The following is a 288358-nucleotide window of genomic DNA, read 5'->3' on the forward strand; positions in this document are numbered from 1 at the left end:
CTCCTGCCAAGAGTGAGACTCTTTTTCTCCCACTCTTGGACATGATTTGTGGTGTTCCTTTGACTGTTAATGTGTTTTATGGGCTATGGGGTCCTTTACTTCATAGGGTCTCAAGTGTTTTTACTATGTGTGTTACACAGCACCCTCCGTGCAGTGACACAGTGTGTCATAGTGACACCCCACCATAGACTCCATACCCTGGGACTGACTACTGTCTCCCAGGGCATGTAAAGTCACCATTGGCTTTACTAGTCCCAAATTATGAACAGAAACCAGCACAAACCATCATATTGTGGACGTACTGGTTGGGGCAATTTGATTGCCCCGGGGTCTGTTAGTCGAGGGGGCACGTCTCCATCCCCCCTGATCGAGTTTTGGCTGGTGGCAGTGGATACTACTTTTTATATTCAACCGTGAATATACCTCTATGGGATTTTCCCATTGTTCGAGGCTACCAACTTTAATTATTTAATTCTCATAGCCTCGAACATACCGCTGGTTTATTTATTTAATATTATTTCACCGGTTGGTATTTTTTGCCAGGACTTGATTGGCGTTTGTGTTCTCTTCTGTGACTCCAACCCAAGTCGAGCCCTTTGTTGCACTTTTTGGCGGGCTTCTCCACAGAAGCCTCCAAAAGTGGTGCCACTCTGTCTGGGTACCACAGGGGATGTGGCACCCTGGACTGAGTTACCTTGGTAACTCAAGTCGCACTCTTGTGTGATTGGCCCAAGTGGTGAGCCGGCCGGCTCACCACTTAGCATGTTTGATTGACATCTAGGCTGAGTGAATGGGGGTGTGCTGCATAAAAGCAGGGCTTTTGGGACTGGAACTTCAGAAGTCGCCACAGGACCTGAGAATCCGACGAGGGAGAAGCTGAGCCGATCTGCTACGACGACACCACCGGTGGAGCCCTGCGGAACCGACTCACCACTTCCTGACGACAGAGAAGATCTCCCAGCTGGAGAGTCTTCTTCCCCTGACTGGTGGGCACAACCAGTTTACGTTCTTTTCTTCGCATCCCAGGATGTCTTGTGGTCGCATTGCCCGTGCCAAGCTCCCCGGCAACCGGATAGCCACTTACCACTGGACCGCGAATAAAAGGACCGCTCCTTTTTGACCTGAGAACTCCGTGGCTGGTTTCTTCCCTGGCAGTGCAACGGACTCCTGACTTCCTCCCCGACGAGATCCTCTCTTCCCCCAGACGAAGCACCGACTTGCATCCGCTGCCAGGAACAACTGCCCCCGCTAGAGCATTCTCACCACTTTAAGGTACCGGGTCCGCCAGGCCTCCCTTTCTAAAGATTGCTACAAGGTAATAATAATCCCTTAACCTTCTGGACTGGGCTGGCCGCCTTGCCCATCTAACTGGTCCCTTTCTTTTGGTACAACTCTTTCTGAACCTTTTCGAGACTTTTGAGCACTTTTCAACCGTGTGACCTAGGACATATTTCGTTCTGATCCTCTTAAAGTGGATCCGGCTTTCTGAACTCTAACTTCACAGTTTGACTCTGCCTTCCTCTCTTGTTGTGTTCTTCTGAAAGTGTTGGGATCTGTTTCAATTTATGCTCTGCCTTTCTCTCCCTTTCAAAACGAATTATTAGAATGCCATCTATGTTAAGCGCTCACCGCTGTCTGAAAATAAGTGGGGCTTTACTTAAGACTTGTCTAATATTCTTTTAAGGGAGTGTATGGGGGTCATTCCGAGTAGGGCGGTAAGGGTTAACGGTCACCGGTAACGAGACCGGTGCCGTTAAACCCTTACCGCCCTATTCCGAGTTTCCTTTGCGGGTTGGTACTTAACGCCTGCTTTTTGCAGGCGTTAAAAAACCAACCCGCAAAGGGACCTAGGAGCTAATTACGGCACTGTAATTTACGGTGCCGTAATTAGCGCCTTCCCCATTCCCATTGAGCCCTATGGGGCAAAAATGGGAATGGGGAAGGGCCCATGGTGAATGGGGAATTACCGACCCTGCCAACCTTGGAATGGGGAGGTAATTCCGCCGTTCACCACGGCGGAGTCGGAAAAATAACGGCGTCAACCAAGGCGCTAATAGCGCCTTGGTTAACGCCAGGGTCGGAATGAGGCCCTATATCTTTTAGTGACCGTGTTTTTGAACTGCTTAAAATGAGTGCCAGTGTGTTTTATTAGATGTGGTTTTAAATAAATAATTATATCTCTTTTACACCAAGCTCTGGTCAGTGTTTGCTTGGTCTACTGTGTTCTTTTGACCTATTGTGAATACTCTGTATACTGCCTAACTCTTCTTGAGGGAAGTCTGACTGCTCAGCCACAGCAACCAAGTGAGTCTGTGGGGTACAGACTGCTACCAAGTGGGTTTACTGCCAAACACCTGTAGTCTTAAATCTTTTGCAGTGGTCCCAGAGGGAACTGCACAGGTTTCTGCCTAACACTGGTGTACAGCGGTGGGATTTGTATTGAGTATACACTTTAGTGTGCTTTTTGAATACTTTAGGACAACTAACCACAAAGCTTAGCACTAAAAAGCTGATTTTCTAACTATGTCTGCTATGGAGAGTTATACCCTAGAATCATTGTCTGCCAAAACTGCTGATTGCTTAAAAGTATTGTGTAGACATAAGAATCTCTCTGAGAAGGGCAAGAAAATGGAACTTATAGAAATGTTGTTAGAAAACCAAAGTCTGGGTGGTACAGAGGAATCTACCCCCCAGCAAATGTAGAAAACAGTGATGGTATTGATCTAAATCAAAGTATTGATAATGAGTCAGAAGAGGAAAGTGAACCTAATGAAGTTAGCCACTCTGAGCCTCTGTCTGCCATACCTATTGTACCTACTGGGCCTATACCAGGTCCTAGATGTAACCCTGCTTATTTTGAACTTGAAAAAATGAAGCTTGAATTAGAGTACAAACGTTTTATTGCTCAATCTGAAAGAAACCAAGAGCTAGAGTTCAGAAGAATGACTACCCAGGCTGAGCAGAAGCAAGCTGAGTTAAGACTCAAAAAAATAGAGCTTAATCATGAACTATAAATGAAGAAGTTGTCTGTGGAAAATGCTTCTCTCTCCTCTGGTTCCTCTAGGAGTTCCAGTCCCAAATGACCCTGGATGCCTAAGGAATTAGTGGGTATGTATGAGCCTAAGTTGGATGTGTTGGATTGGTTAAAAATGTTTGAGTATAATCATGGGCTCCAGGACATCACAGGGAATGAGTTACTTCCCTGGTTGCTCTCTAGGCTTCCCCCTGTTGCAACTGATGTGGTAATGGAGTTGGGGGAGGTGGATAAGAAGGATTATGAATGTGTGAAACTAGATTTGATAGCTAGATTTGGGAAGACCCCTTCCCAGTACCTTAAGAGGTTTAGGACCCTCAAAAAGCATGATGGTACCCCTTGGGCTATCTGGGTGAGTGAAAGTTTGAAAAACCTAGAGGGATGGATTAAGGGTTACAGGGTTAACACTTATGAAGGAATGAAGAATCTTGTAATGATGGAGTCAATTTATGATGCCTGCTCTCCTGAGCTCAGACAGCACTTTGCTGATTCAAAGGAATTGGATTCCAGGAAGTTAGCTAAGGCTCCTGACCTGTGGGTTGCCAACAGGGCCACTCACAAGGATTCTGGGGCTACTCAGAAAAAGGATGAGGGAAAACAGCCAAGAAAGGACTCCAATGAGAATTCTAATAATTCCAATTCCAAAGAGGGCCCCAAACAAAAGCAAAAGGGTAAGCCACAAGGGAAACCAAATCAGGCTAGTGTACCTTCTGGTGCCAAACCAGAAGGAGGTCAGAACAAGCCACCATTCCAGAAAGCATTTGGTAAATGCTTTGTTTGTGGCTCTACTGACATGTGAAAGGAGATCCCAGATGTAAGGGTAAACCTTCAGGGGTCCAGCTTGTCTCCTTAGCCTTCGCTCCAGAGGAGGATGTACAAATGGCAAGTGGAAACTTTCTATTGCTGGCTGATGAACCCATTGGAGTCTCAACCAGTGTTTCTTTAGTGTCTCTGGGTTTGTGGGAACAACAGAACTTAGATGTCTATAATTCTATCCCAGATAATACTAAAGAGTATTATAAGGACAGTGTCCAGGTGAATGGTCAGGAGACTCCTGCCATTAGGGACACTGGGGCCAGCATAACTGTGGTGGACAAATCGTTTTTTTCAGGCTGAGGATGTTGCTTAGGCACCCAAACGCCTCACCAAGTTAGCTGGAGGGCCTGTGTAGATGCTTCCCCAATTACCAGTTCTCATCCAGTGTAACGACATGACTGTGAAGATACCTGTCGGCATACAAAGTGAGGTGCCAGGAAGGGTTCTGTTGGGTAATGACTTGAAGACTCTTGGAGTAGTGTCATATACCCCCAGACCTCCTAGCAAAAGGTTACAGGAGCTCACCAGACCTGCAAGGGAGAGAACCATGAGAGGTGCTCCCAAGGAGATGATGAAGAGAGAGATCACTCCTGCTCCACTGTAGATGTCAGCTGCTGTCTCTAAGAAACTAGAAGGAAAAGGGAAACCTAAAACTTCTAAAAAGAACCTCACAGCCAGCACTTCAGTGCAGCCAACAAGGACTTCCCCGAGGTTGTCCAAAGTTACACCAATAACTCCCCCTCGAGCTGAGGCTGAGAGGGAGGTACAACCCTGTGTGGTTGAACTAGACTCTGAAGAAGAGCTAGTGGAAGGCCAGGAACTCATTGGATATCTGGATCCTGTTGACCATCCTGAGCTGCAGTTTTTACTTGCAGAAGGTGGACCCGACAGGGCAGACTTCAGTAAGGGACAGAGAGAATGTCCAACTCTGGAAGGTCGTCGCCACCAGGCAGATGCTCAGGCTGAAGGGCAGGAGCCTGGGAAATATAGGTTACACTGGGAAGATGGCCTCTTCTACAGTGAACCAACGGAGTCTACACTTGGGGACAACAAACAACTTGTAGTACCCCAAGAGAACAGACCACAGTTCTTGCAGTTAGCCCATGAGATTCCTTTGGCTGGTCACTTGAGTTTCAAGAAGACTAAGGAAAGGCTCTCACTCTACTTTTATTGGCCAAACATGGGGGCTGAAGTAGATAAGTACTGCAGGAGCTGCCACACCTGCCAGACTTCTGGTAAGGTTGGCTCCAAGAATGTAGCACCTTTAGTGCCTCTCCTTGTAGTGGGAGTCCCATTTGAGAGAGTAGGGATTGACATTGTTGGTCCCCTTGATCCTCCAACCTCCTCGGGCAACAGGTTTATACTTGTTGTAGTAGACCATGCTACTAGGTACCCTGAGGCAACTCCTATGATGACTGTTACAGCTCCGGCTGTGGCTAAGGCCCTCCTTGGTATTTTTACCAAGGTTGGGTTACCTAAGGAAGTAATCTCTGACAGGGGGTCGAATTTTATGTCCCACTGCATGAAAGCCATGTGGAAAACCTGCAGAGTTACTTACAAGTTCTTAACCGCATACCACACTCAGACAATTGGACTGGTTGAAAGGTTCAACAGAACCATGAAGAGCATGATAGGTGCTTTAATGGACCCCCTTAAAAGAAAGTGGGACCTTCTACTGCCATGCCTCTTCTTTGCTTATAGAGAAGTCCCTCAGGAGGGGGTAGGTTATTCTCCCTTTGAACTTCTTTATGGTCATCCGGTCAGAGATCCATTGGCCCTGATCAAGGAGGGGTTGGAGAGTGCTCCTTCCCCCAAGCCAGTCAGAGATCAAGGAGGGGTTGGAGAATGTTCCTTCCCCCAAGCCAGTCAGATTGACTGACTATGTGATAGGTCTCCGAAGGAGAATGTCACAAATGATGACAGAAGCAAGTGATAACTTGAAAGCTGGACAAGCACTGGTCAAGCACTGGCATGACCAAAAGGCTAACATGGTTGAGTTTACTCAGGACCAGCTAGTTCTTGTTATGATTCCAACAAGGCAGAGGGCCTTGCAAGACAAATGGATGGGACCCTTCAAGGTTGTGGGTAAACTTGGAGATGTCAACTATCTGGTGGACTTGGGCAATCCCAAGGAGGCTCCAACAGTCTTCCACACCAACAGACTAAAAGCGTATGTCTCCAGACCTGATGTAGGAGCTTTGCTTCTAGCATCATCAGAGGAAGAAAAAGAGAGTGAAGCTCTTCCTGATATCCTCAGAGGCTTACCTTTAGACGAAAAGATTGCAGGAGTAAATCTCTCTTCAAACCTGACACCTGAGCAACAGGAAGAGTGCAAATCTATGTTAAATCAGTTTGCCTCCCTGTTCTCACTTTCACCAGGCTTGACTCCTTGGGGACAGCATGACATACTCACTGGTGACTGTCTGCCAGTCAAAAGTAGAGGATATCGAATGTCAGAGAATGTAAGAACCCACATCAAAGGTTAGGTCAGCAAGATGCTTGATCTCGGGGTAATAGAGCCCTCTACTAGTCCATGGTCTAGCCCAGTTGTGTTAGTACCAAAGGCAGGATCTAAAGAACTTAGATTCTGTGTGGATTACAGAGCTCTTAATGCAGTCCCTAAGACTGATGCCCACCCTTTGCCAAGGACAGATGAGTTGGTGGATAGACTTGGTGCAGCCAAGTTCCTCAGCACATTTGACTTGGTGTCAGACTATTGGCAAATAGCCCTGACAGACCATGCCAAGGAGAAAACTGCATTTCCTACCCCAGTTGGCTTATACCAGTTTAAGGTTATGCCTTTTGGATTGAAAAATGCACCTGCTACATTTCAAAGGATGGTAAACCAGGTTCTGAATGGGATGGAGGACTTCTGCATGGCATACTTGGATGACATAGCAATGTTCAGCAATTCCTGGGAAGAACATGTGGACCACCTGAGATATGTTTTGCAGGCTCTTGGAAAGGCCAATCTGATCATAAAGGCAAGTAAATGCCAGATTGGACAGAGTAAAGTGTTCTACCTTGGACATGAGGTAGGAGGTGGAGAAATAAGGCCTTTGCCCAGTAAGATTGAAGCTGTGCAAAATTGGACAACACCTACTACTCAGACCCAGGTGAGAGCCTTCTTAGGCCTCACTGGGTATTACAGGAATTTATTGAGAACTATAGGTCCATAGCTTCTCCACTGAATGTCATCTCCTCTCCTAAATTCCCAAAAAAGGTTAGGTGGAATGAGCAATGCAATCAGGCCTTTGAAACCCTGAAAAAGGCTCTTTGCCAAGCCCCAGTACTCGGAGCTCCTGACTACCACCAAACTTTCATTGTGCAAACAGATGCTTCAAATGTAGGAATAGGTGCAGTCCTCAGTCAACTGGATGGGAAAGGTAGGGAGCACCCCATTTGCTTCATCAGGCGAAAACTGAAGGATCCTGAAACAAGGTGGGCAACCATTGAACAAGAGTGTTTTGCTATTGTGTGGGCTCTGAAGAAGTTTAGGCCATACTTGTATGGTTCTACTTTTGTCATTCAGACTGACCACCAACCCTTGAGATGGTTAATGCAAATGAAAGGGGAAAACCCAAAACTATTGAGATGGTCAATCTGCCTGCAAGGGTTTGATTTCACCATTGAGCACAGGTCAGGGTGTCACCACCAAAATGCTGATGGTCTCTCTAGGATGTATGTCATCGACTAGAGGTATGAGATTCATCCAGGAGTGGATTAAATCCTCCTGTCCCTTAGTCTGGGGGGAGGGGGCGAGTGTTAGGGAGAATTCTCTGTTTGAGCTGAATTTCCTAACCTAGTGAGTCCCCCAGCAGCTTTGCTGGATTTCTGGAGTTTGTTTTTTTTCTCCTGCCAAGAGTGAGACTCTTTTTCTCCCACTCTTGGACATGATTTGTGGTGTTCCTTGGACTGTTAATGTGTTTTATGGGCTATGGGGTCCTTTACTCCATAGGGTCTCATGTGTTTTTACTATGTGTGTTACACAGCACCCTCTGTGCAGTGACACAGGGGTGTCATAGTAACACCCCACCATAGACTCCATACCCTGGGACTGACTACTGTCTCCCAGGGCATGTAAAGTCACCATTGGCTTTACTAGTCCCAAATTATGAACAAAACCAGTACAAACCATCATATTGTGGACGTACTGGTCGGGGCAATTCGATTGCCCCGGGGTCTGTAAGTCGAGGGGGCACGTCTCCGTCCCCCCTGATCGAGTTTTGGCTGGTGGCAGTGCATACTACTTTTTATATTCGACCGTGAATATATCTGTATGGGATTTTCCCATTGTTCGAGGCTACCAACTTTAATTATTTAATTCTTATAGCCTCGAAGATACCGCCGGTTTATTTATTTAATATTAATTCACTGGTTGGTATTTTTTGCCAGGACTCGATTCTAAAATGGCGTTTGTGTTCTCTTCTGTGACTCCAACCCAAGTTGAGCCCTTTGTTCCACTTTTTGGCGGGCTTCTCCACAGAAGTTACCTTGGTAACTCAAGTCGCACTCTTGTGTGATTGGCCCGAGTGGTGAGCCGGCCGACTCACCACTTAGCATGTTTGATTGACAGCTAGGCTGAGTGAAGGGGGGTGTGCTGCATAAAAGCAGGGCTTTGGGACTGGAACGTCAGAAGTCGCCACAGGACCTGAGAATCCAACGAGGGAGAAGCTGAGCCAACCTTACTACAACGACACCACCGGTGGAGCCCTGCGGAACCGACTCACCACTTCCCGACGACAGAGAAGATCTCCCGGCTGGAGAGTCTTCTTCCCCTGACTGGTGGGCACAACCAGTTTACCTTCTTTTCCTCACATCCCAGGACGTCTTGTGGTCGAATTGCCCGTGCCAAGCAACCCGGCAACCGGATAGCCACTTACCACTGGACCACGAATAAAAGGACCGCTCCTTTTTGACCTGAGAACTCCACGGCTGGTTTCTTCCCTAGCAGTGCAACGGACTCATGTCTTCCTCCCCGACGAGATCCTCTCTTCCCCCGGACGAAGCACCGACTTGCATCCGCTGCCAGGAACAACTGCCCTCGCTGGAGTATTCTCACCACTTTAAGGTACCGTTTCCGCCAGGCCTCCCTTTCTAAAGATTGCTACAAGGTAATAATAATCCCTTAACCTTCTGGACTGGGCTGGCCGCCTTGACCATCTAACTGGTCCCTTTCCTTTGGTCCAACTCTTTCTGAACCTTTTCGAGACTTTTGTGCACTTTTCAACCGTGTGACCTTGGACACATTTCGTTCCTTTTAGTGACCGTGTTTTTGAACTGCTTAAAATTAGTGCCTGTGTGTTTTATTAGATGTGTTTTTAAATAAATAATTATATCTCTTTTACACCAAGCTCTGGTCAGTGTTTGCTTGTTCTACTGTGTTCTTTTGACCTATTGTGAATTCTCTGTATACTGCCTAACTCTTCTTGAGGGAAGTCTGACTGCTCAGCCACAGCTACCAAGTGAATCTGTGTGGTACAGACTGCTACCAAGTGGGTTTACTGCCAAACACCTGTAGTCTTAAATCTTTTGCAGTGGTCCCAGAGGGAACTGCACAGGTTTCTGCCTAACATCAGTGTCTTCCAAATCTTCTTGCTTCTTTACCACAGAACCCTCCCACCCTACAAAAGGGGAGAAGAGCAAAAAGAAGTACAAGGCACTGTACGGTGCCCACAACAAGTCATGGGACACAAGAAGGCGGCACGGGTCCGAGGGGGTAACCTCAGAACCCCGTGCCCAAAAGTATGATACCATCATGATATGTGATATTGTTATTGCCATAACTCATATCTGTACAATAAAATCCTACTACGGCCTTTTATTGACAACACTTGATACAAGTTGTGAGCCTATCATTACGGGAGAGGGTTTGGGGTTCGGCCAATACTAATGCATGTATATGGGTCCAGCAGTTATTCCATTTCACTCTAACATTGCATTCATTATAAAAAATCACAAACCTAACACGTTGATGAATACGCAGTTATGCCAATCAACACTGCATTATAAATATGCTGTGTTTTTATAATGCACTTCACTCTGTTGTGATTTCATTGTAAGCAGTACCAAAAAGGTGTACTGTCTACTTTATGACAAACAGTGCATTGAAATAACTTGCTTTAAACCGTTTAATGTAACCTGAATTATATTTGAGCAATTGTCAGCTATGTGGACGCCATAGTAATTTATAATGTAGATTAGCATATCGTTGTTTATCATGTGGGTTATTTATTTCCATGCATTTCATATTTGGTTGAAAGGTGGTGCTTGATCCACCTTGCTTGCAAAATAATGTTGTATGTCAGGGTTGTGCATTTGCGTAAGCATACAGTGCTCTTTTCTTCCCGTATTGCATTCATGGATCTACGTTATGACAACATTCTTTTTCCGTATCTCATAACATGGATTTCTTTTTTCTATTTGTTTAGCGCTATCCGCCACAATTTAATGCGGTGGAGACCGCTGCCCCCCCTACCCCCCCCCCCCCCCCCCAGCCTCCTGTACATCCCCGCCACCGTAATTATCCCCCTTACCAAACCCCCATCTACATTTTGGCAAAATGTATTTAAAAAACTTGTCCTTATGGGATTCGAAAAATTGACTTTGATGTTTTGATAGGGTACTGCATTCACCCAGTCAGTGCTGTAGCCTTGGCCGGTCAACTTTCCAGGCCAAGAATTTAATATTAATTTCTTATTATCTGAGAAGCGCAGATACATGGGAAATAAACTGTGTGACTGTGGTGTTATTTCTCGTCATCTCGTACACAAAAGAGCCATTAGAAAGGAATTGTTTTTTAGTGGATTGCGTTACATGAGTTTGGAAAAAGGAGTTGTGTCTGTAGAGTTATCCCTCATTGTGCGACATGCACAAAGCTAAGAGTGTGTTACCCTTTAGGAGAAGGGTGAATAACAATGACGGCACAGATGAGCATTTTAGGGCATAACTGCTTTGAACAACATACAAAGCAAACAACATTCAACATTTAACTGCCTCTTCAAACCACGCTCTTCCCTTTTCTCTATCGTCCCCTTTTTGGCCCACGTGTTCACAGCACACGTGGCTCCCCGTTAAAGGTACAGTGTCCTGCAGCTGATAACACCACCCCCCTCCCAATTATGTTCTTGGGACACGCTCAACATTCTTCTGTAAGTCGTGGGGGCCTCCTGATCGTCCTCTGTGGGCGACCCCGTTCACTGCTGGACGGCTCTTCGCCAGGCTCCTGTGACTGTCCCTGTATTCTCCCTCAGATGGTGATCAGTGGTCTCCATGGTTCATCCGACAGGTCATTTCTTTCGATTTGCATTCTGCTACAGTTCTGGGTTCCTCGCTGCATTTCATTAGAATATTGAATTGTGACACTCACTGGTCAATTCTTGGCCCGCATTTCTTGCTGTTATCATTGACCCATTTATCATAACTACATTGAAAGGGGGTGGCTTGTATCTGGGTCTATTTTCTTTTGTACCTGTTGCCTTATGATCACCTCCTCACTCAGTCCTAGTTCTTTTGGACTGGTGCCTCTCCTGTGATCCGCCTCTTCCTTGACCTCTTTCTTCCTTCCGGTGTCCCTTCTTATGATTTCACGATCAATGTCACCCCAGTCGGGTGGCATGTTGACTAGTCTTGTCCTCATCGTATTCCTCTCCATATTGTGGCTACTGTGACGATACGTTTTCTTTCTGACGGTACTCTTCCTTTAGTAGTTCTTCCACTGCCCTTATATAGATCTGTTGTCCAGGTGTGTATCCTTGCTGTGGTCTCCCTCTGTATTGTGGAATGGGGTAGTTCCTGCTTCCTTGTCTTTAGGTGTTTATAGGATGTGTTCTTGGCGTTGGGAATGATCTGCTCTCTCGACAGATGGTTAGGAAATGGCCTTCGCTCCCGCAGTTGGAGCATTGTTGCATGAGTGTTGGGCATGGCCCCGAGTGTGGGAAGGCCAACCCACATCTGTAGCACAGTCTCTGAATCCTGTTTGGTTGTCGTTATGGTGGACGATGGGTGGAGTGAGCAAGGTCCCCTGGTTTCTGTGCTTGTAATGTGGTCACTAGTTCCCCTTTTTTGGGTTTCTTGTTAGGGGTGTTTTCTATGGATGCTACTTGTACATCAACTCTCTCATAGATTCTTGCCATCTCTATAACTTCATCTATGGGGATTTTTTTTTTTGCTGTTGTCTGAAGTTGGAGGAAATACACTTTTGATTACCCGGAGTCTGATGGCTTCATCGTCCAAGAATTGGGAGAATTGGCAGTGTGCTCGTTTTTGGCGTAACCGTATTATGAATTCATCAATGGTTTCTTGTGATTGTTGTGTGCACTCGTTGAACCCATATCATTGAGCTGTATTGTCAGCTTCTTGTTTAGTGCATCAATTAAAGTTCCATATGTGTTTCTCTCTCCACTGGGATTCTTTTATGATGGCCTTAATCTCTTTTCCTGCTGGGTTTGTGAAGATGTCAGACAATGCAGGTGAATTGTCCTCCCCTGCTGCTTTGACGAAATCTTGGAAATCTTCCACCCACTCTAACAACTTCGGGCCTGTGTCAGCCTGAGGCATGAAGGTGAAAGGGAGCAGCCTCCGGAGGCCGTGGAAGATATTGCAGATGTTGTGCATCTACGTCTTGTGCATCACGGCTCAGGCTCACAACAGGAATAATACTGCTGTGCGTGGTATACTGTAGTGTACATGGTATGGTCGCACATGTTATTGTGCAAAACACGTGGCTGGGAGCTGTTTCAGCAGCGTGATAAGTGTGCTGTCACCACATTATATTGTTTTCCTTCTGTTTTTGCTTTATACAGTGCACTCAACGCTGTCTGTACCTTAGGTTTAACTTCTGTTTCTTTTGTTTCCGGGTTTCATTCCTTTTCATTTGCTGCCAGAGCCAGTAGGCATTACGTTAGGCTTGATGGCATGTGTAGGGGGGGGGGAGGTGGTGGGCAGCTCTTCGATGTAGATGGCTGGAGCTTCATTTGCCTGCATTTGCCTGCATGTCTGGATTGTCTTGTAGGAACCATGTTTTCCTAAGTGAACTTAGTTTCATATCCGCTGGCTTGACTTTGTTCAATATTGTTAGTTGCTTCCCCTTCTTGCCAGCGAAGTAGGAGTTACCCATCCATTTAGCGTTGGAGCTTCATTTGCCTGCATGTCTGGATTGCAGACACCGGTATCACCAGAGATTTGGGAGGAGGATTTAGGAGTTGTCAGTGAAGGCCCTGTGCTCACCGACATATATGGGGTTGGACGACGGGATCACCGGAGTGATGAGCAGGCAGGGGGGGATCACCTGGCAGTTGCAGTCGGTGGGATCGCCCGTGCAGGAGTGCACCAGAGTGTTGTCCACGGATCTCGCAGGCGCTGGCAATAGTGGATGTCGGAACTGACGGTGCATGTCTCCACGTTGGATGCCGGGACGCTGGATCAGCAGTGGGTCTTCATATAGCCTCATCGCAAGTTGTTACCTTTTAGGAGAGGGCATAACCTCTCTGCACGTTATTCAACATACAACTGCCTCCTCAAACCACGCACTTCCCTTTTCTCTAACCTACCTGTTTGGCCCATGTGTTCACAGCACATGTGCGTCCCCCTTAAAGCGATGTCTGCAGTATTATTGCTCATTGCCTGACATTCACAGAGAAGGAGAGGTGTGTCTTTAGAGGTATTACGCTCTGATACCACCCAAAGCCAGCATAAAAGAGTTTTTTACCTGTGGACATATTGCTCAGTGTCTGACTCTGAGCAGCGACATGGAGGGAAACTACCAAAGGTTGCATTTTCTACTAACATATATTGAGGAAAACATAGCTGCCAAGTTACCCTGTGTCATGCATGTCAACTCAAGCCAGTCCTGTTGTTTTCCATTGCACGCTGGAACCTGTATTTTAAATTTCCTCATTATAAGTATGAGCCTACTTATGAGCATGCAATGGTAAAAACCAAGACTGCCCTGATGTATCATGCATGGCACTGAGAAATTTGGCATTGACGGGCATATTTCTGTATTCCTACAGGAGGATTAGTCACACAACACACTGAGCGGCGCTACTCAGAGGCAGAGGGCCGAACGAGATTCAGTAGCCTGTCAACCCCACCAAGCCACATGGGGCGCAACGCCCGCTGGAGCAACGAGCTGAGAGGCATTTACACAGAGTCCGCAGATCACATAGCAGCGACCTACAGCACATGGCAGGGGCCAACAAGATCTGTCCAGTAGAGCGGGGCCCGGACTGTGGTGGGAGCCCCCGCTGTAAATTACCGGCACATGTTGAAGAGCCCGGGTGCTCCCCAGCCCTGCAACATCTGTCACTGGGGAGAGATGGAGCTGCGAGCAGCGCTGTCGGAGGGCAGCGTTCCCTGAAGTGCAGGGGCTGCCAGCATGAACATTGCCCCCGTGAGAACATTGCGGACCCCGTAGTGATGCAGTCAGCTTGAAAGAGTAGCTGGGCCTGTGACACAGCAGATGAGCCGGTAGACAGAGGGTGCCTGAAAGGAGACAACGCTACAGACAGCAAGAGGCTCCTATACCCACCCAACAACGCTACGTATGTGGGTCTGCTGAGCCTGGACAGCGCCTGGTGAGGCGGTCCTCACCCACGGGTGACGCTGGGTGAGGGGGAGTTGGAAGAAAGGATCCTCGGCAGCACTGGGGAATATTGGTATGGGGCAGAGACGGCTGGTCTGCTCTTTCTTGTCTTTGCATGAGGGTGAGGCCACCTGTGGGTGGGGAGGTGAAGAAACCGATTGGTTGGGTATGGGAATTAGACAGATTGCAAGAGGGTAAAATGTCTGAAGGGAGCAGTGTGGCACTAGGGAGAGGGGGCAGCAGGGTAGACAGAGACTGACACAAAGAGAGCGGCAGCGATGCTACCTCCCGACGGGAGAGAGAATAGGAGGGGAAGCTTGTTAGGATGCAGAAATAAATAAAGGGGGGCCCATTGACTTCAGGAGGCTAACTCAAAACCTGAGGGGACTGAGCTCCCCTCTTAAGAGGAAAAAGATGTAACTCTTCCTCAGGTATAACAGGCCTGAGGTGGTTGTGCCCCAGGAAATGTACCTCCAGAGACAGGATCAAGCAAGACTACGCAATTACCCCCATATAATTCACACATCAGGCCTGACTAAAATGGCAGAGGTCTTACTGGGATTTAGGGAGGGAATGTACATAAGGATAGACGAAACACTAGCGGACAGATCAGGCTGGTACATTCTGGCAAGGGGGAACATAGGAAGATTCAGATTCTCTGTGGTTTCGATCTATGCTCCCAACACTGGTAAGATAGGTTCCTTAGGGAGTTCTTAGTGTTCCTGGAAGAATTCATGATAGGGGAAGTACTTGTGATGGGAGATTTCAACCTGCTATGGTCCCAAGAGTTAGACAGCAGGAGGGGGTGGGAGTTACCGTCGACCTCTCTGAAACAGAATTTCGAAGAGATGAACCTGAGAGATGCCTGGAGAGAAACGAAAGGTAGGGGAAATGGGTACACATTTCTCTCAAGTGTTCATAAATCCCAATCACAGATTGATTACATATTTGTCTCGATTTCCCTATTGGGAAGAGTAGAGGATGCAACAGTGGGCCCACTTTCATTAGCAGATCATGCGTTATTAACAATGCACATACCTTCCAAGACAAATAACTCCTTGTGGCGCTGGACTACTCCGGTAGAATTATTTAGAGTTCCAATCCCCAGGGCAAGCTAGAAAACAAAATATACAGGTTCTTTGAGGAGAATGGCACAGAGCTCACTGCTGAGCGGGTTTGGTGGGATGCGTTTAAAGCAACGATAAGGGGCGAATTGATATTGCAAAAAGTGCAAAGGGGAAAACAACTGAGAGCACTAGAGGCACAGCTTGAAGAAGAGCTAGACGTTAGAAGAGGGAGGGTACTAGACATGCTTTCTAGGGAGGCTTATTGAGGACTCAGAGAGATGTCAGACCAACTGAAAATTCTCCACACTAAGAAGGCCAAAAAAAGCGCTCCTAAACGTTAGACAATCCTACTCTATTGGGGCAAATAAGGCAGATAAAATTCTGGTGCAGCTTCTGAGGGAACAGAAAGGGTCAAAGGTAATCAACGCTATTGGGGATGACCAAGGCATCAAAGTAGTCCGCTCAGAGGAGATAGTGAAGGTCTTCATTACCTTTTATAGGGCCCTCTACGTGGCAGAACATCCAATGGTAGATGCGTAATAGGACTATATAAATAAACGGGAGTTATTGCAACTGGAAATTGAGACCGCAGGAGAGTTCAATGGGGGGATCAAGGAGGAAGAGGTGAAAAGATGGGGGATCAAGGAGGAAGAGGTGAAAAGAGTTATTCAATCACTCCCTCTTAATAATTCACTGGGACCTGACGGCTTCTCTGTGGGTTTCTATAAGATGTTTAGCTAGTGCTAGTGCCCCATCTAAAAAAGCTCATCAATTTCTGTCGTAAGGTGGGTTGAATATTGCAACCCATGGAAAAGACTTTTAATATTATATCTTCAAAGCCAACAAAGACCCAACTAACTGTGGATCCTACCAGCTGATAGCCCTGATTAAGATTGAAGCCAAGAAATGTACTAAGATCTTGGCGAATAGAATGGACCCCCACCTCCTGATGCTGATCCACCCGAATCAATCAGATTTCATTAAAAACCGACAGACGTTTGACAACATTAGGAGAGTGCTACACATAGTGGAGAAGGATGTGCGACTTAGCAACATCCCTGCAATTTTGCTTTCCCTAGATGCAGAGAAAGCATTTGATTTCGTGGACTGGTCCTTTCTCTTTATCACCATGAGATAAACAGGCGTTGGCAGGGATTTCCTTTGGATGATGAGAGCTAGTTACGTCGAACCATCAGCTCGATTATTGATCAAAGGCAACCTGCCAGAGAAAGTCAAGCTTTGCAGATGTACCAAGCAGGGATGCCCCTTATCCCCTTTACTTTTCACAATCTAGTTGGAACCGTGCTTACAAGCGCTATGCGAGTCACAGGAGATTTAAGTGGATTCCATTTGGGAGCAGACAGCATAGGATAGTGGTGCTTGCTGATGCCATGTTACTAACCTTGGTGGACCCTGTGATATGATATGATATGATATGATATGGCGTATATAACGCGCCTATACACAATTGTTTCGAGGCGCGATGAGGCATGAGAAGGGGAAAAGAGGGAAGACAGAGACAGCGATCCTACTAAGCCAGGTGACATTGGCACACGTACACGGGATGCAGACTTCTTACCTGTGGATACCGTGGTGGGATAACTATCGGTTGATGCGAGCCACTGGAGATGTGCCCGGGCCGATATTAAGGCACAGTGTCTTTTTTGACACGGCCATTGCGAGCATGTTAATAGTGTTGATGCGGCTCGCCCGGTGATGTATCTTGCGTTACCCCGCTATGCGTGCTAAATTAGGAACATCTATACAACGTCATGACGTCGGGAGCATCATGTTAACGGTGCTGCACCTAACGTCACGTGATTATTACGCTTTGTAACTTGAGTATCACTTGACAAATATATTTTTGGAACAAACTCACACTCGCAGGCTCCAGGAGTATTTCCCGCGATGTGGAACGACGTCTGAAATTACAAGCGGTAAGTGTGCTCAACACATGGACTGTTTTGACCGCACGCCAGGCTGCCAGAGAGTGTACATTTTAGTACTTTGGGTAGCGGTACCAGCTCGAGTTTAGCTACGTGATGCTTCTTTAGTTTCCTGGCAGAATCACAGTTTGTGTTTATCTAACGTCTTATGTAGCCAGAACGCATTTGACAGTGGTGCGCATTGTGTTTGTTGTTTACCACATAGATACACAACAGTGGAGTATGTTGAGATAACAGCAGTTGGTGCCACTGTTTGGCCGTCGACACGAGCAAGGATGACCAATAAAGAGTCGCAGCAACATTCCGTGATGGATGCAATTGCGCTTGGAATCGCAGGTCAGTAGGATTCTGGCTTGCCACGCTGCGGCCCCCCCCCTTTTTTTCAGGGGTTACATGTAGCATGTGTTAGCCAATTAGGTACACATTGGATATTTGTCTTAATGAGGAGGTTGGTTAATTTTTTGTCCACCCTGTTTTTTTCCCCCTTCCCTTCTCTTTTGTCTCTTGTCTGTACAGCCTGATAAAGTGGGCTGTTTATGATCGAGGTGTCAACATCTGACCATTGATTGGTTTTTGAGACCAGGTCCAATACTGCTGCCCCGCATTGGCAATTAATGTGTTGATGGGAATTGACTGAACTATAGGGATGTGAGTACAGTGCCGGTTGACTTATTAATTGGGCACTGTTGGTGATTATGAGCAAGCCCTTAGGCCATTGGTGCCTATGGGACTGTTGTTTATATGTCACACAGCCTTTGGTGGTCACTTAGCTTTGCCTGTTCACACACTTTGGATATGCTCCCTGGCAGTTGCTTTGCTTTGTTATGCATGATGGAAAGATTGTAACTGTGGATGTCCCAGTGCTCGACACAGTGTTTTAGGGTAGTGGTGTCTGAACAGATTGAACCAATTTAGATGGTCTCCGGGTCACTGTACGTGTTAAGTACATGTGACATCCTTATTTGATTAGAATGATGTAGGGCGTTTATTGCCCTCTTTCACACCGCTTATTTGTTTAGCGGGTCTGTGATGTTTCAATCGGTATAATTATGTTCACAGTCCGATTGAGTGTGTTTCTGTTTCCATATATAGGTGAGTGCCTGATGTTGTTCTCACGTCTGTGCCTCCATATGTATTCCCTTGAAAACATCAGACCTACTTACCCCTGAAGAATTTCCGCTAAACGAAAACAGTACGGAAAGAAACATGTCGGGTCGGGAATTTGATTTTGTTATAGGTTATATTATGTATCAGAGTGAACTGCGTTGAATAGATTCAATTTGATATTTGTATATTGCTTTCCTGTGAAGATCTACTGTTCCTTAGTGATAGGACAATGAATTGTATTTTAGAGTGCTATCTCATGTTTTAGAATATGATGTTATTAGTGGATGAGATAAGAGTCATGTCAGGTTGTTTGATTGTTTGAATGTGAATGAGGTATGTCTGGAGTATGTTTTCAGGGAGAGTATGATAGTCATGTGTTTGATTAGATAGATCAACTGTTTTTTCTAACTTTTTTAGAGGTGCATTTGTTTTGGCACTGTTGATGATTTTTAGAATGAGTTTGCAATAATAATTTGATGTATTTTCGTACGATTGAATAACATGTTTTCATACATTTCTAAATTGGTAGTGAAGTGAATTGAATTATTTCACATCACATGTTCATGCATTTGGACTTATGATATCCCATGGTATTTATATATGAGGTAATGGTCTTATAGGCGTGTGTACTTGTTTTGAGCTCACCAACAGAAACACATGTGCTATAATCTTTCTTGTTCAAGTAGATATAACGGTTCTCTCCAGGTTCGATTATAGTGCAGAGCTGAACCTGGTATCGCCTGTTGCTCCTGTTTTTTGACATTGAGATCGCGCAAGTGCAGGGGAGGGGAAAAGTGTGAGGGGAAAGGGGAGAGGGTAGTGCAGTACAAGGGATCAACAGCAAAAATAAATAAAACCAATACATAACTAAAAGTGCGGCCAGCTGGTGGCAAGTGCAAGGGTAAGTGCAGACATCAAGTGTGAAGTGCTAAGAGGGGGCTGTAGGGAAACAGAGACAGCCCCCGAGTGCAAGGGTTGCCAGGGGGGCAGTGCAGGTGTGCAACTGGTGGTGAGGGGACCTGGGCTCGAGATCAGAGGGTAGCCAGGGGACCAGTGCAGTTTCAGTTTCAGCCAGGGGTTCAGCAGGGAAGAGGAAGAGAGAAAGCAGACGCAAAGAGGAAGGTGTTGAGGTGCTTCCGGAACCAGAGATGGTTCTCCTCAAGTTTCAGAGAGGCAAGGAGGCTGTTCCAGAGGGAGGCCCCAGCTGAAGAAAGAGATCTACCACCAACTCGTTGCTTGGTGAAGCGACTGACCCTGAGGGAGTTGTAGGTGGATGAGCAAAGAGCTCGAGAAGGAAGATACTTACAAAGAGAGAGTTGAAGGTATTGAGGCCACAGGCCCCAGAAGGCCTTGTGGACAATTCAGAGGGTTTTGAACTTAATTCTCGCAGCCACTGGCAGCCAGTGCAGAGATTTCAGTCCTGGAGAGATACGATCTTTGGGCTTGAGACCAAGGACAAGTCTCGCAGTCCTGTTTTGGATGAGTTGCAGAGGGCGGAGAGTAGAGGCAGACAGATTTAGAACGAGGCTGTTGTAGTAGTCCAGCTTAGAGAGAACTAGAGCTCTGGAGACAGTGAGCTTCTGGGGGAAGGAGAGGAAAGGAAGAATACATTTAAGGAGGTGCAGCTGGTAGTGGGACTTCTTAGAGATGTCAGAGATTTGAGGAAAGAAGGAGAGTGTGGTGTCCAAGATGACCGTGAGGTTTTTAGCCTCACAGGTGGGAGCAGGAAGCGAGCCAAGAGAGGCCGGACAGACAGAAAGTGACAGGAAAGGAGGGAGCAGGTGTGCCGATGAGGAGAATCTCAGTCTTACTGGCATTAAGTCAAAGGTTATTGGCGGCACACCAGTCCTGGATACCAGACAGACAGAAATGAGAGAGGGAGAAGAAGTGGCAGAAGGGAGCCTGAAAATTAGCTGAGTGTCACCCGCACAGCACTGAAAGTTGGGGCAGAGAGCGGCAATGCGGTGGGCAAGAAGTGACAGGTATTGGTTGAACAGCCAGGGAAAGAGGTTAGACCCCTGGGGAACACCAAAGGTAGAGAGAGAGATAGAGGAAAGGAAGGACCCAATTGGACCGGGGAGGTTTGATAGGAGAGGAAAGAGGTCAGCCAAACCAGGGCTGATTGATGATACCCAGGTTATCACAGAAACGGTTGGGCAGGATGGCATGGTTGACCGTGTCAAAGGCAGAAGCGAGATCAAATAAGATCAGGACACAGGGGGTATTAGAATTGAGGTTGGAGAGCAGGTCTTCACTGATGTTCAGGAGAGCAGGTGCCATGCTTCTGGCAGCTCTAAAGCCAGACTGATGGTCAGGGAGACAACCAACAGATTCAGTGTGAAGATTAATCTGGGAGATGGCCAGCTTTTCCATGAGTTTGCCCAAGAAAGGAGTGATGGAGATCGAGCAATAGTTAGCCGGGCAAGAGGGGTCGGCTGAGGGTTTCTTAAGAAGAGGGTGCACAAGGGAGTGCTCCAGGGGGGGAGGGAAGACTCCAATGGCGAAGGATTGGTCGCAGAAGTCAGCCAGAGCAGGAGCCAGGGTATCAATGTGGTCCTTGATGGTTTTGGAGGGGAGAACCTGTTTTGACGAGATTTTTAATAAATCGGACTGGTCTAGAAACCTTGTCAGGGGAGAACAGGGGAAAGGCAGAGAAGGAGGGAGGAGAGGTGGCCAAAGAGGGTCCAGAGGAAGAGCGGGGAGTAGAGGGAGGAAGGGGAGACTAAAGAGAGAGGACAGGATGTCCTGAGTTTTAGAGATGAAATGAAAAGCTAGAGCCGTGCAGAGGGCCTGGGATGGGACAGGAGAGGTAGAAACTGCAGCAGGATAGATCCTTGCAGATTTTAAAGAGTTGGGCTGATTTGCTGGATGCCGCATAGACGTGGGATTGGATGTGGGCTCTCTTCTTGGTGCGGACAGAGAGCCGGTATTGCCTTTGGAGCAGCCGGCAGGTCAGTTTGTCAGAGGATGTACCGGAAGCATGCCATTTCCTCTCAGCCACCCTACACTTGCGTTTAAGGGTGACAAGGTCTGAGTCATACCAGGAGTTGCACTTGGCTTTGGGCTTCAAGTGGATCCTCCTGGCAGGGGCAAGAACATCAAGAGTATCAGATATAGCAGAGTAGAGCATGGAAAGGGCTCTGTCAGGGTGTGAGTCTGCCGAAGGAGGACGGGGGGTTAGAAAGGGGCAGCGAAAGCCTCAACTGACAAACACTTCATGGGTCGGATAACCAAGAAGGTAGTTGGCAGTGCTGGAGTTGGCTTGGCCTGAGTGGTACAGAAGATGAGATCGGAGGAAAGGAGAAAGTGATCACTCCAGGAGAGAGGAGTGGTGAAAAGGCTAGAAAGGGGAAGGTCTGAGGAGATCAGAACATCCAGAGTGTGCCCTGCAGGGTGAATCAGGCCATTGGGGAGGATAGAGAGTGAGACAGAGTTGCAGAGGTCGTGAAAGTGTCCAGAGGAAGGACAGGAAGCATCCAGGTGGATGTTAAAGTCTCTAAGAAGGAGGAGTTGAATGGTCGAGACCAGTAGGGAGGAGGAGAGGTCCGCCCACTCAGAGAGGAAGGAGGAGATCTGACCAGGTGGCCGATAGCTGGTAGCAACAGTAAGGGATTGGCCAGGAGAGAGAGAGAGACCCTGCAGATGAGGCATTCGAAAGAGGAGTAGGCCTGCGTAGGAATTAGAGAGGCAGGAATCCACTCCAGAAAGATCAGGGCTACACCCCCTCTGGAACAGTTGGATCTGGGCACGCAGAGGATCTTGTAGCCACCAGGGAGGAGAGTGTCAAAGCTTATGACAGAGATGGCCGTGAACCATGTCTCGGTGAGACCGAGGACATCTAGGTCAAGTTCTTCCAGGAGGTGGCAGATGTTGGAGGAGGGTTTGACAGCTGAGCAAGAGTTGAGAGTGGCAATATGGAGAAGGTTGCCATACTTGAAAGACTTCCGGGGAGGGATACAAATCAGAGGTACGCCGTGCGGAGGTGTAGAAGAAGCCGGAAGGAGGGGAAGAAGAGGAAGGAGGAGAGGGCAAGGTAGCCAAGGAGGGGACAGCGGGGGGAGGCAAGGAAGCTGTGGAGGGAAGAGAGGGGACAGCAGGAGAAGAAAGGAAATTGATGAGGCGCGGGAATCGTCTATCTATCAAAGAGGAGAAGTTTGGCCTGTGGACCTTGGACCAAGACGGTATCATTCAGGTAAACATTAATGATGTCTACACCTAGGTAGCGCTGGTGGGTCACTTATCTAGGGTGAGGAGAGGTTAAGAACTGGCCCTATCACTATTTTTTCACAATCACTACTACTAAAAAACACATATCTTAGGTATTAGATTGTGTGTCTAAAAACAACAATTAATATATAACACTTCCGTATCTAGAGATACTCCCATCAGTTGGTGAACCGTACTCAATCGGTATGCCACCTAAACATTATCAAAGATAATGTATTCTGGCTCTTCTATGGTTTAAAAAAAAAGGTAAAAACTGACCAGTTTTTTACCTTTTTTTGAAACAATAGACCACTGGGCTAGTCAAAAGGTCTTTTACAGCGGGTAACCAAACTCCTCTGTTAACATCACAGAAAAGTCAGAATACATTACCTTTGGTAATGATAAGATGGCATACCGATTGAGTACGGTTCACCAACTGAGGGGAGTATCTCTAGATATATATGTGTTATATATTCATTGTTGTTTTTAGACGCTGAGCAAAGAAAAAGAATAAAAAAAGATTTAATTTGCTAAGCACAAGACACACGATCTAATACCTAAAATGTGTGTTTTTTTAGTAGTAGTGATTGTGAAAGAATAGTGATAGGGCCAGTTCTTAACCTATCCCCTCACCCTAGATAAGCGGCTCATCAGTGCTACTTAGGTATAAACACCACACAGGGGCTTAGTTTGATTTGTTGGAGGGCAAGCTAGTTTAGAGTTGCACGACTGGTAACATTAAAAAAGACAAGTAATTTGAAGTGGTAAACTGATGGTTTATTGTGTGACATAACATTAGGGGAACTGTCAGGCACAAGGCCCCAAATAGTTCAAAAAGTGTGTTTTTTTTTCTAAACATTAATGAGGACCTTAGAGGAGTGGAAAGGGGCCTGGAGGGCCTCACACCGGGTGCCACTAATAGTGGGTGAAGAAGAGAAAGGCCTCACTTAGAGGTGTACAAAGAGAACTTGATGAAATTAAGAGAGTGGCAGGCCTGAAGATTGATACAGGGAAGTCAGAGATCCTAAAGCTCACGCTCCGGTGAGTAACTTGGCAGACGCATAAGTAGCCGCCCCTTTTCTCTGGAGTCCTGAGGGCATAAAATACATGTGGGTGACGTTGACATCCTCGATCGATAGACTATTTCCCAGCTCTCCTCAGCTCCATCAAAAAAGAACGTACTTAAGTGGAACCCACTCTCAATCTCTTTGCTAGGTTGGATCGCTGCACTAAAAATGGTAATGCTCCCATGGCTCTTGTCCCTGTTCCAAGCTCTTCCAATAACAGTAACAAAGAGTTACTTCGACACACTCCAGCGGATGTCAGAGTCATTTGTGTAGAAGGGGAAAAAACAGTGACTTTCACATACACTGTTAACAGCACCTGGGGGCGGGGGGTTCCCAATATTCCACGCATATTACGAAGCAGCGCAAATCCAGCTTATCCGTGAATGGCTCACCAATGTCTTTCAGAAACATTGGGTGTGGATGGGTAGGGCAGTGGTGACACATTCCCTGCAGGAAGTCGTGTGGCTGCCCAGGAGAGACAGGCCTGAGCAGATGTACTTCAGTAGTATTAAAGAGATACATAGGATAAATTAGTAGGGAAATACCTCATCTCCTTTTTCCCCTCCCCTTCCACCTCCTGGTTTAACAATCTGAAATTTTCACTGGGGCTGGAGCAGGGGGCGTTTTATATCTGGCAGGCAGGGCCGGTCTCAAGTTGAGAGATTTGTATAAAGGCTCTACAATTAGACCTTTCAAGGAGGGCAAACAGTCCGTTTCCCTAGGGGAGTGGGAGAGACTACATTACTTCCAACTAAGGCATTGGGCCTCCCACACAGGCAACAGACAGGCAGCTACTAGGCCCCTGACATTGTTCAAAAACTCCGTTACCACTCATGAGGGGACAAAGGGACTGATCTCGGATATATATAAGATTCTCAGCATGGCCAGGCTGCAAGAAAAATGGCTGTTTATGGATAGGTGGGAGAACTCGATGAGGAAAGAATTGGGAGCAAGGTCAGGAACCCCTGACCGGAGCAACTCGAAGATTAATCTCGGTTCTTAAGATATCAGCCATTTTACTCATTGCCCACAGGTGGAAGGGGGAAGAGGTGCCCACGCTCCAAGACTGGGAAAAATATGGGAATTCGTGGTACTGGAGTGGGTGACCTATGCGATACAAAATGAAAGTGCTAAATTCTTTATCGACTGGAGAGAGGTCCTACTCTTCTTGTAAGGAGACTACAGGGTTGAAAGCTGCCACCAAAGACTCAAGCTATTAGATATAGGATAGAATGGATGTTTGCATTGCAAGATGAAAATGCTCTTGTGTGTTGGGAGGCCCTTTCTGTGTACTACAGAGGCTAGAAGAGATGAGAATAATCCCTAGCAACTGCATGGTTAGTATTCCCTCTTGCAAAAGCCTATACTTAGATTAAGTGTGTGTCCCGACCGTGTATTCCCTCTCACATGTCCTAGGACTGAGGCAGGGTGAGATAAACCCACGAAGACCATAGGCGAGATTTGAACAACAACATATGGATGTATCTAAAGAAATTCCCTATGAGGATGGAAAGTTCAATTAAATTAAGTCAGGGCCTTTTTTAATTGGACTTGTGTTCAGAATCCAATGTCCAGCCCCTAGACTGAGGAACACATTACTGGGGCATCTGCACCAAGGTAAGTATCCTTCAGAATTCTCATAGTATCAGTGTCATTGTAAGTGCCCCAGCACACCTTTGTCTATGGGCCTCATTCCGAGTACGGCGCTAACCAATGACGCTATTAACGCCTTGGTTGACGCCGTACCCGGACCGGCAGCGCCTTGGTGGATGGCGGAATTACCGCCCCATTCCAAGGTTGGCGGGCGGTAATTCCCCATTCACCAGGGCTCTTCCCCATTCCCAAATGAGCCCCCATAGGGCTCAATGGGAATGGGGAAGATGCAAATAACGGTGACCGTTCATTACGGTCACCCTTAATGGCTTGGAGGCCCCTTTGCGCCCTCGACTTTAACACCTGCTCAAAGCAGGCGTTAAGGGCGAAGGCGCAAAGGGAACTCGGAGTATGGCGGTAAGGGATCACCGCCACCGGTCTCGTTACCGGTGGCCGCTATCCCTTACCGCCATACTCGGAATGAGGCCCTATGTCTTGGCCTTCTCCAATGATTATGATGTCCTATAGTCTGCAAGGATGAAGAAGTATTGGAATGCCTGCTGTATCAGAACCCACTTGCGCCCCAGGGTTCTTTGGATGCCCTTTGGAGGTTCTTTGGTGAGACTTGTATCTGCCTTTCTTGAACTAGTGGTGCTCCAGGATGCACATCTCCCCACCGCCCATATTCGGTTTTTGTCCTCCTCCAGTAATTGTAGCTCCTAGACAAGGGCTGCTCCAAGCACTACACATTTCTCAAGCATTGGAAAACACCTTTAGTTGCCAATAGGGTACTGATAGTGTCTTGGATAGAGCCAGACAATGGCCTTTATTTGAACCCAGGCTCCTCAAAGGCTTTCAAATCTAGTGTTCCATTACAACTGGCCCTGATATACAGCTCGGATCACTTGACTTATCAATCTCTTGTTCTGGTTCCGATACTCTAGCGCTTCCCTTTCTTCTCCTCTCACTGCAGGACAACTGTCCCTCTGGGTCACTGGGTGTCTGAGCACCCTGAACGTCAAGCGCATTATGCCTCTTTTTTATAACCAGTCCTGGCATTCTTTATCCCAATGAGTGTTGTGGTTTTTGGGTCTGTTTCCTCATTATCAGGTTTGTTCCTGATAGCTTCTGCCCCAATGGTTCTTCCTCTCCATGATTGGCTGTAGTTTCAATCGTTATTAGGTGTTCAGTGGGTGTTAATGAAAATCTGCCTGTGCTGAAGCACCCACAGTCTGAGATAAGAAAATGGCTGTCTGGCATGTTGGGATCTGACAGCAGTGTCCCTCCTGACAGCAGTGTCACTCCTGACAGCAGTGTGACTCCTTGCGCAAAGAGCCCATGATGTTTGTCAAATCACCAGCTTGTGACAAAATCAAGTTAGTGCTTTACTGTGGCTAATTTGAGTGTGCTGCTGATTCTTGAGCATAATGCTGAACCATCTTTTCCTGGTTTCATAAGGCATATGTTCCTGTGTATCACGATGGCTCTCATTTCTGTAGTGTAACAAGCTTCTTAGTAAAAGTTTCATCCCCCGTTTCCCCCTTACTGCAGTACTTGATGGCTGCAGTGGGAGAAGAGAGAGGGGCTATGCGAAGGCAAGCCACCCCTGTCAGCCTAGCCTTGGAGTACCCCTGAACTTCAAAGGGAGTCTGCATGCAATGTTCCAGAGGAAAAGAGCAGATGCAGAAAAAACCCTCTGCTGGCCAGGTGTAGAAGGGGGGCAGCTGCTGTGGGTCACGTTTGGGCTTGGTCAGAGCTGGAGACTAAACAGAGTGGGACCGGAGAATGGACAAGGCAGGGGGAGGCCCAGAGGAGACACAGGGCATAAGGCAGGGATAATGGGCAAGGAAGACTGAGAAAAACAAAGTTACCATGGAACAGCGTCAACAGGCCAGTTACCTGAGTTGGGATGCAATGTGTTGCAGCAGTTGGATTCCTTTTCCATCCAAGGTAGTAGTCGGAGCGGGAAGCGCCTTTTTGGGAGATCACTAGACTGCCCAAGGCAAAGCAGACTGATATCTGATGGCACAATGCTCTGCCCCCCAATACCAGTGCTGTTCGTTGATGCACACTATGGGGTCCTGGCCATGAGGTTCTTCCTAACCTAACCATCTGCTGCTCTCCTGGTACCAAGCCGGAGATAGGATTGCGAGGACTTAGAGAGCATCGTGTGGTTGACCGCTGGCCACCTTCATAGGTCTCATTTGTTAGCTGGTGGCTTCCTTTGTGCCCCAGAGTTCCTCAGTTCCCCTCAATGGATAACATACAAGTGACTTCGTACGCACAACATTTCCTGAGATCACTAAGAAATTCAATGCTACTTGCCCATTGGCAGGAATTTCTTTCAAATTCTCAGGTACCACCCCATGTATTCACTCATGGTCTAATAATGCCATGAAATGCCCAGGTACACATCCCATTATACAGAATGGAAATGACATTCCTAGGCACTTGACCCATTAGCAAGGATGCCCATGAAATGCCCAAGTGCTTGCCTCAATGCTAAGGGCTGTCATAGCATTCCCAGGCACTCACCCCACTGCTAGTCATGGGCATTTATTTCCACAGGTTCTCACCCCATTGCCAGGCACCATCACTTAATGCCTTGGATGTCGGTCAATTGCCAGAGATTGTCAACAAATGGCCAGTACTGCTTTTGAATGCCAAGATATTACCTAATTTCTACAGGACCTGCTGATGTATTCATCCAAATGCCAGGAATTACCATAAAATGCTAAGGGACGTATTTATCACAGATTGCTATTATATGCCTACCTATTTGCCATTACCCAAAGATTTCCATTAAAAGCCCCCTTACGTGCCCCATTGTCAGTGATTGGCACTGATTTCCCAGATACTTGACCCATTGCAAATGATTTCCATGAAGGGCCCATGAATGTGTCTAATTGCCAAGGATTGCCATTAAATGTCAACGCACCAACCCAACGACAGACATTGGCTGGGAATGCCTGGGTCATCACCCCATTGGCTGGAATCCCCATCAAATTCCCAGTATTTTTCCCCATTCCCAAGTAGTGCCATCACATGCCCAGGTACATTCCCCATTGCCAACGACTGTCATCAAATTCCCATGGAATTGTTCCATTGACAAGCATTGCCATTAACTGCTCAGGTAGTTGCTTGATTGCCCCCGTCTCCTGGCTCTGCTAAACTGAACAATGGGACGCAGCAATGTCGGTTTAAAGAAGAGCCAGAGAGGGCAGTAGAGTGCAGCAGCACTTTGATCCTGAAGATCTGCACTTTCCCACTGCCAGATGCTGCAGCATCGCTCTACCAACCACAGGCACCACAGCGGGGTGGTCCATGAGTGAAGACTGCAGCACTGCAGTTCTCTCCCTCTCCCGCCCGCCATTGGCAGTGGGGATAGAGAGGCAGGTGGGGCAGGAAAGTACAGCAAAGCTTCATCATCATTTCCCTTTTATTTCTCTGGTCTGCTTCCATTGATAGCAGATCGTTGAGCAGGGCAGGGACACCAGAGGCAAGCAAGGTGGTGTGCTGTCTGGTAGACCAGGCAGCACAAATGGGGACCATGGTGCTGAGGAAAGAAATACTGTGTGCACACTTTGGGAGGTCCTTCTTTCACCAAGTGCTGTCCACATCCTGCTGTGATAAGTGTGGGAAGAAAAGTGGCAAAAATGCATTTTAAGGGCATCCCAGAACTGCTTTGCATCCTCTGAGCCTGGCTAGCTTACATTTTTTTAGCAATGCATTTGCCTCACTTGGTGGCACCAACGAGCCACCTATAAAGCCACAACTAAAATAAAGATGTGAGATTTTAAAGAGCCAAGTATAGCAAGTTGTGAACATAGCCAAGGGATTCTGCTCTGCCCCTTGCACCCTGTCCATCCACCCAGTGACCAGCCTATTTCAGCAAATGTAGGATTGCCATGTCAAGAATGTCCTGCTTGAATCTCTGGTGCATTTTGATCTTTAAGGGAAGATAAGGACAAACAGAATCCAAGGGAGTCTGCTACAAACCTGGAAGTGTCTCACATTGTCATTAACTGATTGCCGGGACAGGAGAAGCTATCATGGCTGGTGTCTGTGCTTCAGTCTGTTATGCTGGCATGTTACAAAGAAAAAGCCTTTCTACCCCTAACAAAGAGTTAGAAATGCAGTTGGGGCAGCAACAGTTTATACTGATGCTGTCTCAAGTGAAAACATGCACGAAATTAACCTTGTGTGCATTGTTCACCCCTGGTGCCTGTTACAAAGAGGTGCAGAGCAAAGCACGGCATATGCAGATATTTCACTATGCCTTCCACTTATGAATAAGGGCAGCACAATCAGTGGTCGAAGTGTACGAAAAGAAGTAGTGGAACTATGTTCCCTGCCCTGCTGGCCTGCCCCCGCTCCCCACAAACCCCATCACCACGTGCAATTCAAACCCCCAAACAAACACATATGCTGTTTAAGGGAATATTCAGTGCAATGGTGTAAGTTTAAATTCCTTCCTACAGTTTTTTTTTTCTTTTTTTTTGTATATTAATCAAATTAGATTTTTACAAAAGGAAGTTGCAAGTTAGTTATTCAGTCTCTAGAGTCTTTAACGTCTTAAAAAGTAGTACTAGGTCTTCAGAAAAAGTGAACAAGTTCAGGCACTGGAGTGTGTTGTCTGTGCGCCTTGAGCGTCTGCTGGCTGGTTTATAGAAGAGAGAGACTTTTCTATGTATTGCAGAATTTTATAGGTGGCCACCAACCACAAAGTTTTGTCTCCCATCATCATGCGTGACCAACATAGGTCTTCATCACTCAATACAAAGTCTGAAAATAGATGTCTCAAATAATGAGCTCTCATATTTGAAGTGCCTGGACAAGAAAGAAGGAGGTGACGAATGGACTCCAACAATTCTGGCGAGTTACAGAATCTACATCCAATGGAAAAACGCCTGCCCTCGAATGGTCAAAATTTAGTTAGTGTGTAGTAAATTAAACTTTGCTCTCAATAGGAGATTCCTGGGCTTTTTTGATGGAAACTACTTTAAGAAAGGTTGGATCTCGTTGAGTTTCCTGGGATTTTGTGGTAGGTGATGTGTTAGCTTATTAGCGGTTGCTGATTCTCCTGTCACAATCCAATCAAGCTCTTTGATCTTTTACAGAACATTTAATTGGGTTTGTTTTCAGGGTTTCTTCATCCATACCCACCTCTTGTAGAGTTTCCAAATTCTGCTTTGACCACTGATTCAACATCTTACATCTCATTCCCAAGCTTTCTTGCAAAATGAGGTTGTGGATTGAGGGTTCATCCGAAAGATGACATATTCGGAACTGCATCTGGGTGTTACAATTGACTGTGGCCGCAAGTGATAAAAGGCTTAGTTCTTTCCTGATACAGGCTATCGCCGTCAATTTGGCAGGGCCAGCACCTTTCTCCAGAATTGGGCCTCCAGCCTAGGCCATATCGTCTTGGGAATGTTTGGCATCGCCTCAGGCCCATAGGTCAATGTTGGTAGTACTTTCATTTTATAGAAATTTAACACGGGGATCAATGAGAAGCGGCCACATTTTTTGTCGATAGCACACTCTTGGGCCATTAGTTTTCTGTTTTTTTCATTCAAAAACCTTTGCATGGCTAGCTCGTTCTTAGTGTTGTCGAGTGTGACTGCTAGATTTTGAACTCACATACTTTTCCAATTGTTTTCCCCTCGAGGCTCAATGTGATGGTTTCCTTTCTTTTTGTGCCTTTGGACATGATCATAAATTTAGTTTTTATCTTCATTGATCTACAAATTGTTTGCGGAGATGTAATTCTGTAGGTTGCTAAAATGGTGTTGCAAACCTTTTGATGTGTAATCAAGGAGAATCAGGTCGTCGGCATATAAAAGTCTGTTTATGGGGGTTTTGCCCATTTTGGGAGGAAAACAGTGTACCTCTATATCTGCATGTTTGATGTCTCCTATGAATGTCAGGAACAAAGCTGGAACCAACGGGCACCCTTGCTTAACTCCTCTTTGGGTGGAGATTTCTGTTGATAGTAGGCCTTGTTGTTCCAGTTGCACTCGCATATTTGTGCCTGAGTATAAGGCTTTGATTGGTGCCATTATTGAGGTGGAACAGTTCCACCTTTCTAATTTGTTCCAAAGCAGTGACCTGTCCACATGGTCAAATGCTTGTGTGAGGTCCACGAAGATAATTAGTACCCGCTGCCCCCCTTCGAGGACCTTATTTTTTAGGATGTTTAACGTCAGGCTGTTAGCTGCTGTTCCTATATTTTTCTTAAACCCTGTTTGCATGAAGTCCTCGCACGGGCCCCTTTTGCACATTCCTTGAAATTATTTAGGAGCAGAGTTCCAAACACCTTACCAATGCATTCTAGTAAAGCGATTGCTCTATAATTGGCCGGGTCGTTCTTGTTTCCTTTTTTGTAGATCGGGACTACCGTAGCCTCTTTCCATGATGGAGGAATTGATTTTAACTATGCACACCTTCGAAATATTTTGGTTAGAAGGTCTGGCCATTCTTCCGGATGATTTTATATGACAAATGGTTTCCTAATTAAGGAAACCCACGTCCCCTGCACACTATCAACAAGGGCCTAGGCCTGTATGTAATTTTTAGAATAGTAGAGGTATATATCTATACAGAAATATCCTCTTAATTTTCTAGGGGGTTCCTGGTTTTGTGATTTAGTGGTTTTATTTTCCTTGCAATGGCATGGACATTACTCTAAGAAAACAAAATTAATATTTGACAGTTCATTTGTATATCTAAAACAGATATTTATTCAAATTTTGACAAAAAACATTCAATTTTTGATCTAGCCCAACACGTTTCGAGTATTGCTTTCACTCTTCATCAGGGGTAAAATATTATTTTTTCTTACACAAAAATATTCTCTAGAGAGGAAAAATTAATAAACCAATATTAATGATACATTTCAATACATATTAGTTTTCATATGTGCATTTATTAACAACATAACTTCATAAAAACTAAGGAGAAGCACATAATGCTATTTCTGTCTAAATCATGACTTCATTCTTTAGAATCAAGATCATTGTTTAACAAAGCACAGGCATTGTAGCTATGTACTCATGATAGGTTCCTTAATAGGTAAATGACAACCAGATCTCTATTTCCTAGATTAGCAGTGGTTTTATGATTGAACTACTCAGTATTAAATTAATTGATCACAATATCAAGTTCCTATTCTGAACAAAGATACTTGTGAGGTAGCTGTCTAAGCAGTTAATGTACTTACTTGGGTTTAAAGAAAACAAGAAAGGGAAATCTATGTTTTCCAGGGGTATCCTCCTAGCTGTGGCCAGGCCCGTTGTAAACTGTTTACCAGAATGGTGGTGGATCCTGGTCCATCCTAACCAAAAATAAAATCATAGGAATAAGATACTAAGGATGTGTAATATGATAGCAGAAATGTGAAAGGCGACTTGTAGGCATTGTGCTTACTTGAATGTGTAATAATGACTATACAGTCAAATCTATACGGGAGCTGTGATCTTGGACCAAAGGGATTCTCCAAGTGCTAATGGTTGAAAGTCCAACCCTATAGAAAGCAGAAAAAGTGGACAGAAAGCAAGGTTTAAGTATGGTCATTAACTCTAAGGGCCTCATTACACATTAGGCAGTAAGGGTTTACCGGTACCGGTAAGGGCACCGGTACCGGTAAACCCTTACCGCCTTACTACGAGGTCCCTTTGCGGGACCCGACCTTAACAGCTGGTGTAGACCAACCGTTAAAGTTGGGATCCGCAAAGGGACCTTGGTGCTAATTACGGTACCGCAATTTGCGGTACCGTAATTAGACCCTTCCCCATTCCCATTGAGCCCTATGGGGCAAAAATGGGAATGGGGAAGGCCCATGGAGAAAGGGGGAATTACTGCCCCACCAACCTTGGAATAGTGTGGTAATTCCCCTTTTCTCCATGGTGGTACCGGTATGGTACCGGCAGCAACCATGGTGCTCACAGCACCATGGTTTACCGCTTACCGTGTGTTAGGCAGAAACCTGTGCAGTTCCCTGTGGGACCACTGCAAAAAGTTTAAGTCTACAGGAGTTAGCAGTAAACCCAATTGGTAGCAGTCTGCACCACCCAGATTTACCTGGTAGCTGTGGCTGAGCAGTCAGACTTCCCTCAAGATGAGTTAGGCCGTATTTGGAATATACAAGATAGGGCAATTTACACAGTAGAACAAGCAGATACGGATCAGAGCTTGGGTGTAAAGATATATAATTATTTATTTTAAAACACATCTATGGAAAACACACTGGTACTAATATGGCAAACAACTTCAATCACAGTTACTATAAGTATATATCAATCCCATAACAATGTTTCGACAAGTCTAGGTTCAACGGCACCACTTATTTGCAGACAGAGGTGAATGCTTTAACCTAGATGGCACTCTAGTATTCGTTAGAAAGGGAGAGAAAAAGGCAGGGTATGAAACCAACTCAGTACCAACACTTTTACGAAACAAATGCAAGGCGAGCAAGGCTGGGTCTACTGTAAATCACAAATTTCAGAGGCCAGGCCCACTCGGAGAGAGGCAAGGGCTGTCTGTCCCAAAAGTATCACAGTGCAAATGCACTTCAAGTCTTTGTAGCAAAATATCACAGACAGGTTGGACCAGTTTTAGAACAAACGTTTAAGAAGGTCTGGAGGCGACCCAATGGAAAAGTAAGGATTTAAGACACCTCATGCTAACCGTTTCAAGGGAAGCCAGGCGGACACAGTACCTTGCAAGTGAAGAGACAGCTCCGGCGGGGGCAGTTGTTCCTGGTGGTGGATGCAAGTCGGGGCTTTGCCAGAAGATGAGAGAATCCCGTCGTCAAGGAAAAGTTGAAGATCGTTGCACCACCAGGGAAGAGACCGGCCGCGGAGTGCTCCGTCACAAGGCACCACCTTTTGGTCGCGGTACAGTGGTTAGTGGCTATCCGGTTGCTGGGGTGCTCAGCATGGGCAATTCGACCACTAGACGTCCTGGAAGCGAAGAAAAAGCAAGGGACTGGTTGTTCCCACCAGTCAGGGGAAGAAGACTCTCCATCAGGGAGATCTCCTCTGTCATTGGGAAGTGGTGAGTCAGTTCAGCAGGGCTCCACCGGAGGTGTCGTCGTTGCAGGTAGGCTCAGCTTTACCCTCGTCGGATTCTTAGGTCCTGTGGCGACTTCTGAAGTTCCAGTCCCAAAAGCCCTGCTTTTATGCAGAAAACCCCCATTCATCCAGCCTAGCTGTCAATCAAACATGCTAAGTGGTGAGCGGGGCGGCTCGCCACTCGGGCCAATCACACCAGAGTGCGACTTGAGTTGGCAAGGCAACTCAGTCCAGGGTGCCTAAACCCCCTCCCACACCCCTTGTGGAGCCAGACAGAATGGCACCACTCTGGAGGGCTTCTGTGCAGAAGCCCGCCAAAAGTGGAACAAAGGGCTCAACCTTTGGTTCGGAGTTACAGAGCCGAACACATACGCCATTTTAAAAACCGAGTTCTGGCAGAAAATACCAACCGGTGGATTTATTTAAGACAAATAAACCGGTGGTATGTTAGAGACTAACGTGAAAAAGTATTAGTCTCCAACAATGGGAAGAATCCCATAGGAATATATTCGTGGTCGAATATAAAAAGTAGTATCCACTGCCACCAGCCAAAACTCGACGAGGGGGACGGGATAGTGCCCCCTCGAACAACAGACCCTGGGGTAATCGAATTACCCCTACCAGTACGTCCACAATAGGATGGTTTGTACTAGTTCTCTTAGTAAATTTAGGTCTAGTAAAGCCAATGGTGACTTTACATGCCCTGGGAGAAAGTAGTCAGTCCCAGGGTATGGAGTCTATGGTGGGGATCCTCTAGGACACCCCAGTGTTACGGCACGGAGGGTGCGGTGTAACACACATAGCAAAACACATGAGGCCCTATGGAGTAAAAGACCCCATAGCCCATAGAAAACATTGACATTCAAAGAAATCAACCACATTCATGTCCAAGAGTGGGAGGAAAAGAGTCTCACTCTTGGCAGGATGAAAAAAAACAAACTCCAGAAATCCAGCAAAGCTGCTGGGGGACTCACTAGGTTAGAAAATTCAGCCTAAACAGAGAATTCTCCCTAACACAATGTAATGAGGCCCTAAGTATTAGAGAGGCCAGTGTACTAGGGTAGCAAAAAGGAGGCTTTAGTAAATCTACTTACACGGCAGGTTTAAATTTAAATTTCCAAGTAGTGTGATGAGTCGCTGTAACAGGAGCCTCTCTACCCGCTTCCGCTTAAGGAAATGGAAGCAGATCTTGTTTATATAGTCGCGGGTGATGTCATCAGCGCATGCGCGTGATGACGTCACGGCGCGGCCATTTTAATTATTCTACATCATTCGCGCATACGCGAAGATGAGGAAAATGCCTCTGATTGGCGCAAGAAATCGGTAATGAAAAAGTGGTATTAGTAAGAAGAATAAAAAAGAGGTCTGAGTCTGGAATAGAAATTAATAGGGGCAAAGGATGTGTACAAATAACTGTAAGGAATTGAAGTAGTGCAAGGAAGTATAGAAAACGAAAAAGGGAGGATTTACAAGGGAGGATGTACCATATACAGTTGCTGTCTGTAACTAAAAATTAGGGAGGAGTTGAAAAGATCAGAGCACATGTTTTGGCCAAATAAGTTACGAGATGTTTGTCATTATGCCATAAGATACCTGCACATATTTAAGTCATAACATACACTATATATACAAACTGCATAAAAAAGTACAAAGTTTAACCCTTAAACTGACCCACTAAGGGGTGTACATTCTCATCATCTGATCGTAGAGTAGTCTTAATTTTAATTTAGCTTTAGTTTACCCTCTTTAATATAGCGTATGAGGTTTTTTTTGGGGGGGAAGGGTGGATTATTGTCATAGGAAGTTAAATTATGTGGTGGAGTCAAAATCAAAATTAAAAAAACATAGGGTTATCTTTAGAAGAAGGGATACCTAAACTATGCTCAAAGGTATGTTTACAGAAATGGACCTAAGTAATACCCCTCATTCATCCCAAGTGGGAAAATCGCATCTAGTTTTTGGATCCAGTAAAGGTCTCTTTGTGCAGGAGTTTTGGTAGATCACCTCCTCTTGGTAATGGATGGACTACTTCTAGGACCACCATTCTCTTTTGTGAGATGTTGTGTTTTTGATCTCTCAAGTGTCTATAGACTGGTGACTTTACATTCTTTGTTCTTAAGTTAGACTTGTGTTCTGTCCATCTTTCTTTCAATATATGGTTGGTTTTTCCTACATAATACATTCCACAGGGACAGCGGATTGCGTAAATTACATTTTTTGTATCACATGTAGCATATTGTCTCAGCGTTATTTTCTTGCCTGTGTTGGGATGTCTCACATGGTCCGCCTTTATGATGTTATTGCAATGTTTGCAATTTAGGCAGGCAAATGTGCCTTTTTTCTGTTTGCATAGAGTAGTCTGAGCTGCTGTTTTTAGTTTCTCCGCTCTAATAAGTTGGTCTCTGATTTTTTCTTCCCCGTTTGAATGCCATCATGGGGGGGGTCTGGAAATCATTCTTTTAAGGTATTTTCTGATCTTATGACATCCCAGTTTCTGTGGATGATACGCTTTACTTGAAAACTCGGACTCGAGTATTTTAATGTATGTATTAGGTTCTTAGTTTCTTTCTTGGTGTTCCCTCGGAGGAGATCTTCTCTTTCTCGTAAGATAGTCCTCACAATTGCTTTGTCCAGTGTTTCTGTTGGGTACCCTCTTTGTATGAATCTCTGTTTCATGATGTCATATTCGTTCTGCAGTGTAGCTTGGTCTGATGTTATTCTCTTGAGCCGTAGTAATTGGCTATAAGGCAAGTAAATATAAGTCCTTAAAATGTTTTGGATGAAAGCTACTATGGTGAAGGCAGCTGTTAACATCTGTTGGTTTTCTGTAAATCTTAGTTTTTAGTGCTGTCCCTGATCGTTCAATTGTTATATCCAGAAAATTAACACTTGGTCTGCCAATCTCTGTTGTGAAACTGATCCTATTGTTTTAGCTGTTCAGGGTTTCCCAAAATTCAAGTAATTCACTTTAAGTACCATACCAGATCCCAAAGATATCATCTATATACCTGTTACGCTCACCTGGTATCCACAGGGACGCCGCCCAGCCGGATTACTCGCTGGTATGCTTCTCAGCTTTGCCCTGATGTGGTCTGCGGGGAAGGTTCTGCCTGAAAATACAGGAGGACTGTGTTCAAGACTGACCGACTGGGGTAAGTATCCTCCCTCCACCTCCGTATGATTTCAGTCCCTCTGGCACCCTCTCCTCACCTTGTGGTAGAATTAGGCGTGCTCTCCGTCCTGCCTTCTTTGCAGGGGCGCGTTGTCTTTCATGGGCGAGTGCTGTCCAGTTACTTCACTGACGCCAGCCCGTTTGATATTGTTCAGGTAGGTCTTATTGCTGTTCTTTAGTTTTGTTGCTATCCGGCATGCCTTTCTTCGTTTAAAATGTCTCTTTTTTCTCCCTTAGGTATGCGGAGCTTCAGGGCGGCGAACTGGCTTGGTTGAGCCCCGCTGGTAAATGATGGTGCATTAAGAGCGCTATGATGCGGTAAGTAAGCGCTATGCACAGCGCTGCGAAGTCTTGCCTTTGCTAACCTGTGTTTTCCTTCTTTGTAGGTCGCGGTGTTCTTCAGCACGAGTGGAATGTCCGGAGTGGTGCCAGCCGAGAGGCGCCCAGCCAGGTAAGCCTTTTGAGCAGTTCGTAATTTGTAAATGTCTCTACTGCTTTCTTTAATGTGGCCTCTATCTTCCTCTTTCAGGTCGTTCTGTCCGGAAGGCGTGCAGATTCGAGGAAGCTGTTCTCAGTAGCTGCAAGTGTTTAAAGATGAAGACTGCATGTAAGATGCTGCTGCTAATGATGTTACTTTTGTTTCCTTGCAGGTTCTGCTTCTCCGAGGTTTGAGGGAATATCTGGACACGGTGAGCGCCACGTTGCAAGCTGCAAAGTAACGCGAAGCGTGTTGTCTTGCTCGGGTGTGGTTTAAATAGCCCCAACAAAATAGTCCAAGCAAAGTAGTCCCAGGCTACCACACCCAAAACACTAGACCGCATAGCTTGGATCTTAGGAACCAAGCTATGTGGATGCCTCCATGTTGGCTGACAATACAATAAAGTAGTTCCCAAGCATATTGTTTTTCATGGTGTATGAGCCTGGCGCCATAGGCGCCAGGACTGGCCCCATGAGGGCTTTTGAAGAAGATGCCAGGCTCTAGAGGCCCGAGTCCTGACTCCACTTGGCCAATGGGTTTGCCAGAGGGGGTTTTAGGCGAGGGTCGTGACAGCTATACCGTTGCCAGCATTTCACTTTGTCTCTCCATAGTGGGTTCTCAAGTACAAACTTAGTCTAAAATTGATGCATGAAAATATTTGCATACGGTGGGGCCACAGATGAGCCCATCGATGTTCCAGAAATTTGTAGATAGTATTGGCCATTGTATCTAAAATAGTTATTGTAGAGGATGATCTTAATTAGTTCTATGGCGAAAACATTTTGTATCTGTATTTCTTGATTCGAGAGTAGAAACCATTCCATGGCTTCAATACCTTCTTGGTGGGGTATTGAAATATATAGACTATTAACGTCCATGGTGAATAAAATAAGGTCTTCCTCTGTCAAGTTTAGTGTGTTGATTATGCTAAAAAAAATTAGTAGTGTCCTTTAAGTAGGTATTGGTTTTTTGCACATGTGGCTGTAGCGCTGTATCAAGATAAATTGCTAGTGGATGAAACACGCTATCTGTCCCAGCAACAATTGGTCAAAAAGGAAGATCTTCTTTGTTTTTATGAATTTTGGGTAGTCCGTAAAAAACGGGGGTGACAGGATATTTCTGAGTGAGGAAATCTGCTGTTTTATCACTGATCCAATTCATATCTGTAGCTTTATCATTTACATCTTTGATTAAATTCTTGATCCTAAAGATAGGGTCTCCATCCAGTGGTAAGTAGGTCCTGGTGTCGTTAAGGAGTTTCAAACATCCTGTGTGTATAGAGTGGTATCCATTAATACCAGAGCTCCCCCTTTGTCTGCTTGTTTTAGAGTTAGGGTTGTCATGATCTCTGTTTCCAAAAGGTCAGGACTTACCCAACTCCCTTGGAAGCATACCCATAACCCAGGTTCCGAGGGCCAATCAGTCCCAATTGGGACCTTTTGGACCCTGTCCTGGCGCCAGTGGCACCAGGCTCATAAATATGCCCAGTCCCAGCGCTGGAAGCGCCGGGCTCGTAATGCTTGGGTGGACTTACCTGCAGCAGACCATGCTGCTTACTGACCTGCCAGTGTGAGCCTCTGATCCTCTTCTGTTTGGGACTACTTTTCCTGTTGGGTGGGGCAGGAGCCACTCCCTAGGTTCAGAACACTGGAACTCTTCTGGAAAGCAGGAACTCTTTTCCTACCTAGGCGAGGCTGTGGAAGAAGACACCTAAGCACTACAGGAGGCTATTTAAACCACACCCGATGGATGAATCTTGCTTTGCTTTATTCTGCATCCTCTGCAGCAGAACGCTCATCGTGTCTTCTGCATCTGATCCTGGGCCTAAGGGAAAAAGGCTTACCATCCTGAATCCAGTCTTCAGCAACACCTATAAAGACAAGAAAGAACAGGTTAGCACTACGGTCTTCAGTGACAGCGCATCTCTTACCTGGTCCATCGGCTGTCACCAACGCCTCGCGCTGCATTCCGGCATCTGAAAGACAAAGGCTTACCTACTCTTCACGTGCTCCGGAGGTCTTCGCACTGCATTCCGGCATCTGAAAGACAAAAGCTTACCAACTCTTCGCACGCTCCGGAGGCCTTCGGCGCTGCATCCCGCATCTGAAAGACAAAGAAGGTGCGTTTAAAGACATTGGGTAACTTTAATACTCACGTGCCATTACTCCATCCATGCCGAACCCAGTGGGTATTCCGGCATCCTTCAGCAGCTCCGAACTGGTACCTGCAAAATAAAAGGACAGTTATTGCGCGTCGCGAAGCAAGCAACAAGCGCTTACTTACGCGCTTCCAGGCGCTTCTATTCCTCATACGGGTCCATCCTCAACTCACTTCAGCCCGTCATCCGCCATCGCCAGAACCCTGCAAAATAAGAGACATCATTACAAAAGACTTTAAAAGACATTTGAAATACTCGGAACTCACCGTTCGTGCAGTAAACGACAGACAGCAGTCCTCTGAAGTCAAGAGGCCTGCGCACCCGATCCAGTGAAGAAACTGGTTACAGCACCCTGCCCCGAGGCAGATGGAGAGCTCGGCGTTCACTTACCTAAGACATCTTACTCTTCGAGTCAGGCATACAGTGCACAGAGGTCCAGCCCAAAGAGCCAACCGTGTGTTACACACAGGCCTGGACTGGGCCAGCGGGACACCGGGAGTTTCCCCGCTGGGCCTCAGGTCATAGGGCCTCTTTTCTTGGGGGAGGAAGGATACATACATTTTTGCGCATTGTGGTGATTCTGTCTGTTCCTTGTAGGCTCGGGCCTGCGCACTGACAGACAGCCGCTCCTGTTCCCGGGGAAGCCATTTAGAGGCAGACGGGTCACGTGGGATGAGGCAGCCAATGAGGTCAGTGACCGCGGAGTCGACAGTGTGCACCTCAGACGCTTCCGTGTTTTTAGTCCCGACCCGGGGGTGGGCCTCACGCAGCCACTACAACCCACCTGTGAACGAGCACCTCCCCACTGAGCCATAGCTCATACCAGTGACCCCGAAGTCTACCAGTGGTCTTAGACCACAACATTGGTGCTAGATACGACCACTAGTGATGCATACCCGACAGCTCCAGGCCCCCCCAAGCCGCTCCTTTAGTACCGCAGCCACCATCCACACTCTCCCAGAGGTGCCAGGCCCCTTTGGCGATGCTAGGCCCCACCCGTGATCCCAGTCCTCATGCCTCACTAGCGGATCAGGTGCAGCGCCCTCCCGCACCCCCGCTGTGGGCCCGGCGTCACCCCTCCCACTGGTGCACATTATCTGATGCTGGAGACGCCGCGGGGGAGCACTGCAGATGCACACCTCGGCATGTGCCAGACCCCCTGCCCACCTGCCAGGTTTACTGACGGATGTGGTGCTAAGCCACCCGCAGGGGGGGTGTCCCTTTGATGGAGTCCCATCAAAACACAAGCGAGGGGGGTAGCAAGACCGGGGACCGAGGTTCACGTCTTGTGATGAGCAGTGCCCGCTACTGTAAATTCCCCCTCACCTGCACCGCCTTTGCTGTACCCTCCCGCCCCCAAAACAGGCCACCCCTGCAGCTGTCATTCAGACTGCCCACCCTCCTCAGCATAACTTTCTATAACTCCAACCGGTTTGCCCACACTATCCCTGAAACCGGCTGTCCCATGACCGCAGTCTATTTCCCTTGACTTCAATGGGCTCCCTCACACAGGGAGTAGAGGCGGCAACTTCTTGAACATGTCTGCTGACTCCCTGTGATGTAGCACCCGCAGTGTCAGTAAAGTACAGCTGCGCCGCCGCCCCCTGAAACAACGTGCCCCCTATCGACTTCAATGGGATCGACCGGGCTTCTTGAATATCTGACAACGCCATGGTCGAGTTTTGGCCGATTCCAGAGTTAGCCAAGGTGGAGGGTACTTCGGGGCACCCCGTGTATGGCTGGTCTGCGGATGAGCAGTGCCCTCGTGATGGGCCTGTGCTTCCCGGAGCTGCAGAGGGCCACGCTGCCCCACTCCATACCCCCTCTCCGGTCCTATCCAAGGCCCCTAGCACCATAGATCCGCATTGAGGCCAAATGCGCAGTGCTGGATTTTGCCGGATCTGACAAAAAATATCTCCCCAGATGCGCGGAAGCTCCAAATCCCTGGTCCCAGTGAACAGTGCACCCGCAGTGTTTAGTGCGTGCAGCCGGGTCACGCCTGACCACAGTGCCTGTGAAATCGCGCATGAGGGGTGTACTTTGCAGGAACTGTTTAAATACAGATGCTTAGGTTTAAAAGGTGCGCATCTCATATAGTTTGCAAGTAACCTTACAGGAAACGCTCTTCTCCGGGTTTTTTCAGGCGTCATGATTACGAGAGGAAACAGGTTTACGATCAGGCTGTGGTTTAGAGCTGGATTGGGACCCGAGGAAGTGTGAATGGATGGCAAAAGCCAATTTATATGACTGGGAAAGAAACGCAACGATATTGACTTCCAAGTCCATGGCTGCAGGGTATATCGGAGCTTTCCCGTTATATGTCCCCACACAGCGCTGAGGTATGGAAATGGGATCTCGAGGAGTCCAGCTGTCGCGAATCACTGGGCACTTGTGGAAAAGTATTTCGGGCAAGATGCAGGTGAAATGGATTTTTATTGATCACATTTTCGGTGATGTCATTACTAAAAACCTATACGAAAGGCTTGATGTATGCCAATACACCTCAGTAATCAAGACATAAAGAGTTACACCTCAATGTAAACTGTGTCTATTTCCAGTAGTGTAAATGTCAAGTCACGCCGGCCACCTGCTATCCATTTCAAGAGACACACAAATGTCCTCAACACAGAGCTCCTAAAAGCAGGTCTGCACTCTGTACCCAGTGACTTCCGCTCTCCCCACTAACATGGCCCTCCACTCCCTGTCAGAGCCCCCCAGAGCGCCTAGAGACCGATGCAATGGCAGAGCTGTATGGTATAAATACCAGTAACACAACATTAAGGGGGCGGGCAGTTCAGGGGACCGGGAGGAGAATGTGCGTGTGTGTGTGTGTGTTGGGGGTTCGGGAATATGGCATGTGTTGATGGGAGTCCCCACTCATTTTCTGCAGCACTTCGGTGCTGTGCCTGGTGCCCCTTTTGAAGATATGCACCATATGTGTGTGTGGTGGGGGGGCATGGCATGGTACAGGGGCATCGAGAAAATGCCTGATCTTTCAAGGAACACAGAGGGGAGTATCGCCCTCCACACCCGTCTCTGAGACACCCCGCTGCATCCTTCCGTGAACGTCATGTAATACAAGGTTACTGCAGCACGCCTTTGGGTGGCACCGACAGATGGCCCCCGCGCCACCTGCTTCCGGTGCCCTTGGGTAAAGGTGTCTCGACTCTGACGTGCTGCTTCCTCCCATCACTCTAAACACAGCAGCACTCACACACGTACACCCCCTCACACACATCCCAGTTACAAACGTCACCCCACCTACCTCACAGAGAGCACACATCCTGCTTCCACCGAATCACAGCCACGCATTGCTAGGGGGTGACTGGCGGGCTATAGCGCCCGGGTCTTCTGGTTGTAGCCCCGGATAGAAGCTCAGGGACTACAACCAAAAGGCTATAGCTAGCCCCGAATCCCGCAAGTCACAACATTACCTTAGCCCCTGATCTTTTCCAGACCTAGCAACAGTCCTGCCAGTGGGAAGGGTGGGCACTGGAGTGGGTGGTCAATGCAGAATCATAAGTCCCACTTCTGTATATCCAACGTTCCGTCTGTCGAATGTAGCCTCACTTTGTTTTTTGATGAAACACGTATTATTTACTTTGCGTGGTGTAAAAATCACACGCTAAAATCGAGATTGTAAGTGCAGTGTAGCACACTTTTACAAGTGCAATGCCTGCCCTGCAGGGAGTTACTTTCTCATGCATTGTAAAAGCTGGCGGCTTAATCTTCTCCCACTGACTTCACAGCCCGGGAATAGACTCGGTGTTCACAGGGAACAAGCTTCAGGCTGTGTTTTCAACTAGAAAGTGGTTTCCAAAGCTTTCAACTATTCCAAATTCCACTGAGGGGTCCCTGACATTGCAGTCACGATTCCCCCAAAAGCTTCCTTTGCAAGGCATTGCAGTGGGTGAATGTTTTGCAAGTTCGCAGCAGGAAACAGGAAATAGTTTTAATAACAATGCAGGGTAAAATGTGTGATAGACGGCTTAGGTGAGGGCCACACGAGACCTGTGTTTTTATGGTTGAAATGCGGCTTGAAAAGATTGAAATGTGTTTTGAATTTAAACAGTTTATCTTTCAACTCGTGTATCTAAACACTGCACGTTCTGTGGTTTATTCAGCCAACTAATTTCCTCAGGAGAAATGCGAGCTCGGTACATTTGTTATGGAAGCAGAGCGGGTGCTTTAGATGCATTCTGGACACTTTACGGTGCTGGGGTGTTTTTCCCTAGTCTAGTTAGTTGATGGCACAATGACGTTGACTGGCACTCCATAGCAGTTAAAAGGTATTAAGACAAATGGCAAACATTTCTGGTGATGTGAAAAGGTGGACTCTTATAGTCATGTGCTGCCCTTGGATACAGAATTTAAGTGAAATGTAAACCAACCAGTGATGGATTGGCCTGCAGGGAACTCTGGAGATTTCCCAGTAGGCCTCTGCGCCCTGCACCCTCATAGGACACTTTTGTGCAGGAATTTCCAAATGTTCTCATAGAAAAAAAGGTTGGCCTTGCTGAAAATGTGTAATATAGGGCCACTTTGAAAATTATTTCCAGGGCCTCTCCTGGTTCCCAGTCCAGCCCTGGTTACACATCACCTTTGAAGATACGGTAGTCGCCCAGTCAAGACCGGCGCCTCTGCGAGAATCAGGTGAGCGTTACAGGGTGTTGTCTTTTGCTAGTTGTTTAATCACCTGTAATTGGTGTTTACGGATGTTCCTAGTTCGTGGTGGTTCGTATTTGAGTCATCTCAAATCTTTGGTTACTTTCTGTTTGAATAGATTTATTAATGGATGGTTCACTTGTGGGTGAAAAGTACTTTTGTTCTTTAGTTCCAAGTATTTGTGTTTAGTTTCTGGATTAAGATTGTCCTCAATATTGTTGAAAAACACTTTCAGTTCCTATTTGCGTATTAGTTTAAAGAGATTAACTTCCTCCTCTAAAAAAGAGTTGTTGGTGGTTGTTATAAATGAAACTCCTAAATTGAGTGTCTCTAATTGTATTGTGGACATTGGTTTTGAAGAGATATTAATCATACGCTTTTGGTTTATTTCTTTTTTTGCTGAAGCTTTCTTTTTTCCTCTTCTTGTCTTGTGGCTCCTAAAAAAGGTATTTGTGGAGTGCGTGAAGAAGGTCCTGCTATTGGTTCTTCTGGAGTTTGTGAAGCTGGAGTATCCGTACCTGTTGTTGGTCTCTCTTCTGTTTCGCCACTTGTTTTTACACATCCTTTGCCCCTATTCATTTCTATTCCAGACTCAGACCTCTTTTTTTATTCTTCTTACTAATACCACTTTTTCATTACCGATTTCTCGTGCCATTCAGAGGCATTTTCGTCATCTTCACGCATGCGCGAATGACGTAGAATAATTAAAATGACTGCGCTGTGACGTCATCACACGCATGCGCGGATGACGTCACCCGCGACTATATAAACAAGATCCGCTTACATTTCCTTAAGCGGAAGCGGGTGGAGAGGCTCCTGTTACAGCGACTCATCACACTACACTAAATTTAAATTTAAACCTGCCGTGTAAGTAGATTTACTAAAACCTCCTTTTTGCTACCCTAGTACACTGGCCTCTCTAATACTTAGAGTTAATGACCATACTTAAACCTTGCTTTCTGTCCACTTTTTCTGCTTTTTATAGGGTTGGACTTTCAACCATTAGCACTTGGAGAATCCCTTTGGTCCAAGATCACATCTCCAGTATAGATTTGACTGTGTAGTCATTATTACACATTCAAGTAAGCACAATGCCTACAAGTCGCCTTTCACATTTCTGCTATCATATTACACATCCTTAGTATCTTATTCCTATCATTTTATTTTTGGTTAGGACTGACCATGATCCACGACCATTCTGCTAAACAGTTTACAGCGGGCCTGGCCACAGCTAGGAGGATACCCCTGGAAAACATAGATTTGCTTTCTTTAAACCCAAGTAAGTAAATTAACTGCTTAGACAGCTACCTCACAAGTATCTTTGTTCAGAATAGGGACTTGATATTTTGATCAATTAATTTAATACACAGGAGTTCAATCATAAAACCACTGCTAATCTAGGAAATAGAGATCTGGTTGTCATTTACCTATTAAGGTACCTATCATGAGTACATAGCTACAATGCCTGTGCTTTGTTAAACAATGATCTTGAGTCTAAAGAATGAAGTCATGATTTACACAGAAATAGCACTTTGTGCTTCTCCTTAGTTGTTATGAAGTTATGTTGTTACCAAATGCACATATGAAAACTAATATGTATTGAATTGTATCATTAATATTGGATTATGAATTTTTCCTCTCTAGAGAATAATTTTGTCTAAGAAAAAAGAATATTTTGCCCCGATGAAGAGTGAAAGCAATACTCGAAACACGTTGGGCCAGATCGAAAATTGAATGTTTTTTGCCAAAATTTGAATAAATATCTGTTTTAGATATACAAATGAATTGTCAAATATTAATTTTGTTTTCTTAGAGTAATTTCGATGCCATTGCAAGGAAAATAAAACTAATAAATCACAAAACCAGGAACCCCCTAGAAAATTAAGAGAATATTTCTGTATAGATATATACTTCTACTATTCTAAAAATTACATACAGGCCTAGGCCCTTGTTGATAGTGTGCAGGGGACGCGGGTTTCCTTAATCATGAATCCATTTGTCCTATATATAGTTGACCAGCCTAGATACCAAGGCTGAGTACTTCTCCCCTGCACCTCGAATTACATGCACTTTAAGATTAATTGCCTTGACTAAAAATTTTGATATACTTGAACACAAATGTGAATAAGGTGTGCATCGTGTTTAACAATTTTTCCTTTTTTTCATTCTTCCGGATGAGCCTTTAGGTCCATGTTTGTGATTCCGTCGGGCCCAGGCGATCTGGAGTTCTTAAGGGACTTAATCATCCGTATGATCTCAGCTTTGTCGTCAAGGCATGCCCACTCTGCCACAATTGGGGACTGGTTCAGATGTAGACTGGTCCCTGGGCACTGAAACAGAGCTCTGAAGAAGTTTACCCATGTGGTTTCACCTATGTTGTTTAAGATCGAAACTTCTTCTGATGGAGTGATTGCATTCAAGAGGGACCAAAATTCTCTACTTTTGTTCCCACTTATGGCTCTTTAAATGGTTTCTGTGTCTTGCCGGTATAACTCCATACAATGGTTTCTGAGCCATGATTTGCACATCTACAGGGCTTTTTTACTAGAGGGTTTGTCTTCACAGGACTTGAGTTTTTAGCTTCTCTTTTTATTTTCCTTAATTCTTTTCTTTTTTCCACCAAAACCTTGACGTATGTATGTTTTTGGGTACCTCCTCGATTGAGTTTGGTCTGCTTCTTTTTATATATCGAGAGCAGCGGTAAGTAATCGATCTGTTTTACAGTGACCAAGTGGTTTTGAGCCAGGTATTTAGACTTCAGGTCACTTATTGCTTCCACTGACATTTTCAATCTGGATCCCTGGTTGCTTGTCTCCAGATGTGCCACAGATTTTGTTGGTGTGCCGAGCTTTATTCCCCAAGAAATACACAGCAGGTTATGGTCACTAGAAGCCAAACGTGTCACCTCAAATGTGGTTATTATTTGTGCTAGCTTACGTGTTGCGAATATATAGTCGATTGTGGCTGCTGATGACCTTCGCTCCCACGTCGGCAAGGACTTAACGTTTGATAATACCTGGTCTATGTTAAGGAACTCCCATAATGACATTAGGTTAGACCAAGCTGCTCCTCTTATGTCTGCTGCCGAAAACTTTTTAGTTGCCAAAGGTGTTTTGGCTTTCCTTTTGCAAATGGAGTTAATGTCTCTGCATATGAGCACATGTGGAACCAGATATACTGCTATTGCCTCATCAATGGTGTTTTCAATCATGGCGAGGAATTGATTAGTTTCACTTGTTGCTGGGTTCCAGTAAGTATTCATAATGACTATCACTGTCTTTGTGTCTTTGTCACTGGGCCTCATTACGACCCTGGCGGTAAGGGGTTAGCGCCAGCGTTAGCTGCGCCGACCCCTTACCGCCAATTACGAGTTCCCTTTCCGCCATGGCGGTTTTTACACCTGCTTTTAGCGGGTGTAAAAAACCATGGCGGTAAGGGAACTTGGTGTTAATTACGCCACCGTAATTTACGGTGGCGTAATTAACGCCTTCCCCACTCCCATTATGCCCTATGGGGCAAAAATGGGAATGGGGAAGGGTAAATGGGGATTGGGGATTTACCGCCCCGCCAAGGTCGGAATGGGGCGGTAAATCCCCTTACCGCCATGGCGTTAACGTAGTTAGCACCATGGCGGTAAAGTCACGGCCCTGGCGGTAACTTACCGCCAGGGTCGTAATGAGGCTAACTGTCTTTTTCTGGATTTTACCAATCTGCCTTAATCATCAGTAAGGCTTGATTGCAAATTAGGACTTTTGCTGATGATATTCCACAGCCATGACGTATAGCCATCAAGATTCCAGATGAGGGGCGACCCAACGGGCCCTTTTTTGCCAGTGATAAAAAGATTTCATAGCCTTCTAGCATTGGAGGTTCAGTCAGCCAAGTCTCTTGTAGACAAAGGACGTTGTAATTCCCCAGTTTTATATCGCTAGTAGCTGTCAGGTGGCCATGTCCCCTTGTGTTCCATGAGCATAGCTTTATTTGCTTCATTATTTTCTCTGTGGTAGTGTTCACTGGCTTGCTATGCTTGGGAATCGAGGATTGCTATTTTTTCTGTTGTGTTGACAGGACTTTGTGAAGCCAAGACCACAGACTTTGTATTGAAGATTTCTTGCCACTATTGTCTCCAGTGGGTAGTTTGGCCCTTTTCACTTGGGGCAACTTTCCAATGTTTTCTCGCTGATTCGTAAAAGGTAGCCTTTTAGCGTGTTTTTCCGTGACCTGCCTGTTGTTATCCAATGCTAGTTTAGCCCGTCTGCTTCTTCCTTTTGATCGGGACCTTGTATACGTAGTTTTACGTCGTTCTCTTATCATTTCGGGAGCACCGCTTGTCTTGATTTCTTTGCGGTGTTCCCTTTGGCTCTTCTCTCCTCTTTCGTTAGTGTGCCAGTATTCAGTGGTGACTTGAGGTTGAGTTGTTTCCACTGAACCGATGACTGAGTTTGATCCATTCACCTTTCTAGTTGATTCGGTCAAGTCGTAGCCCATTTTCAATAGGCTTCTAGTTTACTTTCTTAGTTGCCGCTGTACTGTTGAGGAACCAATGAACAAATTAGCTATTGCTTTCTGTTTTCTTTGGCTAGGGTTACCAATAAGTAGGTCCTCTGTTCTTATTCGTTGTAGGTTCAGAATATAACTGAATAGGGCTAAGACCAAACATCTATTTAAAATGATGTCGTCGTCGTTTCCCTCAATTTGCTCCAACGTTAAGATCCACCTAGCTATGTCTTTTTTCTTTGTTGCTTTGTTGTAAATTGCTGTTTTTGTAATGTAGTGAGGTTTGGTCGGGGTGTTATAGGAGTTCCGATAATTAAGTGCCTCGCTATAAATTTTGTTTCTTTTGTTGTGATCTAGATGCGGAAAAAGAGATTTATGGGAGCTCTCGTGCAGTTTTCTTGTGTCTTCTCTCAGGTTTCGCCCAGGTTCGAACTCTCTTGAACCCTTCCGTGTCCTGGGACATTCCTTGCGATGGCACCGCGTATTCTTTCTTGACCGACTCCCCTTTAGTTCACTTTCTTTGACTTCCCGAGAGTCGTTTCTTTATCCTTTTTTCTTCTGGTTGATCCTGGTTGGGCTGTTGGTCTGACTTACTTGATCTTTCGATGTCCTTTGCTTGTTTACTGCCCTTTGTTCAGAGGAATGCATGGCTTGCCTAAATTCATTCTATATTGTGCCCATCTGAGTCCTGTGTCATTCCACGCCCCGTCCCGGCATGTTCTTTCTTGACCTCCTCCCTTTTAATTCATTTTCCGTTACTTCGCGGGAGTCGTTTGTTTTTCCCTTATTTCTTTCATTTATCCGGGTTGGGCTATTGGTCGACCTTACTTGTGCTTTCAGTGATCATTGGTCATTTTCTGCCCTTTGTTCTGAGGACTGCGTATCGTCAAGGTGCACACTTATGTTCATCAGCTCGTCCCTCTTCAAGAAGTCATCAATTGTTTTTGGTGAGTGAGATACCGATGAGATTAACTGCCTATCTACTCTCATCGAAGATGTCTTCTCGTGACTTAAGGAGAGTTTCTCTTTATAGTTCTGCGTTAAATCGATCATAATCGACGTTTGGCTCTCTGTTTCTTGAGTAGCCGCCGGAGTAGGCAAGTGAGTCTGTGTTTTCAGCGTTGGTTGAAATGGTCGTTCTTTTGCCTTCGATTGAGTCTTTTCCTTATTATCTAGGGCCATGATCTAGGCTTCCAGAAAGGTTATCTTGCCAGACATTGTAGCCTGAATCGATGTGTGGTCCTTTAAGGAGTCGCTGATCCCTTCATACAGTTTCATGAAGGGAGCTAATGCTATTGTTACAGCCAACATTATCGATAGCATGTCCGGTTTCTCTGATGGCGTGGCCCCCTGGTTTTGGTCTATGGTGTGGTAATGTCTCCCTTTTGAAGGAGAATCGATCCAAAGAGAACGAGGTGCTGATCGTTGGAAGCTAGTTCTATGTGGTTCTAGTGAGTTTCTTCGACTGTCCGCCATGTTTAAAGGGTCCCAGAGAGCCTGTTGACTATGTTGCCTCTGGGAAATTATTTCTTCAGGGAGTGAACTGTCACTTCTTCAAGGTCTGTTTTTCTGTAGAGGCTCACTGGCTGCCGCTCGCCCTATCTCGCCAAAGTCATTCAGTATGTCTGCCCTTTCAACTTGAGCGCCAGAGGCTTTGCCCCGGCCTCCCGGAGACTGGGGACAAGTAGGCTTCTTCTGCCTCGGCACATGTTCAGACAGGACATCGTCCTGTGCTCCGCCAGCGTTCCTTGCTTGTAATGGTGTTTTCGGCCATTAAGTCCCTTGAAATAGGACTTGTCTTCGGCAGCGGCGCTCCCAGCACTCCCAGCTCTAATTGTGGTGAATGTGGCACATTTGGACCTGTCATTACGGTAGTTGAACCAGGGCAGTTAGACGTGCAGTCTCTGGAGGACTCTGATGTATTGGGAGTCTGGATGTTTTTTATTCCTATCTTTCGTTCCCGGCACAGCAGCGTTTGGGGGGTGCCCGTCCAGTCGGCGTTGCATAGCCACTGACAAACAATCATTTAATGCCTCCAGGATTTCAATGTCCGTTAGTTCCTCTCTATGAATACTTTTAGCCTGGGGTCTAAGGTTGAAGAAGTCCCTTAAGTTGCTGGGTCCATCAGGTACTCTATTGCTCCTTTTTCCCCTTTGGGGTTTTGGTCTTTTGTTTTCAGTAACTGGTTGTCTTTTTGTTTTATGACTCTGGTTGCAGGGCTTGATTTTTTTTTTGGCCCCTTTACAAGGTTTAGGCAGGCTGTTTTTATTGTGGGCTTCTGCCCTTGCTGAATCAGTGTTTCTTTGCCTTTTTTTGTGGTTCAATGTAACATTTTCAGTGCAGGAAGACGACTCCTCCAGGTTTGTGCCCGCATTAAGCGAGCATTGGGCAGAGTTAGGTCTCTGCTGTTCTACGAGGTGGACTTGTGTCTCCGGCGCTGTGTGAACCAGTGCCTTAGTAGTTAACACTTGGCTCAGGTGCGGGGCCACGTTCACCTCTGAGCGAGCTGCCGCGGACTGGGCGAACCGCGAGCCATCTTGCCAAGCCTCAGCCACGGCGTTCGTCAGAACCCATTCCCCCGAAGTCCTCCCACTCTCCCCCAGGCTACCGGAGACCAGAGGCGACCCCATCTGGCCTCCAGGCCGCTCTCCCATGGGGGTCGCTGGCACCGCGGGTCCACCCGATGCCATGCCTGCCGGAGCCCCACCCAACCCTCCAGACGGCTGTCCCCTTTCGGGGATCGACAGTGGAGGGCTCCGGGGCTGAGAGCTCTGATCAGGCGCGGTCGGGCAGACGCTGTTCGAGGGGCCGTCTGACTCTTCTGCCAAATCCTCCCGAGGCTCCCTCCACCTCAGGGGCAAAACTCTGCAGGTTAGTGACAACAAGCTGTTAGTGGCAGGCTCATGATGTTACCTTTGGATAAAGACGTGGAGATCGAATACATGCCTTTTTTCAATGTTGTGCTTATTTCGGGCCGCTTTTTCTCCGTTGTTGTCCTTGGGCGGGCGCTTCGCAACCGACGCCCTTCATCCTCATCAAAAGTCTGGGCAATGGGAGAGGCATCCATTGTAACCAATGTGGCCCTGATAGCGCTGCCTGCCAGGACTGCAGGACTGTCACTCTCCGTCACTCCGCGGTTGCAGGCGGTATTAGTACTGTGGGTCCACCCACCAGTACTGTGCTGGAAAACAGACTCCAGCTAGGACAGCAAAGAGTAGAGTAACAAGGTGCAGACTTCACAGCAGGAGCAGGACTGTCACTCTCCGTCACTCCGGAACAGTTTCTTTTTAAAATAAAAGTATACGAACAGCAAAAACATAAAATATGGACACACCACCATCCACCCCAGATCTGCCCGCCCAGGCGACAAGGGGCATCTGTATGTGTCAGCTTCTAATGTCCGCATTCAGATGCCCTGTGTAAATTAGACACATTTTGTGTGGAGCAGGTCAAGAAATGCACTGGCATAAAACGCGCTTTTTCTCTGAGCCCCTTTGTACTCAATTCATAAAAGACACGCTTTGTAATTGATCTAAAACTTCACATCTCTTGAAAAAAAATTCAAAAGGCATTGCTTTTGTTCAAAAAGGAACTGTATTCGAAACTTTTTAACAGGGCTTCGGTGAGCACCATTGAACCTAATGCCTCTGTCTTAATTGGTCGTAATGGAATATAACACTGCTGTGAAAAATTGACATATTCTGTTGAACTTGACATGCCATATTTATTTGTGGAGCACAAACATATGCCCCAAAGGACACCATGCAGCCGAGTTGCCCGAGAACTGGGTCAGTGATTGCTTACAGTCAGCTGGGTATAATTAGCTGAGAGAATTATTTTTGAAACTTTTGCAGATTCAATCATCTCTCATGTCTTTAAGGAGTGAGTTCCACATGATGGAAGCTTCAACGGAACAGCAGCGGCTCTCAATTTCTTATATTGACATTTGGGGACACGTAATGGGCCAAGTGTTGCGAATCAAGGAATGTGTAATGTGAAAGTTTGTCAGCTAGGAACCCACGGCCTATAATCGAAAAGGCTCTATGAGAAATGGTTCGAGCCTTAAGCAGAATCCGTTTTTTGCACTGATTAGGAACCTAGGGCCGGTGATAGCTCAGGTGTCCTGGGGGTTTCAGGGAGGTGTTCCAGCCCCCCACCCCATATTTTGAAATCTTTGCAACTTTTTTATGGAGTACATCATGAGATTCAGAAAGGCTGAGATGCCATGACCAGGCCTTGATGAATGGTAGGCATGTATGATGGTCTTTTGATGGCCGAGTGAAAAAATGAGAAGTTTACTAAGCAGGTGCCAATTGGGAAAAGTATGATTGTGATTTCTTTTGCACCTGAAGGGGGAGAGTGAGTTGGTCATCTGTGAGAACCACCAGGTTTTAAACAAAGGCAACAGGTTATGCCAGCTCATGATTCTGCAACGATCAAGAGTAAAGCTCCCACGATGCATGCCCATGATGGGGTCGGGGGGCATAGCCCTACTAACATCGCCCCTTGGAAGAAGTGGAACCTTCCTTACTAAAAATCGCCCCTTGGAAAAAGTGGAACATTCCTTCTTGCTTTTGTGTCACAGTCTGGAAAAAGAAGGGCAATTAGAATCAAGTGGTCACGTTGCTGATCGGCTTTCAGGTACACTTGATCTGTTTGCCAACTCTTTGAAGCAGACTGTCGATACAACAAATAATACCTCCAAAGAGACTGCGGTCGCGATGATACAAAATGAAGAACACCTACCACAACCCTCAATCTTTGTTGAAGATAATACACTGCTAAAGATCTATTTAGTTGGGGTTTCAACAGCCAGCCCCCAAACCCCAAAGTGCATTGTAACACTACTGGTGTTATTTGATTATTTGTCCATGTGCCCTTAAGTATACTGTAATGACCAAATGGGCAGTAAGGGAAAGAATAAAAGTGCATAAATCCTGCATCAGGACAAAACATTGGTGTCCGGTTCCTCTGATGATAATTGTCCTGACATCAATGTGCTTGGGAGTGTGCTTGAGGTGGCTGAAATGACTCCTGGGGCAGAGGCACATCTAAGCGGAAGGGCCACAGATCCTAAACCAAGAAGTAACTGAAAAAGGTGTGTGGGTAAAAGGCAAAAAGCTGCCTCAAGAGCTAAGAAAAGGCACCATTCTAGAAACTTCTTTAGAAAGTTGAAACCAGAGGTCGCCAATACATTTATTGCCCCTAGACGGACAGGCTATCTGACTATGTGGTGGATTTAGACATCTGGAAGGATCTGAGCACTAAAAACGGAAATAAGGATTTGAGGATGGTTAGATCGGTACAAGAGGCTTTAGTAGAAAACCCAGAAGAAATATCTGTAAAGAACTCTGCCCCTTCTAAATCCAACATCAGCAGTCAACCGGTGGTGAGGAAGAAGAAGGGAAACAAGAACTGCGGGACTGCTAACACATCTAGCATTTTGCCTTTCTTGTTGCACTTTCCTACAACAAATGGAAAGAGTCCCATTGACAACGTGGAAGATGTTGTTTGTGGTGATTGGTGATGGGGTTGGAGAAGAACTTATATGTGAATTGGATGCATGTGGAAGTTGAATCTAGGGAAGGGAGTCCGAGTCAGGTGACCAAGGGAACAGACCTCAGGCAGTCCAGGTTAGAGGGAACACCTTGGACACTATCAGTGAATCTAGGGAAGGGAGTCCGAGTCAGGTGACCAAGGGAACAGACCTCAGGCAGTCCAGGTTAGAGGGAACACCTTGGACACTATCAGTGAATCTAGGGAAGGGAGTCCGAGTCAGGTGACCAAGGGAACAGACCTCAGGCAGTCCAGGTTAGAGGGAACACCTTGGACACTATCAGTGAATCTAGGGAAGGGAGTCCGAGTCAGGTGACCAAGGGAACAGACCTCAGGCAGTCCAGGTTAGAGGGAACACCTTGGACACTATCAGTGAATCTAGGGAAGGGAGTCCGAGTCAGGTGACCAAGGGAACAGACCTCAGGCAGTCCAGGTTAGAGGGAACACCTTGGACACTATCAGTGAATCTAGGGAAGGGAGTCCGAGTCAGGTGACCAAGGGAACAGACCTCAGGCAGTCCAGGTTAGAGGGAACACCTTGGACACTATCAGTGAATCTAGGGAAGGGAGTCCGAGTCAGGTGACCAAGGGAACAGACCTCAGGCAGTCCAGGTTAGAGGGAACACCTTGGACACTATCAGTGAATCTAGGGAAGGGAGTCCGAGTCAGGTGACCAAGGGAACAGACCTCAGGCAGTCCAGGTTAGAGGGAACACCTTGGACACTATCAGTGATTCTAGGGAAGGGAGTCCGAGTCAGGTGACCAAGGGAACAGACCTCAGGCAGTCCAGGTTAGAGGGAACACCTTGGACACTATCAGTGAATCTAGGGAAGGGAGTCCGAGTCAGGTGATCAAGGGAACAGACCTCAGGCAGTCCAGGTTAGAGGGAACACCTTGGACACTATCAGTGAATCTAGGGAAGGGAGTCCGAGTCAGGTGATCAAGGGAGCAGACCTCAGGCAGTCCAGGTTAGAGGGAACACCTTGGACACTATCAGTGAATCTAGGGAAGGGAGTCCGAGTCAGGTGATCAAGGGAACAGACCTCAGGCAGTCCAGGTTAGAGGGAACACCTTGGACACTATCAGTGAATCTAGGGAAGGGAGTCCGAGTCAGGCACTATCAGTGAATCTTGTGCAGGAAGTTTAGTCGAAGTGGCTTCTGAGGCCAAGGATGAAGGGTGAATTGGCATAAAATGACCTCCAGATGCCACAAAGGGACTCAGAAAGCCCAACGCCTCCATATGCTGAAGTGGCAAGAGCTGCTGCTCCCTCTCTATTGAAAGGAACGCTGGATAATAAGAGTGGGTCTGGAGGAAGTGATGGACTTATGGAAATAAACAAGACCACTTTAAGCCCTGAAAAGAGTCTAAATCCTAAAGTTATTGACAGGAAGAGCAATGAGAAGCTTCCTCTGGTATTATGTGCATTATTGAAGTCCAACAATAAATTGATATTGAATAGATCGCTCCTATCGGAATTGTTCATGGACATTCTTCAACTAGGGTTATTTTTTTCAGTTGATATTGGTCAGGTGGAATTTGGACTTGAAGAACAAACTGATATGGTATTGTTGCGCATTCAACAAAAAGCAATCTATAATTTGATATTAAGTGAAGAAAGCGCATTCTTAGGGATGGGATATGACATCTTCCCTTTTAATGGCTCTTTTGGGCACATTTTGGGGTCTCCTGTAATGAGTTTGGAATCACTAGGTGAAGTGTCCGATTAAATGCACCATAAGCACCAATGGAGGTAGAATGGTTCACCTGGGGGTGGGGCAGGAGAAGGTCAGCACTGTTCATGAGGACTGGTCAAGGCTGTCACATGAAGAACCTACAGCCTCACTTTTAAAGATAACTTGGTTACATTCCGGCTATTGTTTTGGAATAGTAGGGGTTTTAATAGCTTTATTAATCCAATCAATGATGCCCCCTATCTAACAATTTATGATATAAAAACATTGCAAGAGGCAACCCTAAAACTTGAGGGCTATAGTTTGTTCTTCAATAGGATCTCAAGGGACAATTGGGTCAAGCGAGTGGTGGTTTAATGTTAGGTATTTGTAATTCTTTCTGTCCGTAAATGTATAGCTTAATATTTGACTCTAAAGATATATTGGCAGATAGACTTTCCTGGATGGGAAGAAAAGGTGGAAGCGTAGGAGAGATAATATATTAATATATATTGGAACCTCTATAGAACTGATGAGAATGCACTATTTGATGGTGTAAATGAACTACTCGTGGAGTGGCGCTGTAGAGGAAGCTCAAAAGGAGTGATTTTGATGGGAGATCTACATTGCTGTATTGAAAACCAATCAAAAGAGGGGGAGGTTGTCTCAATAGATGTTATGTTATACAAATGTATAAAGCGCACAAACACAAAGGGTGGTTTGGCTCTAAAAATAACCAACAGAATAGGAGTCAGAGAGAGAGACAAACTAAAAAGATACGTTTTTAACAGACACCTAAACTGGAGATGGTTTTCCACGGCCCTATGTGTAGATGGTAAAGAGTTCCACAGTTTGGCTGCCACAACAGAGGAAGAGCAACCATCAAACATGGCCAGATGGAACTGGGGGACCGAGATCCACCGAGCGCTCTAGGAACGCAGAACAAAAGTGGGACAGTAAGGAGGAAACTTGTCTCGAAGGTACTCAGCACCCACTCCATAGAAGGCCTTATGCACAATACACAGTCATTTGAAGGCGATGCGCTTAGGTGCTGTCAGCCAGTGAAGTGAACAAAGCATGGGTAAAATATCAGATCCGTAAGTGGTACCAGTAGCTACCCTGGCTGCCAGCTTCTACGGGAGCTGGAGAAACTTGGTAAATTAAAGTGGTTTAGCTAAGTAAAGGGAGTTACAGTAGTCGATGTGCCTCAGAGCAAGAGCTGCAACGACCAGCGCCCGAAGGTGGGGCTGGAGAAAAAAAAGCTGGCAAAGAGTCACACAAAATCTGAGATGGAGAGACCCCCGGTTGGTGTTAAAAGAGAGAGAACGAACCAGAGAGAACAGCTCCTTGGAATGATTCAAAGACTGAACAACGTAATTAGCATAGAAGGACGCTTTGGCTTCTCCAACGGCCAAACGGTAGTGTTTAGTAACAGATTTAAATATCAACCTGGCAGACAGGGAATATTCTATCTGCCATTTACATTCCACCTGCCTTTGTTTAAAATGCAAAGATGTAGTCTTCAGTGAACCATGGAGCAGAGGGCGGTGGTAGGCTTTCTTGGGTTTTAAAGGAGCCGGATGGTCGGCTACCAACTCAAACAGGCTGGTCAAAAAGTTAAAGTTGACAGACTCAATGCTGTTGCATTTGCAATGAATTAAGGAAATCATATCTTCCTTTGCTATAGTGTGCCAGCTATGCTTAAGAGTAGGCTTAACTCCAGGTGCCGGTTGTGGAACAGAGGCCTGTTTAGTAAAAGGGACAACAAGGTGGTCTGACCATGTCAGACCCAAAGAAGGATACACAGAGACAAATGGCTTGACTGCAAAAATGAGGTCAAGTGTGTTGCCTAATATATGCATGGGCTTGAATTCACACTGACCAAGGCGCATGCTGTTCATGGCAGAAAAGAACTGGGCAATAGGAGGAGAAGAGGGGGAATTACATTTTATGTTGAGATCACCCATCACTATTAGATGCGGATATGGCATATGCAGGTGAGCGACAAGTTCCAGAAATTGGGGGGTCGCAACTATTAAAATATGAACTGAGAAGGATACTGTAATCGTGAAGCGTAACAAAAGATGGGGTAGTGGGTGGGATAATGAAACCATCTGCTGACTCTAGGGACTGTGGCCTTCGATGGGCAGATATAATGGCTAGTTGGGGTCTCTTTGTATTGCACGGGAACACTCCAGGTGATTATGATGAAAAATATAATTGGTGCAGAGGTTCAAGTAAATCCATAATAGATTATTTCTACGTTTCCGAAAACCTACTGAAGGGTGTAGAGTGTTCTAATATTTCACAGTGCTCCTTAAACGTTCACTCCTATTTCTCTCACCGAATATTACAATTGGCACTTACAGAGCAGACTCGGGTGTGAGAATGATACATTTGCAGTAAAATCCTAGCAAAAATAGGTTCAGATGGTCATAGTATATGATAGCCAGGTTAAATGACAGAATCAATGATTTATGGGATTACTCTCGAGATGGGGCATCAGCCTGATTGGTTGCAATGTTTGAGGGATTTTAGCAAAGTTATGATGCAGGTGTTAGACAACATTTGCCATAAATGATTTTCAGGTAGGATACGTTTTGAATGTATTGTACAATCAAGGAAATGTAAACTAAGCAGAGAAATTTCGAGAACTTCAAAAGACGATTATATGGAAAGCAAAGAGAGAGGTGAAAGTAAAGAACTCAAACAGCAGTATAGAAACTGTCTAAAATATTATAGGTACAGGTTGAATAACTATGCTGAACAAGAAATGCTGGCATGTGTTATCAAATTAAACTCCTCAAGGTTTTGGAAAATGATTAACAAAAGGGCGGGTCACACTGTGGTGAGCAAAGAGGCCTCTGAAAATGTGATGCCACTGAATAGCCCTATATAATCATTGCATAGTTTTTCCAGGGCTACTTGGTGCTTTCCCGATCCCATATAAAGCCTCCTATTACCCCATTAAATTCCATAAAGAACGACCTTGAAATGAGATACAGGACATTCAGAAAGTGATATAGTAACCGGGTGTTACGCTCACACGGTACTGGATAGAAGGCTGTGCGCTATTCCAGACCCCTCTCTGCTTGGTTGTATGCCAGCCATTGGGTAGCGCCTATGACAGGAGAACGGAGGGTTAAGATACTGGGCCCTTAATAGGTGGACTCCCACCTCCCACTGATCCAAGTCCCCGCCCTTGGGGTTATGTCTCACCTTGGTTTTCTTGCCTTTACAGGTTGCAGTGAATCCGTAAATGGACAAGGCCAGAGAGCGCTGCATGGATTCAGGATCTGCTACTCACATGTAAGTGTATTTCTTGCTAATGCTGTTCTTGTTCTTCCAGGTTGGCGGTGGAATTCGGATTGATGCTTCAGGATCGGGCCGCCGGGAGAAGCAGATGAGCTGGAGCTGGACACCATGAGCGTTACGCTGCAGGAGTGCAGAATAATGCAAAGCGTGAATTCCAGTTTGTGTGTGGCTTATATAGCCAGCCACACCTGAAGGCCTGGCCACACCCAAAACACTAGTCTTCACAGCTCGGTTCTAGGAACTGAGCTGTGTAACAGACCTCCATGTTGGATTAAGGTCCAAAGTGGTATTGGCCTTATTCCTGGTAATGAGCCTGGCGCCAAAGGCGCCAGGACTGACTCCATGTATTCTGATGATGGAGTTTCAAGGAACTTGGGGCCACTGTGGAGGGCTGTAGCCCCACTGCTGTCAGGGGGCTGTTACGCCTGAGGGGGTCAGGAGTGTGGATCGTGACACCGGGAGGGGGCCACCATTTAAAACATTGCAATTCTGCCCATCACCGAGAGGGGCAATTTCTCCCAAAATGTAATGGATTTCACCAGTCCATTTGCTGCCTTTAGAGTTTTTTCGGTGTATTTTCTCGGTGGGTCGTTTCTGCGTCATGGTATATGTTAACTCACAGATATCTAAATGTAGTAACTTTCCACTGTAGCCCCTGATTCTGGAGTCGTGCTTCTTCCACTCCCCTCCATCCCACCAACGGAAAATACACAGGATTTTACTCTACTAATAGCAATCCCCGACATTGCAGCAAAATGATCTAATACCTCCAGGTAGGACTCCAGGTTGTCTTCTAGAATATGCACATGTAATAACATATCGTCTGCATATAGCGAGACCACATGGTAGTCCCCATCATACAAAAGTCCTGTGCCCTTAAACTGTCCTCAAGATCACTGCCAGTGGCTCTAAGGCAAGCACATACAGCATGGGGACAGTAGACATCCTTGTTTGGTGCCCCTCTAAATGAGGAACTGTCCTAACACATATTTACCTGTTCATACCCATGCTACCGTTTTAGAATAGAGCATTAAAATCCACCACATTAACCTCTTCCCACAGAGGCAAATAACCACTCCCATCTAACTGAGTCAAATGCCTTAATGGCATCCAATCCCACCACTGCTCACCCTTTCAACCACTCTTGCGTCGCAACTATAATTACATGTAGCCTTCTCAGATGTTAAGACATAGCCCTCCCTGGAATGTACCCTGTCTGGTCCGGGTGGATTAATGTCCCAATCACTTTCTGTAACGTAGCCGCCAAGACTGCTGCGAGTATCTTGGTATCCTGGTTAATCAGTGATATCAGGTGGTACGATTCACAATACCTCCCTTCTTTCCGTAGCTTTAAAATAGGGATTATGATGGACTCCTCCAAGCTGTGGGGTTGGATGCCTACCCCAAATGCATCCTCAAAAGTTGCAATAGCTTCGTGGCAAGCTCATCAATTAACTCTTTATAGAATTCGTCTGACAACCCATCCCCCCGGCGTCTACCCCAGGGCAGTTTGGCAACCACCTCCCTTATCTCTTCCAATGTGAGTGGTGCCTCAAGCTCTTCTACCTGTTCTGGATTTAAGGTGGGTAGGCATATATATAATAGGGTTTCAGTGATCTCCCGCTCTCTATCATCTCCACCTCACCATACAATTCTTGGTTAGGCTTCATTGATTTCTCTCTCTGACCTCCATAACTCACCACATTCATCTTCCACTTCAGTGATCCCATCTCACCTATCCACCCTCCGACTTAACCATGCTAATAATTTTCCCCTCATGTCCCTCTGCCCATGTAGCTTCTCCGAATATCTAGCAAAACTATACCTTGCCAGTCTCTCCCAGTGTACCAGGCATTCCCCTCCTCCTTTTAAATTTTCTCTTCTACGTCAGCCAGAATCCAGTCCATTTCCCTCTGGATCCCACCGGCCTTGGCTATGGCCGCTCCGCATATCATCATTCAATGGTCAGGGGGGAATGGTCCGACAGCATCCTACCTTCTTACGAGGTTACCACAAATTCCCCTAATTGCTCCACCCCAGTGAAAAAGTAGTCAATGCGTGTGTAAGTCTCAAGCACACTAGAATAGTAGGTTCCAGCTCCCCTAACAAGGTCCTCAGGACTTTTTCAGGCAGGGATGGTGGCACCCATTTTCTATTCGATCTATCTAGTTCTGGTTGTAAAGTGCAGTTGAAATCCTCCCCCCAGATCCATGCAATTTCTCTATAGGGGGATAGCGTACAAGGAACGAAAGAAGGTGGACACATTCTGATTAGGAGCATAGGTGTTTATCAGGCAAACCTCCTTCTTATCTGGGAAGCCATGTACTAGCACCATCCTCCCACCAGAATCTGTGCAAACCCCCATGTTTTGAATGGGCCCGTTGGGGAGATCCAAATGAGCACTCCCCTCAAATACCTGGAATAGTCTATCTTAACCCCTTCCCTCCCCATTTCCGCAGGACCTGAGCTTGTCTGTCTGCCGTTAGATGCGTCTCTTGTACTAACACAATCTGGATGTTTTTGCATCTCACGTATTATGCCACCCTGATCCGTTTAACAAAATCGTTCAGCCCTTCACGTTCAAAGAAGAAATCTTAAGCACTTCCACCATCAATGTTTTCCTCATTAATGTCTATCCCATCACTCCCTTGTAGGCACCCTAAGACCTTCCCATGTTGTCTTCCCATATCTACTGTGAACTCCTGAGTGCCATTGTTATGCCCAACCAAGCCGCATGTGGACCTGAACAAATTACTCTGAACATTAACAAACCAACCATCAGAACCTTTCTGAAGAGGTGTAGCCGCCATTTATTTCAACCCTATCTGCAACCTGTCGGTATCTACCAATTCTTCCAAGGGGAAGAAGGAATGAACAATAAAAGAGATCAATGCATGCAGCCAGCCCCTCTAACTCAGTAAACCCTGATTCTCCGGTCTAAGGAATGAAAAGAAAAACGTAGGCAACTGTCCAGTCATGCTAGTCCCATAGCAATAGCACCCTCTGGTATCTCTGCATCTGGAGCTTCTTACTCGCTGCAGCATTCTTCTTTCCGACACGATGTCAAGTGTGATTGTTCTTCTCAACCATCGGCTACATGTGATTCACATCAATCCACATGTTTCTCTCCTCAGGGCGTAGAAAAACAATGTCTTCCCCTTGTATATCACTTTTAGCTTTGCTGGATACAATAGCGTGTATTTGACATCCTGCTGTTGCAGTCTTTCCTTCATTGGGACAAATTGGCCTCTCCTCCTCTGCACTCGCAGAGTGTAGTTCAGGCATATTGCCAGCATGGCTGAGCCTCTCCGGATCTCTCCCCCTTCTCTGGAGAAGGCTAGGATTTTCTATTTGTCTCTGAATTTCAATATTTTGGCAATAATCGGTCGGTATGGTGTGCCGGGGGAGGCCGCTTCGTCAGTGCTCTATGGGCTCTCGACACCGTGAATCCTTGTGACAATGATCAAGGGCCAATTTCTTGAAGCAACATGTTCTCAACAAATGTAGTGGGGTCCCTGCCCTCATCTCACTGCGGCAGTCCCTGGAACTGAATGTTGCTCCTCCGTGCCCTTCTTTCCGCATCATCCTCTTGATCCTGCAACATACGTACCTTCTTAGTGAGTTCCTGGACAGTGCCCTGGAGGTCTTTTTAGAGACCACTATTTCTTCTACTCTTCTTTTCGTCTCCCCCACTCTGCCTGCAAAGTTTTGCACATCCTGCTGCAGGAGGATCACATCACATTTTATATCATGCATCTAATAATAATAATTATTATTATTATTATTATTATTATTATTATTATTATTATTATTATTATTATTATCAATGCAGGTCTCCATGGACGATCTCAGGGCTGCGATCGCCTCCAGAACTTTGGCATCCTCACCATCTTTCGAAGCCCCCTGGTGTTCCTCCTCTGGACAATCTTCAGTCTGCCCAAGCCCCTGTTTTGGCTCTCCCTTCGTGGTAAACACATCCATTTTGATTTGCCTTGGCTTTGCCAGGGTCTTCCTATTATTTCCCTACAGCATATGTCCCTCGTGAAATTTCTGCTTTGTGCGTGCTACAATTGTCAGCCTAGGGGTTCTGCATAGTGGCCCTGGCAGACAACTCAACAACTTAAGTCTTGTGTCCTCTGTAAAGACCGGAGGGGGATCTGTACTTCTGCTCTCTATATGGCAGAGGAGAGGCACAGAGGACCCCAGCCAAGATTCTCTATTATTGGTAACGTAGTCAAGCAATCAAGGCCTAGCTTCTCAGAAGGTGATGCAGGCTGGTTCTTAAGTACAGTGTAGTCCCCAAGCCCCCACAAAGGAATGTTCACACACTGTATTAGTTAAAACACAGTCTTGATATAATTAATATTCAAGGTTATGTACACTATCACAATAACTCACTTTGTGCTCAGTGAATCTACAATGGCAAATATATACAGTTCTAAAGTGGTACCACAATTATCATCAGATCTCATTAAAGTGCATCAACTATGCTCTGGTTAAATGTCACACAGATCACTTAATAAAGGCAACCAACAATTAGACATAGGAGGGAAAGCAATTGGTTAGAACAATTGGCAGAATACTGGCCCCTTCCACTAAACACAGTTCTGTGTGGAGATCCCCCTACCTGGGCAACCTGTAAAGTAAAGATATATCACAAGCCCAGTCCATATATTGTTCTATAAGTCTTATTTCCTTCCATAATGTTTCTACCACCCCAATGTACCTGTAATAGCAGAGTTCAACGTTGGGTCGTCGACGGATCCTTCTTGAGCGGCTCCCTTTAAAGCAGGAGCCACGGATCGCCGAGATCCCTCGAAGAAGGTGAACTCGGCGTCGAGATGGCAGCTTCGGTCCCAGCAGTGCTCGTCATTGACGAAGCAAAGGCGTCCTGCAAGGAAGAGGTGTGCGGGGCACCTCGATGACGATAGTTCAGGACTGCAAATAGTTTATGAAGAACTGTGGCCCAGCAAGGGCGTTGAGTCGTCCGGCGTCTCTACGGTCATTGGGTGGTGGGAAAACCACTGGCGGATGCTCCTCGGTGCGTCGATGGCCTGACCTTCTCTGGCGGGATAAGGCGGGTGGCGGTGCGAATGAGCGCGTCCGTGAATCAAAAGTCTTAGGCAAAGGAGCGTGCATCTCCGGTCATCACTGGCTTGGAATCAAGCGGTCCCCTCTTCTGGGCAACACAGCTTTGATGGGCCTCCAGTAGTTACAGCAAACCTGCGAACCCTGGTCGACGACGGTGGACGGAATGTCAGGTGCTAATCTTTGTTCTCCATGGTGGTCCCAGTCTCCGGTCGGCAGCCTTTCGAGGGTCTGACTTCTAGGGCACTTCGGCAAAGGTTAGCGGTGCTCGATGGTCCCGCGTAGCACGAGAAGAGGGCGCCTAACCAGGTCCTCTCTTGACTCAGTCTCGACGGCTTTGGGCTTTCAGATTTCAGCGAAGGGAGACAGCAGTCAACCTTCTTCTTCAGGCTCGGCTTCGAGGTAAAGCATCAGTTTCAACTTCACCTTCTGAACAATTTCCAGTGGTGCGAGGTCCCCAGATATACTATTCTGTCTCTCATCCACGCTACTGGGTCACACTCAGCAGCCAATCATACAGAAGGGCATTCATGCAGTCAGTCAGCCAATCAGGCATACAGTACATTCAGGCCATTCTCCTCCCTCTCAGACACTCACAACAAGGAATGTGTATTGGGACAAGTACCCAGCCATTCAACACTACACACTGCATTCATACCATTTTCGGGCAGGGCTGTCTCAGTCATTGTGTCAAACACCAGAAACCAGACATCCATAACAAGAAGTGCATATTGGTCACACACTCCATTCACCCAGGTCCCACCCACAGGGTGTACCCACAACATACAATCACTGGGAAGGCTCCAGCCAGTCTGGCCTGGACTTCACAACAACGCCATATATGGAACTTCCACCCAACAGCCAGTCAGGGGGAAGGGACAGAGTCAGGGCTTCCCAGGACTTTGGAAAAACAAGGTAATAGGCAATAGTAAGCAAGAGGCCACAGGGGTCATCTTGTTTCCTATCAGGAATCAACTGATTCCATTGGCAGGCCCTGGGTATCCCAAAATGGAGGATACTCAGAGCACCTGTCAAATTCAGCATGGAGCTGCCCCCGGGCCATACCCTGCTCTGTGGGCCACACACAGATGCCCAAAAACATGCACTAGGGGCACAGGGTTGCACCCCCACCATGGGTGCCACAAGGGTATCCCATGGGTTTGTACACCAAACCAAAAAAAGGAGGAGCTCCCATATGGACTCCTGGGCAGAAAACAATACAGAACACAAATTAAAAAGGACTACAGGACAAGGACAGGGAGGCCCTGTCCCTCCAATGAATTTTCAGCATCACAATCGCCCCCCCTCAGACTGAGGTTATGGTGCCTAATTTCCCACGAGATAGACACCCTCATCCAGACAGTCAACAGACCTTTTGGAAAGGCCATCTGCATTATTGTGACTCTTCCATGGTCTATGCTCTATGGTGAAGTCTAGCCCTTGCCGGCTAATGGACCACCTCAACAGTTTCAGGTTCTCACCCTTCATCTGCATAAACCACTTCAGGGGCTTATGATCTGTTTGGACCTTGAAGGTAGACCCCGTAAGGTAGGGTCTAAAACGCCTAAGGTTCCAAACTATACTGAAACACTCCTTTTCACCAGTAGCCCACCTAAGTACTCTACCCTTGAGTGGTCTACTGATGAATATGATCGGGTGTTCCCTCCCATTGTCATCTAACTGGGACAAGACAGCTCCATTTACGGTGTCGCAGGCATCCGTCTGGATGATAAAGGGTTTGCTGTAGTCAGGCGCACACAACACCAGTGCCCTACACAAACTTTCTTTCAAGCCATCAAAGCCCCTCTGACAGTCTTCAGTCCAATTAACCTTCCTAGGCTGTTTGGGTGAAGTCAGAGCTGTCAGTGGTGCAGCTATGGTCCCATAGTCTGCCATGAAATTGCGATAATACCCAGTGAGGCCCAAAAGGCTCTCACCTGTGTTTGAGTAGTGGGAGTCTCCCAGTCATGTACATCCTGTACTTTACTGGGGAGAGGTTGGATTTGACCCCCTCATACCTCATGAACAAGATATGTGACTTTCCCCAGAGCTATCTGGCACTTGGTGGCCTTGATAGTGAGGTTAGCCCTTTTCAAGGCCTGCAACACCTTATCCAGATGTATCAAATGCTCTCCCCAGGTGGAACTGTAGACGGCAATGTCGTCTAAGTAGGCCACAGAAAAGGCCTCCAGCCCACTGAGCGCATGATTGACCAATCTGTGGAAGGTGTCAGGGGCATTCTTCAACCCAAAAGGCATGACCCTAAACTGGAAGAGTCCCTCTGGTGTTGAGAACACTGTCTTTTCCTTGGCATGGTCCGTCAGAGCTATTTGCCAATAGCCTGAGTTAAGGTCAAAAGTGGATACAAATTTGAAAGCACCTATGGTGTCCACGAGCTCATCAGCCCTGGGCAATGGGTGTGCGTCAGTTTTGGTGACGGCATTGACTCCTCGGTAGTCCACACAGAACCTCCAATCCTTGGTACCTGCCTGGGAACTTGCCTTGGGGAAAAGGACCACGGGACTGGACCGGTGACTGCTTGAGGTTTCAATAACACCCAGATCCAACATCTTGGTGACCTCAGCCTGGATGTGGTTATTAACGGTATCTGACATACGGTAACACCTGCTTTTGACAGGCACACTGTCACCAGTGTCAATTTCATGCCTGCACCACGGTGTAAGGCCCGGTGTCAGTGAAAACAGAGAAGCATACTGCCAGAGGAAAGCCCTGCAGGCCTTCTGCTGCTCTGTCGTCAGATCTGGAGAGAGATGTACTCCCTCCACTGAGCCATCCTGGGGGTTGCTATGCAGCAAGTCAGGAAGGGGCTCACTCTCATCCTCTTCTTGCTCTGAAGCTAGCAAGAGACATGAGACTTCTGCTCGCCTGTGGAAAGGCTTGAGCCTGTTAACATGGAATACCTGAGGGGCTACCCCAGGGACTACCATGTCAACCAGATAATTGACTTTGCCCACCTTGGAGATGATCCTGAAGGGTCCAGTCTACTTGTCTGCCAAAGCTCTAGGCTTGGTAGGCTCCATCACAAGGATTTCCTGTCCCGCAGTCCAATTCACTTGCAAGGCTTTAAATTCATGCCAGTACTTGTTCAACTCCTGGCTGGCCTTGGAATTCGCTGTTGGCTGACCCACCATCTGTATCATCCTCCGTTTGAGGCCTAACACATAGTCCCCTACTTGCTTGTTGGGACCTGGAGGGGTGGCCTCCCAACCTTCTCGGATCAAGGCAAGGGGCCCTCTCACGGGATGTTCAAAGAGTAACTCAAAGGGGCTGAAACCAACACCCTCTTGAGGTACCTCTCTGTAAGCAAATAGCAGGCATGGCAGGAGGAGTTCCCATTTCCTCCTTAGGGGCTCTTCCAAAGCGCCTAACATGCCCTTGAGAGTTTTATTAAATCTCTCAACCAGACCATTGGTCTGGGGATGGTAAGAGGTGGAGAACTTGTAGGTTACCCCGCACTCTTTCCACATAGTTTTCATGTAACTAGACATGAAGTTGGATCCTCTGTCAGAGACAACCTCCTTAGGGAATCCAACACGGGTGCAAATGCCCAGGAGAGCCCTAGCAATCACTTTGCAGTAACAGTCCGAAGGGGTATAGCCTCAGGGTACCTGGTGGCATGATCAACCAAGACCAGGATGAACCGATGTCCACCTGACATGGGAGGGTCAAGGGGACCGACAATGTCGATGCCCACCCTCTCAAACAGTGTGCCAACCACTGGTAATGGTTGCAGTGGGGCAATGCCACTGTCTTCAGTCTTGCCAGACAACTAACAGGTTGGGCAGGTCCTGTAGTGGGACTTCAATTCTATTCCCATCCGGGGCTAGTAGAAATGGGCAGAGAGCCTCTGCTTAGTCTTCTTGGTACCAAGATGACCATCTAAGGGCACCTCCTGCGCCAACTGCAGCACGAAGGGCCTGTAAACCTGGGGTACCACCAACCTCTTGAGAGCACCAGGTTCAGGCTTAGTGGGCTCACTAAAAAGGAGCTCATCCTCCCAATAGATCTGGAATGTCCTAGGCACTTCTCCTTGTGCCTGGGACAGGCCTGTTTCCTCAGACCCTCGAGAGAGTGGCACTCTCACTGACCCTTACAGAAGTCTGCCCGGGAGGGTCCCACTTCAGCCAACAGGCATTGAAAGTCAGGGTGGTCCTCTGGGTTGAGTACCTCTCCCACAGGAAAGTCTTCTGGCTCTTCTCCCACAGGAGTTGAGACAGGGTTCACCACTGGACCCAGCCCGCCCAGAGCCTGGATTCCAATGGGTGCTGTCAGAACAGCAGGAAGAGAATGAGCCCCCTTCACACAGGTGGCCTTCTTGGTCTTCTGTCTTCTTGCCTTAGGTCTCGCCTTTTGCTCGAGTACCTGACTCATAGCCAGACCCTGTGTCACCTGTGACCTAGTGACTGCAGCAGCAGTCAGGGGGAGACCCTCCGAGATCAACCCCAACTCCACTAGATCATTACCTAACAGAATGTTAGCAGGGATAGTGTCCTGAACCAGGACAAGAAGCTTTGCTGTCTTGTCTCCAATCATGATTGTGACTAAGGCTACAGGTGATAATTTGGAAGGCCCACCAGCTAACCTGGTGGTTCTCAGTGGAGCACCTACATAGTCCTCTGGCTTGAGCAGGGTCATGTCCACCACTGTCATGCTTGCCCCAGTGTCTCTCAAGCCAGTAGAAGGCTGGCCATTCAAGAGGACACTTCTCAAAAATCTACGGGTGTTCTGTGGGATAGTAGCCAGTACTTCTTCGTACTGGTCCCAGGTCCCGAGGGACACTAAGGAAATCTCTACAGGAGCACCAAATGTGATCCCTGTAGAGGAGGGGAGGACAGTGGCCTCCACCCCAGACATGGGGTAAGGGTAGCTCAGGCTGACAGCCTGTACTCCAAGTGCCTTACCTTTACACTTGGAGTCACTCTGCTTGTGATCCAGAGCCCCACATTCCCAACAGGTGCCAGGAATGTAGGGTGTGGTACTGGAACCACTGGGAGCCTGCTTTGCAGCAGCTGGACCACTACTCTTATTCCCACCCACAGATGACTTATCCCCACTAGATATTTGGGTCTTAGGAGAGGAAGGTTTTGGTTTACCCGACGGTGATTGCTTCTGGGACTCCTCAGCTTTCTGAGAGGTCCCCTTTTCTTTGTCCTTGTCCTTCCCACTGGAGTCCTTAGGGGACACCCAGTGGGAGACACACTTGTCAGCCAACCTAGCCAGCTTAAAGGGATCCAAAATGTTCTGGTCAGCAACATACTGACGCAGCTCTGGTGAACAGGCTTCAGAAAAATGCTCAAAAAGAACAGGTGGGACAATTCAACTAACGTTTTGACTGTGTAACCATCAATCCACCCCATCATGTTCATGTGCGCAGCACTCACCCAGTCAACCCAAGACACATTCTCTCTTTTCCTAAAATCCCTGAACTTTTTAAGGTATTGGGTAGGTGTCTTGCCAAACTTGGCAATCAAAGCAGACTTCATGCACTCATACCGACCCCTTTCTTCCACACTCAGTTTCAGAATACAGTCATATCCAGTCTAAGGCACTCTACTTAACAAACACTTAGCCCAATCTCTCTTATCAACATCATGAATTGCACAAGCCATTTCAAATGCTTCAATCCACTGGAGGGTATCAGAACGCTCCACAAACACACCAACCAAATCTTTCATACATTTGGTGGCTGGGGACCTGACACTCTCAACGGGTTTAGCTGAAGTCTACACTCTAGCTTTCCCAAGCTGGATTCGCAGATATTCAGTGTCCCGGTTCTTGAGTTCAAGGTACTTATCTTAGAGTTCAAGATCCCTATTCTTGAGCTCCACTTGTTGTGCCAACTTCTCTTTCTTAAGCTCTGCATCTATTTCCAACTTGCGCTATTCAAAGGCCAATTATATCCTTAATAACTCAAGCTCCAAGGAATTGCTGGGGTTTGGAACAGAGGCAGCAGGAATGGTGGCATTTCCAGAAACAGATTCAGCAACAACCCGAGGGGCAGAGTCCTCATTGGTTGCATCCCCCCTTCAAGAGTTTCACCATCAGTCTGGTAGTCCACCAGGGCAGCTATCAGCTCAGCCCTAGACTTATCCACAAAGTCTAACTCCCTGGCTTCACAAGCATCCTGGAGAGCCTCTAAGCTCATCCGAGTCAATTTACCATTCGCAATAGATTCCATTGCTTGTAATACAGTTATCTCGTACACAACTAAATATCAATTTAACAAAGTGCAGAATTTTGTAAGTGGCACGGTTATACACTGATTCTTAAAACCATAAGCATCCCTCCGCTACCACCAGAGTAAAGACCGGAGGGGGGGTCTGTACTTCTGCTCTCTATATGGCAGAGAGGCACAGATGACCCCAGCCAAGATTCTCTATTATTGGTAACGTAGTCGAGCAATCAAGGCCTAGCTTCTCAAGAGGTGATGCAGGCTGGTTCTTAAGTACAGTGTAGTCCCCAAGCCACCACAAACGAATGTCCACACACTGTATTAGTTAAAACACAGTCTTTATATAATTAATATTGAAGGTTATGTACACTATCACAATAACTCACTTCGTGCTCAGTGAATCTACAATGGCAAATATATACAGTTCTAAAGTGGTACTACAATTATTATCAGATCTCATTAAAGTGCATCAACTATGCTCTGGTTAAATGTCACACAGATCACTTAATAAAGGCAACCAACAATTAGACATAGGAGGGAAAGCAGTTGGTTAGAAAAAGTAGCAGAAATCTGGCCCCTACCACTAGACACAGTTCTGTGTTCAGATCCCCCCACCTGGGCAACCTTTAAAGTAAAAATATATCACAAGCCCAGTCCATATATTGTTCTATAAGTCTTATTTCCTTCTATAATGTTTCTACCACCCCAATGTACCTAGAATAGCAGAGTTTGAAGTTGGGTCATCGGCGGATCCTTCTTGAGCTGCTCCCTTGAAAGCAGGAGCCACGGATCGTCGAGATCCCTCGAAGAAGGTGAACTCGGCGTCAAGATGGCAGCTTCGGTCCCAGCAGTGCTCGTCATTGACGAAGCAAAGGTGTCCTGCAAGGAAGAGGTGTGCGGGGCACCTCAATGACGATAGTTCAGGACTGCAAATAGTTTATGAAGAACTGTGGCCCAGCAAGGGCGTCGAGTCGTCCAGCGTCTCTATGGTCGTTGGGTGGTGGGAAACCCACCAGTGGATGCTCCTCGGTGCGTTGACGGCCTGACCTTCTCCGGCGGGATAAGGCGTGCGGCAGTGCGGACCAGCGCGTCCATAAATCAAAAGTCTTAGGCAAAGGAGCGTGCGGCTCCAGTCGTCGGCTGCTCTGCATCACGCGCTGCCCTCTTCTGGGCAACACGGCTTTGATGGGCCTCCAGTGGTTACAGCAAACTTGCGAACCCTGGTCAACGATTGATCTTCGTTCTCCTCAGCGTTCCCATTCTCCGGTCAGCAGTCTTTCGAGGGTCTGACTTCTAGGGCGCTTCGGCAAAGGTTAGCGGTGCTCGTTGGTCCCTCAGAGCACGGCAAGAGGGCGCCTAACCAGGTCCTCTCTTGGATCAGTCTCAGCGGCTTTCGGCTTTTGGATTTTGATGAAGGGAGACTGCAGTCAACCTTCTTCTTCAGGCTCGGCTTCGAGGTTAAGCATCAGTTTCAACTTCAGCTTCTGAACAATTTCCAGTGGTGAGAGGTCCCCAGATATACTATTCTGTCTCTCTTCCACACTGCTGGGTCACACTCAGCAGCCAATCATACAGAAGGGACTTTCATGCAGTCAGTCGGCCAATCAGGCATACAGTGCATTCAGGCCATTCTCCTCCCTCTCAGACACTCACAACAAGGAATGTGTATTGGGACAAGTACCCAGCCATTCAACACTACACACTGCATGCATACCAGTTTCAGGCAGGGCTCTCTCAGTCATTGGGCCTCACTACGACTTCGGCGGTAACCCTTAAATCCGGCGGTAGCGCTATTACCTCTATTAGCTCTGAGCTGTTGGGAAATCCGCCGAAAATTTGCGCTATTACCGCCGGCGGGAAATCCGCCGGCGGTATTAGCGCGAAGATTCCCCATTGAGCCCAATGGGGAATGGGGCATTCCCGAAGGGGCTCAGTGGGGAATGGGGACTTACATTACCGCCGAACTCGTGATCCGGCACTATTAGCGCCGGGAGTTCGGCGGTAGGGCTAATACCACCCGCGCTAATAGCGTTACCATTACCGCCCAAGTCGTGATGAGGCCCTTTGTGTCAAACACCAGAAACCAGACATCCACAACAAGAAGTGCAAATTGGTCACACACTCCATTCACCCAGTTCCCACCCACAGGGTGTACCCACAACATACAGTCACTGGGAAGGCTCCAGCCAGTCTGGCCTGGACTTCACAACAACACCATATATGGAACTTCCACCCAACAGCCAGTCAGGGGGAAGGGACAGAGTCAGGGCTTCCCAGGACTTTGGGAAAACATGGTAACATGCAATAGAAAGCAAGAGGCCACAGGGGCCATCTTGTTTCACAAAAACATACACTAGGGGCACAGGGTTGCACCCCCACCCATGGGTGCCATAAAGGTATAAGGGTATCCCACGGGTCTGTACACCAAACCAAAAACAGGAAGAGCTGCACTGCCAGGAGTCCTGGGCAGAAAACAATACAGAACACAAATGAAAAAGGACTACAGGACAAGGACAGGGAGGCCCTGTCCCTCCAATGCATTTCCAGCATCCCATCCTCCACCCCACCTACGCAACTTCTTTTCCCCAGGGGGTAACACCTCCCGCACCAATCCTGCTTTTAGGTGTGACCGACCAGTCTCACTTCCTGCCCCCACTACCAGGGCCCTCTGCTTCTTTCCAAGCCTGGGCCTTCGTGCCCTCAGCACACACCCTTAGATTTCCAGTTGTCTCCGCAATACTGTGTCTGTACCCTGCACCACCTACCATCACCCGGTTTTGACACCGAGCAGGCTGGGAATCTCAGCTTTTACTAGTGGGGGGGGGGCTCAAATGGACTCAAGGGCTCCTGGCAGTCTGCACGGCAGAAGGGAGGATATGGGAGCCGCTGTCTTCCAGCTGGGAGGAGGTGTGTAAACTCTGGATCTGCCCCGCTCTCCTTCTGATGTCTGGCAGGGGAGTTGAGGTTAGTGCGCTCACTCTTTGCCTTGCAACATGTCCCGGTGTTGCCTACAGGCAGTCGGGTGCTCCGGCGTCTTAGTCAGTATGCCACCACAGTGCGTGCCTCACCTCACTCTCCGGTCTTGTTGATGCAGCCCAGGGCCGTCACGAGGGGACTCCAGGGGGGGCAAACTGGCCCGGGCCTCGCACTTGCGGTGGGCCTCATGGCCCCCTCTCCTAAGTGGAAGGCACCACAGTCTCCCGTGTTCTTTATTCACACAGGGGACTGTGTTGTAAGCTCTCTGCCCCTGCAATTATTTTGCTGTTTGTTGAGAAGCCGTTTGGCTCAGCAACAAAGAGCAAAATAATGGGAGACAGCAGGGCTCAGAAGTTGGCTCTGCTGCCTCCCGTCATTCAGCTGAAAACGTGGACATGCTGAATGACAAGAGAGGACTCCTCTCCTGTCAGTCAGTGTGTTCACATTGCTCAGCATGACCACATTGACTGACAGGAGAGGAGTTCTCTCTTGTCAGTCAGTGTGTTAACGTTGCTCAGCATGACCACGCAGACTGACAGGAGAGGAGTTCTCTCTTGTCAGTCAGTGTGTTCAAGTTGTCAGTGTGATCAGGCTAACTGATGGGAGAGGAGTTCTCTTTTGTCAGTGTGTTCACGTTGTTTAGCATGACCACGCAGACTGATGGGAGAGGAGTTCTCTCTTGTCAGTCAGTGTGTTCACGTTGCTCAGCATGACCACATTGACTGACAGGAGAGGACTCCTTTCCTGTCAGTCAGTGTGTTCACGTGTTGCTCAGCGTGACCACGCTGACTGATGGGAGAGGAGTTCTCTCTTGTCAGTCAGTGTGTTCATGTCAGTCAGTGTGTTCACATTGCTCAGCAGGACCAAGCTGACTGATGGGAGAGGAGTTCTCTCTTGTCAGTGTGTTCACGTTGCTCAGCATGACCACACTGACAGGAGAAGAGTTCTCTCTTGTCAGTCAGTGTGTTCATGTTGCTCAGCATGACCACGCTGACTGACAGGAGAGGAGTTCTCTCTTGTCAGTCAGTGTGTTCATGTCAGTCATTCATTTTGTTCACATTGCTCAGCATGACCACGCTGACTGATGGGAGAGGATTTCTCTCTTGTCAGTCAGTGTGTTCACGTTGCTCAGCATGACCAAGCTGACTGATGGGATAGGAGTTCTCTCTTGTCAGTCAGTGTGTTCACGTTGCTCAGCACGACCATGCTGACTGACAGGAGAGGAGTTCTCTCTTGTCAGTCATTGTATTCATGTTGTCAGTGTGATCACGCTAACTGACGGGAGAGGAGATCTCTCTTGTCAGTCAGTGTGTTCACGTTGCTCAGCATGACCACGCTGACTGATGGGAGAGGAGTTCTCTCTTGTCAGTCAGTGTGTTCACGTGGTTCAGCATAACCACGCTGACTGATGGAAGAGGAGTTCTCTCTTGTCAGTCAGTGTGTTCACGTTGCTCAGCATGACCACGCTGACTGACAGGAGAGGAGTTCTCTCTTGTCAGTCAGTGTGTTCATGTTGTCAATGAGATCATGCTAACTGATGGGAGAGGAGTTCTCTCTTGTCAGTGTGTTCACTTTGCTCAGCGTGACCACACTGACTGATGGGAAAGGAGTTCTCTCTTGTCAGTCAGTGTGGTCTCGTTGCTCAGCATGACCATGCTGACTGACAGGAGAGGAGTTCTCTCTTGTCAGTCAGTGTGTTCATGTTGTCAGCGTTATCACGCTGGCTGACAGGAGAGGAGTTTGCTCTTGTCAGTCAGTGTGTTCATGTCAGTCAGTGTGTTCACGTTGCTCAGCATGACCACGCTGACGATGGGAGAGGAGTTCTCTCTTGTCAGTCAATGTGTTCACGTTACTCAGCGTGACCACGCTAACTGGCAGTAGAGGAGTTCTCTCTTGTCAGTCAGTGTGTTGATGTTGTCAGTGTGATCACGCTAACTGACGGGAGAGGAGTTCTCTCTTGTCAGTCAGTGTGTTCACGTTGCTCAGCATAACCACGCTGACTGATGGGAGAGGAGTTCTCTCTTGTCAGTCAGTGTGTTCACGTTGCTCAGCATGACCACGCTGACTGATGGAAGAGGAGTTCTCTCTTGTCAGTCAGTGTGTTCACGTTGCTCAGCATAACCACGCTGACTGACAGGAGAGGAGTTCTCTCTTGTCAGTAAGTGTGTTCACGTTGCTCAGCACGACCACGCTGACTGAAAGGAGAGGAGTTCTCTCTTGTCAGTCAGTGTGTTCATGTTGTCAGTGTGATCACGCTAACTGATGGGAGAGGAGTTCTCTCTTGTCAGTGTGTTCACGTTGTTCAGCGTGACCACGCTGACTGATGGGAGAGGAGTTCTCTCTTGTCAGTCAGTGTGTTCACGTTGCTCACCATGACCACGCTGACTGATGAGAGAGGAGTTCTCTCTTGTCAGTCAGTGTGTTCACGTTGCACAGCGTGACAACGCTAACTGACAGGAGAGGAGTTCTCTCTTTTTAGTCATTGTGTTCATGTTGTCAGTGTGATCACGCTAACTGACGGAAGAGGAGTTCTCTCTTCTCAGTCAGTGTGTTCACGTTGCTCAGCATGACCACGCTGACTGATGGGAGAGGAGTTCTCTCTTGTCAGTCAGTGTGTTCACGTTGCTCAGCATGACTACGCTGACTGATGGAAGAGGAGTTCTCTCTTGTCAGTCAGTGTGTTCATGTTTTCAGTGTGATCACGCTAACTGATGGGAGAGGAGTTCTCTCTTGTCAGTGTGTTCACGTTGTTCAGCGTGACCACGCTGACTGATGGGAGAGAAGTTCTCTCTTGTCAGTCAGTGTGTTCACGTTGCTCAGCATGACCACACTGACTGACAGGAGAGGACTCCTTTCCTGTCAGTCAGTGTGTTCACGTGTTGCTCAGCGTGACCACACTGACTGATGCGAGAGGAGTTCTCTCTTGTCAGTCAGTGTGTTCATGTTGCTCAGCATGACCACGCTGACTGATGAGAGAGGAGTTCTCTCTTGTCAGTGAGTTCACGTTGCTCAGCATGACCACACTGACTGACAGGAGAAGAGTTCTCTCTTGTCAGTCAGTGTGTTCACGTTGCTCAGCATGACCACGCTGACTGACAGGAGAGGATTTCTCTCTTGTCAGTCAGTGTGTTCACGTTGCTCAGCATGACCACGCTGACTGATGGGAGAGGAGTTCTCTCTTGTCAGTCAGTGTGTTCATGTCAGTCATTGTGTTCACGTTGCTCAGCATGACCACGGTGACTGATGGGAGAGGATTTCTCTCTTGTCAGTCAGTGTGTTCACGTTGCTCAGCATGTCCACGCTGACTGATGGGAGAGGAGTTCTCTCTTGTCAGTCAGTGTGTTCACGTTGCTCAGCGTGACCACGCTAACTGGCAGGAGAGGAGTTCTCTCTTGTCAGTCATTGTGTTCATGTTGCTCAGCATGACCACGCTGACTGACAGGAGAGGAGTTCTCTCTTGTCAGTCAGTGTGTTCATGTTGTCAATGTGATCATGCTAACTGATGGGAGAGGAGTTCTCTCTTGTCAGTGTGTTCACTTTGCTCAGCGTGACCACACTGACTGATGGGAAAGGAGTTCTCTCTTGTCAGTCAGTGTGGTCTCGTTGCTCAGCATGACCATACTGACTGACAGGAGAGGAGTTCTCTCTTGTCAGTCAGTGTGTTCATGTCAGTCAGCGTTATCACGCTGACTGACAGGAGAGGAGTTCGCTCTTGTCAGTCAGTGTGTTCATGTCAGTCAGTGTGTTCACGTTGCTCAGCATGACCACGCTGACGATGGGAGAGGAGTTCTCTCTTGTCAGTCAATGTGTTCACGTTACTCAGCGTGACCACGCTAACTGGCAGGAGAGGAGTTCTCTCTTGTCAGTCAGTGTGTTGATGTTGTCAGTGTGATCACGCTAACTGACGGGAGAGGAGTTCTCTCTTCTCAGTCAGTGTGTTCACGTTGCTCAGCATAACCACGCTGACTGATGGGAGAGGAGTTCTCTCTTGTCAGTCAGTGTGTTCACGTTGCTCAGCATGACCACGCTGACTGATGGAAGAGGAGTTCTCTCTTGTCAGTCAGTGTGTTCACGTTGCTCAGCATAACCACGCTGACTGACAGGAGAGGAGTTCTCTCTTGTCAGTCAGTGTGTTCACGTTGCTCAGCACGACCACGCTGACTGAAAGGAGAGGAGTTCTCTCTTGTCAGTCAGTGTGTTCATGTTGTCAGTGTGATCACGCTAACTGATGGGAGAGGAGTTCTCTCTTGTCAGTGTGTTCACGTTGTTCAGCGTGACCACGCTGACTGATGGGAGAGGAGTTCTCTCTTGTCAGTCAGTGTGTTCACGTTGCTCACCATGACCACGCTGACTGATGAGAGAGGAGTTCTCTCTTGTCAGTCAGTGTGTTCACGTTGCACAGCGTGACAACGCTAACTGACAGGAGAGGAGTTCTCTCTTGTTAGTCATTGTGTTCATGTTGTCAGTGTGATCCCGCTAACTGACGGAAGAGGAGTTCTTTCTTCTCAGTCAGTGTGTTCACGTTGCTCAGCATGACCACGCTGACTGATGGGAGAGGAGTTCTCTCTTGTCAGTCAGTGTGTTCACGTTGCTCAGCATGACCACGCTGACTGATGGAAGAGGAGTTCTCTCTTGTCAGTCAGTGTGTTCATGTTGTCAGTGTGATCACGCTAACTGATGGGAGAGGAGTTCTCTCTTGTCAGTGTGTTCACGTTGTTCAGCGTGACCATGCTGACTGATGGGAGAGAAGTTCTCTCTTGTCAGTCAGTGTGTTCACGTTGCTCAGCATGACCACACTGACTGACAGGAGAGGACTCCTTTCCTGTCAGTCAGTGTGTTCACGTGTTGCTCAGCGTGACCACACTGACTGATGCGAGAGGAGTTCTCTCTTGTCAGTCAGTGTGTTCATGTTGTTCAGCATGACCACGCTGACTGATGGGAGAGGAGTTCTCTCTTGTCAGTGAGTTCACGTTGCTCAGCATGACCACACTGACTGACAGGAGAAGAGTTCTCTCTTGTCAGTCAGTGTGTTCACGTTGCTCAGCATGACCACGCTGACTGACAGGAGAGGAGTTCTCTCTTGTCAGTCAGTGTGTTCATGTCAGTCATTGTGTTCACGTTGCTCAGCATGACCACCGTGACTGATGGGAGAGGATTTCTCTCTTGTCAGTCAGTGTGTTCACGTTGCTCAGCATGACCACGCTGACTGATGGGAGAGGAGTTCTCTCTTGTCAGTCAGTGTGTTCACGTTGCTCAGCGTGACCACGCTAACTGGCAGGAGAGGAGTTCTCTCTTATCAGTCATTGTGTTCATGTTGCTCAGCATGACCACGCTGACTGACAGGAGAGGAGTTCTCTCTTGTCAGTCAGTGTGTTCATGTTGTCAATGTGATCATGCTAACTGATGGGAGAGGAGTTCTCTCTTGTCAGTGTGTTCACTTTGCTCAGCGTGACCACACTGACTGATGGGAAAGGAGTTCTCTCTTGTCAGTCAGTGTGGTCTCGTTGCTCAGCATGACCATACTGACTGACAGGAGAGGAGTTCTCTCTTGTCAGTCAGTGTGTTCATGTCAGTCAGCGTTATCACGCTGACTGACAGTGGAGGAGTTCGCTCTTGTCAGTCAGTGTGTTCATGTCAGTCAGTGTGTTCACGTTGCTCAGCATGACCATGCTGACTGATGGGAGAGGAGTTCTCTCTTGTCAGTCAGTGTGTCCACGTTGCTCAGCATGACCACGCTGATGATGGGAGAGGAGTTGTCTCTTGTCAGTCAGTTTGTTCACGTTACTCAGCGTGACCACGCTAACTGACAGGAGAGGAGTTCTCTCTTGTCAGTCAGTGTGTTGATGTTGTCAGTGTGATCACGCTAACTGACGGGAGAGGAGTTCTCTCTTGTCAGTCAGTGTGTTCACGTTGCTCAGCATAACCACGCTGACTGATGGGAGAGGAGTTCTCTCTTGTCAGTCAGTGTGTTCACGTTACTCAGCGTGACCACTCTAACTGACAGGAGAGGAGTTCTCTCTTGTCAGTCAGTGTGTTGATGTTGTCAGTGTGATCACGCTAACTGACGGGAGAGGAGTTCTCTCTTGTCAGTCAGTGTGTTCACGTTGCTCAGCATAACCACGCTGACTGATGGGAGAGGAGTTCTCTCTTGTCAGTCAGTGTGTTCACATTGCTCAGCAGGACCAAGCTGACTGATGGAAGAGGAGTTCTCTCTTGTCAGTCAGTGTGTTCATGTTGTCAGTGTGATCACGCTAACTGATGGGAGAGGAGTTCTCTCTTGTCAGTGTGTTCATGTTGTTCAGCGTAACCACGCTGACTGATGGGAGAGGAGTTCTCTCTTGTCAGTCAGTGTGTTCACGTTGCTCACCATGACCACGCTGACTGATGGGAGAGGAGTTCTCTCTTGTCAGTCAGTGTGTTCACGTTGCTCAGCGTGACAACGCTAACTGACAGGAGAGGAGTTCTCTCTTGTCAGTCATTGTGTTCGTGTTGTCAGTGTGATCACGCTAACTGACAGGAGAGGAGTTCTCTCTTGTCAGTCAGTGTGTTCACGTTGCTCAGCATGACCACGCTGACTGATGGGAGAGGAGTTCTCTCTTCTCAGTCAGTGTGTTCACGTTGCTCAGCATGACCACGCTGACTGATGGAAGAGGAGTTCTCTCTTGTCAGTCAGTGTGTTCACGTTGCTCAGCATGACCACGCTGACTGACAGGAGAGGAGTCCTCTCTTGTCAGTCACTGTGTTCACGTTGCTCAGCACGACCACGCTGACTGACAGGAGAGGATTCTCTCTTGTCAGTCAGTGTGTTCATGTTGTCAGTGTGATCACGCTAACTGATGGGAGAGGAGTTCTCTCTTGGCAGTGTGTTCACGTTGTTCAGCGTGACCACGCTGACTGATGGGAGAGGAGTTCTCTCTTGTCAGTCAGTGTGTTCACGTGTTGCTCAGCGTGACCACACTGACTGATGCGAGAGGAGTTCTCTCTTGTCAGTCAGTGTGTTCATGTTGCTCAGCATGACCACGCTGACTGATGGGAGAGGAGTTCTCTCTTGTCAGTGAGTTCACGTTGCTCAGCATGACCACACTGACTGACAGGAGAAGAGTTCTCTCTTGTCAGTCAGTGTGTTCACGTTGCTCAGCATGACCACGCTGACTGACAGGAGAGGAGTTCTCTCTTGTCAGTCAGTGTGTTCATGTCAGTCATTGTGTTCACGTTGCTCAGCATGACCACGGTGACTGATGGGAGAGGATTTCTCTCTTGTCAGTCAGTGTGTTCACGTTGCTCAGCATGACCACGCTGACTGATGGGAGAGGAGTTCTCTCTTGTCAGTCAGTGTGTTCACGTTGCTCAGCGTGACCACGCTAACTGGCAGGAGAGGAGTTCTCTCTTGTCAGTCATTGTGTTCATGTTGTCATTGTGATCACGCTAACTGACGGGAGAGGAGATTTCTCTCGTCAGTCAGTGTGTTCACGTTGCTCAGCATGACCACGCTGACTGATGGGAGAGGAGTTCTCTCTTGTCATTCAGTGTGTTCAGGTGGCTCAGCATGACCACGCTGACTGATGGAAGAGGAGTTCTCTCTTGTCAGTCAGTGTGTTCATGTTGTCAATGTGATCATGCTAACTGATGGGAGAGGAGTTCTCTCTTGTCAGTGTGTTCACTTTGCACAGCGTGACCACACTGACTGATGGGAAAGGAGTTCTCTCTTGTCAGTCAGTGTGGTCTCGTTGCTCAGCATGACCATACTGACTGACAGGAGAGGAGTTCTCTCTTGTCAGTCAGTGTGTTCATGTCAGTCATTGTGTTCACGTTGCTCAGCATGACCACGGTGACTGATGGGAGAGGATTTCTCTCTTGTCAGTCAGTGTGTTCACGTTGCTCAGCATGACCACGTGACTGATGGGAGAGGAGTTCTCTCTTGTCAGTCAGTGTGTTCACGTTGCTCAGCGTGACCACGCTAACTGGCAGGAGAGGAGTTCTCTCTTGTCAGTCATTGTGTTCATGTTGTCAGTGTGATCACGCTAACTGACGGGAGAGGAGATTTCTCTTGTCAGTCAGTGTGTTCACGTTGCTCAGCATGACCATGCTGACTGATGGGAGAGGAGTTCTCTCTTGTCATTCAGTGTGTTCAGGTGGCTCAGCATGACCACGCTGACTGATGGAAGAGGAGTTCTCTCTTGTCAGTCAGTGTGTTCACGTTGCTCAGCATGACCACGCTGACTGACAGGAGAGGAGTTCTCTCTTGTCAGTCAGTGTGTTCATGTTGTCAATGTGATCATGCTAACTGATGGGAGAGGAGTTTTCTCTTGTCAGTGTGTTCACTTTGCTCAGCGTGACCACACTGACTGATGGGAAAGGAGTTCTCTCTTGTCAGTCAGTGTGGTCTCGTTGCTCAGCATGACCATACTGACTGACAGGAGAGGAGTTCTCTCTTGTCAGTCAGTGTGTTCATGTCAGTCAGCGTTATCACGCTGACTGACAGGAGAGGAGTTCGCTCTTGTCAGTCAGTGTGTTCATGTCAGTCAGTGTGTTCACGTTGCTCAGCATGACCATGCTGACTGATGGGAGAGGAGTTCTCTCTTGTCAGTCAGTGTGTCCACGTTGCTCAGCATGACCACGCTGACGATGGGAGAGGAGTTCTCTCTTGTCAGTCAGTTTGTTCACGTTACTCAGCGTGACCACGCTAACTGACAGGAGAGGAGTTCTCTCTTGTCAGTCAGTGTGTTGATGTTGTCAGTGTGATCACGCTAACTGACGGGAGAGGAGTTCTCTCTTGTCAGTCAGTGTGTTCACGTTGCTCAGCATAACCACGCTGACTGATGGGAGAGGAGTTCTCTCTTGTCAGCCAGTGTGTTCACGTTACTCAGCGTGACCACTCTAAGTGACAGGAGAGGAGTTCTCTCTTGTCAGTCAGTGTGTTGATGTTGTCAGTGTGATCACGCTAACTGACGGGAGAGGAGTTCTCTCTTGTCAGTCAGTGTGTTCACGTTGCTCAGCATAACCACGCTGACTGATGGGAGAGGAGTTCTCTCTTGTCAGTCAGTGTGTTCACATTGCACACCATGACCACGCTGACTGATGGAAGAGGAGTTCTCTCTTGTCAGTCAGTGTGTTCATGTTGTCAGTGTGATCACGCTAACTGATGGGAGAGGAGTTCTCTCTTGTCAGTGTGTTCATGTTGTTCAGCGTAACCACGCTGACTGATGGGAGAGGAGTTCTCTCTTGTCAGTCAGTGTGTTCACGTTGCTCACCATGACCACGCTGACTGATGGGAGAGGAGTTCTCTCTTGTCAGTCAGTGTGTTCACGTTGCTCAGCGTGACAACGCTAACTGATGGGAGAGGAGTTCTCTCTTGTCAGTCATTGTGTTTGTGTTGTCAGTGTGATCACGCTAACTGACGGGAGAGTGGTTCTCTCTTGTCAGTCAGTGTGTTCACGTTGCTCAGCATGACCACGCTGACTGATGGGAGAGGAGTTCTCTCTTCTCAGTCAGTGTGTTCACGTTGCTCAGCATGACCACGCTGACTGATGGAAGAGGAGTTCTCTCTTGTCAGTCAGTGTGTTCACGTTGCTCAGCATGACCATGCTGACTGACAGGAGAGGAGTCCTCTCTTGTCAGTCAGTGTGTTCACGTTGCTCAGCATGACCACGCTGACTGACAGGAGAGGAGTCCTCTCTTGTCAGTCAGTGTGTTCACGTTGCTCAGCACGACCAAGCTGACTGACAGGAGAGGAGTTCTCTCTTGTCAGTCAGTGTGTTCATGTTGTCAGTGTGATCACGCTAACTGATGGGAGAGGAGTTCTCTCTTGTCAGTGTGTTCACGTTGTTCAGCGTGACCACGCTGACTGATGGGAGAGGAGTTCTCTCTTGTCAGTCAGTGTGTTCATGTTGCTCAGCATGACCACACTGACTGACAGGAGAGGACTCCTTTCCTGTCAGTCACTGTGTTCACGTGTTGCTCAGCGTGACCACACTGATTGATGGGAGAGGAGTTCTCTCTTGTTAGACAGTGTGTTATTGTCAGTCAGTGTGTTCATGTTGCTCAGCATGACCATGCTGACTGATGGGAGAGGAGTTCTCTCTTGTCAGTGTGTTCACGTTGCTCAGCATGACCACACTGACTGACAGGAGAAGAGTTCTCTCTTGTCAGTCAGTGTGTTCACATTGCTCAGCATGACCACACTGACTGACAGGAGAGGAGTTCTCTCTTGTCAGTCAGTGTGTTCATATCAGTCATTGTGTTCACATTGCTCAGCATGACCACGTTGACTGATGGGAGAGGATTTCCCTCTTGTCAGTCAGTGTGTTCACGTTGCTCAGCATGACCACGCTGACTGATGGGAGAGTTCTCTCTTGTCAGTCAGTGTGTTCACGTTGCTCAGCATGACCACGCTAACTGGCAGGAGAGGAGTTCTCTCTCAGCATGACCACGCTGACTGATGGGAGAGGAGTTCTCTCTTGTCAGTCAGTGTGTTCACGTTGCTCAGCATGACCACGCTGACTGATGGAAGAGGAGTTCTCTCTTGTCAGTCAGTGTGTTCACGTTGCTCAGCATGACCACGCTGACTGACAGGAGAGGAGTTCTCTCTTGTCAGTCAGTGTGTTCATGTTGTCAGCGTGATCACGCTGACTGACAGGAGAGGAGTTTGCTCTTGTCAGTCAGTGTGTTCATGTCAGTCAGTGTGTTCACGTTGCTCAGCATGACCATGCTGACTGATGGGAGAGGAGTTCTCTCTTGTCAGTCAGTGTGTTCACGTTGCTCAGCATGACCACGCTGATGATGGGAGAGGAGTTCTCTCTTGTCAGTCAGTGTGTTCACGTTACTCAGCATGACCACGCTAACTGACAGGAGAGGAGTTCTCTCTTGTCAGTCAGTGTGTTGATGTTGTCAGTGTGATCACGCTACCTGATGGGAGAGGAGTTCTGTCTTGTCAGTCAGTGTGTTCACGTTGCTCAGCATGACCACACTGACTGATGGGAGAGGAGTTCTCTCTTGTCAGTCAGTGTGTTCACATTGCTCAGCATGACCACGCTGACTGATGGGAGAGGAGTTCTCTCTTTTCAGTCAGTGTGTTCACGTTGCTCAGCATGACCACGCTGACTGACAGGAGAGGAGTTATCTCTTGTCAGTCAGTGTGTTCATGTTGTCAATGTGATCACTCTAACTGATGGGAGAGGAGTTCTCTCTTGTCAGTGTGTTCACTTTGCTCAGCGTGACCACACTGACTGATGGGAAAGGAGTTCTCTCTTGTCAGTCAGTGTGTTCACTTTGCTCAGCATGACCACGCTGACTGACAGGAGAGGAGTTCTCTCTTGTCAGTCAGTGTGTTCATGTTGTCAATGTGATCACGCTAACTGATGGGAGAGGAGTTCTATCTTGTCAGTGTGTTCACTTTGCTCAGCGTGACCACACTGACTGATGGGAAAGGAGTTCTCTCTTGTCAGTCAGTGTGGTCTCGTTGCTCAGCATGACCATGCTGACTGACAGGAGAGGAGTTCTCTCTTGTCAGTCAGTGTGTTCATGTTGTCAGCGTGATCACGCTGACTGACAGGAGAGGAGTTTGCTCTTGTCAGTCAATGTGTTCATGTCAATCAGTCTGTTCACGTTGCTAAGCATGACCACGCTGACTGACAGGAGAGGAGTTCTCTCTTGTCAGTCAGTGTGTTCATGTTGTCAGCGTGATCACGCTGACTGACAGGAGAGGAGTTTGCTCTTGTCAGTCAATGTGTTCATGTCAGTCAGTGTGGTCTCGTTGTTCAGCATGACCATGCTGACTGAAGGAGAGGAGTTCTCTCTTGTCAGTCAGTGTGTTCACGTTACTCAGCGTGACCACGCTAACTGACAGGAGAGGAGTTCTCTCTTGTCAGTCAGTGTGTTGATGTTGTCAGTGTGATCATGCTAACTGATGGGAGAGGAGTTCTCTCTTGTCAGTCAGTGTGTTCACGTTGCTCATCATGACCACACTGACTGATGGGAGAGGAGTTCTCTCTTGTCAGTCAGTGTGTTCACGTTGCTCAGCATGACCACGCTGACTGACAGGAGAGGAGTTATCTCTTGTCAGTCAGTGTGTTCATGTTGTCAGTGTGATCACGCTAACTGATGGGAGAGGAGTTCTCTCTTGTCAGTGTGTTCACATTGCTCAGCATGACCACACTGACTGATGGGAGAGGAGTTCTCTCTTGTCAGTCAGTGTGATCTCGTTGCTCAGCATGACCATGCTGACTGACAGGAGAGGAGTTCTCTCTTGTCAGTCAGTGTGTTCATGTTGTCAGCATGATCATACTGACTGATGGGAGAGGAGTTCTCTCTTGTCAGTCAGTGTGTTGACGTTGCTCAGCATGACCATGCTGATTGATAGGAGAGGAGTTCTCTCTTGTCAGTCAGTGTGTTCACGTTGCTCAGCATGACCACGCTGACTGATGGTAGAGGAGTTCTCTCTTGTCAGTCAGTGTGTTCACGTTGCTCAGCATGACCACGCTGACTGACAGGAGAGGAGTTCTCTCTTGTCAGTCAGTGTGTTCACGTTGTCAATGTGATCACGTTAACTGATGGGAGAGGAGTTCTCTCTTGTCAGTGTGTTCACTTTGCTGAGCGTGACCCCACTGACTGATGGGAAAGGAGTTCTCTCTTGTCAGTCAGTGTGGTCTCGTTGCTCAGCATGACCATGCTGACTGACAGGAGAGGAGTTCTCTCTTGTCAGTCAGTGTGTCCATGTTGTCAGCGTGATCACGCTGACTGACAGGAGAGGAGTTTGCTCTAGTCAGTCAATGTGTTCATGTCAGTCAGTGTGGTCTCGTTGCTCAGCATGACCATGCTGACTGAAGGAGAGGAGTTCTCTCTTTTCAGTCAGTGTGTTCACGTTACTCAGCGTGACCACGCTAACTGACAGGAGAGGAGTTCTCTCTTGTCAGTCAGTGTGTTGATGTTGTCAGTGTGATCATGCTAACTGACGGGAGAGGAGTTCTCTCTTGTCAGTCAGTGTGTTCACGTTGCTCATCATGACCACACTGCCTGATGGGAGAGGAGTTCTCTCTTGTCAGTCAGTGTGTTCACGTTGCTCAGCATGACCACGCTGACTGACAGGATAGGAGTTATCTCTTGTCAGTCAGTGTGTTCATGTTGTCAGTGTGATCACGCTAACTGATGGGAGAGGAGTTCTCTCTTGTCAGTGTGTTCACATTGCTCAGCATGACCACACTGACTGATGGGAGAGGAGTTCTCTCTTGTCAGTCAGTGTGATCTCGTTGCTCAGCATGACCATGCTGACTGACAGGAGAGGAGTTCTCTCTTGTCAGTCAGTGTGTTCATGTTGTCAGCATGATCATACTGACTGATGGGAGAGGAGTTCTCTCTTGTCAGTCAGTGTGTTGACGTTGCTCAGCATGACCATGCTGATTGATAGGAGAGGAGTTCTCTCTTGTCAGTCAGTGTGTTCACGTTGCTCAGCATGACCACGCTGACTGATGGTAGAGGAGTTCTCTCTTATCAGTCAGTGTGTTCACGTTGCTCAGCATGACCACGCTGACTGACAGGAGAGGAGTTCTCTCTTGTCAGTCAGTGTGTTCATGTTGTCAATGTGATCACGCTGACTGATGGGAGAGGAGTTCTCTCTTGTCAGTGTGTTCACTTTGCTCAGCGTGACCCCACTGACTGATGGGAAAGGAGTTCTCTCTTGTCAGTCAGTGTGGTCTTGTTGCTCAGCATGACCATGCTGACTGACAGGAGAGGAGTTCACTCTTGTCAGTCAGTGTGTCCATGTTGTCAGCGTGATCACGCTGACTGACAAGAGAGGAGTTCGCTCTTGTCAGTCAGTGTGTTCATGTCAGTCAGTGTGTTCACATTGCTCAGCATGACCACGCTGACTGATGGGAGAGGAGTTCTCTCTTGTCAGTCAGTGTGTTCACGTTGCTCAGCATGACCACGCTGACAATGGGAGAGGAGTTCTCTCTTGTCAGTCAATGTGTTCACATTACTCAGCGTGACCACGCTAACTGACAGGAGAGGAGTTCTCTCTTGTCAGTCAGTGTGTTCATGTTGTCAGTGTGATCACGCTAACTGATGGGAGAGGAGTTCTCTCTTGTCAGTCAGTGTGTTCACGTTGCTCAGCATGATCATGCTGACTGATGGGAGAGGAGTTCTCTCTTGTCAGTCAGTGTGTTCACGTTGCTCAGCATGACCACGCTGACTAACAGGAGAGGAGTTCTTTCTTTTCAGTCAGTGTGTTCATGTTGTCAGTGTGATCACGCTAACTGATGGGAGAGGAGTTCTCTCTTGTCAGTCAGTGTGGTCTCGTTGCTCAGCATGACCATGCTGACTGACAGGAGAGGAGTTCTCTCTTGTCAGTCAGTGTGTTCATGTTGTCAGTGTGATCACGCTCACTGATGGGAGAGGAGTTCTCTCTTGTCAGTCAGTGGGCCTCATTACAACCCTGGTGGAAGACCATGGTGCTATTAGCACCATGGTCCATGCCGGTAAGTTACTGACTCCGCCATGGAGAAAGGGGGAATTACCACCCCATTACAAGGTTGGCGGGGCGGTAATTCCCCCTTCATCCATGTCCTTTCCCCATTCCCATTTTTGCCCCATAGGGCTCAATGGGAATGGGGAAGGCACCAAGTACGGTGCCGCAAATTGCGGCACCGTAATTAGCACCAAGGTCCCTTTGCGGGTCCCTGCTTTAACGGCTGGTCTACACCAGTCTTTAAGATCGGGACCTGCAAAGGGACCTCGTAATTAGGCGCTGATAGGTTAACGGCGCCGCAGCCTTTTACGGCGCTGTTAACCCATTAGCGACTGGGTCGTAATGAGGCCCAGTGTGTTCACGTTGCTCAGCATCACCACGCTGATTAATAGGAGAGGACTCCTCTCCTGTCAGACAGTGTGTTCATGTTGTCAGCGTAATCACGCTGACTGATGGGAGCGGAGTTCTCTCTTGTCATGCAGCATGTCTATGTGTCGGCTGCTTGGATACTTTTTAAGGGTGCATGGAGGTAAGGTAAGTGTTTTTTATTTTAAATTAAAAGTGTATATGTGTATTTAAATTAAATTAGTATGTATATGTGTATGTATGAATGCATGTGTGCATGTTGGTGTTAGTGTCAATGCTGTGTTTGGTTTTATGTATACATGCATGTATGGAGTTGTGTAACTGGTGGATGAATGCATGGGTGAAAGTGTTTTTTGTGAGTGTGTGTTCAGGACCACCCCTAAATGTGGGTGGCCTGGGGCCCACTTCATTAAGGGGTGGGTTCATTGCATCAGAGGTGCACCTAGGCTAAAATGTCAGGGGGGAAAGGGGACTAACACTTCAAAGAGGCGCTAATGTCAGAGGCTGTGAGGAAGGGGCAAACTTCCTTGTGTGGGGGCACCTAACATCTTTCCACATTTCGAATGAGACTATTCTGGTGACGCTTCAATGTTACAAGCAGCTACCTCTTGCCTTCATTTCTGAAACGTCACCCTTAAGGACTGCTGTGAGCATGAGATGTCTCATGTCACCACTTCACTTCTAAACACTCCCTAGCATGCAAGTGCTAACCCCACATCACGATTTCAATTACCTGAAAATATATGGATATGAATGCAGGTGCTAACAGTGAAATGACTTCTCATGGCCAAGCTAATCCCTATGGCAATTCTCACCCAGTTCCTGCCCTCCCCACCCAAAACACCTCCTCACTGGAACTCTTTGAGCTAGCTTTAAACATGCTTTGCCGTCAAACTTTGCCCTCAATGTGCCTGCAAGTGTTTCCTCAAAGGAGTCTTCTGAGAGTTCATGACTTCATTGGAGTTTTAAACACTTAATTGGTGTAATACAAATGGCTTAAACAGGTCTGCCTTTGGCCACTCAATTTAAAAACACCCTGCATGTCTTTTGCTGAATGTCTTTTAAAAATAAGCATTGGCAAAGCCAACAGTTTTGGTTTGTGTATAAGTATTATGCATTTACCATGTACTGCTATTAGCTGCTCAGGTACTCCAACCATTTTGCACTGGCACTATCAATGGCCAGCTAATACCAATACAGAAGTGCCTTTCCCATGCCTACACGAATGCCCAAACTGTTGGCATTGCCAGTGCTATTTTTGCTTTACCCTTGATGCACAGGACTATGCATCAAGGTTAAAGCAAACATATTACTTGGCTAAATTGGCCCACATTGAATGTAGGCCAATCTAGCCAGTAATAACACTTATGGTACACAGTCAGTCTGGATATACTTTCTGTGGCATGGCATTTTTACTGGCTGGGAGTCTATACATGGTAATAATGGCATATATTGATGCAGCCTGAATGGACATAATTAGAACAACCAGCATGAATATATTTTTATACTAGCATATCTCGTGTGGAAAGGGGGCATGAAATGTATTGGAAAATGTTCCTATGCACAATTTGTGATTTGCAACTATTGGGAATTTCCATGTGCTTCTATACAAATCCAATTGCAAACTGTATGGATTTGTACCCAATTTTGCAAATAAAGTGCTGTAAAATGCATACTTTTAACCCAATGTTTCAAACATTTTCTTGGGAGTGAGAACCCCCATCAAGCAACCCTTGTTTGGCTTGGGCTCCCTCACTGTGCTCTGTTGATCCTCCCTAATTGGCACAAACATTTAAGCCTCTAAGTTCAGAAATGTACCAGCCTCCACTGTACATCATTTGTCACTGTGTATGATGTGTCTTTTAATGCACACACAGGGACAGGGTGCTCCTTTATGATATGATATGGCATCTATAACGTGCCTGTACACATGTTTTTCTAGGCGTGACAAGGCAAGGAGGGAGAAACAAAAGAGTAGGACAAAACACAGATTTTACTAGGCCTTGTATCATTCAGATCACGCAAGAGCAGGGAAGGGTGGAGGTGAGAAGTGCCGAGGGTGGGGTAGGATGCAGAATTGCAGTAACAAAAGAGAAACAAGGGTGCAGCCAATGGGTGGCAAGTGTGGGTACTCATAAGTGCAGCCAATGGGTGGGGAATAAGAGCAAGAGCGGGAACTATAGGCTTACAGATACAGACCACAAGTGCAGGGGAGCCAAGAGGCAGTGTGGGATTGCAACAGGACAGGCAGGGACCTGGGCCCGAATTCAGAGCTTGACCAAGTGATTAGTGCATGGATCAGGCAGGTGATCAGCAAGGGAGAGGAAGAGAGAAGGCAGAAGCAAAGGGACAGGTCTTGAGGTGCTTCCGGGACCGGAGATGGTTCTCCTCAAGTTTCAGCGAGGCAGGGAGGCTGTTTCCAGAGGGAGGCACCAGCCGAAGAAAGATCTGCCCTCAACTCGTTGCTTGGAAAAGTGACTGACCCTCAGAGAATTGGAGGCGGCGCAGTGGAGAGCTAATGCGATATTATATATATTTATTCATATGATAAAAAAGTTAGTCTGGCATGAACCTTTCTTCAGTAGAGAAATCTAACTTTGCTGTAGTTGATTTGGAGTTGTAGTAATAAACCCTATTTGGGATCCTGCGCACAAATTCAAGGGTAGATTTCTCGAGCCTCCTGTTTGTGGATGTGCCGCCGCTGGCCGAGTGCAAAAAATTGTAAGGGGGCCTCACCAAATGTTTTGCCCCGGGCCTCACCACATCTTCTCACAGCCCTGATGCAGCCTCAGGCACCCGAGTTATGGGATCAAGGTTGCAGCCTCTGTCACCTCCCTTCTATTGCTGGACACACAAATGAAAGTACCATCTGCCAGACCACTGTGCTGTGTCTCTGGGTCTTTCGATTCTCTGTCATACTCCCTCAGGAGCGCCCGCCATTTTGAATGTGATGGGTGCCACCGTTTATTCCTCTTGCCGACCTGTCATTTATGCCGCTCCGCTTCCATATAATCTCGAAAGCCTTCTCCAGCATTAAGTTATGTCTCGATCACACTGTGGCATCGATGGTGCTCCCTCAGATACCTGAGAAAGCATATTAATGACCGATCCCTATGGGAGCTCAGCATGGACACGTTTTGTTCACATCACTTCTGGCCACATCCCCATGTGTATTTTAGGCTTGGTGATTATGTTTGTTGATAGAATATGTATATAAAGAGATTACATTTTTTATAAAATGTGTTAAAGTTTTTTTAAACTAATGACACAATAAAAAAATAATAATGATGAATAATATATCATTCCAAATAGTTACAGGAACGTCCCCAAAATCTCTTTTCTTGTTTTATCTGTTGAAAGACTGAGCCTGTATTAGGAGTAGGATATATGACTGTCCTTCCTACGTAACTCATTTATTTTCCAACCTTTAAATAAGGTAATCTCTGTAACATATATATTTATAAGTAGGTTGCTGCCATCCATGTGTTCCCTAATACTGTTAGTTTTTAAAATATTTCTTTTGTATATTATACCGCTTTAGATTGTTAACAAAATGAATAAAGTGCTTACATTACGGCTTTGTTGCTCACACACAGCACATTAACCGCATGGTTCTCTGTGTTTTTTGGTCGAGAATGGAAGCCATTTGGGAATTTAAATGTATATGCTTTTTCATGGAAAAAGAAAGAGGACTGTATGAGGTGACTTGTGATGTGATATTTTTTAATGCTTAAAGACATGCATTTGCTGATGATTGCTCTTGCAATGCTACTTTTACATTTTAAAACAAAAACTCATTAGTAATTGGTTACTCCATTGACTATAGAGTAGTTTTAAATGTATAAGCTTTTGCATGAAAAAAGAAAGAGGAATATATGAGGTGAGTTGTGAATGAAGTAACCTGTTTAAATGCTGTAGAAACTTCTCATATTTCAAAGCTGAGCTCCAAATTTTAAAACTAAGATTCATTAATAAAGTTTGGCTGGATTAACTTTATAGTCTACTATCAAAAATGACCCGTATTCTGCACAAGCTCTGTAGACAAATATGATAACAATCAATGATCCTGTAGGTCGCTGTTCCGAGTTGCTTATCGCTTGATGTGCTTTTCACTGTGAAGTGCACTTCACTGAGAATGGGTGGCGGTGGCTGGCTGACATACCCCGGAGCAGACGTGATAGGTAGGTGAGAATTTGCATGCTGCAGCATACTGAGACCTTCTGTGCGCTCTGCCCACTTGTCACCTCACCCAGACACGGTGCAGTGTATTGAGATGCAAATATCTCTGAAACGGTGTGTCCTAGGGCCTTGAAACATAGGATTTCTGAATTGTGTTCTTCATGTCGAGATGCTTAAAACTAGCTTTGTACGGTCCTTCTATGACCACATTGATGTTTCACTGATTTCAAGCAGCCATCTCATGTGTGAAGGAGCTGAAATCCGGGGAAAGCGGTGGGGTGTCATGTATCCAGTAATGTCAAGAGGGTCCAAACAGGTAACTATGCAAACATTGGTGCAGATTGGTGGAACAGTGTGGAATTGTATAAGGAACCATCTAACTGATTTTCTCTTTATATACATAGATAGATTGTAACATAATCTTATCTCGTACTGCTTTAAATGAATAAGATGCCTACGCATGGAAAGAGAACGATGACTGAATAAGGTGAGTATCCAAATGATTTATCATGTGTTAATTATCTTTAGGTGATCACTTTTATAGTAACTTGTCAGCAATTCTACCTACACATTTTGAGAGTGGGAAAGACAATTTTTAAGTCACTCTATGTATTAAGCAGTACATGTCATCATCTCTGTGTATTCTATTTTTATTAAATATATGGGTATGATTTCTCATATATGTAAAAGTAATATAATTTGCTGTGCTTAGAATCTTGTGATATTCATTATAGGTCATTTGACAGTATCCTTTCATCACCATATTTAAAATGAAACTTTTAGTTCCACAATATCTTTCACATAATAACAGCAGAACGTTTATAGGAATAATAACTCCCCTATGCTCCATAAGTATGTGTTTACAACTAAAAGTTTCTTCCAGTGTAACAGTTGAAATTCTTTTGTCGTTGTTATCATCAAATTTAGTACTGCATCACCTTAAAGAATGTATATAATGAACATGATATTTATAAAAAAAGGAATACCGTTAATGGTCTGTATTAAGAACTGCAGTTGTACTATAAAAAAATACATGTATTTTAGATTTTTCTTTTCTTATCAATTTCTCTCAATCACCTCCTCTTTTGTTTGGTAACATTTTCCAGATTCCACAAGAATGTAGTTCTTCTGTATTTTCTTCCTTATATTTGGTCCAGTGTTCTTCCAGTGGAATTTTTGTATCTTTAATTCATATTGACCTCAGATGTTCATATATCCATATGTTCAATGGCTGTATTGTACTGCCTATGTATATCTTATTGCATACGCATGTTATCCCACACAGAACATAGGTGGTATTACAATAAATACATTCTCTAATCTGCATTGTTTTTCCATACTTGTTATTAAACATAGCACAATGTTTTCCAAATGTACACAAATTTAAATTTTCACATTTAAAAGATTCAGTTATAGGCTGTTTTGTCCAGGGTGTTAGTGTTGTCTCTACAGGCCATGAGCTTTTTTAGACAGATCGGAGCTATACTATTACCAATGTTTGTTACTTTTGTATAATCAATGACCAGCGTTGTCTAAGTGAAATTGGACGGATGCTGACAAAAGGGTGTCATTTTGGTTGGTAAAGACTTTTATTTATCAAAACGAAGAAATCCTCACTAACCCTGTCTTCTAGGAGGGGTGTTCCTGCCTCAAACATATAGTAAAAGATCTGTCTGACTGTCCATCGAAATCAAACTCCACTGCTTTATCACAACCTACTTATATCCCTTACACTACAACTAAAGAATAAGCAAACAAAAAGTTCCTTCTCCAGGAGAATGACTCCCTTGCCCTGGCATTTGGCTTGTATTCCAAGAAATGCCCTTTGGTAAAAGGATGCTAGGGGAATGACTCCCTTCCCTTGGCTTGTGGTTCTAACAAACCTTTGCACCAGTCAACTTTCTGAACCAGGAGAATGACTCCCTTCTCTTAGTATTGATTCACACACTTCAATATAGTTCACACCAAAACCAGGGGGAATTATTCCCTTCCCGTGGCATTGCTTGATCAATGGGCTTTCAGTTTATTCAACTTTCAGGACCAGGAAATGACACCCTTAAATCCTTCTTGGGGTCTCAGTGGACTTTTCCCTGCTACAGCAATGAGGATGCTTTCCTCTGATGCTTGGTACATATATGTTGGGGTGCCAGACCCTTCTCTGTTGGTCAGTGAGCGTATTGCTGTGACTGTGAAGAGGAAGTTCTACTCGGATGCTTGATTCACTTTTGTTAGGGTCTCAGACTCTTCTCTGGTGGTCATTGGGATTGTTGCTGCCACTGCGACAAGGAGGTTCTCCTTAGATGCTTGGTCCACCCTTCCCAATAGTTTGTTTGTTACTACTGGGCTGGCAAAAAGCTGCTCGAGCCTCCCTCTCTTTCACCCCTGTGTCCCCTGCTGGTCTCTCATACCTCCTGTTACCTTCTTTAGGACTTTGATGCAACAGCTGGGCTTCCTGGGGCTGGGGTGCATCTCTTCGGGCTTCTCTCCTCTGATTGGCAGCATCCCTGTGCTCTGCTGGACTGCTCAGCTTTCTCTTCCTACTTTGTGTTCGGGTCCACTCCAGCTAGACCCACAGAAAACTGCCTCTGTGCTTCACCGGGGTCCCCCTCTCTTCGCCATCCCCGGTCAGCCGACACGATTTGAAACTCCCACTCTGGATAGTTTCCACACCTGCTGCCTCTCGCTGCTGGGCTTGATGAAAACTTCTGTCCTTCTTGTATTCTTATACTTTGTACCCAGTCCCGCCGAGGTAAATTGTCAAAGTCCTTTGTTGTTCTCGATAGGTTGATCTTCGTGCATCCCCGGGCCACCTCGTACCAGTGCTAGCACAGTAATTAATCTTCTTGACGTCTGGGCTCGTCCTCATCCTGGAACTTTCTTTTTTGGCTGTTTCTCGTACACTACAGGAATACATTGGTCTTCTCTCAAGGAAGTGATTTTGAATGGAGGGGGAGTTAGGGAAGGTTGGGGTGTGACGTTGGCCAACAGGCTGCACCCTAGGTGATTGTTCTTATCCCCAGAGGGGGGTAGTCCCACCCCATGAGGTCCACCCACATTAAACCACGCATAGGGTGACTGTTGGGTAACAGCCACACCCCCTGGCCGGTTCTAGGTCATTTGGTCAAAAATAAATGGTCGACAGGACAATTGGTCGACACCAAAAGGTCGACAGGTCAACTGGTCGAATTTTTTTGTGTGTTTTTTCACAATTTTTTTTTTTGGGGAGGGTCCCCCCCAACCCCTGTTTTTTTGCTAAAAACCCCTTTTTCTCTAAACGAAAACCTAAAAAATATATATATAAATTAAAAAAAATTCGACCATTTGATCTGTCGACCAAATTGTGTCGACCAATTGTCCTGTCGACCATTTGTCTGTCGACCATTTCACCGGACACCTCCCTGGCCTTGTGGGAAAGGGCTCTCCTTGGGGAGAAGTGAGAGTACCTTGTGAATCGGCACAGAAGTCATGACCAGATTAAATCAGTGAGTTCCCGTTGCAAAGCTCATGAGCCCATACATATTATAAAAGAGGGGATTCACAATGACATACAAAATGGCATTATGGGGGACATGGCATTATGGGGGACATCAATGGAAATGCGCTGAATGCAAGCATACTACTAAAAATGTCAGAGCATAATCTAGTGTCTATTAATGGTCCTGAAAAGTTTGTTTAGAATAATGACTTTAAATCCTAGTCATTACCTTTACGACATTTACTTTACGACATTTATACAGCGCAGCCTTGGACCTTTGGGCATTAGGGCGCAAACGTTACACAGACAACAACATGAAAAAAAGAAAGAGGGATCCTAATAAAGAGCGAGACAGATAACCAAAGTCAGCATGGGATCTACGAGAAAATCCAGGTTTTCAATGTTTTCTTAAAGGCAGTAAATAATGTAGGTACCAACTGCTACCTACATTGTTTAGTAGCAGTTGGTATTGTGTGCAAGAAGTGGCCATTCAGGTTGTGCTTGCTCTGACTGCAAGAATATTGATGTTACAACTGTAAACCAGTCAGTTACAACAGTTGAGTGGTGATGCCATCCATATTGTACTATAACAGGTGAGTAGTGATGTCAAAACTTGACTTCACAATGAAAATTCTGTCTAGGTTTTTAGATAGACTCTTGCTCAGCGCAAGAGCCCTCCTATTGAGAATTAACAAGACCAAACGTCTGACCTACTGTATGGTGCACACTGAAAAGGGTATTCAATCGACTTTTAGTTGTCTTTACCATACCAGAGGAGACATAACCATTTGCATGTCAGTCTGATCCTGCCAACAAGGACAGTCTGGAAGTGCCAGGAAATTCTCCTCTGATTATGTTTACCAACAGCAGCGCCTTAAACGTGATTCTGCTGTGTTAGGAAATATGAGTAAATGGAATCCAGGTATACATTTAGTATATGTGATGTCTGATACTGTGATAACTATGGGTCCCTTATTAATGGCTTGAGCTCAATCTTGAGAGTCAGTGACATTTCCTTCAAGATATTCTCCAGAACTCGGATATTATCTATGGTAACAAAAATGCCGAAGCATACAAAAAGTCCCAGGACTTTGCGCCTTTTTAGTTCAAGAAAGATATGTTTTAATATCATCCAATCATAAGCATCCGATCTGAGATATTGCCCTTGTTACGATAACATGTGTTTCGGCCTTTCCTGGCCTTTATCAAATCAGGGTTAGTATGGTCATGCTGATAATAACAATAAGTGGAAAAAGTAAAGAAATATATATATTATATATGTATATATATATATATATATATATATGCATAGGTATAAAAAAAGTTAGAAAACCCGTTTTATTGTGGAAAACAATAGCTTAACATCTAAATTATTTAGAAAAGAAACTAGCTCTAATTCCACTCTGCATGCTAAGAGTCACCACCCTACCCCACTAATCAATTCAATCCCCTATGGAGAGTTCCTGAGAGCCAAAAGAGCATGTAGTAAAGAACTAGACTACCAGACAGAAGCTAAGCAGATTGGTAAAAGGTTTGTCAAGCGAGGCTACAAGAAACATGTAATCACAGACTGCTTTGAGAAAGCAGAAATTCTGAAAAGAACGGATTTGTTTAGAGCACAAGCGAGTAAGAAACCGGAGAAGATAAGATTTATAACAGGATATAATCATCAGGCCATAAAAGTTAAATCAATTATGAAAAAACATTGGAATGTGCTCTTGACGGATCCTGATCTTAAGAAGGTACTAGACATGGCTCCCAATGTGACATATCGCAAAGCACCCACTCTTAAGAACATACTATCACCAAGCATGGTGGTCACAGAAGCCACAAAGTCAGGCCACTTTTTGAAACAAGATCTGGGAGGTTTTCGCAAATGTGCAAATTGTAAAATGTGCAGCCTTGTATCAAAAATTCCATTTGTCAGCTCTAATGGCCTCTCATGGAGATACAAACACAGAATAACATGCCTGACTAAGTTTATAGTATATGCTATTACTTGTACTTGTGGTCTTCATTATATTGGATCAACCATAGGAATGCTCAAGCTCAGGATCCTCCAACATTATAGAGCCATTAAGAATGGAGACATAACTAACCCTTTAACAGGTCACTTTATAGAGAAACATGGAGGTAATGTGGAGGAAATGTCATTTGTTGGTCTTGCCCATGTCCCACAACATAAGAGATTAGGTAACCGAGAACTGAAACTCAGGCAATTAGAGGCATCTCTAATTTGTAAATTTGATACTTTAAGACCTAATGGACTCAATATTGACCCAGAGATGTATGTATTTCTACAATAGAATGGATCAATGTATATATTAGTGCATGTAATAGCAGAACTCCAGTTGGTAATTTTGGGGAACTTCTTCAATGCTGCCACTGTTAGTAAGAAGGAATCACTTATTTCCATGTGCAGCATAAGACTATAGTTGAGAAGTATTAAATTACAACTTAGGATTTAACATACTAGTATATATACACTTTTTTGCCCAAGATATTGTTGAGGTATGAACACTAGGAGCACTTGCACTTTGAACAGTTTTTGCATACATACTGTGGTTAGCTGTATAATATTAACAATTGAATATTGTTCCCTCCAATATGGATGAGTCATGTTGAATAATCACAATTGAGTGGTAACACATGTTCTTTTATCTTTAACCAGACTGAATATCCAAATGAATATGCATTTCTTAGACAAATGTAATGACAGTGGAAATTATTCTGAGTATGTGAAAGCTTTATACATAAGATCAAACTAAAATAGATAAAGCTTTTCTCCACTAGAGGGCCCTATGTCCCACATCTGAAGTGGAGAGCTTTGGTTTTTATGAATTTGGTGGCGAGCCGTTTTTGGCTTTTAAAATAACACACTACAAACCCAGGGACGTAATGGGTAAACTCTTGTCAAGGTTGATAAGGTTTACCCATGTCAGAAAAAGGCGCACTAGCGCAGTTAAACACGAGCTAATGTGTTAAGAAATTAATGTTTTCAATCAGGGAGATGCAATGTGTAGCGAGGAGCTCTTTCCCCACTCATTCTCATATTAAAATGGCATTTACTTCATAACCAGCGCATTGCATTCAGAAGTAACACAATGACTATTTAGTCATTTAACAATGGAGGCCCGCTCTATGTATTTTACAATGCGGCACGAAGCGATCATGTGATCGGAAATAATGAGAAGGGGGAGGAGCCCCTCGCTCGAGTTGCTTTCCTTGAGTTTTAAATGGGATGTGTTTACACGGATTTGGAGTTTGATCAGCCTGAGGAAGCTTGGTATATCCAGGCGGAACGCGTGGCGATTTTCCACCCTGGGGGGTGAGTGTTGTTTAACCTGTATGCCATGGGGAGGTTTTTTATTTACACCTACCCTTTACTGCATATTTGCACAGTTGGTTATTTGTTTTTATAATTAATAAAAACGAAATATTTTTGTAAGAAGGTGTTTTGGTCTTGAGTGCTGGGAATACTTTTGGCATGTTTGGTAGGGTTTTTTTTGTAGTGTTACAACCCTCTATACACATGTGTTTTTTTATACAGTAAGGAGCTTGGCCATAGCTTCCTTTTCCTAGCACCAGCTACAAGTTAGGCAGTGCACTAGAATTGGCTACTCTGTTTTTACATATATATATATATATATATATATATGTCAATCCATCAGAGTAATTAAAACAAATTCATGTATTATAGCATACAAATTCCATGGAGAAACCCCCATGAAAAATCAAAGCACATCATAGTCAAACACCAATAAAAAGGAAAAAGAAAAAAGGAAAAATAGTCCCAAAGTACATTTGGCATCATTGTACATGCAATGGAATAACCAATAGATCATACAATTGTAAATTGAGAAAGATGGGGGATGAGAAAAAGGGAGACAAACAAACATACAGAGACAAGAAAATGAATAAGGAATTAGTCATGGTTTGTCTCAAACTTAAAGTATATAATGTTAGTTGTAACTAATAATTATCATGACTTACCCATACCATGGGTCATTAGTTCCTTTTATGTAGTAGTAGTTTGATGGGACAAATCCCAGTTAAGAGTGTTCTGATATCCAAAAATAAATACAAAGAAAAAATATTTAAATCTAGGGTTATAATTTACATTTTATTGTGGTGTACATATCCCACTTATTTTATATCACATGATAAACTCAGAGCTTCCTTTTATCTGGTTCCTATATGATGTGATTAGGTCATATATGAAATCCCTTGTACTGCTAAGTTATGCCAAAAGTAAAACGACCCATGCTATTAAAGAACCGTGCTAATGCGCAAACTTAGAATGCCGTCCTTACTTAGTAGCAATCAGTTAGAGATCGCATTGTAATTAAGCCTGTATAAATCCATCTGACCATCGCGATATATCATCATATTGCATGTGAATCCAAATCAAGAGAAAACGCCATGCGCCGGTGCGCGAGAACATTAGTCAGCACTTACTCTGAAAAACACCCGTAGTCATTCGTGTTGGCTTCGAGCAAAGGAAGCGGGCGCCATCTTGGGACCACATAAATGGTTCCCATGGTGACACGACACCAAGCGCCGCACAGCCTGGTAGCCAAGCGACTCACGCATGAGTTCCAAATGCTAAAAACCTGCTCGTATTTGGTGTTCCCAGCTTTCGCCGTGGTACACATGAAAATATATTGTTGCAATGTTGTCAAACATCATTGATTTAACATCAACTCAAATGTATTCCATAACTTAGTTAATCGCTAAGAGTGTATTGTATTTGGTTGTCATGGGAACTGGTCTGAGTTATTCCGTTCCTTAAAGGTATAACCCCACTTGTTTCTAAATAACAGTGTATGTTGGATTTGTAAAGTCTGTAGTGTAAAGGTATTTCCAAAAACGTACTTATTGTAGGCAGTCTAATTAGAAACATTAAGGGAGTGTGTAAGAGGAAATAAGTACAATAAACACTGTATCCATTGTTCATGGGCATCCCTAATTATTCGAGGCAAAAAATGGGGGATAGGAGAGAGAAAAAAGCCTGCAAATTATATACATAGCAAATAGCAGAGCGAAAGTGAAACTTAGAAAAATATCATTGTCATAACAAGAAACAATCAAACAATCAATCAAAGGGATATATCCATCTTTATCTCTATAGAAATGATGCCATTTCACTGTACAAATTAAGGCCGAACACAGTTGTGTTGAAAAGGCAAATTATTCTGGATTACGCTTGGCGTAATGCTCGAATTCTGTCTCCACCCCTTTTTATTCATTATAACATGTTGTAAGCCAATAAATTGGATGTTGGTCTTCTCATCCATTTGGTGATTCTTTTGCCGGTGTACTGCTAGTGGTAAAGACGGATCTTGGCTTCCAATTTTGGCCAGGTGCTCACGTATCCTAATCCTGAGTTTTCTTTTGGTGCTGCCTATATAAAGTTTTGTACAGATGACTATGATGTGCTTTGATTTTTCATGGGGGTTTCTCCATGGAATTTGTATGCTGTAATACATGAATTTGTTTTAATTACTCTGATGGATTGACATATATATATATATATATATATATATATATATATATATATATATATATATATATATATATATATATAAACAGGTTTCCTAACTTCTTTTATACCTATGCATATATATTTAATATATATATTTTTTTACTTTTTCCACTTATTGTTATTATCAGCATGACCATACTACCCCTGATTTGATAAAGGCCAGGAAAGGCCGAAACACGTGTTATCGTAACAAGGGCAATATCTCAGATTGGGTGCTTATGAGTGGATGATATTAAAACATATCTTTATTGAACTAAAAAGGCGCAAAGTCCTGGGTCTTTTTGTATGCTTCGGCATTTTTGTTACCATGGTTTAAGACGGGTTCTTCTTGGCTTATCGTCAACCCAGTGATCTGCGACGATATATTGCATATGTGGAATTAAGGGGTTATTCCTGTCCCCAGACTACAGATTTGGTTACAAATATCCAAGCTGGAATCAGAGGTAGATAAAAGTCACCCGATAGACCAACTTTAAAGATAAGCCGATCCTACTTTCAGATATTATCTGGTTGCATGTACTGTGGGTGGTGCAATTTACGGATGGGATTTAATAACCTGCACATAAGGGCCTGTATTATTCAATGTAGGCATAGGTTGACGAGTAAAGGGATTGGGATATTTTAGGACTCTTAGGCCAAGATTTGCCATCACCATGATTCCTGGTATGACCCAATCATGATAGCCAGGGACCTTATGATGAAAGCAGCCTGTGACAGCAGCGCAAAGGAGAATGTCTGGGTAGATCAGTGCAGCCAGTTGATTGATATGACTCCCAGTGATTTAGAGTACTCATAGCAGAAGAGAGAGCTAATGCGTAGGACCTTCAGGGAGACAATGGACCCCATCTATGGCTATGTAAAACAATGCATCCCAGGCCATCTCTACCTGGAGCTGCTAGTTTTGGTTTGTGCATACTCGAGCTGCTGTCTTTGAATGTGGCCGGCCTGAAAGAGAAAATAGAAGACTCACAATGGGGCAAATATATCTCAGCCTATGACGTTGTTTGTATGCAAGAGATGTGGTCGGAGAAGATATACCTGATTGCAAATTTTGTGAGCTTCCAGTCAAAGGCAAAAAGAAGGGGGGAAGGGCATTTATGTGGGGCGTTGGAACCATGGTTAGGCAGTCATCACTGTTTGAGACCGAAAGGGTTGTGGGAGGGAGTGATCAGATTGTGGCAGTAGTTCTAAAATCTGCTTACGATCCATATGGTCTATTGGTGGTGAATGTCTATGTCCCCCCTAGAAATCTGTTAGTGTGAAGGGACACTTGAAAGAAGGATTTGGAGGCCCTCGTTGAACAGTATGGGAACTCCAACATTGTAATTATGGGGGGCTTTACTTCTAAATCGGGGCCAAGTAACAGTGCAGAGGAGGAAAGACTTTTAATGGAAGTACAATATGGTATACCGTCAAGGAAAGGCCTGAATAAAATTAAGGATGTAAGGGACAGAAAGCTTGATCAGCGGTTGAATGAATATCACCTGGTAGAATTGAATCGGAGAGTGCCAGGTGACAGTCTACCTTAAACTACTTTTTTACGGGGCAAAAGCTCTTTTATAATTGATTACTGCGTGGTCAGTAGTCACATGTTCCCTTGGGTCTCGTACATTTCGTTGGGTAAACAACGTGACAGCGAACAATTTCTTCTGTGCTTGGAGCTACTGTCTTTAAGTCAGGCCCTGGAATCAGACACTATTAGCCGAAAGCAGCCCTGTGGCGGCTGTTTGTGTGAGCCAGGACCAGTTGAATGACATTATATCCTCTGTTTTGTTTGTTGAAATCATAAATAACTTTCACACATTGCCCGAGGGGCCAATAGAAGTGATTGAGAGCTATAAAGCATTATCCTCGGTAAAACATGAGGAATGCAGGAAGTTGTGCGGGTGAAACTCACAATCGTATTACCAGGGCGTAAAGTGCCTTCTGGTTTGATCATGAGTGCAGGAAAATGAAAGGGGAGATATATAAGGCTATGAAGGAGAGTGCAATGACTGCCAGTCAGCTTTATGCCCTTAAGAGGGACTATAAAAAACTGCTGAGATGGAAACAGAAACATTTTGTCATGGGGCAGTGGGAGCAGATGACAAAGGCGGTGTCCTAAAATGACTGTAAGAAAATCTGCAGGCTGGTTGCTAGGAGTTTTTAACCATCACCTGAACATGAGGCTGAGTCTGGCACAATTTCATTAGATCAGTGGGCATTACATTTCGCCAAAATATTATGTAATATCCCAAGCAAGAGAGTAATGTCCCTCTGATAGAAGGCATGCCACAAAATCCAGCTTTCGCCCTGGAAAACATTGAAGGCACTTCCATCTGGAAAAGCAGCCGGCCCGATGAGCTTCAATCATATTATTTAAAATTGGGATAAGACTTATGGGCTCCCGTCTTTGCTAAACTCTTTTTTGCTATAGTGTCCACTGGAAAAAATAACAAATCCTGAAATAAAGCTATAATAGTTCCTATTTTTAAAAAGGGGATTCGTGAATGATCCACATTGTTACCGTCCAATCGCCCTATCAGACATGTCTAGTAAGATTTTTCACAAATGCCTGAAAATAGATTAGGGAAATGGGCAGATTGTAAAAATATTCTGATACCTTTGCGGGCAGGGTTAAGGGAAGGTTTCTCGACGATGGACCACTGTTTTATTCTAAACGTATTAATTGAGAAATACTGTAAGGTCAGAGGGGGGAAGATTATATGTAGCATTTTTGAACCTCGAAAAGGCCTTTGATTCTGTAGATAGGGAACATATCTGGAAAAAGTTGATTGACATGAAGATACCCAGCAGTCTTGATAAATTGCTAAATATGATGATAAATTGCTATACGAATACTTATGCAGTGGTCCGGGAGAGCAATTTGGGAGCTGCTCGAAGGACTTTATGACAAATCGTGGGGTAAAGCCAGGCTGTTCGCTAGCCCTGTAGCCGATTTTAACCCGATGGCACTCGGGTCTAAAGTCTTTCCTCCAGTCCTAGGAAAGGTGCCTTTTGCATCATTATTATATGCAGATGACACTGTTTTTAATTGGTCTGACACCTGGGGGTGTGCAACAAAGTTTAAAATATGCAGAACATTATTTTAACAGTAAGAAGTTGAAATTGAATATGAAAAACACTGAAAATATGGTTTTTGGAAGTGGGGGAAAGACAATGACCTACCCTTGAGACTTAGAAGGTACACAAATTGAGGTGGTGGGCTTGTTTTGTTATTTGGGTGTTTTATTCGAAAGAAATGGCAAGTGGTCAAAGCATCTGGACATGTAATGTAAGAAAGCTATGTTAAGGCTGGGGGGACTTTTAAGGGTCTATTATAGATATGGGGGCTGTATTTTTGAAAAATGCCTAAAGGTATGCAAAATTAAGTTAGGGACTATTTTGTTATATGGGATCTAAATCTGGGTTTACTCGAAATGTGCAAGGTTGGAGGCTTTACAGAATAAAACTCTGAAAAAACTACTTGGCCTCCAGCCAGGCACACCAAACAGCGCACTGAGGCTTACACTTGGAATGCCACCATTGGAAACCCAGGCAAAGTTAAAGTTTGGTACCTTTTTCGTGAACATTTTAATGGGGGAATATGTGAACCCTAATTTTGCCTGCGCAATTAGCGAATTTGCAAGGACCTGCTCCTGCAAGGGCTATCGGTGGTATTTGGAAGGGTTAAGTTGTCTCAGAGGTGGGGGCCTGCTAATATGCTGTCACAATCGAAATTCTGTCTCCAGAAAGCTAAACTGAGACAGAAGGCACATCAAGAGGAGGAGTGGAACATGGTTTCTCCTCTGAATTATTTGAGACTTTTCTCCACACTGAGATGTGACAACCTACGAGGAGGGGAAATATCTAAATTCTCATCACCGGAAATAAAAGGACAGTTTTAATGATGCGTTTGAATATATTACCCTTAAATGCTTGTCCTAAATGGGGATCGGGAGCATTGACCAATATTTGTTTTTGTAACATGGTCGCCCAGGAAGCCTTATATTATTTCCTATTGAAGTGTTTCATGGTTTTACGTAGGAAGTTGCTAAAACCGCATTTTATTATAAACCAAAATCTGGCATTGCAACAAGCATTAAAACATACTGAAAACACAAGCCATATTTCACAGAACGTAGTTTTTAACTAAATAAAACACAGATAGACAATTAATACGATTTATGTTCACAATGTCATTTCCTTTTATTCCGCTAATTACAGCTCTCCTACAACCTGCACAACATATTATGGCTAATTATAAACCAGCAAAATAACAAGGTGTGTTCTGGAAGTCAATCTGCCAGACATCAGTCCTAATTACGAGAGCCTTACCCAGAGTCTTTAGCTCACTATCTTTTACAGAGGAGAAATATCCAAAACATATCACTCTTTGTCCTGCCCTGGGGCAGTCCAGCACCGAAATGCTAGGCAATTCTCCTCTGAACAAGAGTATCAACAGCAGCCTTAGACACGTGTGTCGGGCTGGTTGGACATCATCAGTAGGGTGGAGCTGTGCCTCTCTAAGAATAGTGAGGAAGGGGTCCACGTCTGGTTTCCCCTAGTAACTTAAGGTGAGACCCTATTATAAACCAAAACAGTTAACACAGTAGCCAGCTTGTGTGTTTTCAATTCTGCTCCTTTAAGAACATTGTTTACATCTTCTGAAAACAAATTAAAACCTGAGTTTTCAACTAAATACAAAATGAGACCAGCACCAGAACCGCACCCGAGTATATGTCTACTTGCTACAACTTCTTCTGATGGAAGGCACCCTTTAAATCTAAAAAGGTAACAAGGGGCCCATATTAATCCCGCTTACCAATCTATCGCAAACTAGACTCACTTGAGTCGTACTCCTCACACCCAATGCGAAATTGAGTGATTATCAACACAAACATCCACTAAACTACCTACGAATGTCACCATCTGACGCACACTTCCTCACTCCCGGAAGACTCCCAACATTATTTATTTTCGCCTCTACTCGCCTGTTCATTTACTCGCCTAAACGTACTAATTTCCCTCAAAAATCTTTTACTACCTTATACAACACATATGCAACTCCCACAGATGGTCGCCACAGGCCTAGCTGATACCACAGGAACAGTATCAAGCTATGACAGAGCTCCCATTTTTATCCCTTTTTCACTCCTGTGGCCTTCTCATATCTCCTTGAGCAGCGCCATGGCCTGTGTGGGGTGCCCAAGGTCCCCACTGTAGCCCTGCGGGGTGCTCTTATCTTCCTGGGTGGCCCCATGCTCTGGGCTAGCCACCCATTATCACCACCATAGCCCCATTGCCTTTCACTCTTCAGGTAATGTCCTCATTGTCATGGGGACACCACCAACATCACTGCTGTGCCTGTGGCACCTTTGTCGTCCTGGGGCTTTGCCCCCTGTCATCATTGTCCTGGCGTGGTTCAGGGGGCGGCACACACTCCCTGGAGCTAAAGTTGGCGTGCCAGTGCCCACCAATTTACCCGGACTGCCTGAAGACAGGCAGTCCGGAACTCCTCTTCACCCAGGCCGTGAGGGAGGCCTGAGGCTTTCCCTCACTGCCTGACGTGGCAAGGTGGGCTTGTGCCTCCTTCTCCAGATCTTTATCTCATGGGCTGTACCTGCATATTTGGCCGGGGAGGAGTTTTTTTTTCAGGACTTGCCCTGCCTGGCGCTGGGGTGGTCCATCACGGGGCATGGCCACATTGCCTTGTTCGGGCTTCAAGGCCCACACAACCTGGGCTCGGTGGAGTCTCCTCGCGACCCTGTGGGTGCCAGGGCTGCTCCGGCAAGGCCCAGGGTAGACACTGGCACGCCAACCACACACATGGTGGACTGAATGGTTTAGTCCAGGCAAGTCTTCTTTTTCTAAGTTAAATACAAACACTACACAACACATTAAGTACAGTAACACATAAAATATAATGTTTTCCCTAAATCCTTTTGTCTGTTTCTTTATTTTTTAATTCCTCTCATCGAACATGCAGGTAGCCCTTCCTATCCTGGCCCAATTTGGGACACAGGCTATATACATTTGTACTGATTCTTATATATAAATACAGACAGACATCATTACCCTGTATTCTGAAGATAACCTCTTATAAAAACAGAAACAATTAAAACGAAATTCTCATAATTGGATCTGAAAGTTATCAACCAAGCCACACAGACCATTGCCTCTACATAAACAGTGGAGAAACTACAAAAGCAACTGATTTCTCTTGGATGTGGTTTTAATGGCTGTATACATGTGGCTCAGGTCAGCAGCTAATGCAAGTGTCTGAGCTTGCGTTTAGGTTAACAAGGAACTTGGCTTGATGTACAAAAACCCACCCCATTGAGGAACCAATATAGTCATAAAAGAGGTAAGGTAAATTTTTCGTTTACACACAAGGTGGAAAAACACTAGTTGAAACAAAATAAACATCAGTAAATACAGACAGAAATGCATAACAAATATGAATAAATAAGGGGGCACATGTTGCACAAATACATGCCATAAAACCAGAATTGTTCAGCCTGAGACTACAACCTGAAGACTCACATGAAGTCATTTAGAAGCTGAAAGGGCCACTAGGTATTTGTCACACTTTAGGAGGATTTGCTTGTAGCCCACAGCAAAGACAATCACGTAACCTTCCACCTCGATTTGAGGGCATTGCAATTCCAGTCAATGCAGCGAAACACTCTTTGCAAGGCTCAAAGGGCCCACTTAGTGATAATGCTGTTGTCAGAAATTCTTTGAGTGTGCACGGGAGGCCACCATTTCTGACCTCTCCTCACCACTCTGCCAACATTCCACGCAATAATAGATTTCTTGGGTCAAGGATCTCTCAGATTGATTCTGAATAGAATAGCATATGCTATATGTTTTCAGTCAATCAGTCAAACCCCTTGATTGTGCGACCATAGTTATCACAGTATCAGACATCACATATCCGAAATCTATACCTCGATTCCATTTACTCATATTTGCTATTTATAATACCAAGTATAACAATATACAAATATGGTCCCTAGAAGTCAATATGCTTGTAATACATGGAAGCTTACTTCAAATTAGTAAGGATAATTCAAAGAACGTTCTTTGTGCCTGTACAGACTGTGCACCTGAGGCTCACCTCTCCAATGACGCCTAACGAAGCAGAAACACGTGTAAGGGGCTGCTGTTGGCAAACCTAATCAGAGGAGAATTTCCTGGCATATCCAGCCTGTCATCATCATCATCATCATATTTATTAAATCGGATTTCTTCATTAACATTAAAAACAAACAATACAAACAACTCGGGAAAACGCCAAAGAAATCATAACAAGTCAATAAAACAACCAATAAAATCTATTTAAAAAAGCGGTCAACCATTAGTCCCAATTCTAAAACACAACCCGCCCACCACACATAATATCACACAGTACATCGCACTACCTTAATCTAAAACTAATTATGGGTGACCCTATGAAAAACCAACCGAAACATGCATGATTCTAGCACAGAGCATCATAGCACACTTGACATAATCACACAAATCATAAATAAAATCAGCCTCACTACAATTCATAACAAGCCACAAAGTCTCCCTGCAATGCCAGATTTTGGTTTATAATAAAATGCGGTTTTACTCGGGTGCGGTTCTGGTGCTGGTCTCATTTTGTATTTAGTTGAAAACTCAGGTTTTAATTTGTTTTCAGAAGATGTAAACAATGTTCTTAAAGGAGCAGAATTGAAAACACACAAGCTGGCTACTGTGTTAACTGTTTTGGTTTATAATAGGGTCTCACCTTAAGTTACTAGGGGAAACCAGACGTGGACCCCTTCCTCACTATTCTTAGAGAGGCACAGCTCCACCCTACTGATGATGTCCAACCAGCCCGACACACGTGTCTGGGGCTGCTGTTGATACTCTTGTTCAGAGGAGAATTGCCTAGCATTTCGGTGCTGGACTGCCCCAGGGCAGGACAAAGACTGATATGTTTTGGATATTTCTCCTCTGTAAAAGATAGTGAGCTAAAGACTCTGGGTAAGGCTCTCGTAATTAGGACTGATGTCTGGCAGATTGACTCCCAGAACACACCTTGTTATTTTGCTGGTTTATAATTAGCCATAATATGTTGTGCAGGTTGTAGGAGAGCTGTAATTAGCGGAATAAAAGGAAATGACATTGTGAACATAAATCGTATTAATTGTCTATCTGTGTTTTATTTAGTTAAAAACTACGTTCTGTGAAATATGGCTTGTGTTTTCAGTATGTTTTAATGCTTGTTGATAGGAATAAAAGCCTGCTTATTTTATGAGAGCAATGCAAAGGATATAGTGATGCTGTGAAAACAGTAACATTGTTGTAAACGAGAAAAGTTTGAAAGTAAGTTGCAGTGTAGAGAAGTATTTTAGAGGCATCGCTGTAACGGAGGAATACAGTTCCTATGAGGTCTACACTCCTGTTACTATATCACTCGTGGGCCATGTCCGACAGAATGACATCATTCCCAGAAATGTACCTGTATTCTTTAGAGCAACCCAGTACCATACACACAAACCGTGTTGGGATATTGGGCCTCATTACGAGCATGGCGGTAGCCGTGCCTGTATGGCAGGCCCGGCTACTGCCATGATCGCTACTGCCACTGCCATTGGGCATTAACCGTCCCATTACGAGATGAATGGGCCGGTAATTGCCCATTCACGTGTGGCGGTCGTGCTGTGCTCACGGTCCCCATTCTGCTCCATAGGGCAGAATGGGGGTGGGGAGCATCGATGCGCCGGCACCATTGATAACGGTGCTGGCGCAATTACAAGTTATGCTCGCAGATGCCATACAGCCCGCCAGGTAAAACCTGGGGGGCTGTCAGGAACCCACGAGCAGAACTCGTAATGCAGCGGGACGGTATGAACGGTGCCGGTGCCTTACCGGCACCGTTCATACCGTCACCGCCAGGGTCGTAATGAGACCCATTCTCTTTTTATATTCCAGAAAGTTAGACATGATGCCATTCTATGCTAAAGTTTTCACAAGTCATCTTTTAAGAAGTAATTGCCTGTTTTCCATGTGAAACAGATGGGAGCTAGTTTATAGTTTGCATAAATGTACATTCCGTATTTATAATAGTGTTTTAGTATGACGTGTTCCTCTCCCACAATAAATATAGGTATACCGCTCGCTACAAGCATTCAAACAAATAGAAGCCAAGTTTCTTAATTAAAGCCTTCAAAACATTCAGAGGCCGATTCATGGAATTAATGTGCGCTGAAATTTTCACTGCAAGCGTGCGAAAGTGTGCGAATCGCAGTGCCAGTGCGAAAATCGCAGCGAAACCCGCGCACAACGATTCATGGAAGTCCGTGCGCGTGGAAATCCATGGATGTGCGCTGAAATCCTATTCTGCGCACGCTGGCGCACACGCCTTCAAACAGAGTGCGCTAAGCGCACAGCGAAAGCGCACATAGCGCGGCACACACAACAAAAGTAGGCGTAACACGGGGCGTGACACGCGGCATGGGGAACAACGCATGAAAATGTGGGCATCACGGGGAAAGTACAGGAGGGAAGTGCGCGGAACGCCCACACGCTCGCCTACAACACGAATTCATGGAATCGAATAGGGCAAACCAGCACACGGGCAAAGACGCGCACAGGCCTAAACACGTCCACCACACGAAGGCAGGCGGTAGCGTCCTTGCGCATGAAAAAAATGTGCGCTAACAACAAGCACGTATATACAGCTATGATGAATGTCCCATACTGTGTCCCTCTAGGACAAATGACGTGCAAAGGGGTACGCGACAAACCCGGAGACCCGCTGTGTGAAAAATAGTGTGTGCGTGTATTTCGGGGGTGCGCGAGAAGTTTCACACGCGATAGGCCTTGGGCGAGCGGGGTACTTGTATAACTGGGGTTCGCGTGAAGTCTCACACGCGATTGGATCCGGTACGTGTATGTCTGGGGTGCGCGGGAAGTTTCACACGCGAAAGGGCCTGTGCGAGTGGGGTACGTGTATTTCTGGGGTACGCGTGGAGTTACACACACGATAGGCCCTGTGCGAGTGGGCTACGTGTATAACTGGGGTTTGCAAGGAGCTTCATTCGCGATTGGCCCTGTGCGAGTGGGGTATGTGTATTCCTTGGGTTCCGGGAAGTCTCACATGCGATTTCAGCAGGGTATGTGTATTTCGGGGGTGCCGGGGAGTCCTACACGTGAATTGGCAGTGTGGGTCCTCCCAGGTGTTCCCTCTAGACCCTCCAAGGCCCCTGCAGGCAGCCCACACCACAGGGGACTACCCTGCACCCCTGGTCATGTCCCGCAGGCAGCCCATCCATCATGGGCATGCCCCCAGTCAAGCCACATGTCACCTTGCACTACTGATCACCAATCATGACCCCCTGCACCCCCAGCCCCCTGCAGTCAGGGCAACTGCCAGCAGGCCCCCACACATGTCCCCCAGCACCCCCCCAGCAGTGCAGGGCACCTGCCAGCAGGCCCCCACTCATGTCCCACTCATGTCCCCCAGCACCCCCACCCCCCAGCAGTCAGGGGCACCTGCCAGCAGGCCCCCACTCATGTCCCACTCATGTCCCCCTGCACTCCCACCCCCCAGCAGTCAGGTGCACCTGCCAGCAGGCCCCCACACATGTCCCCCTGCACCCCCACCCCCCAGCAGTGCAGGGCACCTGCCAGCAGGCCCCCACTCATGTCCCACTCATGTCCCCCAGCACCCCCACCCCCCAGCAGTCAGGGGCACCTGCCAGCAGGCCCCCACTCATGTCCCATTCATGTCCCCCAGCACCCCCAGCACCCCCACCCCCCAGCTGTCAGGGGCACCTGCCAGCAGGGCCCCACTCATGTCCCCCAGCACCCCCACCCCCCAGCAGTCAGGGGCACCTGCCAGCAGTCCCCCACTCATGTCCCACAGCACCCCCACCCCCCAGCAGTCAGGGGCACCTGCCAGCAGCCCCCCACACATGTCCCCCTGCACCCCCACCCCCCAGCAGTCAGGGGCACCTACCAGCAGGCCCCCACACATGTCCCCCTGCACCCCCATCCCCCAGCAGTCAGGGGCACCTGCCAGCAGGCCCCCACACATGTCCCACACATGTTCCCCTGCACCCCCACCCCCCAGCAGTCAGGGGCACCTGCCAGCAGGCCCCCACACATGTCCCCCTGCACCCCTACCCCCCAGCAGTCAGGAGCACCTGCCAGCAGGCCCCCACACATGAACCACACATGTCCCCCTGCCCCCCACCCCCCAGCAGTCAGGGGCACCTGCCAGCAGGCCCCCACACATGTCCCCCTGCACCCCCACCCCCCAGCAGTGCAGGGCACCTGCCAGCAGGCCCCCACTCATGTCCCACTCATGTCCCCCAGCACCCCCACGCCCCAGCAGTCAGGGGCACCTGCCAGCAGGCCCCCACACATGTCCCCCTGCACCCCCACCCCCCAGCAGTCAGGGGCACCTGCCAGCAGGCCCCCACACATGTCCCCCCCGACAGGTCATCACACTCCAGACCCATGCCCCTCATGGCCACCCAAATCCCAGCCCAGTCCAAACACCCCACATTGAATTCCCAAAGTCATGATATAAAATACATAACCAGCATGGCCATGAATCAATGTCCCTCAGACCCACGCAATGGTGACACATGACTGTGAAAAGATCAACATTGTGACATGCACAAAACAAATGAGATAAGACCACATCAGTAAAGTATATAATAAATGTGTATTCAATAATTAACCAAATGAATAAAAAAAAATCACACAATAATGGAAATAATGAAGAAAAAGCTGCATGTCCAAAATATTTAAAAAAAAATGTGTGAAACCAGAATCCAAATCAATCCAAAAGCAAATGGGTCCAAAGAGTCTGTCCGTCCAACCAAATCCAAAGTGTAAAAATAAGACACATCCATTGATCCATGGTAAAAAAGAAACTTAAATGAAGTGAAATCCAGTGTAGAACTATATAAAATGTACAAATCCAGGGTCCATGAGCCCAACCATTGAAAGGAAACCTACAAAAACCTTACCTAATGAACAACTATATGCAAAAAGGTGGGGCATTGTCCAAGCGCCCCAAATGAAATGAAAACCAAAAGGAAACCTAACAATAATTAACTATATACAATGGCAGCGGGCTAGTCCGACGGCTCACTTCCTGATTTCCCGGGCCAGGGCATCATCGAACTCCTGCTCGATGTCCCGGAGGGGGTCCTCTTCTAAGACCCCAAGGGTTTGCAGGGACGATGACATCCGGACCTCCAGGTCCCTGCGAATTGCCTCGAGGCACTCGGCCCGCCTCAGAGCCCTTTGCATGGAGTTCTCCACCCTGACCATTGTGAGCCGTGCCTCTTTCGCCCGCTGCCGCTCCGCATCTATAGCATGGCCTAACCGCTGCCACACGGAAGACACTTCCTGTCCTGGGTCCTCCTGCCCTCCGGCCGATGCCTGCCCAGCCGATGTCGAAGGCCCCGAGCCATCATGGCTCCCACCTTGTTGCTGCTGCTGCTGTGCCTGTGCCCGTGCCCTGGCTCCTGCTGCCTGCAAATCCTCCTCCGCCTGGGGTGCAGTTGTTGAGGTGGCCACCCCTGCTGGATGTCCAACTCCCGACTGTGGCAGGGATGTGCCCTCCACCAGCCTGGCCGCACGGTCAGAGGCAGCTCCACAGGGTCCCCAGGTGATACATGGGTGGGAAGATGGCATGGAGGACGACTGGCGCATAGGGGGTTCAGGTGAGGAGGGGGTCGAAGCAAGGTTCAGCAAACGGAGGAATCCGGCCTGGGTGACCTGTCCCAGTAGGCTGACGTGTTCAACGAACCATTCGAGATGACGTGCAGTCTCCCCATGAAAAGACTGCAGGTCACCTCGCATGTCCCGTTGACACAACGCCACCCCACCCAGGACAGGCTCAACCCGGTCCCGGATAGCCACCTCCGCAGGGAGAGGAAGGCCAGTTGTTGTAAGCGGATCCCCTCCCTGAAAACAGGTCTGAACGTAGGCATCCCTGCTGGTGCGGGATGATGCAGTCACAGGATCGGGGACAGGATTACACACAGGCACCTCTGCGGCGGCCTCTGCTGCCTCCTGTCCCTGCCCCTGCACTGCACCACTGGCACCAGTGGAATCCCCACCTCCAGACCCCATCTCTGTCCCTTGCGTGGCCTCCTCCTCCACCAAACCCCCCACCAACCTGGATGACTCCGTGCAATCTTCCTTCGTCGGATCCTGTGGGGTCTCAGCTGCCCCTTCTGCTGCCGAGGAGTCCAACTCCAACCTCCGCCTCTTGGACCTACCCTCGGCAGCTGCGGCCTGGGACATGGCACCGGAATCCTCACTCCCTGACGAGATCACAACCTGGGAGGGGAGCCGGGCCTTGCGTCTCCGGCTGGTGGTGTGATCCCTGCCGCTGTGCTCCACAGCACCCTCTCTGCCCTCTTCATCAGTTGACGCTGCAGACAGGGAGAGATAGGAGACAGGCATCAGGACACTGTACAATTGACTGATACACACATGCCAGTTGCACATGAGTGGCAGTGTCAAACTTCAGACATGGCATCACAATCCCCAACACACATGGCATGTCAACTCACACACATGAGCAATTCCACAGCCATATGGCAACAGCCAGCACCATCCATACACATACAACAGCGTGAGCAGCCGAAGGTGAGCCAGACCTCACATGAAACACAGGGAGTGCACTAGACATGCACACACATCACCACACTTACATGCATGTGTACTCCTCCACCAACTGTCGCAGTGATGAGATCAGCATCCATGTCACATCTGGCAATCAGTCTTCTATCAGTGTCCCAAGTATCCATGTTGCATCACTGTTGCACCCTTGTGAAATACACACACATGCACATGTACACGGTGCAGATACATGCAGCTGGAACCGACATCCATGTGTGACACCACAACCATGCCAACTTACATACACAGTCATTCAAACATGTGTGCTCACACATCTGCATTTGGCATGCAAGCTTACACACACATGCACCATCCATGTGTCTCACACATGAGAGGACTGGCATGTGTTAGCCTCACGGCCCTGTACATACACATCCATACATGGCCCTACAAAACCACATGTGCAACCTGCACACTACTGGCACACCACCACACACACAGCTTACAATGAGTATGCAAGTACACTTACCGCTCGACTCCAGACGGGTCTGCATCTCAAGGACCTGGACGTGGAGCGCTGGGGATATGGGTTCCAGGACCCTCATTTGATGTTCCAACAGGTGGCCCCGGCGCCCCTTAGCATCCGCTGCCTTCAAGAGGCGCCAGGCCTTGTTGAGGGTCCTGGACCTGAAGTCCTCCCAGCGCTTCTTGACATGTTGGAATTTGCGGACTGCCACCCCCTCCGCATTGATGGCAGTCACGATGTCCGTCCAGATCCTGGTCCGTCCTTCCTTGTCGCGCGCGAACTTCCGAAGAGGGCATCATACTGCCCCAGGACTTGCTCCACCAGGACACCAACTTCAGTGGCAGTGAAGCTGATGGCCGTCTGCCTCTCTTGCTGGGGGTTGCCAGTGGTCTCAGATGGTGGTGTGCCCGACATGGCAACCCCAGAGGCATGTGTGGGTGGGCAACTGGGTCTTGGGGCTGGGCTGTGGAGCAATGGTATCCCAGTCAGGAGTCTTCAGTTCCATCAGGTGTGGTCACAGCAACTGCACCCCTGGCTGATGTGCAGGCAGCAATTAGCAGGGCACGTGGGCAGCAGGCAGACAGGCAGCAGCAGATGGCAGGTGGCAGTGTGCTCGGGGCTCTTGGGGGCAGGAAAATGGCCTTCAGGGCAGGAGCTTGGTCTTCTGTGTGTTTTCGCATGGCCAGCTTGATACGGAGTGATTTGGCACGTGAAAAAATTGCACGTCAGCGTGTAATTCGAGGAAAGGGCCTTAGTGCGTGGGCGCGTCTGTGACGTATCGCGCACGGGCGTTGCCCTGGCAGGGCTTGTAGATCCCACGTGGATTTCCATTGCTCTGTACGTGCTTTTCGTGGGGTGCGGTGCGTGTGTTTTCCAGGCGTTGGGGTTCACACGCTATTACTTCACAGCGGGTGGGTGTTGGCTACGCGTTCTTCTACACGCAAGGCAGATGGTGAGTGGAAGCCCGCTCGCCCAGGCCCAATCGTGTGTAAAACTTCCCGTGCACCCCAGAAATACACGTACCCCGCTCGCCCAAGGCCTATCGCGTGTGAACCGACAAGAAGTACAGATTTCACCCACTCGCTCTCCACGAAAAGCACATACAAGAAAATGGTGTCCTACACGTACCTTTTAAACCGGCCCACACGTACACTTCACTTACCTGTGTACGTGCCCTTTTATCCAATTACACGCGATGCCACTCGGACGTGCAGTTTTTCCACGTGTGCTCTGTCATCACGTGCTATGAGGGAAACGCATGCGCGCGTAATGTAACTTACGCCCTTACGCGCTAAGGGCCTTTGGTCCAATGGAATCGCGTGCGTGTGCTGAAGCAGTTCCGCACTAAGGCCCTTTCCTCGAATTACACGCTGATGTGCAATTTTTTCAAGTGCCAAATCACTCCGTATCAAGCTGGCCACGCGAAAACACACGGAAGACCACGCTCCTGCCCTGAAGCCCATTTTCCTGCCCCCAAGAGCCCCGAGCACGCTCCCATCTGCCATCTGCTGCTGCCTGCCTGCCTGCTGCCCACGTGCCCTGCTATTTGGTGCCTGCACATCAGCCATCTGCAGGGATCCAGTTGCTTTGTCCACCCCTGCTGGAACAGAAGACTCCCGACTGGGATACCATCGCTCCACAGCCCAGCCCCAGGACCCAGTTGCCCACCCACGCCTGCCTCGGGGGTCGCCATGTCGGGGCAAACACCATCTGAGACCACTGGTGACCCCCAGCCAGAGGGGCAGAGGGCCACCAGCTTCAGTCAGAAGGAAGTTGGTGTCCTGGTGGAGCATGTCCTGGGGCATTATGATGCCCTCTTTGGAACATCACGCGCCAACAAGGAATGACGGGATAGGATTTGGGACGACTTTGTGGTCGCCATCAACGCGGAAGGGGTGACAACCTGCAACATCAAGCAAGTCAAGAAGCGCTGGGAGGACTTGAGGTCCAGGACCCTCAACAAGGCCCGGCGCCTCGTGGAGGGGGGCTGGGGCAGCATGAGTAGCATCCAGATGAGGGTCCTGGAACGCGTAGGCCCAGCGCTCCACGCCCAGATCCTTCCGAGGCAGACCCGTCCAGAGTTGAGCGGTAAGTGGCCAAGCATTGCTGTGTGAGACAGGGCATGTTGCAGGGTGCTGGTTGTCTGATACTTGCCTGTTTGTGTGACATAGGCCATGTACGTATGTGTGTGTGCAGGGACATCATGGCCATGCATGTGAGACCAGTAATGTGTGAACCACATGGTTGGTGCATGTGTTACAATGCAACATGCGGAGCAGCATGGGGAATGCACACATTAATGCATGCCTATCTCTGTTATTGGACATGGATGGGGTGTGAGAGATGGGTGCTGCTGTCATGGACATGTATGGTGTCCATGTCTGTGTGTCTGACTGCGTGTCTGTGACTTGGAAATGCCATGGATGCATGACACATGTCTGTGACAATGTTCAGATTCACTGATGCAGCCCACTCATCCTTGTATCCACTGTGTCTGGGGTGTACGAGGCCAGATGGATGAAACTAGGGTGAAGTGTGTGCATGTGATAGGCATGACCCATGATGCATGTGAGTTTCAAACCAGCATTGTATGTTTCAAGAGTCCATTGGACATGTATGCTAATGTTCATAGCATGCGCCATGCCTGTTACTGCATGTGTTTTGCCTGCACTGACCCATGTGTTGTGGAGGGACATGATGGAAGTGATGTTTGATAGTGACACTCATCTGCTATTGCTTCCTGTCTAGGGGACCATTGTACAGTACCCTGATGCTTGTGTACTATGTCTCCCTCAACACAGCGGCAAGTGATGAAGAGGGCGGAGACGGCGCTGTGGAGCAAAGCGGCGGGGATGCCCCCACCAGCCGGCGACGCAAGGCCCAGTCACCCTCCCAGAATTTACCATCGTCCGGGAGTGAGGGGACTGGTGCTTGCGTCTGCCACTACGGCTGCAGCGGAAGGGGTGGGTGAGCCCCCACAGGGGCTTGCAATGGCGGAAGACAGTGTGGAGCCATCCAGGTTGGTGGTTTCCACAGAGGAGGAGGCCGCTACTGAGCTGCACATGGGGCCTGGTGGGGGTGGTACCACTGGTGCAAGTGGTGCAGTCCAGGGCCAGGGGCAGGAGGCAGCAAAGGTCACCGCAGAGGGGCCTGTGCATGTCGCTGTCCCTGATCCTGTGACTGCACCACCATGCACGAGCAGGGATGCCCCCTCCCAGGCCCGTCCGCAGGTAGGGGGGATGTCCATGTCATCTGACACTCCTCTACCTGCGGACGAGGGGACCCCTGGCCATCGGAGAAGGTCCTGATTGGTGTCGCGTTGCGCACGCGTGACATTCGTGATGACGTGCGTGCTTCCCGGAGGGAGCACGCACGTCATCACGAAGAGCAGCGTGCCAACGTGGCCCAGTTGGGAGTGTCCATGGTCGGGGGTTTTGTACATGTGTCGGCCACTCTGGCGGCCCTCTCCTCCTCTGTGGAGACTATGCCCCAGTCGTTCTCCATGCCGTCTTCCGGCCCAGATGCCACCAGGGCCCCCTGTGGACCTGCCCTGACCAACGCAGCCAGCTCGGTGGGGATCCCATCCCTGCCACAGTCGGGAGTCGGAGGTCCAGCAGGGGTGGACACCACAGCAACTGGACCGCAGCAGATGGAGGATGTGCCAGCATCATCGAGCAGGGCACGTGCACGACGGCGTCGGTGGATTCCATCAGCCTGGATGCCGTCGTGCTGGCAGAGGCAGTTGCGTCGGAGGAAGCGGCAGGCTCAACGTGGGAGGCATCATGGCTCGGGGCAATCTACATCAGAGGGGCAGGCATCGGCCGGAGGGCAGGAGGACCCTGGAATGGGAGTGTCTTCTGTGTGGCAGCGGTTGGGCCAGCAGATAGGTGCGGAGCGGTGGCGGGCGGAGGAGGCACGGCTCACGATGGTCAGGGCGGAGAACTCCATGCGCAGGATGCTGAGGCGGGCTGAGTGCCTCGAGGGAATTCGCAGGGAGTTGGAGGTGGACATGGCGTTATCCCTGCGAGACCTCGGGGCCAGAGAACAGGCCCGCCTCCAAGACATTGAACAGGAGTTCGATGATGTCGTGGCCCATGACATCAACAAGTGAGCCGTTGGACTTGCCCGCTGCCATTGTATATAGTTCATTAGTGTTAAGTTTCATTTCTTTTTTCTTTCATTTGGGGCACATGGACTATGCCCCACATTTTTGTATATAGTTAGTAATTAGGTAGGTTTCATTGTAGGTTTCATTTATGTCGTTGGGATCATGGACCCTGGATTTGCTATTTGTACATAGTTTTACAGTGGATTTTTCTCCTTCATCTTTATTTTTCTTCACCATGGAGCAATGGATATTACGCTTTTCTTTCCCTTTGGATTTGCTTTGTTGGACGGTGACTTTGGACACATTTTCATTTGGATTAATTTGGATTCTCATTTTTTTTATTAATCATTTTTTGGGACATGCAGAATTTTCATTTTTATTGGCATTATTGTGTGTTTTTATTTCATTCCCTTCATTTTGACTTGATTACATTTTTGTTTCTTACTTCAATGTGTGGTGTTCTCTCATTGGTTTCATGCATGTCACAATGTGGGTTTTCTCAGTCATGTGTTGCCATTGTGTGAGTCGGACAGACTTGTACTCATGCGCATACTGCTTATTTGTGATCTATCATGTAATGGGGATTTCAATTTGGAGTGGATGTGAATCTTAGTTGGGTGTTTGGACTGGGGTGCTGTGGGGTGGGATTTGTCTGGCCATAAGAGCCAGGGATCTGGATTGTGATGACGTGTTGGCTGGGGACATGTGTCAGGGCCTGCTGGCAGGTGCCTGTCAATGATGGGGTGGTGGGGGTGCAGGGGGACATGTGTGGGGGCCTGCTGGCAGGTGCCCCTGACTGCTGGGGGGTGGGGGTGCAGGGGGACATGTGTGGGACATGAGTGGGGGCCTGCTGGCAGGTGCCCCTGACTGCTGGGGGGTGGGGTGCAGGGGGGACATGTGTGGGGGCCTGCTGGCAGGTGCCCCTGACTGCTGGGGGGTGGGGGTGCAGGGGGACATGTGTGGGGGCCTGCTGGCAGGTGCCACTGACTGCTGGGGGGTGGGGGTGCAGGGGGACATGTGTGGGACATGAGTGGGGGCCTGCTGGCAGGCGCCCCTGACTGCTGGGGGGTGGGGTGCAGGGGGACATGTGTGGGGCCTGCTGGCAGGTGCCCCTGACTGCTGGGGGGTGGGGGTGCTGGGGGACATGTGTGGGGGCCTGCTGGCAGGTGCCCTGCACTGCTGGGGGGTGGGGGAGCAGGGGGACATGTGTGGGACATGAGTGGGGGCCTGCTGCTAGGTGCCCCTGACTGCTGGGGGGTGGGGGTGCAGGGGGATATGTGTGGGACATGTGTGGGGGCCTGCTGGCAGGTGCCCCTGACTGCTGAGGGGTGGGGGCGCTGGGGGACATGTGTGGGGGCCTGCTGGCAGGTGCCCTGCACTGCTGGGGGGTGGGGGTCCAGGGGGGCATGTGTGGGACATGAGTGGGGGCCTGCTGGCAGGTGCCCCTGGCTGCTGGGGGGTGGGGGTGCAGGGGGACATGTGTCGGACATGTGTGGGGGCCTGCTGGCAGGTGCCCCTGACTGCTGGGGCGTGGGGGTGCAGGGGGACATGTGTGGGACATGTGTGGGGGCCAGCTGGCAAGTGCCCCTGACTGCTGGGGGGTGGGAGTGCAGGGGGACATGTGTGGGGGCCTGCTGGCAGGTGCCCCTGACTGCTGGGGGGTGGGGGTGCTGGGGGACATGTGTGGCGGCCTGCTGGCAGGTGCCCTTCACTGCTGGGGGGTGGGGGTGCTGGGGGACATGTGTGGGGGCCTGCTGGCAGGTGCACTGCACTGCTGGGGGGTGGGGGTGCTGGGGACATGTGTGGGGGCCTGCTGGCAGGTGCCCCTGACTGCTGGGGGTGGGGGTGCTGGGGGACATGTGTGGGGGCCTGCTGGTAGGTGCCCTGCACTGCTGGGGGGTGGGGGTGCAGGTGGACGTGTGGGACATGAGTGGGAGCCTGCTGGCAGGTGCCTCTCACTGCTGGGGGTTGGGGGTGCTGGGAGACATGAGTTGGTGATCATATTGCAACATGACATGTGGCTTGGCTGGGGGGCATGCCCATGGTGGATGGGCTGCCTGCGGGACATGACCAGTGGTGCAAGGTAGTACCCTGTGGTGTGGGCTGCCTGCAGGGGCCGTGGAGGGGGTAGAGGGGACACCTGGGAGGACCCACCCCACACTGCCAATTCACGTGTAGGACTCCCCGCGCACCCCCAAAATACCCGTTCCCCGCTCTGACAGCAAAATCGCGTGTGAAACTTCATGCGCAGCCCAGTAATACACGTACCCTACTCCAATCGCGTGTGAAACTTCTCGCGCACCCCTGAAATACACGTACCCAGGCCAATCGCGGGTGAAACTTCCCACGCACCCCTGAAATACACGTACCCAGGCCAATCGCGTGTGAAACTTCCCGCGCACCCCTGAAATACACGTACCCAGGCCAATCGCGTGTGAAACTTCCCGCGCACCCCTGAAATACACGTACCCAGGCCAATCACGTGTGAAACTTCCCGCGCACCCCTGAAATACACGTACCCAGCCCAATCGCGTGTGAAACTTCCCGCGCACCCCTGAAATACACGTACCCAGGCCAATCGCGTGTGAAACTTCCCGCGCACCCCTGAAATACACGTACCCAGCCCAATCGCGTGTGAAACTTCCCGCGCACCCCTGAAATACACATACCCAGGCCAATCGCATGTGAAACTTCCTGCGCACCCCTGAAATACACATACCCAGCCAATCGCGTGTGAAACTTCCCGCGCAGCCCTGAAATACACATACCCAAACCAATCGCGTGTGAAACTTCCCGCGCACCCTTGAAATACACGTACCCAGGCCAATCGCGTGTGAAACTTCCCGTGCACCCCTGAAATACACATACCCAGGCCAATCGCATGTGAAACTTCCCGCGCACCCCCGTAATACACGTACCCTGCTGAAATCGCATGTGAAACTTCCCACGAACCCCAGTAATACACGTACCCCACTCGCACAGGCCCTTTCGCATGTGAAACCCCACACGCACCCCAGTAATACACGTTCTTCGCTTGGCGTTTGCTGTTTGGCAGCCCTGTAAACTGGTCCAGGGTTAGCGCAGCCCTTTGCGCTGAATTGGGAATTTTGATGGCTTTTCCTTGCGCAAGGGCGTTCTTGGGGGCGTAACTGGTGCTGCTGCAGGGTCGCTGCGCCACGGCTGGTTTTGGAGGCTAAAATCCATGAATACGCTGTGCGCGGAAATCGATTTTAGCACACGCGGCTGGCGCAGACATTCGCACACTGTGCGCCATCCACGTGCGCCACTTTTGTGCGAAATTCTAAGAATTACCCTGTCAATCTACATGAGTTTACAGCACGGTTAAGTTCATGTATTCACCATGGATTTGTACTGTTACCATGCAGATGTGAGATGGTTGAGTGATAAAAATGGATCCTTTTACCCATAAACGTCTTCGGCACTTGTGGAAGGTATGATACATGTAGTTTGCGGATAGAAAAAATGATCTTCCATATGATGCCATTGTCTGAGCACATCATGTCATTGCAATACTTGGCAGATGATGGTACTACATGCCCATAAATTGTACGACTGGCAAATGGTGTGAATGTTAAGTCATATAATAGTAGTGCCTTTAAAAGTTAAAGCCCACACTGCTGGCATTGTCGATGTCAGGACTCTACTGCAATGGGCAAATGATGCACAGCTTTTTACACATGCTCTTGCTCAAAGCATCCAACTACTGAGAAGAAACTGAGCCAAACAACACGTCCTATGGGATGGTGGACAGTGAAGAGAGTCTTCAATCACGATTCGGGTCTCTGTGGCATACCAGAAGAAAAACAACATTGGCATATTATTCTGGCACTCTACAAAAAGACAGCCCCGCATGAAAATGCAAGGCAATTCTCTTCCCACAATCAAACACACGCGCTCACATACACACACACATCTTGAGGGGTGCCATTGAAGTACAGCTGATGTGCAGAGTATACCTGTGCACAGAGAGATCGGGGTCCACATTTGAAATCCCTTTACTAACTTATAATCGGGTTCCATGTGGTGTCTTGTATTGTAATAACTATGGTCGCACTTTGAAGTGCTTTGGCAGATTCACAATATATATGCTATCCCACTTCCATTGTACTCAGTGGCAATCAAATGGGTCAGTGGTCCGAGGGCAAGAAGTCTGTTATTGTGTGGAAAGCTCTCTGAGTGGCGAGGGGAGGTCAGGCATAGTGGCCTCCTCTGGGCGGTTTAACAATATCTGACAGCAGCATGATGAGTAAGTGGGTCTTTTGGGCTTTGCAAAGAAGGTTTCGCTGCTTTGATTTTTATTGCAAGTTTAACTGAACGGTTGCATGTTTCTCCCTGCTGTGGGCTACAATTAAATCAGGCTGAGGTTCAGGCTGCTGTGGGATTCAGGAATGCCTCGTCTGCCTTTAAGATTATGAATGTGTTGGTTTGGAACTTGGCTTGCAGGCTCAGGTGGATCTTGAGGCCTTTACTTGTGTGATTGTCAGGCTGTTGGCTCAGGAGGCCTGGCTTGTTTCTAGCTGTAAGCCAGCAAGCATTTGCTAACACAGGGCAAGAGTTACAGGACATTGTTTAAGTGGTGAACTTGCCGCGGAAGGGCAAAAAGATCAAAGAAAGCTAGTTTAAAGATGCGTTCAAATCCCCACTATGGAACACTCTGCATCATTTTCGGTAATGACACTAGTTAGCATTGTAATCAGTCACTAGCTTCCACCTGTGTACTATATGACAATCTTGCATTTCTCTCTCTCTCTCTCTCTGTCTCTCTCTCTCTGTGTCTCGCTCTCCCTCTTTCAGCTACATGTTTCTCTCTCAGCTTCTCTCTCTGTGCAACGCTGTTTCTTTTTATGTGGGTGGGAGTTCTGTAGTCAGGGGCGTGTTGCTACAGCCTCCATAGCCATTACTGGCAGCTGCATGGCCAGAGGAAAATAAACAGATATTTCCGGTGGGTATGAGTGGGCGCTTTTAAAAATATTTTCTTAAAACAGCTATTTAAGAAAAGCAGCAATATTTAATTTCAGTAGTCTTGTAAAATAGCTCTTTTTAAAAATGTGACAGTGTTTATGCCCAATGATCACAATAATCAACACTTTAGATTTGCATCACTGAGCAAAGCACGTTAGCAGAACCTAGACCAGCAATATAAATTATATTCAGGCAGAAGGTTAACATTCCAAGATGAACCGTCTGGCACAAAATCAAAGAGCATTTTGGGAACATAAAATGACCATAGATATTTAAATTTGAAAAAGTATGCCTGTGACAAAAGGGTTGTATGCTTGAAGGGTGATCCCTAATCATGGCTGTGCAGTGTATAGTGTAAGTACAAACTAGTATGAAAAATACATGGGGGCCACCCCACTACTATTTTATAATTATGTATAATTGCTTAATTAGGTTTTAGATCAGCTTTTGGGACTACAGAACAGTGCTTACATGTGTCACTTATTGTCCATAGGTTTTACGAGATCAAGAGAGGGTCCCTCTTCTTGGCCTTTAGGCGCATGTCCAATTTATTGAAATGTCCACAGCATTTCACATGGTGAACTGTCCACACATATTATCTATGTTAATGGGGCCAAAGGATTGAGGGAAATGTGTTAACTATCATGATCACCTTCATTCTGACACTGCAGCTTTTGTCACATATGAAATTGAAAGGGAAGACACTGATTTGTTACCGATAATACTTGATGTCCAACAGGAATGTGTCATTGCACTTTTTCATTTAATCTATATTTGAATGGATTGGACGATTATTTGACTAGGGTTTCTCTAGTTGTCCCTATTTTGTCGGGGTGAGCAATTCCGTTTTTTTTGGCATATGCAGATAATGGTGTGGTAACTAGATGCACGCCGGTGGCACAACAGCAGCTGATCAATAGATATGATGGCTTTATGGCAGACTATGCCATGAGATTATTCCATGTCTCTGGATGTACACAAATCTTTAGCTTGCCAAGAAGAAGAAGCCTACCTTCTAACTAAAGGGGGAGAAAACAGAGAGTCCCTAATCCTTTATCTGGGTGTCAAATTCTCTCAATCCAATAGGGGAAACCCCATGTTGACAAAGTAACAGGACAATTCAATAAATAGTTCATTTCACAGCCGAATTTGGAGGGATTACACCCCTCCCAATTCTTAAAGTATACAAATCAAAATCTTGTGGTCAAGTTAAGTGTGCAGCATGTATTTGGAAATAGGCAATTGTGATGAAATAGGCTTTTGTGCTCCGTTTTGTCAGAGTTACGATCAACTGCATTATGAATTATTGCATTTGGAATTAGTTGTGAAACCATTGTATTATAGTAGTCATGTGGCCCCAATTATTTTATGAATATATGTTTGGGAAATGAAAAAGCAGTTCTAAGAAGACTTTGGTTTTCTGGTGTAGATGGTTATCGTATGTGAGAGAATGGTTGCATGATGTCGAGGGGCCAAGATCTGTTTGATGCTTCTCTAACTTTGACGAGGCATGCTAAGTAAGTAGCTCCAGAGGCGGCACTGGAAAGGAATCACAATGAATGTAAGGGCTGACACATATTTCGTTTTTTTTACACTCCTTCAGGTAAACTTAATATAAGGTTCAGATTCCACCATCCATCATTAACAGTCAAGGGGGCGAGCTGGGAAAAATCAAAGGGCTCCAATTGCTTAAGTGATTATTTCTCAAGAGAACCTATTGTGTGTTTGCTTTTTTGCCCATATTTTAAGTCTGTGCAGTGAGTTTTTAATTCTTTTTTTAAAGATGTTTTATTCAGTGTTGGGTTGCATACATTTATATTATGATGGGTAATTACATTAAAGTAAGTTGGTGTCGAGAAGTTTTTGTCTGCAGCCATGAGGGTTAGAAAAATAATTGTTGCTAAATTCTGATTTGTTGTATTTATTTATTTATGTATTTATTTTCAAAAGGTGCAGACTTGCACGAACAAGTCATCTCAGTGCTAGAGAAACCTAAGCAAAAACAGCTGACCAACCAAAGACACCCCTCAACCTACAACAGGTGCATTTTCAAAGAGCACCTAAAAAGTAAATAGTTGTCGATCGCCCGAAGTGGACGCAGGAGTTGGTTCCATAAAACAGCCTCCCCACAGAAAAAGCACGTCCTCCAATCCGAGATCATTTGACATGTGAAACCTGAACAAGGATGGCATCTTCAGAGCTCAAGAAGGAACGTACAGACAAAACATAGGTTGAAGGTATTCAGTGGCCAATCCCATAAAATGCCCTGTGAGCAATTCACAAAGATTTAAAATAAATGCAACAAAGTACATGAGTCCAATGAAGGGAATGCAATATAGGAGAAACATGAACCCGATATGAGGATTGCGTAGCAACTCCGCCAGTGGAATTCTGCAGAATTTGCAGACACTGAATCAGATATGCTGGCTGCGCTAAAAAAAGAGAGTTGCAGCAATCAAAAGTACCAACAACCGAGGAAGCTACTACAGGAGCTGACAAATAAGGGAGAACCTTCAGAAGAATCTTTAGTTTATAGTGGCCAGATTGGCATACAGCAGCGACTTGGGATTCAGCTGACACAGGAGCTAAAATCTTACATCCTAAGTCTTTGACCATTGGAACAGGGTATCGAAAGGACCCAATCGAAGAAGGCCAAAATGTCCAGAAAGATTTAGCCGAAGGGGGACCAACCACCAAAACGTCAGTCCTGTCCCCGTTCAACTTCAGCCAATTGTCACTCATCCAACTTCCCACAGATTCAAAACACAGCCCTAACCAATAGGCCTAATCAGATTGAGAGAGATCCAGATGTACTTCAATCTGTGAGTCACCACTATAGGAGTAACACAGGAAGCAGTGGGATTGGATGAGTTTAGCAAGAGGCTGAATATAAACCTTAAACAAAATGCGGGAAAGGGCAGATCCCTGAGCCACCCCAGAGGTCAGTGAGGATGGAGTAGATTGTTAGGGAGAAAGAGAAAGTGATTGAACTGGGTCAGGTAGAAAAGATCTAAACCACGACAACACAGAACCCAATATGCCTACCACAGCCAAACGATCAAGCAGAATAGAACGGTCGACGGTGTCAAAAGCAGCTGACAGATCAAGTAATATCAGCGGCTTGACAACACCCTGATCATAAAGCCATGTAAGATCATCAATTACCAAAACAAGCACTGTTTACGTTCCGCGATCCGGGTGGAAACCAGAGTGAAAAAGAGTCAAAGAAAGAAGACTCCTCTAGAAAGGCATCGAGCAACGGAGTAGCCAGTGATTCCAGGAGTTTTATAAGCAAAGGGAGAAGGGAGATAGGGCGAAAATGTGCAGGGCGAGTGGGAACCAAAGAAGTTTTTTTTTGTATGTGGGCTCCACAGTGCATGCTTTAAAGAGGAATGGAACCAGAGGTAAAACAGTGGTTAACCACCTGTGCAGCGAAAAGAGCGATGTTAAGGCATGATCTCTTTCAAAATTAAAAGCGGAATGGAATTCAGCAGAGAGGCCGATGTCATTCCGTTTGTAGCAGCCACAATGTCTGCTGGAAGAAAAGTAGCATGTAATATTGTGATGAATGTATTTTTATGACAGATTATTTGTTTTATTTACGTTTTGCAAAGTATTTAAGGAATCTTTGCACATTAAACCTATGACCGAATGAAGTAGTTTAGAGCACAATGCACATAGGCAAACTACAATTCAGATCTCAGGCAAGAGCCGGGGGGATATTGGGGAGGGAGGGACAGGCTCAGAGCAAGTATGTAAATTGGCGGCACAAGAAGTGCACTGCCGTGACCTGCTGTGTGTGTGACAGACGCAAAGGGAGGAATCGGAAGGCCATACATACATGAGTGCGGGGGTATGAGAGGTACCTCCAGATAGCATACCAGAGTGAGAAAAGTAGATCCAAGAGTGGGGAAAGGGGAGAAGTGGAGAAGGAAGACGGTGGAAGTTTCCAGAGGAGGCAGCAGGGGCAGAAAGGGCAGTTTGGAATGAGCGTTAAGCGATGTACAAAAAACAGTAGATGTGGCGTTCCAGGAAAGGCAATTCGCAAAGAGAGTTTCTCAATGGATTTATTGTAAAAGGGTCATACAAGACCTGAAGGAATGTGAGGATTAAATGGCTAAGAAATAAATCACTGCATTGGTCCTAATGGCATCCACCCACATGCAAATTATTATTTTCTGGGTCTCAAGGTAAGGATGTTTGTGCATATGCTCAGTTCCCAATGCACAGACACTACACACACCCACAAACACTGTTTGTAAAGCAAAGTTACGTGACTGAATTACTACAAGAGTTAGTAATGTAATGCATTGTAACTGGATGATGTATAGTCCACCCTCTGCCAATTATGGTGGCCGCTTGATGTTGGGTTCAGTAGAAATGGGTTGGGTGTGGGTTCGTGGGAGCACAGGGAGCAGTGATCTGTATTGATGAATGCAGATACAAACATACTCACTACTGTCTGTTTGGCAGTGAGATTTTAGGCCAGTTAGACATGTGGGTTTTGTATGGCCAAATGTCCCCTTGTTGCGATGCTCAGTTGCATGCGAACAAGGTTCATCCCAAGAGGGTAGGAAAGTGTGGGAATGGAACATGGTGAGATAGCATAGCAGATATGAGTGGCGGGTCTGTGGCAGGTGCTATACGAGTGACTGAACCTCTGCTGAGTGTGTTTTACCTTTAAAGATATACAGATTGTAAGGTGAATGGGGGACCATGTAGGTGAGTAGAAGCTGAGGTTGGCTATTGAGCCTCATATTTGGGGGGAATCTTCCTAATGACCTTGCAAATCATCCATTTGAACCTTTGGTTACTGGCCGTGGCTGAATTAATTCATGATGGTTTCCCTTTATGGATGGGGCATTCTGGGTGGTCTGCTTAATTTCTTGGTAGAATTGCATACATGCACCAGCATACAGGTACGGTTAGAGGTATCGTAAAGTCTATTCATCCTATATCTGGCGGATATTGTAGGCTGTCTGCCAAGATGCCACAGTTTCCTGCCAAGAATGGGGAAGCTTAATATACATATCCCCCTCTGACGATATCCTACTTTTTGATAAAACAGTAGTAGCACTACAGAATTCTATAAATGGTTTAGCTCAGTATTTGATAGTTGATCACCTGATCATTGATATTAGGAAAACAGCTATCATGACAGTACCAGCCAGTAAATCTAGCCATGCTGGAGTTTGGTTTTTTAGAACAGCAAAAAGTTAAAACTACCAAAAAACAGAAATATCTGGGCTTTATACTTTGAGTAGAGTCAGTAATAATTCGCTGATAGTAATGTTAAAACAAAAAATGGCTCAGTTGCTTGCACAGTGCAAACATTATTTTTCGGAAATCTGTAGGTATACGCTTAAGCCATTAATTGCTTTTTATAAGGGGAAAATCCTTCCTACCCTACTGCCTGGGCTTGAATGAAGTAAAATAGATTGTAGACAGTTGGATAGGATGGAAAGTACATTCTGGAAAATGTTGCTACGATAACCAATGGCACACCATATGTTTTGATCCGTCACGAGTCGATCCATGTTTCATGGTGCCGCTCAGTTCAAATCGCAAAGTTGAGTATCTATGGTAAAATACTTGCTCTTCCAAAAAGATCCTTGTTTAAAGATCTTAAGATAATATTGGATCTCAAGTCGCACGGTTCTCTTTGGGAGTTTAGGGAGGATTGTGAGACAACGTTGATGGTAGCTGGTTTAAATAAGGACAGCCTAATTGCTAACTCTGAGAAAATACTTCAGTAAGTGAAGTTGGATGAATGGAGCAGTGACCAAGAACTTCACTGTCATAATATGATGCACAGTGAGCTGGCAAATAAGTATAAACCATATCAGACCCCACCTGACGATACAGAAGTATTTCTGATCAATAAATATCGGCCAATATACATACATTTGTGCTTCAATTAGAGGACTACTGCAAACGGGAATGGGCATGTAGAATGCGTGGTGACGAGCCAGTAGACACTTAAACACTGGGTATTGTGCTGTCTTTTAGCACTAGGGTGACGTAAGGAAACAACAATTGTATGCTATGATTCAATCCAAACTAACTAAACTAGCACTGTCTCTTAAGAGAAGTACTACACTATCCCAATGGGAAAAATAACCCTGGGGATGGGTGTTGTGCTATCAGGGATAGAAGGGGAGAAAATATATCCCTCCACTATACTGAAGAAGGAATCATTCAGACATAACTCATATGTTGCCTACAAAGCTGTCTGTAGATTCACCCACTGTGCTCGTCTCCTGTAACATAGACCCCCACCCTAACAGCGAGCAAAACCATGTAAAACCTACCCAGCTAACAGAGGTTGGCACAGATTTGTTGTTAAAAACCCAAAAGAAAAAACAGGGACTAGTGTCACAGAACCAACCCACCAAGCATTTAAGGGGGATTGTGTATGTTATTTTGTCCACCCTCAAGTGTGCATGTATGAGATCTGGCCTTAACTTGATGAGTTTGAACAAAAAACTTGTCAATATGAGTTACAAATGGCCTTCATAATAGAGGGTTAGCCCTTTTATTGGTGTCTCGGTCTTCAAAATATTGAAAGCTTCATCAAACTCTAAAGGCATTTGTGATTGCAGTTCCTGATATCTCTAATGGTTCACTCGTTTTTGTCTTTATCTGTCCATAGCTTTTTTTCATAAGCATTCAGCCGAAAGTCCAGAAATCCTGGTAGTGAAACAGCTCCGGCCTTTTAAAAGGAGTAGTGAAAGCAGGCATCAAAAATTGCAGTAGCCACTGGCTAATGAAAATGGACTCTTGGTGTGTAAGACATGGTGTTTGTTTATTTGTTTGTTTGTTTGTTTTAATATGTATAATGCGTGCCAGACCCGGGGGTATCATGGCGCAATAAGCATCAAGAAGGTTGTTCAGATTGGTTACATTGCTGTGCAGGTGCAGGCGGTTTATACAGTTTATACAAGATGAGACTCAAGGGCATAGGATTACGTATTTACACAATATATGCAATGGAAATGCCCAGTGTGCAAAGTATGTATGGTCAGGTGCTATGCATATTTAGCAGTATACACAATATGTAATCATGGTGAGCACGGTGTGTACGGTCAAGGCAGAGGAGGAGGAGGGCGGGGAGAGGCTAGCAAAGAGTGTGTAGAAATGTGATTAGAGGATGTTTTCCTTGCTCCAGTGGATGAGGTTGGATCTGAAGCGAAAGTAGGGTAGGTCTTACCTCACGTACGGAGGGAGAGAGTTTCAATATTGGGCAGCTTTAACCGGGAAGCTGTTACCACCCGTCTTTGTACGTTTAAATCTAGGCACCGCTAGGAGATTGGCATTGGCAGTTCTTGTGGGACGGTTGGAGGAATGCCTCATAAATCTAGCTTTGAGGTATTGTGGCGCATCATTGTGGAGGCATTTATGTATCAGGGAGGCTGTTTTTAGTAGAATTCTATCTTTGGTGGAAAGCCAGTTATTTTTTCTTCTAATAGCCGAAATATGAGCTGTTTTAGGGAAGCTTAGGGCTGCACTCAGCGCATTATTTTGTAGAATCAGGATGTTGTTGGTAATGTATTTATTGCTCCTAAATATAGGGCATTACAGTAATCCAGTTTAGGCAAAATAAGGGCTCTCGCAAGGGTAATGCAATTGTTAGTGGAGAGGAAAGGCTTCGCTGCTCTAATTAACTTGCAAGTATAGGCAGTGGATGAGGCCATGGAGTTAACTTGTTTTTTGAAGGTTAGGGTGGAGTCTAGGTAGAAGCCAAGGGTTTTGACTTCCTTAGCTACTGTAATGTTATTGTCATCTAGTCTGAGGATTGGCTGGGGTGCCGAGGATAAGGAGTTCTGTTTTGCCATCATTCAGGCATAGACCGTGCAAGGCCATCCATGCCTGAATTATGAGGTACACTCTATTCACAAAGGCCAAATCCTTTGTGTAATCTTCCATCAACGGGATTAGGATCTGGGTATCGTCAGCATAGTTGGCGTAGGTGATACCCAGACCATCTAGATCATCAAAAAGGGGCTTTGTGAAAATGTTGTACAAAGTAGGAAACATGCAGGAGCCCTGTGGCACCCCGCAGGTAATGGGAATAGGATTGGCTGCTGCTGCCGGTGAAAAGACACAGACACACATTGTCCTGTTGTCAAGGAAGCATTGGATCCAACCTATTGCTTCTTGTGAAAAATGGGTGGCGAAGTCCAACTGGTTGCACAGGATTTTGTGGTCCACTAGATCGAACACCGCAGAGAGGTCAAGTAGGAGCAGTAAAGCTGTCTTACCACTGTCTCTCAGGGTGTCGATTTGTGCCTTCAAGTCGATCAGGGCAGTTTCAGTCCCATGTTGGGGTCTGAAACTTGATTGGCGTACTCCTAATAGCTATTACTTTCCAGGTATTGGTGGATTTGTAGGTAAGCTATCTTGTTTAAGATTTTTAACTGGAAGGGGACTGTTGTGATTGGTCTGTAGTTAGTGGGTATGGAAGGGTCTAGTGTTTGTTTTTTAAGTAATGGGAGAACCCAGGACTGTTTCAGGTTGTTGGGGATAGTACCAGTAGAGAAGGAGGCGTTGATAAATTTGGTGATGAATGGCGAAAGATCTCGCGCAGCATCCTTTATGATTTGAGCTGGGCAGGGGTTGCCCTGGCAGTTAGAGGGTTTGAGGGTGCAGATGACTTTTTCAACCTCTAAGATGGAGACTTTATTGAAGGTGAAGCGGGGAGAGTGTTGTTGGGAGGGAGAATGGGTGGAGGGGGGAAGTGGCAGAGACGATAAGCTAGACTTAGAATTTCTTTTTTGTAGAGTGTGGCTATCTTACTAAGGTTATTTTTATTGGTAAGCGATGGATATTTTCTCCAGATTTGTTCACTTTAGTGCTTTTTGAGTCTGATTGATTTCAGATGGGGAGAGAACCAGGTGTTCACATGTTTTTTCGGTTTGCTCTTTCTTAGTTTCAGTGGTGCTATGGTGTCTAAGGCAGAGATCATTATTTTGTTGTACTCCTCTACTAAGGTGCAGGGATCAGCATGGGCAGGAAGCGAGTTTAGAGTAGGAAGGATCACAGGCGTACGTTTTTCAGCTGTTAAGTTTCTTTTATTTCTGGTAGGGATATCCGGTGCCTTACTGTTGGTAGACATGGGAGGTCGCTTGGCTTCTAAAGTGAAGGTTATCAAGTAATGATCGGACCAATGTTGCGGCGTTGTAGATGAGATGGAAGTCTGGCAGTTGTGCTCTGCTATCCAATCGAGAGTCCTTCCTTTAATATGGGTTGGGAGAGTCACTTTTTGTGTGAACCCCAGTTCAACAAGGGAATCACTCATTTGCGTGGCATTGTGGTCTAGAAGGTCATTAAACCCTATGTCAAGATCACCTAGGAGGAGGCTATGTGAGGAATATTTTAGGTTGTCTGATAGCATAGTGGTTGAATCTTCTTCGAAGGATCCTAGGGGGTCAGGTGGTCTGTATATGAGGTGGATAGTCAGGGTTTGAGTGTCGGAGATCGGTAATTTGACTTTCAGTGATTCACAGGAATCAAGGTTTGGTGTTGTGACGAGTCTTACGGTTAGGCTGGTTTTAGCGATTATGGTGAGGCCTCCATCTCAAGATTTAGTTCGATTTATTCTAAGGAGTGTATAGTCCTGTCGAATGGCTAGCATGATAGCTGGGCCTGCTGCCGCGTGTAGCCAGGATTCGGTAATGGCAAGGAAGTCATTTTTTTCTGATTGAAGTAAATCCGCTATTTCCGTAGCATGAGCTACCATGGAACGGGCGTTTATTAGGGCACCTTTGATGCTAGTCTGAGTAGTTTCAGTGGGCAGTGACTGGGGGTTGTGAAGGTGCTTGAAGGGGGTGTTGGTTTCATGAGTGTGTCAACTATTCTTTGCTAGTGAAAGCCTGGTGGAGGTTGCTGTGCGGAAGGAGTTATTGGTTAAGGATAGAAGGCCCGTGGCGCTGGTAGTGTTTGTTCTGGGATAACATAATGTTTTGGCCGCTGGTTCAAATATTTTAGGGAGCCTGGCTCAGAGTTTAAGATTTCTTTGATGGAGACAACAAGGTCTGGTGTCCAGATTGAGCTGGCTGGGAAGATTGTTATGAGGTGACGCAATACAGGGAGTGGTCACAGTTGAAAGGTGGGTAGGTGTCATGGTAGCGTTCAGAGTGCAAAATAGATTGAGGATGGTCGTCAACAGGACAGTATAAATAGTTGGTAGATACATAATAAGCGCTGTCTAGGCACCTATCATGTGCTGTCTGTACGTGTGCCTAGGCAGGGGTATTGGTAGGCAGGGCCTGGGTGTAGGCAGGTACAGCAATAGGTGGAGGGCCAATTAGTGAGAGTAAGCTGGTACAGGCTTAAATCAGGTAGTGTAGCGACCGTAAGCTATTTGAACAACAAGATGGGTAGCAATAGGCTAGTTTGAACCTAGTAGCAGGCTTAAGCAAGAGTGTGGCAGCAATACACTATAATCTGTATAGGGCACATATAATAACAAGCAGTAGGCTAGTCTCTGTTAACATAGGCACATAAGATAACGAGCAGTAGGCTAGTCCCAATTAGCATGTGGCACATAACATAGCGATATATATAAGATAGAATATACAGAAGCAAACATTTAGCGGCGCTGTATCTGAGTGGTGCAGTTAAAGGTAGAGTGAGGAGTGCAATCAGATGGTGAAGTGATAAGGCATTTAGTACATGTGAGAGGTTTGCTAAGCATGATATGCTAGAATATAGGGTGTCAGGAGGATGCTAAAATGCACATACCGTACATACTGGTATGCGCAAGCGAAATATTAATGAGTGTAAACAGTTTCACGATACGATAGAGAGCAATAAAACAGAGTTTGGCAGAACATTTGTCGCGCTCACTATGCAAAGTGAGCTGAACTGCAGAGCAGGGTTGCTCTCAGCAGGAGGCTAGTGTGCAACTGCTTGTAGGTGCCAGCAAAATCGATCATGACAGACTGCTTAGCAATATCAAGCCAGTAATTGAGTGCAGTTTTCAGAATAAAACGGTAGGAGAGCCGGATAGTAACATTAGGTGGTACGTAATAACAAGGCAACGTCTATGTGCAGGTTGATTCAGAGTTTGCAGCTGAGTTAATGCTAGGGAGATTATGCAGGAAGTAATGGGCAGAGTAACGTGGTGAATAGCGTAGTGAATGGCTGCATGAACTGTTATTAGATGCAGTTAGATAATAGTCACAATAATGTTTCATCAGGCACACCGGAGGCACAGTATGGCAGTTGTTTGGGGTCTTTAGCAGGGTAGTCTATGTTATAGTATCTCTCATTATTACGGGCTGAATACGAGCTGGATATTGTATTGGAGGCGAGCGATATTGGAGCAGACACTTGAGGCTGATGTTCAGATACAGGTGTAACATGGGTGGACTCTTACCACCGGTTATGGCAGGAACACAGGAAGACCAACAGGTCTGCTTAAGTCCTGAAGATGGTAGAAGAAGTAGGGAGAGAATTTTGGGTAGACCTCCAGCCCTCCCGGCTACGACAGGCTCAGACAGGGTAGCCTTAGTTTCGTGGCCTTTGTTGCAGAGGCCGGCTACGCCTACCAGTGATCCCTGATTGGTGTAAATGGGATGGGAAGGCCAATCGGGTGCGAGAAGGCACACAATGGGGAAGTAGGATTCCGGATCAGGCAGCAGTGGCCATCTTATGGTGGAGTAACTCTCGTAGTTACTTCTAGCATTAGATATAAACGTGAGTCAAATTATTGAAGTAGTGAAAGTGGCATCTCACAGTTAATGGGCATTTTGATCATTCAATTTTATGCAAGGATACTGCACTTTTTCAGCACAAACTTGTAGTGGTCGTCATTCGGCCGGTGAGTGCATGGTAATCCCCTCTGGTTTACCTTCGGTGTGCTGTGTGTGTGGAAATTGAGGTTGTCAGTGACTTTTGAATGCTTGGCGAGTAGCTTGCAACTCAACATTTTTACCCTGGTGAAATACTTTACTGACTAGATACATGTCTGTGTTTTGACTTGAGCACAGTCTGAGAGGAAGCGTTAGCATCTAGATGAGCACTCCCTGAACAAACACATCCAAAGAGAATCTCATTAGCAGTGGTGTTGAAGATTGGTGATTAGTCCATCAGAAGGATGGTTGGTTTTCTTGATGTACCAGAGGAGAGAGATGGGTCCAACTTAATTGGACCACTGATAGAGGACTTAGATGAAAAAAGGGGAGAGAGAGAGGTATACCGAACTCAGAACTGATGGACCACAGGGCACACATCCCCCCTGGAGGAAGTTGTGGGGTTAGTAATTGTGGCACACCAAAATATACTAAAGGGGAAGGGATATGGGTGACACTTAGTCTGAACACTGGGGGTAAAAAAGGTAATGCCACTGAACAGCCCTAAATTATCCTTGTATAGTTTATCCAGGGCTACTTGGCGCCTTCCCAATCTTCCTATCCAGCATCCTATTAGCCCATTAAATTCCCTAAAGAACAACCTTGGAATGAGATACGGGACATTCAGAAAGTGATATAGTAAACGGGTGAGGGCCACCATCTTCAACAGTGCAATTCTGCCCATCACCGAGAGGGGCAATTTCTCCCAAAATGCAATGGAGTTCACCAGTTCATTTGTTGCGTTTTGCGTATTTTCTGCGTATTTTCTTAGTCAGTCATTTCTGCGTCATGGTATATGTTAACTCCCGGATATCTAAACGTAGTAACTTTCCACTGTAGCCCCAGATGCGGAAGTCATGCTTCTTCCACTCCCCTCCATCCCACCAAGGGAAATACACAGGATTTCACTATTCTAACATATCGTCTGCATATAGAGAGACCACATGGTAGACCCCATCGACCAAAAGTCCTGTGTCCTTAAACTGTCCTCAAGATCACTGCCAGTGGCTCTAAGACCAGCACATACAGCATGGGGGACAGCGAACATCCTTCTTTGGTGCCCCTCCAAATGAGGAACTGTCCTAACACATATTTACCTGTTCGTACCCTTGCTACCGGTTTAGAATAGAGCATTCAAATCCACCTCATTAACCTCTTTGTCATCCCAAAGCTCTCTAGGGAGGCACATACTCCCACCTAACAGAGCCAAAGGTCTTAATGGCATCCACTGCCACCACTGCACACTCTTCCGACCACTCTTGTGTCCTAACTATAATTGCATGTAGCCTCCTCAGTTTTTCATACAATGCCCTCCCTGAAATGTACCCCACCTGGTCCGGGTGGATTAATGTCCCAATCACTTTCCGTAACCTAGCTGCCAAGACCGCTGTGAGTATCTTCGTATCCTGGTCAATCAGGGATATCGGGCGGTAGGATTCGCAATGCCTCCCTGCCTTCCCTAGCTTTAAAATAGGGATTATGATGGACTCCTCCAAGCTGTGGGTTAGGATGCCTTCCCCATTTCGGGGCAAGCTCATCAATTAACTCTTTATAGAATTTGGCTGACAACTCATCCCGCGGCGTCTACCCAAAGGCAGTGTGGCAACCACCTCCCGTATCTCTTCCAACATGAGTGGTGCCTCAAGCTCTTCTACCTGTTCTGGATTTAAGGTGGGCAGCCATATATCTGATAGGGTTTCAATGATCACCCGCTCTCTATCATCTCCACCTTCCTATACATTTCTTGGTAAAATCTCCAGAAGGCTTTATTGATTTCTCTCTGTGACGTCCATAACTCACCACATTCATCTTCCACTTCAGTGATCCCATCTCGACTATCCGCCCGAGACTTAACCACGCTAATAACCTTCCCGTCTTGTCCCCCTGCCCATGTAGCTTCTCCGAATATCTAGCAAAACGATATCTTGTGAGTCTCTCACAGTGCTCCAGGCATTCCCCTCCTTCTTTTTAATTTTCTCTTCTACATCAGCCAGAATCCACTCCAATTCCATCCGGATCCTCCGGCCTTCGCTATGGCCGCTCCCCGTGTATCACCACTTGAAAAGCATCCCATAAGGTCCCTCGTTAATACTAAAGTAGTCATCTATCTGTTGTGCCATTCCCTCTCGGAAAGGCCCATCTGGCAAAATGTCAGCTCTCAGCTTCCAAATGGAAATCTGGCCCGGCATATTGCTCAGTACCCATTAAATGGTATGGGGCAATGGTCCGAGAGCATCCAACCTTCATACGAGGCTCCCACAAATTCCCCTAATGGCTCCAGCCCGGTGAAAATTTAGTCAGTGTGTGTGTAAACCTCATGCACACTAGAATAGTAGGAGAACTCACGCTTTGGTCCCATTTGCCATCTCCAGATGTATTCCACATGAGGTCTGTAGACAAACATGATAAACTCATCAATTGTTGAAAATCAATGATCCTGTAGGTTGCTGTTCCGAGTCGCTTATCGATAGATGTGCTTTTCACTGTCAAGTGCACTGCACTGAGAATGGATGGATGTGGCTGGCAGATGTGGAGGGGAGGTGAGAATTGGCATGCTGCAGCATACTGGGACCTTCTGTGTGCTCTGCCCACCTGTCGCCTCACCCAGGCGCTGTTCAGTGCATTGAGGTGCAAATATCTCGGAAACGGTGTGTCCTAGGACCTTCATACATAGTTTTCAAGGTCCCACCATAGGGGCTTTGAATTGTGTTCTTCATGTTGAGATGTTTAGAACTAGCTTTGTACAGTCATTCTATGACCACATTGATGTTTCACTGATTTCAAGCAGCCATCACATGTGTGAAGGTGCTGAAATCCGGGGAAAGGGGTGGGTGTCCAAATGTCATTTAGCCAGTAATGTCGGAGGGTCCTAACAGGGAACTATGCAAAAGTTGGTGCAGATTGGTGGAAATGTGTGGAATTGTTTAAGGAACAAACTAACTGATTTTATCTTTCTATACATAGATACATAACCTTATCTCCTAATGCTTAAATGAATAAGATGCCTACGCATGGAAAGAGAAAGAGGACTGATTAAGGTGAGTATCCAAATGGTGTATTGCGCTAATTTTCTTTAGGTGATCACTTTTATAGCAACTTGTCAGCAATTCTACGTACACAATTTGAGAGTGGAAAAGACAATTTTGAAGTCACTCTATTTATTAAGCAGTAAAATGCATCGTCTCCGTGAATTCTATTTTTATTAAATATATGGGTATGATTTCTCATGTACGTAAAACTAATATAATTGGCTGTGCTTAGAATCTTGTGATATTCATTATAGGTCATCCGACAGTATCCTCTTATCACCATATTTAAAATTTAACTTTTAGTTTCCCAATATATTTCACCTAATAACAGCAGAACGTTCATAGGAATATGAATCCCTCTATGGTCCATGAGTATGTGTTTACAACGAAAATTGTCTTCCAGTGTAATAGTTGAAATTCTTTTGGACTTGGTCTCAGCCAATGGAGTAGAGCATCATCTTAAAGAATGTATATAATGAACATGATATTTATAAAAAAAAGAATACAGTTAATGGTCTTTATTAAGGCATGCAGTTGTACTTTTAAAAAAGAAAATTATTTTGGATTTTTCTTTTCTTATCAATTTTTCTCAATCTCCTCCTCTTTTGTTTGGTAACATTTTCCAGATTCCACAAGAATGTAGTTCTATATTTTCTTCCTCACGTTTGGTCCAGTGTTCTTCTAGTGGAAGTTTTGTATTTTTATTTCATACTGACCTCAGATGTTCATATATCCATATTTTCAATGGCCGTATTAGGCTGAAGAATAATGGTCTGAAGGCTTGCCCTGAGTAATGCTAGAGGTAAAGATTTATTCAAAACCTTCCAGCCATGACTCCTTTTGTTTGTAATTGTGCCACACTATTGTTAAGATGAGTATCAATTTCCATATAGGAATCGCTTGATCAATGGGCTTTCAGTTTATTCAACTTTCAGGACCAGAAAAATGACTCCCTCCTCCTGGTATTGATCCGCACACTCCAATATAGTCCAATATAGACGAGGAGGTGCTCCTTGGATGCTTGGTCCACCCTTCACAATAGTTTGTTTGTTACTACTGGGTGGGCAGAAAGCTGCTCAAGTCTGCTCGAGTCTGCCTCTCTTTCCCCCTGTGTCCCCTGCGGGTCTCTCATAGCTCCCTTAATGTTCTTAAGGACTTTGATACAACACCTGGGCTTCCTGGGACTGGGGTGCATCTATACGGAATTCTCTCCACTGCTTCACAGCGTCTCTGCTCTCTGCTGGACAACTTGGCTTTCTCTTCCTACTTCGTGTTTGGGTCCACTCCAGCTGGACCCACATAAAACTGCCTCTGCGATTTGCCGGCTTCCTCCGCTCTTCGCCATCCCCGGACAGCTGATACGATTTGAAACTCCTGCTCTGCATGGTTTCCACACCTGCCACCTCTCTCGGCTGGGATTGACCAAATCTTCAGTCCTTCTTGTATTCTTATACACTGTACACAGTCCCGCCCAGGCAGATTGTCAAAGTCCTATGTTGTTTTTGATAGATTGATCTTCATGCATCCTCCGGCCCCCTCATACCAGTACTTGCACAGTAATTAATCTTCATGTCCTCTGGGCTCGTCTTCATCCTGGTACTTTCTGCTTTGGCTGTTTCTCCTACACTACACAAATACATCGGAATACTCTCAAGGAAGTGATTTGGAATGGAGGGGGAGATAGGGAAGGTTGGGGTGTAACGTTGGCCAACGGGCTGTACCCGAGGTGATCGTCCTTATCCCCATAGGGGGGGGAGTCCCCCCCATGAGGTCCTCCCGCATTAAACCACCCATAGGTTGACTGTTAGGTAGCAGCCACACCTCCCTAGCCTCAGGGGAAAGGGCTCTCCTTGGGGAGAAGTGACAGTACCTGGTGAATTGGCACATGACCAGATTAAATCGCTGCATTCCCATTGCAAAGCCCATGAGCACATACATCTTATAAAAGAAGGGATTCACAATAACCTACAAAATAGCCTTATGGGGGACATGGTATTATGGGGGACATCAATGGAAGCGCGATGAATGCAAGCATAGTACGAAACATGTCGCAGCATAATCTAGTGTCTATTAATGGTCCTGGAAAGTTAGTTTAGAATAATGACTTTAAATCCTAGTCATTACCTACATTGTTTAGGTAGCAGTTGGTATTGTGTGCAAGAAGCGGCTGTTCGGGTTCTGCTTGCTCTGACTGCAACAATGTTGATGTTACAAATGTAAGCCAGTCAGTTACAACAGTTAAGTGGTGATGCCATCCATGTTTGGTGAGTAGTGATATCAAAACTTGACTTGACAATGAAAATGATGTCTGGGTTTTAGATAGACTCTTGCTCAGCGCAAGAGCCCCCCTATTGAGAGTTAACAAGGCCAAAGGTTTGACCTACTGTATGGTGCACACTGAAAAGGGTATTCAATTGACTTTTAGTTGTCTTTACTATACCAGAAGAGACATACCCATTTGCACGTCAGTCTGATCCTGCCAACAAGGACAGTCTGGAAGTGCCAGGAAATTTTCCTCTGATTAGGTTTACCAACAGCAGCCCCTTACACATGTTTCTGCTTCGTTAGGAAATATGAGTAAATGGAATCCAGGTATACATTTAGGATATGTGATGTCTGATACTGTGATAGCTATGGATCCCCTATTAATTCCTTGAGCTCAATCTTGGGAGTCAGTGACATTTCCTTCAAGATATTCTCCAAAACTCGGATATTATCCGGTTGCATGTACTGTAGGTGGTGCAATTTACGGATGAGATTTAATAACCCACACATAAGGGCCTGTTTTATTCAATGTAGGGATATGTTGATGAGTAAAGGGATTTAGATATTTTAGGACTCTTAGGCCAAGATTTGCCATCGCCACGATTCCTGGTATGACCCAATCATGATAGCCGATGACCTTATTATGAAAGCAGCCTGTGACAGCAGCGCGAAGGAGAATGGCCGGGTAGATCAGTGCAGCCAGTTGATTGATAAGGCTCCCAGTGATTTAGAGTACTCATAGCAGAAGAGAGAGGTAATCCGTAGGACCTTCAGGGTGGCAATGGACCCCATCTATGGCTGTATGAAACTGTCAGGGCAATTTCCCGGGGGCCGGCAGGGCCGTCTGCGGACCTACGGAGTTGGGGAGGCCCCAACTCCTCCCGCGTCCCAAAGGAGTATGAGGCGCACACAAGAGCAAAGAGTTACTGCTGTTTATTGCAAAAAACAGACAGGGACAAGCTCTCAGGTCATAGGCATCCAGGAGGCATCTCGCAGGCCCTTTTTCTAGCTGTATGACGTAGCTACGTGTGTCACCTGGGAAAACTAGCCCCAAAACCTAACGCCATCTCGGGTTGGCTCCTTGAGTGGTAGGGTCAGTATAGACACATATAGAGAAGTCTGTTAGTAGTGGAGGAAGGGTCAGGTGGTACGCTTGGGCCGTCCCTAATAATTGCTACAAGAGAATTGTTACAAGGGGACAATTAGTGATTGGCTAAACTATAGTGGCGTCAATGGTGAGCCCCTCGTATTCTGATTGGTTCACCCGCGAGCCTCCAAGCCTGGAACCATCGCTGTTCCCAGCTCACAGTGTAGCTGGTGCTGGCAACAAAGTATAACTATGTGTCAGTGGCGGACAATGGACAGGTCTGACTATTAGCTGGTGTGCATGTCTTCCCCATCGCTGTCGGTGTCCAATTTGTCACTTCATTGTTGCAGTCTGTGCCCCAGTCGTGAGACCCCAGCACTTTTCTGGTCCTTGGGGCTTGACATCGTATCAGGTTGGCCTGGTCACATGTTGTGAGACCGTGGCTGGAGCAGAATTATGAGCATTTGATTTGTATTTCGGCTCTGGGGAGCGTTTAGCAGTTGCAGGTGTAACCTTGGCGCGGGAAGCGCGGCATGTAGATTGCAACATTGCGGCCTTGGCTGTGGGCTCTTGTCAGGCTCGTTCTGCATGATCAGCATAGTGCAGCTTTGTCTGAGCTGCTCCGGCCTGGGGACTCTGGCTTTGTGGCCTACCTCGGCCTGGTTTATGGGTGGCGGTACATAGTCCTTAATATGGGGGTCGCAAGGGGCGACAGAGATTCATATGTAGTAGTCCATATACAGGGTTACACCTTCATGGTTTTAGTAGCGAGGAAGCATCTACAAGCATGTACACAAGCTCTTCTGGCGTCTTGCATTTCTGCGGTGCTGTAGTGGCCTATGTGAAAAATAAGAATACATGTGTGAGTGTAAGTGGTCCTCTACGTCATAACACTGAGTATGTTCTTCATGTGGGTTGGTGTGTGTATGACCAATGTGCTTGGTGGCATGTGTATTCTTGTCCGCTGGCTATGTCGTCATGGCATCTCTAACGATGGCGGTATTTTGTGGTTTCTGTCTAATCGAGTTGATCCATATGGTTGATGTCAGCTCCACCTGAGGTTCTAGCATGTGGTTTGATCGACGGGCAGCTTCCCTGGCTGTGTGGGACATGGCCACAGTTGATCTTGACATCTGGGGCGGCCGTGAGCGCGTCAAATTCCTCTTGCGGTGGGTGCTTGGTTCGTGACGTCCTAGGCCATGGTCTGGATGAGAATCAGGGGGAGGGATTGTCCTATTTTTCCCTCTTCAGTACCCCCCTCTGGTCGACTTGTCGACCACAAATTATCCACTCTCGTCTCCTCATACTCACCATACCTTCGTTATTCCTGCCAAGTGTCCGTACCGGTCCACATGATCTTCAAATGACCAGTACATAGAAACACATCCGCCACCGGGTTTGCAATAAACCCATTTTCCAATGTAGCTGTTCGGGTTCCTTGGGTTCTCAACTTTTATTGATGGTGGATACAAGTCTGCTTCTACTATCTGTTGGCGCAGCCGTTCACGTTCCTTAATAATGACGTCTGTGTGTTGGTCGTCTTCAGCTGGCATTAGGATGTGCATGCCGATCATTTCTTCAGCAGTACACTTTGATCTTTCCTTCCATACCTTTATCCCCATCAGAAAAGCCATTCCTAATATTATGCATCCTGCCACAATGTTAAGGCCGTCTGAGAGCAATGATGGCATCCAGGACCAGATGTAAGAAAACCAGGTACAATCCTTCTTCACTCCCTTTGCTTCTTCTTCCATTTTGGCATGCATCGTGGCCAGATGTGATACTGCCTCAGATAATGTACTGTTGTCCTCGTCGTTGGCAGGAATAAACGTGCAACACGAGCTCCCAATTTTTGTGCAAACCCCTCCTTCCATTTCTGTCAAGAGGTCTAGCACATATTTGTTCTGTAGAGCCACCATCCTGATCGCCCTTAGTTCTTCCTTTATCACATTGAATCCGTTAACTGTGGAGTTGATTGTCATCATTAGCTCCCATCTTGTTATCTGGAGCTACTTCAAATTTGCATATGCCTGCACCCCTAGATGTACGATGGAGGAAAAGATCATTGCCGCTCTGCTAAATAGCCTGTGTGCTGGGGGAATGTCACTCAGAGCTGTTTCTGACTTTCGCCACAGGTAGTTTCCTGTCAGTGGTTCTCCTTGTCTTTTTACTCTGGATAAGTGTGTAGTGTCGTTCCGTTGCTTGCTCACTACCATCCTCAGTAATCGTTTCTTCCTTTTATTCCCTTTGTCCATTTTAGGGAAGTTCTCCATGTTGACGTGTTTTTGTGATACTACCAGTGATGGTATGTTGATGTGTACCATAGTGCACACTCCATTCCACAATGGTGGCAAGCTGTTGTATGCCTTCACTCCGCAGGCCCAGTAGTAGTCCTTCAGAACTGCTGTTCCTGCACCCCCCTGAGGAATCTTTATCGTTCTCTTGCAACCATCATTCGCTCCAACATCAACTTCTCCATCACACAGTGTTGGTGCCGTGAATAGAAGTATTGTTATGGGTTCCTCCTCTTTATCTGACCATGTTACCAGTGCCGCACTCTTTGTTCATTCCTTGTAGCATTTGTCGTTTTCTTCTTGCCCTGTCATCACTGGTGACCTTGTCAAAGTCAACATTTTATTTCCTATGACTCTGTCCACCCATCCACCTTTAGTGTATACCATGCCATATATTAATATTAATATGCCATATATTAATATTAGTGGCCTTTCCCAGCATCCTGGTTCACCAGCAACTTCTTTTGCATACCACTCACATGGTAGGTAATTCAGTGTAACTTCTTCTGTCTCTCCTTTGTCGGGTCCATCTGTTATGTACTTAAGCCATTTGGTCTGCTGCCACGATTCGTCATACATTGGTAGTGTTTTGATGAAGTTATCTTCATAGGGGTAGGTTGACCTTGATTTCCATCTTAGTGGTGCTCTTTTCCCTTAAAATCGTCCACGTGTTTGGAACAATGCTAGATATAACAAGCATTCAGCAGTTGTTGCAGGTACTTCAGTTGCCACAAACGTTCTTGAGGCACTCATGGCGTATGGGATCAATGAGCACACATAGCAGTTGTCCTTAGTCGTGTCCTTACCAATTTTGGACATGTGCTTGTACCACATGTTGTTGGAAACGTGTGCGGATTCTGTAAGGTATGTGTCCACCCCATGTACATCAATAGAAACACTACGCGTTTATCCCTCTTTATGTTGGGCACGTACTACTTGTACCACCTGACGCCATGCTCCTTGCACCCATGGTAGGGGAAATGTTAGTAGAGGAAGATGCTATCACATAGAAAGCATAGTAGGCCTGCCATACAGCGGCAGTAATCAGACCAGTGGTGAAGAATATCCCTAACATTTTTATTACAGTTGCTATTACCACTGACATGTCTCTCTTACCTTTGCTGCGGTCCTGCAGCTACTTTACTTTAGATGATATAGGTGCCCGTCTGAAAATCTCTCAAAATATGTGTTATTACTGTTAGTACTTTTATTCAAGCCCCGCGTATCAAGTAATCATTGAATGCCCAGGCGAAAAGCTGTTCCCACGCTTTCCTTACCATCCTATCTCTTAGGGCGGGTAATGCTGCGTGGAGATGTGGAAATGATTGTGCTATTATCATAAGGAACCTGTTATAACATACACGTATTTTCCTTCGTCTTAAGTATTTTGGCCTTTTTATAACATATACAAACTGGTGCGACAGTGCTTCGAGGGTGTTATCGTCCGCGGGTAGCATTTACCCCTGGGCAGTGACGTATGTTCCTTTTCTTTTTATTACATACACAATGGCAATGCGCAATACCTGCATGTGCGAGACAAAAAGAGAAGAGAGCATGCACGTGTTTACACAGTGTGGTGTATATTGCAGATTGTTTTGACAATGTTTTTCATTAACTGGTGGCTGGTGGGAGTTAATTTTAGCTAATGTATTTGCTTTGTCTGTGATCTCGTGATCATAGGGTGGGCTATGGGTGGTTGTTTATGACCTTTCGGGTATCCTGTGTCTGTACTGTGTCATTGTTGTTGTCAGTTGTCGTTGCTGAAGCATTGGCCCCTTCGCTGAGGTCAGGGAGGGTCTGTGCTTTGTAGGGCTTTATGTCGTGGATGTGTGTCCACACGTCCTTACCCTTCAATTTTATTGCTCTAGGGGCTACCTTTTCCACGTAATGTGGGCCTGTGAATCTAGGATTGTTCCATGGTCTCCCTCTTTCACTGTCCACTGTGCAGTCTGTTCCTGTTCCTCGTTGGTTGCTTCTCCTTGTTGGTTGTTCTTCGACCCGCCCTGTGTACGTTGGATCTGTTGAGAGATAAAAGCGGCACTAATAACCAAGGAAGAGACATATTCGTGCATTTCTTCACCAAAAACAGTATTTGTAGCGTGGCAGTCAGTTGCTGCTCTTGATGGTGGTGTGAGTGGAAGGTGCAGTTGACGTCCGGTCACCACCTCGTGGGATTTGAGGTGGTGGTCCGACCCTGGTATGTTTCTCAATTCAAACAAGGCCAAAGGGAGGCAGTACACCCAACTCATTTTGGTTGTTTGTTGGATTTTTGCTATTTCTTCTTTTAGGAGGCCGTTGAGGCGTTTGCAGACACCATTTGCTTGCAGGTGATACACGCATGCAAATTTATGTTTAATTACCAAAAAGAAAGTTAAGTGCTGGAACAGTTCATTGGCAAAGTGTGGGCCATTGTCTGACCGCAGGACTTCGCATAATCCCCACCTCGGGAACACTTCCCTCACCAAGAATTTGGCTGCTTTGAACGCATCTGCATGGGAGCATAGACCAGCCTCGATCCACCTTGAAAATGGGCACACTACTACAATCATGTATCTGTAACCTTGACATACATTGATCATGTACACGTAGTCAATGTGTAGGTGCAGGAAGGGTCCTTCAGGCCGGGGTATGGTACCTTTGATCACTTGCAGCGTGTGACCGGCTGTAAATTGCTGACATGTGAGGCAGTTGCTAATGAAATTTGCAACATGTGAGTTTAGCTCGGGGCAGAACCATGCCTCTTTTATTCATACAGCAATTACTTCTTTCCCTGTATGTGTGGGACAGTGTCATTGGGTCAAAGCTGTTTTCAATAGGGCCAGAGGCATCACAACATTTCCTGTATTATTCTATCACCATAATGCATCTGTGGGGGACATGGTGCATCCTCTTTTGACCCATAGTTCCTTCTCTACCATTTGTGCTGCTGCCTGTAGTTCCATAATCTGTGTCTCTGAGATGTGTGTGTACCCATCCCTCATCAACATCTGTCTTACCCACCCTTATCTTTTTGTTTTTCTGAGAGGGCCCATGTCTCGCCTAAGTACGCAGCATGTTTTTCATGTGCGTCTGCTGTTTTGTTACCTCTTGATATTGAGTCATCACCATTAGTGTGGGCCTGACACTTTATCAGTGCTACCTCTTCCGGGTAATTAATTACTTCAATTAGTTCAGCCAGTAGGAGAGCATGTTGTACCGGAGTACAATCTGCTCTCCTGAATCCTCTTCTTTGCCATTTTATTAATCCTGAGTGTACTGTTGATGTAACATATTCACTGTCTGAGTATATAGTTACTCTTTTCTCATTGCTTTCTTCTAAGGCCAAAATGAGTGCTACTAGCTCTGCTGCTTGTGCTGAATAGTGTTGTGGTAATTGGGCACATTTTACTGGAACGTAAGTCCAATCTTCCCTCAATCGTACTACTGCTGCTCCTGTCCTTCTTATCCCATTGCTTGGATCAATTGTTGATGACCCATCTATGTACATTATCTCTCCCCCCTCTAGGGCATTTTCTTCCACTCTCCTGGTACTCAAGTAAATTGCAATTGCCTGTGTGCAGTCATGTGCGTGCTCTCCATCTTCCACTTCTTCTGCTATAAATCGTGCTGGGTTGACATTTCTGCACCTTGCTATTTTCAGCTCTGGTCTGAAGAGTATAATCTCGTAACCTGTAGCTCTTTGAGTGGTTAGTGTGGATTTTGCCTTGTTCAATATTGCAAAGAGAGCGTGCTCCATGTACAGCATTGTGGGGCATCCCATGATGATTGTGGATGATTTTTCTACCACAAATGCTGCTGCAGCTAGGGTCTGTTCGCACAGGAAGTAGCCCATCATTACAGGATCCAAATGGCCAGTGTAAAATGCCACCGGTTTGTGCCCCAGGCTTGTTTCTTGTGTCAGTACTGCTTTCATTACTGCAGTATCACAATGTGAGAATATGTAGAATTGCTCTTCATAGTTGGGGTGGCTAGTACTGGTGCAATTGAAATGGCTTAATTCATTGAATGCCTCTGTCATTTAAATTGTCCATCCCAACTTCCTTTCCCCCCTCTGTGCTTCTCTAAGGGCCTCGAGCAGTGGCCCTATGTATGAGCTGTAGTCAAAGACCCATGCCCTGCAGTAATTGCATAGGCCCAAAAATTGCTGCAATTCTCTCACTGTCTGCGGCTGTGGTGTATTTGTTATTGCTTGTGCCCTTTGTGGTGCAATATTCCTTCCTTTTTGTGAAATTATCTGCCTGATATAGAGAACTTGTTCTTGATAGTACTGCAGTTTCCCCTTGTCAACTTTGAATCCCTTCTCAGCCAGCACTGTGAGCATCTTTACAGAATCCCTTCTGCACTTTTCCTCAGTGGAGCTGCAGATTATGATGACATCTACATATTGCAGCACCTTGCTTTCCATCTCTGTTTCCCAGGTCCATTTGTATTACTCTGTTAAAGATGGATGGTGACTCACAGTACCTTTGGGGTAGCATAGTGTGTTTCCACTTTTTGTTGCGGTATGTGAAACATGTTAAGTCTTGTGAATCAGGGTGTAGAGGTATTGAGAAAAAGGCATTTTTCAGGTCGATCACAGTGAATCGTGACGCCTCTTCTGATATCCCACGCAGTGTGGTGGTTGGGTTAGCTGCTATTGGGTACTCTGCCTCTACAATGTGGTTGAGGGGTCTCAAATCTTGTATGAAATGCCAGGACCCTCCCTTTGGCTTGCGCACAGGATACACCGCAGTGTTGCATGGTGACTCTGATGGTACCAATATTCCTCTATCCACTAGGGCAGTTATTGTTTCATAGATCCCTTCATTGGCGTTTTTGGATAGTGGGTACTGCTTCACCCTGGGCAGCATTGCACCTTTCTTTAGCTTTATTCATACTCCTCCAATGCTTTTTATGAAGCCTGCGTCACATGGACTAGTGGTCCATAGAGAGGCGGGTACTGCTGCTAAATCTTCCTCGAAGAAAGGTACTTAGGTAGGGGTGGGAGCTTCTAGTGCCATTCCCATTTCTGTGCTACCTCCTTGTATGTCACTCTCAACCAAATATAGATGCTCATCTGGAACACCATCTCCCCATTTCCTGCTCCATCTGAGAACAGCTCCTCATCTGACACCTGTGTTAGCCTGCATCCTTCTGCCAGTGCTATTACTGCACCCCATGCTTCCCCCTCCCCATCCTGGCCGTGTACTGCAATGTAATCTGTGGTTGCCACAATACTCTCTATGTCCACTGATATTATTGCCCCTTCCTCCTCACTAGTGGGTGTTTCTGGTATGAAAAAGTATGCTGCTGGTCTCCTCCACACCTTGCCCTCAATTCCTGGTAGCATGCTATAGCCATGTCTGTTCCATATTGGAAGAGGTCCCGATCCACTGGTTCGGCCCTCGCCACTGTTTTGCCACAGTAAGCCTGGAGTATGTGTCGTGCTGTGAGCATGTGTATGCCTGGTGTGGAGCACACTATTCCCTTGTCAGTGAAGGATATAATCATGTTCAGTCTGCTCATAATGTCTCTCCCTAGTATGTTTACTGGCAATTGTTTTGAGTATAGCAGTGGTAGAGGCATGTTGTGATCTCCAACAGATAAGGAGATGTTATCAGTGAAAGCAACCAGCCCTTGAGCCCCAGAGAATCCTTGAGTGTGCATGGCTTCAACTGGCAAGTTGAACTTCCGCTCCCTAATACAGGATCTAGTGTCCACTGTGTCAACTAGGAAAGAAAATGTTTTGTCACCTATCGTCACCTTTATGCGTGGTCCCTCCGCAGGGTTAGGTGTTACCGATAGGATGGGACACATCAAGGACGTCTGTGGGTTGTCCTGTTGTGGGTATAGTGACTTTCCGCTCCCTGTGTATGGGTTGTGACCCAATATTGTCACCCTCCCAAGCTGTGTCTGTTGTATTGGTGTGTCTATGGGTAGTAATTTATCATCCTGTATTTGTGTGAGCTGTTGCACTGTCTGGACGTGTTGTTGTGCTGTTGCCACTTGCTGTTGTGCCTGTTGTTGTGGTGGTTGGTACTGCACTTGCTGTTGTTGTGGTGTGTATGTTTGTAGTTGCTGCTGAGGTGGTGCTTGTTGTTGTATTTGTGTTTCTGTCACCTGTTGTAGCTATTGTTGTTGGTAGAGTTGTTGTCCCCCATTGTAACCCTGTTGCCCTTGCTCTCACCAACCTGCTTGTGCCGGTCTTGCTCTCCACGTGCGTGATATGTGTCCTACTAGTCCAAATGTCCAGCACGTTGGCGGCTCCTGTGCTTGCCATGGGTATCTTCAAGGGCTGTCTAAGTACCCCTGATGTCCGTATTGGTTGTGCCCCCATAACCCTCCCCCTTGCGGTGGTGCTGCTGGTCCAAATCCCCTCCCTCTCGTTTGCCCACCCCTGCCCCAGTAGTTGTTTGTGTATACATTTCCCATTTCTGTCTATCCACCTCTCATCTGTGCTGTGTATTGGTGTCAGGCTGTGTATGGTGGGGGTGGTGGCATTTGCTGTGTCGTCATTTCTGCTTGCTGTAGTGATGCAGTTTGCTGTTGTGTAGTGTCTGGTGTCGGAGTGACCTGGGCACGGCCTGTTATCAGTGCACCTTCCATGGCATATTTGGACAGTTTCTTTTGTACCAATTTCACCTCCTCTGCCTTTCTGTCTTCCTCTTTCTGTTTCATCTTTTCTTGCCATAGCCTACAATGGTGCACTATTGTCAGCTGTATCTCTGCCCATGCCTTTGCTTCCATTCCTACTAATTTCTTTAATTGTCTCTGCACTGGTTCTGGGAGGCTTTGAATCAGTATGTGGTAAAAAATTGCTAGTGTTTCGTCCCACGGTTCCCGCGTTTCCAGGTGCCACTTCTCCTGAATTTCCTGGATGTAATCAACAGGATCTTCATTCTCACACATTTTGCGTGACGTTATTGCTCCTATGTCTGAAGTGTCTGGGTATTCCACCCTCAGCGCCTGCCATAGCGCGTGTCTGCAATTTGCAAATGGCGCCCCATCATGTGATGTGTCACTTATAGTTACCCCTGGGAATCCCGCCCTCTTCCAGATGTCATCTGCTGCGTCACCCAGTATTGAAATGAACAACCCCTTTACATCACCCACCGCTAGTTTTTGCCCAGTAGTTTGTTTTTCAATTTCATATATCCATTTCCCGGCCCCTCCACTCAAAGATGGAAGTCTGCATTTAATGTTTTCTTTGTCTGCATGTTTCCATGGCACATATTGTGGCCTTGCTCCCCCTCTCTCTAGTAATGGCATTAGAGTGTACTCCTTTATCTCCCGTGGCGTTCGTCTGTGCGGGGATGTGTGCATGTATTTGCTCTCCTCTTCCATGTCAGAAAGTTAATCAATAAAGTCAGTAATGTGTTGTGTTACTCTATCACCTCCTATGCTCTTGTTACTCCTCTGTTGACCCACTTGACCCTTCCTGCATGTATCAGCTGCTTCTTCCATTCTGCGTCCTGGGAGGTCTCTGAGTCTATTAACATATGGCGTGTGCTTTGCTGGTGATGTCAGTGGCCGTGGTGTTTTATGTTTTAGTTGCCTTTTGTTTTCCCTCCCTGTGTTTTCTTCTTCCCGTGTCTCACATTCCCACGATGACCAGCAGTCTGTGCGTGTTATGTATAATTTGCTTAGCCCGTCCCCATTTCCATCACTTCATCCTCCGCAGGATCCCTCCTCCTCTTCACTGCAAAATCCATCTGAGAATGTCAACCCAGTGCCTCAGCGTTTTCCCCCCACTGTGAAGGTCCCCAACTCTATGTCTGTGTACTCACCTGTACTCACCTGTCTTCTCCGCACCCCTCTGTGCAGGTGTTGTCGCTACCTCCTTATGGCCCCATGTTCCTTGTGTGTCTCTCCTAGCGCTGTATTGCTTTGCTGGCTCACTTCACCACCTACCTCCACTCTTGCTCTACAGAGCTCATTCATTATTGTGTCGCTTATCGGTTCTAATACCCTTTCCTCTTCCTCCTTGTTGCTCCATATTCCGCCCTCCCTTGCTAGTATACTTTTTATAATTCTCCCCTCCTCATATTTTCATGTGCTCTCCGATATAATCTTCTTCCTCCATAGTCCCACCTCCCTGTTATTTTATTCTCGTTCCTCTTCTTTTCTCCTGACCTCCCGCTGCTCCATGCGTGCCACCCTTTCTGCAATCCCCCTTATGCGGTCCTCTTCTCGTTTCCTTCATTCTTCCTCCTGCTTTTTTAACCCCACCTTGTCCCCCTTACTTTCCTTCCTCTTCGCCTTCCATTCCCGCTCTTCCTGCTCGAACTGTCTGATCAACACGCTCCGTGCTTCCCTCAGTTCTGCTAATTTCGCCTCCAGCACCTCCTCTTCCTCCTGTTTCATTCTTCCTTCCTCCTTTGTACTTACCCTGCACCCTCTCTGTCTGTGTTCTGTCTCTTCTTTACCTACCTTCTTTACCGCTTCTTCCTCCTCCCCTGTTAATGTTCCTCGACGCTTCAGTAGCACCTGTACTGCTATCCATTCGTCTGGTCCTATATTTGCTAAGTCTATTAGTGCCCTTTTATCTCCCACAGTGCTTACTTTTGTTGGGTTCGTGTCTGCTGCACTCCTCGCACTGACCGCCTTTTGGTAGCTGTCTGCTGGTGCGTATGGTGGTGGGCTGTATGCAGGGTTGGAGTAGCCTTCAGCTGCTGTTAATTGTGATCATGTAGCTTCCCTCAACTCTCTCATTGGATACAGCCCTTCTGTTTTCTTCTTTACTTCTTTAGTTATGGGTATCTCTTCCTCACCTTCCTTTTTTACCTCTGCAACTGGGAATGATCCTTCTGATTCCTCCTCACTTTCCTCAGCACTGGGGGGGGGCTTGGGGCAAGCTGCACCCGCCCTCTCCGCTCACCTTTTCCTCCTTCACTGCCGGCACAGTGAACATTCCTGGTACCCCTGGTGCGCACCCCTGGAACATCTTCCAGAGGTTGAAAACTTCTAGGTGTCCCGCTAATTTGTTCCCCTTATATGTGTTATGTAGATATTGTTAGGAAAAATGTCATAACAGTAATTATCCCTCCATGTGTCAATCCCCAAACTTTTTGCTGCTGTTTAACACCATTGACTAAACTTTGCCAGAGAAGCACAGCCCTCAGCTGCACTCCTCTGGGCTTTCGCTCACTTTTTATGGGGTAACTGACATTTCCTTAAGACAGTCAGTACTGGGAGACTTTGTTTCCCTTAGTCCTTTCCTCATGTTGCAGCTTTTGTGCAACATGTAACAAGTGTGCACTGTAACTTACCTTACAGCGCACTTGGGTTTCTAGTCATTTCCAAAGGCCCTAGAAACTCTCACTGGACTTTTTATGAACTGTACAGATGTGTCATGGACAGGAATGGTGGCAACTACTGTTTTAATCTATTTTTAACCCTTTCCTGCCATGTAAACTGCGGTTACCGTGCTTGCCATGAATAGGTGGCCTGGCTCCAAAATGGCCATGCCACAAGGTTCTTTGTCCTGTCCTTTGGCCATCTTGCCCCTTCACCTTCCCCAGGTCGAGTCGACCCGGGTCAGTCCTTATTTGGTCATGCACTTTCCCACGAAACCCAATGCTTTTGCAGGCTCCTGCATGCCTTGTGTGTGTGCCTCCAGGATGTGGGCTGGGATGTCTGTTCCCAATACACATCCTGCGTGCCAGAGAGTCTGGATTGTCCTGAATGCCTGGGACCACCGTGGTCCATGATTGGTCCACGTATGGAGTCAGTGTTTGTGAGCAGATCTCCCATTGGGTCCTCTCCATTTTGGTGTGAAGGGAACTTTGGATAAGAGGAGGCTGGAAACACCACTACCATGTCGATCTCCTGAGTTCACACGAACAAAGGATAAGGAGCCAAGTTGTCAGTCCAGAAAATTGGATACCTCTTACGATCAATGGCAATGTATTATATTGGCCGAAGACCAACCGTCTCATGTACTAAATGTCAGGAATACAGACTCATAAGTTTGACCAAAGTGCGGCCATTTTAATGTGACAAGAATCGCCATTTTGTCCTCTAACGTTTGCTCATTGCTTTCTGTTCAAACTGCTTAGCCGAAAGCTTATTCTGCTTATTCTGCTCCACTATTACATTGTTGTTCAACATGAAAGAGCAAGGTCGCAAGGCTGTGAAATATTAATTGAAACATAACGTAGACAGCCACAGAGAGGAATGCCCAGTCCCCTCCCGCACGCAGCCTTGGAGGAGAGCAACACAGCATTTAATCATTTCACAGATGCCAGCTAGTCTCTTTTATATGGTAGAAATGCTAGAAAGGAACAGTTAAAGGCTTGAATTATGCTTTTTTTTACAGCCCCCCTTTCTTGAGCCCTGTAGAGCCGGCTGACTCCCAGGACACGAATAGCAACTAGGAGATAGCAAGGCCTGGAATGCGACTCTTCCCCCGTATGTAGCTTGCTCGCAAGAACAGAAGCACCCCTTGTTCTGTTCAACAAAGAAATATGTCTCCAGACTCGCAATGTTGCATATTGTTGCTAAAATAGATATTCGAAGGTGTCATATTCGTCGAATTGTCAATCATCAAACCAAGTTCAAAGAAACCATACAAAGGGTGGTGTTAAACATGTCATGACTGATTGTAAGATGTTCATTTTGTATATATCTAACTGATGTACGTTATTCACTCTCTTGCGTCCCTCGAGGTCTGGAGACACACGTCCCGGTGCGTGAGACCGAGTTGGCCAACTGAGACTATTTGCTTTGCAATAAACCCTAACTTTTGGGAATACAACCTCGTGTCTGACGTATCAGTTCATTTGTGGTGATTTGCCTTGTTTCCACAACGCGAGGGTCCCCTAGGGGCTCCTTCAAAGTATCCTGCAACAAGAAGCTGAGTCGAGGAACCGCTGGTGAACCGCTGGAAGGTTTGCCACCCTGAGCCCACTGTCGTCCTGTGGGACCCCTCTGCCTCTGATCATCCTAGAAGGTCTGCGAAGACGCTCCGACCCATTGGAATAGTGGGATCAACTATTCTCGGCACCTTCAACAAACCCTGCAAGTAAGCCTCTTCGGAAGTGTCCCTGGGCCAACCAGTGGGCTGACCAGCTTACATGGGACGTTTGCTCTGTTACCGCTGCTGTTTTGAGGAGGCCCTCGAAACTTGGTCTACTGCTTGCTCTGTGTCCACGGCACCCTCACACCGAATTTTGTATACTTGGCGTTCCCAGGTCTGAAGTGAGACGAGTGCACCCGGACCCCCTTGCCCCTGAAGCCTGCTGCAGTGGAATTGGGCTGATTCCTCCACCTGGACCGGAGAAACCGGCACTGTCCCGTTTGGGAATCCTCGCAGTATCTCGGGAACTACACAGTGTTGAGACGTCCTGATTCTCGCATTCGAACCTGCCATCGAAGTGGACTGTACTGGCGAAGTTTAGGTCTGCCTGCGTCGGTGACCGGTGAGTAGTCCATACCCGAATTGGTGGCCCCTAGCGCAGGAGCCCACTTTTACGCACGAAGTGGCCCCTGAGGGTCCCTTTACTTTCCACAGCTATTGCGAAATAGCGACTCCATCCCGCACTCTCAAAACTGCCTCTGCCCCAAGTGGAGGTCCTGCTTGAATAGTGGGAACTTGTTCTCATCGCCTTATCCACCTTCCTGAGCTGCTAGAGACCCTTGAAGAGACCCTAGTTTGTCCATTGGCACAAGCATGTGCATGTACTATTGAGCAGAAGGCTCCTCTCTTCGTAGGGCTTGGACTGCCACTTAGTTAGGTGTATTCTTAATGTGGAACTAGGTCTAAAGATTACTTGCACTGCCTGTTTTCCTCCCCATCTAGGTGCTCTACATATTTCGTGCTTGTAACCCCTTAAACCCAATTGGTCTTGTATATATATTGAGTTGATTGTGATGTGTTGGTTTACTTTAGTGTTACTGTGATTCTTTGCTATGGTCTATGTTACAAAGGCCTTGTAATAAATGTGTCTATATTTTTAATATAAAACCTGTCTGGAGTAATTTGCAAGTGTCCTTGCTTGGTGTGCTCATTGAGGTCTTTCAGTCACCCTCACCCCTCTTGAGACTTAGTCTTGACCGCCTGCCATAGCTACCCTGATTGGTCTGGCTTGTCCAGAGGTTACCCTGTTCCAAGAAACTAGGTTGGCCTTCTGAACCTCTGCCCCTCCAGGTCAGAGTTCAGAAATCCTTCTTAACAGATACGCTAACAGTGAATGTTGGGTGCACATGTCAAAACTGCCGTTGGGTGGCCATGGTATCCTTATTTTGTTGTCTGTCCCTTGTGTCCATTCAATACTGTACTTTACTATTTTATCTCTGTGCGGTATTAGTGTTGCGCAGATATGTTGGAGTGGTGTTGTTAAGGCGCTGGCATGGAGCCCTAACCCTGCCCCCACCCCTATCCCATAATACGTAGACATTTTATTACTGCAATTTCTCAATACCACCGTTACCTGGCCCCGTAAATTGGGGTCTTCCGACTTTCCGCTGCAAGGAAAAGCACATTTTTATTACAATACTTTGTGCTGGGCGTCACTGCCCTCTTTGTTTTTTCAACAATGTCACCTTCTTCTATGCCTCTCCTTCCGGAGCTAGGGCCCCCTTCGACCCGTGGTGCACGAAGCCCCCTGTGGCTGCGTGCCCCACACAGTGTGCTTTGTAGCTGCCCCACCTTTCCTGTGCCGCCACTAATTGGCACACCTGCAACATGCTTCTAACTCCTCCTCCTTCTCCTCTGCCCTCACTGCCTGCGCAGTGTATGCTCTTCTTGTCCCCCTCACACCGGCCGCACCACTTCCTTGTGCGACCCCCGTTGTTGACTACGTGCCGGCGTTCTCCGTGTGTGGCCGCTTCTCCCCTCGTTACCCCTCCCTTACCGTGTGTCCCTGTCCTGATCACTCTCGGAGGAAGAAGACTGCAGTATCCTATGCAAGCCCTATGGGTGACGTCACCAACTACTACAAGGGGTTACCGGTATGTACAATTACAGCAAAAAATAAATGCGCGCCCTATTTGACAATGTTATTCCCCGTGATCCCCACAGCTGTCTTCCCACCACGTCTGGAGTGGAATATTCATCAATTACTTCGTTATTACAATTGGGCTGCGCTTGCTGCGTCGCCTCGCATGTGATACGCCCCCTCTCTAGGGGAGCTTAACCAGCCAATTATCTTCCGCACTGAGAAACAATCTAGCTACCTCCTGCGGGAATATGTCATCTATTCAAAGAGTTAAAACACTCAATCAATAGGAATCCTCATCTATTCATTGATCTACAATGCCAACTCATAGGAATGCCACACCCCCTTATACAGGTTGTCTGCGATCTCGAACAATCAGCGCGATCCGCCAGTCACACGTGGGTGCTTCAAGCCCCACCCAGTCTGCTCTGTAACACTAGAGGAGATGGCCCTCGTGCCAGTCCCCGCTACACCTTATACACTGATCGCTGCCCGATGACCAAAATCTTTTCTTAACACCCTGTAAGAGCCACCCACCACCCTAGTTACAATGTCTCCTACCTCCCACACAACATTGTATTGCTAGTTGTGTGTGCCATAATCATATCGAGCTCTCACCTGCCGGTTGCGCTCGACTGCTGGCACCCCTCTCAATCAGCTCGCCACCTCCCCTCGTCTGGAGCACGCCTGGACACTCGCCAACCGCGGGCAGGATACTTCTCAATTTGGCTCCCGACGTCCTGTAGTCCTCCAAAGGGGCAACGCAAGAGGGGGCCGCGTTGCCGGGCCACCTTGACGCAAGCGGCCACGTTGTGATCTCGCTCGATCTCAGCAGATATCTCAGCAGTGCCTCCAACTTGTCGGGGCAATTTCCCACAGGCCGGCAGGGAAGTCCGCGGACCTCCGGGTTTGGGGAGGCCCCAACTCCTCCCACGTCCCAAATGAGTATGAGGCACACACAAGAGCAAAGAATTACTGCTGTTTATTGCACAAAACAGACAGAGACAAGCTCTCAGGTCATAGGCATCCGGGAGGCATCTCGTTCATGGTGGGCTTGCAGGCCCTTCTTCTAGCTGGATGACGCGGCTACGTTCGTTACCTGGGAAAACTAGCCCCAAAACCTAACGCCATCTCGGGTTGGCTCCCTGAGTGGTAGGCTCAGTATAGACTACAAGAGAATTGTTACAAGGGGACAATTAGTGATTGGCTAAACTATAGTGGTGTCAACGGTGATCCTCTCGTATTCTGATTGGTCCACCCAGGAGCGCCCAAGCCTGGGACCATCGTATCGCTGTTCCCAGCTCACGGTGTACCTGGTGCTGGCAACAAAGTATGACTATGTGTCAGTGGCGGACAATGGACAGGTCTGACTATTAGCTGGTGTACATGTCTTTCCCATCACTGTTGGTGTCCAATTTGTCACTTCATTGTTGCAGTCTGTGTCCCAGACGTGAGACCCCAGCGCTTCTCTGGTCCTTGGGGCTTGGCATCATATCAGGACGGCCTGGTCACCTGTTGTGAGACCGTGGCTGGAGCAGAATTATGAGCGTTTGATTTGTATTTTGGCCCTGGGGAGCGTTTAGCAGTGGCAGGTGTAACCTTGGCGTGGGGAGTGCGGCATGTAGATTGCAACATTGCGGCCTTGGCTGTGGGCAGCGTGATCAGCACTGTGCAACTTTGTCTGAGCTGCTCCGGCCTGGGGACTCTGGCTTTGGGGCCTACCTTGGCCTGGCTTATGGGTGGCGGTACATAGTCCAGAATATGGGGGTCGTGAGGACGACAGAGATTCATATGCATTAGTCCATATACAGGGTTACATCTTCATGGTTTTAGTGGCGAGGAAGCATCTGCAAGCATGTACACGAGCTCTTCTGGCGTCTTGCATTTCTGCAATGCTGTAGTTGGCCAATGTGAAAAATAACAACAATGCATGTGTGAGTGTAAGGGGTCCTCTATGTCATAACACTGAGTATGTTCTTCGTGTGGGTTGGTGTGTGTATGACCAATGTGCTTGGTGGCACGTGTGTTCTTGTCTGCTGGCTATGTTGTCATGGCATCTCTAAAGATGGCGGTATTTTGTGGTTGCTGTCTAATCGAGTTGATCCATATGGTCGATGTCAGCTCTACCTGAGGTTCCAGCACGTGGCTTGATCGACGGGCAGCTTCCCTGGCTGTGTGGGGCGTGGCCACAGTGGATCTTGACATCTGGGGTGGCCGTGAGCGGGTGGAATTCCTCTCGTGGTGGGTGCTTGGGTCGTGACGTCCTAGGCCATGGTCTGGATGAGAATCGGGGGAATGGATCGTCCCATTTTCCCTCTTCAAAACAATACATCCCAGGCCATCTCTACCTGGAGCTGCTAGTTTTAGGTTGTGCACGCTCAAGCTGCTGTCTTTGAATGTGGCCGGCCTGAAAGATAAAATAGTAGGCTCAGAATGGGTCAAGTATATCTCAGCCTATGACGTTGTTTGTATGCAAGAGACGTGGTTGGAGAAGATAAACTAGGTTGCCAATTTTGTGTGCTTCCAGTCAAAGGCAAAAAGAAGGGGGAAAGGGTGTTTATGTGGGGGCGTTGTAACCATGGTTAGGCAGTCATCACAGTTTGAGACTGAAAGGGTTGTGGGAGGGAGTGATCAGATTGTGGCAGTAGTTTTAAAATCTGCTTATGATCCATATGGTCTATTGGTGGTGAATGTCTATGTCCCCCCTAGAAATCTTTTAGTGTGAAGGGACACTTGAAAGAAGGATTTGGAGGCCCTCGTTGAACAGTATGAGAACTCCAACATTGTAATTATGGGGGGATTTACTTCTAAATCGGGGCCAAGTAACAGTGCAGAGGAGGAAAGACTTTTAATGGAAGTACAATATGGTATACTGTCAAGGAAAGGACTGAATACAAATTAGGATGTAAAGGGCAGAGAGCTTGATCAGCTGTTGAATGAGTGTCACCTGGTGGAATTAAATTGTAGAGTGCCAGGCGACAGTCCGCCTGAAACTACTTTTTTACTGTGCAAAAGCTCTTCATAATTGACTACTGCGTGGTCAGTAGTCACATGTTCCTTGGGTCTCGTACATTTCGGTGGGTAAACGAGGTGGCAGCGATCAATTTCCTCTGTGCTTGGAGCTACTGTTTTCAAGTCAGACCCTGGAATCAGACGCTATTAGCCGCAAAGCAGCCCTCGTGGCAGCTGTTTGTGTGAGCCAGGACCAGTTGAATGACATTATGTCCTCTGTTTCAGTTGTTGAAATCATAAATAACTTTCACACATTGCCCGAGGGGCCAATAGAAGTGATTGAGAGCTATAAAGCATTATCCTCGGTAAAACATGAGGAATGCAGGAAGTTGTGCATGCTAAAATCACAATGGTATGACCAGGGCGTAAAGTGCATTGTGGTTTGATCATAAGTGCAGGAAAATGAAAGGGGAGATATATAATGCTGTGAAGGAGAGTGCAATGACTGCCGGTCAGCTTTATGCCCTTAAGAGGGACTATAGAAAACTGCTTGGATGGAAAAAGAAACATTTTGTCATGGGGCAGTGGGAGCAGATGGCAAAGGTGATGTACTGAAATGACTAAGAAATTCTGCAGGCTGGTTGCTAGGGGTTTTGAACCATCACCTGAACATGAGGCTGAGTCTGGCACAATTTAATTAGATCAGTGGGCATTACATTTCACCAAAATATTATGGAATATCCTAAGCAAGGGAGTAACGTCCCTCTTATAGAAGGCAGGTCAGAAAATCCAGCTGAAAGAGATTGAAGGAACGTCCATCTGGAAAAGCGGCCGGCCCCATTGGGCTTTCGATCAGATTATTTAAAATGGGGATAAGATTTATGGGCTCCCGTCTTTGCTAAAATCTTTTATGCTATAGTGTCGACCGGAAAAAAAAAAAACAAATCCTGGAATAAAGCTATAATAGTTCCTATTTTAGAAAAGGGATACGTGAATGATCCACATTGTTACCGTCCAATCGCCCTATCAGACATGTCTAGTAAGATTTTTCGCAGATGCCTGAAAATAGATTGGGGCAATGAGCAGATTCTGAAAATATTCTGATACCTTTGCATGCAGGGTTTAGGGAAGGTTTCTCGACGATGGACCATTGTTTTATCCTTAACGTATTAATTGAGAAATACTGTAAGGTCAGAGGGGGAAGATTATATGTAGCATTGTTGGACCTCGAAAAGGCCTTTGATTCTGTAGATAGGGAATATACCTGGAAAAAGTTGATGGACATGAAGATACCCAGCAGTCTTGATAAATTGCTATATATGATGATAAATTGCTATACGAATACTTATGCAGTGGTCCGGGAGAGCAATTTGGGAGCTGCTCGAAGGACTTTATGACAAATTGTGGGGTAAAGCCAGGCTGTTAGCTAGCCCTGTAGCCGATTTTAACCCGATAGCACTCTGGTCTAAAGTCTTTCCTCCAGTCCTAGGAAAGGTGCCTTTTGCATCATTATTATATGCAGATGACACCGTTTTAATTGGTCTGACACCTGGGGGTGTGCAACAAAGTTTAAAATATGCAGAAAGTTATTTCAACAGTAATAATTTGAAATTGAATATGAAAAACACTGAAAATATAGTTATTGGAAGTGGGGGGTAAGACAATTACCTACCCTTGAGCCTTAGAAGGTACAAAGATTGAGGTGGTGGACTTCTTTTGTTATTTGGGTGTTTTATTCGGAAAAAAAGGGCAAGTGGTCGAATCATCTGGACATGTTATGTAAGAAAGCTATGTTAAGGCTGGGGGTCTTTTAAGGGTCTATTATAGATTTGGCGGCTGTACTTTTCAAAAATGCCTAAAGGTATACAAAATGAAGGTAAGGACTATTTTGTTATATGGGAGCGAAATCTGGGGTTACTCGAAATGTGCAAGGTTGGAGGCTTTACAGAATAAAACTCTGAAAAAACTACTTGGCCTCCAGCCAGGCACACCAAACAGTGCACTGAGGCTTACACTTGGAATGCCAGCATTGGAAACCCAGGCAAGGTTAAGGAGGTTGATTTTTAGTTTCTACTCGTTCGGCGCGTGTGCTGATTTGTATACAGAGGTTTCCTCTTTCGTTTTCCAGCTCAGGTGCATGAAGAATTGAGGTCCACAAAGATCATGGTTTCATTTTTTGATTTTATTCAATTGAATCATTCAATTGATGGAGTAACAAGTGGTTCCGACACATGTTTCAACCTTACAGGTCTTTTTAAAGGCTACCAATATGGTTTTTGGGTACATGATAATGGGTAGGTTGGTTTAATAGGAGTCGTGCATAGTGAGTATGAGAGCCCGGTGTAGAGTATTCAAACCATTGTAATAAATACGACAGGGTGTCATTGTTCAACCACATTATGTGTATGTTGGGACCATTCCAAGTGAGGTGACATGGTGTCAGATTACACATTGGCCCTCATTACAAGTCAGGCGTTAAGGGTTTAACGACACCGTTAACCCTTAACGCCTGATTCACACTTTAACGCCTGCTTTTTGCAGGTGTTAAAGTCCAAGGCGCTAAGCGACCTTGGTGCTAATTACGGCACCGTAATTTACGGTGCCGTAATTAGCGCCTTCCCCATCCCCATTATGCCCTATGGGGCAAAAATGGGAATGGGGAAGGGCAAATGGTGAATGGGGAATTACCGCCCCACTCACCTTGGAATGGGGCGGTAATTCCGCCATCCACCATGGCGGAATCCGGCATGGACCATGGTGCTAATAGCGCCATGGTCCACCGCCTAAGTTGTAATGAGGGCCATTGTGTCTATTTGTTTCATGAAGTTTATACAATTTAGTTAAATCCACCATACATCCAGTTACATTTTTGCATACATTTTTGCATATACTATTTTATTTATTTGTTTGTTTAGTTTCAAAGAAACTTTACATATACATGTGAAAATATAAACTTTTCCATATACATGTGAATGTTGCATCATAAACTCCTCCTAAAGGATTTTTTTAAAACAAAAGGAGAGAATAAAAGGTTTGTGCGAGACTGTTAGTATTGTCCTGGGAATGTGAGTGTTTGTCAGTTAGGAGATCTATTGGTGGGCAAGGCTCACCTCTTGAGTGAGTGGCATAGGTATGCCTTCATCTATGCTTGGTGCATGACTGTCAGGTCCGCCCAGCCCAGCCCTACAACCTCCAGCAACCCAGGGCAAACAGCTTCGTCAGGCGTCATTGGAGAGGTGAGCCTCAGGTGCACAGTCTGTACAGGCACAAAGAACGTTCTTTGAATTATCCTTACTAATTTGAGGTAAATTCCATGTGCTATATTTGTATATTGTTATACTTGGTATTATAAATAGCAAATATGAGTAAATGCAATCGAGGTATAGATTTCGGATATGTGATGTCTGATACTGTGATAACTATGGTCGCACAATCAAGGGCTTTGACTGACTGACTGAAAACATATAGCGTATTGCCCCCTGCATTCTGCTCAGCATCAATCTGAGAGTTCCTTGACCCAAGAAATCTATTATTGCGTGGAATGTTGGCAGAGTGGTGAGGAGAGGTCAGAAATGGTGGCCTCCCGTGCACACTCTAAGAATTTCTGACAACAGCATTATCACTAAGTGGGCCCTTTGAGCCTTGCAAAGAGTGTTTCGCTGCATTGACTGGAATTGCAATGCCCTCAAATCGAGGTATACCTGAGAGGAAGGTTACGTGATTGTCGTTGCCATGGGCTACAAACAAATCCTCCTAAAGTGTGACAAATACCTAGTGGGCCTTTCAGCTTCTAAATGACTTTATGTGGGCCTTCAGGTTGTAGTCTAAGGCTGACCATTAAAACGAACAATTCTGGTTGTATGGCATGTGTTTGTGCAAAATGTCCCCCCATATTTATTCACATTTGTTATGCATTTCTGTCTGTATTCACTGATGTTTATTTTGTTTCAACTAGTGTTTTCTTCACCTTGTATTTAAACGAAAAATGTACATTACCTCTTTTATGACTATATTGGGTCCTCAATGGGGTGGGTTTTTGTACATCAAGCCAAGTTCCATGTTTACCTAAACGCAAGCTCAGACTCTTGCTATAGCTGCTGACCTGAGCCACATGTATACAGCCATTAAAACCACATCCAAGAGAAATCAGTTGCTTTTGTAGTTTCTCCACTGTTTATGTAGAGGCAATGGTCTGTGTGGCTTGATTGACAACTTTCAGATCCAATTATGAGAATTGCATTTTCATTGTTTCTGTTTTTATAAGAGGTTATCATCAGAATACAGGGTGACGATGTCTGTCTGTATTTATATGTAAGAATCAGTAAAAATGTTTATAGCCTGTGGCCCAAATTGGGCCAGGCCAGAAAGGGCTAACTGCTTGTTCCCTGAGAGGAATTAAACAATAAAGACACAGACAACAGGGTGCAGGGAAAACATATTATATTTAATGTGTTACTGTACTTAATGTGTTGTGTAGTGTTTGTATTTAACTTAGAAAAAGAAGACCTTCCTGGACTAAACCATTCAGTCCACCATGGGTGTGGGGGGCGTGCCAGTGTCTACCCTGGGCCTTGCCGTAGCAGCCCAGGCACCCACAGGGTTGTGAGGAGCCTCCACCGAGCCCAGGTTGTGTGGGCCTTGAAGCCCGAACCAGGCAATGTGGCCATGCCCCGTGATGGACCACCCCAGCGCTAGGCAGGGCATGCCCTAAAAAAAACTCCTCCCAGGCCAAATATGCAGGTGCAGCCCAGGAGGTAAAGATCGGGAGAAGGAGGCACAAGCCCACCTTTCCACGTGAGGCAGTGAAGGAAAGCCCCAGGCCTCCCTCGTGGCCTGGGTGAAGAGAAGTGCCGGACTGCCTGTCTTCAGGCAGTCCGGGTGAATTGGAGGGCACTGGCACGCCAACTTGAGCTCCAGGGAGTGTGTGCCGCCTCCTGAACCATGCCAGTACAACCATGACACGGGTCTGAGCCCCAGGACCACAAAGATGCCACAGGCACAGCAGTGATGTTGGTGGTGTCCCCATGACAATGAGGAAATGACCTGAAGAGTGAAAGGCAATGGGGCTGTGGTGGTGATAATGGGTGGCTAGCCCAGAGCATGGGGCCACCCAGGAAGATAGGAGCACCCTGCAGGGCTACAGTGGGGACCTTGGGCACCCCACACAGGCCATGGCGCTGCTCAAGGAGATATGAGAAGGCCACAGGAGTGAAAAAGGGATAAAAATGGGAGCTTAGTCATAGCTTGATACTGTTCCTGTGGTATCAGCTAGGCCTGTGGCGACCATCTGTGGGAGTTGCATATGTGTTGTATAAGGTAGTAAAAGATTTTTTGAGGAAAATCAGTAGGTTTAGTAAATGAGCAGGTGAGTAGTGGCGAAAACAAATAATGTTGGGAGTCTTCCGGGAGTGAGGAAGTGTGCGTCAGCTGGTGACATTCGTAGGTAGTTTAGTGGATGTTTGTGTTGATAATCACTCAATTTCACATTGGGTGTGAGGAGTATGACCCAAGTCAGTCTAGTTTGCGATAGATTGGTAGGAAGGATCAATATGGGCCCCTTGTTACCTTTTTAGATTTAAAGGGTGCCTTCCATCAGAAGAAGTTGTAGCCAGTAGACATATACTCGGGTGCGGTTCTGGTGCTGGTCTCATTTTGTATTTAGTTGAAAACTCAGGTTTTAATTTGTTTTCAGAAGATGTAAACAATGTTCTTAAAGGAGCAGAATTGAAAACGCACAAGCTGGCTACTGTGTTAACTGTTTTGGTTTATAATAGGGTCTCACCTTAAGTTACTAGGGGAAACCAGACGTGGACCCCTTCCTCACTATTCTTAGAGAGGCACAGCTCCACCCTACTGATGATGTCCAACCAGACCGACACACGTGTCTGGGGTTGCTGTTGATACTCTTGTTCAGAGGAGAATTGCCTAGCATTTCGGTGCTGGACTGCCCCAGGGCAGGACAAAGACTGATATGTTTGGGATATTTCTCCTCTGTGAAAGATAGTGAGCTAAGGAATCTGGGTGAGGCTCTCATAACCAGGACTAATGTCTGGCAGAGGGACTCCCAGGACCCACCTTGTTAATTTGCTGGTTTATAATTATACCACAATGTGTTGTGCAGGTTGTAGGAGAGCTGTAATTAGGGGAATAAAAGGAAATTAGATTGTGAACATAAATCGTATTAATTGTCTATCTGTGTTTTATTTAGTTAAAAACTACGTTCTGTGAAATATGGCTTGTGTTTTCAGTATGTTTTAATGTTTGTTGATATGAAAAAAAACTTGCTTATTTTATGAGAGAAATGCAAAGGGTATAGTGATGCTGTGAAAACAGTAACATTGTTGTAAACGAGAAATGTTTGAAAGTAAGTTGCAGTGTAGAGAAGTATTTTAGAGGCATCGCTGTAACGGAGGAATACAGTTCCTATGAGGTCTACACTCCTGTTACTATATCACTCGTGGGCCATGTCCGACAGAATGACAACATCATTCCCAGAAATGTACCTGTATTGTTTAGAGCAACCCAGTACTATACACACAAACCGTGTTGGGATGTAACACATTGGGCCTCATTACGAGCATGGCGGTAGCCCTGTATGGCAGGCAGGGCTACCACCATGCTCGCTACCGGCACGGCCTCCTGCGATTGGGCAATAACCGGCCCATTACGAGATGAATGGGCTGGTAATTGGCCAGTCGCGTATGGCGGCAGTGCCGGGCTCCCGATCCCCATTTTGCCCCATAGGGCAGAATTGGGGTAGGGAGCATGGATGCGCCGGCACCGTTAATAACGGTGCCGGCGCAATTACGAGTGCGGCGGGACGGTATGAACGGTGCCAGTGCCTTACCAGCACCCTTCATACCGTCATCGTCAGGGTCGTAATGATGCCCATTCTCTTTTTAGATTCCAGAAAGGTAGGCATGATGCCATTCTATGCTGAAGTTTTCACAAGTCATCTTTTAAGAAGTAATTGCCTGTTTTCCATGTGAAACAGATGGGAGCTAGTTTATAGTTTGCATAAATGTACATTCCGTATTTATAATAGGGTTTTAGTATGAGGTGTTTCTCTCCCACAATAAATATAGGTATACCGCTCGCCACAAGCATTCAAACAAATAGAAGCCAGTTTCTTAATTAAAAAAACAAAGCCTTCAAAACTTTCAATCTACATGAGTTTAACAGCATGGTTAAGTTCATGTATTCACCATGGATTTGTACTGTTACCATGGAGATTTGAGATGGTTGAGTGATAAAAATTGATCCTTTTACCCATAAACGTCTTCGGCACTTGTGGAAGGTATGATACATGTTGTTTGCGGATAGAAAACATTTTCTTCCATATGATGCCATTGTCTGAGCACATCATGTCATTGCAATACTTGGCAGATGATGGTACTACATGCCCATAAGTTGTACGACTGGCAAATGGTGGGAATGTTAAGTCAAATAATGGTAGTGCCCACACTGCTGGCATTGTCGATGCTTGTTTGTTATTACAGGTGAATCGTGATGTCAGGACTCTACTGCAATGGGCAAATGATGCACAGCTTTTTACACATGCTCTTGCTCAAAGCATCCAACTACTGAGAAGAAACTGAGCCAAACAACACGTCCTATGGGATGGTGGACAGTGAAGAGAGTCTTCAATCACGATTCGGGTCTCTGTGAAAAACCAGAAGAAAAACAACATTGGCATATTATTCTGGCACTCTACAAAAAGACAGCCCCGCATGAAAATGCAAGGCAATTCTCTTCCCACAATCAATCAAACACACGCGCTCACACACACACACACATCTTAAGGGGTGCCATTGAAGTACAGCTGAGGTGCAGAGTATACCTGTGCACAGAGAGATCGGGGTCCACATTTGAAATCCCTTTACTAATTTATAATCGGGTTCCATGTGTTCAATGTGGTGTCTTGTATTGTAATAACTATGGTCGCACTTTGAAGTGCTTTGGCAGATTCACAATATATATGCTATCCCACTTCCATTGTACTCAGTGGCAATCAAATGGGTCAGTGGTCCGAGGGCAAGAAGTCTGTTATTGTGTGGAAAGCTCTCTGAGTGGCGAGGGGAGGTCAGGCATAGTGGCCTCCTCTGGGCGGTTTAACAATATCTGACAGCAGCATGATGAGTAAGAGGGCCTTTTGGGCTTTGCAAAGAAGGTTTCGCTGCTTTGAGTTTTATTGCAAGTTTAACTGAACGGTTGCATGTTTCTCCCTGCTGTGGGCTACAATTAAATCAGGCTGAGGTTCAGGCTGCTGTGGGATTCAGGAATGCCTCGTCTGCCTTTAAGATTATGAATGTGTTGGTTTGGAACTTGGCTTGCAGGCTCAGGTGGATCTTGAGGCCTTTACTTGTGTGATTGTCAGGCTGTTGGCTCAGGAGGCCTGGCTTGTTTCTAGCTGTAAGCCAGCAAGCCTCTGCTAACACAGGGCAAGAGTTACAGGACATTGTTTAAGTGGTGAACTTGCCGCGGAAGGGCCAACAGATCAAAGAAAGCTAGTTTAAAGATGCGTCCAAATCCCCACTATGGAACACTGCATCATTTTCGGTAATGACACTAGTTAGCATTGTAATCAGTCACTAGCTTCCACCTGTGTACTATATGACAATCTTGCATTTCTTTCACTCGCTCTCTCTCTTTCAGCTACATGTTTCTCTCTCAGCTTCTCTCTCTGTGCAAATCTGTTTCTTTTTATGTGTGTGTGAGTTCTGTAGTCAGGGGCGTGTTGCTACAGCCTAAATAGCCATTACTGGCAGCTGCATGGCCAGAGGAAAATAAACATATATTTCCGGTGGGTGGGAGGGGGCGCTTTTCAAATTGTTTTTTAAAACAGCTACTAAAGAAAAGCTGTCCAATAAATCTTTGCTCTATACCACAAGGGTTGTGGTATAGAGCAATGATTTATTGAAATTTGTGTGTAGGGTCAATGGTGTTGATATAAAGGTTACCACTCTATGTAGGAGTGCATAGTTTGGTCTGTAGTACAGGTTCTTTTCCATAAATGCATGGAGGTCCTGCCCGTTCGGATGCTGCTACCTCCAGATAGCATACCAGAGTGAGAAAAGTAGAACAATGAGTGGGGAAAGGGGAGAAGTGGAGAAGGAAGACGGTGGCAGTTTCCAAGGAGGCAGCAGGGGCAGGAAGGGCAGTTTGGAATGAGCGTTAAGTGATGCACTAAAAGAGTAGAGGTGGCGTTCCAGGAAAGGCAATTCGCAAAGAGAGTTTCTCAATGGATTCATTGAAAAAGGGTCATATAAGACCTGAAGGAATGTGGGGATTAAATGGTTAAGAAACAAATCACTCAATTGGTCCTAAGGGCATCCACCCACACACATGCAAAATAGGTTTTGCTGGGTCTCAAGGTAAGGATGGCTGTGCATATGCTCAGTTCCCAATGCACAGACACTACACACACCCACATACACACACGCACACAAACACGCGTCGTGACCTTGTTTGAGACTGTTTGTAAAGCAAAGTTAGGTGACTGCATAACTTCAAGAGTTAGTAATGTAATGCATTGTAACTGGATGATGTATAGTCCACCCTCTGCCAATTATGGTGGCCGCTTGATGTTGGGTTCAGTAGAATTGGGTTGGGGTGTGGGTTTGTGGCAGCACAGAGAGCAGTGATACAAGGTTCATCCCAAGAGAGTAGGAAAGTGTGGGAATGGAACATGGTGATATACCATAGCAGATATGAGTGGCGGGTCTCTGGCAGGTGCTATATGAGTGACTGAACCTCTGCTGAGTGTGTTTTACCTTTATAGATATACAGAATGTAAGGTGCATGGGTGACGGTGTAGGTTTGTAGAAGGTGAGCCTCATATTTGGGTGGAAGCTTCCTAACGACCTTGTAAGGTTCAGTGGGTCTGGGATCATCCATTTGAATCTTTGGTTACTGTTAAGGAGAATTCTCTTTCTATGGCTAATTTACCTTACCTAGTGAGTCCCCCAGCAGCTTTGCTGGATTTCTGGAGTTTATTGTTTTCACTTGGTAAGAGTGTGAGCTTTTCCCCCACTCTTGCCTTTGTTTTGCCATGTGTATATCATCTGTTTTTGTGATTGTTGACTCTGGAGTACACCACTTCAGTAGCCCCACTCTTTTGTGTGTTACACAGCACCTTCAGTGCAGTGACACAGGCTTATCTTTTAGACTTACCACCAACTCCATTTCTGGGGCTGACTACTGTCCCCCAGAAAAGGGTAAAGTTGCCATTAACTTTACATAGTCATTTAACCACAGATCCAGTACACCCCATCTTACATGGAGTATTGGAAAGAGTTACGTTTTAGCCCTTTTTATCTGTACCTCTTGGAGCATTGTTTCGCTCCCCTAACATTAAGACTTGGCTGGTGGCAGTGGTATCTACCCTAATTTTTCTACCGCGATTATATTACATAACGTGGTATTGTTTTAGGCTATTTTAGTAGCCTCAAAATTTAAACCCGCTAGCCCAAATACTTTTTATTTCGGCTCTGGTTGGGTTTAATCGCCATTTCTTTTTGTTAACATCCTTCTTGGGTCTTTCTTTGCGCGGCAAACCAGGTTTTCCTCCTTTGTTCACCGACCTTTGGCGGGCTTCTGACCAGAAGCCCTCCTTTTCCATCTGGGTGTCTAGGTGGGCTGAATGTGAGGGAGGGGTGTAGTCACCCCCTGCCCACGGTCTTCCTGGAGACCCAAGGCGCACTTTGTATTGATTGGCTAAGGTGGTTGTCCGGGCTGGACAACCCCCTGTTGAGTGATTGACAGCCAGGCTGTGTGAATGGGTGGTTTTGGCATAAAAAGGCAGGACTCTTGGGCTAGAAGTCAAAGTCGCCACTGGAACTGCAAGGAACCGAAGAGAAGCGGAGAATAGGATGGCTGCTGCAACCCCGAGTCCCGGTGAAGCCCTGCTGCAGTCTTATGCTATCTACCCTTCAATGACAAGAGAAAATTCAGTCCGGAGTCTTCCTCCCTTGAGCTGGGATCAACCAGCTCGTCTTTTCTTCAGTCAGAGAATCCTCTCCTGGGTCGAAATCACTGCTGTGCTGTAGTGGTCCGGATAGTCATCAGAATAGCCCTCTCCTGATTTAAAAGAGCACACCTTTTTTTCATTGTTGTCTTTTTCGCTGCTGCTGGTCTCATCCCTGGGTAGTGCAGATCACTCCAGACGTCCTCCTTCTTGTCCCCACGACTGAAGCTGCAGGATCCGTGAGTCTGCAGGAACTACCAGGAACAACCTCCGTGGCACCAGCTTTTCTCCAACGGAATAAGGTACTGTGCACACTTGGTCATTCTCTCCGTCTGACCAGCCGGAATCGGGGTGAACCCCTTTCCTCCACGAAGATTTGTTCTTTCTTCCCTCCTTCTTATAACTTTTCCTTCCATTTGACAATATTTACGAACTCCTGGCATCTCGAATCTCGAACTGTTCAACGTGTGATCCTCTGCAACTGAGCATCAGCTCCATTGACACTGGCGCAGGCCTACTGACTTTAATCTGTATCTTTGAAGAAGTCTTTAAGTCTCCTTTCCTTGAAAAAGTATTGCCTTTGATTTTTTTCCACTTTTCCCTTGTAGAAAATTCTTAAGTACAAAGTGTGTTTTAACTTCGTGAGCATTTCTATCCGCGGGTACGCGTTAGTATCGCAACACCGGTCTGTCAAATCCTAATGTACGTACCTTGAATTTACTGGCACAAGTGGAATTGGTTGTGTGTAGTGTATTTTACGTGTGGTTTCGAATTTATAGAAGTGAAGTGTTTTATAACAGATGGTTTAAAAATAAATGTACTTATATTTTTTACCTGAAACCTTGAGTCAGTGTTTGCTTGAGTCATAGTAATTGTGGTCATTTGTGTAATCTCTGCTACTGCTCATTTACTCTTGAGATAAGTCTGGCTGCTCCGCTACTGCTATCACTTTAACATAGTAGTACAGGCTTGTACCAAAGGTGAACTTGTATTACCACTTGTAGTCTTAATTGTGTGTAGTGGTCCCTAAGGGCACTGCACAGGATTCTGCCTAACAGTTACTGACCGTGGCTGAATCCAATTTTTGTTTTAAACCACTGCAGTGTGTGTTTTTCTAATTCCAGGTGAGTGATCATTATTCAGGATGGTTTGCATGTATGGATATGAATTCCTACAGATGTGGTATAGGTAAGGGCCATTTAGGGCATCTGGTTATTGACTGGCGACCAGATGGTGGGGGAATGCAGATTTGTGTCACGCTGCCCCACTTGTTGAGTAGGCAGTTCCCGTTCTTTCATAATTGTAAGACTGCATCTAATGTCTAGAGAGCATCTAGGTGATAATTAATTTCCACGCAGTCCATTAATCATGGCAGGTAATGAGAGAAAATGTGTGTTGCATTGTATGGATGTGTATTGAATCATCGCCTGAAAAGAGGAAAGCACAGAGGAGAAGCCAGAAGAGGTTTAATTGCTCACTGCCACTTCTCACTCTGTCTCTGTTGTCCCTTTCAGGGCAGAGATGATCTAGGAACTAAAAGATCCCTGCACAAAAATGTAACACCCTCCCCAATTTGCGAGTGAGATTAGCAACCCTCTCAAGGTGAAGGAGAGAAAGACATTGGGCCTCATTCCGAGTATGGCGGTAAGGGATAGCGGCCACCGGTAACGAGACGGGTGGCGGTGATCCCTTACCGCCATACTCCGAGTTCCCTTTGCGCCCTCGCCCTTAACGCCTGCTTTGAGCAGGTGTTAAAGTCGAGGGCGCAAAGGGGCCTCCAAGCCAATAACGGTGACCGTAATGAACGGTCACCGTTATTTGCATCTTCCCCATTCCCATTGAGCCCTATGGGGGCTCATTTGGGAATGGGGAAGAGCCTTAGTGAATGGGGAATTACCGCCCCGCCAACCTTGGAATGGGGCGGTAATTCCGCCATCCACCAAGGCGCTGCCGGTCCGGGTACGCCGTCAACCAAGGCGTTAATAGCGCCGTACTCGGAATGAGGCCCATTGGAGCCAGCAAATGTGAAGGAGAGAAGACCAATGCAGATGTTGTCACTGTAGTCTAGTATAGAGGTGAGGGCATTTACCAGAGTGACTTTGTGAGGGAACACCAAGTGTAGAAGATTTTACTGAGTGTGTTGAAATGGAAGCAAAATGTGTTTAATGCTGTTTGTATCTGGAGGATGTGTGAGAGGTCCCCATTCATATTAATGCCAAAGCTTGTAGCCGATAAAGAATGTGTGGGGCAAAGAGAGGGGGATCCAATTGAGGAACCAGTGTGTGAGGGTTCTGGTGAGTAAGGATGATATAAGTTTTATTAGTGTTTGTTTTAAGGCGACTATCATGCATCCAACTGGGAATGGCAGAAACATAGGGATGAAAGTTGCCTGATATTTAAGGGTTTAAGGCGCTTGTCCAGTCTAATCAAGATCTGTGTGGCATTGGCAAATGATTTGACAGTGAAAGGAAAGGTGTGAATGTGTGAGACCAAGGGATGGAGTAGACGTTGAAGAGGAGGGGAGAGAGCACGGAACCTTGGGAAATGCTGCACATACGTGGGTGAAGCTTGGACCTGAAAGGGGGACAGCTCAGAATTAGTGGATCCAGGAGAAACACAATCCCAGCTGAGCCGGGGCTGGATGGGAGTATCGGATGATCATCTGTATTAAGGCACCTCGTAGGTAAGTGTATTTGTTTCTATGGTTGTTGAGATGCCTATCTTTTGATGTCCGTGTATTAAGTTATGGTTTGTGAGCTTTACTCCGGAATGTACTTTTTGACCGACAATAAAGCTCTGCAATGACCAAAAGTTCTAAAAATGCTACCACCAAAGGTTCAAACACCAAAAGTTCGAACCTTTGGTGGAAGCATTGCAGGTAAGTAAAAAAAAAAGACTATGTGGCCAGACTGTCTGCATACAGGCAGGCTCAACAGCCATATGGTCAGGCACCATCTCACGTGTAATTTAGAGCCATTCAGAATACTTACGCCAGCCCACCTCCTTCGACCTGTCTAGAAGGATTACAGGACAGAGAGCCTTTAACATGGCACTTTGGATGTCCAGTGGGTATTTGACCTCCATTCCATGATTTATTGCACCAAGACCATAGACTTATGGTTTCCATGGAGGACCTGATACATGCACAATACGATCGGATACCTTCGATCGAGCAGTGCAGGGCTATGGCAATTTTTCTAAACAGAAGACTTTTACATGCACCATGACACCACAGCGTATATGAGGACACACTGGCTCAGATTCATGCTTGCACACATCTAATTTAAATATCTAGTACTTCTTCACACATGAGAACTCACCCGAGTAATGAGTAGAGTGCATGCAAGCTCTCTACCAGCAGTGACATCACCTTCGCGTTACCAATGGTTACTGCCCTGGCTATGCGAGCATACTTCCGGGTTTGGAGCAGGACAGACAATCACGGTCCTATGGTTACAGAACCATGATTGGACTATGGACCACACGCCCCTGAGGGGCTCGTCCGCTGCAGAAGTATTTGTTTCTGCATTCAGCACGTCACCACCAATCGGGACACTGTGCACCCAGGATCCCGATTGGGTGGTTGAAACACACCCATAAACCCCGCCTGGACCAACTTTTCGGCACAAGCTTCCAGTATCTCTGGTGGACGCTGCACGGCCACAGCGGCTTCGAGTTTCTGGCTTCTGAAAAGCCCAGCAACCTACGAGTCAGACTACGACTTTAGGATCGCCTCAGGGATCGGAGCTGTGCCCATTCCAGCGCAGACACATAATCTTTAAGGTACATGTGATGGTGGCCACAACACCAGAAAGCTGAGCCATCACTCAAAGCACGCTCTGCCCATAGCTATGCTCTAATTTAAATTTAATCTCCTTTTCTCACCGCCAGGCAGTACATGATGCTTCGCGACATGAGGGTCCTGTTACTCTTTAGCAAATGGACTTAATGTGTGTCCTATTCTCAGCTCTTTACTTCGGGAAGACTGCAATCGATACCATGCGCACAACCGTTTGCATCAGGTACCCTACTCAAATTTCATCTCCATTCCTATTTGCATTTTCTTCCAAATACCAAATGGCTCCAATTTATTTCTTGGAGTCCAGAACTGCCGGGAATTTCAGGCTGAGGTCTTTCCACATTCCTGTCTTGTTTTAGGGGGGGTATTTGCGGCTTGGACTTACATATTCTCGCCTCTCTTTTCCATATTTCCACTTAGAGACAATTGACCCTGGATGCAGCATATTCCTGCGCCTTTAATTTACGACAAGCGCGTTTATCGCTTACCAGACTGGGAAAAAGGTCCCGCTATCTGCAACTTTCCGGCCCAGAAGCATGCCACTCGAAGACATTTCCAACTAGCAATCTGTGGTGAGACACTCACTATTTACGCCCACCTCAGTGTGTCAGAGGTATTAGTTACTCAATTATCATTTTACCCTGACCTCCTATTAGCCCAGCTTTTTATGATGTATTGTCAAATTATTTTCCCTTTTTCTTGCATTAAGTGCACTCCCTTTTACCAATTTGTTCAGAAATGTCCAGAAAGGAAACACAATTAACCAAGAGAATACTATATTTATTTTTTCCTCATTTGTTTTTTCTTTGTGTTACAGGGGCTGTTTAATCGCCCTGATGAAGGCGGCTACTATGGACAAATAGCAATCCCTCTGACTCAGTTTCAAGATGGATGGTACTGCCGCCGAAACGTCCAGTTCATGCAAGGGGGAACAACAAGCCTAGTGTTATGGGCTCTTCTGATTGATTTTTTCATGTGATTCAAACACCTTTGGTGATTTGACCATACCTTACCCCCTGCGACGTTGGCATATGACTATCAGAATTATTCTCTTTCCTGCAAAATTGACTAGTCAGATGTATGACCATTAGAACGTTCTAGGCACCTGAATAATTCATGATGTATTATGCAAGTTAAGAAAAATCCATGCACCAGACACTTTGAATCTGGATATTTATTAAAATATAACCTTTTAGCCCCATTTAGGTGCAAACCCACAGGTGTATTTATTATATATGCTATTTTTATGGTTCATGTTGTGAATTTGTTTTTCCTTATAACCACATTAGTTTCATGACCAGAATATGATTTATGCTTTTTTTTGTTTATGACACCAATATATGTTTTCTTTCTTTAGTCTAGAAATGTGTTGTATATGCAAGTGTTTATAAGAGAATTTAATTTTGTCCTAATACAATTAAGTATATTTACGATACATCCCCTTCTGTGTGTTTTTTCTTCCTTGACTATTTCACAGGCAACTAACTTTGGGATATACTCCTTGAGTATAAGCAGGAATGTTCCCCTATACAACCAAAATGTTTTGCTTCCCTTCAGGATGCAATTGGGTTGAGCCGACTAGTAGCAGTACTAATTCTTCTGTGTTCCCCACACCTCAATCACTATACTGGGTGGTATAGTGAGTGGGGTGTTGCGGGGGACACTCCCGCAGCACACCCGCAAACAAAAAACAAAAAAGAAGAAAAAAATGAAAAAAACACGGGGGCTGCAGGGGTTTCCCCCGCAACCCCCGCAACCCCCCGCTCACTATAGTGAGCGGGGGGTTGCGGGGGAAACCCCTGCAGCCCCCATAGTATGTACGTGTGTTCGCATGAGAAAGGTGAAAAATGTTGGTAGTTTGCACCTTTCTCGTGCAAACGTTCCGACTGTGGCAAAATCAGCTGCGGTCGGATCACTTAGATCCCTTTACTCCTTGTGCTGTCAGTGTATTTGTGTCTATGGTTTGTGAGCTTTGCCCCTATTGCTGTCAGTGTATTTGTGTCTATGGTTGGTGAGCTTCACCCTATTGCTGTCAGTTTATTTGTGTTTGTGGTTGGTGAGGTACCCCTCTCTTGCTGTCATTGTATTTGTATCTACGGTTGGTGAACTTCCTCCCTCTTGCTGTCAGTGAATTTGTGTCTATGGTTGGTGAGTTTCACCCTCTTGCTGTCAGTTTATTTGTGTCTATGGTTTGTGAGCTTTGCTCCTCTAGCTGCCAGTTTATTTGTGTTTGTGGTTGGTGAGGTGGCCCTCTTTTGCTGTCATTGTATTTGTATCTACGGTTGGTGAACTTCATCCCTCTTGCTGTCAGTGAATTTGTGTCTAGCATTGGTGAGGTGCCCCTGTCTTGCTGCTGTGTATTACTAATTGTGACTCTGGTTGCTGAGATGCACTTCTCTTGCTATCAGTGTGTACTTTTGTACAGTTGCTGTAATGCACACCTCTTGCTGCAAGTAGTTGTTTTTGATGGTCCGTGCGATGCACCTCTATAACTGTGAGCTATATCTCTCTTTCATTGAGTATATTTGTTTCTGTGGTCAGTGAGGTACACTTATCTTACTTAGTGCATGTGTTTGTAGTCAGTGAGCTGCAGCTCCATTGCTGTCGGGGCTATGATTTGTGGTTGGTATGATGCACCTCTCACTATCAGAGTAGGTTTCTGTGGTCGGTGATGTGCAACTCTCTTGCTCTCTGTGTATGTTTCTGTGGTGAGTGATATGCACCTCTCTTGCTGCGGCCTATAATTCTCTTGCTGTCAGAGTATCTTTCGGAGGTTAGTGAATATGGAAGCTGACTCCATCGTCATCACCTATATGCACGTCATATACAATGTAGGTGATTGCAGATTCTGTTCATCACGGGGGCTGGAAGCCAATCTGATTTTTGCCCTGTAAACTGTACATTAATATAAGGGTGCATTAGGAACGGGGAGGTACATATTAGTAACTGAGGGGATCAAGGAAGACTTTAGCCATAGCTTGTATGAAGAAGCAGATATCAATGCCAGGTGCTGTTGAGGAGGTAGAGCAGCATATTGGGAATAAGGGAGGGATCTTCTCGAATATGATTAGCGGGCAGAAATTGAATGGAGATATTGATTTCAGAAGAGGAGAGAAGTTGAAGGAATTACGCAAATCCTGTTCTGAGATCAGATAATCTCTCAATAGCTGTATGATTCGCAGCAGTATAAAATGAAGTCTGTTTGTCTGATATGCAGAATTAATTATTTTAACTGCTTTGAGAAATAATGTTTTGAAATCTGACAAATGCTGATTTTTGACAAAACACATGAAACCAACATATCAATTTGATGATGCATTGACAAGTAGTTGATGCATTGGAAAACATACATTTTCCCTCAGGGACTTTGTCCTGATGAAGGGTGTGCCCTTTGTACATCAACTTGACGTCTACCACTGGGAAGGGTGAAAATGATTGTGTCAACATTTATATGGTTTCATAAATGTGTGTCTTATTAGTTAAAACATTTCATGGTATATCAAATGCTTGAATTTACTGCATTAAATAATGTGGAGCACTTAACAGCAAGCATCATGCATGGAGTTGGCTTGGGTCTCCATGCCACATTAATTTGATTGTTTTGATTGTTTTTAAGGTTTTTAGACATTTAATTAAATGTATGATTTTTATTCAACAAAATCATGACTATGAATGTGTGCATCTGATTTTGAATTAATCCTTTTCTTGAAATATCTTTTTAACTATTTTTGTCATTAATTAATTAGACTAAATATGGGAATGTACTCATGTTACTGAGTACCATTCTCTTGTTCAATTGACTTATGTATGTTTTGACTAATAGTGTTCTTTCCACTTCTTGACAATTTGATAAATATTGAGGAGTGGATTTCTGGCGTTACCCAATGGTAGTAAGTTGTTAATGTATGGTTGTGTGTGGGTGGGGTGCATGGTTGCTGGAGCTAGGAGGTGGTCTCCTGTCTCTAGAACTGTGCTGTGCACCTCTGCTTCTCCCCTCACATGGTCGCCCTGTGCTTGATGGTCCCACACCAGGCATTCCCGATGATTAACCCCTTTAACTCTCTCACATGGCTCTCCCTCTGCTTAAACCCTTTTTTGCCTTTCATGCTCCCCCTCGATGAACTGCATTACGTAAATTATGGTGGGCCTTACAAAAGATAAGATCGCAGCATCTGTGAGTCAGTTAGGCCACATGTGGACAATCTGTCTGTGGGTATGGGTGGCCTGCACCCCCCTCCCCACAAACACACACCTCCTTCCTTGTATGGGTCTCTGTTGACTGACTACTGCATTCCTCCCACCCTCAAGCAGTAGGCACAACTCCAAAAGGTACAGAATCAGTGCATAGTGATATGTGTTTTGTGTGAGGATTGGGTGGGCCTGTTTTGTCCTTTTTTGGTAAATGACATTCACCTTTGTTTCTTTTCTCACAGCAGACAGCCATTACTGCCTCCTTTTTTCAAGAGGTACATCTTTGGTATGTTTCAGGTGTTATTTTACCATGTTTCTGAAGTTGGAATCCTCCAGCATTTACCACATCCATTATTTCAGGGACTCCACATGCTGTATTTCTTGCATGCAGTGTGCTACAGTTACCATGTGCGTTACTTGCGCACACATTGTGTCTGGAGATTGTGCATGCTGTATGGGACTCTATATTGTGCAGAGTGGTAAAACATACAGTATTCCAAAATATCTGTCATATGTTTTACCACTGCAACTAAATTTGTAGTCAGACCCTTAGTGTTTCACAGATACCAAGAGAATAGAATTCAAGAGAATGACTAGGCAAAAGAGGCTCCAGGGAATTTCCAAACCCACAACAAAATCAAGATGTCACAAACATAGCTAATGTAAGCTCTTTATCTAGCACAAATAATGCTTGTGCATGCACAAATGACCAACACAGAGTTTATGGGAGTGTGGCATACAAAAGAGGCCAACTCACATTGTTCTGTGGACTGTTTTAGTAGTACATAAGAAGAAGCAGGCATGATGATAATTATTCATGTAATGAATGCACAGAAAGAGGAGTTACACAACTTTGCAAAGGATACAGATGTTTCCCTTCTTGCATCGAGACACTTGCTAACGTTTGCTTAACCCTGAGACTTACTTTGTGCCTACTTCAAATCACATTACACAAGGATCAAGTCTTTCACCCCTTCTCCTTAATATCTACATGACGCCACCCATGAAACACATTAAAACACACAGACTTACATTTTATAAATGCTTCAAAAAGATAAACAGCTGAATGACCAAAATAAACTAAAAGTAAACCCCACCAAAACCAAAATAATGGTCAATCCACGTAACTGCAACCAACCGCAGACACCGCTCTCCTGACCCCAGAAAATGGGAATACCATACAACCAGAATCATCTGTAGTAATACAATATCTGGGAATATTCATGCACAGTTGTACTGACCTTAGAACCGCAGGTCAATACAATAGTAAGAAAATGCTTTTGTCACACAGAATCAATAAGAGGCATCCTCCCATATCTAAACTTACTGTTAGGGAGGATTCTCATTTATGGCTAATTCCCCTTACCTAGTGAGTCCCTCAGCAGCTTTGCTGGATTTCTGCGGTTTATTTTTTTCCACCAGGTAAGAGTGTGAACCCTTCTTACATGAGCCCACTCCATGAGCCCAACTTTTTGTGTGTGTTACACAGCACCTTCAGTGCAATGACACAGGGTTGTCTCTGAGACTTCCCACTGACTCCATTTTTCTGGGGCTGACTACTGTCCCCCAGAAACAGGTAAAGTTGCCATTTACTTTATGTAGTCATTTAACCTACAGAACCAGTACACCCTATCTTACATGGAGTATTGCAAAGGGTTAACTCTGAACTATTTTTGTCTGTACCTCCTAGAGCCTTGTTTCGCTCCCTTAACACTAAGACTTGGCTGGTGGCAGTGGTATCTACCCTAACTTTTCTACCGCGGTTATTACATGGACGCGGTAGCGTTTATGTAGTTATGGTTAAGTTGGTGTTTCCATAGGAAGAGCATTTTTTGGGCGGCTTATAACTTCGCTCCCTCTGGACGAATCCTCACCAAACTTTGCAAAATAAGTATATGGCCCACTCTGCAAAGTTTTGGAGAGGTTTGGTCCAGGGGGGGCAAAGTTATATGGGGGGTCCCAAAACGTTTGTTTTTTCCCATAGACATAATGGGAAAAAACTTTGCGCACGCCTACAGCCCAAACCGCTGGACGGATTTACACCAAATTTGCAGCAGGAGCGGGGGCTTGGTCCCGAAAGCGTGCTTTTGCAAATTTGGTGTAAATCCGTCCAGCATTTTTTTTTAAATGACCAAAATGTAAGGCAAAAAAATTAGTGATATCTCTTTTCGCTTCGCGGACGGACTTCCCGGTTCGCTCCGCGGACAGTGCCCTGATTGGCCGAGCGGCTTGCGCGATGTCCGCAGACATCCGCCGTGTTCGCTGATTGGATGGCGTGGGCCGTGAAGCGCGTCAGATTTTCTGTGGCGCCCGCCATCTTGCATTCGCGGACGACTGCGGACAGCGCGGTGAAACTTGGACTAAAAATTGTATTTAGTGGAGTGTGTTGGTGTGTAAGAGTGTTTGGGGAGGGTGGGGGAGTATGAGATAGGTGCAATGTTGTATTTTTTTATGTGCTAGATGCTTTTGTTGTGTTCGATTTGTCTGCGGCTGTTCTGAAATGTCCGTAAATAAGCAGAATGGATTCAGTGTCAAGTTGAAAGTGTTCTAAGAAGACTCGTGGGGTCCTGGAATGTTCGCAGGGGGTGTCCTGAAGACGTTGTCTGCATTGTTCATTGTCAAGCTGAAAGTGTTCTAAGAACACTTGCGGTGTCCTGAAATGTTCGTACGTAAAGAAAATGGGGGTGTTCTGAGGACGTTGTCCGTATTGTTTGCTGGCAAGTTGAATGTGTTCTAAGAACACTTGCGGTCTCCTGAAATGTTTGAAAATAAACAAAATGAGGGTGTTCTGAGGACGTTCTCCGCATTGTGTGCCTGCTTAGCTGTATCCAATGAGGGAATGGCACAGAGAGTGAAGTGGAAATGGTAGAAGGGCTGTCTAAGAGTTATGCGGTCTGCGGGCAGGGCGTGCTACATCCGGGGTTTTCCAGCAAATCCAGCATGGAAAGAAGACTGTAGGGATCAGCCAATCAGATGTTGAGGTTGTGTATTTGTGTTCAAAGAGACTGTGTGTAGTGAAGATGGCAGAAGTGGAGAAAGTCAGGGTGTTGGTGCTCGGAGATATGTTTGCGCATGGTTTACAACAGTATGCTCAAAGCAGGCATGTTGCAAATAAGTTCGATGTTAAAGGAGTGGAGGTGGTGTGGAGCACTGTGCCTGGTTGCAATGTACAGGGAATTGTGCAAGTTTGTGAAGATATGGGCAGGATCAACAGTCCCCATGTGGTTGTTTTGCACTATGGTGCTTTCCATTTGGGCTATGTCAGTGCCCCTACTTTGTTGGCAGATTTGGAACACTTGGTTCAAGCAGTAATGAACATCCTTCCAAATGCCAAAGTATTTCTTTCTGGATTAGTACCTAGGGCAATATGGGACAATAGTTCCGTTTTTTGTCCTCAGCAAAACAATGCTAGGGGTGTAATCAACCGAGGCATGTGTGTCTTCATGCTTAGAGCTGGTATGTTCTTCTGTAATAATGAGAATATTGATTCCAGTAATGCTGTTTATTTTAAAGAAGATGGCATTTCCTTATCTTTTATGGGAAATGCCATTCTGTTTTAGAATGTAAGGGTTGCTTTGGAGAAGGTTATGTGAAGATTTTAGGAGTAAAGTAAGAAAAAGAAAAATAAAAAAAATACAAAATAACAGGTGTCTGTCAAGCATCTGCAAACCCCCCCCCCCAAAAAACGGCTCTTTTCAGAGCCAACCTCAAAGGGAAAATGGGGCACTCTATTTAAATTTACATTCACCACGCTCAGATTTTCGATATGTCTGCGGACATGGCGGTAGTCCGCGGACATGAAAACACTAGCTAGGGGTTCAGTATGTTCTATGTTACATGTATATAAAGTCAGGGATATTATGGTTAAGTTGTGCTACTAAAAACATATGAAATTCAGTAAAAAAACTTTGTTAAAGGGCCGTTATGGTTAAGTTGTGCTACTAAAAACCTATGAAATTCAGTGAAAAAACTTTGTTAAAAGGGACATTATGGTTAAGTTGCGGTACTAAAAACCTATCAAATTCAGCAAAAAAACTTTGTTAAAGGGACGTTATGGTTCAAAGTAAAACCGAAAAACCCCTGAAATTCGGCAGTAATGATAAGATAAGCAACCATAACTCGCGCCACCGTGCACTGCTAACACTAACACCCAGGACATCAAAGATGACATCACAAATGTCATTGATGACATCACTGATCTCGAACGGTTCTAATTGTGTGATCCTCGACAACAGAGCCCTGCTCCATTTGACACTGGCGCAGGCCTATTGACTTTATCTGTCCCTTAGAACACATCCTCTGATTCAAGTGCCTTGACAAAAGTATTGCCTATGATTTTTTATCCCCTATTCCTTGGTTTTTATTCAATGTGCTAAATGTGTTTTGACTACGGTTACAATTCTTCCCGCAGGTATGCTTTTCTTTCGTAAGACCGAACTGTCATTACTGTCAAAAAATGAGCGCTTCTTAACCCCCGGTAACGTCTTTTGTTTCACAACACCGGTCTGTCAAATCCTAATGTACTTACCTTGAATTGACCTGAACCAAAAGGAATTGGTTGTGTGTGGTATATGTAGAGTGTGGTTTTGTTTAATAGAAGTGAAATGTTTTGTGAACAGATGGTTTAAAAATAAATGTACTTATATTTTTTTAACCAGAAACCTTGAGTCAGTGTTTGTTTGAGTCACAGTGATTGTAGTCCTTTGTGTAATCCCTATTACTGCTCATTTGCTCTTGAGATAAGTGTGGCTGCTCCGCTACTGCTACCACTATAACTGTGTAGTACAGGTTTGTACCAAAGGTGAAATTGTACCACTTGTAGACTTAATTGTCTGTAGTGTTCCCTAAGGGTACTGCAGAGGATTCTGCCTAACACTGCTGTACATCGGTGCAATTTTTAAGTATAGAGATTACACTTACAGTGCTGCTATTACCTTGGGTCAACTAACCACAAGGATAAACACCACAGAAATCGTTTAACTAAAAAATCATGTCAAATATGGAAAACTACAGTGAAGAGAACCTCTTAAACTACACTGCTGAGGTTTTGAGAACCATGTGTAGAGAACAGAGGCTCTCTGGTAAAGGAAACAAATCTGAACTGGTTGCTAAGTTATTGGAAAAACAAAGTCTGGAGGGTGGGTCAGAAGGACCTACCCCTCCAGCAAATGTGGATAATGATGTTTCTGATGAATCTGAGAGTGTTGGATTAGAAGAAGTAGATGGGTCTTTGTTAGGAGGCCCTACATCTCCCTTGCCTGCTCAGAAACCACAACCTCTGTCCACAGGGACCCCATAAGGTCCTACACTCACTCCTGAATTCATTTCACTTGAGAAAATGAGGCTTTAGTTGGAAGTGAAACGTATTGATGCACAAACTGCCATGAAACATCAAGAATTAAAGCTCAGAGAAATGGAGATGGCTCATGCTTTAGAGATGAAGAAATTGTCTGTAGAAAATGCTTCTCTCCAAGGATCTTCTAGGTCTTCCAGTCCTAAAAGACCCTGTATGCCAAAGGAAATGATTGGTATGTATGAGACTAAACATGATATTTTGGATTGGTTAGCAATGTTTGAATACAATCATGCGATTCAGGGTATCTCAGGGAATCAATTGATTCCTTGGCTTTTCTCTAGGCTCCCCCTGTTGCAAGTGATGCTGTAATGGAGTTGGGGGAGGTGGGTAAACAGGATTATGTGTGTGTGAAGCTGGCTTTGATAGCTAGATTTAGGAACACCCCTTCCTAGTACCTTAAGAGGTTTAGGACCCTCAAAAAGCATGATGGTACCCCTTGGGCTACATGGGTGTGTGACTGTTTGAAGAACTTAGATGGTTGGGGTAAGGGTTACAAAGTGCCCAATTATGAAGGTTTGAGGAATCTTGTTATGTTGGAGTCAATTTATGGTGTCTGCTCTCCTGAGCTTAGACAGCACTTGGCTGATTCAAAGGAGATAGATCCTAAGAAGTTAGCTAAGGCTGCTGACTTGTGGGTTGACAACAGGGCTACTCACAAGGATTCTGGGGCAACTCAGAAGAAGGATGAGGGAAAGCAGCCAAAGAGAGATAACAAGGAGAATTCCAATAATTCCAATCAAAAAGAGGGCCCCAAACAGAACCAGGGTAAGCCACAAGGGAAACCAAATCAGGCTAGTGTGCCATCTGGTGCTAAACCAGGTGGAGGTCAGAGTAAGTCTCCATTCAATAGGACATTTGGTAAATGTTTTGTTTGTGAAGCTACTGACCATGTAAAAGGGGATCCCAGATGTAAGGGTAAACCTTCAGGGGTCCACACTGTCTCCTTAGCCTTCTCCCAGGTGGAAGAAGTACCTATGACAAGTGGAAACTTTCAGTTACTGGCTGATGAACCCACGAGAGTCTCAGCTAGGGTTTCTTTAGTGTCCTTGGGTCTTTGGGAACAACAGAACTTAGATGTCTATAACTCAATCCCAGATAATACTAAAGAGTATTATAAAGATAGTGTTCTTGTGAATGTTCAGGAAACCCCTGTCATCAGAGACACTGGATCCAGCATAACTGTGGTTGATGAATGTTTGTTCAAGGTAGAGGATGTTGCTAAGGCACCCAAATACCTAACCAAGTTAGCTGGAGGCCCTGCACAAATGGTTCCCCAGTTACCAGCTCTCATCCAGTCCAATGACATGACTGTCAGAATACCTGTTAGTGTGCAGAGTTAAGTACCTGGGGGAGTTCTGCTGGGTAATGACCTGGAACCTCTTGGAGTTGTGTCTAGTACCCCCAGACCTCCCAGTAAGAGGAAGCAGGAGCTCATAAGGCCTGCAAGGGAGAGAACCTTGAGAGGCTCTCCTGGGGACTTGATAGAAGAAACTATCACCCTAAGTCCACAGGACTTACTTACTGCTATTGCAAGACAAAATGAGACAAAGGGGAAGCACAAGTCCGCCAGCAAGAAAACAGCAAGCACCACTGTGCCCACAAGGACATCACCGAGACTGTCCAAAGTCACACCTGTGACTCCTTCACCAGCTGAGGCTGAGTGTGAGGTCCAACCCTGTGTGGTTCAACCAGAAACTGAGGAATCAGATTTAGAATAAGATCTTACTCTGATTGGAGATCTTGACCCTGTTGAACATCCTGAGCTGCAGTCTTTACTGGCAGAAGGTGGACCCAACAGGGCAGACTTTAGCAGAGGACAAAGAGAGTGTCCTACTCTTGAAGGTCTTCACCTACAGGCAGCTTCTCACCTCGATGGGAAAGAGCCTGGGAAGTATAGGTTACACTGGGAAGATGGCCTATTCTACAGTGAACCGACTGAGTCAACCCCTGGAGACTGCAAAAGACTTGTAGTACCTCTAGTGAACCGACTCCAGTTCCTACAGTTAGCCCACAAGATACCTTTGGCTGGTCAATTGAGTTTTAAGAAGACCAAGAAAGGCTCTCACTTTACTTCTACTGGCCTAAGAGGGGTTCAGAAATAGACAAATTCTGTAGGAGCTGTCACACTTGCCAAACCTTTGGTAAGAGTGGTGCCAAGAATGTGGCACCCTTGGTGCCTCTCCCAGTGGTGGGAGTTCCTTTTGAGAGGGTCGGGATTGACATTGTTGGTCCTCTTGATCCTCCCACATCTTCAGGTAATAGATTTATCCTGGTGGTAGTAGACCATGCTACTAGATATCCTGAAGCAATATCTATGAGAACTGTAACGGCTCAGGCTGTGGCTATGGCCCTACTTGGTATTTTTACCATAGTAGGTTTTCCCAAGGAAGTGATATCTGAGAGGGGATCCAATTTTATGTCCCATTACATGCAAGCCATGTGGAAAAACTGCGGGGTCACTTACAAGTTCTCTACTGTCTGCCATTCACAAACAAATGGACTGGTGTAGAGGTTTAACAGAACTATGAAGAGCTTGATAGGTGCTTTAGAAGAACCCGTTAAAAGAAAGTGGGACCGTCTACTGCCATGCCTTCTCTTTGCATATAGAGAAGTCCTTCAGGAGGAAGTAGGTTACAGTCCCTTTGAACTTCTCTATGGCCATCCAGTCAGAGGTCCATTGGCCCTGATTAAGGAGGGGTTGGAGAGTGCTCCTTCCCCCAAGCCAGTCAGAGTGACTGACTATGTGATAGGTCTTCGGAGGAGAATGTCACACATGATGGCAGAGGCAAGTGATAACTTGAAAGCTGGTCAAGCTCTGGTCAAGCATTGGCATGACCAGAAGGCTAACATGGTTGAGTTTACTCAAGACCAGCATGTTCTTGTTACGGTGCCTACAAGGCAGAGGGCCTTGCAGGACAAGTGGATAGAACCCTTCAAAGTTGTAGGTAAACTTGGAGAGGTTAACTACCTGGTGGACTTAGGCAATCCTAAGGAGGCTCCCAGAGTCTTTCACACAAACCGTTTAAAGGCTTATGTCTCTAGACCTGAAATAGGAGCTTTGCTTCTAGCTTCAGCTCAGGAGGAGAGTGAACCTCTGCCTGACCTCCTCAAAGGCTTACCTTCAGATGAGAAAGTGGAAGGAGTTAATCTCTCTTCCAGTCTAACATCTGAACAGCAGGATGAGTGCAAATTACTAGTGAATCAGTTTGCTCCTTGTTCTCACTTTCACCAGGCTTGACCCCTTGGGGCCAGCATGATATTCTCACTGGTGACTGTTTGCCTGTGAAAAGCAGGGCGTACAGAATGGCAGACAATGTCAGAACCCACATAAGGAATGAAGTCAACAAGATGCTTGATCTCGGGGTTATAGAGCCCTCTACTAGCCCATGGTCTAGCCCAGTTGTGCTTGTACCAAAGGCAGGATCCAAAGAGTTGAGATTCTGCGTGGACTATAGAGCTCTAAATGCAGTCACAATGACTGATGCCCATCCTTTACCTAGGACAGATGAACTGGTGGATAATCTTGGTGCAGCCAAGTACCTCAGCACATTTGACCTAACCTCAGGCTATTGGCAAATAGCTCTGACAGACCATGCCAAGGAGAAAACTGCATTCTCCACCCCAGCAGGCCTCTACCAGTTTAAGGTAATACCTTTTGGACTAAAGAATGCACCTGCTACATTTCAGAGGATGGTCAATCAAGTTCTGAATGGGATGGAGGACTTCTGAATGGCATACTTGGATGACATTGCAGTGTTCAGCCCTACATGGAATGAACATATTGATCACCAATGGTATGTTTTGCAGGCTCTTGAGCAGGCCCATCTGACCATAAAAGCAAGTAAATGTCAAATTGGTCAGAGCAAAGTTGTCTACCTTGGACATGTGGTAGGAGGAGGTGAAATAAGGCCATTGCCTAGCAAAGTACAGGCTGTACAAAACTGGGCCACCCCTACTACTCAAACCCAAGTGAGAGCCTTCCTAGGTCTCACTGGGTACTACAGGAACCTCATAGAGAACTATGGTTCCATAGATTCTCCATTGAATGTTATCTCCTCTCCAAAATTTCCTATAAAGGTCAGATGGAATGAGGAGTGCACTCAAGCCTTTGAAGGCCTGAAGAAAGCCCTTTGTCAAGCTGCTGTCCTAAGAGATCCTGACTACCACCAACCCTTCATTGTGCAAACTGATGCTTCAAATGCAGGTATAGGTGCAGTCCTTAGTCAACTGGATGAGAAAGGTAGGGAACATCCCATTTGTTTCATCAGCAGGAAGTTAAAGGATCCTGAGACAAGGTGGGCAACAATAGAATGCAAATGTTTTGCTATTGTGTGGGCACTGAAGAAGTTTAGACCATACTTGTATGGATCTACTTTCATTATTCAGACTGACCACCAACCCTTGAGATGGCTGATGCAAATGAAAGGGGAAAACCCTAAACTACTACGATGGTCAATCCGCCTGCAAGGATTTGATTTTAACGGTGAGCACAGAGCAGGAAATCACCACCAAAATGCTGATGGTCTCTCTAGGATGTTTATAACCGACTAAAGGTATGAGGTCCATCCAGGAGTGGATTAAATCCTCCTGTCCCTTAGTCTGGGGGGGCGAGTATTAGGGAGAATTCTCATTTATGGATCATTTCTCTTACCTAGTGAGTCCCTCAGCAGCTTTGCTGGATTTCTGCAGTTTATTTTTTTCTACCTGGTAAGAGTGTGAACCTTGTTCCCACTCTTACTTGTGTTTTGTCATGTGTATTTCTACTTTTTGTGTGATCTTGGGCTCTGGAGCCACACAACTCCATGAGCCCAACTTTGTGTGTGTGTTACACAGCACCTTCAGTGCAGTGACACAGTGTTGTCTCTGAGACTTCCTACTGACTCAATTTTTCTGGGGCTGACTACTGTCCCCCAGAAACAGGTAAAGTTGCCATTTACTTTATGTAGTCATTTAACTTACAGACCCAGAACACCCCATCTTACATGGAGTATTGGAAAGGGTTATATCTGATCCCTTTTTGTCTGTACTTCCTGGAGCCTTGTTTCACTCCCTTAAAACTAAGACTTGGCTGGTGGCAGTGGTATCTACCCTAACTTTTATACCGCGGTTATAGTATATAAACGTGGTACTGTTTTAGGCTATTGTATTAGCCTCAAACATAAACCCGCTTGACCAAATACATTTTATTTTGGCTCTGGTCGGGTTTAGTCGCCATTTCTTTATGTTAACATCCTTCTTGTGTTTTACTTTGCGCGGCAAACCAGGTTTGCCTTCTTTGTTCGCCGTCCTTTGGTGGGCTTCTGCGAAGAAGCCCTCCTTTGGCGTATGGGTGTATAGGTGGGCTGAATGTGAGGGAGGGGTTTAGTAACCCCGTGCACAGGGTCTCCTTGGAGACCCAAGTCGCACTTTGTGTCCATTGGCTGAGGTGGTTGTCCGGGCTGGACAACCCCCCTGCTGTGTGATTGACAGCCAGGCTGTGTGAATGGGGGATTTTGGCATAAAAGGCAGGACTCTTGGGCTGGAAGTCAGAGTCACCATTGGAACTACAAGAACCGAAGTGAAGCGGAGAAGAAGACAGCTGCTGCAACTCCTGAGTCCCTGTGAAGCCCTGCTGCAGTCCTGAGCTATCTACCCTTCAATGACAGAGAAGATCCAGTCTGGAGTCTTCTTCCCTGAGCCTGGTGGGATCAACCAGCTCACTTTTCTACAGCCAGAGAATTCTCTTCTGGGTCGAAATTGCTGCACAAAGCTGTAGTGGTCCGGATAGCCATCAGAAGAGCCCTCTCCCGTTTTAAAGGAGCGCACCTTTTATTCACTGTTGCTTTGCTTCTGCTGGCCTCATCCCTGGGTAGTGCAGATCGCTCCAGACATCCTCCTTCTTGTCCCCCCGACTGAAGCTTCAGGAACTGTGAGTCTGCAGGAACTACCAGGAACAACTGCTGTGGCACCAGCTTTCTTCATTCGAATAAGGTACTGTGTCCATTTGGTCGTTCTCTCCGTCCGACCTTGAGGAATCGGGGTGAACCCTTTTCCTTGCCGAAGTGAAGCGGAGAAGAAGACAGCTGCTGCAACTCCCGAGTCCCTGTGAAGCCCTGCTGCAGTCCTGAGCTATCTACCCTTCAATGACAGAGAAGATCCAGTCTGGAGTCTTCTTCCCTGAGCCTGGTGGGATCAACCAGCTCACTTTTCTACAGCCAGAGAATTCTCTTCTGGGTCGAAATTGCTGCACAAAGCTGTAGTGGTCCGGATAGCCATCAGAAGAGCCCTCTCCCGTTTTAAAGGAGCGCACCTTTTATTCACTGTTGCTTTGCTTCTGCTGGCCTCATCCCTGGGTAGTGCAGATCGCTCCAGACATCCTCCTTCTTGTCCCCCCGACTGAAGCTTCAGGAACTGTGAGTCTGCAGGAACTACCAGGAACAACTGCTGTGGCACCAGCTTTCTTCATTCGAATAAGGTACTGTGTCCATTTGGTCGTTCTCTCCGTCCGACCTTGAGGAATCGGGGTGAACCCTTTTCCTTGCCGAAGGCTTGTCTTTCTTCCTTCCCTCTTAAAACTTTTGCCTCCCTTTGACAATATCCAAGTACTCCTGGCAACATTAATCTCGAACGGTTCTAATTGTGTGATCCTCGACAACAGAGCCCTGCTCCATTTGACACTGGCGCAGGGCTATTGACGTTATCTGTCCCTTAGAACACGTCCTCTGATTCAAGTGCCTTGACAAAGGTTTTGCCTATGATTTTTTATCCCCTATTCCTTGTTTTTTATTCAATGTGCTAAATGTGTTTTGACTACGGTTACAATTCTTCCCACGGGTACGCTTTTCTTTCGTAAAACCGAACTGTCATTACTGTCAAAAAGTGTGCGCTTCTTAACCCCTGGTAAATTCTTTTGTTTCACAACGCTGGTCTGTCAAATCCTAATATACTTACCTTGAATTGACCTGAACCAAAAGGAATTGGTTGTGTGTGGTATATTTAGAGTGTGGTTTTGTTTAACAGAAGTGAAGTGTTTTGTGAACAGATGGTTTCAAAATAAATGTACTTATATTTTTTTAACCAGAAACCTTGAGTCAGTGTTTGTTTGAGTCACAGTGATTGTAGTCCTTTGTGTAATCCCTATTACTGCTCATTTGCTCTTGAGATAAGTCTGGCTGCTCCACTACTGCTACCACTATAACTGTGTGGTACAGGCTTGTACCAAAGGTGAAATTGTACTACCACTTGTAGACTTAATTGTCTGTAGTGTTCCCTAAGGGTACTGCAGAGGATTCCTACCAAAAAAATTACCACACTGAACCCCTTGTCATAATAGCACTGGTACTATCAAGAATTGACTAAGCAAACAACCTATACCTACGAATACTCATTAGACAACAAAAACCTTCACCACTCAAAGGCTCCATCAAAATAAACAACATCCATTAATCGAATTTAACAACACAGTAAGCCGAATCATGCTACAGAGACACACTTGCATGACTCATAAACCATGGCCACTAAACTCTGCCCTAGAGATCTGCCAACCTGACAAAAACCAAACCTCCAATAACCCATCATCCAGACTTCAAACGCCACAGCTCAACAGACACTCACCAAATCGCCAGAATGAAACACGACTAAGGCAGGTATCAGCCTAACAATAATCTCACATTTCTCCAGAAATACAACAAAAAACATCCACAACACTCCAACCTGCCAGCCGCCAGGTCACCCAACCTGAAACACAATCACCCAGGAAGTGCCACAAACCATCAGTGGGCCTCCTGGCCCACTGATAACAATAGAAAAGCACAACTCTGTTTACATATGCCGGCTACCCCAGAGCCACATGATTGACAGTAAACCGGGAAAGTGGAAATGGCCCAAGACAGAAACTCCAATAGCATAACACAACATCTAGGCATAGAGGAGAATGACTTTCTTTTACCCTGTACTCTTGTCCCCACTGAGATATTGTATCATATGCACATAACAGTTGAAATTGTGGCACACTTCTACTACCCAGGAGGGTGCACGACATTGGGCTGACACAGCACCCATATTGTCACAACAAACCCTCTTGCCTTTCTGGCCACTCTGTTTTTGTGTCCATACATTGACCAAAGCCTCTAATACAGGCATCTCAAACCTAAGGACCTAGGATACCATAGATGGGGAAAAATGGAGATCATGGTCCTGGACATGTGGGGGCCACAGGGTGCAGGACACTGCCATAAGTACAATGTTTGACATTGGAAAACCCCATACAAAGGACATTGCAAGCACATCACCCAGCATCCTGTTCCTCATGTCTAGGTTTCCTTATTATTTCCACATTTTGTCCTGAAACTGCATTTTTCATGCACATATGATTAGAGGTGTAGCAGCAAAAGTGAATCACATAGTGGCACCGTGCCATGTGGACCTTCACAATCAGATTTGCCAATAGCCCACTAACAATCTCCCACTCACCCACCCTCACTCACCACATATTGACCAGTGTTAAGAAAGACTTCTGAACTCTGACCTGGAGGGGCAGAGGTTCAGAAGTCCAACCTAGTTTCTTGGAACAGGGTAACCTCTGGACAAGCCAGATCAATCAGGGTAGCTATGGCAGGCGGTCAAGACTAAGGGCCTCATTACATGGATGGCGGTGGACCAAGGTGCTATTAGCACCTTGGTCCATGCCGGTAAAATACCGGCACCACCTTGGTGGAAAGGGGAATTACCGCCCTATTCCAAGGTTGGTGGGACGGTAATTCCCCCTTCCCCCATTGCCCTTCCCCATTCCCATTTTTGCCCCATAGGGCATAATGGGAATGGGGAAGGTGCTAATTACGGTACCACAAATTGCGGTACCGTAATTAGCTCCCTGGTCCCTGTGCGGGTTGGTTTTTAACGCCTGCAAAAAGCAGGCGTTAAATTCCCCAACCCGCAAAGGGACCTTGTAGTAAGGCGGTAAGGGTTTACCGGTACCAGTAAAATACTGGTACCGGTAAACCCTTACCGCCTACAGTGTAATGAGGCCCTAAGTCTCAGGAGGGGTGAGGGTGACTGAAAGACCTCATTGAGCATACAAAGCAAGGACACTTACAAATTACTCCAGACAGGTGTTATATTAAAATATAGACACATTTATTACAAGGCCTTTGTAACATAGACCATAGCAAAGAATCACAGTAACACTAAGGTAAACCAATACATCACAATCAACACAATATATATACAAGACCAATAGGGTCTAAGGGGTTAAACGCACGAAATATGTTGACCACCTAGAGGGGAGGAAAACAGGCAATGCAGGTAATCTTTAGACCCAAGTCCACATCAATGATACACCTAACTAAGAGGCAGTCCAAGCCCTACGAAGAGAGGAGCCTTATGCTCAATAGTACATGCACGCGCTTGTGACAATGGACAAAATAGGGTCTCTTCAAGGGTCTCTAGCAGCTCAGGAAGGTGGATGAGGCGATGCAGAACAAGTTCCCACTATTCAATTAGGACCTCCACTTGAGGGCAGAGGCAGTTTGAGAGTGTGGGACGGAGTCGCTATTTTGCAATAGCTGTGGAAAGGAAAGGGGCCCTCAGGGGCCACTTGTGCGTAAAAATGGGCTCCTGCGCTACGGGCCACCGGTTGGGGTAAGGACTACTCACTGGTCCCTGATGCAGGCAGACCCAAACTTCGCCAGTGCAGTCCACTTTGCTGGCAGGTTCGAATGCGGCAAAAAGGACGTCTCGGCACCTTGTAGTTTCCACGATACAGTGATGATTCCCAAACGGGACAGTGGCGATTTCTCTGCTCCGGGTGGAGGAATCGGTCCAGTTTCATGGCAGCAGCCTTCAGAGGCAGGGGGGTCACAAATGCAGCAAACTCGCACAGGTCGTTGCCACAGTAGGGCAACATGGTAACCACTTTTACTCCAGTCCGGGCGCACTCGTCTCACTTCAGACCTGGGAATGCCAAGTGTACAGAATTCGGTGTGAGGGTGCCATGGACACAGAGCTAGCAATTTACCAAGTTTCGAGGGCCTCCTCGAAACGGCAGCGGTGACAGAGCAAAAGTCCCGCGCAAGCTGGTCAGCCCACTGGTTGGCCCAGGGACACTTCCAAAGAGGCTTACTTGCAGGGTTTGATGAAGGTGCCGAGAATAGTTGGTCCCACTATTCTAATGGGTCGAAGCATCTTCGCAGACCTTCTAGGACAACCAGATGCAGAGGGGTGCCACGGGACGACAGCGGGCGCAGGGTGCCAAACCTTCCAGCGGGTCACCAGCGGTTCCTCGACTCAGCTTCTTGTTGCAGGATACTTGGCTCCTATTTTTTGTTCAGTGTGAACTCAGGAGATCGACATGGTAGTGGTGTTTTCAGCCTCCTCTTATCCAAAGTTCCCTTAGCGCCAAAATGGAGAGCACCCAATGGGAGATCTGCTCACAAACACACACTCCATACATGGACCAATCATGGACCACAGTGGTCCCAGACATTCAGGACACTCCAGACATCCCAGCCCACATCCTGCAGGCACACACACAAGTCATGCAGAAGCCCGCAAAAGCATTGGGATTCGTGGGAAAGTGCATGACCAAATAAGGACTGACCCGGGTCAACTCAACCTGGGGAAGGTGAAGGAGCAAGATGGCCAAAAGACAGGACAAAGAACCTCGTGGCATGGCCATTTTGGAGCCAGTCCACCTATTCGTACCTGACACATCTGCACAGTTCATAAAAAATCTAGTGAGAGTTTCTAGGGCCTTTGAAAATGACTAGAGACCCACATGTGCTGTAAGGTAAGTTACATTGCACACTTGTTACATGTTGCACAAAAGCTGCAACATGAGGAAAGGACTAAGGGAAACAAAGTCTCCCAGTACTGACTGTCTTAAGGGCATGTCAGTTTCCCCATAAAAAGTGAGCGAAAGCCCAGAGGAGTGCAGCTGAGGGCTGTGCTTCTCTGGCAAAAGTCAGTCAATGGTGTTTAAACAGCAGCAACACATTTGGGGGTTGACACATGGAGGGAAAATTACATACAATTTTTAAATATTTCCTAACAACCAGCCATGCCTCAAATGACTACAGAAAAAATCCTCATCCCCATTAAAAACACCAATACTTTGTAACCATCGTACAAATCTGACCAACTAACTCAAACACCTACACATTTCAAGCACTGAATGTCTCTCATCTGGAAACGATATGCCTCAGGTGTACACATACCAGCAGAGACGAAAGTTACTGCTGGTTCGACACATACGAACAGCCGAGCACCACGCCTTTTGTCTTTTCTCTCTTTTCTCCCCTAACCAACCCATCCCCATTTCCCTTAAAGATTCGCAAGAGTGCTGGGAGACCATGAAAATGGCAATGGTGTGCATTATAAATCAGCAATGCATAACATTTACAGAGCTATTCCTATCACTCTGCTCCTTGAAGCTTTCTTAATTATCTGCATTTCACACCTCATTATAAGTTTGCCAGTAAACAGAATTAGCTTTCCTGCCGCATGATATCCTGGTATTTCCAGGATATTACAGGTGGTGGGGATGGCAGTAATTCCTCATTACATTAATTACTGGCACCGCTATTACCAGTGCCACTAAATCCAGCATTATTTTGCCAGTGGGGTCCTGATTTACCCACAGCTCTTGGCTGGAGGTAAATCAGGTAATCACCCACCAGCGAACCTGTAGTTTGGTTTTGGTGGGGCAGTAAAAGTGCCAGTAACGGATTTACCAGCATTTATTTTACTGGCACTTTTACTGCTCCACCAAACTTGTAATGCCCTTGTGTGGCTCTGATTGTACATGTATTTTGTCATTGAAAGGTAAAATTTAGACTAGAAAGCATTCGCTACAGTGACTGAATGCACCCTCATGGTAGTTAATTAATGGGAACACAAGAAAACATTCTTGCAGTCTCTCCTCCATTGCTATTCTTCAGTAGGCGGACCTACTAAAGCCAATGACTTTCCGCAGAATGCGGAGTGGGGCGCAGAATGATAGCAGTCTGCAGTCCCTGCTCTACTTGCAGTCTCTACTCCATTGCTATTCTTCAGTAGGCGGACCTACTAAAGCCAACGACTTTCTGCGGACCGGAACGCGGAGTGGGGTGCAGAGTGATAGCAGTCTGCAGTCCACAAGGCCGTAAGGGCCGTGGGGATGTGGGCACCATGGACCCAGATGTCTCGCCTCCCTCTACCTTGGACTCTGAGTCAAAGAGAATACTTCGCAGCAGTAGTGTGCTACTAACCTCACGGCCAGACAAACAAAACATTTCCACCGCCTCACCGCCAAAGAAGTCGAAAGGCAAAATTACAAAAAACATCAAACTTACAAGTTGTATGGACGGCACCTCTTTCGCGGCGACGCCGGACGCTTTGCCTCCTACGCCTCCATCGCCATCACAGCTGTCGCAGCCAGCAATGCGGGGATCCTGTCAGTGCCAGTCCCGGCTCTCAGATGAAGGGGAGCACTGTCGGACTGGCCTGAAACAGCAACAGGTTGGATCAAAGTCGCCCTTGCCGGCGATGCCGCCCTCACCCGAGGAATCGGCGTGCCTGCCTTCCCGCTCCCCGCAGTCAAAGCGGAAACCGGACTGGAGTTCGGGCCAGAGTCCCGCTTCGGCGAGAGGGACTACCTCTGACGCTGTCAGAGGACGACCTGGGAGGGCCCTTTCTCCAGCCCTTTCTCCAGCCCCACAGAGGCGTACAGGCGACGAAGCCCCAGTCGGGCTGCTCTCCCGAAATGGGAACGCTGACACTGACAAAAGTGTTAGCAAAAATGCAACTGACGACTCATCACAAGACGGGGGAAATCCTTACAAGGTCTACGAGGGCTCGGCAGACCAGCAGCTGTACAAAATAAAGGCTATTGCACTGATACATGCTGAATCCTCAATGGAAGATGTCATACCCCCTAGGGGCAAAAACAGTGACAGAGTAACAGACTCTTCTTCAACAAACCCGCTAAGATCAAACATCAGCCATCCTATGTCTACCATGCCCACGCAGGGTGTGCCAATTACATCAATAAGCACAGTTTTGGACGATAACGCAGACAGAGGACTAGTTGACCAAGGACAAAAAACACATCTCTCTTCAACTCTGCCTCTAAGGAAAATCTCTTATAATAAAAATCAAACAGGCAAAGAAAAAAGGGGGCAAGTCGAATGAAACACTACGATTGAGAGCAGAGCCGGGAATGAAAGCTAAAAGAAACAAAAAATCTTCATCACCAGATACGAGAAACTCAAATCAGAATTTGGTAAAAACAAATGTTACTGCGAATCAAAATTGCCCTAAGTCATCCAACTCAAAGGCTCTCTTCAACCTCTTCAAAAAGCAACATTGCAAACGTAAACTTAACACAGAAATGGAACTTTCAGACGCGGAAATTTTGCAAGTCTTGGAAAAATCCTTCTCGCGACCAAATTCAAGAAATATAACCGTCTCTGATACGGAATCATTATCGAAACCCCTGACTCAATTACCGGCAGCCCCGTAGAGAATATACCAGCAAGTAATTTATCCTGCTCCACCAAGTTCACCATACCATGCAATCTGGGCTCGGGGGTCCAGCAGGAAGAAACTCCAAGTCTAGAGTCCTTGACAGAACCCATCCCTTTGGATCAGGCCAAGACCTCTAAGCAGCACAAAAATCTGCAACATCCAGTCCATCAGAATCACCATACAAAAGAACAATCCTCGCTACTGTGTCCAGCTACTGTCAAAGAATCAAGTAACATCGATGACACAAATCCTCCTGGGGGCACAGACACAGAGATGCCAGCTATCTTGTGCCAGAATTCATCTGACAAACAGCATCATGCCAAAAGACCAATTTCTCAAATGAGCTCCCAACCATGGGCCAATATCCATCTGGACTGCCAGCACTCAGGCAGGCAGTCACTACCAGTATACTCTTATTCTGGTTCTCTCAACTTAAGCCACCCCGACCAGCTAATATCACTGAGAGTTCGAAAATCACCAAACTGTTATTCCTTTCCGTCAGAAAGTGCACCTGACCCCCAATCTCAACGGAGGGATTCGAGAGACGCAACATCAAAACAAAGACTAACGTCTGAATCATCAGGAGACTCAAGCAAAGGGTCACCTAAGAAAAGGCCTGACCTGACCACACTAATGTCAGCAATTACCATCGCTTTATCGCCCTTTTGTAAACTCTACGAAGCTATAAATGATACCGTCAAAGATAACACCTCTATTCTGGCAACAATCCAGTCAAAACTGACTTTTCTAGAAGGGTACATAACTGCAGTTGAAACCAAAGAGGCGGCAAAACAAGCAATCCTGGAAGAAAAGTTATCCTGGATAGAGAAACAGCAAGCCGAAGCGATATTTGTCACTCAAGCGAAACGAACGACGTCAGAAAAGGCATTCCAGACAAAAGAAACCAACAAATACGGAAAAATTGCACCAATTTTCAGTAAACAGCCAAGCAGAGATTTGAGCATCATGCCAACAACTACATCTAGTCTGATGGAGTCAAAAACAGGCACTGATCCGTCGCAAACACTAAATCCGGCATTTCAACTGGCAAGCACGAAACCAACATCCCCTGCGAAACCAAAGCCATCAGGGCTCAACACACAGGCCGGTAAAGAGAATCCAGCAGTGTTTAAAAATAAACAAACAAAACCCCTGCAATCAGGGGATCCTACAGAAGCTCAAGTATTCATTGACCTAAGCAACTCACCACAGTCAACGGCAGAATTTCAGGCTTCAAGTAGCCTCATAGATCTAACCCAACACCTAGACGCGGAAGATTCTCCCTCGAGAGTAGCCCAAAAACATCCTCAAGCGCCATCTGGGAAAATCACCAAGAACTGAGGCCTGTATCTAGCAGGAATACAACTCGAAGCCCAAAAGGATACACCTATGAGGGACAAAGAAACTTTGCGTCAGATGTAGTAGAAGAGCACAATCATCCACCATCCGAAGTTCCTCAAATATACACGTCGAATACAGCACCGCAGGTAAAGCAGTGGCAATCCCATGCAGAGGTAAACCCACCAAAAGTTCATGGTGTCTCCCCTCAAAGAAATCCAAAGAATGTTCCTAAAGGCACCAGAATTTTCAAGTTAGAACAAGCATCACGTAAATCTGGATATATGATCCTGAATAGAAAAACGGTGCTAAAAATCTTGAGCAAAACTAATTCACTAAGATCATTAACTACGGGAGACGTCCGGCTAATCGAGCCCTACCATAGAGAACAGAGGGCCAAGGCATTTCTTCATATAAAAGCTTGGGCATTGCAAACAGGCATGGAAGAGGCATATAAAGAGCTTAGTCAAACTGGTCTCTTGTTAACATAACTGGAAAGCCCTTCATTTGACCTTGAGAAAAGCAATAAGGAGGATGTCAGACTTCATAAATCACTTTTTCTCTCGAAAACTAAAGATTTGAATAATAAAAACAACACTAGAAAGAAATCAACCAGTGAAAGCAAACAATCTAGATCGTAGAGAGACCATCAGGTGGGGTACACATCATCTAACAACTCGAATTTTCCGAGGAAAGTCTCTGCAGGATCTGCTTCTTATAGATCATGCAAAACCGAATACAATCAACGTCTCCAATCAGATATTACACCGCCAAGAAGGACCGATGATGTTGAAACTCACTGTAAAGACACGTCCCCAAGACGTGACGAAACCCGTTATCCAAAAGATCCATGGGAATGGTTAAAGTCTGCAGTTAATGGGAAGTCCAGCAGATAGCAACCAGGTTGGGCTAATACTACACTAGCCCAAGACACATCGGAGACCCGCACGCTTCCTATGGCCTCATGGAACACCAGGGGGCATCTACATCTAACAAACAGAAACAACCAGACCCTAGTGGGATCTGACATCATATGCCTCCAGGAAACCTGGTAGACTGAGAAGCCCTCCCTGGATGGATAGGAGATCGAACTCTCAGCGGCCAAACAAGGCTTATTTGGGCGTCCGTCATCCGGTCTCCGGCTTGCAGTGAGAATCGGATCAGGCATTAAGATCCTGAAAAAACTGACAGAGACTTACGGAATGCTGGCAGTCCTCGCATCATGGTCGTCCCAAGACCACAGGTCCAAAAAAACTAACACAGTTGAACTGGCGATAGTAAACCTGTATTGGAATCCTCAACAAACATCAATTACAACCTTCTGTAAAGAAGTGACTGAGGCGATCGATAACATCAGAATCGACTCTAATATAGATCAGGTAATCATCTGTGGAGATCCAAATGCCACATGCGTACAGGAAAACGCCAGCCAGATCAAAAACAAACCCAAATTGTCATCAGAAAAGAGAGGCAAAGCTTGGATGACCGCTATGAACTCAAGAAACTTCCACAACTTGGCATGGCTAAAATCTTGGAAAAACATCATACCAACGTGGGAACGGGAAAACTCACGGGCCACACTCGATTACATCTTTGCATCCAAAAACCTACTGCCTTTGGTCAAATCATTTGAAGTCATACGGACAAAAAAAAGTGACCATAATCTGCTTGCAATAACTTGGTCATCACTACACCATGTGAGTAAGCTTTTTCTCCCAGCATTGGAAGTCAACACCCAGCAGACCAGACTACGCTTAATTGTTACAAATATTAAGACAATTACCGATCAATATGTAAAAACCATAGCAAGCAACTCAAAAGATTGGGATCAACCGGATTACCTTCCTTTCCTATTATAGTTTAGGTCAAACTCCAAGAATGGTAAAGGCCCAAGCCGAAAGCACTTGCATGTGTTCGACCACGCACTAGTGGAAAGAAGAAAACTCCTGAGGAAAGCCAAAAAAAAGAGCAACAAACGGAACAATTGGAATCGGCCAAGGCTGACTGCCGAGCAGAAGTAAACAGCTACAAATCCTGGTTACACAGTCGCAGGAGGTTAATGTACCAGAACGACGCAGAAAAGATGCTCAGGACATTAAGCACTAAAAAATCTAGCGATTTCTGGGAACTCATCAAATCTGCAACAAACAGACAGGAAACCGCACTGGCAAACTCTGTTACAGAGGAGAAATTGACCAACTTTTTTAAAGTCATGTTTGCGCCACCTAGTGGCCAGCTTGAATGGTCATCAGAAAATACCCATGACCGATGGATCAATCTTGCAGACGAAGAAAACATCATCAACGTCATAAAACATCTCAAATCCTCGAGAGCTCCTGGTCCTGACAGTCTCAGCAATATCGACCATAAGCAACATCCAGAAGCCTGGGCTGGATTTATAAGTACCATATTTCAGCACTGCAAATCACTTAGAGCCATACCGACATCAGCGATAATTGTCCCGCTGTTCAAGCGCGGCAACAGGGATGAACCACAGAACTACAGGCCATTAGCCCTGTTGGATATCATTGGCAAAATATTCACAAAATTATTGCTCAAACATTTTCAAGCCTGGGCAAAGACTTCACCATTTCAGATGGGCTTCCTAAAAAACAGCGGAACATCAGTAAACATCCTGTTGCTAAATGTAATCAAAGCAAAAGTAAAGCAGGGCTCGCCACCGGAGTTCCTGGCCTTCATAGACCTCTCACAGGCCTTTGACAGAGTTGACAGGTGCCTACTTTGGTCCAAACTACATAATTGGAAATGCCCAAATGAAATATTGAATCCAATCAAAGCACTCCATACAGCTACCAAATTGCGAGTTCGACTTAACAACCAAGGAACACTGTCTGGGGAGATTCCAGCAGAGCATGGGGTGAAACAAGGCTGTCCCCTAGCCCCAGCCCTCTTTTTAGCTTCCTCAGAGATTTTAAGGATACAGATGTCTCAGTCCGAGCCTTTCCACCGAAAATAGGAAACACCAATACGTCTTGTCTCTTATATGCAGATAATATAATTTTGTTGGACCAGACGGAGATTGGATTACAGCGTCAACTGTCCAATTTGGCAGATTACATGAAAACAAATAATCTGGAAATCAATAAATCCAAAACAAAAGTCATGATTCTATCGAAGAACCACTCCTACAATAGACGTAACAGAGGATGTTTCCTAGAAAACACCAAGATTGAAACAGTTAAGTACTGCAAATATCTGGGCATAACAATCGATAGCTCAGCACAGGAAACAACCATGCAAACCATTTTATGGGCCAAAACCAGGAACCTAGCAGCACTGATGAGATCCATAGACAAGAGATATGGAAAAGTCTCGTTGGAGCCCGTAATTCAATTCTACAGAGGCAAAGTTGTCCCTGCCCTAACTTATGGAATGGACGCGACCCTGTCAATGCCGACTTTAATTTGGGCCAAACTTGACGGTTTACTATGGTGCTCAGTCCTGGGCTTACCAAACTCAGATGCAATTGCAAATATTAGGCGTGACCTACGGCTACAGTCTTTACTCGCATCGATTGAACAGAACTCTATGCAAATTTACAGAAGAATCCTTCTTCCTGATACTCTCCCGATCTACAAATCGATAGCCGCAGAGCTCTCAACCGGCCATATTAACATCTTAAAAAAATGGTCACTAAAGCAGAAAACAACACTTGAAGAAATAGCCTTCACTGAAGAAGAACTGGTTGGGAACCCCCATAGAATAAAACGAAAAATGGAACTCATGGACTGGATTAGCACGACTGACAAAGCCCAAGCGAACAAACTGACGACACACTTACCTCCAACTTTTAATAAACTAAAGGTTCCACTGCTATACTGTTCTAAATTTCCGGACAAAAACGAATGATCTTCTTGAGAGCCTGTTTGAATTTAATGCCCACACGTGAAATCCTCTGCATCAGGCTTCAATCAGCGTCCAAAGAATGCAGACTATGCAGATCAGCGGATGAACCAGAAAATTTGAAGCATCTACTGTTGCATTGTGAGGTACTCAATCAAGAAAAAAGAGCATATCTCTCGCCTCTTGGGATGCCTGCCTCAGTTCTAGAAGAAGATGTGTGGTGGAATCGACTACTGTCGGGAGAAAACACTAAATGGACTATTGCAACAGCAAAACTTTTGACCATCGTTTTTGACAAAATGAAAGCACCAGAAACGTAGAGGAGAGCAGGCCGCTGAACATAGAAAGATGTACTTTCCTATCTCCACAAAGTAAAATTTGAAAAATTCTAAAGATTCAGCTCGTCTTTGCAAAAGTCACAAGTTGATTATATGCAAAAAAATAAAAATAAAATAAACATTCCTGAACAGGTACTTGACATTTGTTTTTGCCAAGTCTATGAGCCCAGATCTAGTATAACTAAACTTGCAGAGTTGTGCTGGACTATGATTTCTAAGAAACAGACAAGATAAGCTGGGAATGATCTGCCTAAAAGAAGTGATTTTGTACCTGCAATTAAGACAGTCAAATACTAAGTTGTCATATTATTATTATCATTATTATTGTTATTATTATTATTATTATTATTATTATTATTATTATTGTTATTAGGGTATTTATTGAGCATGGACCTAGATTTGGGAAGCAGTGGAGCACACTACAATCATAGGGGGAAGAAAACCACGAGGGAAGTAGCGAAAAAGGGAATGGGGAGCTAACAGGGGAGAGTGAGGGTGGGCAATAGGCAGTAAGGGATCTACAAGGAACCAGGGGAGGAGATAGTGGTACAACGTCCTTTCATCGTGGGATTTTTTTCGCTGGTTTTTTACAGCGATTTTTTTTCTGAAAAAACTCATCTCATTTTTTCCGGGGGGATTGGAAAAATATATATATTGGGTGTGGGTGTTCGGGGATTATAAAAAAATAAAGGGGATGGGGGATTGCAGGGGGAACCCCCCAAAAATAAAAAAATAAAAGATTTGATGAGTTTTTTCATAAAAAAATCTGCGGTAAAGAAGCCAGCGAAAAAACATCCCGCGATGAAATGACATGGAACCGAGACAGTGGAGAGCAGATCACCAAATCTCAGGTAGGGTGGGGAGTGGAGGGTGTGTGGACCTAATTGTTAGGGACGAGCCATTCCTTGAAGAGGAAGATCTTGAGCTCTTTCCTGAACTGTAGAAGTGATGGGGCAAGACTGATGTTGATGGAGAGGAGATATGAAAGTCTTTGAGTGTAGACAGAGGTGGCCTGTCTTCTGGCTCATTCCGAGCTGCACCGTCGGAGTTCACATTTGCACATTTCCTTACTGTTGATGGATCGCAGACCTACGGAGATGCTGAGTTTCTCAGTAAGGTAGCTTGGGGACTTCACAGTGACTGTCTTGTAGATGATGCAACAGGAGTTAAACATGATACAGGCTTGCAGCAGGAGCCAGTGTAGTTTGATGAGGTTAGGGTAATGTGGTCGAATTTGCAGAGTCCTTTAATGAGTCTTGCTGCAGCATGCAGGACGTATCTCAGGGGTTGCAGGGTTCCTCTGCCCACATTACCACTAAAGACAAAGGAGTTATAGCTCTTGGCTGTGCCTGCTTTACTTACCTTTATGATTGGGACCAGTGTTGGTTTGTAGAGGTGTGAGGTCTGAGTAGGCAGTTTAGCCACTACTCATCCTTATACTCTTGCAGAGCAGAAGTCATTTTGTCACCAGATATCAGCAAAAATTATCTTCATCACAATTAATGAACCATTAAGGAATACTGCATAATTATTTTATTTCAAGGCTATTCACCAGCTCAGTCTCAGTATATAAAATCATATTTCACAAGTTAAAATGAAGTAACATTTGGCCACATTTCATACTGATAGATTCTATTTCCTGTGAAATATGTAATATAATGAGGTTTCATTATATGACTACGGACATTTTTGAGTCATCGTTAACTTTAGAGAAAATATAGTTAGGACCAATTGTTTAGGCCAGACAATATCATTGAAAGGAGACCTGAAGAATTTAGATCCTTCCATAAATAACAGTGAATATGAACATTGTTGTCTACATCTTGACAATGTCATAATTCCTACATGACCCGCACCACAGAGTGATGCCATGGAAGATATTAATCCATTGGTACTTTCTGGTGACCATAGACCAGTCCATCCTTTCTTCACTAAAACTGCCACACACTTATACATGCTCCTCTACTGTAAGGCCGGTGGATGAATATCTACAACATGCCTAACCATCATGGATCCACACTTGCATTGTCTTTCATAGACTGCTGGAAGACTATTTACAATCCCTCCTTCATACACCACCCCATCTCCACAATTAATGTTTGTGCAGCGTAAAGCAGGCGGCGTCACCAACCACTTAGGCTTTTCACACCCAGTGCCGGCTGTGTGCCCACTCACATACTGTGGATGGTTTGACCTGATCAACCACCTCAACCATCCCAGACTCCCACCCCATTTTAAAAGTCATTTTTATGACCGCATCTTTTGATTCCAGAGGATGGGCTTACCTCAAGATGAAAGCTCCATAGCTTGATCATACTGATTGGCTCCCAGAGGCTCTTGTAAAACACTGCCTACCTTGTTATTGCATCTCCCCTGGACATCCAGCCCAGGTACCTGGAGCAAAACACCAAATGCAGCAAAGGGAAAATCCCAGCTTTGGACTGTGAGAGCCAGAAAGGGCCTAGGGCTAGGCCACTGCTCAAGCCAGGACCGATGTGTGATCGGCTTTCGCCTCACTGCTGCTTCCTCACATAGAGATCATTAGACCCAGTAACTCTTCATTCGCAGTAGAGCTGCTGTTACCTTAAAGGACCAAGAGGCATCGCTGTTTTTGGCCTTCTGTCTTTAGGCCGGACTCAGAGCTTATACCTGCTCCTTTTCAGGAAACTGATTACCCTTAACAATAATAATTATTGTTTTGCATTTATATAGCACTACGTACCCTCAGGCATCTGAGCATGACTTATTATTACCCACTGTGTCTGGTGCTCATTTATCGACGTCGGAAGGATGAAAGGCTGAGTTTGGCCCTGCTGGTATTCGAACCTGCATCGGCAGGCACTGCACTGATGTCACAGCGAGTGCTCTACTCGCTGTGCTATCTGACCGGCTTCCATTTTTATTCATCCGCTTACCCTCTCCCTCTGATCTAAGTCTTTATCCCCGCCAGACTGTTTTGCCACAGTTTTATCTCCACAGCTCCATGTCACGCTTCTGTCACTCTCTTAGCAGCTGCCACATCAAGCACTGAAGCCATGCCAGATGCAATGAATGTGAGGTTCGTCCAAGTAGAGCCCACAACTAGATTCCCCACCACAGTCAGGACGAGAATCAGCTATGCTGCCCAGGCAGTGATAGAAATAAGCAGGGGCTGACAATATTGAAATATTTACGGACAGGCAATCACTATGAACTGAATGATTTGACGAGAATTACACTCTTTGGTCAAATGGTGCAGTTAGGATTTGAGCCCAGTCTGCAATTTCAGCACTTGACCGCATTGTTTCTCTGTTCTTTTCGTACAGCAAAGTGCAATTACTTGTTGTGGCCAACCAGAAGGACTCAGACTAAGGTGTGCCATGCTACCTGGATCTTTATTTAGATAAAAAGAAAACTCTATCTACCCCTAACGCTATAAGGTACGTTCCCAGCCTGGCCAACTAAAAGTAAGGGTGCTTTTTAAAGTACAAAAAGAAAGTAGTCCCTAGTACACATTCTAAAAGCTAACTAGTCCCTACCATTTAAGAAAAATATAACAGAAAAAGGGAGGCCAGAGCAGTAGCTGTCTTAGGCTTCTGCCTGGCCCAATCACTTAGATCTACTTCTCAGGACGTTTAAATGTTCATCAATTGTTCGCAGGACAGTTCTCAATCTCTCTGTAAGTTTGTATGCCAGACCTTGATTCCATATGGTTCCTTCTGTCCAGGAAGAAAGGTTTTCTTTATATGATATCCCTGTTTCTGTCTTGGGGCTTGACAATGTTCTGGTATGGTAGTTAATGACTGGAACCCTCAGGTTCTCTCTTCCTCCAGTTCAGGCTGTCTCTGTGTTTCGCAGGGCTCTCCAAAGCCCAATAGCCCTTTGATAGGTTTGCTTCATCACTATTCAGGGTTACCTGGCTTCTGTAACCCTTGCGGCTTCCCCAGCCACAAAAGGCTCTCAGTTATTCAGGACTCTATTTCTATGGTCAGGTTTGTCGGCCTCCCCTAACGTTTGTGGGTTTCCCAGCCTCGAACATCTCTCAGTTTCTCTGGAACCTCCAAATTCCTATGGTCCTCTAATAGGCTTGCTTTATCTTTGTTCAGGTTTGTCTGGCTCCCATAACATGTCGCTTTCCCAGCCTCAAAAGTCTCTCAGCTTCTCAATGCTCACCAAAGTCCACTGGCCCTCTGTCTGGCTAGCTTTCGCAGGGCCTCGATAGGGTGTCAGCCTGTTCGGGTTTTCCAGGCTTCAATAACCCTTGTGACTTCTCCAGCCATGAATGTCTGTCTGCCTATCCCCACGACGTTACCTCTTCAGGAGCGTGTGCTTCCCTTCTGTTGTTTGGCTCTGCAGTTAATATACTACTCAAGCTGAGTTTGGCATTCCAGGCTTTCTGCTGCACTCTGGTCTTGGCATTGTTTAATAGGCCCAAGGCCAACAACAGCTTCTGTGTGGTCACACCATCAGTCAAGAGGTTGCTTCCATGTCTCCATCTCTCACCTGACCTCGGCTTCTCGGTTGGTCTTGACGCCACCCTTCTTGGGTCCAGCTCGTCATTCACTCACTCTTCATGCTACTGCTGGCTCTGCGGTCTAGCATGGCTCCACCCCTCCAGGATATCCTCCCGTCAAAGGCTCCCCTCTGCGTAGGATTCTCTCTCTCTAATTCAAAGTTCATCATGGTTTCATGTACGTCACAAACAGGTTATGTTGCTATTCTTCGACTGTGGAGTTCAATGAGATCCAGCATTGCTTGAAGCCAACAAGATTGCAGAAATATCTCTGGTGGATTCAAAACAGAAGTAACAACAGTCTTTTCAATCCCCATATAGGCAGATTACATACACTGGACCGGGAGTTCCTTTTCGGAATGGGAGCCCTTGTCCCCAAGAGGGGAGTCACTACCAGTGAGATCCCACTTGCCCAGAAACCTAGGAAGAGTTTTGCTCAGCGGGCTCACCTCCCTAGCCTCAATGGGGGTGGATCCACTCTAGGGAGAAGGGGCAAATGGTCTAGATTTGTCACTTTGTGAATATTTTGACTTTCATGAACTAAAGCAATTCCTTGTTTTGTAGGCCTTATCTCAATCACGATAAAACTGATCATTCATTCAATAAAAATCCAACTATTATTTATCTTTAAAAAATAGTGCAGGATTGTGGAGTTAATCCAGGATTAGAAGAGAAAAAAGAAAAGAGAAAAGATACAAACTATAAAGAGAAAATTACATTTTTTGCAACTACATTTTTTACTTGTATTATGTAATTAGATGGACAGATGGATTCTTACATGCAGCATGTGTACTCTTGTTGAAGATATTTTGTCCTATTTTGTATATTACATGTATATTAAATTCCTTTGTTCTGACATCAGTCCTGTCAAAAGTGATTAGGACTGTATCAGTATCTATTAAAATAGTGGTAGAGAGAAATATATTGGTGGAAATGAAGAAGTTCATTTTGTACAGAGATAAACGTGGTGATGGAATGATCCTGATTGCATACGTTTTCATCTATTTGGAAAAATATACAGAGATGGATTTGTCTAAGGTTTTAGTATTGGACGTGTATCTTTGCATCATTCTTGAAAAACTGCCTTTGAGTCAAAATGTTAAGCCTTATAATGACTACATTTACCCAGGACTTTGTGTTTCCTGTGTTCTGCAACTAGCACCTTTTTATCAGAGTTCTGCATGCTTAATGGTGGCAGTCAGAGATTAAATAGTGGCATCATTGTGCCCTTCACGCCCTAACCACGGCGTCATATTGTGTGAGTGCCGTCATAACGTATGATAACATGCCATATTATGTCATTATGTGAACCACTTTATAATTCTTTGCCGAATAAATGGCAGCGAAGATTAATGTACCTAAATCAGTGCGATAATGAAATATTAATACAGATAGTGATTAAACAGAGACTAATCTAAATGCATATAATTCAATTTGCAAAACTTCTCCCTTTAATCTGTATATATATTTATTGCTATTTCTATAATGTTGTCTAAGATTTCCCAAGATTGAAGAAAAAATAATGCACTTTCTTTATTTTAGATTTTTTTAAAGAAAAAATGCTTATCTATTTATAGGTACCTATGAGTCATTGGGTAACCAGAGAAAAAGATGGTATGTTTTGTAACATGAAAATGATCTAGTGAACAGAGCAATGGGTGATCTATGTTCATTGAAAGTCAACCATAGTCGAAAGGATATTACATTTGTCTTGCTTTAAAAGAAACAGAGCAATTCAGTATGAAGAATTCCCATGAGGTCTGGTCGAATTGGTTTAGCACATAATAAACAATATATTCAGAAGAAACGGATCCATTGTTACAGGAAGTTTTGATAAAGTAATGAATTACAATGTGTAATTGTGGGCCATTTTTTTTTGGCGCTTTGTCCAATTGTAGGTCCCAGTCCAACCCTGCTCCTGGATGTTTTAATTTATTCTTTGGGATGGCTGCCAATTTTTACATCCCTTACATGAAGTGCCAGAACTCAAGACCTGGATCATAGTGATGCCATGTTAGTTTTTATAACTAGAGCTTTCTGCAGCAGGTATGCTGTTTTGTGGCATAGTAGGTCTTACTATCACTAATGTTTTTAGCATCCTTAGAGAGGGGAAGGTCTGAGTGTGTATTTCTCGGAGTTGTGCATAAATCTGTGTTCATATGCCAGATCACAGTACCAAGTGCTCAACACACTGAGCTATGGCCTTTGTGGCAGCTACACCTGTATGCATTTCAAATGTAGTTATTCCATGTGAGCAATATAGTCATTAAAGCAAGATGAACATGTCACACGAGCTACACCAAAGTGAATGCACAAACTGTATGTACTACAGTGATCATATTAGACCTGAGTTTTAAAATAACAAGCACACTCAGCAATATCATGTCCTTCCTTATCTATGTTTTGAAAAAAAAGGTGCACAACTTCTTTTTATGACGCAGACAGGTGGAGGAACGTCCCCATTGGGGGCCCTGATCGTGCCCTTTTTGCCCTCCCATGAATATGTCACTGTGCTGAGCCCAGTTTTCAGCTCCATCTTTGCTTACACTTTGCTGGGCACTGACAGTCCACTGGATTCCTCCATGGTTCTATGTCTCAGTGCAGTGGCCAAGGATGAGCACAGGGATTCCCTTGCACACAAGCGCAAGTAGCAGACCTCCCAAGAACGCATTTTTAACAAATCCAAAACATGTTGGTTTTTTTTGTTTTGTTTCTTTTTGGGTGGGTCCCAGGTGGGTCCCGTGTGGGTCCACCCCGAAACCCCCCATTTCCCCTTGTTTAAAACCCCCTCCCCACCAGATTTAACCCCTTGCCCCACCCCCACATATATATATATTTTTGAAAAATGCAATATTTTTTGTTGTTTTTTGATTCCTTAAAATGTCATTCTTCGTTTTCAAGTCGTTAAAATCACTGCATAGCCTTCCTTGTGTCCAGGAAAGTAAACAACATCTATCTAGAGACTAGAGTCTGGCTTACACTGGTTCTCTAGCTTGTTTCAGAGAAATGTTTAGGTATTACTTCCTCGAGGGGAAACTTCGAGCACTTTCTCATCCATGGGCCTCATTACGACCCAGGCGGTAAGTTACCGCCTGGGCCGTGACTTTACCACCATGGCGTAAACTACGTTTACGCCATGGTGGTAGGCGGACTTACCGCCCCATTCCAACCTTGGCGGGGCGGTAAATCCCCATTTTCCCATTTTCCCTTCCCCATTCCCATTTTGCCCCATAGGGCATAATGGGAGTGGGGAAGGCGTTAATTACGCCACCGTAAATTACGGTGGCGTAATTAACTCAATGGTTTTTAGCGCCATGGATTTTAACACCTGCTAAAAGCAGGTGTTAAGTCCGCCATGGCGCTAAGGGACCTCGTACTCAGGCGGTAAGGGTCGGCGCTGTTTACGCCGCCGTAAAACCCTTACCGCCTGAGTCGTAATGAGGCCCCATGTCTAAACATCCATGCCGCTGTACTCGTATACTATATAGTGCTTTGCTCTCAGGCAGCAAAACACACCATTACCGTTAACACAGCTTTTGTGCTTAGTCACATGTTATGATAACGAAAGCATGCCAGTATTAAATGTTTATCAGAATACCATATGCAAATCCAGTATAATCACTGCCATGCAGTCCCATTTTCACAAACACAATCACCACCAAAAATACCAAAGTACTCCCTCCAATCCCTGAAACGTTTGCACACTCTCGCTAGTCCACAACACATGCTCACATTCCTAACCACATCAGGGTTGTTACCCAGATTCCAACGGGGACGAGGGTGCTGGCAGAGGGCCTGCATCCGCTTCTCGCGTAGTAAAGGTGCGCCATGCCAGTAGGGGCGGCTGCACTAACTGGAAATTAAGAACCTTATGTGATTACTGGAGGCCAGTTTCTCCAGCCCTGTCTCTGTCCCCTGGGACGTCTCCTTCGCTTCTGGCTCAATTTAAGAAACAACAGGAGCTTGGTATTTAAAGATTGGATTCGTGGGTGAGTGATTGGATGGTTTTGGGATAAGGCAGGCCAAATTTGAGATATTAAAGGGAACATTTGAGGCAAGCATACGCAGATTTATGATCCAGAGCTATTAAAGTGGCAATCTGGCAAGAAACGTATTAATGTGAAATCAATAAGTGTTTTATCGATGACTCGATCACGACTTTCCTTTTTTGACGAACACCTCATCTTTTGAGAGCAAAGACATTTACAAAGTTAGCTAATACGTAACTCTTTAATATTATCACTGAGTCGTCTCTAGTGCAGGGGTCTGCAAGTCTCTAGTGCAGGGGTCTGCAAGCGACATGCTTTAGACACCCATGGCCTTTTGCTATTGACAAGGTTGACTTGGGCCGATGCGAGAAGTCAAAACATATCTGGCGTGCTAAAGGTTGCCGACCCTGTTCAAGTGGTACGTGTAGGTTATAGTGTTCTATACTTCCTTTTTTGTTTTATTCCTTGATGTTCTTATTTCTTTTTGTTGCTTGTGCCCTTCTTCTCTGGTCTTCCTTATGGATTACATAATCTTAAAGGGATCGTGATTAAAATTAGCCAGTGGTTGGTTCAGATGTAAATTTTCTCTTCTGTTTTTCCGTTATAGCTGATTTAAAAAAAAAAAATTAGGCAATAAGACGCTCACCGCGGGTCAGATGGATGGTAATGGCCCAGTGCCTAATATACAGCCCCGAGCTAAGGGAAGGCCTTAACGATGGGCCCTGCACTGTCATCACCCACTCTGGCCCGCCGGCAAGGTTCTTATTGCTATTAGCACCCTAGGATTTTAATCCGGGGTGCTGAGAGCAATGATTTTGTTTGAATCAAACAAAAACATATCTAAGATGGCCGCCATGGAAATGGAAGCCGGGGCTCTATGCAGAGCCACTCTGCCATTTCCATGGCGGCACAGGACACGGAGGGCATGTGCGGTGGAGCTGCCACCCGATGAAGAAGGTAAGAGGGCAAAGGGGTGGGGGGGAAGGTAGCAATGCCTCGAGAGAAGTGGACGGTGGGGGAACATTGGTAGGGCAGGTGAGAGCAGCCTTCAGGTTGCTTGGAATGCTGGCTTATACCGCGTGGTTCAGCCCGCGTTCCAAGCAACCTGATGGTTGACTTGCTCCCCCGCCCGGTATACCAATAAAATATGTATATGCAACAAATTATGTTATTAGGGGCAAAAAACAGGGACATCATTTCACCAAAATGCTAGGGGTAGCGGAAGTGACATCACAGTGCCGCGCCCCCAAGAGTGACATCACAGGAAGTGATGTCATTTGACCCCACCCCACAGGAAGTTATGTCATTAGAGCACACCCCACGGGAAGTGATGTCATTTGACCACGCCCCCACCATGACATCACAGAAGTGGCCTCATAAAGTATTATCCCTCAGTGCACTAAGAAAACAATTGTTACAATATCAGTGTATTGTGACATTTCATACAAGAATGAATCATCATATGTAGCAGTGTCAAGGTCCATGTTGCCACGTGAAGTGTATGAACCCCAAACCCCTCTTTATGTGGATCTGCCCTGTTATTTCAACAGGACTACAGAGCGAAATCACATTCTGGGGGGACAGGGATGGATAGCCGGGCATGGGGATAGGAGAAAGCCAGATGATCTATAAAAGACAAAATGTAACGTTAGTAAAACGAATTGGGTGCTGCCGGCATCAGCGGCTTGCTTACTTTCCCTAATGTTAAGCCGCTGCCGTGCAGCACTGAATTCATTATACTAACATACTTGCCAACCCTACAGATTTAGGCAGTAGGCTACTGCTTTTTAAGCAATCCTACCGCCTACAGATGTGGGTCGGGGAGGGGGCCGGCGCGACAGGGCTGTCTTCCTGACCCAGAGATGATGCATCAGGCCCCTAAAGTGAGCCATTCGGGGATGGTGCACTGAGTGGGGCCCGATGGCTTGAACCTGGGAGAACGAGGGCGTTCATGAAACACATGCCTGCCATGCTGACATGTGCATGACCCCAGCATAACAGAAGACTGCAATGACCCAACCCTTCCTTTTAGCTGGGGTCCCGTGCAACTGTATCAGTGAAACCCAGGGGCATCTTAAGCACTTTTGGAGCCCTCGGCACAGACATCTTTGTGGCCCCCCTCCACCAAACCACAGGAATTAAGTGATCAAGAATATCTGGCTGCGCCCCATTCCTCCCCCTAATTTTGAAAGGTTTAGGGACTGGCAATTTCGAGAGGTTAGGCAATACAAGATAAAATGAGATGCCCACGATCGCACATGTGTTACGGGGTGAAGCTGGGATGTGTGCCAACTCTGAAACCTCTGCATTTGAACACTTTCTTTTCCAGTTCTTACCATGAACTAAAATAATCTAATTTTATAAAACTGACTTGGAAAGTACACAAAACACATTACCAAACATGACCATTTTTAAAAGCAATAGATTATAGAAGAGTGTTATCAATATGAATTTCAACTTTGGCTATTGCACATGATCAACATATTTCCCACAGGAAGGAAAACATGTTACAAGAGTTGTGCCTTAAGGAATACACAAACTATGGATACCACAGTGAACACAGAAAGCATTACACAATGACAGTGAACACAGAAAGCATTACACAATGAATTGACCAAACAGAATGTACAGACAGGCAATACGTTTAGAGCCTCAGCAGCACCTCATAAAATATCCTGAAGTGTGATATTTAAGTTAGGTGAAGAATGGAATCTTACTTCTTTGGATCATGCAGCCTCCTGGGGCCCCCTCCAAGTGGGGCCCCGGCGCAAGTGCACTTTTGCCCTCCCATAAAAACTGCCAGCCACAACATTTTAGGGGGACTGGAGCGGCAGGGGCAGAGCCAGACACAACATTTTAGAGGGACCGGAGAGCAGTTTTGAAAGCTGTTTGTGAGTGGGGTCATTAAACCCATTGTGCCCAGGAGGATGAATAGCTCTTATGCCTTGCTTTGTCCCATTAGGTGCATCTTTCACTTTAACCCCAACTCAGCATGGGCCCATCCAAAATTGTGTAACAAGTGGGGCCTGTGGCTAATGTAGTAGGGCTCACCCTAAGGGCAGCCCGAAGAGGGAACTGGGCTTGTTCTGCCCGCGGCCGAATCCGTAGGGGCTACTGAGCGTAGCGAGAAAGAGCAAACCCACTGAGCTGAGATTGCCCCACTCAGCCCCTGAGAAAAATGTGTAAATGAGGGGTTAAAATAGTGAATTTTGCAGTACACTTTGTGATAAATTGACTTGACTTGTGTGGCCTCGGTAGCACCCAAAGATGGTGAACAGGTTTTACTCTGGTTCCGATGGAGAGCTATCATTTAGACGGGCAATGTTAAACGTAATCCAGGCTTCAAGAAGTACCCACTAAAGTTCTGTTAGGTGTGCAGTGCACTGATCATATATTCTGGATCCAGTGGTTAGGCTGGCAACCACACCAGAGCATTGCCCATATGTTACAAATTAGTTTTTAGTGTACTTTCTCTCTGACATACCCAACAAAACCCAACAATGAAAGGTTTGGCGTCCATGTTAATATATTGTTGAGTTTCTAAACAAGCTATTTTAATGTATACTTTCTTGTGGATAGCTTTTATTGTGCCTAGAGGCTGCCTTATAGACATATTACGTAGCATAAATTAGCAAGGTTTTGCTACCTAAGCAATGTACTCATGTAATCCTTAACGGATGGGACCCCCATGTATATACACACACATAATAAACTAGCACTGCAGAAAGAGCTCAAATAATCTAATAGCAATAACTTCTTTAGGCCATACGATTATCTTGCATGCTAGTATTCGTGTTCCCATTTCCTCTGAAAGCTGTGGATAACCTACATCAGATGGTCCCATAGCACAGCGAGTAGAGCGCTCGCTTTGACATCTGTGCGGACCCTGATGACGCAATCCGAGGTCGATAAATGAGTACCACACCCTTTGGCTAATAACAAGCAGTGCTCAGATGCCTGAGGGTTCATAACGCTATATAAATTATACATTATTATTATTACATCATGAAACCCTGCTCTCCCTCCTCATAGAAACCTCCATGAAGGCCCTTCACTAGCTTTCCTGCCAAGTGTCCCTCTACTCACAGGGCAGATGAAATAGAAATGGGCTCTTTTGGACCTGGACCTGTCCCAGGATTGGCTTACTAAGGCTGCCCTTAAAGGGAGTTCCTGTTCGTGCCCCTGTGGTCGTTGAGTGGCCAACTCCTTCTGCCCACCCATGTGTGATGCACCGCATGCCAGCAGCTGTGCGTGCACTTTCAGAAGGAACGTCAGCACATCCGATCTCCCATTTTCAAGAAACAAAGGGATACACGTACCAGCCTCTTTAGAGTGCACATGATTTTGCCTTTTTCCACATCATCATTGTGTGTGTTGTGCATCAATGTAAAAGGTCAAGAGTAGCCACACAATAGAGGGTCACTGTGCAGAGGCCCACGGGGACAGTTGCAGACATGACATGTTATATACATTGGGTTTGCTCCATCCCACTTCACTGCTTGAGTGGAATTAACCAATACAACGACGTTAGTAAAATGAATTTGGTGCTGCGCAGCTGGCGTCGGCTGCGGCACAAAATTCATTTTACTAACATTGCAAAAATGTGCCGCCGGCGCCAGCTTAACAAGCCACTGCCGGCCCGGCACATATTTGCAACGTTAGTAAAATGAATTTGGTGCTGTAGCTGCCGTCGGCTGTGGCACCAAATTCATTTTTACTAACATTGCAAATATGTGCCGCCGGCGCCAGCTTAACAAGCCGCCGCCGGCCCGGCACATATTTGCAACGTTAGTAAAATGAATTTGGTGCTGCCGTCGGGCGTCGGCTGCGGCACCAAATTCATTTTACTAACGACGTTACAAATATGTGCCGCCGGCGGCACAAGCCGCCGCCAGCACATATTTGCGACATTAGTAAAATGAATTTGGTGCTGCCGTCGGTGTGGACGGCTGTGGCACCGAATTCATTTAACTAATGTTGCAAATATGTGCTGCCGGCAGCTTGCAAATGGTTAAGCTGCCGCCGACGGCACACATTTGTAACTTCTTTAGTAAAAATGAATTTGGCGCTGCAGCGGCCGTGACCGGCCTCGACCACGGCGCGGCGGTCAACTCACTCACCTGCCTAAGCTGAGCCTCGACTCGACTCGACCTCGACGGTCGAAGTAGTCACTGGCCTCATGGCCTGCCGCCTGCTGTGGTGGATGCCTGCAGCGCCTGGACACAAACTGTGAGGAGCAGGCAGCACGACTCGAGGAGAAACAAGCAGCCAAAATGGAGGTCCTGGACAAGCGTCGCAGCGCCAGCACGCTGTGGCCACGCCCCCCTCCTCTGATTGGTCAGTAGCCAGAGGTCGCAAGAGATTGACAGGGGTCGCTGGCCAATCGCCAGTGGTCGCTCTTGCGACCTCTGGTGACCCCCAAATAACGTCCCTGGCAAAAAACCTAATACATTGTGCTAGAAAATGAGCATACTTTGCAGCCTAAATTGTCTAATGGAGGGGGGACTAGGTCTATTTGTGGACAATGCATTCTACGTTCGAAAGGGTGGCTGCAAATCTGGAAATGCGCTCATGCTACCAGGCTAATAAGGAGTAACGCAATGCACATTAGTGATGCTTTGAATGTGAGGTTTCTGCTGCCGAATGGTAAATGTGCAATAAATTGAAACTATCTTTTAGCCATCAGATTTTCAAAGAAAAACACAACTGGGGGTATATTTCAACCCAGGCCCATTCGTTAAACCCACCATGCTTACAATCAATCAGGGGCGTTGCTAGGGGGAGTTAAGGGGGCTATAGCCCCTGATCTTTTGGTTGTAGCCCCGGATAGAATCTCAGGAGCTACAGCCAAAAGATTAGCTAGCCCCCAGTCCCAACAGTTCTGACATCAGCCTAACCCCGGGTCTTTTCCAGACCTAGCAACTCCCCTGCAATCAATGTATTCATTTGAACACATTTGCTATAAAAGCCATAGTACACCGAAAAATAATATGGTTTGTGATGCACTCACAGAAACCTTTGTGTGTGAATCCACATTATTACTTTTATTTTAAGAGGTAAAAAAAGTCATCGCACTATCGTTTTCATGATCCCCACCAACCTGACCTTCCACCCACCACCGCAAACCCACTTTTCAAACGCCTGGTTACATCCAGCACGTTGAGACCCCATAGTGACTTAAGTACTCACCCACAGATTTTTGGTTGCAACCTACAGTCGGAGGTCTAAACCCCGCCAGTGCAAAACTATCTTTCATCCTTCGCAAATCGATAAATTGTGTTCCAGCGAACTGAGTAATGCTAACACCTAGCGCGGGAGCACTACCATTGAGCAATCTACAGGCTGTACAAGGTGGTAAAGCCCCCTGATCTTGTATAGTTCGCAGATTGCCAACTGCATCGACCTACCAGATACGAGCCTGTCTGAACGCCGCCATTTTGTATGGCGCAAATGTTCAGCGTCTCCTGTCTGGCACTAACGCGTGCCATGCCCCTACTATGAGTAACTAGGGCAAGAAGCAAAGCAGACCTCTCCTGAGTGGGCCCATGCAGCCACCTCTCTGCCCATCACAATGCGTCTCTCACCCCTGCTGTCGGTGACCTTCAGCTCCTCTGCGTGGAGCTGTCGCCGATAGGGCCCTCCCTCACCTCCACCACCCACACTTCCTCCTTCCTGGAAGTCTGTCTAAGGGGTTGATTATGGGCAAGGCCTGTTTGCAACTCAGGGCACGTTCTTTTGAAAGCAGTACGTACGCCTGTTTTAAAACAAATATTTAAATTTTAGTGCATTCTTTAGGTTTTCTTGATTTCATTGAGCTGCAGCTCTCTTACGGACAAGGTCAAACGTTATATTTCAGTTTTTTAGCCACCCTAATATTGAGGTTTTTTGTTTTTTGGAAGCAATGAGCCAGATTAAATGGCTATACAGAGCTCTCCCTCAGGCCATATCAGGAGTTATGGGCCCTTAAACGTTTTATGATCAGGCCTTTAACTCATCCTTCGGCGCCCATAACTCACAGTACGGCCCTTGCATACATGACAACTCTCCCGATGTAGAAGGGAGACTCACGATTTTTCATTTAAAAATAGTGCTATTTTTTACTGTCTCCTGCCTAAAATAATTAGCACCCCAACACAATTGTATGGGAAAAATACATTCTCCTGATTTCTGTGATGCAATCTCCTTCTCAGGGGATCCAGAATGTTGCCATGTCTGGCATGTATGCCCTAGGGCAGTGTCTAACAAGCTAAATTATATCATTTGGAATGCTGAAAGAGCTTTCTCATTGGGCAATCTGTTGGCTATATGAACCATTTCCGAATTCTGCATTCCAAGGCTACCGGCAGCACGGGGGCACCTTCAGCCAATTCCTTAAAACTACTCTGATGTATGCACTACTAACTTCAATATACCTATATGTACTATACACCATATACCGCTGTTGCACGTTATGTGACCCTTCAGATGTTTTCGACTACTTCACCATTTACTTGGATGGTTACAGATCATGGGAGATGAACACCAAAACTTCTGGAGAGCCATATAATGAGCAACATGCTATATAGTATTAAGAACGACGCCGAATATAATAACTGTATAGACCCCACTTTTGGGCTCTACTGACCGCTATGGGCCTGCAAACCTCATTTAGTGCCTTTGCTTCACTTTGGTCTTTAATTCTGTCATCAGTGACCATAACACTTGACAAGGCCCTCGTAACATGTATAGAAAGCTAAATTATAACCCTTGGAATGTTTATTTGGCACTCTCACTGGACAATCTGAGGACTCTAAGAATTTGTGGAGGCCATAGTTTATTGAGATTGCCACTTTCCAAGCCTACCCACACTGGTGAATTGACTAGCAGCCAATTCCCTTTGACCACACATGTCGATGTTTTACTGTCAACAGGCCCGACCTATGTAGCCACAGCCAATTCCCTAGCACTGCCCAGGGAGATTTAATATTTGACATCAGGTTCCTGCCTATACATGTTAATGTTAATACCGAAAATTGAGTTGGAACTACCCCTAGGAAGTAGAGAATTCTAGTCTCTGTGTTATCTGGGATTGCAAAGACATTATTTGCATTCCTTTAATCCACCAGTTATGCCCTTTTGGCAATTTATCCTCTTTTCATATGAAAACGCAATGCAAGTTGAAATAGCTTTCTGGACCCAGCCCTATGGCCCTACTTGGTGCAATGAACACAGAAAACTGCATTGCAGACCACTGTGAGAGGTTTATAAAGCTTAATTATAACCCATGGAACGTTTTTTACGTGTTCTTTTCAGACAATCTGCGGGTATATGATCTGGTATGGCCTGAATAATTGTTTCAATAGCGTGCAGATTGTTCAAAAAGTGACATTCCAAGGCTACCAGCACTAAGCCTATTTGCAATCAATTCTCAGCGACTAACACCCACCCCGCGAGCAGCTAATGGCAGACAAATCCCAACAAGTTCCCAGGCATATTGAAATACCATCATCAGGCCCCAGCAAACCAAAGTTAAAGTAAATCCTAACAGTGGAGTGGGGGGATGAGGTGGAATCGATGGTTGCCAGGGCTTTAAGTGGGCCGGGGCCTGCCGGGGCTGAGCCCCGGCAGGCTCTGAAATTTCGTTTTGAGGCGGGGCCCTGCCGGGGCCCAGTAATCTCCCCTGGCAGCCCCGGCCACTACACGAAAAGGCATTTTTTTCTACAGCCTGAAGCGCTCGCTCGTTTGCGAGAGCTTCAGGCTACAGAAAAAAATGCCTTTCAGCCATAATGGTGGCGCCGCACCTGCGAGGCATCCCTTTAATCAAGAGATTCCCGTCGGCCGGCGCCACCATTATGGAAAAAACGTGAGGCCGCTGAAAGCAGAGGCCTTGCTTTCTAAATACTGGAGCTGCCGCGCATTCGCGGGAGTTTCAGTATTTAGGAAAAAGGCCTCTGCTTCCAGTGGCCTCACGTTTTCAGCCTTAATGGTGGTGCTGCCCCTCCCCAGCTGGCGAGGGGCAGCACCACCATTAAGGCTGAATAGGCAGGCGCTGTCCTCTGCCAGGCAAGCCTACACAAAATAAATGCAGAGATCAGCACCCTCTCCCCATAGGGAAGAGGGTGCTAATCTCTACGAAAGGCTGCCTGGCAGGGGTGGCAGTAGCCCATTGAGCCCGGGCTCGTTAAGGGGGCGTGGCCTAACGGGCCATCAAGACCCCTGTTAGGCCACGCCCCCTCGATGAGCCCCGGCTCGATTTGTAGTGCCACTTAAGGCACTGATGGTTGCCTATCTAATTCAAGCTGGGGGGAGACAACGGGTGGCAGATTTATTGGTGCAATACCGTACACTGGCGACGAGTTTGTGGTTCGCTACCCACGCACGTTTGAAAGGTGCACCACCCCGGTGCCATTCGTAGCCAAGCGCTCCATGCAGCATCCTGTCGACGTTGGAAGGAGTGAGATTCTGGGCCAGGGTCTAATCACATACACAGAGGATTGCATCACGCCCCAGTGGTGCTGCCATACGCTGCTCCGTTTGCCGCTGCGAACACCCGACAGCCGGCTCAAGAAGCCACAGAGCCCACGAGGACGCGTACTCCGACACTGTCCCGCGGCCTGCCTCAGCAGAAGCCATGCGCACAACTGCTCCCAGAGGAGCACAATGAATGTGTGCATCAGTGCACGCTGCAGCTTGATGATCCCAACCGTGAAAAAAAGGAACACAAAGGAAGGAACACCCAGCTGCCACACACGGGCCCAGTAAAAGGGAAGTGGGAGTAGCCCTGACTGCAGCCTGCCAGGACACAACATAGAACTACAGCAGGCACTTGTCTACCACAGCGGTAGCTATAGATCTATGAAGGGGAGAGACAACCGTGCCACTGTGAGACACTCCCCAAAGCACACTCCTATACAAGCAGATGTCATGCAACGACTGCAATACATCTGACATCCACACTCTCTGAAAGCTTGGCAGCAAAGCACTTGAAGCAAAGGAGATGGGGGACCAGGCACCCGTTCCAACCCCCGCAGCACTAGCACAGCTAGGAAGGGATTCTTTCCCCATGCCCACACTGTTTCCCTTTGATATGACGCACACCACAAAGCTAGCTCCAAGATTGCCCCGGTGGATTGGAGAATTTGATATATACCTATGCACTCTCGGGCCACAGATTGACAAGCGCATAACAGGGCTACTGACTCCAAATGCAGATCAAGAAGAAGAGACATCATTTTTGAGTTACTGTAGGACGTTAACTACACCTACCTTGATTTTAAAGCGCATACTGAATTAACACTTTGCCCTCCATAAAAACATGGACTATGAGCACCACGTGTTTCATACTACCATGCAGTTAAAGGATGAGACCATGGACAAATGTGTCATACGCTGAGGGCCAAGGTGAAGCATTGTGATTTTCACTTATACTCGAATGAGGAAGCCATAAAGGTTATCGCCAGCTGCAAATCCGTGACTTTCAAAAATAAGCTGCTACAGAAACCTCATACCCTTGCCGAAATCCTACTCCTGGCAAGGACTACATCTGCCCTGAAACTCTGAGTTTCCACCATGAGCAAATTACACATCACGCTGACGGTCGCAGTCAAAGAAGAATCACTACATAACATTATGATGCATTGAAGGTGAAGGACGAGAAAGTTAAGAAACCCCAATGTTTATTGGTGCAGATATGAGTTTGCGCATGAGGGTGCATGCCTGGTGATGGTACAAGAAGGCTCGGTGTGCCGGGGTAAGATCATTTTCAGGTACATGTGCCACTCTTACAGGACACCCCGATCAAGACAGGCCGAATACAAGGCTCATAAATACAAAATTGCCACCTGGACAGTCAAAAGACGAGAGATACAAACAGTTGGAAAGAATATACTGCGTTTGAAAGAAATGGACTACCAGATCAAGGCATTCACCATCACCAGAGACATGACTCAAAGGAAGGAGGTGTGTGAACCTCCTACGCACAATGTCTCTGTCCATGAGCGAATCAGCCACCCCGTCAAGCTCAGAAAGAAGAGACAGGGGGTATCTATATGCCCTGGGCAACCTGACAGCCACAGAACACAGCCCAACGTTGCCGCTTATGGTGCAAGATAGAACATATGACTTTATCGTGGACTCCAGAGCTACGGTAAATGTAATGCACAAAATTGAATACCGAAAACTGACACTGACGCCACGCCCAGGTTGACATCTATGCCTTCGGTGCCAAGCAACCACTGCTGTGCATAGGCTCGTTCACCACGACCTCCAGTCACAAAGATAAACACAACCATATCACCATCCACGTCAAATACTCAGAGGCAACTTGAAGTTGCATCCTGAGTTTCCAATCAGCGATTCAGATGGGGCTCATACATATCCTTACGCTGCATGGCCGGCAAGTACAAGGCCAAGAGTGAAGCAACGTTCCTGTCACTATTCAAAGGGGTCGGAAAACTGAAAGGATGTAAAATACGACTGCACATTGACACCTCGGTCAAACTGGTTTCCCTACACTACAGGGGCATCCCCTTCAATATACAGCACCAGGTTGAGAGGGAACTGCAGGCGCTTATTGACGCTGACATAATTGGACCAGCCACAGGGCCCACTACATGGGTCTCGCTGGTCGTACCGGTTACACACAAAGGCCCGAAGGACAAAAATGCCTCAGCATCAACTTGTGTGTCCTCAATCAAGCAATATTAAGAGAATACCACCAGTCTTCATGCATCACTGACATGATGCACCTGTTAAATAGTGCCAGACTATTCTCCAGACTCGACCTGAATAATGGGTACCACCAGGTGGTCCTGAGTGAAGACTCCTAATACATCACAACATTCATGACACACCTGAGATTGTTCCGATATGAGACTGAATTTTGGCATATCTTCAGCAGCAGAGATCTTCCAGGAAGAGATTAGGAAAGACATATGCCACTACCGCACTCTATCAACTATAGCAACTATAGTAACAATATCCTTATGTTTGGAAGATCGCCAGAAGCCCATGACACCACCTTGCTGAGAGTATGTAAAGCATTAGACCAAGCCAGCTTAACGCTCAACAAGAGAAGTGTGTGTTGAACAAAACTACATAAAATTTTTAGCCACATATTTTCTGAACGGGGCATAGAACCACACCCGGACAAAATCAAAATGTTTGCCAGGCCTCACGTCCAGTGAATGTGGCTCAGGTTCACTCTTAGTGGGCTTGCAGGCGATTGCATACAATACCTCCCTGACTTCGCCTCCACCAATGCCCAGCTACAGACCCTGATGAAAAAGGACCACAAGTTTGCATGTCGCATGGGCGTCTGAGCTTTGGGAGGCTTTCAACAAGATCAGGGGAGACATTGCTGCTTAGGTATGAATGTCGGACTTTGACCCAAACGTACACAATGAGGTGATAGTAGATGCAAGCCTGGTAGGGCTGGGTTCCATTCTGGGTCAAAACTCTGGAAGTGACCATGCCCCAAGGAAGTTTGTGTCATACGCCAGCAAAGCCTGATAGAAGCAAAACAACGATACTCTGAGGCTGAGAAAAATGTATTTCGCTATGGCAAGCCGTTTACCATCATGGCAGACAACCAGGCCCTGGTTACGATATATGGCAAGCTGACAGCTCACATGCCTCCCTGAATTGCCCAGTGGGGTTTAGGCCTACAGGAATTCTGGTTCAACATAATGGGCAATGACGCAGAGCTGCCCAAGTCGAGGCAGAGTAAATGATGTTACGATTTGGCAGGCTAGGAGAGGGGCAGCTCCCACCCCCACACCTGCTCCTCTCCCCCACAAGCGCAGAGTCACGCTGTCTCTGTCACACAATGCCGAGGAAGGGTGAGGAGCGAACATGCGCCTCGCCCTTCCTCCAAACAACAAGGTGCTAAGCACCTACCGAAAACTAACAGGCATGCAGGGCCCAGGTTCAAAGACCTGCCCCCTCCTCAGGGGGCCAGACATGTAGGCTATCCGGCCGGGGGCTGGCGCACAGCCCCCACTACTATACACATCAAAGATCCTGGGCTTCCCTGGGTCTTATAAATAAGAGCAGAATGCTCTAAGAAAACACAATCTGTTTGTGGACCCTGAACGGGGACCCAAACTGACAGAAGGTTCGCTGTTCACTCAGCGTCTTCCACACTTTGCTTCTTTACCACAAAACCCTCCCACCCTACAAATAAGGGAGTGTTAGGCGGAAACCTGTGCAGTTCCCTCTGGGACCACTGCAAAAGATTTAGGACTACAGGTGTTTGGCAGTAAACCCACTTGGTAGCAGTCTGTACCACACAGATTCACTTGGTAGCTGTGGCTGAGCAGTCAGACTTCCCTCAAGAAGAGTTAGGCAGTATGTGGAGTATACACGATAGGGCAATCTACACAGTAGAACAAGCAAACATGGAACAAGGCCTCGGTGTAAAGATAGAAAGGTATTTATTTATAACAAAACATCTATAGAAAACACTCTGGCACTATTACGGCAAACAACTTCAATCACAATTACTATACGAAGAAAAAGATCAATCCCCCTAACAATAGTTCGACAAGTCTAGGTTCACCGGCATCACTTATTTGCAGACAGAGGTGTATGCTTTAACCTAGATGGCACTCTAGTATTCGTTAGGACGGGAGAGAAAAAAATAAGGCAGGTTATGAAATCAACTTGGTACCAATACTTTACGGACAAATTCAAGGCAAGTAAGGCAGGGTCTACTGCAGATCACAAAGTTCAGAGGCCAGGCCCACTCGGAGAGAGGCAAGGCGATATGTCCCAAAAAGTGTCTCAGTGGAAATGCGCTTCGAGTCTTTATCGCAAATTGTTATGGAAAGATTGGACCAGTTCAGAACAACACGTTAAAGAAAGCTTGGAGGCGACCCAATGGAGAGGCGAGGATAAGACACCTCACTCTATCTGGCAGAAAGGGAAGCCAGGCGGACACGGTACCTTGTTTGTGGAGAGACAGCTCCGGCGGGGGCAGTTGTACCTGGTGGTGGATGCACGTCGGGTCTTTGCCAAGAGTAGAGATGATCTCGTCGTTGAAGAAAAGTGAAGTCCGGTGCACCACCAGGGAAGAGACCAGCCGCGGAGTGCTCCGTCACAAGGCACCACCTTTTGGTCACGGTACAGGGGTAGTGGCTATCCGGTTGCCGAGGTGCTCTGCACGGGCAATTCGACCACTGCGTCCTGGAGCGAAGAAAAAGCAAAGGGGACTGGTTGTTCCCACCAGTCAGGGGAAGAGACTCTCCGGCAGGGAGATCTCCTCTGTCGTCGGGAAGTGGTGAGTCGGTTCCGCAGGGCTCCACCAGAGGTGTCATCGTTGCAGGTCGGCTCAGCTTTACTCTCGTCGGATTCTTAGTTCCTGTGGCGACTTCTGAAGATCCAGTCCCAAAAGCCCTGCTTTTATGCAGAAAACCCCCATTCATTCAGCCTAGCTGTCAATCAAAACACGCTAAGTGGTGAGGGGGGTGGCTCACCACTTGGGCCAATCACACTAGAGTGCAACCGGAGTTGGCAAGGCAACTCGGTCCAGGGTGCCTAAACCCCCTCCCACACCCCTGTGGTAAACCAGACAAAATGGCACCACTTTGGAGGGTCTCTGTACAGAAGCCCGCCAAAAGTGGAACAAAGGGCTCAACCTTTGGTTTAGGAGTCACAGAGACGAACACAGACGCCATTTTACAAACCGAGTTCTGGCAGAAAATACCATCCGATAGACTTATTTAAGATAAGTAAATAGGTGGTATGTTAGAGATTAACGAGGAAAAGTATCAATCTCCAACAATGGGAAGAATCCCATAGGGTTATATTCGGGGTCGAATATAACAAGTAGTTTCCACTGCCACCAGCCAAATCTCGCCGAGGGGGGACAGGACAGTGCCCCCTCGAATAACAGACCCAGGAGTAATCGAATTACCCCTACTAGTACGTCCACAATAGGATGGTTTGTACTAGTTCTGTTAGTAAATTTAGGTCTAGTAAAGCCAATGGTGACTTTACATGCCCGGGGAGACAGTAGTCAGTCCCCGGGTATGGAGTCTATGATGGAGGTCCGCTAGGACGCCCTAGTGCTACGGCACGGAGGGTGCGTTGTAACACACATAGTAAAACATATGAGACCCTATGGAGTAAAAGACCCCATAAACCATAGAACACATGGGCATTCAAAGGAATTACACACATTCATGTCCAAGAGTGGGAGAAAAAGAGTCTCACTCTTGGCAGGATGGAAACAAAAAAACTCCAGAAATCCAGCAAAGCTGCTGGGGGACTCACTAGGTTAGGAAATTCAGCCTAAACAGAGAATTCTCCCTAACAGGGAGAAGAACAAAGGAAAAGAAGTACAGGGCACTGTACGGTGTCCACAACGAGTCGTGGGACATGAGAAGGTGGCACGGTACAGAGGGGTATCCTCGGGACCTTGTGCCCAAAAGTATATTATTATGATATGTGATTGTTTGCGTATCTGCATAACCATATCTGTACAATAAAATCCTACGGCCTTTTATTGCCAACACTTGACAAAATGTTGTGAGACAAATCATTTCGGGTGAGGGTTTGGGCTCGGCCTACAGTATGCATGCATATGGGTTCATAGTTATGCACAAACCGGGTAAAGAAGACAACTCACCGGATTTCCTGTCTTGACATCCCTCGGACAGGCCCACGAGTGACCAATGATCGTGCTGAAGGGTACATCAACTATATAGTACAATATGCAATACCACCGTTGCTCATGCTGGAAGAGCTAACACAAAGCATGGCTGAAGGCCTGACACTAACTAGCCACATCCTTCATTTGGGGTGGGAGATGGCATACAGCTGAAAGCGCTGTGTTGTCCAACCCAGCGATAGACATCAAACTTCTGGGGACGCTTGCAAGAGTGAAAGACTAGTTGTCCATCACCCCATCGAACCTTATCCTCAAGGGAGACAGGTAGTAACACTGTCACCACTACAGCAAAGGGTGGCGGATGTAGCGCACAAGGGCCACTGAGGGATTGTGTCAACCATGAGGCAGCTAAGGAAGGGGAATGGTTCCTTGGTATGGACCGCATGATAGAGAGAACACTCCAACCATGTCACATATGCCTTAGTCTACAACCACACACCCTCCCTGAGCCTTTGCAGAGGACACCTCTACCTAACCAAGCCTGGGATGACTTCTTTGGGCCCCAACGACCGTGCAGCTACATTGTAGTGGCCCTGCCTGAGAATTCCAGATTCCCGGAAGTTGAGATCTTACAGTCCACGGCAGCTACAGCAGTAATTCTTGCAGTAGACCACATATTCTCATCGTACAGCATCCCGAAAGTAGTGAAATCTAATAATGGACCTCTCTTCACAAGTTGGGATTTCAAAGAGTTTGCGCAATATATGGGTTTTCACCACAGCAAAATCACCCTGCTGTGGCCCCAGGCAAATGATAGCATCAAACGCTTTATTTCCGATATTAAGAGGGCAGTGTTAATATCGAACATTGCCCACAAACCCCTAGAGCAGATGATCTACCAACTCCTGCAGGATTATCTCAACACACCACACAGCTCCACGGGAGTGTGCCCGGACGTACTGATGTTTGGTCACTCGGTACGCACAAGACTGTCCCTCAACAATGACAAGACAAGAATGAACTGGTATGATCAGGGTGTCAGAACAAGGGATAGAGAAGCAAAAGAGAAAATTGAAGAATATGCAGACCACAACCGCAGGGCCCGCCTGTCCCCTTTCCAACTTGGGGACAGCATTGTAGTGAAACAAACTGTCACACACAAGGGAATGCCACTGTTCGATCCACGAACACTGGTTATAACGAGGAGAAAAGGACCCATGGTCACAGCTACTCAGGCAGACCAATGAGTGACACAAAATGCCTCGTTCTTAAGGAAAGTGAATGAGCCGCAGGGTGAATAGAGAGAAAGTAACGAATATGAGGAAGCAAGGCTGGAGGAATCAGGATACACCTGGAAGGATGAAGAGTCAGAAGAGGTGGGGAACGTCAACCCAGAAGGAAGACGAAAAGAAGGGCATCCAGAACAGACAGGCGACCCTCCTGGACCATCAGACGACCAAAGATATGGATTGAAGAAATGGGGTAGGACATTATTATTTTGGGGGCGATGTGATGAACGTCCTTGCGCAGCACCCCATAGTCATGTGACCCGGACATGATGGAAATAAAGGCATCATGTGTTTAACATCCTAACTGTGCAGACGTATCTTATTTCGTGCCCCTCTGTGAGTGCTGCCCTTGAGACAATATCGTACAGATTAATCCATCAAGAACAGCATTTATTTGTGCCGCCCATCCCAACACACAGGGCCACGTGAAAACTTCAATGCATAAAAGTGATACACTTCGACAGGCAGTGCTTAGAAAAACTAGCAGTGGGGAATGTTGTGGTATTAGGAGGCGACTGCTTGTAGGCGCAATTCTGTCATGTTTGGAAGTAACGCTGACACGTGACTAGCTTGAGAAGACACGTTCATTTATATGGTAATGACGCCCCGGCGTGACGCACATAACACATGGCCATGCAGAAGAAGGACACCAATCTTATCGGCACGTCGCTCCGATATGTTAAAACAGTGCAGCACGCACGGAATATGCTGAGTTATTCAGAGAGATATCCGATGAGTCAGAACATCAGTGCGCACGTCTGGCTTCAGCCTTTGCTACCACGCTGGATTCTAGAGGACGTTCTATCATTTCCGGATTAAAAACAAAGCAAACTGCTTCCATCTGCAGCAAATCACCTCCTGCAGAATCCGAGCGTCGCTTTGTAGGTTTTATCAACGCAGCTGAAAATCCAGGCAGTGCATGCACAGGCAAAGGCGTTGTTGGGGGGAGGAGTGGCGGGGTGTTTGGGCGGGGGGCTGGGTGGGTGAGAGGGCTATAGCCCCAGGTCTTTTGGTTGTAGCCCTGGATAGAAGCTCAGGTGCTACAACCAAAAGGCTAGCTAGCCTAGAGTCCCGCCCGTCCCGACATTAGCTTAGCCCCTGATCTTTTCCAGACTTAGCAACCCCCCTGCCAGGGACGTCATTTAGGGGTCGCCAGAGGTCGCAAGAGCGACCGCTGCTGATTGGCCAGCGACCTCTGTCAATCTCTTGCGACCTCTGCCATTCGTCCAATCAGAGGAGGAGGGGGCGTGGCCATAGCTTTGAGCATGCCGTGCTGCGTGCTTGCGGGACATTTTGCACATGTTTTCTTTTAGGCAGAAGAAGTTGCGTGCTCCTCCTGTGTCCAGATGGCAAGAATGTCAGCTAAAACGTGAGTAGTTTACTTTTTGGGGGTGGCACTGCAGGCTGTGTGTCTGACAGGCTCGGGGCGGGTGTGTGTGCGCGTGTGCTGGGAGGCTAACTTGCTGCTGCTCTGGCGTGTGTTGTTCATGGTGGTGTGCTCGGCCTCGATTGCGGCCGCAGCGCCTCCCCCGCAGCTTCAGGCCCAGGCTGAGGTCAGGAGCAGGTGTGTTTGCAATGCTTACTGTGCTGCCACGACGCAGGGCCTGCTGGCCTCGGCCACCGCTGGCGGCTTACAGTTCAAAGCCGTGCAGGGCCGGGCAGGCGCTCGCCTGCGGCCACGGCACACAGCCCTAGGCTGACGCTGGCTGACCTCTTCAGCGCCATGTGGAATTTTGGGGTAAAACTGCAAGCCTCACTGGGCACTGACCCTCTCAGCAGTCTTTTATGGACTGAAGCCAAACCTGGTTCCGAAATTTAGGTAAGAAACGTCTTTGCTGAATTATTAAAGTGCGCATTAACAAATCGATAACCAATGGCATGTGCACGCCAGTGAACGCTTCATCACCTCAAACATGGATCGCCCTCTTGCCTACTAAAGCTCTGCCATGACAGGCTGGGGATACGTGCTCCAGGACACTTTACCATCACAGCCCACACATGAAGCACCATACCTGCAAGGAACAGTGCATTAATTACATCACCAGAGCTGACATGCGAACAATGCTGTCACCGATTTCTTACTTCGTGCAGAGAACCACACATTCAGAAAGGCATCTGGAAACAGGAAAAAGACATACATGGCCACTGGATTCAACTTCAAAATGCATAAGTGTCCACAAGGGGTGGAGAGGGTACAGTAAAATAATAATATGCTGTTTGGTTTTGACCCATTTTGGTGGCACATCCACCAAAATATGCCCAAAAATACTGCTACAAAAAATTGAGACACACAGGGGAGGGGGTATTAGAAAAATGAATATCTAGTTGGCATGATTACTGGCAATGCTGCGGCATAAAACTACTAAATGTGTACTCTTGTAACATTCCTGTATATCAACCAATAATCAGCTCTTTAACTATATTTCTCCCAATCATGAGCTCCGCCTCATGAAGCTGCGTGCCTGAACTTACATGTGGGCAGGGGCAAAACAATTGCTTGCAGAGACCCATGATCCCTGGCAACTCCGGCAGAGGCAAGGCTCACTCCATGATTCTGAACTGAGGTGTGGTGCTTGGTAATTGACACAGCAACTATACAGGCAACTCCATTTTTTAGGGCGTGCTCAGTGCTCGTCCCTCCACTGCCCTTAGTAAATACAGTCGTGCAGGGCAGCCCTGGCACAGCCATAGTCTGTTCTACTATTTCTCTTTTCTTCACAGCTCCAAAAGCAGCAGTGCTGAGGTGTGGTGTCTTGCAGAAGCACCAACAGCCATCCTTGCAGCCTACTTGCCTCTTAAAGGCTACCTCTGCACCGGACCCTGTAACCAAACACAGCTGTCCCAGGGTGCATGTGCCTAATGGCAGGCAGCCCTGGAACAGGCATCGCCCATTCCACTATTCTGCTTTCCCCATCATGCCCCCAAGCAGTAACAGTGAGTTGCAGTGCCTGGTAGCAGCTCCAAAAGCTACACAGGCTGCCCTTCATGTTTATCTTTTTACCCTGGGCATGGCCCCTCCTCCAGCAGCACAATAATGCGGGGCCTAATAGCAGTACGGCCCATTAATAGCAGAGCCCGCTCCATTTCTCGTGTCCCTCTACTGCCAGATTGTCAACACCTCACTCTCAATCCACCTGCCAACCACCCTCGCTAAAGCCACACTGCATCACAGTCTGCTGCCTGTAACGGTGCAGGCCCTGCTCTTTTTTGTGTCCCTTTTTCAAGCTGACAAGCAGCTACTAAGGCATGCTGCATTCCGGGTGCCTTATGTGCTGAGGAAAGGGCGACACACATGAGGGGGCTGAGAGCCTAATGGTCAGCTTAATGATTAGCAGCACTCCGGTGCACGCCGTGTGATACACGGCCACTCGGCCGGCCTTTCTGGACACATTCATAATCCATTTTATTCAGGGACGGCATCTGCCGCCGCCAATACAATCAAGGGTGTTTATAAGCCGCCAAAACAGTAGAGGCAACACGGACCCACATCCAAGAACAGCAAAGTTGGGGGTGAAGTGAAAGTAGGGTCAAGGGGGATATATCACCAGTCGACGTGATAATGCAGTGTCTTCTAAATGTTTGTAATGTGGTGTTAGTGGCCAGACACAGAAAACACGAACTTGCAGATTTAAAAATAATACGTTCACCGAGCAGCATGTTTGCCTCCTACTTCATGTCTCTTACCACTTCGGCTTCTCGCGTGCATACATTAGCCTGCCTTCCCCGCTGTTCGCAATTAGCAGCTGCAGCTCCATGCAGAGTGCACACAGTTACTTATCTTTTTTACAGCAACTTCACAGAAAGCAGAAAATGCCTCATTGCCATTTGAAATGGTCATCCCTCCCTAGCTTGTAACTGTCAATACAGGGACGTCGACCCATTACTCCAGATCAAGCCTATTCTCGCCTCCTAGTACCTCCTCTAGCCGCCTCCTCATTGCTCACCAATTCTCCCCCTTGAGTTGGCATCCTGTGTCTATATATTTCTTCTTCGTTTCTCCTTCGTTTCTCCTCTTTCTCAGCTTCCACAGCTACTAGCCTCGTTTTAGTATTCCGTCTCACTCTATCAACTCTTTTTCTTAGCTCACTCTCCTCCTCTCTTTCCTTCTGGCCACCCTTTTCCAGCCTCCACTTAATTGCTCCACCTCCTCTTTCTCTTTCCACCACCACCAACTCTCAACAAAACATTCCTTCCAAAACCGAAACGCACTCACAACACTTGCATGTGTTTTACCCACCCCCTCCTCCCCAGGCGCTGTCTGTTCCTAACCATCCTCTGTTGTGTCATTATAACATTTAAAGTCTGATCGGATAACTTTATTGGAATGTGACCTGTTGCTGCTTTGTCATCCCCAGCCCAGGGTTTGTGGTCTGACTGCAACCTTGATTTCCCCCTCTTCACCAGACTGGAGCGGACTTGCTTGATCAGGGCTCTGTGGTTCAATTCTGCACTCGGCAGCACACCAGAGTAACATGTGTCGCAATATGAGGCCATCAAATGTGTGATGGACACAGCAGGTTTGCACGCAGAGTACTCAAAGTACTCTCCTTTTCAGATTTTGGGTAAAGGATGCAGCACTAGAATGGCAATGCAGAAACACTGCATAAGGGGAATAACAGGTTTCAATGTTGGTAATCAGGTTTTGTAATGCACCGAACTTCTGCAGCCCTTGTATGGTAGGATGTGTACCTGAAACAAACAAATTATACTTGTTTTGAAAGTGAGTGCGATGGTAGTAATGTATAGAAACAAGAAAAGCAACTTGAAATGTTTTCTCCTCTTGACTTATAGAAGTACTTTGATGAGATACAGGAAGATGATCAGGAGACGTCTGGCTGTTTGGTGCAGGAGTAATGAAGTCCATGAAACAACTGCAAACAGTACAACACAACGCTGAAGGTAACTTGTCGAATCAGAAGAAAATGGGGTAAGTGCCAAAATCATTAAGACTGTGGATGCCATACATGTTTTCTGGTGAAATATTCTCCCTCTCCCCTTTTATGTTGGCTTTCCCCTAACCCCATGCCCGGCTATACGCCCCTGTCCCCTAGAATGTGATTTCGCTCTGTAGTCCTGTTCAAATAACAGAGCGGATCCACATAAAGAGGGAATTTAGGTTCATACACTTCGCGTGGTTACATGGACCTTGACACTGCTACATATGATGATCCATTCTTGTATGAAATGTCACAATACGCTGATATTGTAACCATATTTGTCTTAATGTACTGAGGGATAATGCTTTATGAGCCCACTTCCTGTGGTGGCATGTGGGGGTGTGGTCAAATGGCATCACTTCCGGTGGGGGTGTGGTCAAATGGCACCACTTCCTGTGATGGCACGTGGGCGTGGTCAATTGACATCACTTCCTGTGATGTCACTCTTGGGGCGTGGCACTGTGATGTCACTTCCGCTACCCCTAGCATTTTGGTGAAATGACGTCCCTGCCCCCTGCACCTATGATAAACATTCGAAGGGGGGGTGGGTGTGGCTTACCCTTCAAATGTTGATAGAGGTGCTAACTTTAAAGACCATGGGGAAGGGGCAAACTTACTTGTGTGGGGGCATCTAAATTCTTTACACATTATAATGAGACTATCCTAGTGCTGCAATGTTACAAGCAGTTAACCCTCTCTGTCAGTCTGAAACCACACGCTTAAGACCTGCCATGAGACCGAGCTGCTTCCTGTATCTGCTAGCCTTCAAATCACTCCACTGACATGCAAGTACTAAACCCCATCGCCATTTCAATTGCCTAAAAATGTATGCATAAGAATTCAAGTGCCAACAATGAAACGCTTTACATTGGTAATTGATGGGCCTTTGTTAACTGTGACCCGACAGGCAACTTTTATTGTCTGTGTTCTCTTCTGTCCATCTACAGCTCTGTAGGTCCACCAGGTCAAATCAACATAGGCTACAATGTAAAGGACAGGTGGCAGCTAAAGCCTATCTGCCCAATGGTCGTTGCCCCACTGTGTCTGCAAGTGCTGCAGAATTAATATATTTGGGCGCATCTGTAAGGGCCAGGAGGGCTAAGCACTGACAAAGTGGCAGAAACAAGCACCCATGGCAGAAAACCCGCTGCTCTGCTCAGCTGGTCACTGGCATTCATCGCAGCCTTAGAACATGTCCTGTCTTTGGGAAGCATAGCAGTAGTAATTCGTTCTGCCGTTGGCATTACAGGGCAACGTGCAGTCATTTCCTTGATGCCACGTGACAAGACAGAGAGAGCCACAAGCGTCTTCGGGTGGCAGGCCCTCAAAGCCATGAAACAGAACTCTTAAGCTGCAGACGGATCCTACATTTATTGTGCTATGCAGCAGTGGGCGAACACAGTCATGCAGAGCAAATGGCTCAAAGGAAGGACACACATGCTCCTCTTGAGGAAAGATTGCATTTATTGGAGGTTGCTTGTGGTTTACATATCCCTCGTCCTATATCAATACAAACTAATCGAGCATAGGCAAAGCCAATATGTTCTGGCAGATTGGATGTGTGGTTTGGGGGGAGGGGTATTAGTTGAGTTGATGTTATGACTTGTTCAGGATTTGTACAGATGTGCTTCTATTGGACACATTTTGTGCAAAGGGGTTTGTCAGTGCTGTAGGAGTGGGATCATATGCCCTTGTTCTTGTCCATTCTCCAAACATGAGCTCTTGGACCTGATTCATGGAATTGTTAGCACTGTGCAAAGTGACTTTGCACTGGTGCAAAGTGGCTTTGCACTGCGAACAAACACCCTGATTCACAGTGGTCCAAAGTGTATTTTTGCAGTGCAAAGTCACTTTGCACTGCAAATGTACTCTTTGCAAAGTGAAGTAGGCCCATTTAGCGCATTGCAAAGAGTATTTTTGCAGTGAAAAATGACTTTGCACTGCAAAACTACACTTTGTAACGCTCTGTGAATCAGAGTGTTTGTTGGCAGTGCAAAGTCACTTTCCAACGCTCTACAAATACCATTAATCAGGCCCCTTGTGTCATAAGCATTATCTTGATCATGAACAGTGGCACACCTAAAAAAGTTAGAGCAATCCTTCTTCCCTTTGCACTATCTTCTCTGCGGCTCTACTTCATTGGTTTACGCGTAAATAGGTACACACGCATCCACCAATCGCATCGAAGCCGCCATCATCCAACACTGTCACTCCTGTAGAACACTTGAAATGTGTCCTTACATATTTATAGTACAAATGTCATGCCATTCCAAAGCAGGTGAACTACAAAGTTCAATGAAAGTATGCACGAATTCTCCATCTGCATACATCCACATAGCAACCCAGCATATGGCACGTGTAATCCTGAAAGTATTGCATAATCTACTACCTTTTCGTGATAGGGAGGGGGGTGAACAATATCAAACTGGGTAGGGGATTCCATCTTCCATCATAGATGTATAAAGGTTTCTTTTTTTGACGTACGTGCAAACAACTTTATTTGTATTTTCTCTTTATATGCCTTTCTGTTTTCCTCTCCTCACATTTTTACCACATTCTGGTCAATGCTTCTTGCACAGTGTAAAATAAAACATCATTGCCAATGGCACTCAAATAAATGCCATTTCTACGGAACCACTGCATATTTTGCGACCTCATGATCTCATAGTGGGTGGACAACATGACAGTAGTCTGCATAAACTCACGCATAATTCTGTTTATAGCACACCTTCCGAACTCTGGTTGGGGATGAATTAAACTGTCATGGACCCATATTCCTCTTGCTGTTATGCGTGAGAAAAGGACCTTGGCAGTAGGAAAAATATGCATCACTGAGGTCAGCAACCTCTTCAGGTGACAGATTAACCATCCAGACAACATGTAACCCAAATCTGCAAAGGCAAACCATCCTGCCAAAACTGCAGTCACCCTGACAGGCCCAGAAAGTGTCCACTCCTTCCAACCCGAAATTACCAGCATCGCCTCTTTGCACACAACACCTGTGCAGATGTCGCACAAAGGTATCAACGACGATAAGTACTGTGCGTCTCTCCATCTCGACCACCCTCACGACAAAGTATTGGGATGAAATGGTACCGCCCCTTACTTTGATGCCTTAAACTCCTATTTGCCTATTTCCCACAATTCCATTTGCCTTTCCACCCTGCTCATAAAGGCAGGATGTGTATGTGCGCTTTCCCATCTACAATGAGGGCCACAGCCCAGTAAAGCTCAGACAATACTTCTTCCCTTTGCACAGTCACTTTTTGCAGCACTCCCCCATTGGGTGCTATCAAATTTTCAAACACGCATGCAGTGATCACATATAAAACCTCTGCATTGCACACTGTCATTTCTATACACCACTCCATATTTACCGTTAAACACTCTCAGTACACGTTCCGTTTGATTGCAAAGCCCCCCCACCAGAAACGTCTGCTAAATAATGCACAATTGCAGCATCCTCAAAGATCCTAAAACGCACCCACAACACCTTTGTCAATGCACACAACATTGCAGCCCTTTCCACACCCAACACAACACTATACATCCAATCAAGCAACCATGTGGGCACCTAACATTATGCACAAACGCAGCACATGTAACAGCACTTCTACTCAACTCAACCACACCATAAAACACCCATTCACAAAATCGTGTCTCACTTAGCAGAATCCACAAACATACCACAGCCTGCACCACGCCTAGGCACTGCCGTTCACAAAGTATTGTGTCACTGGCAACCTATGCACAACAGCTTCACAACAGTGGGCCTACTTCAATAAATCTACACACAGCAGAGTAACCAGCCACATATAAGCTGCACTTCAACCATACCCACTTCCATACTCACATTACGTACACACTGCACCCTGTGGCCACACTACACAACTTGTCACTGCACCATCTCCTGCCGCACATCAAATACTGTAGCCTGTTGCAACTATCACCACAACCATGGAATGCACAATACACGCTTTGCAACTCACTTGTGGTGTTGTAGCACATCGACAATGTGCTCCACACCCATTCTCCAAAAATCACCACCCTATGCCTCATGCACTGTCAGACCTGCATTGGCCCAGTGGGTATGCTCCTTGCACACATTCCCCATACAGCAATGCAACCCTGCATGTCAGCATGTCACCAACTACCACTATGCACATACGCACCACTGGCACTAGCACTCCTAACCAACCTCCACACTGCAATGGACATGCACAGCGTTAAATGCAACATTTACCATAATGTATAAACAGCACACTGTCTCTGGCACCCTTACGCCCTTTCATTCACATACTATTGTCTTACCCACTTCCACTCAGAAAGTATTGTGTCACTGCCAACTTAACCACAAAAGGTTCACAACATTGCCCATACTGCAAGCATTGTGCACACAGCACACTATCCAAGCACACATAAGTTGCCCGTCAACCATACCGTCTACCATACTCCAGTATGCAAACACTGCACCCAGTGCCCACACTGTGACTTTTCACTGCAGCATCTCCAACCACAGCGCACCGCCATGGAGCTATGCAGCAACAAAGTGCAACAGTTACCATAATGTACACACTTCCATTCACAGAGTATTGTGCCACTGCCAACCTACCCACATTCTGTTTGCAACACTGCCTATAATGGCTGAAATGTGCTCCACAACCATTCCTTACGTGTCACCACCCTCTAACCGATGCACAATAAAAAATCCATTAATGCTGTGGGTATCCTCAAGGCCTACGCTCTTGAGTGCATGACCTACGGCCTACGGCCATGCACCCAATAGTTTAGGCCTTTAACAAACCACAGCAATGTAATGGCACCAAGCATGTCACCATGTCAGCAACTATGACAATCCACATACACACCACTGCCACAAGCACTCCTACCCAACATGTACACCTCCAAATGGTGCTATGCAGCAACAAATTGCAACAGTTAACATAACGCCCATGTGGGCAGCTAACATTATGCACAAACGTACCATACGTAGGTAGCGACACTTCACCCCAACTCCCCCACACCATAAAACACCTATTCATGAAAACAGGTCACAATTGGCAGAATCCACAAACATACCACAGCTTCCACCACCCCTACCCACAGCCATTCACAAAGTATTGGGTCAGTAACCACAACATTTTCACCACATTGGGCCTACTTCATAAAATATGCACACAGCATAGGCCTTGAACACACCCACAGCATCGTAATGCCACCATGCATATCACCATGTCACCAACTACGACCATCCACATACACACCACTGCCACCAGCACTCCTACCCTGCCACTGCCAACCTACCCACAGTCTGTTTGCAACAGGGCCTATAACGGCTGAAATGTGCACCACAAGCATTCCTTACATGTCACCACCCTCTAACTGATGCACAATAAAAAATGCATTATTGCCGTGGGTGTCCTCAAGGCCTAGGCTCTTGAGTGCATGGCCTACGGCCTTCGGCCATGCACCCAATAGTCTAGGCCTTGAACACACCCACAGCAACGTAATGCCACAATGTCAGCAACTACGACAATCCACATACACACCACTGCCACCAGCACTCCTACCCTGCCACTGCCAACCTACCCATATTCTGTTTGCAACAGCGCCTATAACGGCTGAAATGTGCACCACAAGCATTCCTTACATGTCACCACCCTCTAACTGATGCACAATAAAAAATCTATTACTGCCGTGGGTGTCCTCAAGGCCTAGGCTCTTGAGTGCATGGCCTACAGCCTTCGGCCATGCACGCAATAGTCTAGGTCTTGAACACACCCACAGCAACGTAATGCCACCATGCATGTCACCATGTCATCAACTATGAACATCCACATACACACCACTGCCACCAGCACTACTACCCAACCTGTGCACCGCCATGCAGCTATGCAGCAACAAATTGCAACAGTTAACATAATATACAAAGAAAACACTTTCTCCTGCAGTCCTGTGCACTATCATTCACATACTATGGGCGTACTCACTTCCATTCACAAAGTACTGTGTCACTGTCAACCTACCCACATTCTGTTCCCAACACTGGCCCTACTGCAACCAATCTGCACACACCACACTATGCAAGCACCACCCACTACTGAATGCAGAGTCAAAGATGTGTTCCTGCGGTGGGTATGTTGTAGCCCAACGATCTTGAGTGCATGCCCTACACCCTACGGCCTACGGCCTTTGGCCTTGCACCCAATAGTCTATTCCTTCCACAGACCCACCGCACCTTCATTCACCCATGCATGCCATCATGTGCCCAACTAATGCATTCCATCCACAGCGCACAGCCACCCGCTCTCCCACCCAACCTATGTCATGTGCAATTCAGTCCCCTTCTGTAATTGTCCTGCCACCACTCCCCACAAAAAGAAGTCGCTGCAAACAGCTCACGGCAGAACCTATGGGGCCGTTATGACAGCTGCCTCCAATCACCATACAAAGTACTCGCCTACATATGTCACATGAACCACTTCTCACTCCCGTACCTGTTCCCTCCCTTATTGCCGCCAACACATTCCGTACCCTTCTGCCGCTGCACTGTCTGCCGAAACACCATGGCGTCTTTCCCAAAAAATGTTGACGCACACCACGCTTCCCTCCAGCCAACCACCGGCTGTGTCCAAACCTCTCTGACAGCACTCAGTACCATGAGCCAATGACACTTCTGTCCGTGAAGCGAACAGGGAATTGGGTCAGAGGAGCGGACCCAGATATCACAATTCTTTTGGGACGTGCATTTCAGTTCTTTGCAACAAAAGTACTTGTCGGATTTCCACCAAAACACACAAAAGCACGCTTTCTGACCCAAGCCCCCGCTCCTGCCGCAAATTTCGTGAAAATCCTCCCAGCCGTTCGGCCTGTAACCTTGCGCAAAGTTTTTCCCCATTCAGTCTATGGAAAAATATATATTTTAGGACCCCCTATAACTTTGCCCCCCCACACGAAACCTAGCCCAACTTGGTTTAACAATTCCGAGCCGGCCATTTACTTTTTTTGCAAAGTTTGGTGAGGATTCGTCCAGGGGGAGCAAAGTTATAAGCCGCCGAAAAAGTGCTCTTCCTATGAGTTTACCAACTTAACCATACTACACGGCCGCTACCACGGGCCATGTAATGTGCTTCGATGACTCTTATTTAAACTTTATGGTGTGTGTGTGTATATATATATATATATATATATATATTTATATATATATATATGTATATATATATTCAGTGAAAAAACTTTGTTAAAGGGACGTTATGGTTAAGTTGCGCTACTAAAAACCTATGAAATTCAGTGAAAAAACTTTGTTAAAGGGACGTTATGCTTAAGTTGCACTACTAAAAACGTATGAAATTCAGTGAAAAAAACTTTGTTAAAGGGACGTTATGGTTCAAAGTAAAACCGAAAAACCCCTGAAATTCGGCAGTTATGGTAAGATAAGCAACCATAACTCGTGCCACCGTGCACTGCTAACACTAACACCCAGGACATCAAAGATGACATCACAAATGTAAGACACGATAAAGATGAAATTTCTGAAACAAAACCACTTTTGTATATTGTATCACTTTGAGAAAGATCGTTGGCACACGCAGAGTCGTATTTTGGGACTGCACTACACTTGGACAATGGAAAATGCAATTATAATGTAAGTAACCCTTTAGATTATTTTATACCGGAATATAATAACAATAGCATGGCATTAAAGCCCTGTCAAGTTGTACTTGTTTGTTCAATGTGGCATATTGTTTTCTACCGCGCACTATCACAGCCGAATTGATCCCCTGTCGTTTAGAGGGCTCTGAAAAAGGCAGACGACACAGGATCGGTTAATAGAAATAATTTAACCGGTCTGTAGCCGGTCAAGCGCTCTACTCGCTGTGCCACTTCACTGTAGCCGGTCAAGTGGCACAGTGAGAAGAGCGCTCGCTTTGACATCCGTGCACAGCTTGCTAACGCAGGTCCAAATCCCGGCACGGCCAAACTCAGCCTTTCATCCTTCCGTGGTCGATAAATGAGCACCACACACCGTGGGTAATAATAAGCAGCGCTGAGATACCTGACAGTTCTTAGCGGTATATAAATGCGAAAATATTATTATTTTATTATTAACATACTCCGTTGCACTATCTTCGCTAGCAAATAGTTTCACGCCCTAATAAATAAAATGAATATTTTTAATAAAGATCGGCTGGTTAGACTAATTTATGTTTTTTAAAACAGGTACGTTGCCCCATTTTGCCAATGTCACGATTTTCAGACTCCAGCGGATGGATTGTTCAACTGCCAGGTGCAGCTCCATGTAAGCAACTTCATGACCCTCACCATTTTGTGGGACAATCGCCAAGGACCAATATGCCCTTACGCAGTACTAGCGGCTAGAAGCAACATACCAACCATTATGGTGCTCTAAGGCCTCGTTGTTGTAGCAACTTTCCGATTATCAGTGCGACCATTTACTGCTTTTATCATAAACCAACAGCCTATCTACCGCAAAGGAACAGCGCGTGGCTCAAAATAAACTTTTGCTGATTGACAGCAGAGACAATTGCAAATCGCTGAATATTCACTAAACATTTCATGTGAAATAAATGTACTTTACCAAATGTACAATCCTGCTGTTTACTCTTAAACCACAGTTTCATATTCCGAATTGTGGCACGCTGTGTTGTGACATAATGTGTGTTGTCTTCCGGGTTATGTGTAAAGTCGCGTAGGACTGGAGACGACTGGGCGCGTTTGATGATGCACCCTGTAACGTCACAGAGAGAGGCAGGGAATATGAATGCTTTCATAATGTCAGGCTTAGGGGCGGGAGATATGATTTAGTGTCGCAAAAGCAAGTCAGCCAGGTCAATAGCGCCAGTCATAGGATTATCACATAATGTCGGCGCACCTCCAGCCTGATTTATCGTTTCTTTAGTGGACAAAAAGTCGGGTGAGGCCCATAGGAAATTGTACTATCAGCGGACAAAAGGAGGGTTCGTAGAACACTGTCAACCTGACAACGAACAATACAAACAACGTTCTCAGAACACCCCCATTTTGTGTAATTGCAACCATTTCGGGACACCGCGAGTGTTCTTAGAACACATTCAACTTGACAGATTACAATACGGACAGCGTCCTCAGGACACCCTCAGTTTGTGTATTTACGAACATTTAAATACACCGCAAGTGTTTTTAGCTCAATTTTACCTTTCTTGCAAACACAAATTACACATACTCCGTCCTTTGAACACCCCACCATTTAGTTTATTTACAAAATGTCAGAACAGCCGTGTTCTCCGCGGACAAATCGAACACAACAAAAGCGTATAGCACATAAAAAAAAAAACATTGAACCTATCTCATACTCCCCCACCCTCCCCAAACATTCTTACACACCAACACACTCCACTAAATTCAATTTTTAATCCAAGTTTCACCGCGCTGTCCGCGGTCGACGGCGAATACAAGATGGTGGGCGCCACAGAAAATCTGACACGCTCCTCGCTCCACGCCGTCCAATCAGCAAACACGTTGCATGTCTGCGGACATGACGCAAGCCCATGGGCCAATCAGGGTGCTGTCCGCGGAGCGAACAGGGAAGTCCGTCCGCGAAGCAAACACAGATATCACTAATTCTTTTGCCTTACATTTTGGTCATTTTTAAAAAAACTACTGGACGGATTTACACCAAATTTGCAAAAGCACGCTTTTGGGACCAAGCCGCCATTCCTGCCGCAAATTTGGTGTAAATCCGTCCAGCGGTTCGGGCTGTGGGAAAAAACAAAGGTTTTGGGACCCCCCCTATAACTTTGCCCCCCCTGGACCAAACCTCTCCAAACTTTGCAAAATTCAGACTGGGCCATATACTTTTTTTGCAAAGTTTGGTGAGGATTCGCCCAGAGGGAGCGAAGTTATAAGCCACCCAAAAAGTGCTCTTTCTATGGAAACACCAACTTAACCATAACTACATGGATGCTAACGCGTCCATGTAATATATATATATATATATATATATATATATATATATATATATATATATATATATGTAGTCAGTGAAAAAACTTTGTTAAAGGGACGTTAAGTTGTGCTACTAAAAACCTATGAAATTCAGAGAAAAAACTTTGTTAAAGGGACGTTATGGTTCCAAGTAAAACCAAAAAAAAAAAAACCTTGAAATTCGCCAGTTATGGTAAGCTAAGCCACCATATCTCGCGCCACCACCGTGCACTGCTAAGACTAACACCCAGGACATCAAAGATGTCATTGATGACATCATTGATGACATCACATGTCTGGCTCCTTTTTTCCTTTACTGACATATCTAGGCCACATGGTTTTCTTCAGTAACAGTCAGTAATTAAAATTGGAAAAGGTAGTATATTTGTAGACTTATCCTTCAAGTATTTTCTTACAATAATTCCCTTAGGGTCCAGTCATATCATATGAAACATATATATAGGGGAAGACACAAGCTTGAAAGACAGCAATCCTTTCTGTGCATTAAAATAATCATTAGAGTTGTCAGCACTTTCTGATAGTTCTGTTGTTTTTTATTACTGTACCTTCCCTGTATATGTTCCTATTTTTATATCTTGTATTCACAATACTTTCCTGAGAGTCCAGGCACATCATGTGATATATATATATATATATATATATATATATATATATATATACATAGGGTAAGTAGCACGCTTGAAACAGAGCAATAATTTCTCTGCATAGGTAATCTGTTAGGTTATGAACACTTTTTGCTACTACTGCTGTTTTTTTCTTTCTTAAATTTCCTTGTATATACTCATATTTGTATGTGGTGTTGTCTCTTTGTGTTTTGTCTATAATAATGCAATTATGTAGTAAGTGGGTTTTATTATCTACTTATCACATGTTTCACAGTATGCAAAAGTCTAATAAGAAAACAGTTATCCTTTCACTATACAACATGGCAAGTTTATGAATATTGCACCTCCATCATGTATGCTGCACACAATGCCTATGTTTCTACTATGTTTCTACATGAGCACCTTAGTATACTGGATGGACGAATTAGCACTTGATATTTATTCCAATAATCCTTGACACTTTTTTAATTAACATTACAATAAGAAACCCTTGTAAAGACTTTTCATGAAAGATAAATGCACATAAGATGTCATCAGTGATGTCATCAATGACCTTTGTGATGTCATCTTTGATGTCCTGGGTGTTAGTCTTAGCAGTGCACGGTGGTGGCGTGAGTTAGGGTTGCTTAGCTTACCATAACTGGCGAATTTCAAGGGTTTTTCAGTTTTACTTGGAACCATAACGTCCCTTTAACAAAGTTTTTTCACTGAATTTCATAGGTTTTTAGTAGCACAACTTAACCATAACGTCCCTTTAACAAAGTTTTTTCACTGAATTTCATAGGTTTTTAGTAGCGCAACTTAACCATAACGTCCCTTTAACAAAGTTTTTTTCACTGAATTTCATAGGTTTTTAGTAGCACAACTTAACCATACTTTAACAAAGTTTTTTTCAATGAATTTCATAGGTTTTTAGTAGCACAACTTAACCATAATGTCCCTTTAACAAAGTTTTTTAACTGAATTTCATAGGTTTTTAGTAGCAAAGCTTAACAATAGTAACTTTGACTTTATGTACATGGAACATACTGAACCACTTCTACTGAATGTAAGGTCCGCGAACATTTTTGATGTCCGCGGACATATTCGGACAACAGTACCACTACCTAAAAAGTCTGGGGGGGGGCATGTTTCATTGTTATATTACAACATGATAACATTTAAAAAATTCACAAAGTAGTACACATACATATTATATGTAGTAATACATAAGAAATGTAACCCATATATGTACCACACTAACCATTCATTTAAATACAATATATTCTAAAATGGAATATACCAAGAGAAGATAAATAGGCTTCCAACATAATTACCTGAAAGACACTCCACAACTAAGACCAAGACCAGACCTACAGACTACTCAGAACATATTTTACCTGAAATAGTAAGTGTACATCATTTTACTCATATCTTTATAAACTTTCTGTATTAGATAAAAAAAAAAGATTATATATATTTTTTTTTTTTTCTGACAGAAATGTCTAGTACTCTGGAATGGCTAGAGGAGCACTTCCCACATGACGAAATGTCAGAAAATAGTGAAGATAATGGTACACACTTTACAATATAAACCATTTAAGTGTTATTATTTTATATATATTTAACATATATATTTTGTTTTGTACAGAGCATATCGAAATAGAATATATGTCCGAAGAAACTGTTATGGAAAACACGCTTGACAGCTTAAAAGAAAAAATGGATTTATTATTGAGCAATTTTAATAATTTGAAAACTTTTGTTGAGGATCATTTTAAAACAAAAACCTCATACCATTGTCCCACATGTACTTGTCCCCCCTCACCATATCCCAGTCAATTATCCCCAAACCCTCTCCATAATCCAAAACGTTTTGATGAGACTTCCATCCCCTCTTCACTTGATATCAATCATGTTGAAACCACTAATTCTCCTGTTTTTGCTTCTGTTTCTGCCTCACCTTCTCTGTCATAAATTATTAATATATGTGAAATAAAGTTAAATTTTTATATTGTGTTGTAATTACTTCCCATTTTTTATTTTTTTAAAAACAATGTAGATGTCCGCGGACAGCGCGGGTGTTCTGAAATGTTCGTAAATAAACGAAAATGGAGGTGTCCTGAAGAACACTATACCTGTCCGTATTGTTCGCTAGCAAGTTGAAACTGTTCTAAGAACCCAATTGGTGTCCTGAAATGTATGAAATTAAACGAAAATGGAGGTGTCCTAATAAAGAACACTATACCTGTCCGTATTGTTCGCTAGCAAGTTGAAACTGTTCTAAGAACCCAATTGGTGTCCTGAAATGTTCGTAATTAAACGAAAATGGAGGTGTCCTAAGAAAGAACACTATACCTGTCCGTACTGTTCGCTACCAAGTTGAAACTGTTCTAAGAACACAAGCGGTGTCCTGAAATGTTCATAAAGAAACGAAAATGGAGGTGTCCTAAAGAACACTATACCTGTCCGTACTGTTCGCTAGCAAGTTGAAACTGTTCTAAGAACACAAGCGATGTCCTGAAATGTTCATAATTAAACGAAAATGGAGGTGTCCTAAAGAACACTATACCTGTCCGTAATGTTCGCTAGCAAGTTAAATGTTCTAAGAACACAATTGATGTCCTGAAAATTTCTTAATCAAACAAAATGGAAGTGTCCTAAAGAACACTCTATCTGTCCGTAGTGTTCGCTAGCAAGTTTAAACTGTTCTAGAACATACACGATGTCCAGAAATGTTCGTTTGATGTGTGACGCACTTTTAATTAATTCAGGACCCGAACACTGTCCGTAGAACATCAACGCACATGCGCAAACCAATGTCCGTGCATTTGGTGTCCTGCGGACAGGAGCTTCCTTCGCGGACCTGTTCGCGAAGGGATCATGTGACCGCACCCATGCTGATCGTGTGTTCTGAATGCGGTCACTGTTCGTGTCCCTGAACAATTTAAAAGTACATTTTCGAGTAATCCACAATATTTTTCCATAAAAACTCATCATGGCACAAGTCCCACATAGTAATCCTGAGTTTCTACATATCTTTTGAAACTTTTTGAACCCTTTTTTGTGTTCGATCTGTCAGCGGACAGCGCGCATGTCTGCGAACCGCGTACAAGCACCCCTATAAAAGACCACGCCCTAGAGCTTATTCTCACTGTGTTTCTGGCTATTCTTCAGAGCACAGCTATTTCTACAGCAACTTGCTGATTTCACCATCGAGATGGGATCCCTGGCTGCAGAACTGCCACCTGGTGCTGCACCTGCTTCAGCACCACCCCACCCCCTCCACCACCACCACCTTCCCAAGGGCCTGAAGAGGGGAACAGGAGTAAGGATGCAGAGGAGGAAGAAGAGGATGACGAGAATGAGGTAGAGGAAATCCCTACTACCTGCACTAGATGTGAGTCTTGGGTGTGGCGGTTATTTTCCATTTATGGGAATGGTCCTAAGGCTTGTGCGAACCGTGTTATCTGCAATGAGTGCAAAATGATACTCAGGTGCGGGAAGCACGGTTCGTACAGCTTTGGGACCACGACCATGAAGCGACACCTGAGGTCATTTCACTCTGGGGCTATTCGCAAGGTTATACCTTTCGAAAAACGTAGTAGGTTGATTTCGTCTACTTCATCCTCTGTTTCTGATCCTGTCACCACAAGGACCACCTCTGTGGGACAGCGTCTTCCTCAAGCTGCCTCACAGGCCATAAAGAATTCTGATCACCCTTACCTTTCGAGGGTCACAGTTGTATGTATGTACTGTGACACAGTACTCTGCAGGGCGGAGCAACTTCGGAGTGCTTTTGAGACTATCATCTCAGTGCACGAGAAGACCTGCTCACTACCCAAATAAAACCCACTCTACATCTTCCTCTCTCAGCTCGCCCTTTCTTATCCCTGTGGTTGCTGTCCCCCCTTTACCCTCCTTTCCCCTCCTCTCCTAGTGTGTCATGTCTAAAAAACCCAAAAAAATATAAAATTAAAAAAATCAAAAAAAATAAGGCTCTTTTCAGAGCCGCCTTTCACAGTTAAAAAATAGAAGTGAAGATAAATAAAGCAGGGCCGTTTGTATTTCTTAAAAGTCAGCGGACAATTCGCGAACATTAAAAAAATTGGGGTGCTACCCTATTGTTACCATTGCATTTTTCTCTGGGAGGAAGTGGTGGCTCTGAAAAGAGCCTTTGGGAGGTGTTTGTATGTCAAAAATTATAAATACTTAACACCTCCTTCAAAATGGATGCTGTATTTCTAAAAAAGGTCGCAGTGCATTTTGTACATTTCTCAGAAAAATCTGATTGCCAGCATAAGTAAGATGGATTCCATCTCTGCGAAAAATGTATGTACTATGAAACATAATATTTTCATTGTGAAAAGAGGACATGCCAAAATCTCTTAGAAATGCACAAACAGCCTTATTAACATTGCGCCTTGCTTTTTCCATTTGTGGACGAAATGAAGAAGAACAAAGCCATATTTGTCTCTGCGCAATCCGTGAAAATATTACTTGAGAATTAGGAAATATGTCCATGACTTTCCCAAGTCCTTCTTTCATAGCAAATTGCAAAGAAATTCCAGACACATGTCCTAAACTGTTCCCTCCACAATGAATTACAATTATGTCTGGATGTTGCTTTGTTTCCAAAGTAGCACAGAGAGGTAGCAAGTCCAACAACTTCATTCCACGTACTCCATGCCAGTGTACTTCCACATGTGGAAATCCAAGATCTACAGCTACTCCACAGCTTTGTGCATGCACCTTCAACCAATGTATCCAAGAATCTCCCAACATCCAAACAATCTGTTTTCTGTAAATACTGTACAAGTCTCCAAGATTTCTACTTGCAGCTCCATGCATATACATATGCATGAACACAAACTACAGGTATGCATATTTTCTGTACAGTACATGAACACATTTTCAAACTGACTTTTAGCTTGTGTAATATGTCAAATGAATCTACTGTCTTTTTTACAATTTCCTAAAATCAACTATCACTTATAAACCTTTATACTATTTACTTTCTTAATACACACACTATCAAATCATGTTAAACTAACATTTTTTAAATGAAATTTACAGACTACATATATTGAAACAAAATTGCATGCATGCACACTCTAAGTGCCAATCTCAAAAAATAATACTTATACAATAACATTTATTTATTTATTTATTTATTTATTTGATTACTTTAATTTCAGCATGACATTAAGCCACTATTACCTAGAACAGCTTAGTTACAGAAATGATGGTATTCAGTGGTATTTTATGAATTTCACAAGACATACTAAAGATATGTTGTTTGTTACAGTTACTCATTGCAATACAATTTGTTCATTAAGAACATATCATATGTATTGAACTGGTGTGACGTATTTTATGTGATTAAGATAGTATTAATGGTTTTAAGGAAGGCGCTGAGGATTTCAATTAAAAAAATCAATATCTAAATTAAAAACAATGATATCAACAAACAAAATTACTAATGTGTTTCTTTTACAAATTGCAGTGAAGACCATTCTCCTGAAAAGAAGCAGCTGAATTTCAAGAGCAAAGAAGAACTAACAATTAAACTGCTCATTTTAGAAATAAAGTAAGTAGAATATCACCATAATATTTGTATTATTACTCAAACATACTGTAAAGGTAATTCATGCTATTTCTGTGCCTAAAAATAGAGATTGTGCAACATTCTGTCCAAAAATCCCCATGTCTTAAACAGCGATTTACAGCCAGAATGGCACACAAATTCCTACTTTTGGACACACAAATTACCCAACTCAACCACTCGAATTTTCATATTGTAGAACAAACAGCTGTTTTGATTGTATACATTAGATTTACTCATTGTACTTCTCCACACCACTAGCTTATTTTTTTCTGTCATCTGAACCTGAGTTTAATAACATATTAATTGAAGAATACACATCCCTACTAGTTGTAGTTCCCAATGCACAATCAGACACCATTACATACATCATCTTACTCAAACACTCATGCACACAGCACACATACATTGCAGAACACCCCAACCCATACCTTCTTTATTTTTTTCAACAAACCCTAAAGAATGCCTACCAAAAGTCAAGTCCGTAGAAAGCAACGCAGAAGTAGAGCAAATGAAAATAAAAGTGTCCAACATAAGCATCCATCTCTAACAGAATTTTTTTTAAAAAGTTCAAACAAAACAGCTAATACAGTCATTTAGTGAAACACAAGAAGTTTCAAGTACAAAAACTTTGCCTTCTCTATCAAAATGTAAAACAAACCAAAAAACAATTAAAAGAAAATCAGCTATCACTACAGATAAAACTACTTCTTTAAATTTTAGTATAGTGCAAACTAAGCATACCAAGAAAAGTATTTTAGCCAAAATGTTCCGTCACAAAGTCCTTCAAAATCTTATAAAAACAGGAGATAAATCAGGTTCAATGCTTAAAACCTATCGTAGGAAATTAATTTTAGAAGTGTTGATAGATAGTGCAATTCTTCTCAAAAGAAAGTTATTTATTTTAGTGTTAAACAAAATGAAACCACTAACAAAACTAATAACTAAATTACAAAAAAGACTTCTCAATAAACTAAATGTCAACAGAAAGAACTTCTTAAGTATCTGCGGAGGTGAATAGAGTCACACTACGAGCACAGAACCATACTTTAATGAAGAAGCGTACAAACAAAAACAAACAAATACAATTGCCATACATAGCAGTGGTCGAGATTATGAAAAAGTTAATAATACCATCATGGAACAAGAAGTACTCCTTACAAAAATATGCCCTGAAAACTTAGAATTACCCCTCCATTCAACTGAATCAGAACGTCTAGTGTACAAATGGCCATGCACGTCAATATGTAACATTCCTAAACAATTTTTCTAGTCTTTACGCCAATTCCTCAATCAATATGTAAAAAGCAAAGACAAAATCAAAATTAAACTACTGCAAAATATGGATACCTGTCCAGTGCGCAAACACACAGGACTACAAGGACATTCATTGGCCTGCATTACAGGACCTACTTGTAAAACCACCTTCCATGATATCAAAAGAATATCAACACATCATTCAACTATAAGAAATCTAGTCTATAAACTGTACAATGCTAAAAGTCCTGCTTTAGCACTGGCAAATTTAAATAACATTCTTCTACATGGTATTGCAAAAGACCTACTTCAAGAAATTGACTATATCCAGAAAAAATATTTTGGAAGTGAAAGCCATTCACAGAATGAAACAGCTTTAAACCAAATTAGCAACAATCCTACACATGGCAACCTTTTGCTAAACACATACAAAAAAGAAATACTAAAATTTAAAAGTACATCAGCTGACGTATCAAACCATGTATGTGTATGTTGCCGCAGAACTTTTTATAAACGTAACACGAAAACTGTAGACCTATCATATAAAATAGAAGACAATGAAGATTCTAAATGGTTTGAATTAGCTCTCTACCTTGTAGCAGAAAACAAATACGAAATAAGGGACCCCTTAATACTTTGCAGTTACTGCACTACAAAACTTGACAACAACCAAACTCCTTCACGCGCTATCACAAATAATTTGGAATTATACCCACTACCAAAACCCCTACAACAACTTAATTTATATGAGAGCAACATAATTCAAACAGTGCACCCATTTCAAGCAATAATACGCCTTCAACCAAAAACAGTAAAATTACCTCCCTCTGAATTGGTAAAAGGCATTCGTGGAAAAGTAGTTTATTTACCATTAGATCTAAAAGAAAATGTGCATACTCTAGGAGTGCAACGTCCAATGCAGCAATCTTTAATTATCTTAGTAAATGGAGTACCTACAAAAGACAAAAATATGGCACTCCATTTACTAAGGTAGATTTACATAAAGTTAGACTAGCCTTACAATATCTTAAAGAGAATAATGAATATTACAAAGAAATTAATATTGAAGAAAACTTGAAAGATACAACTGAAATAATTCAAGAAACACAAGAAGCTGGTCAATTTGAGCTACTAGATCCTGCTACAATATCAAATACTTTAGACCATTATACAATTCATCCTTTGCACTCTAATGACACCATAGAAGATGCACTGGAAACATACCAAATGCGTCAAACAAAAGGATCACCAATCAGCATATGGGGAAAAAGTATAGAAGCACGTGCTTTTCCTCTACTCTTTCCTACTGGCAAAGGAGAAAGGTATGATGATAGACCTATTCAAATATCAGCTTCAGAATACCGCTCATTACGGATGTATTCTGAAGATCCCAGATTTAAAATGTGGAATACATATTCCACCAACTCTTTGAAAGTGAACTAGCAACTTTATGTTACGGAGTTGCACACATATTAAAATAATGATCCCACTTTCAAAATATGACAGCTACACAATAATTACAAAAAGTGCAACAAAAGGATGAGGTTTTACAATCAAATATCACAAATCTATTAGCAAATATGCGTGGTACTAAAGAGTACTGGTTTCGACATGACGGAGATGTACGTTGTATGATCAGAAACCTTGGCCCAGCCACTTGGTTTGTTACATTAAGTTGTGCAGAATATGCGTGGGAAGTTTTACATGATTTCCTACGCATATCAAATAAAATCAAAACAAACATAGATATACTAACACCGGGAGAACTTTGCTCTTTGGATCCTGTTAATGTTTCAAGATATTTTCACCATCGCTTCATTGCTATGCTACATTTTATTTGTAATAAAACTGTTCCTCCCCTTGGAGAAGTGCAGCACATCTTTTGGAGAAAAGAATACCAAGCCAGAGGAGCACCACATATCCACATGCTTTTATGGATTAAAGATGTTCCTAAATTTGGTCAAGACAGTGATGCCACTGTTTTACAGTTTATTGGAAAATATGTCACTTGTGAAATTCCATCAGAATCCACAAATAGTGTTCTTTATGCACAAATTTTACAATTTCAAAGACATAAATGTGGCAAATATTGTCGTCGCAAATACAAAAAAAAGGGAAATACTACACCATATGCCGATTTGGTTTCCATAGACCAGTTACAAATACCTCATGAACAACCTCATGTCTTCAGTTAGACATAGTGTTAAAGGTAAGTCACCTAAAAATACATATTACATAAAAAGAAAAGAAGAAGAAAAATATATAAATGATTTTAATGCAATCATTGCCCACTTATGGAATGCAAACATAGATGTGCAGTACATTGCAGACAATTCTACTGCAGTTGCACGATATGTCACAGCATACTTAACCAAAGCAGAAAAGACAGGGCTCCAAGACCTCTGGAATGACCAGTCATCAGATAAAACAGTGTCTCAGAAATTATACAGCTTGGGCATAAAAATGCTCTCCCATAGAGAATGTGGATCATATGAAGCAGCTGATTGTTTAACTGGTACTGCATTGTATGGTAAATCTGAAAATATAGTATGGCTAAATCTTGGTCCAGCTAAATGTAGAAAAAGAGTTCTAAAAACATACGAAGATTTAGAAGGAATAGCCAAGCATGTCTATACCACATAGCCCAAAACTACACATACAAAAATAATATAAAACCTGATGAAAAAAAAGGTAAATACAGAGTGACAAACTGTGAAGGCAGCTTAGTTAAACTCACTAAACCAAATTTAATTAATCATATCAAATTGTCATTGAAGACTCCTCAACATAAAGAAATATATTACATATCCCTGCTACAACTCTTTAAACCATGGAGAAAAGAAGAAGAAATACTAGAAAACTATGACTCATATGAAGATGCTTTCAAAGCAAATGAAAGCACTATAACTGATGTAAACTTTACACAATACAAAACAATGTTGCACAATGAACAGCAACACGAAGAAGAACTCCAGGCCCAACTAGATAAAGACACTCCTGACAGTAGTCAACTTTCTGTAACAGGAAGCCAAGAACCAGTGGGAGAACCACTAATAATAAATGAGGCAGAATTAGCTATGATAGAAGTAGAAAACACCATGTGTCAGTATGAAGATAAAGAAGACTTAACTATACTACAATCAAAACTAAACAACGAACAACGTAGCATTTTTGAAGAAGTAACAAAACAAATTGCACATGGTGTACAACATGAACATAAAGAATGTTCCTGCCATAATTATAAACCTATACTACTGTACGTCAGTGGTGAAGCTGGTTCTGGCAAAACATTCCTAATCAAAATCATCAGTAAATTCCTTCAACAATTGACAAACTGTCAGCTGTTGTCACTGCCCCCACAGGTTTAGCTGCCTACAACATAGGTGGTGTCACTTTACACCGATTACTATTATTGCCAGTAGAACACCAGAACAAATTAGACTATTACAAACTTTCTGCAGAAGCTGCAATGGAACTACGCAGAGTATTGAAACAAATGAAAATGCTACTAATAGATGAAGTGAGCATGGTCTCCAACCTAATGTTGGCTTTGATTCACCTCAGATTACAAGAAGTACTGAAAACAAACTATGAAGAGCTCTTTGCAGGAAAACACATTATTGTTTTTGGAGATCTTCTTCAATTGACACCAGTAAAAGGTGAGCCTATTTACAAAACATTAGGACACTAAATCTGCCGTAAAACTGTTGGCAGCATTGGAAATGTCAACCTTTGGTAACATTTCCAATACAGAAAATGAACAGAAAACATGCGGCAATCTGCAGATCTCACTTATGCCAACATCTTAAAAAGTATCAGAGTTGATATACTTTCTAAAGAAGCAGAAGCAATATTGAAACCCCAGCACATTCATGCACTTTATGGTGATAATGCATGTGCTACAGATGTTATGGAACAATTAGCCCACAAAAATGTCAATTGTATGGCCTTAATGCCAACACTTGCAAGCTGTTGCAAATTCAATGAAATAAACAAAATTCAATATACTCTTGGACAAACTTTCAGAAGTTAAAAGGATAGGACGCTCAACAGCTCTATTCCTTCTCTTCAAAGACATGTATGTACGCAGAGAATAATTTTCGCTAACTCTTGCATACGCAGTCACGATTCATAAATCACAAGGTCTTACCCTAGACAAAGCAATGCTAGATATTGGTAACACAGTCTTTAAAGAAGGCTTGAGCTACGTAGCACTATCACGCTTACGTACACTTGACAGTCTATTTCTAATCAACTTTGATGCAAGTAAAATAAATGCTGATATTCCTTGCATTTTAGAATACAATAGACTTCACTCACTATACACTCCCCATCTAAACACGTATTCTGTTCCACAAAAAGTAAAACATTATAAAATAAAAATAAATCAAACAGAAAAGCAACAGGATGTCACTGCAAATCCTCCAAAGAGAGTAAAAGAAAGTAATACTTCATCAAGTACCACAAGCAAAAAAGAATCAATTAGGGAAAGTAAACCAGGTACTTATTCAAAGAAGGAAGACAAACTCCAAAAAAAGCAGTCAGATACAGAACTACCTGGTCCATTTAAACTCTCAAATATAGTTGGTGTAAGTTGCTACGCAAATGTAGCAATGAATATTATATTTCAATTACCACCAATTGTTGAGAACATTTACTTACACAGTACAGACCCATTGTGTTTGCAAATGTTAGTACTTCACAGAAATGCAGCAAACAATCCTGACAACACGTATAGTGTTTATGGAATAAGACAACAATTGAACTACTGTGTTGGAATGGTGAAATTCACTATAAACTCACAGGAAGATCCACAAGAATTTCTAATGTACTTACTACAAGTATTGGAAAACAAAAACATACCTATAAATGAAATCTTTCAGATTTCATACATGTGGAAACATACATGCACTCTCTGCAACAATGTGACACAAGAAGAAATCCCCAATGAACGCTTCGTATATATGTCAATACCTAATTGTGAATCCATTCCATTTCAGCAACTTGTACAAAATGCAAACCATGGTAGATTATGTTCTACCTGCAATTCAGATGATCGCTCCACGTTAGTAATACAAACACATAGTAAATACGTAATACTAATGCTTCTACGTTACAATGCAGATGGTACCAAAAACAACTGCAAGCTGACTGGATTCACACATGGTCAAATATCACTTGGTAAGAAAACCTTCACAACAATAGGTATAATCTACCACGCAGGAGCCGCAACCAATTCAGGGCACTACACTGCATATATAAAAAAGAAATGTGTATAGTTTCAATGTAATGATTATACCATTACTCTAAAGCAGAGATTACCAGCAAATCTTACAAACGCTTATTTAATGTTTTTAAAACCAAAATTTGATAACTAAACTGTACTTAAACCTCAAGTAAACTTGTAGTAAAAAATATAAACTGTTAGAATATTCCAAAAGCTATCTAACTGCCCAAAGATTCTACACAATTAATCACATAAATGAATACCACTAAATTAGAGCAAAAAATAGACAATTAGAATACGCCAATTGGTATCTAACTGTCCTAAAATTTAACAATATCCAAACAGATAAATCAATACCACTAAAATATATAAAAAAATAGACAGTTAGAATACACCAATTGGTATGTAACTGTCCCAAATTTTAACAATATCCAAACAGATAATTCAATACCACTAAAATATATCACAAAATAGACAGTTAGAATACGCCTACTGGTATCTAACTGCTCCAAAATTTCATAATATCCAAACAAATAAATAATATGTTACTGCTCCAAAAAAAATGCAACAACCCAATGTATAAAGCATTAGCCAAAAACAACAAATGAACACTGAAAACAAACAAACAAATAAACTGTAGCATAACAGAAAAGGTTTTTTTTTTAATCCAACATGGATTTTTTTTTCTCCCAAAGACCCAATGATTTTAGCACCGAACACAGAAACTGAGCAAATTGCACAGTACTCTGGTTTGTAATCTACTAAATATGAGGGTCCAAAAAAAAAATATTGATTATACAATGTAAAAAGTCATTACAAAATACTAATACTAACATGCTATTTTCTTTTATCACAGAAATTAACAAGAAATACATGTACTCCACTCTAAACCAAACAGTAAGTATATTATACACTCTATACCCTGGCCACAACCATCACAGCATATCACACCCATAGTATCTTATAACTTTGTTCCTTATACATTTGTTTTTGACCCAAAGTTATAAGCAACTATAAATGTGATATGCTGCGGTGGTTGTGGCCAGGGCATAGAGTGTTGGGTGCATGGCCAAATGGCCATGCACCCAACACTCTATGCCCTGGCCACAACCACCGCAGCATATCACACCCATAGAGTAAAACATTTCAACTATGGCCTATGGACACTTTTAATGTCCGCGGACATTACCAGTGTTCTTAGAACACTTTCAATTTGCCAGCGAACAATACGGACAGTGTCTTCAGAACACCCCCTACAAACATTTCAGGACAATGCGAAAGTTCTTAGAACACTTTCAACTCAACAACGAACAATACGGACAGCATCCTCAGGACACCCCCTACGAACATTTCAGGACAACGCGTGTGTTCTTAGAACACACCCCCATTTTGTTTATGTGCGAACATTTCAGGACAACGCAAGAGCTCTTAGAACACTTTCAACTTGACAATTAACAATACGGACAGCGTCCTCAGAACACCCCTATTTTCTTTATTTGCGAACATTTCAAGGCACCCCGAGTGTTCTTAGAACACTTTCAACTTGCCATCGAACAATACGGACAGCATCTTCAGTACACCCCGTGCGAACATTTCAGGACACCACGAGAGTTCTTAGAACACTTTCAACTCCACAGCGAACAATACGGACAGCGTCCTCAGGACACCCCCTAAGAACATTTCAGGACAACGCGTGAGTTCTTAGTACACACCCCCATTTCGTTCATTTGCGAACATTTCAGGACAGCGAAACAGTTATTAGAACACTTTCAACTTGCCATCGAACAATACGGACAGCGTCTTCAGGACACCCCCTGCGAACATTTCAGGACACAGAGACAGTTCTTAGAACACTTTCAACTTGCCATCGAACAATACGGACAGCGTCTTCAGGACACCCCCTACGAACATTTAAGGACAACGCGAGAGTTCTTAGAACACTTTCAACTTGACAACGAACAATACAGACAGCGTCATCAGAACACCCCCATTTTGTTTATTTGCGAATATTTCAGGACACCCCGAGTGTTCTTAGAACACATTCAACTTGCCACAGAACAATACGGACAGCGTCCCCAGAACACCCCCATTTTGTTTATTTGCGAACATTTCAGGACACCCCCAGTGTTCTTAGATCGTCTTCAGATCACCCCCTACGAACATTTCAGGACACCGCGAGAGTTCTTAGAACACTTCAGGACAACGCGTGTGTTCTTAGAACACACCCCCATTTTGTTTATGTACGAACATTTCAGGACAACGCGAGAGTTCCTAGAACACTTTCAACTTAACAACAAACAATACGGACAGCGTCCTCAGAACACCCCCATTTTGTTTATTTGCGAACATTTCAGGACACCCCGAGTGTTCTTAGAACACTTTCAACTTGCCATCGAACAATACTGACAGGGTCTTCAGGACACCCCTGTAACCATTTCAGGACAACAAAATGGGGGTGTCCTGAGGACGCTGTCCGTATTGTTCTCTGGTAAGTTGAATGTGTTCTAAGAACACTCGTGGTGTCCTGAAATGTTCGTAAATTAACAAAATGGGGGTGTTCTGAGGACCCTGTCCGTTTTGTTTGTTGTCAAGTTTAAAGTGTTCTAAGAACACTTGCGGTGTCCTGAAATGTTCGTAGGGGGTGTCCTGAAGACGCTATTCGTATTGTTCTCTGGTAAGTTGAATGTGTTCTAAGAACACTCGTGGTGTCCTGAAATGTTTGTAAATAAACAAAATGGGGGTGTCTTGAGGACGCTGTCCGTATTGTTCGATGGGAAATTGAATGTGTTCTAAGAACACTCGTGGTTTCATGAAATGTTTGTAAATAAACAAAATGGGGGTGTCCTGAGGACGCTGTCCGTATTGTCGATGGCAAGTTGAATGTATTCTGAGAACGCTCCTGGTGTCCTGAAATGTTTGCAAATAAACAAAATGGGTGTGTCCTGAGGACGCTGTCCGTATTGTTCGTTGTCAAGTTGAAAGTGTTCTAAGAACCCTTGCGGTGTCCTGAAATGTTCGTAGGGGGTGCCCTGAAGATGCTGTCCGTATTGTTCGGGGGTGTCCTGAGGAGGCTGTCCGTATTGTTCGTTGTCAAGTTGAAAGTGTTCTAAGAACACTCGTGGTGTCCTGAAATATTTGTAGGAGGTGTCCTGAAGACGCTGTCCGTATTGTTCGCTGGCAAGTTGAATGTGTTCTAAGAACACTCGTGGTGTCCTGAAATGTTCGCAAATAAAAAAATGGGGGTGTTCTCTGGACGCTGTCCGTATTTTTCTCTTGCAAGTTGAATGTGTTCTAAGAACACTCGCGGTGTCCTGAAATGTTCGCAAATAATCGAAATTGCGGGTGTTCTGAGGACTCTGTCCGTATTGTTCGTTGTCAAGTTGAATGTGTTCTAAGAACTGTTGCGGTGTCCTGAAATGTTCGTAGGGGGTGTCCTGAAGACGCTGTCTGTATTGTTCGCTGGCAAGTTGAATGTGTTCTAAGAACACTCGCGGTGTCCTGAAATGTTCGCAAATAAAAAATGGGGGTGTTCTGAGGACGCTGTCCGTATTGTTCGCTGGCAAGTTGAGAGTGTTCTAAGAACACTCATAATGTCCGCGGACATTAAAAGTTTCCATAGGCCATAGTTGAAATGTTTGACTCTATGGGTGTGATATGCTGCAGTGGTTGTGGGTGCATGGCCAAATGGCCATGCACCCAAGACTCTATGCCCTGGCCACAACCACCGCAGCATATCACACTCATAGTTGCTTATAACATTGGGCCTCATTACAACTCAGGCGTTAAGGGTTAACGCCACCGTTAACCCTTAACGCCTGATTCTGATTTTAACGCCTGCTTTTAGCAGGCGTTAAAATCCATGGCGCTAACCCGCCATGGTGCTAATTACGCCGCCGTAAATTACGGCGGCGTAATTAGCGCTTTCCCCACTCCCATTATGCCCTATGGGGCAAAAATGGGAATGGGGAAGGGAAAATGGGAAATGGGGATTTACCGCCCCACTCACCTTGGAATGGGACGGTAAATCCGCCATCCACCATGGTGTAAACGGAGTTTACACCATGTTGGTAAAGTTGGTGCACTTAGCACCAAGGTCGTAATGACCTCCATTGAGTCAAAAACAAATGTATTTCTTGTTCATTTCTGTGATAAAAGAAAATAGCATGTTAGTATTAGTATTTTGTAATGACTTATTGCATTGTATAATCAACAATTTTTTTCTTTTGGACCCTCATATTTAGTAGATTACAAACCAGAGTACTGTTCAATTTGCTCAGTTTCTGTGTTTGTTTCTAAAATCATTGGGTCTGTAGGAGAAAAAAAAATCCATGTTGGATTAAAAAAAAAACTTTTTCTGTTATGCTACAGTTTATTTGTTTGTTTGTTTTCAGTGTTCACTTGTTGTTTCTGGCTAATGCTTTATACATTGGCTTGTTGCAGTTTTTTGGAGCAGTAACATATTATTTATTTGTTTGGATATTGTAAAATTTTGGAGCAGTTAGATATCAGTAGGCGTATTCTAACTGTCTATTTTTTTATATATTTTAGTGGTATTGATTTATCTGTTTGGATATTGTTACATTTTTGGACAGTTACATACCAATTGGCGTATTCTAACTGTCTATGTTTTGCTCTAATTTAGCGGTATTCATTTATCTGATTAGTTGTTGTAGAATCTTTGGGCAGTTAGATAGCTTTTGGAATATTCTAACAGTTTATATTTTTTTACTCTAAGTTTACTTAAGGTTTAAGTACAGTTTAGTTATCCAATTTTGGTTTTAAGAACATTAAATAAGCGTTTGTAAGATTTGCTGGTAATCTCTGCTTTAGAGTCATGGTTCTATCATTACATTCAAACCATCCACATTTCTTTTTTATATATGCAGTGTAGTGCCCTGAATTGGTTGTGGCTCCTGCGTGGTAGATTATACCTATTGTTGTGAAGGTTTTCTTACCAAGTGATATTTGACCATGTGTGAATCCAGTCAGATTGCAGTTGTTTTTGGTACAATCTGCATTGTAACGTAGAAGCATTAGTATTACGTATTTACTATGTGTTTGTATTACTAACGTGGAGCGATTATCCGAATTGCAGGCAGTACATAATCTACCATGGTTTGCATTTTGTACAAGTTGCTGAAATGGAATGGATTCACAATTAGGTATTGATATATATATATATATATATATATATATATATATATATATATATATATATATATATATATATGAAGCGTTCATTGGGGATTTCTTCTTGTGTCACATTGTTGCAGAGAGTGCATATATGTTTCCACATGTATGAAATCTGGAAGATTTCATTTATAGGTATGTTTTTATTTTCCAGTACTTGTAGTAAGTACATTAGAAATTCTTGTGGATCTTCCTGTGAGTTTATAGTGAATTTAACCATTCCAGCACAGTAGTCCAATTGTTGTCTTATTCCATAAACACTATGGGCCTCATTACAACACAGGCATTAAGGGTTAATGCCGTCGTTAACCCTTAACGCCTGATTCCAATTTTAACGGCTGCTTTTAGCAGGCGTTAAAATCCATGGCGCTAAACCGCCTTGGTGCTAATTACGGCACCGTAATTTACGGTGCCGTAATTAGCGCCTTCCCCACTCCCATTATGCTCTATGGGGCAAAAATGAGAATGGGGAAGGGTAAATGGGAAATGGGGATTTACCGCCCCACTCACATTGGAATGGGGCGGTAAATCCGCCATCCACCATGGTGTAAATGTAGTTTACACCATGGTGGTAAAGTTGGTGTACTTACCGCCTGGGTCGTAATGACCCCATATACGTGTTATCAGGATTGGTTGTTGCATTTCTGTGAAGTACTAACATTTGCAAACACAATTGGTCTGTACTGTGTAAGTAAATGTTGTCAACAATTGGTGGCAATTGAAATAGAATATTCATTGCTACATTTGCGTAGCAACTTACTCCAACTATATTTGAGAGTTTAAATGGACCAGGTAGTTCTGTATCTGATTGATTTTTTTTTAGTTTGTCTTCCTTCTTTGATGAAGTACCTGGTTTACTTTCCCTAATGGGTTTTTTTATGTTTGTGGTACTTGATGAAGGTTTAGTTTCTTTTACTCTCTTTGGAGGATTTGCAGTGACATCCTGTTGCATTTCTGTTTGATTTAGTTTTCTTTTACAACGTTTTACTTTTTGTGGTACAGAATATGTGTTTAGATGGTGGGGTGTATTGTGAGAGAAGTCTATTGTATTCTAAAATGCAAGGAATATCAGCGTTTACTTTACTTGCATCAAAGTTGATTAGAAATGGACCGTCAAGTGTACGTAAGCGTGATAGTGCTACGTAGCTCATGCCTTTTTTAAAGACTGTGTTACCAATGTCTATCATTGCTTTGTCTAGGGTAAGACCTTGTGATTTATGAATGGTGACTGCGTATGGAAGAGTTAGAGAAAATTGTTCTTTGCGTACATACATGTCTTTGAAGAGAAGGAATCGAGCTGTTGAGCGTCCTATCCTTTTTACTTCTGAAAGTTTGTCAAAGGGAATATTGACAAACTGAATTTTGTTGTCACGTGGGTATGTTTGAAAGCCAACAACTGTACCCAGTGCTCCATTAACTAGTCCTTGGTCCACGTCAAGGTTACGTTTAAGCATTACTCTGCAATTTAAGGATAATTTTAATATCTTTTCCAATCCTGCTGTGTTTGAGATTGATTTTTCTAAACTATTTAGTCTTGTTGTGGCTTGGTCACACATGGGTAGTGTCATACCATGTACATCTAGTTTGTCTGTGGCGCTAATTTCCATTATTGGTTGCATTTCTTTACTTAACATTATTTCATTGAATTTGAAACAGCTTGCAAGTGTTGGCATTAAGGCCATACAATTGACATTTTTGTGGGCTAATTGTTCCATAACATCTGTAGCACATGCATTATCACCATAAAGTGCATGAATGTGCCGGGTTTTCAATATTGCTTCTGCTTCTTTAGAAAGTATATCAACTCTGATACTTTTTAAGATGGTGGCATAAGTGAGATCTGCAGATTGCCGCATGTTTTCTGTTCATTCTCTGTATTGGAAATGTTACCAAAGGTTGACATTTCCAATGCTGCCAACAGTTTTACGGCAGAGTTTGCGTCCTAATGTTTTAAAAATAGGCTCACCTTTTACTGGTGTCAATTGAAGAAGATCTCCAAAAACAATAATGTGTTTTCCGGCAAAGAGCTCTTCTTAGTTTGTTTTGAGTACTTCTTGTAATCTGAGGTGAATCAAAGCCAACATTAGGTTGGACACCATGCTCACTTCATCTATTAGAAGCATTTTCATTTGTTTCAATACTCTGCGTAGTTCCATTGCAACTTCTGTAGAAAGTTTGTAATAGTCTAATTTGTTTTGGTGTTCTACTGACAGGAGTAGTAATCGGTGTAAAGTGACACCACCTATGTTCTAGGCAGCTAGACCTGTGGGAGCAGTGACAACAGCTGCCAGTTTGTTGTTTGTCAATTGTTGAAGGAACTTACTGAAGACTTTGATTAGGAATGTTTTGCCAGAACCAGCTTTACCACTGATGTACAATAGTATAGGTTTGTAATTTTGGCAGGTGCATTCTTTGTTTTCATGTTGTACACCATGTGCAATTTCTTTCGTTACTTCTTGAAAAATGCTACGTTGCTCATTGTTTAGTTTTGATTGTAGTATAGTTAAGTCTTCTTTATCTTGATACTGACACATGGTGTTTTCTACTTCTATCATAGCTAATTCTGCCTCATTTGTTATTAGTGGCTCTCCCAGTGGTTCTTGGCTTCCTGTTACAGAAGGTTGACTACTGTCAGGAGTGTCCTTATCTAGTTGGGCCTGGAGTTCTTCTTCGTGTAGCTGTTCATTGTGCTACATTGTTTTATACTGTGTAAAGTTTACATCAGTTATTGTGCTTTCATTTGCTTTTAAAGCGTCTTCATATGAGTCATAGTTATCTAGTATTTCTTCTTCTTTTCTCCATGGTTTAAAGAGTTGTAGCTGGGACATGTAATATACTTCTTTATGTTGAGGATTCTTTAATGACAATTTGATATGATTAATTAAATTTGGTTTGGTGAGTTTTACTAAGCTGCCTTCACAGTTTGTCACTTTGTATTTACCGTTTTTTTCATCAGCTTTTATATTATTTTTGTATGTGTAGTTTTGGGCTATGTGGTAACGACACATGGTTTCCAAAGTGGTACTCCTGTTTGGGTAGTATGTGTCCAATAAATTGTTTTTTAGAATGTCTTGGCTGTTGGGATCATGTTTGGCTATTGTTTCTATATCTTCGTATGATTTTAGAACTCTTTTTCTAGATTTAGCTGGACCAAGACTTAGCCATACTAAATTTTCAGATTTACCATACAGTGCAGTACCAGTTAAAAAATCAGCTGCTTCATAGGATCCACATTCTCTATGGTACAGCATTTTTATGCCCAAGCTGTATAATTTTTGAGACACTGTTTTATCTGATGACAGGTCATTCCAGAGGTCTTGCAGCTCTGTCTTTTCTGCTTTGGTTAAGTATGCTGTGACATATCGTGCAACTGCAGTAGAATTGTCTGCAATGTACTGCACATCTATGTTTGCATTCCATAAGTGGGCAATGATTGCATTATAATCATTGATATATTTTTCTTCTTCTTTTCTTTTTATGTAATATGTATTTTTAGTTGACTTACCTTTAACATTATTTCTAACTGAAGACATGAGGTTGTTCACTTGACCTGTATTTGTAACTGGTCTAGGGAAACCAAATCGTCATTCGGTGCAGTATTTCCCTTTGTTTTTGTATTTGCGAAGACAATATTTGCCACATTTGTGTCTTTGAAATTGTAAAATTTGTGCATGAAGATCACTATTTTTGGATTCCGATGGAATTTCACAAGTGACATATTTTTCAATAAACTGTAAAACTGTGGCATTACTGTCTTGACCAAATTTAGGAGCATCTTTAATCCATAAAAGCATGTGGATATGTGGTGCTCCTCTGGCTTGGTATTCTTTTCTCCAAAAGAAGTGTTGCACTTCTCCAAGGGGAGGAACAGTTTTATTACAAATAAAAAGTAGCATAGCAATGAAGCGATGGTGAAAATATCTTGAAACATTAACAGGATCCAGAGAACAAAGTTTGCCAGGTGTTAGTATATCTATGTTTGTTTTGTTTTTGTTTGATATGCGTAGGAAATCATGTAAATCTTCCCATGCATATTCTGCACAACTTAATGTAACAAACCAAGTGGGTGGGCCAAGGTTGCTGATCATACAACGTACATCTCCATGAGGTCGAAGCCATACTCTTTAGTACCATGCATATTTGCTAATAGATTTGTAATATTTGATTGTAAAACCTCATTTTTTTGTTGCACTTTTTGTAATAATTGTGTAGCTGTCATATTTCGAAAGTGTGATCCTGATTTTAATATGCCTGCAAGTCCGTAACATAAAGTTGTTAGTTCACTTTCAAAGAGTACGTGGAATATGTATTCCACATTTTGTCTAAATCTGGGATTTTCAGAATACATCGGTAATGAGCGGTATTCTGATGCTGATATTTGAATAGGTCTATCATCGTACCTTCCTCCTTTGCAAGTAGGAAAGAGTAGAGGAAAAGCACGTGCTTCTATACTTTTTTCCCATATGCTGATTGGTGATCCTTTTGTTTGCCGCATTTGGTACATTTCCAGTGCATCTTCTATGGTGTCATTAGAGTGCAATGGATGAATTGTATAATGGTCTAAAGTGTTTGATATTGTAGTAGGATCTAGGAGCTCAAATTGACCAGCTTCTTGTGTTTCTTGAATTATTTCAGTTGTATCCTTCAAGTTTTCTTCAATATTAATTTCTTTGTAATATTCATTATTCTCTTTAAGATATTGCAAGGCTTCTCTAACTTAATGTAAATCTACAAGCTGTTGCCAACTTTTTTGTCTTTTGAAGGTACTCCATTTACTAAGATAATTAAAGATTGTTGCATTGGACGTTGCACTCCTAGAGTGTGCACATTTTCTTTTAGATCTAATGGTAAATACACTACTTTTCCACAAATACCTTTCACTAATTCAGAGGGAGGTAATTTTGCAGTTTGTGGTTGAAGGCGTATTATTGCTTGAAATGAGTGCACTGTTTGAATTATGATGCTCTCATATAAATTAAGTTGTTGAAGGGGTTTTGGTAGTGGATATAATTCCGAATTATTTGTGATAGCACGTGAAGGAGTTTGGTTGTTGTCAAGTTTTGTAGTGCAGTAACTACAAAGTATTACAGGGTCAGTTATTTCGTATTTGTTTTCTGCTATAAGGTAGAGAGCTAATTCAAACTATTTAGAATCTTCATTGTCTTCTATTTTGTATGATAGGTCTACAGTTTTTGTGTTACTTTTATAAAAAGTTCTGCAGCAACACACACACACATGGTTTGGTACTTCAGCTGATGTACTTTTAAATGTTAGTATTTCTTTTTTGTATGTGTGTAGTAAAAGGTTGCCATGTGTAGAATTGTTACTAATTTGGTTTACAGCTATTTCATTCTGTAAGTGGGTTTCACTTCCAAAATATTTTTTGTGAATATAGTCGATTTCTTCTAGTAGGTCTTTTGCTGTACCATGTAGAAGAATGTTATTTAAATTGGCTAGTGTTAAAGCAGGACTTTTAGCATAGTACAGTTTATAAACTAGATTTCTTATAGTTGAATGATGTGTTGATATACTTTTTATATCATGGAAGGTGGTTTTGCAAGTAGGTCCTGTAATGCAGGCCAAAGAATGTCCTTGTAGTCCTGTGTACTTCCGTACTGGACACTTATCCATATTTTGCAGTAGTTTCATTTTCATGTTGTCTTTGCTTTTCACATATTGATTGAGGAATTGGCATAAAGACTTGAAAAATTGTTTGGGAATGTTACACATTGACGTGCATGGCCATTTGTACACTAGACGTTCTGACTCAGTTGAATGGAGGGGTAATTCTAAGTTTTCAGGACATATTTTTGTAAGGAGTACTTCTTGTTCCATTATGGTATTATTAACGTTTTCATAACCTCGACCACTGCTATGTATGGCAATTGTATTTGTTTGCTTTTGTTTGTACGCTTCTTCATTAAAGTATGGTTCTGTGCTCGTAGTGTGACTCCATTCACCTCCGCAGATACTTAAGAAGTTCTTTCTGTTGACATTTTGTTTATTGAGAAGTCTTTTTGTAATTTAGTTATTGGTTTTTTTAGTGGTTTCATTTTGTTTAACACTAAAATAAATAACTTTTTTTGAGAAGAATGGCACTGTCTATCAATGCTTCTAAGTTTAATTTCCTACGATAGGTTTTAAGCATTGAACCTGGTTTCTCTCCTGTTTTTATAAGATTTTGAAGGACTTTGTGACGGAACATTTTGGCTAAAATACTTTTCTTGGTATGCTTACTTTGAACTATATCAAGATTTAAAGAAGCAGTTTTATCTGTCGTGATAGCTGATTTTCTGCTAATTGTTTTTTGGTTTGGTTCACATTTTGATAGAGGAGGCAACGTTTTTGTACTTGAAACTTCTTTTGTTTCACTAAATGACTGTATTAGCTGTTTTGTTTCAACTTTTTTTTACAAATTGTGCTAGAGATGGATGCTTATGTTGGACACTTTTATTTTCATTTGCTCTACTTCTGCGTTGCTTTCTACGGACTTGATTTCTGGTAGGCAGAAGGTATGGGTTGTGGTGTTCTACAATGTATGTGTGCTGTGTGCATGAGTGTTTGAGTAAGATGATAAAGATATATGTAATGATGTGTGATTGTGCATTGGGAACTACAACTAGTAGGGATGGGTATTCTTGAATTAATGTGTTACTAAACTGGGGTTCAGATGAGAGAAAAAAGTAAGCTAGTGGTGTGGAGAAGTATAAATAGTATATCTAATGCTATACAATTAAAACAGTTCTTTTTTCTATAACATCTAAATTCTAGCGGTTGACTTGGGTAATTTGTGTGTCGAAAAATAGGAATTTTTAGGCACAGAAATAGCATGAATTAACCTTACAGTGTGTTTGAGTAATAATACAAATATTATGGTGATATTCTACTTACTTTTCTTCTAAAATGAGCAGGTTACTTCTTAGTTGTTCTTTGTACTTCAAATTCAGTTGCTTCTTTTCAGGAGAATGGTCTTCACTGCAATTGTAAAAGAAACAAATTAGTAATTTTGTTTGTATATAGCACTTTTTTAATTTAGACATTGATTATTTTAATTGAAATCCTCAGCGCCTTCCTCAAAACCATTAAAACTATCTTATTTATATAAGATACGTCGCACCAGTTGAATACATATGATATGTTCTTAATGAACAAATTGCATTGCAATGACTAACTGTAGCAAACAAAATATCTTTACTATGTCTTGTGAAATTTATAATGTACCACTGAATACCATTATTCCTGTAACTAAGCTCTTCCAAGTAATAGTGCCTCAATGTCATGGGCTGCTTGTCCTATATAAATGTAAGTAATCAAATAAATAAAGACATTTAAAAAAAAATATGTAATTGTACAAGTATTATTGTTTGAGATTTGAACATAGAGTGTGCATGCAATTTTGTTTGACTATATGTAATCTATATATTTCATTTAAAAAATGTTAGTTTAACATGATTTGAGTGTGTGTGTGTATAAAGAAATTAAATAGTATAAAGATTTGTAAGTGACAGTTGATTTTAGGAGATTGAAAAAAGACAGTAGATTCATTTTACAGATTATACAAGCTAAAAGTCAGTTAGAAAATGTGTTTGTGTACTGTATAGAAAATATGCATACCTGTAGTTTGTGTTCATGCATATGGATATGCATGGAGCTCCAAGAAGAAATCTTGGAGACTTGTAGAGTATTTCCTGTAGATGGTGCTTGCCAATGATATGGCACTTGTGCTCAGAGAGATTCACAGTACATTTGCAGTGCTGATCTATGATGGTGCAGTTAGATGTAGAGGTCTTGAATGTGATTGGTGGATGGTCATGTGACTTCTTAGGTACATTCAATGAGGGAATGGCACAGAGAGTGAACTGGAAATGGTAGAAGGGCTGTTCATGTTACGATATGTCCGCGGACATGGCGGTAGTTCGCGGACATCGGGTGTTACATCTGGGGATTTTTGGGTTCAGAATTCATGCAAATGAGAATGAGCACTGAAAGGGATTGGTCAGGAAAGTTTAGTGGGTGTGTTGTACCAGGAGAGAGTTTCTCAGATACTCTTTTTGCTGAGAGAAGAACAGATAGCTATGGCTGTGTGTTTCAGAAAACAGATTGTTTGGATTTTGCGAGACTCGTGGATACATTGGTTGAAGGTGCATGCAGAAACCTGTGGAGTAGCTGTAGATCTTGGATTCCCACATGTGGAAGTACACTGGCATGGAGTACATGGAATGAAGTGGTTGGACTTGTCACCTCTCTGTGCTACTTTGGGGACAGAGCAACATCCAGATATAATTATAATTAATTTTGGAGGGAACAGTTTAGGCCATGTGTCTGGAATTTCTTTGCAATTTGCAATGAAAGAAGGACTTGGGAAGGTCATGAACATGTTTCCTAATTCTCAAGTAATTTTTTCACGGATTGCGCCGAGACGAATGTGGCTTTGTTCTTCTTCATTTGGTCCACAAACGGAGAAAGCAAGGATCAATGTCAATAAGGCTGTTTGTGCCTTTCTAAGAGATTTTGCATGTCCTCTTTTCAAGAACATTTCAGGACAACGCGTGAGTTCTTAGTACACACCCCCATTTCGTTCATTTGCGAACATTTCAGGACAGCGAAACAGTTATTAGAACACTTTCAACTTGCCATCGAACAATACGGACAGCGTCTTCAGGACACCCCCTGCGAACATTTCAGGACACAGAGACAGTTCTTAGAACACTTTCAACTTGCCATCGAACAATACGGACTGCGTCTTCAGGACACCCCCTACGAACATTTAAGGACAACGCGAGAGTTCTTAGAACACTTTCAACTTGACAACGAACAATACAGACAGCGTCATCAGAACACCCCCATTTTGTTTATTTGCGAATATTTCAGGACACCCCGAGTGTTCTTAGAACACATTCAACTTGCCACAGAACAATACGGACAGCGTCCCCAGAACACCCCCATTTTGTTTATTTGCGAACATTTCAGGACACCCCCAGTGTTCTTAGATCGTCTTCAGATCACCCCCTACGAACATTTCAGGACACCGCGAGAGTTCTTAGAACACTTCAGGACAACGCGTGTGTTCTTAGAACACACCCCCATTTTGTTTATGTACGAACATTTCAGGACAACGCGAGAGTTCCTAGAACACTTTCAACTTAACAACGAACAATACGGACAGCGTCCTCAGAACACCCCCATTTTGTTTATTTGCGAACATTTCAGGACACCCCGAGTGTTCTTAGAACACTTTCAACTTGCCATCGAACAATACTGACAGGGACTTCAGGACACCCCCTGTAACCATTTCAGGACAACAAAATGGGGGTGTCCTGAGGACGCTGTCCGTATTGTTCTCTGGTAAGTTGAATGTGTTCTAAGAACACTCGTGGTGTCCTGAAATGTTCGTAAATTAACAAAATGGGGGTGTTCTGAGGACCCTGTCCGTTTTGTTTGTTGTCAAGTTTAAAGTGTTCTAAGAACACTTGCGGTGTCCTGAAATGTTCGTAGGGGGTGTCCTGAAGACGCTATTCGTATTGTTCTCTGGTAAGTTGAATGTGTTCTAAGAACACTCGTGGTGTCCTGAAATGTTTGTAAATAAACAAAATGGGGGTGTCTTGAGGACGCTGTCCGTATTGTTCGATGGGAAGTTGAATGTGTTCTAAGAACACTCGTGGTGTCATGAAATGTTTGTAAATAAACAAAATGGGGGTGTCCTGAGGACGCTGTCCGTATTGTCGATGGCAAGTTGAATGTATTCTGAGAACGCTCCTGGTGTCCTGAAATGTTTGCAAATAAACAAAATGGGTGTGTCCTGAGGACGCTGTCCGTATTGTTCGTTGTCAAGTTGAAAGTGTTCTAAGAACCCTTGCGGTGTCCTGAAATGTTCGTAGGGGGTGCCCTGAAGACGCTGTCCGTATTGTTCGGGGGTGTCCTGAGGAGGCTGTCCGTATTGTTCGTTGTCAAGTTGAAAGTGTTCTAAGAACACTCGTGGTGTCCTGAAATATTTGTAGGAGGTGTCCTGAAGACGCTGTCCATATTGTTCGCTGGCAAGTTGAATGTGTTCTAAGAACACTCGTGGTGTCCTGAAATGTTCGCAAATAAAAAAATGGGGGTGTTCTCTGGACGCTGTCCGTATTTTTCTCTTGAAAGTTGAATGTGTTCTAAGAACACTCGTGGTGTCCTGAAATGTTCGCAAATAATCGAAATTGCGGGTGTTCTGAGGACTCTGTCCGTATTGTTCGTTGTCAAGTTGAATGTGTTCTAAGAACTGTTGCGGTGTCCTGAAATGTTCGTAGGGGGTGTCCTGAAGACGCTGTCTGTATTGTTCGCTGGCAAGTTGAATGTGTTCTAAGAACACTCGCGGTGTCCTGAAATGTTCGCAAATAAAAAATGGGGGTGTTCTGAGGACGCTGTCCGTATTGTTCGCTGGCAAGTTGAGAGTGTTCTAAGAACACTCATAATGTCCGCGGACATTAAAAGTTTCCATAGGCCATAGTTGAAATGTTTGACTCTATGGGTGTGATATGCTGCAGTGGTTGTGGGTGCATGGCCAAATGGCCATGCACCCAAGACTCTATGCCCTGGCCACAACCACCGCAGCATATCACACTCATAGTTGCTTATAACATTGGTCCTCATTACAACTCAGGCGTTAAGGGTTAACGCCACCGTTAACCCTTAACGCCTGATTCTGATTTTAACGCCTGCTTTTAGCAGGCGTTAAAATCCATGGCGCTAACCCGCCATGGTGCTAATTACGCCGCCGTAAATTACGGCGGCGTAATTAGCGCTTTCCCCACTCCCATTATGCCCTATGGGGCAAAAATGGGAATGGGGAAGGGAAAATGGGAAATGGGGATTTACCGCCCCACTCACCTTGGAATGGGACGGTAAATCCGCCATCCACCATGGTGTAAACAGAGTTTACACCATGGTGGTAAAGTTGGTGCACTTAGCACCAAGGTCGTAATGACCTCCATTGAGTCAAAAACAAATGTATTTCTTGTTCATTTCTGTGATAAAAGAAAATAGCATGTTAGTATTAGTATTTTGTAATGACTTATTGCATTGTATAATCAACAATTTTTTTCTTTTGGACCCTCATATTTAGTAGATTACAAACCAGAGTACTGTGCAATTTGCTCAGTTTCTGTGTTTGTTGCTAAAATCATTGGGTCTGTAGGAGAAAAAAAAATCCATGTTGGATTAAAAAAAAAAACTTTTTCTGTTATGCTACAGTTTATTTGTTTGTTTGTTTTCAGTGTTCACTTGTTGTTTCTGGCTAATGCTTTATACATTGGCTTGTTGCAGTTTTTTGGAGCAGTAACATATTATTTATTTGTTTGGATATTGTAAAATTTTGGAGCAGTTAGATATCAGTAGGCGTATTCTAACTGTCTATTTTTTTATATATTTTAGTGGTATTGATTTATCTGTTTGGATATTGTTACATTTTTGGACAGTTACATACCAATTGGCGTATTCTAACTGTCTATGTTTTGCTCTAATTTAGCGGTATTCATTTATCTGATTAGTTGTTGTAGAATCTTTGGGCAGTTAGATAGCTTTTGGAATATTCTAACAGTTTATATTTTTTTACTCTAAGTTTACTTAACGTTTAAGTACAGTTTAGTTATCCAATTTTGGTTTTAAGAACATTAAATAAGCGTTTGTAAGATTTGCTGGTAATCTCTGCTTTAGAGTCATGGTTCTATTATTACATTCAAACCATCCACATTTCTTTTTTATATATGCAGTGTAGTGCCCTGAATTGGTTGTGGCTCCTGCGTGGTAGATTATACCTATTGTTGTGAAGGTTTTCTTACCAAGTGATATTTGACCATGTGTGAATCCAGTCAGATTGCAGTTGTTTTTGGTACAATCTGCATTGTAACGTAGAAGCATTAGTATTACGTATTTACTATGTGTTTGTATTACTAACGTGGAGCGATTATCCGAATTGCAGGCAGTACATAATCTACCATGGTTTGCATTTTGTACAAGTTGCTGAAATGGAATGGATTCACAATTAGGTATTGATATATATATATATATATATATATATATATATATATATATATATATATATATATATATATATATGAAGCGGATTTCTTCTTGTGTCACATTGTTGCAGAGAGTGCATATATGTTTCCACATGTATGAAATCTGGAAGATTTCATTTATAGGTATGTTTTTATTTTCCAGTACTTGTAGTAAGTACATTAGAAATTCTTGTGGATCTTCCTGTGAGTTTATAGTGAATTTAACCATTCCAGCACAGTAGTCCAATTGTTGTCTTATTCCATAAACACTATGGGCCTCATTACAACACAGGCATTAAGGGTTAATGCCTGTCGTTAACCCTTAACGCCTGATTCCAATTTTAACGGCTGCTTTTAGCAGGCGTTAAAATCCATGGCGCTAAACCGCCTTGGTGCTAATTACGGCACCGTAATTTACGGTGCCGTAATTAGCGCCTTCCCCACTCCCATTATGCTCTATGGGGCAAAAATGAGAATGGGGAAGGGTAAATGGGAAATGGGGATTCACCGCCCCACTCACATTGGAATGGGGCGGTAAATCCGCCATCCACCATGGTGTAAATGTAGTTTACACCATGGTGGTAAAGTTGGTGTACTTACCGCCTGGGTCGTAATGACCCCATATACGTGTTATCAGGATTGTTTGTTGCATTTCTGTGAAGTACTAACATTTGCAAACACAATTGGTCTGTACTGTGTAAGTAAATGTTGTCAACAATTGGTGGCAATTGAAATAGAATATTCATTGCTACATTTGCGTAGCAACTTACTCCAACTATATTTGAGAGTTTAAATGGACCAGGTAGTTCTGTATCTGATTGATTTTTTTTTAGTTTGTCTTCCTTCTTTGATGAAGTACCTGGTTTACTTTCCCTAATGGGTTTTTTTTATGTTTGTGGTACTTGATGAAGGTTTAGTTTCTTTTACTCTCTTTGGAGGATTTGCAGTGACATCCTGTTGCATTTCTGTTTGATTTAGTTTTCTTTTACAACGTTTTACTTTTTGTGGTACAGAATATGTGTTTAGATGGTGGGGTGTATTGTGAGAGAAGTCTATTGTATTCTAAAATGCAAGGAATATCAGCGTTTACTTTACTTGCATCAAAGTTGATTAGAAATGGACCGTCAAGTGTACGTAAGCGTGATAGTGCTACGTAGCTCATGCCTTTTTTAAAGACTGTGTTACCAATGTCTATCATTGCTTTGTCTAGGGTAAGACCTTGTGATTTATGAATGGTGACTGCGTATGGAAGAGTTAGAGAAAATTGTTCTTTGCGTACATACATGTCTTTGAAGAGAAGGAATCGAGCTGTTGAGCGTCCTATCCTTTTTACTTCTGAAAGTTTGTCAAAGGGAATATTGACAAACTGAATTTTGTTGTCACGTGGGTATGTTTGAAAGCCAACAACTGTACCCAGTGCTCCATTAACTAGTCCTTGGTCCACGTCAAGGTTACGTTTAAGCATTACTCTGCAATTTAAGGATAATTTTAATATCTTTTCCAATCCTGCTGTGTTTGAGATTGATTTTTCTAAACTATTTAGTCTTGTTGTGGCTTGGTCACACATGGGTAGTGTCATACCATGTACATCTAGTTTGTCTGTGGCGCTAATTTCCATTATTGGTTGCATTTCTTTACTTAACATTATTTCATTGAATTTGAAACAGCTTGCAAGTGTTGGCATTAAGGCCATACAATTGACATTTTTGTGGGCTAATTGTTCCATAACATCTGTAGCACATGCATTATCACCATAAAGTGCATGAATGTGCCGGGTTTTCAATATTGCTTCTGCTTCTTTAGAAAGTATATCAACTCTGATACTTTTTAAGATGGTGGCATAAGTGAGATCTGCAGATTGCCGCATGTTTTCTGTTCATTCTCTGTATTGGAAATGTTACCAAAGGTTGACATTTCCAATGCTGCCAACAGTTTTACGGCAGAGTTTGCGTCCTAATGTTTTAAAAATAGGCTCACCTTTTACTGGTGTCAATTGAAGAAGATCTCCAAAAACAATAATGTGTTTTCCGGCAAAGAGCTCTTCTTAGTTTGTTTTGAGTACTTCTTGTAATCTGAGGTGAATCAAAGCCAACATTAGGTTGGACACCATGCTCACTTCATCTATTAGAAGCATTTTCATTTGTTTCAATACTCTGCGTAGTTCCATTGCAACTTCTGTAGAAAGTTTGTAATAGTCTAATTTGTTTTGGTGTTCTACTGACAGGAGTAGTAATCGGTGTAAAGTGACACCACCTATGTTCTAGGCAGCTAGACCTGTGGGAGCAGTGACAACAGCTGCCAGTTTGTTGTTTGTCAATTGTTGAAGGAACTTACTGAAGATTTTGATTAGGAATGTTTTGCCAGAACCAGCTTTACCACTGATGTACAATAGTATAGGTTTGTAATTTTGGCAGGTGCATTCTTTGTTTTCATGTTGTACACCATGTGCAATTTCTTTTGTTACTTCTTGAAAAATGCTACGTTGCTCATTGTTTAGTTTTGATTGTAGTATAGTTAAGTCTTCTTTATCTTGATACTGACACATGGTGTTTTCTACTTCTATCATAGCTAATTCTGCCTCATTTGTTATTAGTGGCTCTCCCAGTGGTTCTTGGCTTCCTGTTACAGAAGGTTGACTACTGTCAGGAGTGTCCTTATATAGTTGGGCCTGGAGTTCTTCTTCGTGTAGCTGTTCATTGTGCTACATTGTTTTATACTGTGTAAAGTTTACATCAGTTATTGTGCTTTCATTTGCTTTTAAAGCGTCTTCATATGAGTCATAGTTATCTAGTATTTCTTCTTCTTTTCTCCATGGTTTAAAGAGTTGTAGCTGGGACATGTAATATACTTCTTTATGTTGAGGATTCTTTAATGACAATTTGATATGATTAATTAAATTTGGTTTGGTGAGTTTTACTAAGCTGCCTTCACAGTTTGTCACTTTGTATTTACCGTTTTTTTCATCAGCTTTTATATTATTTTTGTATGTGTAGTTTTGGGCTATGTGGTAACGACACATGGTTTCCAAAGTGGTACTCCTGTTTGGGTAGTATGTGTCCAATAAATTGTTTTTTAGAATGTCTTGGCTGTTGGGATCATGTTTGGCTATTGTTTCTATATCTTCGTATGATTTTAGAACTCTTTTTCTAGATTTAGCTGGACCAAGACTTAGCCATACTAAATTTTCAGATTTACCATACAGTGCAGTACCAGTTAAAAAATCAGCTGCTTCATAGGGTCCACATTCTCTATGGTACAGCATTTTTATGCCCAAGCTGTATAATTTTTGAGACACTGTTTTATCTGATGACAGGTCATTCCAGAGGTCTTGCAGCTCTGTCTTTTCTGCTTTGGTTAAGTATGCTGTGACATATCGTGCAACTGCAGTAGAATTGTCTGCAATGTACTGCACATCTATGTTTGCATTCCATAAGTGGGCAATGATTGCATTATAATCATTGATATATTTTTCTTCTTCTTTTCTTTTTATGTAATATGTATTTTTAGTTGACTTACCTTTAACATTATGTCTAACTGAAGACATGAGGTTGTTCACTTGACCTGTATTTGTAACTGGTCTAGGGAAACCAAATCGTCATTCGGTGCAGTATTTCCCTTTGTTTTTGTATTTGCGAAGACAATATTTGCCACATTTGTGTCTTTGAAATTGTAAAATTTGTGCATGAAGATCACTATTTTTGGATTCCGATGGAATTTCACAAGTGACATATTTTTCAATAAACTGTAAAACTGTGGCATTACTGTCTTGACCAAATTTAGGAGCATCTTTAATCCATAAAAGCATGTGGATATGTGGTGCTCCTCTGGCTTGGTATTCTTTTCTCCAAAAGAAGTGTTGCACTTCTCCAAGGGGAGGAACAGTTTTATTACAAATAAAAAGTAGCATAGCAATGAAGCGATGGTGAAAATATCTTGAAACATTAACAGGATCCAGAGAACAAAGTTTGCCAGGTGTTAGTATATCTATGTTTGTTTTGTTTTTGTTTGATATGCGTAGGAAATCATGTAAATCTTCCCATGCATATTCTGCACAACTTAATGTAACAAACCAAGTGGGTGGGCCAAGGTTGCTGATCATACAACGTACATCTCCATGAGGTCGAAGCCATACTCTTTAGTACCATGCATATTTGCTAATAGATTTGTAATATTTGATTGTAAAACCTCATTTTTTTGTTGCACTTTTTGTAATAATTGTGTAGCTGTCATATTTCGAAAGTGTGATCCTGATTTTAATATGCCTGCAAGTCCGTAACATAAAGTTGTTAGTTCACTTTCAAAGAGTACGTGGAATATGTATTCCACATTTTGTCTAAATCTGGGATTTTCAGAATACATCGGTAATGAACGGTATTCTGATGCTGATATTTGAATAGGTCTATCATCGTACCTTCCTCCTTTGCAAGTAGGAAAGAGTAGAGGAAAAGCACGTGCTTCTATACTTTTTTCCCATATGCTGATTGGTGATCCTTTTGTTTGCCGCATTTGGTACATTTCCAGTGCATCTTCTATGGTGTCATTAGAGTGCAATGGATGAATTGTATAATAGTCTAAAGTGTTTGATATTGTAGTAGGATCTAGGAGCTCAAATTGACCAGCTTCTTGTGTTTCTTGAATTATTTCAGTTGTATCCTTCAAGTTTTCTTCAATATTAATTTCTTTGTAATATTCATTATTCTCTTTAAGATATTGCAAGGCTTCTCTAACTTAATGTAAATCTACAAGCTGTTGCCAACTTTTTTGTCTTTTGAAGGTACTCCATTTACTAAGATAATTAAAGATTGTTGCATTGGACGTTGCACTCCTAGAGTGTGCACATTTTCTTTTAGATCTAATGGTAAATACACTACTTTTCCACAAATACCTTTCACTAATTCAGAGGGAGGTAATTTTGCAGTTTGTGGTTGAAGGCGTATTATTGCTTGAAATGAGTGCACTGTTTGAATTATGATGCTCTCATATAAATTAAGTTGTTGAAGGGGTTTTGGTAGTGGATATAATTCCGAATTATTTGTGATAGCACGTGAAGGAGTTTGGTTGTTGTCAAGTTTTGTAGTGCAGTAACTACAAAGTATTACAGGGTCAGTTATTTCGTATTTGTTTTCTGCTATAAGGTAGAGAGCTAATTCAAACTATTTAGAATCTTCATTGTCTTCTATTTTGTATGATAGGTCTACAGTTTTTGTGTTACTTTTATAAAAAGTTCTGCAGCAACACACACACACATGGTTTGGTACTTCAGCTGATGTACTTTTAAATGTTAGTATTTCTTTTTTGTATGTGTGTAGTAAAAAGTTGCCATGTGTAGAATTGTTACTAATTTGGTTTACAGCTATTTCATTCTGTAAGTGGGTTTCACTTCCAAAATATTTTTTGTGAATATAGTCGATTTCTTCTAGTAGGTCTTTTGCTGTACCATGTAGAAGAATGTTATTTAAATTGGCTAGTGTTAAAGCAGGACTTTTAGCATAGTACAGTTTATAAACTAGATTTCTTATAGTTGAATGATGTGTTGATATACTTTTTATATCATGGAAGGTGGTTTTGCAAGTAGGTCCTGTAATGCAGGCCAAAGAATGTCCTTGTAGTCCTGTGTACTTCCGTACTGGACACTTATCCATATTTTGCAGTAGTTTCATTTTCATGTTGTCTTTGCTTTTCACATATTGATTGAGGAATTGGCATAAAGACTTGAAAAATTGTTTGGGAATGTTACACATTGACGTGCATGGCCATTTGTACACTAGACGTTCTGACTCAGTTGAATGGAGGGGTAATTCTAAGTTTTCAGGACATATTTTTGTAAGGAGTACTTCTTGTTCCATTATGGTATTATTAACGTTTTCATAACCTCGACCACTGCTATGTATGGCAATTGTATTTGTTTGCTTTTGTTTGTACGCTTCTTCATTAAAGTATGGTTCTGTGCTCGTAGTGTGACTCCATTCACCTCCGCAGATACTTAAGAAGTTCTTTCTGTTGACATTTTGTTTATTGAGAAGTCTTTTTGTAATTTAGTTATTGTTTTTTTTAGTGGTTTCATTTTGTTTAACACTAAAATAAATAACTTTTTTTGAGAAGAATGGCACTGTCTATCAATGCTTCTAAGTTTAATTTCCTACGATAGGTTTTAAGCATTGAACCTGGTTTCTCTCCTGTTTTTATAAGATTTTGAAGGACTTTGTGACGGAACATTTTGGCTAAAATACTTTTCTTGGTATGCTTACTTTGAACTATATCAAGATTTAAAGAAGCAGTTTTATCTGTCGTGATAGCTGATTTTCTGCTAATTGTTTTTTGGTTTGGTTCACATTTTGATAGAGGAGGCAACGTTTTTGTACTTGAAACTTCTTTTGTTTCACTAAATGACTGTATTAGCTGTTTTGTTTCAACTTTTTTTTACAAATTGTGCTAGAGATGGATGCTTATGTTGGACACTTTTATTTTCATTTGCTCTACTTCTGCGTTGCTTTCTATGGACTTGATTTCTGGTAGGCAGAAGGTATGGGTTGTGGTGTTCTACAATGTATGTGTGCTGTGTGCATGAGTGTTTGAGTAAGATGATAAAGATATATGTAATGATGTGTGATTGTGCATTGGGAACTACAACTAGTAGGGATGGGTATTCTTGAATTAATGTGTTACTAAACTGGGGTTCAGATGAGAGAAAAAAGTAAGCTAGTGGTGTGGAGAAGTATAAATAGTATATCTAATGCTATACAATTAAAACAGTTCTTTTTTCTATAATATCTAAATTCTAGCGGTTGACTTGGGTAATTTGTGTGTCGAAAAATAGGAATTTTTAGGCACAGAAATAGCATGAATTAACCTTACAGTGTGTTTGAGTAATAATACAAATATTATGGTGATATTCTACTTACTTTTCTTCTAAAATGAGCAGGTTACTTCTTAGTTGTTCTTTGTACTTCAAATTCAGTTGCTTCTTTTCAGGAGAATGGTCTTCACTGCAATTGTAAAAGAAACAAATTAGTAATTTTGTTTGTATATAGCACTTTTTTAATTTAGACATTGATTATTTTAATTGAAATCCTCAGCGCCTTCCTCAAAACCATTAAAACTATCTTATTTACATAAGATACGTCGCACCAGTTGAATACATATGATATGTTCTTAATGAACAAATTGCATTGCAATGACTAACTGTAGCAAACAAAATATCTTTACTATGTCTTGTGAAATTTATAATGTACCACTGAATACCATTATTCCTGTAACTAAGCTCTTCCAAGTAATAGTGCCTCAATGTCATGGGCTGCTTGTCCTATATAAATGTAAGTAATCAAATAAATAAAGACATTTAAAAAAAAATATGTAATTGTACAAGTATTATTGTTTGAGATTTGAACATAGAGTGTGCATGCAATTTTGTTTGACTATATGTAATCTATATATTTCATTTAAAAAATGTTAGTTTAACATGATTTGAGTGTGTGTGTGTATAAAGAAATTAAATAGTATAAAGATTTGTAAGTGACAGTTGATTTTAGGAGATTGAAAAAAGACAGTAGATTCATTTTACAGATTATACAAGCTAAAAGTCAGTTAGAAAATGTGTTTGTGTACTGTATAGAAAATATGCATACCTGTAGTTTGTGTTCATGCATATGGATATGCATGGAGCTCCAAGAAGAAATCTTGGAGACTTGTAGAGTATTTCCTGTAGATGGTGCTTGCCAATGATATGGCACTTGTGCTCAGAGAGATTCACAGTACATTTGCAGTGCTGATCTATGATGGTGCAGTTAGATGTAGAGGTCTTGAATGTGATTGGTGGATGGTCATGTGACTTCTTAGGTACATTCAATGAGGGAATGGCACAGAGAGTGAACTGGAAATGGTAGAAGGGCTGTTCATGTTACGATATGTCCGCGGACATGGCGGTAGTTCGCGGACATCGGGTGTTACATCTGGGGATTTTTGGGTTCAGAATTCATGCAAATGAGAATGAGCACTGAAAGGGATTGGTCAGGAAAGTTTAGTGGGTGTGTTGTACCAGGAGAGAGTTTCTCAGATACTCTTTTTGCTGAGAGAAGAACAGATAGCTATGGCTGTGTGTTTCAGAAAACAGATTGTTTGGATTTTGCGAGACTCGTGGATACATTGGTTGAAGGTGCATGCAGAAACCTGTGGAGTAGCTGTAGATCTTGGATTCCCACATGTGGAAGTACACTGGCATGGAGTACATGGAATGAAGTGGTTGGACTTGTCACCTCTCTGTGCTACTTTGGGGACAGAGCAACATCCAGATATAATTATAATTAATTGTGGAGGGAACAGTTTAGGCCATGTGTCTGGAATTTCTTTGCAATTTGCAATGAAAGAAGGACTTGGGAAGGTCATGTACATGTTTCCTAATTCTCAAGTAATTTTTTCACGGATTGCGCCGAGACGAATGTGGCTTTGTTCTTCTTCATTTGGTCCACAAACGGAGAAAGCAAGGATCAATGTCAATAAGGCTGTTTGTGCCTTTCTAAGAGATTTTGCATGTCCTCTTTTCACAATGAAAATATTATGTTTCGTAGTACATACATTTTTTGCAGAGATGGAGTACACCTAACTTATGCTGGCAATCAGATATTTCATACAAAATGCATTGCAACCTTTTTTAGAATGACAGCATCCATTTTGAAGTAGGTGTTGAGAATTTATAATTTTTGAAACACAAACACCTCCCAAAGGCTCTTTTCAGAGCCACCACTTCCTCCCAGAGAAAATTGCAATGGTTTTGATAGGGTAGCACCCCAAAATTTTAGATGTCCGCGGACTGTCCGCGGACTTCTAAAAAATACAAAGGATCCTGCTTCATTTATTTTCACTTCTATTTTTTAACTGTGAAAGGTGGCTCTGAAAAGAGCCTTATTTTTTTTTTTATTTTTGTTATTTTATATATTTGTTTGGTTTTTTATACACGACACATTAGGAGAGGAGGGGAAAGGAGGGTAAAGGGGTGGACACCAACCACAGGGATAAGAAAGGGCGAGCTCAGAGAGGAAGATGTAGAGTGGGTTTTATTTGGGTAGTGAGCAGGTCTTCTCGTGCTCTGAGACGATAGTCTCAAAAGCACTACAAAGTCGCTCCCCCCTGCAGAGTACTGTGTCGCAGTACATACACACAACTGTGACCCTCGAAAGGTAAGGGTCATCAGCATTATGTATGGCCTGTGAGGCAGCTTGAGAAAGACGCTGTCCCACAGAGGTGCTCCCTGTGGTGACAGGATCAGAAACGGCGGATGAAGCAGAGGAAATAAACCTACTATGCTCCTCGCAAGGTACAACCTTGCGAATGGCCCCAGAGTGAAATGACCTTAGGTGTCGCTTCATGGTAGTGGTCCCAAAGCTGTACGAACCATGCCTCCCGCGACTGAGTACCATTTTGCGCTCATTGCAGGTTACTCGGTTTGCACGAGCCTTAGGGCCATCCCCATGAATGGGAAATAACCACCACACCCAAGACTCATGCCGAGTGCAGGTAGTAGGGATTTCCACTACCTCATTCTCGTCATCCTCTTCTTCCTCCTCTGCATCCTCACTCCTGTACCCCTCTTCAGGCCCTTGGGGAGGTGGTGGTGGTGGAGGGGGTGGGGGTGGTGCTGAAGCAGGTGTAGCACCAGGTGGCAGTAGTGCAGCCATGGATGCCATCTGTGCTCTGAAGAATAGCCAGAAACACAATGAGAATAAGCTCTAGGGCGTGGTCTTTTATAGGGGTGCTTGTACGCAGTTCGCAGACATGCGCGCTGTCCGCGGACAGATCGAACACAAAAAAAGGTTAAAAAAACGTTCAAAAAGTATGTAGAAACTCAGGATTAGTATGTGGGACTTGTGGGACTTGTGCTATGGTGAGTTTTTATTGACAAATATTGTGGATTACTTGAAAATGTACTTTTAAATTGTTTGGGGACACAAACAGTGTCCGCATTCAGAACACGCGATCAGCATGGGCGCGGTCAGATGATCGCTTCGTGAACATGTTCGCGAAGGAAGCGGCTGTCCACAGGACACCAAATGCACGGCCATTGGTTTGCGCATGCGCGTTGATGTTCTACGGACACTGTTCGGGTCCTGAAGTAATTAAAAGTGTGTCACACGTCAAACGAACAGTTAGGGACAACCGTTTGTTCTTAGAACAGTTTAACTTCCTTGCGAACAATACGCACAGACATAGAGTCCTCAGGACACCTCCATTTTTGTTTATTTACGAACATTTCAGAATACCGCGTGTGTTCTTAGAACAGTTTCAACTTGCTAGCGAACAGTACGGACAGGTATACTGTTCTTCAGGACACTTCCATTTTCGTTTATTTACGAACATTTCAGGACACCGCTTGTGTTCTTAGAACAGTTTCAACTTGGTAGCGAACATTATGGACAGGTATAGTGTTCTTCAGGACACCTCCATTTTCGTTTATTTATGAACATTTCAGGACACCGCGTGTGTTCTAGAACAGTTTCAACTTGCTAGCGAACAGTACGGACAGGTATAGTGTTCTTCAGGACACCTCCATTTTCGTTTATTTCCATACATTTCAGGACACCGCGTGTGTTCTAGAACAGTTTCAACTTGCTAGCGAACAGTACGGACAGGTATAGTGTTCTTCAGGACACCTCCATTTTCGTTTATTTCCGCACATTTCAGGACACCGCGTGTGTTCTAGAACATTTTCAACTTGCTAGCGAACAGTACAGATAGGTATGGTGTTCTTCAGGACACCTCCATTTTCATATATTTACAAACATTTCAGAACAACCGCGCTGTCCGCGGACACCTAAATTGTTTTTTTTTTAAACTGAAACTAATTACAACACAATATAAAAATGTAACTTTATTTAACATATATTAACAATTCATGACAGAGAAGGTGAGGCAGAAACGGAAACAAAAACAGGAGAATTAGGGGTTTCAACATGATTGGTATCAAGTGAAGAAGGGAAGGAAGTTGCATCAAAACACTTTGGGTTATGGAGAGGGTTTGGGGATAATTGACTGGGATATGGTGAGGGGGGACAAGTACATGTGGGACAATGGTATGAGGTTTTTGTTTTAAAATGCTCCTCAACAAAAGTGTTCAAATTATTAAAATTGGTCAACAATATATCCATTTTTTCTTTTTTGCTGTCAAGAATGTATTCCGTAACAGTTTCTTCCGAGGTATTTTCTATTTTGGTATGCTCTGTACAAAAAAATATATACATGTTAAATGTATATAAAATAATAATAATTAAATGGTTTATATTGTAAAGTGTGTACCATTAGTTTCACTATCTTCTGACATTTCCTCATGTGGGAAATGCTCCTCTAGACATTCCAGAGTACTAGACATTTCTGTGAGAAAAAAAAGCTAATATATTTTTTTTTATCTAATACAGAAAGTTTATAAATATATGAGTAAAATTAAGTACACTTACTATTTCAGGTAAGATATGTCCTGAGTACTCTGTAGGTCTGATCTTGTTCTTATTTGTGGAGTGTCTGTGAGGTAATTTTGTTGGAAGCCAATTTATCTTTTTTTGGTATATTCCATTTTAGAACATATTGTATTTAAATGAATGGTTAGTGTGTTACACATATGGGTTCCATTTCTTATGTATTACTACATATAATATGTATGTGTGCTGCTTTGTGAATTTTTCAAATGTTACTATGTTATGATATAACAATTAAACATACCCTCCGAGAGTTTTTAGGTAGTTGTACTGTTGTCCGAACATGTCCGCGGACATCAAAAAAATTTGCGGACATCAAATTCAGTAGAAGGGGTTCAGTATGTTCCATATTACATGTACATAATGTCAAAGTTATTATTGTTAAGTTGTGCTACTAAAAACCTATGAAATTCAGTGAAAAAACTTTGTTAAAGGGACGTTATGGTTAAGTTGCGCTACTAAAAACCTATGAAATACAGTGAAAAAACTTTGTTAAAGGGACGTTATTGAAAGGGGCCCCAAGGGGTCCCTTACATCTATGGAAACAAGGCAAGTCACCACACACGATAGATACGCCAGACACGAGGTTGTATTCCCAAAGCTAGGGTTTTTTGTAAAGCAAAAGTCTCAGTTGGCCAACTCGGTCTCACGCCCCGCGACGTGTATCTCTAAACCTCGAGGGACGCAAGAGAGCGAATTACGTACATCAGTTACATATATACAAAATGCATATCAAGCAATCAGCTATGACATGTTTAACACCCCCCTTTATTGGGTTTCTTTGAACTTGGTGTGATGATGAACATTTTCGACAACTATGACACCTTCAAATATCTATTCTAGTAACAATTTGCAATTTGTGAGTGCGGAGGCATCTTTCAGTTGTTGAACAGAAAACAGCGCTTCTATTCTTGGAAGCGAGCTACATACGGGGGAACTGTTGCATTCCAGACCTTGCTATCTATGAGGTGCTATTCGTGTCCTCGGAGCCGACACGCTCTAACTTGGCTCAGCAAGGGGGGGCCGTAAGAAGAGCATAATTCAAGCCTTTAGCTGCTTTATTCTAACATATTATACCATATAACGAGACTGGCTGGCAGCTGTGAAATGATTAAATGCCCTGCAGCTCTGCTTTAAGGCTACATTCGGGAGGGAGCTGGGCATTCTTCCTGAAGCTGCCTACGTTGTGTTTCAACAAACTTTTGTTATCCTTGCGGCCCTGCGGCCTTGTCCTTTCACGTGCAGACAACAATGTTTCACAGTCGAGCAGTGTAAGAAGAAAATGTACTGCAAAGCAATAAGAACAGAAAGCAATGAGCAATGGTTAGAAAACAAAATGGCGATTCTTGTTACATCAAAATGGCCGTTCATTGGCAAACTCGGAAATCTATATTCTGTCATATCGTGCATGAGACGGTTGGCCCACGGCCATCAGAATACGTTCGTGGTCAC

Source organism: Ambystoma mexicanum, chromosome 2q (genome assembly GCF_040938575.1).
Source record: "Ambystoma mexicanum isolate Mex_15411 chromosome 2q, UKY_AmexF1_1, whole genome shotgun sequence".
NCBI lineage: Eukaryota > Metazoa > Chordata > Amphibia > Caudata > Ambystomatidae > Ambystoma > Ambystoma mexicanum.